Below are 288,358 nucleotides of genomic sequence, written 5' to 3'. Positions count from 1 at the left end.
TTATTTAAGGTGGGAATTTCTGATTTAGTCAACCATGAAAGAACTTTTTATGCCTATCCTATCACTGTTACTGTCGTCCCGTTGTTCATCGATTTGCTCGAGCAGGCACCAGTAACGTCTCCATTGTGAGGCTTGTTGTTACTGTTTTTGGCATATTGAATACACCATGGGGAGCTTGCCAGGCTCTGCCATGCGAGTGGGATACTCTCGGTAGCTTCCTGGGCTCTCCGAGAGGGAGGAGGAATTGAACTCAGGTCAGCCGTGTGCAAGGCAAACGCCCTACCCACTGTGCTATCGCTCCAGGCCTATCCTGTAACACTGAGAAATGTTCACCGGGTCATTATACACCAGGCATACTCCCAGAAAAGTCAGGTGATGGAATGAAAGACAAGATTCAGTCATTTAGTACCCATTACCACAGAGTAAGTACCACAAATTAGAAATGCTGGCCAATGGCACAATCTATAAACCATCGTCGGCTACTGTCTCAGAAGGGCGCCTCAAGACTTTCTATGACACTCACAAAGATGGCTCCAAGGACTGAGCTCACACTGCAAGCTGCCCTGGGTCTGACGCCTGCCACGGCAGGACCCCGAGCACCACCAGGAGAAAACTCCAAGTACCACTCTGGGAGCATCTCGGAGACACTGTTGGGTGTGGTCCAGCCACAAAGGAAGAGAAACATCAGATAGGGGCTAGGATTATGACAAGAAGATGATCACGTTTGCTGCTTGTGTGAGGCGTGGGTTCGACCCCCACTTGACAACTGAGCACTCTTGGAGAGCCTCTAGGTCCTGAGCCCCGATGGTGTGACCCCTAAAATAGCTCACCACAGATATCTAGGTAAAATGGAAAAGAATCATACATTTTCAGAAGCTTATACAGTATACATAATATTTCCCCATCTATTTGGATTTTAATTCAGAGAGCAGCACTTCAGAAAAGAAATGTCCAAAGTGTAAGAAATAGCTCCTAGTGGGGAATCACTAAGATTAAGGAAATCTAACTGTTTCATGAAACATTAGTAATTAACATTGGAATTGCATTGAGTGGAGTATTCAGATATGGACACACATGATAAATATCTCATTTAGCAGGCATTGGGAAATTTAGCATCCCTTGACATAACAGAGGGGGGGGGGGACTTAATTCATCACCTAGAAAAATTTAAAAAATCAAAGGCCTCCACCCTCAGGCATGTCTTGATCAAGAAACTAATCAATGACCTCAAATAAGACCAAAATCAAACCTCATTTCTATGGTGACCAGGTCCATTTTACTGGATGTTGATTTCATCCTCTGGTAAACCTTCTCCTCTCCTGAACATAGAACAGAGAGTTAATTAGGGCTTTTAAGGTTTATATTTTTACAACTCCAAGTTCATGGCTAGGAGGGAACAATAGCTCTCCAAAGCCCCACACTTGGCTTTGATATGCATTAGCTGGGTCTCCCCCACCCTCGTGGCCTGGGGCTGTGATCCTCTGTTGGCCCCACCTGGATTGCACAGGCACCCAGGAGCAGGTGCTGGAGTCAGTCATTGGGATGAAAATGACATGAATTCAAAATTGAAGAAAATCAGGCTTTTTTATTCTTTACTTTTTCAACTTAAAGAAATTTTGATTGAGGCACTATGGTTTATGCTATTGTTAATGATTGCTTCTGTTTTGCAAAATTCCAATACCAGTGTTTGAATTTATTTGTGTTTGAATAATAAATTTGGGATTTGCAGTATTTTAGTTTATGTCTTTATACCCTGAACATAAATCACCAATGTATGTACCTCCCTTTCCCAAGAATCCTAATGACCCTCCTTTTCAGTGTCCCCTCCCCCCACACGTGTGTGCATACATTTTATACACACAAACTCAGTTTTGTGGACCAGTGCTCCTGTTAAGTTGCCTTGGGTCTTTTGTGGCTACCTTGCCATGTGTCTTTAAGTCCCACATTCGGGAGAGATTATTCTGCATCTCTCCCATTTCTCCTGACTGACTTTACTCAATATGATATCCTCTAATTCCATCCACTTCGGGAAACATTGCATGATTTTGTTCTTTTATAGAGCTATAGAGCATTCCAATGTGTATATGTACCACACCTGCTTGATTCATTCATGTGTGGTTGGGCATTTGGGTTGTTTCCATATCTTGGCTATTGTACTAGGTACTGCAATGAGCATACATGTACCTGTATAATTTTAAATTAATGATTTTGTCAACATGTGTAGGATAACATAGCCTCAGTAGTTTAGGTTTATTGGGTTACTCCCGTTACAGTGCTCCTATTCCTCTTTGTTTATTTGTAGCTTCTTTCTTGGTGTTCTGTTGACTTGTAAATAATGTTTTTCTCTTCTCCTTGAGTCCTTTGCATAGTTTATTCAGAGCAAGTCCTTTTTGTATGGACACAGGAAGACTTAACAAATGTTATGCTTTTGTAACCTGGGAGTCATTTGACTCTACATGATATTTTCCTCCAGGGCATCTGTTCTCTTGACCTAAGCCTCAGCTGCCCTTACTTCCTAGCACCCCCAAAGCACGGTCCCGACGTGGGACAAGAAGGACCCAGGGCAAGCGGTGAGTTGTGTGCTACCCTGGCATCGAGATGGGCCTGGCCAAAGTGCCTAATGCTTAACTATAAGTTAAGAGCTTGATCATGGACAAATGCTGTCATGATCCAAACAGTGATATTAGATTTAGACCCTGCTAGGGTGAGGAATGATTAATCTGGCCTGAGTGCTGTGGTCTGAGCCTGTGGCAAGATGTTGCCAGGAGAGCTGCCTTGCAAGCCTCAATGTATCCCTTGCTATGTCCATACAAAAATAACTAGTATTGAGATGTTAATAAGTTCCTGGACTAAGGAAAAGAAAAAAACCTTAAGAGTGAGGAAGGGCTTTGGAGTGCCCTGCCCTCAGGAAGGGCTTTCTTATGTTGATTTGGCTACCTGGCTGGTTGTAGCCTAGAGGGCAAGGTGGGAGAGGCAAGTAGGAGGAGAGAGAGAAGCCAGAGAGAGGCAGCAGTTGAGCAGTAGATCCAGAGAGAGGCCGGAGCTGGGAGTGCGGGAGATGAGAAAGTTTGAAGATTGAATAAACGGTAACTAATCAGCAACCAGCTTGGTCCTCGTTCTTCCTTCGCCTGTCCTTGACCGCCGGCCGTCCCGATCCAGTCCACACACAGCGGTTCCGGGGCACCGGACGCGGGTGGTGAGACAGAGCCGCCCTGAGAGCCCGCGAGTGCACGCGCCCCTCGGCGTTCCTTAGTTTTTTACAAACATGGACATTCCTCAAAAAACTAGAAATTGAGCTCCCATTTGACCCAGCAATACCACTACTGAGACTATACCCTTGGGGACCAAAAACACACGGCAGAAACACCATCTGCACTTCTATGTCCATTGCATCACCGTTCTCAATAGCCAGAATCTGGAAACAACCAGAGTGTTCGAGAACAAATGACTGGATAAAGAAACTCTAGTACATCTACACAATGAAATGCTATGCAGCTGTTAGAAACAAGGAAGTCATGAAACTTGCCTATAAATAAATGGACATGGAGAGTATCATGCTGAGTGAAATGAGTCAGAAGGAGAGGGACGAGTATAGAATGACTGCATTTGTTTGTGGTATATAATAAATAGTATGAGACTAATATCTAAGGTCAGGGAAAACAGGGGCTAGGAGGACTGGTCAATGGTTGGAATCTACCACAATGTTGGGGGTGGGAGAGGGTAGGTAAGATAGACAAGGGACCACTATGACAATAACAGTTGGAAATGATCACACTGAACAAGAACTGAGTGTTGAAAGTAGGTAAAGGCATATACATGGTAACCTTTCAGTATCTACTGATAATCACAATGTCCAAAAGTGGGGGGCGAGGGGGTAGAGAGACAGAGACAGAGACAGAGACAGAGAGAGACAGAGAGAGGAAGGACGAAAGGAAGGTAGGAAGGAAGGAAGGAAGGAAGGAAGGAAGGAAGGAAGGAAGGAAGGAAGGAAGGAAGGAAGGAAGGAAGGAAGGGAGGAAGGAAGGGAGGGAGGGAGGGAGGGAGGGAGGGAGGGGGAGGGAGGGAGGGAGGGAGGGGGGGGGAGGGAGGGAGGGAGGGAGGGAAGGAAGGGAGGGAGGGAGGGAGGGAGGGAAGGAAGGAAGGAAGGAAGGAAGGAAGGAAGGAAGGAAGGAAGGAAGGAAGGAAGGAAGGAAGGAAGGAAGGAAGGAAGGAAGGAAGGAAGGAAGGAAGGAAGGAAGGAAGGAAGGAAGGTGCCTTCCATCGAGGCAGGGTGCGGGGAGTGGGGAAAGCTTGTAAGGGGTGGAGGGAAATTGGGACGTTGATGCTGGAAAATGTACAATGATAGAGGGATGAGTGTTGGACATGGTATAACTGAAACGCGGCTTTGTAATGGTCTATCTCATAGTGATTCAATAAAAAAAATTAAAATAAAGATAAATTAATGCATTTGTGTTTTCAGAATAGATGCCAAGAAGTGGTATCAATGGGTTGTATGGAAGTTCTATTCCTATTTTTTGAAATATCTCCACATTTCTTTTAATAGAGACTGAACAAGATGAAATTCCCACAAACAGGTTACTTTCTTAACACAATATCAGTAACATATACTATTTCCATACTTTTTAATATCTGCCATTGTCATTCTCACTGGGGTGATATCTCAATGTTGGTTTGACTTTCATTTCCCTCATCATGAGTGATGATGAGCAATTTGAAGGAAATAAGCTTGTCAAAGAAATCTCTTTACTATTTCTGGGGTGGGGGGGGTAGAAAGATGCCTGGCAGGAAATCAAATAAATATTCATTACTGATATAAAATTTTAGAATGCCTTGAACATCAATAGAAGGAAATTTGAACTTTGTCTTCGTTTAATGGTGATGATGAGAAGATACTAAAATGAAAAGTCCATTTAAATGAATCAATCAGAGCAACCAGAAGACAGTATGATCATAGACTTTCTCTTTAAAATTTCTTGCTGCACTTCACAAATAAAAAGATGGACCTTATGAGGAATGAACAGCACCAGAAGGGTATCATTGATGTAACTTTCCTAATGTGACTAGGGTTTAACTGACATAACTCTCCTGATGTAACTAGGGCGTCACTAATGTAGTGCTCCTGATGTGAGTCGGGTCACTGACATAACTTTGCTGATGTGAGTAAGCCAAAGGTCATGGAAAGAAGTTTACCTCGAGTAAACCATTAAATCTGCCTCCCTGTTTTGGCCTTAATTTAAAGGTACACAAGAAGAAATGATTTGTCCTCTGTCCAGAAGTAATGGGCTAAGAAAAAGGAGAAAAAGAAAGATTTATAGAAATCAAACAGTTCTTAGGGAAATTGAAAACTTAAGCAATAATTCTGCAATTTCTATTCTTGGTATCTTCATTTGATACAGTCTGATTGAAAGCCAAATCAACATATAAAAACACACTGTGTCTTTAAATTGAACATACCGGGGGGCTGGAGTGATAGCACAGTGGGTAAAGCGTTCCGGAGTTTGATTCCCAGCATCCCATATGGTCCCCTGTGCACCACCCGGACTAATTCCTGAGCGCATGAGCCAGGAGTAACCCCTGTGCATCGCCCAATGTGACCCAAAAAGAAAAAAAAAAAGTAAACTGAACATACCGGAAATGCGTGAGGCTCTAGAATACTTGCAGCAAATCAAAAGAACTCCCCCTTGACACAACTAAACTGGAAAGATTAAGAGGGAAATGGAAGATGATCCATCAACTTTATGTCTAATAAAATTTGGCTATTTTTAATTGGATGTTTTTATTTTATAAGGATCTGAGGAATGTCTTTAATGCATGGCTTGAATAAAGGGTGGGAAACTTCATTAATAAGAATTAGATACAACAGTATATTAACTATTGAATCCCAGTTAGGAAGGACTTTAAGAATTTCTTCTTGGTTCAACTTTACTTATATTTTTACTTATATTTTTAAATTATCAGGGACTTTCCCCTGCACTACTCCTGCATCAAATGACTCCTCATTCTGTGCAAGGTTGGTGAATTCTCAGATGTTCCTAGTTATACTGTGTCTGCAGCTTGGCTGTGTATCAAGGCAGAAGAAAACTTGTATTCAACCTCACCATGCTGGGGCATAGATTCCAGACTCAGAAGTTTTTCTTTAATCTATAATGAAAATATTTTCCCCTCTTTCATGGGTGGAATGCGTAACTTCTATGTGTTAAAAAAATGAACTATACCAAGGAGAGAGAGAGTGAGAGAGAGAGGGGAGAGAGAGAGAGAGAGAGAGAGAGAGAGAGAGAGAGAGAGAGAGAGAGAGAGAGAGAGAGAGAGAGAGAGAGAGAGAGAGAGAGAGAGAGAAACCAAGAAATAAGAGAAGGGATCCAGAATAAAGGAAGAGAAAGATACAAGCATGTGCCTGAGCAATCCCCAAGCATGTACCAAAAGCATGTACCAAGTGAGGGTTGAACTAACCACATGATGGTCACTGGATTTGACAAAAGCATTTTCAACCAGTGCTGGGGATGAAGTTCCACAGCAGATCAGCCGTTTTGTATATATAACACCAGGGGTTCAGACCCTGCCAACATATGCAAACTCATACACACAGATGCACACCGCACACACACGCGCACACACACACACACACACACACACATACGCACACACAATAACTTTAATGAAGTTGAGGTAAATATCAGACTTAAATAAGTTTAAAGATACAAGAAAGAGAAAAACTCAAGACATTTTTATAGACAGGTTAATTTCTAAAAGTTGAACTTTAAATTAAGGTAGAGAAATAGGGTAGATTTAGGAGACATGGGTTTAAGAAATGATTTTTTTTGTTTCTGGGGCCATTATTTTTTGTCACTGCATTTGTTTAGGCAGGGTAGGTAAGAGCTGTTTCGTAACAAAATGTGAATAACTCAGTAAAGAGAGAGAGAGTGAAAGAGATTATTAAGGAGAGAAAGAACATGATGCTGTAGTAGTGAGAGAAAACAATGAATGTGGAGAGAATAAGCCTAAATCCAATTAGGTAGGAGAAAGACATAAAAAGCAATGAAATATTTTTTGTCAAAACAAGTAAGGAAAACTGATCATTTGGGGACAGGAAGTGGAAGATAAGAGGGAGCATAAAAGTCTTTCAGAGAAATATATATTTTACGTGATGAAATCATATTAATTTTTTTTAATGAGAACTAATATTCTTGAAGGGGTAATTCCTGAGTTCAGAGCCAGGAGTAACCCCTGTGCATCAACAAGTGTGACCCAAAAAAGCAATATATATATATATATATATATATATACATATATATATATATTATGGAGCAATAGCACAGCGGTTAGGCATTCGCCTTTCATGCGGCAGACCCGAGTTCGATTCCTCCGCCCCTCTCGGAGAGCCTGGCAAGCTACCGAGAGTATCGAGTCCGCGTGGCAGAGCCTGGCAAGCTACCCGTGCATATTAGATATGCCAAAAACAGTAACAATAAGTCTCTCAATGAGAGACGTTACTGGTGCCCGCTCGAACAAATTGATGAGCAATGGGATGACAGTGACATATTAGTCTATGCCATACATACATATATATATACACATATGGAAAGTTCACTAAGGAAATCCCACTGGTGTGTGTGTGTGTGTGTGTGTGTGTGTGTGTGTGATGATGTCACTTCATTTCTAGAAACCTCACTGAGGGCCAGGGGAGTACTAGCATGGTAGAAGGGCACAGGTTTTGTGTATTTGTCCCCCTGGCTTCAGTCAGGCACCATTACCACCACCAGCAACAACAGCAAAATTGGGAAATAAGGCACTTGCCCTGCATGCAATTGATCTTGATTTGATCCCCAGCTCTACGTAAAGCCTCCCTGAGCACAGAGCCAGGAGTAAGTCCTGGGCTCAACTAGGTGTGGCCCAATATACCCCCCTCCCACGAAACAAAAACAATACAAAACTCGTTCAGTAGACCAACTAAAACGGGATTACCAGACCCACAGTTGAAGCAGGAATGGGAACAAATGGACAGACATAAACTTTCGTACATGTTGGCCTTGAAGGAAATAGGTACAAGCAGGTGGACAATTTGAAGGAGTAGAGAGTCAAGGAACTTAATGAACTGGAATGAAGTACTAAAGGATGCTGTGATCTGTCCAAGGTAAGGGAGAAATTAACAACACTGGTAAGAAGCAGGATCATTGGCAGGAGAAGTCGTCCTTCTATGCTGTGGCTGGACACACTCAATCCACAACCTCGGCTATGCTTCTCCCCAGCCTTTGGTACCCTGATGATACCCTTGAACCCACATCCCAGGCCCCAAGTCAGTAGGAGGTTCAAGAAATCTCTCCAGGCTGCTCCCAGCAGGGTGACCTCACTTCATGGGTTTCTCTCTTCTACAAACAATCTCTTCTAAAGGCACCAGCATCAGGCAGCCATGGATCCACCCTTGGCAGGAAAACCATTTATCCCCATGGCAGAACTTGCAAAGATATTTATGATAAGAGGCAACACGTGGCTGTTAATAAAATAGATTGACAAAGAAAGGTAGACAAAATGACTTGCAAAGTAAAGAGAAACACTTCCCCCCCCCCCATATGATCGGTCGTTCCCAGGGTTAGGAGAAAGTCTGGGGTAGAAAACAATTTGGGAGCAGCTCAATTGAATAGGGCAGGAGGCAAGATCTTCTGCTGAAAACACAGCCAGCATCACCGATGAAGCGGCTGTTTGGCCAAGGTAAGTCCTTCAGTTTATCTTCACTCTATCCACAATTCTAGAGCAAATTCCAACTTCGTGCTCAGCCTGGGAAGAGAGGCATCATGCTGTGTCTTACTGATGAATGCAGCAGAGATTCCAAAAGGAAAAGCGGCCAAGAGTCTAAAGGACCCAGCCAGGACTGATTCGTCCCCTCGCCTCTCATCCCGACCTCCTTCCGCCCCTTTTCTAAGTTGACCCACCACAGGTGTGGCTGAGTCAGGGATTCTGGGCAAGCCTAGAGCCACAGGTACACGGAACAGGGAGGGGGGCAGAGGATGGGGTGGGGAGAGGGGATTCAGAGGACCCTCCCAAGGCCCCTGTGGAGCAAGACCACCAAGTGAGAAAAGAGGGGAGTGTTCTCGGGGGCTGGAGCGATAGCACAGCAGGTAGGGCGTTTGCCTTGCACACGGGCCGACCTGGGTTCTAATCCCAGCATCCCATATGGTCCCCTGAGCATCGCCAGGGGTAATTCCTGAGTGAAGAGTCAGGAGTAATCCCTGTGCATCGCCGGGTGTGACCCCCCCAAAAAAAAGAAACCAAAAAAAAAAAAAAAAGAGGGGAGTGTTCTCAGTTTCTTTCCCTGCAAAGTTCTGACCAAGAAAAGACCAGTCGGTTCCCTGCCTTCCACTCCTGGGAGGAACTTTCTGGGCCACCTCCAAATTCCGAGCCATTAAAATCCATTAAAAACGACTTTGCTATCTTACAAACTTTCTTCTTAAATGTTTCCTAATTCCCATTGAAAACCAAAGTCAATTATGTGTAACTCACTTAATTAACTTGGCAATGAAAATGGAGTGATAAACAGTCAGCAGAAAAAAATAAATATGCAATAAAAGAGGATTTAAGTCTATATTTTATACAAAGTAAATATAATAAACTTTACATAGATACAATGGAAAGCAAAAAAAAAGCCAGACATCTGCAAATTTCACTGACGCCTTAAGAAAAATCGGGAAATGATTCATCACAACAAACAAACATGCACACATAATATATATATATAGACACACATACATATATTGTGAGACTTGTTACTGTTGTTTTGGCAATGTTCCAGGCTCTGCTTGGCAACAAGTAACAGCAAGTCTCACAATGGAGATGTTACTGGTGCCCGCTCAAGCTAATTGATGAACAAGGGGACAACAGTGTTAACATATTCCACGGGGACATCAAAAGAACGCCTGGCTGCCCACCTACGAGATGGTCAGACTTCTTCATTAAGACCCTGAACAAACGGTTTGAGGCTCTTTGTGTTCCTGGAGTGAGCAGATGCCATTAGGCTATACTAGCATGTGACAGGGATGAATAGAGACATTACTGGCACCTGATCAAGCAAATTGGTGAGCAATGAAATGACAAGTGATACAAGTGATATATACATATAGATGTATATATATATATATATCATGCCATGCAATTGCTGAATTCTATACTTTAAAATATTATAATTCTAGATATGTACTATATTTATGACCATATTAAATATGATTTTAATAGCACTAGGCAAAAGAGATCAGCAATCTAGGTAATACCTTCCATAATGCCATTTATATACATGTGTATGTAACTATAAAAATTCATGTTTTCACAAATTAAACTATTTATTGCAAAATATTACTTAAGGGTAAAAATTAAAAATACACTGTATTCTTTTTTATCTAGATGTACCCCAAATTTAAATCTAGATGTACCCCAAATGGTAAATTATTTTTATTAGGAATTATTCTAAAACATTAGGTAAAAGATATCAGATCAAATTGAAGTGAACCCTTTCACATATGCTGAAAGAATGAAAACTGGCTTCAAATGGATGGAAAAAGCATTGGAAGAAACTCTACCTAAGAGATGATTAGTACAAGTGGGTACCCAAAATACCAAGAATAAGCATCTATGAAGGCCTCAGAATAATTCCCTGGTTGTCCTATAGACCATAAACAATCCTACATAAATAGGCAGACAATTTTTTCATTTATCTGCAGAAATTGTACCCAGCCAGTAACCTAAACAACTTCCTGAAAGTCCAATAAATTACTTTCCTAAAATGGTCCACTGTGCAGATTACAGAGCACTGAGAGAAAAGTAAGCCCAAATAACTTCAAATCTACAAAAGAGATCCAAAGATAACAAATACAGAAGCAAAACAGATGAAAGCATTTCAGTCAGAAAATACTTATGACTTGGGCACTTACTGGAGTCCAACACATATTCCCTACTCCTGACCTACCACCAAAAACAAATCCTGCCAATGCATCAGAATTTCCACAGACACAACAGAAAATGTTCCATTCACCTGCGAAGTAAGTAGACCTAGACCACTGTTGAAACAAATTTCTGCAATCAATGCCCAAAGCAGTAGAGACCCAAAACATTTAAGAATATTTGAGGCAGGAAACAAAATATAATCGAGTACTGAGAATGGTGAATAAAAGAAGAAAAAGCAGATGCGAGGCAACAAATAGACAAAAAGTTAGGAATCTTTTTGATATCACCTTGCCTACCAGAAAAACAAAAAAGAAAAACCTAAAACTAACATATTCCCACAAAATAAAGAATTCCAAGAACTAGAACTATTTTTCTAGGTGAAATCTCCTGTGGGCTCTGATAGTGAAGCTTTTGTCATTTGAGTCCCTCCAAGGGGGAAGAGCAGAAAAGTGAGATAGAATCAATCTTTCTGCCAGCACGGAAGAGCTGCTAAAGCAGCCAGGACTCAGGAGGGTCAGGCCCTGGTCACCTGGAAAGTCCACTCAGCTCATCTCCGCTTCCTCTGCCCTCTGGGCACTGACCTATTTTAGGACCTGGCTGAGGAACAGGAAAATGGATGGTATCTGAGAAGCAAGACGCCAATGCCAGTGCCAGCTCCTGCAGGCTGAGGAGACGAGATTTGGAGTTCAGAGGTGTTCTGGCCGCGAGAGCCTTCCCCCACAGAATGAAACACAGAGTGGACAGCCAGCGGCATGGGGCACATTTCCACATGGAAGCAACTGTTGATTTTCAAACTGCACGAGGGGGAGAAAGATGATAAGTAGTCACTCCGAAAGGGAATAAAAATCATGAGGGTGGGGGTGGTGAGAGGGATGCTGGGATCATTGGTGGAGGAGAATGGGCACTGGCGAAGGGATGGGTAGACGATCACTGTAGGAGTGAAATGCAAACACAAAAGCTCATAAGTTTGTAACTGTACATCACAGGGATTCTCTATAATAAAAAGAAAATATCATGAGAGTTCTAGAGTAGGTGAAATTTTGTCCTCATCCCGGAGGAGAATCCTAAAATCCAAGTATCCCCTGCTCTGCTCCTACGTGGACCTCCGAGAAAAATCACACATCCGACTATAAATTATATTCACAAACATTCCCACTAGGCTTGGAAACTCTCCATTTCTTAACTGGACTCAGTTTATCTCTACCCCTCTGCTGTTTGCTAGGTTATAGAATAAATCTCCTCCATAGGGGGAAAAAGGATCTCTGGGGTTGTTTCTATGTCCAATATCAGGAATTAATTTAAAAATGGGCATGGTTGTGAGAGAATGCATCTATCTATCTATCTATCTATCTATCTATCTATCTATTATCTATCTATTATCTATCTATCTAGTATCTATCCTATCTATCAATCTATCTATCTATCTATCTATCTATCTATCTATCTATCTATCTATCTATCTATGTATCTATCTATCCATCCATCTACAGGTGGGGGATGGGCCACATACAGAGGCTCTCAGGGCTTATTCCTGGCTCTATGTTCAGCACCCCTGGGTTGGAAGGACCGTATGTGATACCGGGGATCAAACCTAGGTCAGCTGTATATAAGACCGGTGCCTTACCCCCTTGTCCCCTGTACCCTGTGCATATATTTATTCAAACTTGCAGGAGAGAACGGATGCAGTGGAGAGAGAGAGAGAGAAAGAAGGAGCATAGAGAAATATAAGTGCCTTATAAATATTGTTACCAGGTTCTAAAATAATTCTCAAGAGAATAAATAGTGAAATTATTTTTTCGAATCAGAATCAACATAGAGTGATCCAAGTAAAAAATAACGAATAAAAGCAAAGATTACTGAAATTAACCATTAAATAAAGAAGCATGCCTTTAGCTACTACTAGGAATGAATGAAAGGCAAACCACGCCGTTAGAGAAGATAACTTGACGGGGAACCCAGACTCCTCACCCTTCACAGAGACATGGGAGAGCTTTTCCAACCGGAGAAGACACGGCACCCCTGTGTGGCTTGTGGGGGGTGGAGACCCGACCCACACCAGCGGCCGAGTTGGCATGCTGGGTGGCTTATGTGAAGTGGACAGTGAGCGAGGGGTGGCAGCCTCGAAAAGGAAATCGCCCAGTCCCCTCTCTTCCCACTCAGTCACTCAGGATGTGGCTGGGCACAGTTAGGACCTATGAGAGTCTGTGACAAGCCCCCGCATGGCCCAGACCTCACGTCTCACCAGTGCCACAAGGCAGCCACCAAGCTGAGCCTGTGCCCACTTGTTCTGTCCACGTGGGAGAGGATCCTCGCCCCCTAACTCCTCAGGAATTGGGGACTGGGATTGGAGCGAGGAATTGCTCTTTGCAGGAAGGGAAAGTCAGTCCTACATCTAACCCAACTTGATCTGCTCCGTCACCTTGTCCCCATAGAAAGGACTTTCAGAGAGGGCAGGAGAGAGGTGGATGAACATCCATGCTTCCGAGAGGGCCTGGGAGTCACCAGAACGGAAAGGCACAGGACACATGGAATGGGGAAGTGACCGCCACGGTATGAAAGTCTGAAGAACCAAAGCTACTCCCTGGCAGGCTTCACGAGTGGAAGGGCCGTGTAGGCCCGAGTTTCCATCCACTGGAGCCTTCGCAGCCCCTTCCAAGAGCAAGGGACCCCTCTCTAGAAACACCCCAGGGTGCCTAAAACCTGACCCTCCCAGGCCACGGCCAATCAGAAGCGCCTTGCCAGGGGCCTGCGGCACAGGTGGACCCCTAGAGTAGATGCAAGAGCTAGTAATGGGCTAAGTCATGGACTCGAGCTCTTCCGGTTGGAAAGATCAGCCAAACCCGTAATAACGCTGTTTGAATTTCCGCTTCCTGCGGTAGCTGTAAACCCCGTGTAAAGCTTGTCCCCAAGGCTCAGGGCTCTCAGCTTTGACTGCTGCTGGGCGTGGCCTGGGAGACCAAGCTCCAGCTCACCATAAAGACCCTCCTGTTGGGGGCTGGAGCGATAGCACATTGGGTAGGGTGTTTGCCTTGAACACGGCTGATCCAGGTTCGAATCCCAGCATCCTCTATGGTCCCCCGAGCACCACCAGGAGTGATTCCTGAGTGCAAGGCCAGGAGTGACCCCTGTGCATTGCCGGGTGTGACCCAAAAAAAAGCAAAAAAAAAAAAAAGACCCTCTTGTTGTTTGCATCAGGTTTGGATCCTTGGTGGTCTTTGGGAAACTGAGTCACAGGGGTAACAAGTCCACATTTCAGGAGCGGAGATGAGGGATGTGAGGGATGGGGGCGAGTGCTCCCGACACTGTGAATGGATGAAAGTCCTCATCTCCAGAGGGGAGCTGTGGTAGCAAATGCACGCCTCTCCCTCAGCCAGTTAGTTTATTTCGCTTTCCCAAACTCCCCTGCCTAGGATGTGGCTGGGGGCTAAGGAGGAGAGCTTGAAGCAGTTGTAGATCTCCTGATAATCTCAGTCGTGCCTTTGTTCCAGGGTGGAGTCTCCTCCCAGGAGGCCCAACTACCCTCCCTCAGGAAGCTCCTCGATGCAGGCCTGGAACTCTGCATCTCAAAGGTGCTCTGGGCTCCTGAGACGGGTCTTTTGTGTCAAAGGCCTCAGGGCTTCTGGTTGGTTTAGGTTTCGGGCAGTGTTTTGCCCCAACACACCTTGTCTGGGCCCCCCATACCTGGTTAGCCTTATCCTGATTGACACCTGGGAAGTCAATGGGCGGTCAAGCAGTATAGGGTCTGGGGGCCATTGCAACAGCGCCGGCCAAACAAGGAGCTGGTTTCAGGCCCGAGCCCAACATTGTTTGATGTTTGGAGGCCTCTAGGGCCATCCATGATGACCCTCGGGAGACCTGCAGAGCCCTAATAAAAATTTAGGTTCTCCTGCCTCAGGACATTTGCTCCTGGCACTTTCTCTGGCTCTGCTGTTTAAGTGCTCTTCCCCTCTGGATTAGAGCAATAGCACAGCGGGTAGACCATTTGCTGTGCACGTGGCTGGCCAACACGGGTTCGATTCCTCCGTCCCTCTCAGAGAGGGCAGCAAGCTACCAAGAGTATCCCGCCCGCACAGCAGAGCCTGGCAAAGCTCCCCGTGGCGTATTCGATATGCCAAAAGCAGTAATAACAAGTCTCACAATGAGAGACGTTACTGGTGCCCGCTTGAGCAAATCCATGAACAATGGGACAACAGTGCTGCAGTGCTACAATTTATTTATTTATTTTTTAGCTTCTTGGGTCACACCTGACAATGCACAGGGGTTACTCATTCTGCACTCAGGAATTACTCCTGGCGGTGCTCAGGGGACCATATGGGATGCTGGGAATTGAACCTGGGTCGACTGCGTGCAAGACAAATGCCCTACCCGCTGTGCTATTGTTCCAGCCCTGCTACAATTTATTAACCTATGTAAAAATTACACATATAAAATCTGCTTTGGGACATTAGCAATGTTAAAGTTATTTTAGGAAAAAAGGTCATCAAATATAGAAACTTGGAAATTTGCAGACCCAGCGGTTGACAGCGCTGCAGCGCCCGCGGGCGGAGTCGGCAAGGGGCCTGTTTTCTGTCGTCTCAGCACCGAGTTCCACCGGCCCGGCGGGCACAGAGCAGGAAGGCTGCGCGGAAGCCTGCGATCCCTAACCGCGTGCTCCCCAGCTTCTCTTAGGAGCAGGCACCGCGCCTCAGCCTGAAGCGGCCCCAGGGTCTGGCCTCGCAGCCTCCCCGGCCGCTCCCTGCTGATTGCGGATTAAGCTTGTCCCGCCGGGCGCACTCACCTCTCAGCTGCAAGAGCTAAGCCTGCTTTCTTCTCTCTTTTTCTCTTAAAATCTATTTTTTTTAATTGAATCCCCATGAGATATCACTGTAGCACTGTCGCACTGTCATCCCGTTGCTCATCGATTTGCTCGAGTGGGCACCAGTAACGTCTCCATCGGGAGGCTTGTTGTGACTGTTTTTGGCATATCGAATACGCCACAGGAAGCTTGCCAGGCTCTGCCGTGCAGGCGAGATACTCTCAGTAGCTTGCTGGGCTCTCCGAGAGGGGCGGAGGAATCGAACCCGGGCTGACTGCGTGCAAGGCTAATGCTCTACCCGTTACAAAATTGTTGATGACTGAGTTTTAGTCACACAATGTTGCAACAGCCATCCCGTCATCAGTGAACATTTCATACCACCAATGTCCCCAGCTTCCCCCCGTCCCAGCCCCACAGCCTTACTCTCTCTCTGTCTCTCTCTCCTTTCTCTCTCTCACTCTCTGTGTGTTTCTCTCTCTGTGTCTCTCTCTGTGTGTTCCTCTCCCTATCTTTCTCCCTCTCTCTCTTTCTCTCTCGTTTTCCTTTGAGGCCCTGCCATCTTTTTGTATGCAGGCAGGTAGATGCTTTTTTACCTAGGAGAAGCCCTACATGGGGGCAGGTTAGAGAAACCCTATAAAAACCACCTTAAAAAAGGGAAAGGAGCACATATGATGCCAGAGCCCATGTGCTGCTTGTGCCCACATGGCTGAGCACATGCGGTGCCCCAGCACATGTGTTGTCTGCGTCTCTCCTCTTGAGATATGTCTAGTGATCTCTTCACCTTTGGAAAAACGCACACTCTCTCTTAAACATCTCTCTCTCCTCTCTCTCTCTCTCTCTCTCTTTTCTCACTCTCTCTCTTTTCTCACTCTCTTTCTCTCTCTCTTTTCTCACTCTCTCTCTTTTCTCACTCTCTTTCTCTCTTTCTCTCTCATTTTCTCTCCCTCCCTCCCCTTCCTAAAGTCCGCCAAATAAACTCTATTTTACTTCACTGCCTGTCTGCTGAAATCCCTTTCTGTGAGGAGAGAAGGGCCAGGAAGTCCTAGGGCTGGCTCTCCTTTCCTGCAAAGAGCAGCTCCTCTCTCCGGCCCGAGTCCGTGGCTCCACCAGAGATCGGGTGGTGGGATCAAGTCCTGTGCTGAGAAGACCAAGCGGACGTCAGGAGTGGCTTGACAGCCGCCTTGTGGGGCTGGCAGGACTCAAGGTCCACGCCGTGCGGAGACTCCTCACAGACTTGATCAGTTCTAGTCTCCTCAGCTCCTCCCAGGGTGCCAGAGGCGAACCCGGAGAGAGTGACTGTCTCTCTCCTCCCCACTTTGCAAAAGGTACCTGTGGGGTCCCGCCAACTTCAGTTTGCAATTCTGTTACTAAAAAGGTATCCGCATGTGCCTTTACCTGCTTTCAGCATTCAGTTTTTGTCCAGAGTGGTCATTTCCAACTATCATTGTTATAGTGGTCCTTTCTCCATCCTGTTTTCTTCTTCTTCTTCTTCTTCTTCTTCTTCTTCTTCTTCTTCTTCTTCTTCTTCTTCTTCTTCTTCTTCCTTCTTCTTCTTCTTCTCTTCTTCTTCTTCTTCTTCTTCTTCTTCTTCTTCTTCTTCTTCTTCTTCTTCTTCTTCTTCTTCTTCTTCTTCTTCTTCTTCTTCTTCTTCTTCTTCTTCTTCTTCTTCTTCTTCTTCTTCTTCTTCTTCTTCTTCTCTTCTTCTTCTTCTTCTTCTTCTTCTTCTTCTTCTTCTTCTTCTTCTTCTTCTTCTTCTTCTTCTTCTTCTTCTTCTTCTTCTTCTTCTTTTCTTCTTCTTCTTCTTCTTCTTCTTCTTCTTCTTCTTCTTCTTTCTTCTTCTTCTTCTTCTTCTTCTTCTTCTTTTCTTCTTCTTCTTCTTCTTCTTCTTCTTCTTCTTCTTCTTCTTCTTCTTCTTCTTCTTCTTCTTCTTCTTCTTCTTCTTCTTCTTCTTCTTCTCTTCTTCTTCTTCTTCTTCTTCTTCTTCTTCTTCTTCTTCTTCTTCTTCTTCTTCTTCTTCTTCTTCTTCTTCTTCTTCTTCTTCTTCTTCTTCTTCTTCTTCTTCTTCTTCTTCTTCTTCTTCTTCTTCTTCTTCTTCTTCTTCTTCTTCTTCTTCTTCTCTTCTTCTTCTTCTTCTTCTTCTTCTTCTTCTTCTTCTTCTTCTTCTTCTTCTTCTTCTTCTTCTTCTTCTTCTTCTTCTTCTTCTTCTTCTTCTTCTTCTTCTTCTTCTTCTTCTTTTTTGAGGCACACCCAGCGATGCACAGGGTTACTCCTGGCTCATGCACTCAGGAATTACTCCTGGCAGTGCTCAGTGGACCATATGGGATGCTGGGAATCAAACCCGGGTTGACCGCGTGCAACACAAACACACTACCTATCGTGCTACCACTCCAGCCCCACTTAACTGCTTCCGTAAGCACTGGCTCTGTAGTGTAATTCTTTCGGCATCTTGGGGACTTTTACACTGAGAATTTGGGTGTCAGAGGAAAAAGAGTAGAAAGAATGGTAGAAGTCCCACTTAAGATGACAATGATGGTTTTCAAATGGACGAAATACATCAGCAACTAACAAAAAGTCTGAAAATAATGCTAGAAGTCAAAACAGAGTATGTCTAAAGTAAAAGCAACAAATTGGGTCATACTTGAACATCCTACCACTGCTTAAAATGAAAAGTTATAAAAAGCATTCTTTAGATTGGGGAAGTAAACAGTAAAAATCTTCAAAGAAGTCACACTAAGGGCTGGAGAGATAGAACAGGGATTAAGGGACTCGTCCTGCCAGTTCAACCCCCTGGCACCACAGATGCCCAGGCTGAGCACGGACCAGGAATAAGCCCTGGACATAGCTAGCTGTAACTCGCCAAAAAAAAAAACCACCAAAGATTTTTTAAAAAGTCATGCTGAAATGGAGAACTGACTATTTACCATAAAAACGGAGACCAGAAGACAACAAAATAGCATCTTTGGTTGAAATAAAATAGCTGCCAACCCTAAGCTCATATTCACCGAAGTACTGATGTAATGCTTCCCAGCAGGCAATGACAACTTATCCTCAATTTTATTCCAGGCGGAGGGTGTGCACATAAAGCACAAGGGCCAGGTATGGAGGAGAGAAAAATAGTGACGGAAAAGATAACGCTGCTTGGGTAAATCTAAAGAAAAATTGACTGTAAAAATATCTATTAATGTCCACAGGGCTCGAAAGATGATATAGAAAGAAATGCACGACAATGATAGAAATAAGGAGTGATAAATGGAAGTCTTGGGACATAAATAGTCATGTATATTAAACTGTTAATTCAAGAATTAATATTTAACATCCATCAATCCCGTGGTAGAAGAGTGAAAGAATGCACAAATAAGAGAATGAGAAAAACACTAGCACTTTATACAAAGAAGGTGGATAAAAGAGAAAGATGAATTTAGGAGAGGATGAAAAAAGTGAAATTGAATGGCAAAAGTATGCCAAAAGAATAACTACCCCTAAGAAAAATAAAGCTTCTCTTCCTGATAATACAGTAATAAGCAACTACAGCATGTTTCCTAGAAATATACACCTTGAGTATGAGGGCACGAGAGATTCGAAGTGGAACAAACTGTCAGATGCTCTAAGGTGCAAATAAACACTAGAGTAATGAAGCTGACAGCACTAGCATTAAACCAGCTGATACCAATAATGTTGATAAAAGAGTATCACTGGGGATAAAGGAACATTAATAGAATATGCATTTCTTTAAGAATTTTTTGCAGCGACTGACATAAGTAGAACCACTGAGGATGACACTTATTAATTAATCTCACATGGGTTAGTTTAGGATTGGCTTAGCTGGCCCTGGGCTTCATGGTCTCAGCCTGCTATTGAGATATTGGCTGGATTATAGCTCCATGTCATCAGTGAGACAAATGAAGAAAAATTACCTTTGTTTTTGTCAGTCTGGCAGTGCTATTTCACTGAGTTAGAGTTTCTGGGATGATGGGCACTTTCTTTCAAAAAGATGTATGAAGTTAGGGTCTTCCGAGAAACAGAACCAATAGAATTTGTCCCTTTGTTCATCAATTTGCTTGAGCGGACACCAGTAACGTCTCCATTGTGAGACTTGTTACTCTTTTTTGGCATATCAAATATGCCACAGGTAGCTTGCCAGGCTCTGCCGTGTGGGCAGGATACTCTTGGTAGCATGCCGGGCTCTTTGAGAGGGATGGAGGAATCGAATCTGGATCTGCCACTGCAAGGCAAATGCTCTACCTGCTGTGCTATCGCTCCAATCCTTCTATACAGACAGAAATATAACACACTGAATGCATGACCAGTGAAGTAACATTCTAAGGACAAGACATTGTCAGACTAATAGATTATTAGTAGCAATACTTGATGAAAAACAACAAATTAAATCAGACCTCAGATTGAGTTTCAGATTTAGCTGCCAATCTGAAACTCAAATTATAGAACTCACAAATCTTTAGGAGCAGTGGAGAAACAAAAGATTTCACCTGCTCTGGCAGACAGGGACAGAAGTCCTCCTGACAAATCCAAGAGCTCCAATAAACCCTCAAGCCTCAAGTGAGAGACTCAAAACAATGGCTGGAGACAATGGCCCTGGAACAAAAACAATCACTGGAAGAAAACTTTGACCAACTTAAAAATAAACTGATTCAGGGTATCAAAGAGTCCATGTAAGTGGAGCTGAAGGAGGTAAAAAAATACAATAGCAAGTCACAGCAACAGAATTCAACCTGAAGAAGACCACATCAATGATATTGAAGACAAAATATTAGCCACTAACAAAGTGAAAAAAAGAAAAGTAAATGAATAGGAGAGAACGTAAGATTCATTATAGATAATAGCCAGAAAAATAACCTTCGAATCATAGGCATAACAAAAGAATAGGGAAAAGGGAAAGGGCAAGAATGGTTGGTGGAAGAAATAATAATTGAGAACTTTCCTGATAACCTTTAGCGATGTCCCTCTACAGATTCAAGAGGCACAAAGAGAATGACAAAAAAAAAAGCCCTCAAAAAAAGAACCCCAAGACACGTAGTAATAAAAATGGTAAAATCAAAAGACAAAGACAGATAACTCCTTAAAGCAGCAAGAGAGAAGAAAACCCTAAGACATAAAGGAAACAATGTAATATTGCAACAGACCTTTCATATGACATCTTACAAGCCAGAAACGTGTGAAAGGGCATATTCAAAGTGCTGACTGAAAAAGTTCCAGCCTAGAGTCCACTAACCTGCAAAATTATCATTTAGACATGAAGGAGGGATAAGAATCTTTTCAGACAAATAAGAACTGACAGCATTTGCAACAGCTTAACCAAAGTAAGCTTACTAAAACAGAGACTCTTGCAAAAACACCTGGATCATACACACAAACACACATACACACAGAGCACACACACAAATGGCAACACAGCCCTTTATGTCAATAATCTTTCTGAATGTCAATGGATTAATTCCCCTGTAAAAAAGCAGAGAGCAGCTGGGTGGATCAGGAAAGAAAATCCATCCATTTCCTTCCATTTGCTGCTTACAGGAAATGCACCTAAGCTCACAGGATAAATAGACTCAAAGTAAAAAGATGGGGACAAAAAGGAAGACAGGAAAAAGAAAAGCTGGTACAGCTATACTTAGACAAAATTCCTTTCAGTATATAGAAAACAATTAGATACAACAATGGATACTACTTATTGGTCAAGGGACAATGGAACAAGAAATACTGTCATCAACGTATGTATATACACTAAATAAAGGCTCAGCAAAGTTCATAAAGTTCTGCTAAAAAAAAGACCAAAAAACACATTGACAGAAACACCATAGTAGTGGGAGACTTTGACACACCTTTTCCACTAATAGATCAACTAGACAGAACATCAGTAAAGAGGTAAGAGCCCTAAATAAGAAGCTGAAAGAACTGGGGTTGTTGGATATATACACAGGGCTCTGCATCCCTCCAAACAAGAATATACAATCTTCTCTAAAGCAAATGAAACGTTCTCCAGGATAGATCACATATTAGGGCTCAACTCAAACATACATAAATTTGAAAATATAGAAATTGTACAAACTGCCTCCTCAGACCGCATGAACTTAGAAGTTAGCCATAGAAAGAAGTTGGGGAAAGCGTCAAATATTTGAATGCTGAACAAAACACTGCTAAACAATTGGATCAAAGATAAAATGAAGGAATAAATAAAAAGATTCATTGAAACTAACTAGAATAAAGACACAGCTAGCATATTCTATGGTGTATGGAAAAAGCTATATGAAAGGGGAAATCCATACCAGTGCAGGCTTACACTAAGAGGAGAAAGTCCAAATCTACAACCTAAACACATCTCTAAAAACTGGAGAAGTAACGACAAATGAATCCAAAAAGTAGTAGGAGGGAAATGATAAAACTAGAGCAGAAATCAACATAGAAATCAATAAACCAATTCAAAGAATTAATAAAACCAAGAACTGATTCTTCCAAAAAAAATAAATAAATAAGATAGGTCAACCTTGAGCTAGATTCATCAGGTAAAAAAGAGAAAATGTTCATCACCCTCCTCAACCTCAAACTTTATTACAAAGCAGTAACAATTAAAACATCATGGTACTGGAACAAAGGCAGAGCCGTAGACCAATGGAACAGGGTGGAATATCCCTACACACAACCCTAAATGTATGCTTATCTAATCTTTGATAAGGGAGCAAGAGATGTGAAGTGGAGCAAGGAAAGCCTCTTTAACAAATGGTGCTGGCACAACTGGACAACCACATGCAAAAGAATGGGCTTAGACCTCGACCTGACACCATGCACAAAAGTCAGATCAAAATGGATTAATGACCTCAACATCAGACCACAAACCATAGGTACATTGAAGACAAAGTTGGCAAAACCCTCCTTGATATTGAAGCTATAGGTATCTTCAAAGATGACATGCAACTGTCCAACCAAGTGGAAACAGAGATCAACAAATGGGATTACATTAAACTAAAAAGCTTCTGCACTGCAAAAGATACAGTGACCAGAATTCAAAGACTATCTACAGAATGGGAAAGGATATTTACACAATACGCATCAGATAAGTAGTTGATATCATTGGTATATAAAGCAGTAGTTGAACTCTACAAGAAGAAAACATCCAACCCCATCAGAAAATGGGGCAAAGGAATGAACAGAAACTTTCCCAAGGAAGAGATACGAATGGCCAAAAGGCACATGAAAAAGTGCTCTACATCACTAATCATCAGGGAGATGCAGATCAAAACAACCATGAGATACCACCTCACACCACAGAGACTAGCACACATCCAAAAGAACAAAAGCAACGGCTGTTGGAGAGGATGTGGGGAGAACTGGACCCTTCTATACTGCTGGTGGGAATTCCGACTGGTTCAGCCCTTTTGGAAAACAATATGGACAATTCTCAAAAAATTAGATATTGAGCTACCATTTGACCCAGCAATACCACTGCTGGGAATACATCCCAGAGAAGCAAAAAAGTATAGTCGAAATGACATCTGAACTTATATGTTCATGGCAGCACTGTTTACAATAGCCAGAATCTGGAAAAAACCCGAGTGCCCCAGAATAGATGACTGGTTGAAGAAAGTTTGGTACATCTATACAATGGAATATTATGCAGCTGTTAGAAAAAAGGAGGTCATGAATTTTGCATAAGTGGATTGGCATGGAAAGTATCATGCTAAGTGAAATGAGTCAGAAAGAGAGAGACAGACATAGAAAGATTGCACTCATCTTTGGAATATAGAATAGGAGTAGGAGACTAACACCCAAGAATAGAAGAATAGTAGAAATAAGTACCAGGAGGTTGATTCCATGGTTTGGAGGCTGGCCTCACGTACTGGGGAGAGGGCAACTGAGAGAAAGGATCACCAAGTATAATGTGGTTGTAGGCCAAGCGGTGAAGGGTGAGGTGGGCTGAATGTAGACTGAATGTAGACTAGAGACTGAACACTGTGGCCACTCACCACCTCTATTTCGAACCACAACACCTAATTAGAGAGAGAGAACAATAGGGAATACCCTGCCACAGTGGCAGGGTGGGGTGGGGGGAGATGGGATTTGGGAGGGTAGGAGGGATGCTGGGTTTACTGGTGATGGAAAACAGGCACTGGTGAAGGGATAGGCTCTCGAACTTTGTATGAGGGAAACATGAGCACAAAAATGTATAAATCTGTAACTGTACCCTCACGGTGATTCACTAATTAAAAATAAATAAATTTTTTAAATAAATAAATAAATAAATAAAAGAAACTACAACCAAAAAAAAAAAAAGAGAAAATGTTCAAATCAGATCAGAGACGAAAGAGGGGGAAATTACAATGAATCCTTCAGAACAACCTTATGCTCTTTAAGCTGGAGCACTGTGAAGAAATGGACAGATTCTTAGAGTCATGTAATTTTTGTCAGCCAAACAAGGAGAATGGAGAAAACCTAAATAGGCCAATCACAAATAAGGGCACTGAAACAGTAACTAACAGCCTCCCCAAGAACAAAAGCCCCAGTCTAGTTTGGTTTACTGGTAAATTCTATCAAACCTTCAAAGAAGATTTACTGCTTTTACTCCTTAAGCTCTTCCAAGATATTTAAGACACAGGAATCCTTCTTAACACCTTCTATTCAGCTAAGATTACATTAACACCCAAAGCAGAGAGAGACACTTTCAGAAAAGAAAAATCAAACCAATATCCCTGATAAATATCAATGCAAAATTTCTTTAAAAAATTATAGCTTAGAATCAAACAGCATATAAAAAAATTATGCACCCTAATCAAATGGGATTCATCCAAGGTATGCAAGAATGTTTCAATAGATGTAAATCAATTAACATAATACACCATATTAGTAAAAGAAATGATAAAACATATGATCATATCAATTGATTCAGAGAAATCCTTTGACAAGATGCAACGTCCATTATTCAGAAAACCCTCAAAAAAAAGGAGGGGTATCAGGAAACTTCCTCAGCATAATAGAAGCCATCTACAACAAGTCCACAGTCAACATCATCCTTAATGGTGAAAAACTGAAAGAATTCCCTCTGATATCAGGTACTAGGTAAGGACATCCAGTCTCTACTTTCATTCAAAATCCAGGCTACAGCAATCAGGCAAGAAAGACAAATCAGAGTGATCCAAATTGGAAAAGAAAAACTCAAAATATCATTATTTGCAGATTATATGATGATCTATATAGAGATCCTAAAGAGTCCACACACAAGCTCTCAGAAGCATTAAACCAATACAGCAAAGTGGCTGGCTACAAAGTCAATACACAAAAATTGGTTACATTCCTATGTACAATAACAGATTGGAAAAGAAAGCAATCAAGGCCCATTTAAAAGAGAATTTAGAAGCATTAAGGATCTAGGAATCAGCTTAACAAAAGATGTGGGATATCTATACCATGATAATTTAAGATCACTTAAGAAAGAGAACTGAGTGCTGAAAGAAATATAGTGATACACATCATAACCTTTCAGTACCTGTACTGTAAACCACAATGCCTAGGAAGAGAGAGGGATAGAAAGGGAGAGAAAGAGACAGAGACAGAGAAGAAAAATTTCTGCCATAGAGGCAAAAGGTAGGCTGTGTGTGGGGTTGGGTGGAGACAGGGAAACTGGGGACATTGGTTTGGGGAAAGGTACACTGGTGAAGGGACGGATGTTGGAACATTGTATGACTGAAACCAAATCATGAACAACTCTGTAACTGTGTACCTCATTGTGATTCAATCATGGGGGTGGTGAATAAAAAAATAGAAGACCTTAGGAAATAGAGAAATATCCCATGCACAGAGATTGGAAGAATAAATATTATAATGACAATCCTACCTAAGTTATTCTATAGATGCATAGAAATCCCTGTTTAAATTCTGTCTACATTCTCCCAGTGTCTATTACAGTCAAGAATAAAGTTTCTGAGCTACTTTTCCCCCAGTATGCGAGGCTAGCTTCTAAGCTGTGGAGTAATCCTCCTGGTACTTATCTCTACTGTTCTGGGGTGTTAGTCTCCCATTCTGTTACTTTATATTCCACAATGAGTGCAATCTTTCTATGTATTCCTCTCTTTCTGACTCATTTCACTTAACATGGTACTTTCAATGTTGATCCACCTATATGCAAGTAAGGGTGCGAGGAAGGCCCATTCGGGATGGTAGATGCGGGCTGAAAGTAGACTACAGACTGAACATGATGGCCACTTAATACCTCTACTGCAAAACAAAACATCCAAAAGGAGAGAGAGAGCAAAAGCGAATGCCCTGCCACAGAGGTGGGGTAGGGTGGGGGTAGGATGGGGTGAGGGTGGTGGGAGGGATGCTGGGACCATTGGTGGTGGAAAATGGGAACTGGTAAGGTGATAGGCACTCAACCATTGTATGACTGAAATGCAAGCACGAAAGTTTGTAAGTCTGTAACTATACCTCATGGTGATTCACTAATAAAAAATTTAAACAAAAATAAATGTATATAAAAAAGAATAAAGTTTTATATGGAATCAAAAAAGACCACAAATATGCCTATGGAGACATACTGGAAAATAAGAAACTGGAACTTCATTATACAGCTATGCTGATCAAAACTGCATGGTACTAGAGTAAAGATAGGTCCTCTGATCAATGGGTCAGAAATGAATACTCAGTGATAAAACACTGATCTGGAGCAATAGCACAGAGGGTAGGGCATTTTCTTTGCACGCAGCCAACCCAGGTTCTATTCCTCCACCCTACTCTGGGAGCCTGGAAACCTACTGCTCACCCGCACGACAGAGCCTGGCAAGCTACCTGTGGTGTATTCGATATGCCAAAAAAGGTAACAAGTCTCCCAATGGAGACATTACTGGTGCCCACTCGAGCAAATCGATGAGCAACGGGATGACAGTGATGATGACAGTGATGATCATTGAGTTATGGACTAAATGTACGGACAGTTGATTTTTATAAGGGAGCCAAGAACATTAAATGAAAAATAGCCTCCTTACAATGAGGCTTTCATTAGCCTCATAATCCATTCTTTTTTTTGAAGTAAAACAGGTTTTATTTGAAGGGTTTTAAGGTGTGGAGGGAGAGAGGGTGAAAGAGAGAGTAATGAGCTCAAGAGAGAATGAGGCCGTCTCCAAGGGCGGAGAGAGCCCCTACACACATCCCAGCATTAGACACAAAAGCATGAAAGTCCACATCTCAAGAGGGGAGATGTGGGTGACACATGTGCTCAGGCGCCACATGTGCTCGGTCATGTGGGCGCAAGCAGCACATGGGCTCTGGCAGCATTTGCGCCCTCATAATCCATTCTTAGCCCACAAATCAACAAATGGAAAAACTTGATCACTAACTACATGTAAGAAATTAAAGCTGGATCCCTATCTTACACCTTATACTAAAGTCAATTTAAAGTGATCAAAGACCTTGAAATCTGGCCAGAAACTATAAGTACTTTAGGCAAAATATAGGCAGAGCACTTCAGGATTGGAACCTCAAAGGCATCTTTAATGATATGATACCATTGGGAAAGGAAACAAAATTAAAACTTAGGGCCACAGTGATAGTATAACAGGTAAGGCACTTGCCTTGTATGCAACTGACTAAGGTTCAATTCCAGGTATCCCATATGGTCCCCTGATTCCTGTGTGAGGAGCCAGGAGTTATCCCCGAGCCTCCCACCTGCAATAAAAAAAATGGGACTACATAAAATTAAAGAGCTTTCTGCTTGGGAAAATAAATGTAGGCTAAAACTAAAAGACAACTAACTAAATGGGAAAGTATTTGCATTAAACACAACAGATAGATATTTGATATCCAGAATATATAAATACAAATATCAATCAAAAATTATAGATGCTATCAAATGGGTAGAAGAAGTGAGATACTTATCAGAGGAAGACAGGCAAATGGGCAGAAGGCATATGAAAAAATGCTCAGCACCAATTATAATCACAGAAATCCAAACCAAGATGACAGTGAGGTACCATCTCATACAGTGAGAATGGCAAATATCAAAAATAGTAGGAACAATCTGTGTTGGCAGAGATGTTGTGAAAAGGAACTCTCATCCACTGCTGGTGGGGATGCTCTCTGGGATAAGCCCTATGGAAAACAGTATGAAGAGTTTTTAGTAAACTTAGAATTGAACTTCCCGAAACAGCAAATCCACTTTTGGACATCTACACACAGGACATAAAAAACACTCTTGCAAAAGGGCATGTGCAATCATTATTCTTTGCCTCACTCAGTACAATAACTAAGATATTGATTCAACTTAGCCATCCAATGACAGATGAATGGACTATGAAGATGCGGCATATATGCACAATGGAATAGTATTCACCTGTAAGGAATAATGAAATCATGCACTGTGGTTGGAACTGATAGATATCAGAATTCTATAATACTGATATCAGTATTCTGGGCTGGAGCGATAGTACAGCAGATAGGGCATTTGCCTTGCATGCCGCTGACCTGAGTTTGATTCCTCTGCCCCTCTCGAAGAGCCCGGCAAGCTACTGAGAGTATCTTTCCCTCATGGCAGAGGCTGGCAAGCTACCCGTGGCGTATTTGATATGCCAAAAACAGTAACAAGTCTCAAGATGGAGATTTTACTGGTGCCAGCTCGAGCAAATCGATGAGCGACAGGATGACCATGACCGTGACCGTGATCAGTATTCTATCAGAATACTGGATGAGGGAATGTGCTGTAGTTAAGGGGATGCCTGGATCACCTTTGACCCCACTGTTAGAGAGAAGTACAGAGAAGAAAGCAGCCAAGAGTGGAAGAGAATGGCATGTAATGAGTGAACAGGCATCAGGGTTTCAGTTAAACTGGAGAAATGGGTGAGTGGTAGAGCCATATATCCAAAACACAAACTCAACAATATTGAAAACATGAGATCTAAGTTGCAACCACTGGAATTTTGTAAATGTGCCTGTACAGTTGATAGGCAGGGATGGGGCAGGGTTTTGAGTTGGGGAGGGAATATGGGGACACTGGGGTGGGAACTAGACATAGATGGTGTGGTTGGTGTTGAAATATTGTAGCACTGTAGCACTGTCGTCCCTTTGTTCATCAATTTGCTCAAGCGGGCACCAGTAATGTCTCCATTGTGACTTGTCGTTACTGTGTTTGGCATATCAAATACACCACATAGGTAGCTTGCCAGGCTCTGCCATGCAGGCAGGATACTCTCAGTAGATTGCCAGGCTCTCTGAGAGGGATGGAGGAATCAAACCCGGGTCAGCCGCGTGCAAGGCAAACACTCTACCCACTGTGCTCATCATCATCATCATCATCATCATCATCATCATCACCATCATCCCGTTGATTGTCGATTTTCTTGAGTGGTCTCAGTAACGTCTCTATTCGTCCTAGCCCTGAGATTTTAGAAGCCTCTCTTTACTTGTTCTTTCCAATGGTGCCGCATTTGCTATGGCTCTTAAAACTCAACTATCAAAAATTTATATATCACAATTCTTAAAGAAAGAAAAAACTACCAAAAGGGATCAAAATTATGCATTTAACCTATGCTGAAATATTGTATTTAAGGCATATGGGATAAATGCAATTTTTTGAGAAGGACAATTATTTCGGTAAATGTGTACATTAATGGAGGAAAACCTGGACATGAATTTTATCAATTTTCAACATAAGGTCTTATAAAAAGAACAGCAAATGAGTCCATATACCAAGTAAGGAAGGGTATAGCAATAGTAAAAGATAGGTATAAATAGTAGTGCACTGAAGAATATTAATAGAAATCAAATTGTTTTCATGAAAATTAATAGCAAAGTTTATGGCATTCTAGCAAAGACGACTAAGAAAAAAAATCACATGTAAATACAAATTACACACAAAAGTGTACTTAATAAAGTGTTTGGCATCCTTAGGAGTATAAAGCAAATAGCACTTGAGAGATGCCAAAGGCATCTTGTAGTGCTAATAATATCCTCTTTCCTAATCTTCAAAGCTGTGTTTACTTGATTTAAAACCATCTCGAAGGCCGCATTGGTGGTTCAAAGGTAAATCCTAGGCCTTTTATGCATGAGAATTGAGTTCCATCAAGCCACAGAGCCATAAATAAGTAAATAAATAAATAACACTCATTGAATCAGACATTTTCTACAATCCTCTGCATTTATTCTTTACTATAAAAATGAAGTAAAATATCTGAAGATACTTTGAAAAGTTAACAGGTATGATCAACCAATTATTTTCAAATTTCTTGATTGAGTACATTTAAACTTGAAAGAAAAAGAAAAGGAAATGTTTAGAAACATTTCAAATCGCTCCCTCTGTGAGATAGTAGTTTTTAAATAACTAAACTGGAAATTCAGATCTGTTTCCTATACATCCCACTCTGATAAATGCCATCAGGGCATTTGAGAGTTAAATTTGACCAAGGTACTTTAAATGAGTATCTGTGTCAAAGAATTAAAAATAAAAACAGCCAAAAAGTGCTGTTGCTGGGTCATATCATAGTTTGATCCTATTTTGGGGTAGATGGCCACTGCTTTCCATAAAGCTGAACGACATTCTCACCAACAGTGGGTGAGAATTCTTTCTCACCACAGCCCATCAACTCTGTTGCTAGTTTCAAAACACCACAGAAAGTTAATTTAAAAAGAATATATGTATGTTCATCATCACAGTACATTAGCCAAGATTTGGTACAATCCAAATGCCCAGCTACAGATGAATGGATCAAAAAACTGAGGTGTGTGTGTGTGTGTGTGTGTGTGTGTGTGTGCGTGAGCGCGCGTGTGTATAATATGGTATATACATAAGTACATATGTACATATGTTTTGGCAAATATATGTAGATAGATAGATAGATAGATAGACAGATCGATGATAGATAGACAGATAGATGATAGATAGACAGATAGATGATAGATAGATAGATAGATAGATAGATAGATAGATAGATAGATGATAGATAGATAGATAGATAGATAGATAGATAGATAGATAGATAGATAGATAGAAGATTATCTGGCACTAGCAGGAGGTGGCTTATGGGTGTAATAATCTCCTCATTGGCCACTGTCCAAAACTCATGGCTGCTTCTCCCAGAAGGGAGCATAAAATGAGGCCCCCATAACCATGCCAGCAGACTCCACACCAGGCTATTTCATTCGGGACGCCCCAGAAGGTGCCGGGTAAGAGCCCTCCCCACCCCAAGGGACCCAGCCCTGGCAGCTGACCTCCACAACCCAACTGCCGCCATGCTCCAGGCTGCTTGAGCTGAGCCTCAGGCATGAGTGAACATATTCCTAAAGGGAGGAGGAGCGGGACGAGGGAGGAGAGAGGGAGGGTTGGGGTCACTGGTGAGGGTATGGTGCTAAAATCATGTTCCTAAGAAACCATTATTAATAGCATTTAAGCCACACAATCTCAATAAAAACACAAAAATTATAAAAAAAATAAATTCACCAAAAATAGAAAACAAAAGAAAATGGACATTTTCTACTACATTTCTTCTGTTAATAGAGTAACACTTAAAAAGTAAAATGGTCAGAGCTGGAGTGATAGCACAGCAGGTGGGGTGTTTGCCTTCCATGAGGCAAACAACCAGCTTCAATCCCTGTACCCCGTATGTTGTCCAGAGCCTGCCAGGAGTGATCCTTGAGTAATGAGCCAAGTGTAAGCCCCGAACACTGCTGGTTGTGTGGCTCCACTACCCTCAAAGAGTAAAACGGTCAAGGGAATATAAGACAAACTCAAGTACAAAATTTAAAATTTGATGGTAAAGTCTAAATGTTCACAGTAGGGGGGGAAAAGTTGATTGAATTAAAATGAGGATGAATTAATTTTTCAAAACCCACTCTAGAAAAAGTGGGAAGAGTGAAAATGAAGCTACCTGCACAGAAATAAGTAGTTACTTTCAGCACTGACTGCTTGTAAGGATATTAAGAAATGTTATTAACCTAGAATTTCATTCTCAGGCACATTGGCAGTCAATTGTAAGGATGAGATAAATATATCTACAGAAATTCAATATTTAGAAAGCTTAACCTTTGAAAATAACAGTTAAGCCTGTAGTGGGAAGAATCCTATGAAGAGCAAGAGATTTAAAGTACCCCATTTACAAAGCCTATATTTCTGCTTCCAGGTCATTATCTTAAGAGACAATGGAAGAAATGACCGGTCCAAATGTTAAAAGAAAACCTAAATGCTACGAACTTTTCTCTTAACACATGGCTGGATAAAGAAGCTATGGTACGGATATGCAACACAATACTATTCAGCTGTAAGAAAAGATGAAATCGTGCAATTTGCTGCTCCATGAATGGATCTGGAAAGTACCATGCCGAGTGAACTTAGTCAGGAAGAAAGGAAGAGACATGATAATTTCTCTCATATGGGGGGACATGCGGATATAAAGAATCATGGTAGGAGAATCATAGGTGCTCAAAGGAATCAGAAACGGGGAGAACTGCTCTCCAGTAGGAAGTTTCCCATGGGTGTAAGGAGGGGGTGCAGGGGACTGTGGGGGGCAGGAGAACACTGGGACAGTGGTGGAGAGAAGTGGTCACTCTGGTCACTCTTGTGGCGGGGCTGAAGCATGTTATGTGTGAAACAGTAATAGCAAACCAGAGTCTAAAGTAAATTCAGACGTAGAAAAACGGAAGCCCAGAAGGGGACCACAGAAGAGAAAGATAAATGTTCATGAGGCTGACGTGTTTGATTAGGTCATTATTTCTTTGGCAGCAAAATTAAGGGACACTAACTGGAGGCCAGCGTTAAAGGCAAAGCACAGAAACAAAACGTCAAATGAAATCAGAAGCCCCAGCACAAACCCAACTAAACTCTTCTGTAAGGAAATACAGAAATGAACGTCACCCTTGATTAGGGTTATCTGGGCCAGATTGCATTTCGGTTACTTTCTGTTGTTGTCTTCTTGTTTGTTTGTTTGGAGGATTCACACCCAGAGATGCTCAGGGGTTGCTCCTAGCTCTGCAGTAAAGAATTATTCCTGGCAATGCTTAGTGGACCTTATGGGGATGCCAGGGATGGGTGGGTCCCACGCAAGGCAAATAAACACCCGCTGCACTGTAACATCACTTGTTTCTACAGGTACTGTTATGCTTGATGTTCTTTTTTTTTTTTTTTTTTTTTACAAAATAGTGATAACTAGCATTGCAAATTTACTTCCATTTTTAGAATCCACTTAGAACAAACCATTAAGTCATTAGAATTACAGAAGAAAAATTGACAAAAATTCTAATTTCTTGGATTTTCAAGTTGAGAACTTGAGAGAACATGTTTAAAACAGACTGTTCAAGAAACAGCTCCAAGGACTGGGAGTGAATAAGAGCTTAGGGCGTAAGACGCAGGGGTGAATCCCCCAACACAGCTTGGCCCCCAACCCTCATCCGACAACACCAAGTATGACCCTAGATTGCCCTGGGGACACCTCTGGGTAGCCCTGGGGTCCATGTGAACCACTGGGTCTAAGAACTGAATCATCACTGGGCCAGTTGATCAAGAATTGCCAGGAAAGAACTCTAGGAACATTATTTGAAAACACACACACACACACACAAATACACACACAAATTCTAATTCTAACTCACTTAGAATATATTAAAATACACTAAAATATATTAAAATGCTATTTATAAAAATAACAATCAAAACTAAAAGCATTAATCATCTGAATAAGAGAATAGAGATAAGAAGAATAGTATAGTAGTATGAACTTTCTCCTTTCTCAGTAGGGAAGTTTAATGTATTGAAAAATGCAGAGGAATTGTGAACAGAAAGCTTCTATTTATTTTTATGGCCACGTGATCATTAGAGGGCTTCAAACTAATTCTGAGGACTGAAATGAACTTGGGGAGAATATAAAACATCCACTTTTGTAACCTTTTGTCTTGTTTTGATCTCATAACTTTGGTCTCCAAAATGAATCAAGAAAAACAAATAAGTAATGAAATTCTACATTTTTATTTACTTTTTTCCTACCTGGTGTTTACATCTTCTCTGAGATCCGCTAAATGCTTGTATAGCACTAATTAGTGCTCGGAAACTGAATTCAACCCCAGGCAGACACAAAATCTTATTCTCTCATTATGTCTCTCTACAGATATATTTTTTACTCTGGCCATCTAGAGGTGAACTCTCCCTTCACCTTTTATTATTGGTGCTAGATTCTTTCTCATTAGTCCTTTTTTAAAAAAAATAAAAAAACTATCTTGAGGATACTTACAACGCACTGACACCTTTAGCTATAATAACTCACTGACACCGCGGACATCTTTGAGGAAAGTTGTTTTTTATACTTTACTGAGGCAGGGAAGTCTGTAAATTATTTAAAGACATCTCCAAGTAGAGAGGCCAGGATTTGAATCCTGGGGGACTGATTCTAGCTCTTCACTATTCCGTGACTTTTCTTGACTTCAGCAAAAATCTTAATGTCACTGTTGGTGCCTAAAACCATTCCAAATCCCACCCATTTGTCAGTCTTCGCTATGCTGATGTTTTGAACATTCACTCTTCTCCTCCTGGAGTCCTTTTTGATTTGCCACAACCAAATGACACTCTTGATATGTTTTAGTCTTTTAGTTTTTGATTGTTTGAGGGCTACATTCAGCAGTGCTCAGGATTGACTCCTGGCTCTGTGCTCAGGGATCACTCCTGGTAGGGCTCAGTGAGCCCCATGGGTCGCCGAGTTCCAACCAGGATAGCTCATGTGCCTTATCTCTGTATTATCGCTTCATCCTATCTTGATATTTTTAATTGCCTTGGATCCATGTTGCTAATGTCTTTTCCATGTTTAACTTTAAACTTCCCCAATCCTGTCTTTTAATTTTTTTCTAATATTCATATTTTGCACATGAGGTCGTCTTTCCTTCTAGCCACAGAAAGACTTAAATACATTGACATATAATTTTGTTTGCAATCTGAGGGAGTTCACAGAATCCCTTTTGTCCACCTACAGACCTCAGTTTAAAATTCCATGAACCACAACCATTCTGAAAGCAAATATTTGCCAGCATTCTTTTTAGCATCCTTTAGCTCAAAACACTGAGTGCTGGTTATTGCTTTGTATTAAAAGAATCCATTTCTCTTTAACTGCACAATAGGCTTTATAATATCTAGTTAATGGACAGAAACTGCATGTTGGCGCTATCTAAGGGCAAAGCACATTAGAAACACATTGGATGATGTAAATGGCCTTGTAGATCTCAATAAAGAAAGAACAGGAAGAGAGAATGGCGCATGCCAAGTACTTAGGTGGTAATTCTAAATTCTAAACACCACATTCTCCCATATTTGGGAACTTATGCCTCATTAATCTAAGTAGCCTTGGAAAGGCTACATAAGATGGTCTGACAATTACTAACAGAAAGAAAAAGAGAAAGAAAGATAGAAGGAAGGTAGAAAGAAAGAAAGAAAGAAAGAAAGAAAGAAAGAAAGAAAGAAAGAAAGAAAGAAAGAAAGAAAGAAAGAAAGAGAGAGAGAGAGAGAAGGAAGGAAGGAAGGAAGGAAGGAAGGAAGGAAGGAAGGAAGGAAGGAAGGAAGGAAGGAAGGAAGGAAGGAAGGAAGGAAGGAAGGGGGGGAGGGAGGGAGGGAGGGAAAGAAAGAAAGAAAGAAAGAAAGAAAGAAAGAAAGAAAGAAAGAAAGAAAGAAAGAAAGAAAGAAAGAAAGAAAGAAAGAAAGAAAGAAAGAAAGAAAGAAAGAAAGAAAGAGAGAAAGAAAGAGAGAGAGAAAGAGAGAAAGAGAGAGAAAGAAAGAAAGAAAGAAAGGAAGGAAGGAAGGAAGGAAGGAAGGAAGGAAGGAAGGAAGGAAGGAAGGAAGAAAACTTGGAAACATGCTGATGAGGTTTAGAAGTGACACTGAACCTTTTTTTCCTTCCTCAGAAACTTTGGAAAATTAGAATAAAGCTACCTGTGTATTTATTCTACCAGGCGACTAGAGACCCCCGCCTCTGCCTCTCTCTCTCTCTCTCTCTCTCTCTCTCTCTCTCTCTCTCTCTCTCTCTCTCTCTCTCTCTCTCTCTCTCTCTCTCTCTCATCACCTTCATCACCTGCGTTCGGTGGCCACTCGCCCACCTGGGACTGCTGACACCATGGGCGGATGGAGAAGGAAACGAGGGCCAGACTGGTTGGTGGTCAGTTGCCATTTATTCCGTTCTCCCCACAAGCCTGTTCAGTCTCACTAAACTCCCCGTTCTAGTCTCACACTGGCCCTCATTCCGTCTCCTCCGGTCTCTCCCGCTCCTCTCTCTGCACTCCAACTCACAGCCTGGTCTCTCATCTCCCACCAACTCCCCAGCAGTGGGGGTAGCACAATCAACATATCAAAAGCTCCTGCTGATCAGGGATCAGGCTCTGGGGTGGAAATACCACCTCAGGGTTTTTACTCCTTTCCTTAGTCCAATAACTTAATTAACATCTTAATTCTGTATCTGTATCACTGTCATCCCATTGCTCATCGATTTGCTCGAGCGGGCACCAGTAACATCTCTATTCTGAGACCTGCTGTTACTGTTTTTGGCATATCGAATATGCCACGGGTAGCTTAACAGGCTCTGCCATGCTGGCGGGATACTCTCAGTAGCTTGCCAGGCTGTCCGAGAGAGGGGTGGAGGAATCAAACCTGGGTCAGCCGCATGCAAGGCTAATGATCTACCTGCTGTGCTATCTTACTTATATTAGTTCTTTTGTATGGACACAGTAAAGGATACATTAAGCTTGTAGGGTGGCTTTCCTGGGGACATCTCCCTATAGATCTCAGACTACAGTGCTCAGGCCAGATTAATCTTTCCTAACCCTAGGAGGGTCCGAATCTAGCTGTTACTGTTTGGATCATTACAGTACTTGTCCATGACCATGCTCTTAACTTATAGTTAAGTATTATGGCACTTTGGCCTGGCCCATTTCGATGCCAAGGTAGCTCACATCTTGCCTTGGGTCCATCCAGTCCCTCGTCGGGACCCTGCTTTTGGGGTGCTAGGAAGTGAGGGTAACTGAGGCTTAGGTTGAGAGAACAGATGCCAGGGGGTGGATATCATTCGGAGTCAATTAACTCCCAAGTTACAAAAGCATAGCATGAACTGTTTTTCTGTGTCTGTACAAAAAGGACATTGTTCTGCATTAACTATGCAAAGGATTTAAGGAGAAGAGAAGAGCAATATTTAGAAGTTAACAGAGTCTGTCTAGGAGATAAAGGTGATTGACTGGCTGGGAAGTAGAGCACAAAGAAAGAGGTTATAGATAAACACAGAGGAATGGGAGCACTGTGACGGGAATAACCCAATAAACCTAAGTTCCCCGTGGCAAGGCAGAAAGGACAAACCAATGTTATCCTACAGCTACCTACAACTACTTAGCCAGTTGTTCCTTCCCCACCCCCACCCCCACCATGTTGTTACTGGTTGTGTTTGGTTAGACTTTAGAAGAGTACAGAAAAAACACAATGTCCAGAACATTGGGATAAAGTGCATTTTGGAGGGAAATGTTTGTATTTTGTGGCAGGGGATATTGTGGACCACAGGGTGATGGGCGGGGGTTGGGTGGGTCACTTGGAGATCTCTTCTGTGTGTGTAGAGTGTGTGGGTCTATCCTTGCACCTTCCTTTCGAACCCCTTTCAGTTCTGTTTATTACAGAGGCAGGTGGAAAGAAAGGCACCAGTACACTCTTACATTATCACACTGCAAATCTCTATGAAAAAACATAGCAAGTGTCCATGGAAAAATCCACAAGGTGCATTTAACAACTGGCTTTCTCCTCCTCCAACAAACAGTTCCTCCAATAAACTGATCTCCAGGCATTTCTTCTTTCATCCCGGTCCATGATGGAAAAATAAATAGAACATCTTTTGTTTATATATTCCCCAAGGATTTTTCCTTTCTCACTTGATTGTCACACTAGTCCAACGGGGTTAGCAGAAGAGTTTATATTTTTCTTTGAAGAAATAGATTTCAAAATAAAACCTGACCTGGATGAAGTAGTCTAACGAATCATTTCCTCATGAATTCATCATTTAACAATTATTGTAAAATTAGGGCGAGAAAGCTTTGGAAGGGTGTTGCTTGTTTACATGCATCTGGTTTGACTGATTACTGTAGGTAAGCTCTAAGGACCACCAGGTATAGCCCCCTCAAAATAGAACAAAACTGGAAAAGAGAGAGACAGACAGAGACAGAGAAGAAAAGAAATCTATCCAAATATTTTTTCAAACCTATTGTTCATTTCTCTAAAGCAAAGTAATAGAAAAGAAAATTAAATAGCTTGCATGTATATTTTTGGAAAATTATTTTTAGAGACAACAGATGGTTTAGAAAATTAAATTAGAAGTAGCTAAGATACTATAGTAAACATATCTATCTTAAGAAGAATGTAGACAGTTTTTGTTAATCTTATTCCAAGAAATGGAAGCCAGAACCCTACTTCTCAGGAATGATGTAATTCTGAAAGAATTGGAAAAAGCATGATACATAGGTGCTATGATGTTCACCCTTTCTCTCCTTAACTCTGATGACATTCCTAATTGACCCAGCTACTCATCCTCCCAGAACTTAGATTTAACTTTGTGGTCCCTTACAAGGTAGACAAATGCTACTGGTGGGGTGAGTGTTTCAAGAGAAAATCTGTAGGTTTATATAGTGTAACTAATGTATGTTTGTATATATAATCCATTATATATAATCTTTTATATATAATCCACTTCTACCCTCTTGGGAAGAAAAAATATCCTGTCAAGTAAATGTGAATATAAATTTAGTGGGGCTGGAGAAATCAGAGCAGTTAAGGCTTTTGCCCTGTGTGTGGCTGAACCAGATTCAATCTCTGGCACCACAGATGGTCCCTCAGTCCCACAAAGAATGATTGCTAAAGGCGGAGCCAGGACTATGCCCTGAGTACCACTAGGTGTGGCCCCCAAATAAACAAGCACACAAACAAATAACTGGATATGAATGTTGTGAAAGTTAAGAGTATAATGGGCTGAAAAAGGGAATCAGAGAGGAACTGTTTTCTTGAAGTGTGCCTTCTTCATCTGAAGTTCAGTTGGACAAATGTCATCTGAACTTGAGCAGGGGAGACAAGCACAGATCTGCCACCACAGACACCTATTAAGGAGGGGGTTATTTTTTATTTTCCACTATAGATATAAAGATAGCGCATGTGAACAGACAAATGCTCATCAGCATTTCCATTTTCATAGCAAAGCTTCCAACTGCAAATTTGGTGTCAATAACTAAAAACTACAGACACAACCAAGCAAAACAACAGAAAGAGACAGATTTGAGAAGCACCTCTGAGACTTCCCCCACCCAGAGGCACTGGGGAAATATGTAGGGTCATTAGGAGTCAAGGCAATATTTTTACTGGACCAAAGAATGTATAAGACAAGAGAGATGCTATCCAGAAATTTAAAGGACAGGCAGATACGTTCCATAAAGATGATGGAACAAGACTTGTTTTCTTTGATGAAATCTAGTAATATGTTAAAACCTCTGGGATTGAGCAATCTGTGCTACACTGTTCCCACAACACTCTACCCATAATTTGGGAAATCCCCTTAATTAGTCAATCACCAACATTTTGTATAAGACAGTGAGTATCGGAAAGGAAAAGATGGTATAGAATCTTCAAAGTTCCAGAAAACTCGAGGAGCTGGTGACTTGGGATAGGAAGTGGTCTTGTAGATGACCAGCCTGAATTTCATCTCTGGCATCACATATAGTCCCCTAAGAACATCAGAAGCAATTCCTGAGCCAACAAACGAAGAGTAAGCCTTAAAGCACTGGCAGTGGTGGCTCAAAGAGCCAAAACTAGGACAAAAAAACAAGTTTCCAGAACTTTGAGTGGTTTTGATAATTAAAATGTTTTAAAAGTTACTTAAAAGATATAAAAACTGGGGTGTGGGTGAGTAGAGAGTTAGTACAGTGGGTACGTCCCTTGCCTTGTACACAGCTGACCCAGATTTGATCCCTGGCACTCCATATCGTCTACTGACCACCACCAGGTGTGATTCTTGAGTGTGGAACCAGGAAGAACTCCTGAGCATTCCCAGGTGTAACCCCCAAACAAACAGAAAATAGATCACTGTCACTGTCATCCATTGCTCATAGATTTGTTAGAGCGGGCACCAGTAACGTCTCTCATTGTGAGACTTATGGTTACTGTTTTGGGCATATCCAATACGACACAGGGTAGCTTGTCAGGCTCTGTCGTGTGGGCGCGATACTCTCGGTAGCTTGCCGAGCTCTCCGAGAGGGGCGGAGGAATCAAATCCGGGTCAGCCACATGAAAGGCAAACACTCTACCCGCTGTGCTATCTCTCCAGCCCCAGAAAAAAGATATAAAAGAAAAAATTGAATGACAAGTTTTAAGTGGACAGGTATCTCAATGATATTTGTTTTCTTCTCCACCCATATCCCAGAAAAAGCACTAAAGATTGTTCTCGACTGTTGATAAAAACAATGATTAAAAATTAATTACGGGGGAATCTGCTATTAACTGGGAGCTGCGATATGCAATGCAAATTAACACACCATGTTAATGGGAAGTGATTATACACTTTCTCTCCCATTGGTTGTAGAGTAGTATTTGCTTGGAATATTACTTAAGTATAAGATGCTGCCTCCCCCTGTCATGGGAAGATGGATTATTGTAGGATTTACTTGCCTGGCTGGCAAATGACCCGCAGCATTAAAACAGCCCAAGTGCAGAGTTTCAGAATGGCCTCATTGCCTTCACACGTGGGAGTGGTGGACCACAGCAGATATGTTGGTGTCTTTCCCCCAGAATTCTGAGCTATAATTTAAAATGCACACATACAGAGCTGGAGCGATAGTTCAGTAGGTAGGACACTTGCCTTGGTTCGATTCCAGGCACCCTACACGGTTCCTCCAGCCACACCAGAAGGAAGCCCTAAGTATAGCTGGGGTGTGGCCAGAAAACAAAACTACAGCAACACAAGCAAACATGTGCACATTCTTGATAGTGTAAGCAAGAAGGAGTAAGTATAAGCAAGAAGGAGTTTATAAAGCAGGGAAAAGAGAAACAGGGACAACTACAGGAGCATGTAGCATAGCACTGTAGCACTGTCGTCCTGTTGTTCATCGATTTGCTTAGCAGGCACCAGTAACATCTCCACTGCGAGACTTGTTACTCTTTTTGGCATATCGAATATGCCATGGGTAGCTTGCCAGGCTCTGCCGTGCGGGTGGGATACTCTAGGTAGCTTGCCAGACTCTCTGAGAAGAACAGAGGAATCGAACCTGGGTCAACTGCGTGCAAGGCGAACGCCCTACGTGCTGTGCTATCGCTCCAGTCCTATAGGAGCATAGAATTTAAAAAATGGAGTGGTTTGGAAACTTAGGGTAAAATCAAAGAAGCTAAAAACAAGTGTGATGAATCAGGTATTCCACATCAAAAATGCAGTGCCAGTCTTCCTCTATGTCCTCACTTCTAATCCTAGCCAAATTAACAGTTTGGTTTCTCGATGAAACACCCACCTACTTCATTCTTTATCACAGAGATCACTGGATTTGTACAGAAACACAAGGAATGTGACAGATTCTGGTTTCATTTTCAGTAACCTAGAGGAAAATGAGCAAAGGAATTTAAGTAACTTTTTTTTTTCTGCTTTGTATAGGGAAGTATATTATATTTCCCTTCACTTATGATGCCACCTCTAAGTGCTGATTGTTAGAAAAGACTGTATTTCATGCATCCAAACGTTTGTCCCCAAAGCATTACAAGCTACTGGGGGACTGGGCAGAAACTGCAACCCAGACTTGACGTAGATAAAAGAAGGGGGAAATCGTAGGAGTAACAACCCATGGCAATTAAAGAGGAGTTTGGGAAAGAAGACTCCTTTATTGGGGTCCAATTAGGGAGGATGTTCAGAAGAAAGGCCTTGAGAAAGAAGGAAGGGGGTCTGGATGCTGAATCTAATAACTTTCTTTTTTTTATCCAGCTAGTGGAAGATGACTTAGGTTAAGGTAAATACTCTCTCAGGAAGTTCCTTATAAATATTAGAGATAAGTGACAGTAGATGCCATAAATGAGACCTCGGGGGTTACTATGTTTCACTTATTCCCCTCTTTTACCATGTAAGAAATAAAGCTGATTATGTGATTCTCGCCCTGCCTCGATTTTCTCCATCGGCCATCTCTACATGGAATGCAACCAGTATAAATAAGAATCGAGTGAAAAATAGGTCACATAAGACACATAGAAGGATCTCTAGTGTAATATAGTTCAATACATGTTCATATTATTCACTTCACTCTAGGCTACTACAAATACAAATGAAAGGGATTACATTTCTGATGTTTTTACTCCAATTGAATCATGTCTGTGATAAACAAAGTAGAAGTCTTGACAATCTTCACAGCCGTAATCTACAAAAAAACCCGACCTGGTCATTTATCAAGATTAGAAATGAGGACATTTGGAAGGAATGGAACTAAAGTTTTAGTATGGATCACTTGGTGATGTTCTAGTTTGTTTTGTGTGATATTGGTTTTGTTTAATTCTGCTTTAACTAGCCTCCACTTTAAATTCCTGGTTGAAGGGGCATCTTAATAGGGAAGCACCATGAGTCGGCACAATGAACCCTGCCATCAGTTACTGCACAGATTATCTCTAAGATGTGGATATTGCGAAGAGAAGTAATGATTGCCTCCTGGTGCCAAATCCAGCTGGGGGAGAAAAATGAAGGAGGAGGCAGGGGGGATGTACAGGATTGTGAGGGGGAAAGCCTGCCAAGTCTGCCTCTTACCTACAAGGCCCCACGATAGGGAAAATAATTTGCAGATTTTCCTTAAATTGGGTAGTCTTTATGCTCCAAGTGTCTGGAAGAAACTGAGTTTCTGTTGATTCTTTTTTGTTCGGGGGGGGGGGGTGGTCACACCCGGCAATGCACAGGGGTTACAACTGGATCATGCACTCAGGAATTATTTCTGGCAATGCTCGGGGGACCATATGGGATGCTGGGAAACAAACCCGGGTTGGCTGCGTGCAAGGCAAATACCCTACCTGCTGTGCTATGAAGAAAGACTAACGACAAAAAAGGCCAGATTGCTGGGTTGTGGGCAATGGATCCGCCCTTACCACTCTGTGATCAGCTGACAGATTTGGTGCTGACATCCCAGACATCAGGCACATGCAAAAAATATGCATGTGTCCATGGGCACAGGCCCAGACATACACTCAGACCTGTGGGTACACATTCATGTGACTCACGGCTGACCTGAGTCAGCACTGGCCCATTTCCATTCCGGAAGACTTGGTTCAATAACATGAAACTCCCCAATTGAGTTGTATTTTGTGTCATATTCTGATGCTTGCTCACTTACTGAACTGCTAGCCAGGTGAACTTCTTTTTTCCCCCGAGAAAGCAATACACCGTTGACAAATTTCATATAAATTAGCATCATCATTACATTGAAGGTTGACATTTTTTGAGTTCCATGTTTTTCTGTTCTTCACAATCCATCTCCTATTTGTCAGAGCTATACACTCGAGTTGCAGAATACTAAGGAGAAGAAAAATAAGACACTTTCTCAAGGGAATGTTTCCCAATAATGAGAGTCAGTGGGAATCTCAGCCCAGCTACTGTGCTATAGTGAATAATAAAAGAAAAAAATCAAAGTGTCAAATAATTTTTTTAAGTTTCCATTTTCTCATGCAGTACAATCAGTGGACTATGAATGACTGATTTATCAGACCATCAGCAAATGTCCTTGTATCACAAACAGGGAAAAATAAGTAGAGATAGAGCTTTCTTATTGAAGCGTCCATGTTTATATTGAAAAACAAGCATTGTGTTATTTTGTAGTGCAATATTTTGAAAAGAAAATTTAAATAAAATTTCTTAAAATATAAGACATACAAGATCCTGAGATGACCTATCCAATCCTTATTCATCCTCTCCTTCTCCTCTTCTTATATTTCTTTCTCTTCTCTTTTCCCCCCATTTCCTCTCTACTTCTCCACCTTCTCTATGGCCAGCAAATTCAAATTAAGCAGAGTTGTAAATGATATTATACTACAGGGGTAAAGTCTCAGGGACCAATTGGTCATGGATAGCAGTAGAGTAGAAGCTTCCTTGGGCTCTTCTGTAGAGATGAATTATCTGTGTATACCTGAGCCATTAGACCCAATAGTACGTAAAGGTAGGACCCAAACCACGACAATTAAATTTAAAGGTGTTTTTGTCAAAGTACCAGGTTGGACAGTGAGACAGAACCTGAAGTTATCGGTGGAGAGATGGGTCATGGATTGTGGAGTTGGAGGTGGGAACGGTGTATATCTGAAACCCGTGTAAATAACTTTGTGAAACATGATGTCTAACTAAAAAATTAAAACAATGAGGACAAAACTGTTCCAACATTCTCAGTAATTTGAACTTGCACAAATTCTACACTTTCTCGGCCTCACATCCTCATTTATAAAATGGGACCATTCCTATTTGCTTGTGAAAGTCAGACAAATCCATGCATGTAATCAATTTAGCACATGGGTGGGCACATGCTAAGCAGTCAGGCCACTACAGTTTATATTGCTCCCTGGACTGACAACTCTACACAGAGAACATTGGATAATAAATACTGCATCACTTCTAAGCCTTTGCGATAATTCTAGACCTAACACATTCTTGTGTTCCAGCCACAGATCTCAGAAGAAAACAAAGCATTCTTGAGAAAGCCCATATCGAAGAATTTGTTTCATTTTTAGACAGAATCTGACAGAAACAATAAGCAAAAAAAGGAACTTTACAACTCATAAAATGAATTAAAAATTTGGCAGTCGAGACATTTCTAGTACTGCAAGTAAAATCTTTCATGGTGAAGTGTTTGATTTTCCATCAGCCCAGCCCAGAATTCTCTGAATTAGAAGAGTTGTGTGAAAAATATTACACAGAAATAGTAACCAAGAGTACTCAATAGACACATTCAAAGGAACAGGGAGAAAGGTTGATGAGTAACATATAATTTTTCTGAACTGCTCAGATACAAGATGAGAAGGTCCCAGGGCTGCATCACTGACTGGGCAGTGCCTACATATGGGTGACCCACTGCCAGCTGCTTCACCCTGGCTGGCACTCCCTAAGGGAGTCATGTGGGTAATGGTGTCCTTTTGCTAAGGAATGTTTGTTTTGTTCTAAGGAATGTTCTCCTTCCATCATATGTAAATTCTTCTTTATTTTTGACAGCAGAGGTGAACCTATTTTATATTACATACCAAGTTCATATTCTTTCACTGCAGGAAATTAATCACTCCTTCATCTGTGTCCCAGAGACTCCATACCAATTCCTGATGATTGTCTTCCTGGATGAGAAAAGGATAGGGACTGTTTATTTTTACCCTGTTTCTGAGTTCCCTAGTGCTTGACTGTCTGCAGAATAAAAGAATTGCTGGACGAGAGATAGGAGAAACAAACAGTATGTCAGAGGACGTTGGATTCCAAGTATGTCCTCGGTCAGATCCTTAATTCTACATGGGTTTGGGAGAGCTACTTAATTAGTTCCCTCCCTGTAGGTGAAGACAGTGGGATTGGTAAACCTCCCAATGATTTTCAAGACATCCCATTAACATGTCTATTTCCCTTATATTCCATTTAAAAGAAGCAACTGTATCAGACTTAGGTCTTCTACAAATAGAAAATTTCCTAGTAATAAAAAATTTGGATCCTACTATAAACTTCATTTTGAAACATTTCTGATATTTTTATTTTTTTCTGATATCTTTAAAAAGCAAGGATATCATGTGAAATCTACCTTTGGTCCTTAATAAAAAAACTACAGTAATTCTACTTGCATTTTATAAATTCCGTTGCCTTATTTTCATAAATTGTTCAGTAACACAGTCTTGTTAATAAGCATGAAGTATTTATCTGCTCAAATAATTGCTTTACACTGCAATTGTGTTCCTCAAGAAATTTGCATGTTGGGGCTGGAGCAATAGCACAGTGGGTAGGGCGTTTGACTTGCACAAAGATGACCCGGGTTCGATTCCCAGCATCTCATATGGCCCCCTGAGCACTGCTAGGAGTAATTTCTGAGTGCATGAGCCAGGAGTAATCCCCCGTGCATTGCATTTTGAGTGTGACTCACAAAAAAAATTCTAATGTAGAAAACTAAGTGAACTGAAACTTACATTATCCTCACATCTGACATCGAAGTAATAAACTTGCCTGATTTTGAACACTAAAAAGTGAAGTGATAATCATCATTTAATTCTTCACTATTACTCTCAGTTTTTTTTCTCTAAATCACAAAATTCCGTGGGTCATTAACCCAAATTCTCTTTGTTTGAGTAACTATGAAAAGTTGAAATGCTAAGAGTTCTGTGATTTCAAGAGCAGTTTCTTAAACTTAGAGTTCTCTAACATGTTTTCATGCTTACTGCTTTACCTGTGAACTCTCCGTTGCATTCACAACACATCAGCCAGATTGCTGTTAGGGGCTGTGGGATTCCAGCCTGGCAGAGAAGCCATTTCTACTCCAGTTAGCAATTTAGCTATCTGTCTTCCCATCGGCAAACATTACCTTGTGCTTCAGTTATTAACTGTGGTCTAATGCTTCCTAACTCTCGTAATAAAGTTCATTCTGACTGCATTCTAGGAAGGGAAGGGAATACTTGGCTGCTCTTCATTTGGCCAGTTTTCTAAATTGGAATCTAAGCTAATCGGTTCAGCCCTTGCTTCCTTCTCCCTTGCTGGTTCTTTATCTAGAGCCATAAATTAGCATTCGCTTAGTTCTATGGTCCCCTGAGAGGCTAATTTCTCCTCTCTGAAGTTTTTGTAGATCTAAAGTGTTTGGCCATTAAGTAATATATACTGGCTTAGAGAGTTTTAGCTTTTTCCCTCCCTGGTTAGACTCATGTTCTGCATACAAATGGATGCTAAGGGCAGCGGCTTGATTCATCACCTCAAATATAAATTCAGGATCCAAATGTCCTTTTGCCCTAGTGTCTCTACATAAATAATTCTGCTATGTCTTCATTGAAAATTAAACTAGGTTTCCATGCTTGGGTCTCTGCTTTGAATGTCAAGGTTATTAAACACGCTATTAAGTTCAAATCTGTTTTTCCCCTCATTAGAGTGGCAATGAAAGACTGGTGTAGTAATTCACTTAAGTAACTATTCCTAATATTTAAATAATGTTTGGGGGATCTTTAGGCGGATTTGAAAATGATCTCTTTTTTTTCCTCTCTCTCTCTCTCCCTCCCTAGATATCATCTTGCTACTATCCTTTTTTTTCTTCTTTTATTTTTTACATTTAAATTGATTTGCAAAATTTTTGGTAAAATGACTTCCATTTGGGTTTTGTACTCAAGTCAAAACTTGTACAGATGAATCAATGTCCAAAATATTTTACATAATATACTGGTGAAATTGTCCCAGAAATGGAATCAGGAAATCTAGATGTCGGCCTTAATCAATCAGAAGCTGGGTTTCGTTCTCATTAGATGCTGTGTATTTCAAAGAGGAGACACCCAGACTTCTCTGACTGAATCACCTTCTGCTAAGAGTCTCAGGTCACCTACAGGCTTGTGGAGAGTCAAGGCTCTTTCTGTGTGAGGATTAGAAAGCTATTTGCCTTGTTCACACTCATTATCTCATGATCAGACAGTGGAGGCTGGATCACAGAACAGCAGGCCGGCAGTGTAACATGACTACATCATAATTCTCACATGTGGAGGAATATGGATATGGATTTCTGAATTTTTATCTTAATTTCTCACATGTGAAGAAGAGATTCAGTCTTGGCATTGCACTGTGAACCTCCCTCATCTGCTGCCCAGTGAATGGCTGAATATTACAGTAACAACCACAAAATCACAACTCTCCAACCTCTTGGAAAAGATGCTAAAGAAAATGTCTAGCTTTGTGATTTGTGAACCATCTCGAGTCTGCGAGACCCTTCTCCCCAGCTGAGCAAGGTGGAAATTCCACTTCAGACTGCTGGTCCCGAACACAGGGCCTCTCTCTTCCTGCCTTGATACTAGGGACTTGCTTCCTGGGAGAAATAGGACTTCGACCTTCTATTCCTCTTCCAGGGTATCTGATGTTGAGGCTAAGTGTCCTGTGAACTGCAAATGAGAGTGGCTTAAATCCCGACCTCTTATGCAGTCAGTTTCTAGATTGAACCTACATACATGGACACCTTTTGGGGTCCTGAGGAATCTTTCAAAATGCACAAAGGACCTAAGACAAAAGTTTAAGAAATGTTGACTTAACCTCTCCTGAAATTTAGAAAACTTGAGTTCTGTGCAAAATTTTTTAACATTAAGCATGTCAACTGGCCACAGCTGGAAACACAAAAACACAAATAGATGTGATTTATCAAAAGGGAGTTTCAATATTCTACATACTTTGTTAAATATTGATCATCAGTCAATAGAATTTAGAGTTATAGATTCGGGAACCAGGTCTGACTTTAACATGCTTTAATATTTGAGACACAGTCTTCTTTGAACTTCAGTTTCCTTTTAAATTACAAGAAAGCTAAATTCATAGACTCCTTTTAACTGTCAAGTACTAATGAAATTATTATTTCTCATTGGCATAGCCTTGAAAATTAATATTGCTAGATTTTTTCTCAACTTCCATGTAACTCTCAGTTAATAATATTAATTTCCTTGTTCTGACTTACTCTTTAATTACTATTCATTGATCCCAAATTTAATACATATAATGAAGCTGAAATTTCCAGCTCTATATTCAACAAATTATTTTAGAATATAATTCAGCTTTTACAAAGGTCATTGTAACCATATCTGGGATATAATTGTTGTCACTGAAAAAGGAAAGATTCATATTTATTTAGAAAACAGTGACTCACTCAGTTTTTGTCATAGCTATTCATAACAGACTAGGCCCTTCAAAATCCATTGAAGGAACTATCTTTTATTCATGTGAAAATTAAAATCTAGATTTTTCAGAGAAATAAGAACACTGCAAGATTATAGAAGTAGCACTGTAGCACTGTCGTAGCACTGTCATCCCGTTGTTCATCGATTTTGCTCAAGCGGGAACCAGTAATGTCTCCATTGTGAGACTTGTTACTGTTTTTGGCATATCGAATACGCCACAGGGAGCTTGCCAGGCTCTGCCGTGCAGCAGGATACTCTGGGTAGCTTGCTGGGCTCTCCGAGAGGGTTGGAGGAATCAAACTCAGCCACATGCAAGGCAAACACCCTACCCGCTGTGCTATCGTTCCAGTCCATTATAGAAGTAATACTAGAAAATCTATGGTTTGAATATTTTTCATTGAGTTGATGCTTATTTAAATGTGGCCATAAGGTGTGCCATAGTCAACTTTGTTTCAATCCACAGCACCCCATGTGTTTCTGCTGATCCAGAAGAGTGATCCCTGAGCACAGAGCCAGGTGTAAGCCCCGAGCACTGCCAAGTGTGACTTCAAAAAAAAATAACAATAAATAGATAAATAGTGCTTGTGGGTATGTACACAGACACCACAACTTCTTGATATTGTTGCAAAGAACTTGATAGTCTATAACTGAGAATAGATATTAGAGAAGTAGACTACGATGTGGGTAATGGTGAAATTTTAACCAACTACATTCTTTTCTTTTTTCTTTTTTCTTTTTGGCCACAGCTAACTGTGCTCAGGACTGACTTCTGGTTCTCTGCTCAGGAATTCTCCTGAGTGGGGTTCAGGGAATCATGTGGAGTGATGAGGGGTGACCCTGAGCCAGCCCCTGGCAAAATCCGTGTCTTACCTGCTATACAATCACTGTCCCCATCAACAGTCATTTGTGTTGCTGAGAATTAAGTACTAAAATAAAAATATGTTGAAATGATAACTCGCAGAGATTCACCCATCAAGATTCTTAGATGATACATTAATAAAACATGATCTATTGGCTCACTGAAGGGACTGGGTGAAACTTGTAATTTTTCTGATTAATCACTTAGAAAACTCGCTGGTTTGTATTTATTGTCATATTAACTACCAATCTTTTAAAGTTTTAAGTAGAGTCATTTATTTGGGTTATCACTGTCAACAAAAAAAATGCTAGAGGTTTTTGATATTCAACTTTTTAATAGTATTGTGACGGCCAGGGGCGGGAGCGATAGCACAGCGGGTAGAGCGTTTGCCTTGCATGTGGCTGACCCGGGTTAGATTCCTCCGAATCTGGGTTTGAGTCCTCTGTCCCTCTCAGAGAGCCTGGCAAGCTACCGAGAGTATCCTGCCTGCAAGGCAGAACCTGCCAAACCCCCTGTGGCATATTTGTTATGCCAAAAACAGTGACCACAGTGCTATGACAGTGACAGGGCCAGAGCAATACTACAGGTAGGTAGGGGCACTCTACTTCCACTGACCCCAGGTTTGAGCCTCAGCATCACAAATATTCCCCCAAGTCCTGCCAGGAATGTTTCTTGAGCAGAGCCCTGGACACTACCAAGTGAGGCACTCAGGACAAAAACACGCACACACAAAAATAACACAAAAAATGAAATAGCATGCCCATTAGCATTTTGGCAACCTCCAAAATCATGCTCCGGAGACCCTTGTGTCCTCTCCAAGTAACTCTTGGCCAATGTGGGTTATACAACACAAGGGCCTAGAGGACCTAAAGACCCCTTGCTGCACAGTCCTGGGGTACTGGAGATCCCCAGGCCAGCGGTGGTGCTTGGGGCCTTCCTCATCATGTTTGGCTGTACTTGGAGTGATATGCAGGGGACGAGGGGTCTAGGGGATCAAAGGAGAACTAGCCAGATGCCAGGTATGGGCTTGAATCCTATACTATCCCTTGGCCCAAAATTAGCATTGCTGAGGCTTCAATATGCCCCAACTTCAGAAATTGGTTTAGGGCTGGAGCAATAGCACAGCGGGGAGGGTGTTTACCTTGCAAGTGGTCAAGCCTGGTTCAATTCCCAGCATCCCATATGGTCCCCCAAGCACTGCCAGGAGCAATTTCTGAGTGCAGAGCCAGGAGTAACCTCTGTGCATCGCCAGGCGTGACCCCCCCCAAAAAAAAGGCAAAAAAAAAGAAAAAGACATCAGTTTAAAGTCTTTCTTACATTTTCATCCTGGTTATAAGGTCTAGAAGGCTTATTCCTGCTAGAATCTTGCTGTTCTCCCATGCACTTTGATAAACAACAAGAGGTCACAATGGTTTTTAGACACGGGCTCTGACTGCGTCACAATGGGCTAAATCCACAAAGTGTACCTGGATGCAAATCCCAAGTGAGACCATGCCACTGTGTGGAACTCGCCCGAACCCGGAACTATCAGCCTGGCCCCAGCAGCAGCAGCTGAGAGGAAGAACAGGGCTCTGAAGGGAAGTCTTTCTGGGGTGTCACATCCTGTGGCTCTTCCCCAGTGGGCAGGAGGAGGTAGGAGCTGCCCAAACATCCAGTGGCTGATGAAAACTGCAGTGCAGTGTCAGTGAGTCTCCCAAAAGGACATGAGGAGAAAATCAGGAAATGCCAGAGGAGCAAGCATGACACAGTGACCACCACTAGAAATACAGATGGGTGTGCAGACTCTGACTTAGTCTGGGAGTTCTCTGGGGGCCTGATCTGTCCCTGCTCGGTCCAAAGCTCTGCTTGGACGTTTAGGAGTAGCACTTCCTGGGACTTCACTCGGGGCCAAGGAAAGGATCGTTACATGCAAGTTGAGGAGTGTGGGAAGAACTGTTCTGTGCTTTAGGAAAGGGGTCCAGTGGGATGGCTGTGTCGGGAGGACCGTGTCTGTCTCCCTTCAGGGGACTTTGCACCTACGGTGCAGTGCCCTCCATAGCTCCCAACTCCAGAGCCACTGAGATGCTCGAGCCCCAGAACTTGCACGTGGTCCCCCAGGAAAGGCAGCACCCACCTAGCCCTGTCTGTCCCGTAATTGTCCGTCTGTGCAGATGGTCTCACTTCCCTGCTCAGCCTTACCACCTGCCCCTCGGCAGGTCTGTTCTTTCTGAATCCAGGTCAGACTCACTTGCTCATGCCCGTAGTTGTGTTTCCCTTCATGCTTTCAATCAAGTGGTAATCTTCCTGCCGTCCACGCCTTGAGCAAGCTTTGCATCCCTCTAAGGAGGCACAGCATACTGAAGACAAGCACCGCCAATAAGGCACAAGTCAGCCATGAGTCCCTGTGAGTGCGTATTAGCCCACATTGCCCCTGCAATAAGGTAAGTACCAGGAAACCTTTTATTATTTGGGGAAAACTCTTTTTTTTAAGAATTTTATTTTATTGAATCACCATGTGGAAAACTACAATGCTTTCAGGTTTAAGTCTCAGTTATACAATGCTGAAACAACCATCCCTTCACCAGTGCCCATATCCCACCACTAAAAAAAAAAACACACACACACACAGTACACTTCCCATCCCACACCCCCCGCACCCCTCCACCTTGTAACTGATAAATTTCACTTTACTTTCTATTTACTTTGGTTACATTCAATATTTCAACACAAAACTCACTTTTATTATTAAGAGTACCACACTAGAGTCAGACCTATTGTGAAGAGATATGAGGAGGTTTTTGGATTTCTGTACTTTAGCAACCAAGTAAGTCCAGGGAGATTTCTTCCAGGTATTGGATCATTGCAAGCTTGTAAACCCCATCTGTGGTCGTCATAATATGGCGGTCACCATGGCCTTCACTCTGGCAAGGAAGAGGCGAGAGAGAGAAATACCTTTCCCCTCCTGGGCGGGCATGGGGCCGCGTCTTAGTTCTCAGTCTGGAGACATTCTGCGAGGAGCTGCCCATGCCAAAAAATTTAGCTGGTGTCTGGAGTCACGCTCGTACAGCTATGGAGAGGCCGCACACACGTTCGGCCTCTGGGATCACATCTTGACCGCAGGGGGGGCTGGTGCCACCCCTGAGGGAAACTCTTAAACCTGGAGAATGTTGGAGCTGGTGTTCGTGGCCGTATGGAATCCCCAGACAGATACAAGAAGCAAACCTACCTGTGCCGGCGTTGAGACGCACCATTAAGAGCTACAGATGCACTTTGTGTCATTACATCCTCCTCCTCATCCCCAGGCTGATGAACTGATGAGTACCAAACACATCAATAAAAAGTTCTCCTCAAATCAGAGAGTTCTACATCTTAAAACCTGCCCCTGAGTGTCACATTGTCTGTGAAAGTCACCGAAAGTCAGTTTCCTTCATAGATAGTCCCAGAGGCACTGTTGGCTATCAACGGGTTGGTTTGTTTTATTTTATTTATTTTTGTTTGGTTTGGAGGCTATACCCTGTTGTTCTCAGGGCTAATTCTTGTTAGTGCTCAGGGGACCAAAGATGGTGTTGGGGGTCAAACCTGGGTCATCCACATGCAAGGCAAGTGCTCTACCTGCTGTACTAGCTCACCAAACTGGCTTTCAGCTTTTGCTACTTTACTTAGTGGGTTTAAAAATTCTGATGTGACGTCCACTGACCTCTCACACTATCCCCATACTCAGGAAGACAGTAGTCTAAATATGCTCCGAGTTATTTCTCCTCTGTTAGGCTTCAATTCAGCGGGTTATTACTGCTTAATGCGGCTTAGTTTTAGGGCCCCAGTAGATAGGATCTCACGTTTAGGTAACCAGGGCCTAGTGAGGAGAGTAGAAAAGCCACTTATCAACAAAAAATGTAGGCTTCATTCGTTCCCCGGAGGCTGTGATGGGGGCTGTCCTGAACATTCATCTTCCTCCATGAATAAGTCCAATCTCCGTATCCCCCTCGCCCTGGAAGCATGAATATACTCCACCTGGCCAGCGGGGCTGCCTCTTTGGGAGAGGTGAAGAAGGGTACTTTAACTTGATTGGTAAAGATGAATTTTAGGACTTCATCCCCTGCTTCATAAATCTTTCAGCGAATCTCATTGGAACTTTGATATAATAGTGTAGTTGGACACCAATAAATCCAGTCCTCAAAGGAAGGAGTATGAAAAATTTCTAAAATGAGATACTGTGCTTTTCCAGGCTTGTTTGGCTTTTAGATCAAAGTTAAAACACGAACTTTTTTTGTGTAAATCCTTTTTTTCATAATCCTGTCTGCTGGTGCAATTTTAAAATAGACTAATTGGTTTGGTACAGAGTAACCCAAACAGCGCCCAACCTTATTAAACTGGTGGCAATTAACTAGGTGACATCCTATTTAGCTTTCTAAGTTATGCTTCACAATGCAGCTTCAAATTTACATATAATTATGCAAGTGGATATCTAAGTCTGTAGTAGGAAATAAGAAAAATTTGGGTTACATTCATGTTTTACAATTTATTACCAGCGTGAGTCGAAGAGAATTCATATTCCTTCTGAGCGTTTGTTTTCTCAAGTGAGTCTAGTCAAAGTGTGATTATTTGAAAACAATTTTTCTCTCTCATCTTAGCACAGTTGGCTCTTTGAGCTAGACAGTTGGTGAGGAAGAGGACCTGGGCATTGCAGGACAACCAGTAGCACCTCAGACCTCTACTGAACAGATGCCAGTTGTATTCCCCATAGTTACAGCAATTAAAAGATTCTAGATGTTGGCAAATGATTCTTGCAATGGCACTGAAACGAAGGGCCTATGGACATACCTCTGGCACTTGTGCAAGGACTCCTCAGCAAAGGAAAGATCCGATGGTCGGCTATGCACCATTCATGCCAGGTTTGAATAAGGCTCAGAGTCAAAGATTAGACAAGGGTGAAGAGATAGAGAAAGAAAGTCTCTTCCACCAATCCAGTAGTGTATTAACTGCTGGGCCACTAAAGTATGTCTATGATGCAAGGTGGAATTTAAGTACCATGTGAGATCTTCACAACGCCAAGAGAGTTCAAAGGTATAAATATTTACACGTAGCTGGGACAAGACAGAAAAGGTTCGCTGCAGTTCAGGGCACAGTGGAGAACCGTGCCAGGCTCAGAGGCTGGTGCTCGTTAAGTCCCTTTCTCCCTGGGTTGAAGGACTGTCGTGTTCCACAGACCACAGACACAGTACCTTTAATCTATTACAGTTTCTAATCTAAACTAATGGGCTAAAGGCTATTTTAGAGCATGGAACAGGTTAATTTGAAATAGATCGCTTAAGTTAAATGTATTCTTTTCTTTTATTGATTGAGGCATTGTGATTTACAACATTATTAACGACGTTTCCTGTGTCCAATTCCAACACCACACCCACCACCCACCGCAAGGATTGCAATGCCCCTCCCTTGCAGCCCTTCACCCCTAAAATACACGGTCATTTACAAATAAAGTAGCCAGAGTTCCTACTTCTAGAACAGATTCTTCCTCCTCCCCTTGTACTTAGCAGCCCTTTACAGAACTACCTCTCCCCACACTCTATATGGTTTTAGATGGAGCGAATCAGTCACCTGAGTTCCAGGGGCAGATATATATTATCTCAAACATATTCTCCAACCCCCAGACTGTGGTGTGAGCTTTTCTACTCATTTGCCGGCTTGAGAGCTATACCTGGTGGTACTCAGAGCTTACTCCTGGCTTTGTGCTCATGGATCATTCCTGGCAGGCTCAGAGGATCATCTGAGGCAATGAGGAATGAACTCAGAATGGCCGTGTACAAGGCAACTTCATTATCTACTGAATTGTCTCTCCTGCCCTTGTGGTAGAAATGGGAAGAACATGTAAGCTTGAAGGAGGAGTTAACTAGAGAGGGTCCCGTGGTGCTTACCACAAGCTTAAGGGGATATTACTGTCTTTCCCTAGGAGCTAGGATATGTCTAGAGGACTTTCCTTGGAATAAGACAAACAGGATGGAAAGTAGAGGTAAGACAAAAGGAAAACCCCTCTCCATGGTCTACGATGATGGCATACACGATTCTACATCACCTGCTGGGAGCTGTTCCATAAACTGCTGCATGAAATAAGATAAAAATATTTATTTTCTGTGATGATATCGCACATGAAATAATAGATTTCCATTCTGGTTTGAGCTGGGTTTTGTAGCTTGCAACGGAAAGAGTTCCAATTGTTGGATTATAGTTCCAAGTATTTTAGGTTTAACTTTGGTTTGCCCTTTCTTCTCCCTCTGGGAGCATAGATTATTGAGTTACTCTCAACACAGTGCTCCTGAGGCACACCAACTCCATCAGGCACTCCCAATCCTCTGTGTTTATCTTTAATCCCTCCTTTGTGCTCTTCTTCCCCTATCTGTTAATTACTTATATCCCCAAATCAGATTCTGAAACCTGTAAAGTCAAGTTCTTCTGAGGGCTCTGGATTTTGTATATGTAAGTGAAGTGACTGAACAAGGACCCTGCTGGGCTTAGGAAAGACTAACCTGGCCTGAGGACTGTGATCTGGGATGTATAGGAAGATGTCCCCAAGAAGAGCCACCTTTAAGCTTAACACATTAAGCCTACTGTGTCCATACAAAAGAACTAAAAATATTATCAAGAAGGAAGTTTAAATTTCAAATGTTTAAATGAATTACTAGTTAAGGAAAGGAGAAAGCAATACCCCCTTCAATGAAATTCTTCCCTTGGGTGGATCTCAAGTACTGAATCGTTAGATGAGATTTTGTCTTTGGGTGAATCTCCTAGAAGAACTTCCCCTGAAAGAATGCTTTCCATCGGGTCATTGTTTATGATAATGCTCAACCACACCTATGTGTAATTGCTACCCCCAACCCTTCATGATTTCTCTATAACTAATGCTGTGAGACTTGAATAAATGATCACTGACTACCAAACAGCCTGTGGCCTTGTTCCTTCACCAGTCAGTGGGATGGTGATTTGACCCCAAACACACCAAGGGGGTACTCTGGTCACCATAAGGCAGTGACACCCCGGAACAGAGACACCAATTTATAAATATCCTCATTACACTCGACATCTGTGAAACAGATCACTTTTCAATACAATAAAACACCACATTTGTGACAGAAAGTGAATGGTGCCTGTGACCGACCCCTCTGTGAATCTCTGTTAAAATCAAGTACACATGCCAATTGCAGATGAAAGGGTGAAAATTAAATATATCAGGCAATAGATTTGTCAAACATCAAAGATCACGTTTGGCAAAGTTCTTGCAATTCCAGCCCTCCTAATATCACACAGTTTAAGAATTGTTTTCCTGGGGTTGCTTCTTTTTCACTACTCAGTTCAGTTAATACATTTATATGATGTCGCTACATTCTGCATGCTAATGGCAGGGCACTGGAGTTGAATGGCCACATTAGTACTTTCTCCACTTTTTTCATTTAGATTCTTCACAGGAAAAACAATCCCAGGCCTTTTAGGAACTGATTTATCATCCTTTCTAACATGTCAATAGGTTATCCTTGCTAGAAAGGGTCTTTCGATTCTTCCTAGCATTTGAATCTAAATTAAGTCTAATAGCTTCTCTTGGCGATAAGCTGCAAACAGGTTTGCTACAAGTCTGCAGAACAAGGACAATAGATGTGGTATTTTGGACAACATCCTTTATTTTTCCAAGCTGGCATTACATGGTAAAGCCAAAAAAAAAAAGATGCAGAATTTCAATCTGTGCATAAAAGGATGTAAGATCTCAATCTGTGCCCACCCCCCACCCCTGCATGAATGCAAAGGGTTCCATCCTGTGGTCAGCCAACCAGTTATGGAACTTACTGTTTTCTGAGTTTTGTACTAAGAGATGGCGAGATAGGAAAGGAAGAAAAATTGTAGAACACACAGTCCTCAGGGATGTTGGAAGTCCCTGGAAGAGCAGAATTTCAGAGGCAATTTTCCATTTCGATCACCCAATTAATTGCAGTTTATTAGTGCTGTGTCTGAAAGCTAGCGCTAGTAACTGGTGAGCATATCAAACAACAGAAAAACTGACTTCTTTAGTCTCAGAAGGAGAAATGGGAAATGTCTAGATTTGGGGACTTCAAATGCTACAATGTAGTCAGACTGAAGAGTATGAGTGCACGTGGCCAGGGAGATGCTACAGCAGTAAGGCTCTTGTTTCTCATGTGCCTGATCCCCCAAGATCCCACATGATCCCTCAGAACCACCAGGAGGGATCACTGAGATCTCTGAGCACAGAGCAAGGAAGGAGTAAGCTCTGGACACTACATAACACACACATATACACAAGTATAAAATATATACATATATATGAGTGATATATATGTGTGAGTGGTTCCATATTTCCCCCTCCCTCTATTTCTAATATCCTTATTTTCATTTCTTTATTCATAGAATTTATAAGGTTACTAAATATTCATAGCACGGTAGACACTGTATGAAGCTCTGGAGAAAAGGGTAAGATTCTACTCAGAAAATTACTCTAGGGGTCTGAAATAGTACAGGGGTTAGACAATTGCTCTGCATGATGTAGCCAACTTCAGCTCAATCCCTGGTACCTCTTTTGGTCCATCAAGTACCACAATGTTTGACGCTTGAGCACAGAGCCTAGACTGAGCCTTGAACACTAATGAGTGTGGTGCCTGCTGCATTTTATTCTATTTTATTCCGGGTATGAAGCCAAGAATGGAGCCCTTTGTCTCCCAGGAAAACTCAAGAGTACCTGTGTTGACCCACCAAGACTTGGTCTCTTCCAGAAGTCCGTGGGCATGCGGGAAGGAATCACCCCTCACACCATTCTGGTCTCCCCACTAAGAATCCAACCTCTATTTCTTTTTTTTTTTTTAATTTTTTATTGAGTCACCATGTGGAAAGTTACAAAGTTTTCAGGTTTAAATCTCAGTTATACAATGCTCGAATACCCATCCCTTCACCAGTGCTCATATTCCACCACCAAGAATCCCAGTATAGCTCCACCCCGCCCCCCCCACACCCCTAACCCCCCACACCCCTAGCCCCCCCACCCTCAGCCCCCGCCCCCGCCTGTGTAACTAATAAATTTCACTTTACTTTCACTTTGATTGCATACAATATTTCAACAAAACTCACTATTATTGTTTGGAGAGTCTCTCCCCTAAAGTCAGACCTGCTGAAAAGGAAGCATTAGATAATTTGTTTTCCATTGCTGCAACCTCTATTTCTTTAAAAATCTCCAAAAGCTGTAGAAGGCATAATCAGAAGCATAAGTCTAATATTTTACCATTCCAGACTACAGGTGAATGTGAAAAAACAGTGAATTTTCAAAGAGCATTACCGTACTTGTCATTTAAAAAAAAAATTGTGTTCCAGGATACTTTCATGAGGCTGATATGCCCATTTCCTGGAGGGCGAGCCCCCAGGTGCGAAGGGGCAGTGATACATAACTTTAATGCCTTTGCAAACATCTGCTGCGGGTGAACGGATGCTCCGTCCTGTCCAGGGCCCTGCAGTCTCACATGGCAGTCATCAGTCACACAGGTGAATTCCGTGAATTTAAAGGAAATAAACCTGATTTCCCCAGACTCACTGGCCCCATGTCAAGCCCATGGACAGGAGACAGACACCTGTGCCGTGTATCTCAGACACCAGAGCTGCAGAGTTGGAGGTGCGGGCAGTGCCTGCGATTCATCTGTTTGGCCTCTCGGGTGTTGGATGATATTTGTACTCTTCAAGGACATTAAACCTAGCGAGCCTGAGTGGTTATTATGAGTGAGGCAGGCTTGCGAGCCATTTCCAGTTGCGACTTGTTTGAGACTGGACATGTTTTTGATCCAATTCAGCAGATGAAGTAACTGAAGCTTAGATTGTATTTCTCAAAAGAGGATGGTGGTGGCCATAAAATGTATTCATGTACAAAAAAAGGAGGGGAGGTGGCTGATGCTTCCACCGTGCCCTGTACGTAAACACCTGCTGTAATTTCAGACAGAATCAGTCGGAGGATTGAGACTGCCATCAGATTAACCGTGTCCCTGGCAGGGTCACACACTACGGGCTCCACTGTTCCTGTCCTGATTTCTAGAGTTTCTTGAGATATTATAAAGCTTTTCCCACAAAAGGTTTCCATAGTTAATTAAGCTTGAGAAAGACAAGATGATACAAGTACGTAGAAACCTGAGGACTTTAGTGAGCCTGCAACATGTGAATGTGGCCTAAGAACGTCGCAGTCTGGGGGTGTGGGGGTGAAAATGACAGTGACCCCTAAACGTTCTTGCCCAGAAAGGTCCCCCCTTCGCTTTTGAGTGGGAACACTTGCTGGGTTCGTATTTTCCACAGGGCCTAGAGGTCAGCGAGGACAGTGCAGGCTCTGCTCTCCTCACACGCCCTCATCACAGGCTTTGATGGCTTTTATGAATACAGAAATTTGCTCAGTGCTAACACAGTTGCTGGCATTCCCAGTTTAATTTGGGGCGTCATTAATAATCAGGCCTGTGTCTAGCTGCAGAGGGGCAGTGCTCAGTCACCTAGATTCATGCTTCTGTAGCATGAACAAGCGCCCGTCAGAATGCCAGTTAGGAGTCAGGCCGCACAGACATCCTGCAGGAGGAAGGGGCATCGGGCTCTCTAGAGCAGAGGTTTACAGCATCATTGGGTCTATCATACCCTCCTCAGAAATGAAATTACACACCAGTACCCCGGAAATTCACCTGCTAGAAATGTATAGACAGAAGCTGCCTCCCAACCCATACATGGGTCCGTTGCCCACGCCAACCTCGGGAAGCACGCTCTATGCGTGACTAATATGGTTTGCCCATGAACCATATGTACAATATGAAGACTTTATTTTCAATAATAGAAAGACTTTATTTTCAATAATAGAAATAGAAATTATTTTCAATAATAGAAATAGAAATAGAAGACTTTATTTTCAATAATAGAAAGACTTTATTTTCAATATTAGAAATAGAGGCCAGAGAGGTAGTAAATTTTATATGAATTGGAAAGGGCAGGGGGCACCCTATAATATGAATTTTATAATATGAATTTTATATGAATTGGGAAAGGGCAGGGGGCACCCTATAATAGGTCTATATTTGCATATGGCTGACCCAGGTTTGATCCCTTGAATCACAGATGGTCTCCCTGAGTACCACCAGGAGTGATCCCTGAGCACAGAACCTAGAGTAAGCCTGGAGCACCACTAGGTCTGGACCAATTTTTTTTTAATTTAAAAAGAGGTCCTGGAGAGATAGTACAGCAGAGATAGTACAACTCGCCTTGCATGTTGTCAACACAGATTCAGTTCCTAGCTATCCATATGGTCCCCTAAGCCCCACCAGGAGTGCACCCTGAGCCAGAGCCAGGAGTAAGCCCTGAGCACTGCTGGGTATGGCCCCCAAACAAAAAACAAACAAGACTAACAAACTAAAAGAAAATAGATGTGAGCAAACTAGGTGCGATCCATGAGTCACATCTGTCCTAGCACAAATTCTGTGTGGGCCACAAGCTCAAATATATGTTTCCATTTTCAAGTAGCTCAAAAATGTCTAAATCGGAATTCAATCATGTGATACAGGAACTTCACATTTCAGAGTCCATAAGTAAGGTTTTGCTGGGACACAGCCAGGCCTACTCTTTGACTTATTGTCTGTGGATTTTTGTGCTGTAATAGCGGAGTTAAGTAGCTGCTACACAGACTACAGGACTGAAATATTTACTATCTGATCCTAGCGGGAAATAGCTCACCAACTCCCGGCTTTGCACTGAAGCTCTAGAGATAACCAATGTTGAAATTTTAGACTGCCTTAGCCAAGTCGAATGATGCTGACCACATACATAGATTTTCTGTACCTCAAACCTCTCTTCTTGAACAGGGTATAGTACAGGAATGTGTTGATGGGGCTGTCATAGAATTGAATATGTCCATAGATCTATGTTTATAGGCATATCTGATTTTATGATTCTATGAACCAGATATACATGAACCATTGAGTTTAAAAACAATGCCAACATATGTTGGGTTCTCCAGCAACTGTTAACAATATTCATGTACACACATGCATATGTATGTGGTATGCAAGTATAATCTCAATCGATACTAATTTACATATTTATTATGCATTTTTTCTTATATGTTGTGCATATTATAATAAATATATTTCCCACAGTGTGATACCTAAAATATTATATTTGTAAGTATCGATATACTGAAAATGAAACTCACTCATAGGACCAGCTCTCGTTGAAAGCACACTAGAACTGCACTGCATTGATACTGAAAGTGGCAGGTAGCTGGAACTCCAGAGCTGGACACCTTTGCCTTCTCACACTGGAAAGCATCGTTTCCCCAGTTGAGTATGATGATAATGGAAGCTAAGTGTCTACGTTTCACAATCGGGACAGTCCCTCCAGCCGTTGTTTTAGGGCCACATGTAACGGTGTTAGTGGGTTCGCTCCTGGTGGTGTTCTTCAGGTGGCCCGGAGTTCCAAGCTGCCTTAGCCAAGCCGAGTGATGACGGCCATGCACATAGCGTTCCTGTATCTCAAGCCTCTCTTCTTAGACAGGGTATAGTACAGAAATGGGTTCATGAGACTGTCATCACTGATCATTGATCACTGTCATCTCATTGCTCATCGATTTGCTCGAGCAGGCACCAGTAACATCTCTCATTGTAAGACTTATTGCTACTGTTTTTGGCATATCCAATATGCACAGGTAGCTTGCCAGGCTCTCCGAGAGGAATTGAACACGGGTCGGCCGCATGAAAGGCGAACGCCCAACCGCTGTGTTATCGCTCCAGCCCATGAGACTGTCATATAATTGAATATGTTGTAGATCTATGTTTATATGCATATATGATTCTATGATTCTGTGAATCAGATATTCATGAACCATTGAGTTTAAAAACAATGCCAACATACATTAGGTTTTCCAGCAACTGTTAACTGTATTCATGTACACACACACATGTGTTTGAATATTCACCTAACACCACTCTTCTACACCACGCATGTACCCAAGACCCTTGACCCTGTCCTCATCACTTTCCATCTGCTTCTTTTTGCTTCATTTCATCTCTGTCCTTCTTCCTTTATTCTGAGCTCAAGGATAATTGAATTATCCCCCCATTAATAACTTTGTCCTTCTGTCCAGTTATTTTACACTTCAGTTAAGTGAGATCAACCTTCTTCTGGCTTACTTCAGCTTAACATGATATACTTCAGTCCCAACTAAGTTGCCAGGAATTGCATGATTTTGTCATTCTTTATTTCTACATAGAGTTCCATTGTGTGTGTTTATATATATTATCAATGCATCTCTTGATAATCTATTCATCTGTCATTGGACACCTAGATTGATTCCACACATATCTTAGCTAATATACTCAGTTCTGCAATGAATAATGGCTTTCAATGTCATTTTGAATGAATGTTTTCATGCCATGGGGATAGATATCTAGAAGTGAAATTGCTGGGTTGCATGGCAGTTCAATTCTTGCTTTTATGAGAAACCTTCATACTGTTTCCCACAGGGGTTGAACTAGATGACATTCCCACCAGTGGTGGATGAGGATTCCTTTTTCACCACATCCTGCCAATACAGATTGCTCCCAGTAATTTTTATATGTGCCATTATCACAAGTATGAGATGATATCTCATTGTCTTCTTGATTTGAATTTCCCTAATGATAAGTGATGATGAGCATTTTTTTATGTGACTATTGGTGATCCACCTGTCTTCCTTTGAGGAGTCTGTTCATTTGCTCTCCCCATTTTTGGATAGTGTTTTTGGATTTTTTGTTGATATTTTGAGAGTACATTATAAATCCTTCATATCAATCATTTACTTATGTATTGAGTGCAAATATTTTCTCCTATCACTTACCCTCTTTTTGTTTAAGCTTGTGTTTCTTTTGCTATAAAGAAACTCTTTAATTTGATGTGGTCCCATTTGTTTAATTTTAATTCTGTTTCTTTTTTTCCCCCAATGGCACCATATCATTCAAGGCCCCTTTGAGGTCCAAATCTTGGTGTGTTATACTTATATATCCTCAATGTGCTTTATAGATTCTGGTCTGATCTTAAGGTCTTTAATCTACTTTGAATAAACTTTTTGTGTAAGGTATGAAAATAAGTTGAGCATCATTTTTTTCTTCTTGTGTGGTTATCTAGTTTTTCCAGCACTACTTGTTGAGGAGGCAATCTTTATTTTACCTATCAAATAAAGCACCTTTGTTGAAAATTAGTTCCTCATAGATGTGGAATTTGGTACTTATGAACCCCCTGGCCAGAGACTCTCTCTTTATTCCACTACCATGCTGTCTTGAATACTATTGCCCTGTAGTACACTTCTAAATTAGGGAATGAGATACCTCCCAGTTTCTTATTTTTTAGTTTGACTTTGGCTATTCTAGATCTCTTCTGATTTCATACAAACTTTTTTATTTACAGTTCTCAGTTCTTGAAAAATGTCACTTGAATTTGGATGGGATTGCTTTGATCTATATAATAATTTAGAAAGAATGGTTATTTTGACAATATTGATTCTTCTGATACATGAATATGGAATATTTTCCTATTTCTGAAGGTCTTCTTATGCTTCTAAAATAATTTAAATTTTTCATTGTATGGATTTCTTATGGGTTATTGGTTATTACTTACTGATTAAGAAAACAATAGGTCAAGAAGTGCTAACTCTTATCAACATTTATGTGACAAATAAAGGGTCAACAAAGTTCATTAAGCTTCTGTTTCTAAACTTAGAAAAACTTACTGACAGAAACAAAATAATAGTGAGAGACGTCAGCCTACACTTTTGCCACTAGTCAGGTCAGCCTGGTAGAATATCAGTAAATACACGAGAGTCTTAAATGAGGAATTAGAAGAACTTGGATTGTTATATGTATAGGGCTTTCCACCCCAAACCTAAACACACATTCTTCTCTACTTCACATGAAAAGTTACCCAGGACAGACTACATACTATGTCATAATTTAAATATACATAAATTTACAAATGCGGAAATCATACAATGTACTGTCTCAGATCACAATACTAAGAAAGAAGAAATTCACCACAAAAATAAGATGGGGAAAACTTACAACACTTGGAAGCTGAACAAACACCGCTCAATATCAATTGAATTAAAGGAGAAATCAAGGAAGAGACAGAAAGATTCCTTGAAACTAATGACAATACAGGCGCTTAAGGAATACAGCAAAAGGTGAGCTGAAATGGGAATCCGTACCACTGCATGCCTACATCAGGAAAGAAGGAAAAGTCCAGATCAACAACCTAAACACACATCACAAAAATTGGAAGGTGAAACAACCAACGAATCCAAAAAGTAGTAGAAAGAAGGAAATAAAAACTAGAGTTTAAATCACTTATGCAAAACCCAAGAAAGCAATTCATGCATGGCTACCTTGTGGAGCTATGTTGGATCAAAAAGGCCCTAATTCCCCGGAAATTAAATGAAGAAGATTATGCTGAAGGCTACACCTGCCTTCACTACTGGGGCGACATAGCCACAAAAGGATTTGCAGAGTCAGGAAGACCAGCTACGAGCCTGAGCTTTCTCGCCTAATTATCCATTCTCAAAGTGAGAAGTCAAAGGTCGAGAGATGGACATCTTTCTGCTGGGGAGGGATCAGAGAAGACAGATTCCACACTGCAGACACACTATTGCACAGCACAGACCTTTCTAGCACACCTGTACGTAGCTTATAAATACCACTTGTTATAAATATCACCTGTACCACTTGTCATCCCGTTGTTCATCTCTTTGCTCCAGCAGGCACCAGTAGCATCTCCGTTCATCCCTGTCACGTGCTACTGTAGCCCAATGGCGTCTGCTCACTCCAAGAACACGAAGAGCCTCAAACTATTTGTTCAGGGTGTTGACAAAGAAGTCTGATAGGTGGGCGGCCAGGTGTTCTTTTGACATCCCGTGGAATCCACTCGGCAATAGCTCTAGTCCAGCGGTAGTCTCCAACTCGCATTACGTGTCAGGCCCATCTGGTTTTCGCCACCGTGGCAAAGGGTCCCTGATTCTTGATTGTTGCAGAGATTGGAACTCTGGATTCCTTCTCTCACTTGAGTGAAACGTGATATTCCAACCACAGTTATTTCAATTCTTCTTTGGGAGACCGAATAGCCCAGGTCTCTGAGGCGTATGTTAGTGCAGGAAGAATGGTGGAGTCGAAAAGCTGTGCCTGGAGCTCGAGGTTCTTTCTCCTCTTAACCATTTTTTCGATGCTCTAGAAGGTGTTCCACGCTGCTCTCTTCCTTCTGCGTAGCTCAGGAGCCAGATCGTTCGTCATGAGTTCTCGACCCAGGTACACATAACTGCTGCATTCATAGATGTTCATTCCATTGAGAGCAAATGGAATGTCAGGAACTAGTCCGTTTCTCATGAACATTGTCTTCGTGAGCTTCAGCTGCAGTCCGACCTTTCCACACTTACAGTCGAAGTCATCCAGCATTCGTGCCACTTGGCTAATGTTCGGTGTTATGAGAACGATGTCATCAGTGGAGCAGAGGTGGTGTAGTTGCCGACTGTCTATCTTCACTCCCATTCCTTCCCATTCCAGTTATCGCATGATATTCTCAAGGGTGGCACTGAAGAGTTTCGGTGAAATGGTATCACCCTGCCAAACCTCTCTCTTTACGTCCATGATCACTTCCTTGTAGAATGGTGAGATCCTGGTGGTGAATCCATAATACAGTTCGCAGAGGATCTTGATGTACTGAGTTTGAACGCCCTGTTTGGCTAGGGCTTCAATGACCACTTCAGTCTCAACAGAATCAAAGGCCTTTAAATCAATGAATGTTAGACAAAGCAGCATCTTGAACTCTTGTGAAACCTCAATGAGCTTGGTCACTGGGTATATATGGTTGATTGTGCTGAATCCTTTCAGATTGTAAATATATAATATATATTTTATATATTATAATATATCATAAATTATACATTATAAATTATAAATAAATTATAAATATAGAGAGCTTAGTCATTCCAGGTGATCAAACCACCTGATATTCCATACCTTCTTGATAGATTTGTGGACAGGTCTACAAGATATTTGATGTCGGGCCTGAGAGATAATAGGGCACGTAAGGTGCTTGCCTTACACGCAGCTTCCCTAGGGACTGACATCTCCTATGGTCCTCTGAGATGCTCCAGGAATGATCCCTGAACCCCAAGTCAGGAGTAAGCCCTAAGCATCATTGGTATGACCCCCAAACAAAACAACTAAACAAGAGCGTTTGATGTTGAACCTTTATCAGAAATAAGGGTCCAAACCCCGGGATGCCGGGACTGGTGAGGTTGAGGACGGGCACTTGGTACCAGGATTGAACTCAGAGTCTTTCAGCGCCTCAGGTCTCATGAATAACTCTGCTTCTTTCACAGTGAAATTATTTTTGTGATTTGTTGCCCAGGAATGAATTATATAAAAATAGGAGACTTTCTACTCTGAAAAAAAAAAGTTTTAAGTTGAACTAAATATTTCTCCCCAGACAAATGTCCAAATATAGTTGAGCGAATGCAGAGACATCTGAAAAATACAAAACACGTTTGCTGAAAATGAAAAGTATATTCCACCCACCTGACTTTTTATCCAGGTGAATAAACAGAGCATAGCAGGCTTATAAAATGTCCTTGGAGTGAAAGTACCTACTTGAAATATATGGAGACCATAAAATAGGGAAAAAAGTGTTTTCAAGGCATACGCACATAGCTGTGTGTGATAAACAAATGATCGTTACCCCGTGCAAAATGATGGCAATATTTGATATGCTAAATGCATCAGAGGTGACAGAAATTATGCTGGTTGGCATTATGCAGTTCCTAGGAAAGTGTTGGGTGACAAGGTACTTCACACCTTTAATTATGCTCCCTGACTCCAAGCTGTAACTGTGGGCTCCGCCAGAGCAGCCTGCAGGGTGAGGCCATCACCAGATGGCCAGTGTGTGTCCTGGGTGAGCTGGCCGCTGCTCAGAGAATGGAAGGATGCTGATAAAGCACTCCGAGGAAGAGTGCATCCATCTCTTTCTCATAAGAAAGCAAATGAGGCTCTGAAGCTAGCACGCATCTTCGGCGTTCTTGTGCGCACCCCTGCCACAGTGCAAGAGGAAGAGGGTGGTCTCTCCTAAGACGGAGGCTCACAGGCTACCCCTGGATCACAGTCCTGGAGGCTCCTGCCTCCTGTTCATGGACCCTCAAGCAGTGGTGCCTCGTTTTGCCTGGCATTTATCACCAGAAATTATCATGCTTGGACAACTTAATAGCCTCTTAGCCCCATTGTTCCGTGGCAAGTAATGAAATTAGATTAGTGCAGCTCAGTTTAGTGAGTGGGGACTTTATGATTCTCTTACGTTTGGGGAAATAAATGTTTATGAAGCTCCTCGTACAGCCCACGAGCATGCAGCCAGTGTCCTTAATAGTGCCCATCTGCGCCTCTGTTGCAGGGGTTGGAGGCGGCCTCTCCTCCGCAGCCCCCAGCTGGCAGATAGCAGATGCAGAGAGAAGGACCAAAGCATCATTTTGCCCATTATGCCAGGCCAGAATTTGGGGGCAGTAGGTAGAATGCTCCTTTCGTAGAGGGCAGTTTGGCACTGCCATTACCTGCAGTACACTAAGGGCTTGTTAAATTTTATCTGGCAAGGAGGAGAATGGAAAAGGGGCAAAAAAAATTAGCTCTACTGAATTGTTATGAGGAAAGGGCCTGTGGCAGCATTTTTGGGGCAATTTGGGTTAAAAGTTGCTCTTTACATCATCTCTCTCTCTTTCTCTTTCTCTGTCTCTGTCTCTGTCTCTGTCTCTGTTCTCTCTCTCTCTCTCTCTCTCTCTCTCTCTCTCTCTCTCTCTCTCTCTCTCTCTCTCTCTCTCTCTCTCCAGGATCTTCCTGGAAGCTCAATGAAGAATCAAAGAGCTGTTACTTTAATGGGGTCCAAAGGTAGCAGCTTCTGTTCAGTGGGAATAATGATTCTGCAATTAGTATGGATCTATTTGTCCTATGGATAAAACTTCTGGATTAGTATAAAGGCCAACTAAATGGACAGATGTTAGAGAGACAGTTTTGATTCAGATTTTCTCAAAGATACACGAGCTGGTAGATTTCTGGTGAAAGTAGAAATAATCCACATGAAGTTGGTGGGAGGGTGGCTGTTGGAAAGAGTGTATGATTTCTGTAAGTCTCTTCAGCACAAGGCTGTATTTCATGTTAAAACATCAATTCCAGGCCAGAGATATAGCTCACAAAACTGATCCAGATTCAATCCCCAGCACTACATCTGGTCCTTCAAGCACCAGCAAGAGTGATTCCTGAGTACAGAGCCAGGAGTAACCTTTGAGCATCACCAGATGTGTCTACAACACACCAAAAGCAAAATTTTTTAAAAAAATATCAGTTCCTCCTTGGGGCTGGAGTGATAGCATAGCGGGTAGGGCATTTGCCTTGTATGAGGCCAACCCAGGTTCAAATCCCAGCATCCCATATGGTCCCCTGAGCACTGCCAGGAGTAATTCCTGAGTGCAGAGCCAGGAGTAACCCCTGAGCATCGTCGGGTGTGACCCAAAAAGAAAAAAAAATCAGTTCCTCTCTATGACTTCACACTCACACACACACACACCCTAATAGATTGAAATACTCTTTAAAATTGGGACATGGCAAAGACAAAGACTGAATTATGTGGACTGGGAATATTTTAGTAAACTAGAAAAGTGCTGATGAATTTGGACTTAAATTTCATTCAATGGATATGAAATTACAAGCATTCCTGCATAGTCTAAAATCTAATAAGACCCTCTTGGCCAATTGATACGGTTATAGTACATCGAGGTACAGTAGTGTGACAGATTGGGATAGGGATTTGATATATGTGTGAAGAATGTAGCTGTAATATCTCTTACCTGTCTATAAAGTGATCTCCTCTGTACTCATGTCTGTATCTTTTTCTCTATGTACTAGCTCTCTGATCCACCTCTGCCTATGTCCACAGTTTCTATTCAGATGTTCCCCGTGCACATGTACAGATCCAGATTGCTAAAAAGAGGTGAGTGCAATGGAGCGAGCACAATCCCTCCTGGCCTTGCACACAGAGTATATTTGTCCTCTGCACAGTGGGCCTGAGTGCTGGGGATGCCCGCGGTCTCACACGCACAGGCTCTGCTCTACTCTGAGCTCCATGCGTGGTCCCCATATCCATGTAAAACCCATTAGAAGAAGCGTCTTTGGCTAGGGCGAACAGAATTCTAACTAACATCATTCGTTGTGACTGCAATTAGTATTAGTGATACCAAGTCACCTCTTTGGTGGCCAAGTTTTATTTGTTAGCTTTGTAGAGAAGAAGTGATGTGAGAAAGGAAACACAAAACATCATCCTCCAGTCTGACTGGCTTCAGATGTCTTCCAGCACACACAGGAGAGAGAAAATGAAGAGAAGAAGAATCCTGGGTAAACAAAGGACAGACTTCGAAGACTCCCAGAACAAAGTTTGAATCCAAAGGAAAAAAGGGAAAGCACTATTTTCTCCTAGTAATTGAAGAATTTTTATATGTATTCTCTCTCTTTCTCCCACTCTCTCACCCTTTGCTGGAAGGACAAGAAAGAAGGAATGAGACAGAATACCAAGAGGAACGAGGGAGACAGACAGATGGAAGGATCACTCTTGGATAGAGCAGGACTCCAAAGCCCCTGAGCTCCAGACTTTGCCCCCAGTGCACTGTCCCCTCTGTCAGGCATCTCACTTTATGGATGTCCCAAAGCCCAGAACTCAAGCTCCAGGCCTTGAGAACAGAAAGCTGATATTTCAATGAGGATGGGGTTCACGTAGCAACTGGGCCTCAGTGGGAAGGCAGATTCAGAAGATCTATGTCTCCCTTCAGGTAGAAAATAAAGTACCTGGTTCTCTAAAGAAAGCACATATGCTGTGCCCCTAACTCAGAGGAAATGACACTGGTTTGGCCACCAAGGGCTTTTGTGTCACCTGTGCTACAGAATTACTCTACTGGGAAGTTTGAGTGTTAGTTTCATACACAGTGACATAAATAAATTGCAGTCCATGAGATTATAATATAGGTTCACGTGCACCTTTGCTGAATTCAAATAATTCCTTCCGCAGGAAACTTTTAATCAACAGTCTATGAGGTTATTTACATGTATTTGAAAAGTAGTAAGTCCCTAAATTCTCCTTCATGACTTGGATAAATGACCTTTGAGCAGACAATATCATCTTGCAAAATTTGAAATATTTGCCTTTATATAGATATTAATTCCATCCAGAATAAGAGAATAAATAAGAGAATAAACCATTAACATGCATTTTGCTAAGGGTCTAAAATGCACTTTTTCGAAGCTTGCATTTGGAATCAGACAAACCACACTGTGAAATAGACTAACTCGCAAGTTTCCTAATAACTGGTTGAAAACTATTAGAAACTAAGGTGATAAATTTCTCTTCAGCCTCCCAAGGAGGTCCATGGTACCTAAATTGCCAAATGTATCAACTCACGTTTAAATGGATACAAGCTGTTCATAGGACACATTTGACAAACATCAGTGGTTGCCGGTGGGGTTCACCCAGAAACTATCCCCTTGATTTCAGTGCCGTTCTATGATGCCTTAACAAAAGCTTGGAAATACTTGGAAAAATAAAGCTCCAGGACATTTAGCATATCATGTTTCCTCCTATCTTGGATATATGTAATTTGAGACACTGTTACGGAATTTACTAACAGTTAAGACAGCAAATTATGGAAGTTGAAAGTAAATTTTTGTCTGATTTGGTAGGAGGACCTCAGTACAAGGTCTCAGTATGGCACCAGGCCTGCGGGGAAGGTGAGGAACAGGAACAGCTGTGTGTGCATGATAGCAGACCTTCCCCCTGAAATCTCTCAACTAGCCCAAAGCTCCTGCGTCTGTGTAAATAGCTAGTGATGATCATACAGGAGAAAAGCGTAATCCTATAAAGTTTTGTAGTTCTGAAATTATCCAGCTGTGAAAAATCCCACAATGGGAACATATTGATTATTTTTCCATTACGCTGCCAAATAAGTAATAAAGTGGGTTATTTAATGAGCTTTCTTTGGACTAACTACATGTTTGCTTTCCTTTGCTGATGTGCAATAACTGAATGAGCATTCTAGTTTTCTACCTTGGGTTGGTAAGTCTTTCGATGAAGTTAACTGCAAATTACATTCATTTCCTAAATGCAGGCAATACCTATCGGTGTATCTGGAATGAGTGAGAGATTGCATTTATGCCAATGGCTGTGGAAATATCCTTATCATTCTATTAATTTGACATAACTGGTGGAGGTCTAGTATTAATATATTAGAAGAAAAAGAACTGGAATATGGGACTGGAGAATGTGGGGCTTATAGTACAGTGGATAAGGTATTTGCCTTGCACACAACGAACTCAGATTTGGTTCCTGACACCTCTCACAATCCCCCAAGCCGAGTGATCCCTGAACACATACCCAGGAGTAAGCCCTAAGCATCTACAGGTGTGGCCCCCCCCCAAATGAATGAAGAAGCAAATAAAAAGAACTGACATGTCAAAAGACATAAGCTAAGGACACCAGTTTGCCTTATGATGGCTGAGTGAAGCTAGGTAAGCTGGTTAACGTTTATATCTAGTTTTTCTCTTTGTAAAAATAAGGAAAATAAAGTCCCATCACATGGGTGGCAGTAAGCGAAACTCCAGAAGCCATGTGCATAGCAGGGCGCTGGAGCAGCCAGATCAATTCATATAAGGCAATCATCATGTTTTAATCTCTGGTTAAGTAGTCAAGCTTCTTAGGCTTGACTCTTTTCATACTTTGAATATTTATTTAAAAATAAGGCATCTTTTGTGGAAGTCGATGTGGAGGTCTCGTTCTGTTCAGCAGGGAGAACCTTTCCTGGGGCTGAGAAGGGGACACAGCCGAATGAACAGACGCAGAGCCCGGAGGAGGGAGAAAAGACATTTATTCTAGGGCAGTTACAGTATTTATACCTCCCTGCTGGGAGGAGGTGGTATAGAAGGCATGCAGGTATCCCCAATAGAAATGCAGGGTGTGGCATGGGCGTTAGCTAGTGATAAACAAATGCTGATAGGATAAAGTCAGTAAGATTAGGAGTGGCAACCTTTGCTAGGTGTGGCATGGGGTTAGCTAGTGATAAACAAATAGTGACAGGATAAGATCAGTGAGGTAAAATGGCTCCCTACAATCTTTGACCCTCTACTATTTTCTATCCCATTATATACAATATCACTACCTGAAAGATCATTATAGTGAATTTCTACTCTTTGGTTGGAGGCAAATAAATGGATAAAGATTTTTAAAAAATTAAACCATTTAAAGACATTTAGATATCTGGAGGATTCTGAATTCTGTAATTCCTAGAGATCTGCCTGTTTGGAGGGAGGAGTAATAATGATGTCTCTGGACAATCTGATGCAGTGAAAGATGTTTGAACAAAGACAGGAATGAGTCCAGTTCTGAAACACAGTGCAGGAAAGCTGGAGGAGCAAGCCTGCCCTTTGTAAGAAGCTTACACGGTCACTGTCACTGTTGTCCTATTGTTCATCGATTAGCTCAAGTGGGCACCAGTAACGTCTCCATTGTGAGACTTGTTGTTACTACTTTTGGCATATGGAATATGCCAAGAGAAGCTTGCCAGGCTCTGCCGTGGGGCCAGGATACTCTCGGTAGTTTGTTGGGCTCTCCGAGAGGGACTGAGAAATCAAACCTGGGTTGGCCATGTGCAAGGCAAATGCCCTACCCGCTGTGCTATTGCTCCAGCCCATAAGAAGCTTAGGACTGTGATTTGGGTAGATATACCCCACATGACCCATGGCAGGTATTGTCACAGAAGCTGGAACTGGAGGTGATAAGACGATGGCACATGTACTCAGAGAGACTGGGCTCTGGGTCACTGTGACCTGCAAGCTTGAGAGGACTGATTAACATTCCAGTGACCCACCTACACACAGTGTCTGATGGTGTCTGGAGGTGCAGAGCCTGGAGGGGGAGGAAGGAAGTGTCTTAGCTCCACCCCAGGCGATTCCAAGTTGCTCTGATTCAAATCTGATCCTGTTCTATAGATTCATGCTCTCTTAAGTGCACATCCCACAGTCACTTGTTAGAACTCTCTGACGACAACAAGCTCCGGCAAGAAGATAAATCAGCTACATTACGGAGCACACGTACTTCAATTGGCGTTTTTCCCAATGATGGAAGAAGTGCATTGATTTCTATTTTGACACAAGTTCTTTATCTGCCAATGAAGCCGGAACAGTTTAGGGCCCAGCACTTTGAAGAGCAAAGAACCTAGATTCCGTAGACAGAAATCAGAGAAGAAAGTAAAGGAGATTGGGGAGAAAGGTCCCACAGAGTAATTAAAGACAATCTCAGAAATGATACAAACCGAACAGAATTGCCTAACCAGGGGATTATTTTCACTTTCATGAAAGGAATTCAAGAAAAAAAATTGAGGCTCAGGAACCAATTTGTGTTCTGATTGTTTATTATGTACTGTGCACTCTGCTGGGCAATATAATTGCATCATTTGTTTGGGAAAACACCTATTATTCTCCAAATGAATTATACATCACGGGAATACACTTGGAAAAAATGTCGACTCACACATTATCTTTGGATACTCTTTGCTTTCTTAAAAAAACAATCACTCTATCCCTATGTCCTCTTAATTGATTTATTTCTTCTCTACTCAAACATTTAGAATTCACAAAAATAATTTTTTCACTATAGATTTATGAAGTAAGGACTGTAGAGCAAGCTCATTGCCTGCTGCACTTTGCATAATAAAAATTTTAACTAGTCATCATTAATCTCAATGAAAGCAGAATTTAGAAGGCAATGTTCTTGAAAGACATTTGAAAACCACCCCCTTTGAGAATGTAATAGTGCTTCACCAGGTAGAGCTTGCTGAATGAACCATTATCTCTGACCCTTATGTTAGAATGCTTTCGTTATTAATGAGAAACAATGTAAAAAACTACTAAGCAAAGAGAAAGTGAATGAATTGGTTCATAAGGTTTGCTGGGCCCATGGTCTAGTTTGAGTCAAGGAAATATCCAAGGGGAGCAAAGTATTCAAGGGGAGCAAAGTCTTCAAAGCAACCACTTCCTCTTTGCACTCATTCCTAAATGGTTTCCTTCCTTCCCCAGTACCAAAATTCCAACTGCTAAGTAAAATGGCTGCTAAGACTCCCAGATAAAGACCCTCTCAATTGATCAACCCAAACACAACCAGTTCATGTCAATCTCAGACAAGGATCGAATCAGCCTTGCTTGGTTCATTAGCATATTCCTGAATCAGCACCATGGACAGGAAGATGGGGACCATGAGTCTGGTGGCCGGACTGTTTCTGCTTCCTTTCCTTCTGTTTCCTTTCCTTGGCGTCAGAGTGTGAAGTGGGACAGAAGAGCATGGACAGAATAGATTCTATCATTAATAGCTCCCAAAGGACCAAGGACCGTAAAGCGGGAAATAAGTGATCAAAGGTACACAACAAGTGTGAAACATAGAGCACAGCATTCATTTGATCTTTTGTTTATTATTTTTATAAAGTAACACATTTTGCCTATGAGCATGTCAAGCTGTACATTTTTTGATACATTGTTTGAAAATCTTTTTCTGGGACTGGAGAGATGTAGAGCAGGTAGGACATCTGCTGTGCTAGTGGCTGTCCCGGTTTTGGTCCTCAGCACCCCGTATGGTCCTCCTGAGCCCACCAGTACTGATCTCTCAGTGAGGAGCAAGGAGTAATCCCTGAGCACTGCTGGGTGTGGTCCCCAAGCCAACAAGTCAATAAACTTTTTATTTGCCTTTTTGTTTGTGATGGTACTAGGTGAGGTGAATTTAACCACTACCGAAGTAATGAAGTAATACACAGTGTGCCTCATTAAAATCTCTGGAATATATCTGATTGATGTTATTGCCTTCCTGTGCCAATGGCCTTGTATACTTCTAGCTTGCTCTTCTTGGAAATCACCCCATTTTCTCCTCCAGAAGATGAACAACTTTAAAATAATGCTCTTGTGTTCTGTTCTGTTGACTGTCAGTAAAATCTTTTGTACCTTTTGACAAGTTTTCAAGAGAGTCTCAATTTGTGTATTATACATCCAAATAGATCCAATCAATATCTAAATGGCTGAAGTGACAAGTGAGCCTAGAAACTTGTTTGTGAATAAACATGATAATTGATGACAATCAATGGGACAGTTCAGTCAAGTAAATCTTAAGAGTATAGCTTTTACTAATAAGCATTTGTCAAACCGTATTGCTCAGCAAACTGGCTTGCTTTAGGGAGTTATTAGCAACCCATTTTTAACAAAACCATTGTCAAAAGAAAGCAAACATAAAATATAGCTTCCCAGGAATGCAGGGAAACGGTGCCTGCTTCGAAGGCATAACTATAGAATTACTGACAGGACCATTAATACATGCCTTTTCTTCATATATAACACTCATTAGCTCAGAGGGAGAGAAAGAATGAATCCCTCTGCCTCGTTCCTTTCCATCACCAAAAACAATCTAAACAACAGCCTTCCAGTTTCACAACATGTGTCTCTATAGCCCACAGCATTTAGAATTTTAAACATAAAAGTGCTTTGAAATAAAGATGGAACAGAAACAAACACATGTGATAAAATAAATTGATTCTAATTGGATTTAATTAGAAATCGCCAACACACTAAAGTGAAATTATCCATGAATTATTTAAAGTGTTTTTCCATAATGAAAGATACTTATATTCTTTTAAAGTCATCTATTTTGTTGCTAATGGTTATTCACCATAAGAAGAAAATGCAGCCATTTGATCCAAGTTCCTTTTTGAAGTCTTTTTAGATTTATGTAAAGAGCTTTTTCCAGTTGGTACTTTAAGTAACAATTTGTTTTTCACATTCTTGATGTTAAGGCAGGAGTTGAAATTTGAATATTTGATTTAGCTAAATGCATCTTACTAATGTTAGACATCGGGGATACACAATCTGAGTCCAAATGTATTTGTTAAAATTTCTTACATAGACAAAGCAGCCACTGACAATTAGTATTCAAATTATTCAACAGCAGCAAAGGTTTCATTTTGGTTCAACTTTATCTCCCCAAGAGTTGGTATTTTGCATGCAAAATAGCCATTTGGTTATTATGCTTAAGAGGCTTCTATATGCACTGACTAGACATTTGTGACTAAAACTTGGGTTATAAATTCTGGCCACGAGACCGAAATTTTGCCACTTCCATGGCAAACCGTTAGCAAACAAAATGGTTTTACTTGTGATGATGCACAGAGGTGAAGAATATTATCCAGTGTAGATAGAAAGCTCAGGGAAGGAAAGGAAGTGCCAACTGTGGAGTGGGCAGAGGGAACTTCCATGGCATTTCCTCCAGGAGGGCACAAGGTCCCAGGGAACATCATGACCACAGTGCTCCTCGCCTGAGTTCTGAAGCCTTTGATGAAGGAAATAAAAGGGGCTGAGTCCTATTCATCAATCTCAAGATTCAGTGGCTAGAGGAAAAGTTGATCTATTCCCACAGATTTGCCCAGATCCCCCATTTTGCAGTAGCTAGGCAGTCACACCCAGAAACTGCTCCCCCCCACCCCCCCCACCCCCCGTGTAAGCCCATCAACGGTCAACATCCAGAGACTATAAAACCAAGCTCTTGGAAGAGAGTCTTTTTTTCCCCAAGCCTGGCTGTCTTCACTGGGACCCCTCAGAGAGGGGTGGGTTGAGTTTCCCTCCCCACTCCGAGCAGAACCCTGGCAGCCAAAGACCTCTGGAACCCAACCACAGTCATGCCCAAGGCCCCCTTCACACATTTGGATGAGTCTCATGCATGAAGAAACCAGCAGAGGAACCCAGGTGTGCAGACCCGGGGCTGAGATCCCCAAAGCCAGCTCAGATTCCGCCCAGATCCCCCATTGTCCAGTAGCTAGGCAGTCACACCCAGAAACTGCCCCCAGCGCTTTGTAATCCCATCAATGACCAACATCCAGAGACTATAAAACCAAGCTCCTATAGCCTAGTTCTCCCTCTTGGAGAACCCAGCTAGCTACTGAGAGTATCCTGCTTGCACAGCAGAGCCTGGCAAGCTCCCCGTGGCGTATTCGATAAGCCAAAACCAGTAACAACAATGGGTCTCATTCCCCTGACCCTGAAAGAGCCTCCAATGCGACACTGTTGGGAAGGAAGAGTAAAGAGAAGCTTCTAAACTCTCAGGGCTAGGACAAATGGAGACGTTACTGAGTCTGCTTGAGAAAATTGACAATCAACAGGATGATAATGATGATGATGATGATGATGATGATGATGATGATGATGATGATGATGATGATGATGATGATGATTCCTACAGATCAATGGTCTTCTTGGAAATATGGGACTGGGATCACTTCAGGAAACTCATTCACTACAGAGTGAGAAATGAAGGGCAGGTGTGCGGTCACCTTCCTCTGCTCAGATCCACTGGCCAGGGGGCATTTTCTTTGACCTCTGCAGTGTGCAGTGAGAATGAACTTTAATCTGATGGACCTAGGGGCTGTAGCAATAGCACAGTGGGTAGGGCATTTGCCTTGCACTCGGCCTATCGGGATTCAATTCCCAGCATCCTATAGGGTCCTCTGAGCACTGCCAGGAGTAATTCCTGAGTGCAGAACCAGGAGTAACCCCTGTGCATTGCCGGGTGTGACCCAAAAAGTTTCAATAAATTAATTTTTTAATAAAAAAGCTGATGGACCTCATCACAGGGAGGAGAGAGGGGATGGGAGAAACCTGGTGAGGCCCCAAACAGTCCCCCTCAACAAAGATGCTGAAGGTGCCACTTCCCTGTCAATGAGAGGGGATGAGATCTGGAGTGTGCACAAACAGCAGACTCAGGTGGCATCTAGCAGACTAAGGTGGCACCTATCTGCTCACATGCCATCCTCACACTGCAAAGTGTGGCTACAGATTTCACCAACTGCAACATATGTCAATGAAGGACTTTGTTGCAAAAATTGGCACTGAAGGGAAAGGATGTCTGCCTGTGTCCTCTGGGCGGGCGCGCTCCCTGGTTAATGCCGGTGCTGTGGATGCTCTGAAAAGTAGATTTTGATGTGCATAAGGTCAGTAAGGCAGGAAAGAACTTTTTTCTAAGAAAAAAGGAAATTCTGCTTAGCAGACTGGAGTCCCTAAATGTTAGTCCTGTACTCTTGCAGTATAATACCCAAGTTTTTTTTTTAAAAAATCTACCTTTACAATCACATTTGAACAGTATTTATTGATTTTAATCATTTCTGTTTCTAAAAATTCTCATTTTCATCCTATTAGCTATAGAATAAAGGCTCTTTTTTTAATATCAACTCTATTTTGGGGAACGATTTTGTATCATACAATAAAAATAAATTGCTAGGAGAAAATGGCATAAAAATACGGACACACAAACACTGTAATTGAATCATCAAAACGTTTTGCAACTTTGGCTCCTTCATAACACCCTAAAACACCACCAACTCCTCTCCACATTGGCGTGGTTCGCCGGGGGAACCCTCTTCGGTCAACTTTGCTGATCTCTCCCTCTGCAGAGATTCACGCTCTGACAGGGGGTGTTTCAGAGATTTTTTAACTTTCTTACTTCATGTCATTGTCTTCCCTTTGGATCAGGATGTGTTTTCTCTTGAAAATAATACCCGTATTTCTCTCCTCATACATTTAAACCAACCTGCTATACTTTGCCTTCGCTATTGATCTCCTTCCTGTAGCTCTTTGTATGAGTATAGGCACAAACCCAAGGACCTCAGTGGGATTTCCGACTGCCTTTCCCATGCCTATAAAGAGAACCCCCTCTGCACCGTCTTAGTAATGGGTGACTGGGAGAGTGACAGGTGACCCATTTCCAGGCAGCAGATAATGACCAAAGAAAAAGACCTCGGATGCTGATGCTAAATAGAGACGTGGGGTCTACAGCTATAGATACATGTTCAAGATGGGAGGGAATCAATTTTAATTCAAAATTGCAGTCTTTGGCTTCAAATTCTAATAATGAGGAACGAGAACTTAAAACAAAATCTGGAGGCTCCGTCTATGATTAGACAGCTAGACTGTGTGCCCCGGAGTAAGTGACCCGTGGACAATGAGCCAGGGTCTGTGTGGAGTGATAAGAGCCCCTATTCCTATGTGCTGGGGTGTTCCTAATCGGTAGCCCCCTAACCTTTCAACACATTAATCAATATGTATTAGCGTCTCACGTTTGCTGATTTTCAAGGATTTGCATATTTGGACAGGCCGGAGGTTTCTCACATTGTCCGAGAACTCTGGTAAGGTCAAGTGTATCTCAGGTGCAGCTTGGAGACCAACTTGTGAGCTGCTAGGACCCTGGCGTCCACGTCACGCAGGTGAGAGTTACAGAGTCTTGTGGGCATGGCAATGGGTGCCAGAGCAGGTAAGACCTGTCCCGGCACAGTGACCCAGTCGGGAGTGTCCGGGCGCATTTGACAAGCACCAGCCTCACCCAACCCCCAAAGGACTATCACGTGCTCTTAGCGAGTCAGTCCTAACTGCAGCATCTGGCCCTAACTCAGACTGCGCCGGGCAAAGCACAGTTGGAAAGGTGAGAGGTCAGAAATGCTAAACTTGATGTGATTGGACCATCCTCCTAAGCCGAGACCCTCTATAAAATACGTGTGTATTTGGCAATAAAGTGAGCGGCCATGGGCTGTGTCCCGGTGTGGTTTCTCTGCACACCCATCATACCTTGCCCCGTGTCTGCCCGGACCCGGTGTACAACATGTCTGGGCACATTGGGAAAAACTGTTCCCCAACAGAGTTTACCAGTCCTAGTCCCTGACGGAGGCACTTCCCAGGTAGGACCAAAGTGGGTTGAGCAGGTGGGCAGTGACACCTCAGTATGGTGGTCACCATCTCCCTGGCTCTGCTCCCTGCCCCTCCCACTTACTTCTTTAATATCCTTATTCCGTACTGGACTTGAAGCCACCGCCAGTTTGTTCCATGTTTCCAAATGTCAGTTCTAGTTTCTTCTCTTGCTGTGGGTCTGCAGTAAACAGCATCAAGATTCACACAGGTTCAAGGACGATACTGAGAAAAGAATTCTATACATTTCCCTAGGTGACAAAAAAGGGGATTTTTAAAAAAAAAATTATTTTATCACCATGTGGAAAGTTACAAAGTTTTCAGGTTTATGTCTCAGTTATACAATATTCAAACACCATCCCTTCACCAGTGCCCATATTCCACCACCAAAATCCCCAGTATACCACCCGCCCCCACCCCCCACCCCCAACTGTATAACTGATGAATTTCACTTCATTTTCTCTTTACCTTGAATACGTTCCATATTGCAAAACAAAACTCACTATTGTTGTTGGAGTTTCCCCCCAAGAAAGATAGCCCTACTAAGGAAGCATTTGATAATTGGTTTTCCATTAAAATATTGTATGTTTTCAGTTTTTAGAAAAGGTCGCGCGGTTCGGATGTGTCCCAGTCCCGCAAACCAGAGCCGTGTTAGTTGCTGCTCAGTGTCGCCAGGGCTCCATCTGGAGAAGGTGTGCAGGCTGTACCTCCTTCATCTGGATCCCCGGTGTTGCTGGCCTGGTTTCGGGTCCATAGCATTTCTCCGGCCGCGTTGCTCACCAGAATGCCTGGCCTCTTCTCTGGGGATTTTTTTTTCTGAAGAAAAAATGATGAGTTCTAGGACCACCCCAATGGCCCCTGGATGCTGAGCCAGTGAGTTGGTGATGTGTCAGAGGGGTGCTCTTCAAAATGCTCAGAGTTGCCCCTTCCAGCCAGAGCCCGGGTGGAGCCACAGAAATGAAGAAAGTCAGCGAGGGGAGTTTTTGCTTAATTTTTTTTTTAAAGTGCAGAGATTTCAAGGCAAAGCAAGAGAGATGAAGGTCTCAACTTGGTCCTTTGCCCTTTTCCAAATCACAGAGGAATCTCTGAACCACACCCCCATGCCCAATTTTGTGACTTCAAAGAATGTAGCTGGGGAGAAATATTCAGGTACAAGTATATTAATGACCTGTCCTCAGTCTTGTGACTGTCGGTGTCATAGGATCCCTCTTTGTTAGGCAATTTATCCGCTTTACCTGAAGGTCCAGATCCTTCAAAACAAGTTAAGTCTTTTGGTCTGACCTGACATACTCTGCAATTCTCCAGATTATTAACTGGTGACGTTTTCTCTCAAAAATTTGTCTGAAGTTTATTTGTTCAGATTTCCAGTCTCCGAAGAACTCAGGTAGTTTGGAGAATTCCCCTACACCCTCCATACCTTCAAGCTAGCACCCCATGATTGCTTTTGAATTTCCATTTCTGTACAGACAGTTACTTTGGAAGACAGAGTAGAAATTAGTTCAGGTATCAGCACAACATGCCCTTTAGTTTCCAAGTACAAAGAGAGAGAAGAAAGGCAGACAGTTTACAAATGTGAGAGCAAAGATAAATGAACGGTGTCGCCTTTAAGAGTCTCGCAGGTCTGAAAGACAAGCACACCTTTTTCCCTTGGAGGATTAAGCCCGAAGACCAAAGATTCCTAGGAGAGCAAATTAGAAAATGTCCCTGTTTTATATTCTCTTTAAACTCAGAATCTCAGGAGGAGATTAATTGGAGCCAATTCCTGTTTGCGTTTCTTCTTTGTCATGCAGATGTGGCACTGGTCGGCTTTACCTTTTCCTAATTAGGGGTAGGACAGCTCATCTGAAGCTTGTCACTTACCTTTTTTCTTTCTTTCAGAGCTTTTCCTGCACTGGGCAAGGTCTTTCCTGAATATGTTAGTAGTCACCACCTTTAAGCGAATTGTAGTTGTAGAATGGATTTTGTGAAGAGTCCAAGGGGTTTGGTTCAGTAGCCAAGAAATGAATTAGAAAGCTAACAGGATACTCTCCAGCCAAGACCCTGAACCAAGGCCATCTGAGATACTAATATTGCCCTAACCCCCCAGAGAAAAGCAGGATGACCATTGTTGCTTAGTGGACATGTTCTCCAAATTAGGAGACTCTCCATTTTCCGTTAATCCCCATTGTTGATCCACACAAATGAGACCAGGTCTGATGTTGGAGCTGGATCCAGAGTCACTGCAAGGCTGCTTTTTTATTGCCTTAAAGAAGAACCATGCCAAGTGAAATGAGTCAGAGAGAGAGAGGGACAGACATAGAATCACTGTGCTCATTTGTGAAATACAAAGTAACAGAATGGGAGACTAACACCCAAGGATAATAGAGATAAGGGCCAGGAGGATCGATCCATGGCTTGAAAGCCAGCCCCACATGCTGGGGGGAAAGGCAGCTGGGATAGAGAAGGGACCACCAAGTAAGTGAGGCTTGGAGGGCTCTCTCAGGATGGGAGATGCGTGCTGAAATTAGACTATGGACCAAACATGATGGCCGCTTAGTACCTGTATTGCAAACCATAATGCCCCAAAGGACAGAGAGAGAGAGTGAAAGGGAATGTGCCTGTCACAGAGGCAGGGTGAAGAGGGCGGGTGGTGGGAGGGATACTGGGAACATTGGTGGTGGAGAATGGGCACTGATGGAGGGATGGGTACTCGATCATTGCGTGACTGAAACATAATCACGAAAGTTTATAAATCTGAAACTGTATCTCACGGTGACTCATCAAAAAATTTAAAAATAATCACGTACGCATCTTATCTCTTTTTGAAAAACACAAGCTGATTAAAATGACAAAACCCAACTTCATTGTATTGACTGAAATTTACTCCTAGACCCTGCAATTGCCCCGTTTTGTCAGCTGTGTTCTGCGAGGGGTCAGGGACAATCTTACCTGTCTGGACCTTCCAGTGTAGGTAAACTGTGATTCTCTTACCTTAGACATTCGTCCACTTCCCTGGTTCCTCTATTCACAGAAGAATCATTGTTCAAAGAATTTGTAGCATGTCTGTAGACAGGACATTGGGAATGAAGGTGATAAAATGTGAGCAGGAACATGTAAATTCTCTGGGGTGTGCACTACAAACCAAAGTCTGTTAAAATTAAGGCAGGAGACATGGCTGAAGTTTTCCTTCATTTGAATGAATGTTCATTTATTGTCACTTTCACTGTCATCCCATTGTTCGTCGATTTACTTTAGGGGGCACCAGTAACATCTCTATTCCTCCCAGCCCTGAGATTTTTAGCAGCCTCTCCCTACTCGTCTTTCCCAATGATTGGAGGTTCTTTCAGGGCCAGGGGAATGAGACCTATTGTTACTGGTTTTGGCATATTGAATGCTCCATAGATAGCTTGCCAGGCTCTGCCCATGCAGGCAAGATACTCTCAGTAGCTTGCCAGGCTCTCTGAGAGGTATGTATATATACATATATATATATATATATGTACATACATATTCACATGAATAAAGTCCCATCCATATGTATATATACATATATATGTATATGTTCTTCCTGCACTAACATATGCCTCAGAGACCTGGGCCCTATGAAAACAGGATGAGAAAGCTATTTGGGTATCCCAAAGAGGAATTGAAAGAGCTATGCTAGGAGTATCACGTTTCACTCAAGTGAGAGAAGGAATCTGAGTTCCAACCTCCGTCGATGATCAAGAATCAGGGACGCTTTGTCGTTTTTGCCAAGGTGTTGAACATCAGATGGGCAGGACACGTAATGCGATTTTGAAACAACCACTGAACTAGAGCTGTAACCGACTGGATTCCACAAGACATCAAAAGACTGCATGGCCACCCACCTATGAGATGGTCAGACTTCTTCGTCAAAACCCTGAATGAACGGTTTGAGGCTCTTCGTGTTCCTGGAGAGAACAGATACCACTGAGCTCCACTAGCACGCGACAGGGACAGGAGTATTAAAGGTAGGTAAAGGGATATTCTTGATAAGCTTTCAGTATCAATGTTGCAAACCACAATGCCCCAAATGAGGGAGCGTAAGAGAGGGAGGGAGATAGATAGATAGATAGATAGATAGATAGATAGATAGAGAGAGAGAGAGAGAGAGAGAGAGAGAGAGAGAGAGAGAAGAAAAGCACCAGCCATAGAGATAGAGGCAGGCAAGGGGTGGGGGTGGTGACGGGAGGGAACCTGGGGACACTGGTGCTGGGAAGTGTTCACTGATGGAGGGATGGGTGTTGGAACACTATGATTGAAATCCAATCATGAACAGATTTGTAAGGGTCTATTTCACAGTGATTCGATAAAAGAGTTAAAAAAATAAAACCTCTTCTTTTAAAAGCCTTAATGAAGATGGAGAAACTGATCCCCAAATAGGAAGAATCACACAATAAAGGCTTCCAGGACAGAGTTTCTGGCCATGAAGAGCCAAATGATCTAGTGTGATATCAGCCCATGAAAAAGCCTTCCTCTTCGCTCCCTGCTTCCAGCTGAATATATCTTGGGTTATGCTGACACAAGTCCCCAGTCACAAATGAGCAAGCACATTTACATGCAGCAACACTTGTTCCCTCACGACCGAGGTCTGCACACTTACTACAAACCACAGTGTCAGGATGAAGAAGTTCAGATGATGGTAAGAGCATCCAACATGGGTTAAATATCAACTATCTCTCCAGGAGTTCAGGCGAGCTTCCCTACCTCAGATACCCTTGAGCAAAAATTTGAAAGATGAACATGAATTTATTAGGTGAAGTTACTTCTCCTATAGGGAAGAGTTTCAAGTTAAGGAAAATATTCTGATTTTTCTCTTTGATTGCATAACTGCAGGCGTTTCATACCAGGCCTGGAAGGACTGAGACCACCATCAACTTCACATCAGAACAGGCTCAGCCTTGCCTTCCACCACCCCAGCACCCGAGGGACCACAGTTTCTGTTCCCAAATACTCCTGTGTGTTACATTTTTTGCTGTTTTATTTTGGGCTACATCCAGTAATTCTCAGGGTTTACTCCTGGCTCTGCACTCAGGCATCAATCCTGGTGGGCTCCTCGGGGGATGATATGGGATGCCAGGAATCGAATCTGAGTCAGCTGCATGCAAAACAAGCTCCCCATCTATTGTACTTTTGCTCTGGTCCCTGGGTATTACACTGGGGTCACACCTAGCGATCCTCGGGGCTTATTCCTGACTCAGGAATCACTGCTGGTGGGGTCAGGGGACAATTTGGGTTGCTAGAGATTGAACCTGGACCAGGTCTGGCCATTTGCACTCAACTGGGAAGCTTTTGCACCTCTCAGTGCTTTTTCAAACCAGAACCGAGTACCTGAGGTCAGGGATGAGACAGACACCTAGGTGAGTAGGTGCTTAACAATTTTCAGGTGACCACAAAGTACGGTAGGGAGTTAGCCTAGGACAAAAAACACCCTTGGCCATTGCAAACCTTCAGCTTGGCAGCTCGTCCCTCTGAAGACTCACCCTTCGCAGCCCTGCTGCAAACAGACACCGGTTCTCTCTCCCTCGGAGGAGTCTTTGCACCAAACCACTCCCGCTCCCCTCCCCGTCGCCCTCTGCACAGCTCTCATTGGCGCTCTGCTCTCCAAGGTTGGAAGGCAAGGCTGAGGCTGTTCTGATGTGTGAAGTTGATGGTGGTCTCAGTCCTTCCAGGTCTGGTATGAAACGCCTGCAGATATGCAATCAAAGAGAAAAATCAGAATATTTTCCTTAACTTGAAACTCTTCCCTATAGGAGAAGTAACTTCACCTAATAAATTCATGTTCATCTTTCAGATTTTTGCTCAAGGGTATCTGAGGTAGGGAAGCTCGCCTGAACTCCTGGAGAGATAGTTGATATTTGACCCATGTTGGATGCTCTTACCATCGTCTGAGCTGGCCGGGGTCCTTACCACATGGGCACCCTCGCACATAAACCTGCCCCTCCTGGCTGCGGTTCCCAAGGGGCCGCACATCATGGGCTGCTGGGGAGTGAGGAGTGGGGAGTGGGCTTCGTGCCCACACGCTTTGCTCACACTTGGCTCGTCATCCGAGATGGAAGCAGCTCTGGACTGTCCCCCAGAACGTGCCTCAAAGCGCTGCTCAGTGTGGAACTCCTTCAGGGCCAGCGACAATCTGCCTCCCCGCAAGGCAGGGAGGATGCCCGGTGCCTGCAGAGCGTCAGCCAGCCCGTCAGCCAGCCCGGGCTTTCTTCAACTCTTCACACCTGCCCCTGAAAAGCGCGATGTGGGCAAGTGCTGCCAGAAACTCTGCAGTTCGTGACGCAGAGATCTTCAGAGTGAAATCACTGATCGAGAAGGAACTTAGGGCTGTTAAGTCTTCAGAACATTTTCACTGTTGCGGCGTTTTTGTAACCCCCCACCACCACCACCAATCATGTTCTGTGACCGACCTACATTGAAGGAGTTGGTTGCGGTGCTGGTAACTGAGCAAGAAGAGGGTCCCCGGGGGTGCCTGCTGGCACTCGGTGCTATACTGCCACACATGTGCAAGGGCCCGTGTCCCCGTCCCCAGCTCTCTCCCCAACACTTGGTGTGGTGACTTTCTGTTTCCCGAGGGCCAAAGACCCTGGGTGTCAGCCACAGGTGCCCACAGAGATGCAGCTCTGCCCAGCTGGAATCCGTAGGATCCTGCCCGTCCCGGAGTTGCAAACTTAGAAGCTGGATTCTCCTCATGCCGGCCTTTATAACCTGGAGCTCCAAGTCTTGTGGAAATAGACATTCAACTACTATTTCTTGAACTCTTGAAAAAGTTGCACCTCTGGGTATAAAGAAGTGCATTGCCTTGCCTAAGCCTGAATACTGTGCTTGAAGTGAAATCGTAATTTTCATTAGAAAGATGAAATGTCTTTTGTGGGTTTCGTTTGGGGACCACACCCAGCAGTGCTCAAGGGTTATTTCTGGCTCTGTGCTCCTGAGTGGCCCCTAGTATTACTCAGTGAGACCATAAGAAGTGCTGGGGGAACCTGGGTGAGCGACATGCAAGCAAGTGATTTACCTCCTAGACCCTAAATGCCATATTTCACTGAAAATAACATACCTTGAATGACAGAATCAAAGGATATATTTCAGGACCTCTCTCTTTCTCTCCTTTGTGGGGTGACGCCCAGTGATGTTCCTGGCTCTGCACTCAAAAATTACTCCCAGTGGTGCCCTGGGGACCCTTGGGGATGCCAGGGAAGCAAACACAGGTCGACCTACCAGATGCACTATCTCTCCAGATACAGAATCTCTTTCTGAGAACTTGTTTTGCCTTTTAAGTCAAAGGACTGCGACCCTCCTACAATGTGCTCAAAAATATGATGGATGCTTTTTCATTAAGTTATTTAAAGGTATTAGCATGCCTGTTCTCTTTTAGGTTCTGGTTGGAAGCAGAGACATACTAGAGATGAGAAAAAGATGCTCCTCACTCACGTTTCCCCAGCTAATGTTGGCCGGGCTCTCACTAGGCAGCCCTTGCTAGTCTAAGCACAGGCACAGCAATGGATCAAACAAATATCTGCCCCCCTGGGACATGATCGCAAGGAACTTGGGAACTAAACCACCAGCATCTCATCCTCCACTTTAATAACCACCAGCTAGAACATGCAGCAATCCTGTTACATTTGCGAGTCTCTCCTGATTACAAGTTTGGGAAAACTTTACATGAACCACATTTTGCTTCTTGCATCTTCAAATAAGCAATGCTCGGCCCCGGCACACCCTTGCCTTCCACCTATGCCTGTGTCCCCTGGTGGAAGGGCACTCTGTGTCCCTTCAGGCAGAAGCAATTGATTTGTCTGCATGTTCCCCTTCTGTCGAGTCTGCGACAGAAAATTAGAAGAAGATTTGCAAAAAAACACCAAATCAGCAGGTTTTCTAAATTTCCCCTTTCTCCCTGGCAGAACGCAAGTCTCTGACTGTCCAGAGACTTGGGCAGGGGGAGTGGCTGGCGTTGGGGGTCTCTCCTGCCTCTGAACGTCTGTGATTCACCTTATTGTTCTGGGCCTTTGCATACCGCGTGCTATTATTTCTCATCTCTGAGATCAAGATGATCGATGGTAATGCTCGCAGCCCCGATGAAGACAGAGACTCAGCAGAAAGTATCTTGGTGAAGAGGGAAATGTGGATTTCAGGTAGCGCGCCTCAGGCCCTCGCCTGGACTGGCTAACCTGAGCAGGCTAGCCCGCCTCTCCCTTCTCTCCCTATTGCTCTTCCCTCTGTGCTGGCCTGAATTCACAGCTCACAAGCGTGGTTCAGTCCCCATGCTCAGGAGCTATTCCCCCAGGAGCAGGAGGAGGCTGGAAATCGTAGAAGAAACAAATCTCTCCAGACACTTCCCTGGAAGAGTGGATGAAGTTCTCCAGGCCGGGATCCACACCCCTGTGTCTTATGGTAAAGGGCTGAGTTTTAAGGATTGTCCAGAGTATAAGATAGAGAAAAACCAGTCCCTAGGGCCCCTAATTCCTGGAAATTGGACACAAGATGATTTTCCGGGTGATATCAAGGAAGTGGGAAGAATGGGCGCTGGGTAAGTCACAGTTAAGCCCAATGCTTGGCCCTTGGCTGAGGATCGTCAAAAGTGCACGGACCCCAAGCATTGCCTGTACGAAAAACAAACAAACAAGCCGGGCCAACACCTTCCCCTGGAAACTCAGTGTGCACAGCCCTGACCACAGCTGCATGCCTGAAGGATCTTAAAAGCTTCCGGGTGATTCCACCTTGCCTCGAGTTGGAGAAGAGTTGCCCGAAAGCAGGGCAGCTTACGCGGCCCCCTGCACCCCAGGACCCCCAAATCTGGTCAGTGCCACCACTGCTGACCATCTCCTAAGGAGGCACCAACTCAGAGGTCTGCACCCCGTTCTGCTAGGACCTGACACCCCGTCTGCCACTTGGCAGGTGCGTGACCGACTTAACGAGCGGTCCTGAGCAGCACAGAACAGGCCACCCAAGAGAAGGAATGTCCTATCTCGCCGCTAAACTCATTCTTGAATAATCCGGAGAAGCCGCTTCTGAGCTGCGGCAGCACATACTGGAGGCGTCCACGGGAAACTGTGGCGGGGTTTTGCCGATAAGCGATTCTGGAGTCCACATCATGACTGTTTCCATTCGGCTGCTTGTGAGCTGTGCAGATCTCGGGGGGGAGGGGGGGAGAAGCTGCCCACAGTGATCAGAGGGGAGGCCGCAGTCACAGAGCCAGTGCCGACGGCCGCCCGCCTCCCTCTGGCACTTGTGACATTCTGTTGAACGTCAATTCTTTTTTTTTTTTTTTAATTTATTTATTTTTAATTAGAGAATCACCGTGAGGGTACAGTTACAGATTTATACACTTTTGTGCTTATACTTCCCTCATACAAAGTTTGGGAACCCATCCCTTCACCAGTGCCCATTCTCCACCACCCATAAACCCAGTGTCCCTCCCACCCTCCCCAATCCCATCTCCCCCCCACCCCACCCTGCCACTGTGGCAAGGCATTCCCTTCTGTTTTCTCTCTCTAATTAGCTGTTGTGGTTTGCAATAAAGGTGTTGAGTGGCCGCTGTGCTCAGTCTCTAGCCCTCATTCAGCCCGCAACTCCCTTCCCCCACATGGCCTTCGACTACAATGTAGTTGGTGATCGCTTCTCTGAGTTGACCTTTCCCCGGAACGTGAGGCCAGCCTCGAAGCCATGGAGTCAACCTCCTGGTACTTATTTCTACAGTTCTTGGGTGTTAGTCTCCCACTCTGTTATTCTATATACCATAGATGAGTGCAATCTTTCTATGTCTGTCTCTCTCTTTCTGACTCATTTCACTCAGCATGAAACTTTTCATGCCCATCCACTTAACTACAAAATTCTTGACCTCCTTTTTTCTAACAGCTGCATAATATTCCATTGTATAGATGTACCAAAGTTTCCTCAACCAGTCATCCGTTCTGGGGCATTCGGGTTTTTTCCAGATTCTGGCTATTGTAAACAGTGCTGTGATGAACATACATGTGCAGATGTTGTTTCGATTGTACTTTTTTACCTCTCTGGGATATAGCAGTAACAATTAAAACAGCATGGTACTGGAACAAAGGCAGAGCCGTAGACCAATGGAACAGGGTGGAATATCCCTACACACAACCCCAAATGTATGACCATCTAATCTTTGATAAGGGAGCAAGAGATGTGAAGTGGAGCAAGGAAAGCCTCTTTAACAAATGGTGCTGGCACAACTGGACAACCACATGCAAAAAAATGGGTTTAGACCTTGACCTGACACCATGCACAAAAGTCAGATCAAAATGGATTAAAAACCTCAACATTAGACCACAAACCATAAGGTACATTGAAGACAAGGTCGGCGAAACCCTCCACGATATTGAAGATAAAGGTATCTTCAAAGGTGACACGGAACTAAGCAATCTAGTAAAAACAGAGATCAACAAATGGGACTACATTAAACTAAAAAGCTTCTGCACCGCAAGAGATACAGTGACCAGAATACAAAGACTATCCACAGAATGGGAAAGGATATTTACACAATACCCATCAGATAAGGGGTTGATATCAATGGTATATAAAGCACTGGTTGAACTCTACAAGAAGAAAACATCCAACCCCATCAAAAAATGGGGCAAAGAAATGAACAGAAACTTTACCAAGGAAGAAATACGAATGGCCAAAAGGCACATGAAAAAGTGCTCTACATCACTAATCATCAGAGAGATGCAGATCAAAACAACCATGAGATACCACCTCACACCACAGAGACTAGCACACATCCAAAAGAACAAAAGCAACCGCTGTTGGAGAGGATGTGGGGAGAAAGGGACCCTTCTTCACTGCTGGTGGGAATGCCGACTGGTTCAGCCCTTCTGGAAAACAATTTGGACGACTCTCAAAAAATTAGATATTGAATTCCCATTTGACCCAGCAATACCACTGCTGAACGTCAATTCTTGAGCTGGAAGGCAGGGCAGAGCCTGCGGGAGACCCCGGAGGGACGCCAAAACCATCTCACACATTAGCATGGTCCCGATCCAGCTCGTCCGAGTGTCGGGAGCAAGGCCCGGCGTGTCAACCTGAGGTCAGCTCCTTTCCACGCTAAAGCAGTAAACTGTTGTCGGGGCGCTGGGAGACCAAGGAGAAAGCAGCCCGCTGAGAGGCAGCGCAGGGGGGTGGGGGGGAGTTCCTCTCCCACAAGGCATGCCACGATCACCCCAGGCTCTGGGGTCCCTGCTGCCACTGTCCTGTTCTTTGCGGCCAGCTTGGTGGATGTGGGGGTGCGTGGTTTAGCGGGAGAAGGGCGGGAAGGGAGATGTCCCAGTGTGTAATTTTACCACCGGAGCAGGGCTGGGCCCACTGCCACAAGCTGCCCTGCAGGTGGTGGTGATGTAGGAACTGTCGCACAGGTGCGTGTGTGAGTGTGAAGGGTCACCATGCCACCGCTGTCATTGTCGCGCTGTTGGCACCACTAAGCTGGCACACTAAGGATGTGTGGGATGTGTGTGTGGAGAGAGACAGACAGATAGACAGACACAGAGAGGACATAGAGATTAAGAAAGGGAGAGGGGGAGAGAGAGAGAAGGAAAGAGAGGGGGAGATAGAGAGAGGGAAAGAGGGGAGAGAGGGACAGAGAGACAGATAAAGACTGAGAGAGGAGACAAATAAAAGGAGAGAGACAGACAAAGACACACAGAGAAAGAGAGTAGAGACAGACAGACAGATAGAGAGGACACAGAGACTAAGAAAGGAAGAGAGCGAAAGAGAAAGGGAAAGAAAGGGAGAGAGAGAGAGGGAAAGAGACAGAGAGACAGACAGATAAAGACAGAGACAAAAAAAGGGAGAGACAGACAAAGACAGAGAGAGAGAAGGGGAGAGAGAGAGAGAGAGAGAGGGAGGGAGGGAGAGAGAGAGAGAGAGAGAAGTTTCATTTAATTTCCAACCCCCTCCCCAGGCATTTGAAAGCAATAGGGCTACTGCACAAAGCGCAGTGACAACCGTCCCTGGATGGCGTGTTTCAGGGGTGAGGACACTTTCCCGAGGGGACTGAGCGAGTCCTGCAGCCTTTGCTCCCTGGCCCTGCCAACACCGCCGTTCCCCACTGCAGGGCCCCTCGCCACGCACACCCCAGCGACTCTGCCCAGAGAGTTGGGCCTCTGCCTTCTCCACAAACATGTGCCGGGGGCAGCAGTGAACAAGGCCAGGGGGCCGGGGGCCAGGTGGAGGGAGGTGTCCCAGCGGGTCCGAGGGGCCTCCCCGAGTGATGGCGGGGGCTGTCCTTCCTGTGTGCAGCTCCGAGGTTGGATCACAGCTTCTCCAGCTCTGACGTGGCTGCCTCCAGCCGGCCCCCGCTCTGAGCTGGCACTGGACTGTGTGGAGCGTTCAGTCCTTCTGGCAATTTCAGAAGAAAGTTAGAAACTACAAAGGAGGCCCCAGTTCTCCATTGCCGTCTCTGCAGGGTGGTTCAGAGGCGACGCTCTACGTTTTTCTCCTCTTTGCACATCTCTTTGGCTCTTGGCAAGCTTTCGCAGCTATGAATTACCCACTACTTCTGTAACATGGGAAAGTCATGTAAAAAAAGAAATTTTCATTTACATGCCTTAATTTTTGTTGCCTAACAAACTCAAACAATTCAGGGACTTCCAACAAAACCCATCTACTGCTGCAGCGCTCTTGCAGTGACTGCTTTCAGCGGGGCTCACTGGCAGGTGTGTGGGGCCAGCTGGGGGTGTCCAGGCAGCCTTGCTCCATGCAGGGTCCCATGGGTTGGCCTGGCAGGAGTCTGGGCCAGTGGCAGAAATGTAGTGAGTCACGGCTTCCCATGACGCATAGTTCTCTTCACTCAATTTGAGAGAGAAAAGCAAGACACACCTTAAAGTCGTTTTTAACCTCGTAATAACTTGACCCGGCTGAGCGCCAGCCATTCTTTGACTCTTTCCCGGGACCCTACAGGTATGATATTGCGGTGTGGAGAGCTGTGGGTTGGTAACTCCCCTCCCCTACCTCCCGCCCCGCTCTGATTTTCATCCAACCCAAGGATGGTTGGTTCTCAAGGCCCTGCAGTTGCTAACCTCTACTTGGCACAAATGCCCAATTTGTCCAATGCTTGAGCACCATAGTTTGGTCCAGTTGACAAATTAAATGAACCATCACAGGGAGGAGATGCTAACCTTGCTATATTCATGAGCACTTTTAAGCCATCAGCTCTCCTGAGTCATTCGGTCAAAGGTAGTTACTATTATTGTTGATACTATTAAATATTTCCATTAAATCTGAGTTTATGGTCACTCTCCCATCTAAGTTTTAAGAGAAACTCTTCCTTTGTGATGGTGTTTCGAATACATGTTAATTTTTATTTTGGCAAAAGTCCTATTATATAGTCTTACAAAATCTTTTGACAAACATGTCAAGAAAAATTGCCTTTTATGTACTTAGAGCATAATAAATTTAGGAGGCCTGAAAAAATTATGAGCAGTATTGTAAAACGATGAATGTCCAATAAATTTTTAAAGGGCAAAATGTGCATTTCTGTTCTGTAAGTAATACAGATATCATATGAAAATTGTCAACTTTTGATTATTGAAAACCATTCAAGTGAAAAATGCTTTAGAAGATGAATGTGGGTTATTATGAAATTTCATCATCCCCGAGGCTGCATCATTAAAGTTCCAAGACTACCTCAGGTTAGTGTGGTAAGGAGTGAGTCCCCGGGGTGCTGTGGGAGAGAATCAGGGATCTCATCCTTGCTGGGAAAGTAGAGGAACCGAGTAAGTGGTGAGTGTAGTTCTTGGAATGAGAAACATGGGACAGAAGCAATTGAGCCCTGCGGGTCATCATCCTCAGTTCTACTTTCTGGATCAGCAGTTGGTTAGAGCGTGAGGTGGTGTAGTGCAGAGTAGCTGAACCATAGAGCTTTTGGACAGTAATGCCCTAGACAATGTTTTAATAGCAACTGATTTAACAGATACATTTTTTTTAATTGGGGTCACGGGCTGGAGAGAGTGATTAATTAGGTCTTCCCTGGTAAGCAAGTGGATTAGCACAGCGGGTAGGGCATTCGCTTTGCATGCAGCCAACCCAGGTTCGATTCCTCCACCCCTCTCGGAGAGCCCGGCAAGCTACTGAGAGTATGTCGCCCACACGGCAGAGCCTGGCAAGCTACCCATGGTGTATGCGATACGCCAAAAACAGTAACAACAAGCCTCACAATGGAGACATTCGATGACAATGACAGTGACAGTGAAAACTGGGGTCACTGCCCAGTAGTACTGAAGGCTTGCTTACTCTGGGCTCTGTGCTCAGGAATCACTCCTGGAGTGACTTGGAGGAATCTTACTTGGTGCCAGGGCCCCAGGATGGTTGCATGCCAGGCAGCTGCCTTGCTGGCTGTACTCACTCACCCTAACTCATAGATAACTTTTGTTATACTTATTTTAAAACAGGACTGGAGCACAGCGGGCAGGGCATTTGCCTTGCACGTGGCCAACCTGGGTTCAATTCCTTCGTCCCTCTCGGAGAGCACGGCAAGCTACCTAGAGTATCCCGCCTGCATGGCAGAGCCTGGCAAGCTACCCGTGGCATATTCCATATGTCAAAAACAGTTAACAACAAGTCTCCCAATGGAGACGCTACTAGTGCCCGCTCGAGCAAATAGATGAACAACAGGACGATGGTGCGACAATGCTACAGTGCTATTTTAAAACAGATGTTTTCATTAATTGTTATGAAAATTGGATTATATTGGCACAATCAATTATTTTATTTTTTTAGGTCTTCCCTGGTAAAGCAAGTGGATTAACAATTTGCTTTGGTTCCAAAGAGCAAAGCTCTCTTGGGGTCTGAGACTGTGAGATGGGATGGGGGGGCTCCCCAGGGGAAGAATCAAGGCAGCTCAGCAGAAAGAGCGATTGGTCCAAAGCAGGGCCAAGGAACACAGTGAGCAAGTGCGTTAGAAGGAGGGAATAGAATTTAGCGTCTAGCGAGTCTATATAACTTATAGTGATTTTCTGGGATGTTCCCCCAATTCAGAAGAATATCTTAAAATAGAAAATATTAGCATGCACATATCTTAAAAGGAACAGTATTCATTTTTGGGGGGTGGGGGTCTTGGAGGTCATACCCCGAAGTGCTCAGGGTTTTCTCCTGACTCTGTGCCCAGGGATTACTCCTTATGGTGTTCCATGGACCATATATAGTGCCAGGGATCAAACCTGTGCCAGGGATTAGCTGAAGGCAAGGCAAGAGTCTTAACCTTGGGACTATCTCTTGGCCTCCAAAGGGACAATATTCTACATGTCAGTATACTAACTCTTAGAGCAATATGTTCTCTCTCTCTCTCTCTCTCATCCTTCCCCTCTCAGATTCTCTGATAGGATGTTTACTCTGACAACATTTTAGATATCAGTGGTGTATGGGAATAAAAATATTTTGTGCCAATTCACTAAACCTACAAAGACTTTGAGCCAGAACAGGTCCTTCAACATAAAACCCATTAATATTTTTTACTATATTTTAATTACTTCTTAGCCTAATTCTTGGTGATACTAAAATTTCATAATGTACATAAGTGAAGGGACAGTAGCTGGAATATTGTTTGACTTAAGACCAATCATGGACAACTTTTAACTGTGTATTACACAGTGATTCAATTAAAAATATTCAAATTGCATAATATTCTCAGTGAATTTTAAACTTCTTTCTTGGGGTTTAAGCTGACTTTGTTTCTATACCAGTTGCTACATATGATCCCTCAAGAAGCCCCAGGAGAGCTCTCTGGACAGAGTCAGGAGTGAGCCCTGAATAGCACTAAGTATGGCCCAAGAAGGGATAAATGCACACCTGTGTTTACTGCAGTGTGTTTGCAATAGTCCAGATCTAGAGGCCACCCCAATAGCTGGTGACAGATGAGTAGAGGATAGAGAAATCCTGGCAAACTGGAATACTATTCAGTTATAAAAAGCATGGTATTTTGTCTTTTTCTACAACACGGACTGAGTTAGAGGGATTATATGAAGCAAAGCAAATGAGAGGGCGAGGAACAGACACTAAATGACCCCACTCATATATTGTACAGGAAGAAACAGCAAGAAAACAGCCAGCAGTTGGCAACAACAAACTTGGACTTTGTCTACAAAAGTGAGGTAACCAAGGAACTGGAGTGACCCAAGGGACTCGAGTGACGGGTGACAGGGACTGTGGAGAGGGAAGTAGCATACGGAGTGCTCGAGGGTCTTGGTTACTTTTGTGCTGATGGCCATGTGTAGTAGCTTGGTACATCAAGAACTAAAATAACAACACCATTGTAATCATGGTACCGCAACTCCAGTAAAAACACAGTGTATAGAAGGGACAGAAGCAGCATAATGAAGTGCATACCAGCATGCCCGCACCAGAATCACAGACTTTCCTCTGATAGTAAAAATAAGGAGCCCCCTTTCAGCCCTCCTACTCAGCACAGTACTGGACTTCTAGTCAGAGCCACTGGGACAAGAATAACAATAGGCATCCATGTAAAAATGTGCAATTGTCCCTTTTTATAGGTGACATGATCTTAAATAGGGCACTGTAGCACTGTAGTACCTCTCATCCCATTGTTCATCAATTTGCTCAAGTGGGCATCAGTAAAGTCTCCATTGTGAGACTTGTTCCTGTTTTGGGCATATCGAATACACCATGGGTAGCTTGCCAGGCTCTGCCATGCAGGCGGGATACTCTTGGTAGCTTGCCGGGCTCTCCGAGAGGGACAGAGAAATCAAACCCAGATTGGCCACATGCAAGGCAAATGCTCTACCCACTGTGCTATCTACCAAAACCTTGTGAAGGCAAATCAATGAATTCATACAAAATTAGACATAGAAATAAGTTGCATTTCTACATACCATTTCTGTTTTGGAAGAAAAATAAAGAAACCCGTTTAAAGTGGCATTGAAAATAATCAAATGTTTAAGAAGAAATCAAATGTTCTTGTTATTTGCATAAGGGAGACTTGTGTTTGATGGCCTGTGACCACATGACCCCCCACCCCCAGAGAGCAGCCACCAAGATCTGCCACAAAAATCTATAGTATGTATCCGAATCAGTAGCAATACAGTGATAACGGAAAATGACAATTCGTTGTCCAATTAAGTACAAAGACATCACTGTCTATAACTTGGGAGAATTAATATTTACAATGTCATCACTAATCAAATTGATCTATAGCTTTAAGGCAATTCTTATCAAAGCTAAAACAGCATTTTTCATAGTATTAGAAAAAAATTCCCAAAATTCAGATGGCCCCATAATAGAACGCGAAAGGCAAAATAATCTTTCTTTTCAGAAAAAACAAAGGTAGACACATCACACTTCCTGATTTCAAAACTGTATTACAAAGTTTTATAAATAAAAAACACATTGTTTTGTTGGTAATGACATTAAAACAGACACATAAATCAATGGAACAGAATAGAGAGCGCAGAGATAAACTCATGCTTTCATGATAAACCAATATTTGACAAGGGGACCACGAATCCTCAGTAGGAAAATGACAGTCTTTTCAATAAATGATGTTGGATAAACTGGATATTCATGCTCAAAATAATGAAATTAGACTTCTCCCTTTCACTGCTCACAAAGATTAAGTCAAAGTAGATTAAAACCAAACCTGAAACCATAAACTCTTAGAGAAAATATAGGAAAATAGCTCCATGATATTGGTTTTGCAAAGATGCATTTGCATATAACACTGAGAACACAAAAAACAATAGCAAATACAAGTAAGTGTATTACATCACCTAAAATGTTTCTCTCAGCAAAAGAAGCAATCAACAGAATGAGAAAGCAGGCTACTGAAGACGAAGACGAGGAAAGAGTAGCAGCATATATGTCAGATAAGGCGTTCATGCCACCCCCACATGTATTTCAACCTGTTCTAAAGTCAGCACACTATGGACAACAGGTGCATGGAAAGAAACAGCAGCACTGGGAACAAGGAACCACAAGTTAGAGCCACAATATCATTTCATATGTTAGAGAGGCTATTTTTTATGTACATACATACACACATATTTATAGATTTATAAAGATGTAACAAGTGCAGTTGAGAGTGCCCAGGAAAGGGGATGTGTTTTTAGTACTGAGGAAGTCCTATAGAAAACAGTATGGGGAGTCCTCGAAAAGTTAAAAGGAGAGGGGCCAGAGTGATAGTACAGTGGTTAGGGCATTTGTCTTGCACAGAGCTGATGCAGGTTCCACCCTCGGCGTCCTGTATGTTCCCCTAAGCACCATCAAGAGTAATTCCTGTGTGAAGAGCCAAGAGTAACCCCTGAGCATCACTGCATCACCGAGTGTGACCCAAAAAGTAAAAAATAGTTCAAAGAATTACCTTATAATTCAGCAATTCCACTTCTGGGTATGTATGTAAGTGCATATGCACATATCTATAGATATATGTATTTATCCATTTGAAGGAGAATAAATCACTCTCTGAAAGAAATATCTATACAATCATACTCATTGAAGCATTAATCATAACAAAAATATAAAAGCAACCTAATCAGTGATAATCAACACTTTTTCATATGGCTGCTGGCCATTTGTAGATCTTTTTTGAGGAAGCATATATTTAGTTCTTCTCCACATTTCTTTAATCAAAATGCCTTTTTTGTTGTTATGTGTTTTAAAGTCTTGAATACTTTCTCTTTGTCAGATGTATGGTGTGATTATTTTTTCCCATTTAGTAGGATATCTTATAGTTTTAAGTAACAACAGGTGAAGGATAATAATGTGACATATAAAGATTATTCATCATGTAGATTAATTAGACATATGCATATACACACATATATATATTGTATTGCATTATGTTGGCGGAATATTAGTGATATCAGACATGAGGATCAAGGACATTCTGCTGTTTGTGACATCATGGATGCTCCTTGAAGTTGTGATGCAAAGTGCATCACAGATATACTTTGTTGAATAGAGCAGAATATTGCACAGTCACATTTGAGGGGAAATCTAAGAATACAGAACTCACACCAACAGGGCACATGTGCGGTTGTCTCAGTGGCACTCAGGTGGTCAGAGCATACAAACTTGCAGGTATGAGATGAGCAGGCTCTGGGGACCCTCTGTACAATGCGTGTTGACAGTTAACAAGACTGTATTTTAAACTTGCAAGTTGTTGAGACAGTAAATCTTACAACTTTCACAAGCATGCTTAAAACTCAACCATGAGTAACTTTGTAAATCAGTGCCCTAATGATTATTTTTACTCCAACAATGCCGAGACCCATTGCTCAGATAAATGAGCAGTACTAGATTTGGGCATATGGTTGTAAATAATTTATAAACCTTCTGCAGTATGAACCCTCAGAAGTGATCTACAGGCTTATGCTAAGAGATATAATTTCCATGGTATTAGATGACAGCCTATCTGGCTGCCTAATTAATTATGAAATTTTCTTATTGCACAATTTCTTCTATATGTATAACATATATTTGGTATGCTATAAGTATGCACAAATTTGGAGTGGTGCACTTGACTTCATTGGACCGTGGGGACCAGTTATTCTTGTGAAAGCAGAAGAGTTGGATTATGGAAAATGGTGAAATCCATTTTGATGTTTATAGCATAGCATATTTACACATTGCATATTTACATATGTACACATTGACATGTAATCCCGTCAACGGCCAGCATCCAGAGACTTAAAAGCAAGCTCCCAGAAGCAATGTCTTATAGCCTACTTTTCCCTTTGGGAGCCTGGAAAACTCCTGGGAATTTCCTGCCCACATGGGAGAGCCTCGCAAGGTCCCCATGGTGCATTAATATGCCAAAACCAGTAACAAGCTGGGTCTCATTCCCCTGGCCCTGAAAGAGCCTCCAATGCAGCATCATTGGGAAAGACAAGTAGAGAGAGGCTTCTAAAATCTCAGGGCTTGGACAAATGGAGACATTACTGAGACCGCTCAAGAAATTCAACGATCAACAGGATGATGATGATGCACCATTTTGGAGTGGTCCACTTGACTTCATTGGACCGTATGGACCAGTTATTCTTGTGAAAGCAGGAGAGCAGGAGATTTCACCATGGAAAATGGTGAAATCTGTTTTGATGTCTATAGCATAGCATATTTACACCTGATACTAATCCCTATCAGATTTTAAGCCCATTCAGAGTTTCAATTGTCACATGTGTATATATTTGCATTTTCCTTTCAGTCAGGATTCTGTAGTAATAGGAGTCAGCAAACATTCCGTATGGAGCCAGAAAGTAGGTATTTTGTACTCTGCACCATATGATAGAAGATTTTGATGCTGTGCCACAAAAACACCCATATGCCATAGATAGTGGTGTTCCCTGATGTAATGTTATTCAATGTTGTTTCAAAAATAGGCTACATTCTGATAGGATTTTGTTTACAAACGTAGTGGACTGCAACTTGCTGGTACTTAGCAGTGGGTGCTCATTCTCCCCATTCCTCTTTTCCCTTTCCAATGAACACATTAAGGAGGGACTGGAGCGATAGCACAGAGGGTAAGGTGTTTGCCTTGCACATAGCCGACCCAGGTTCAATTTCCTCCATTCCTCTCAGAGAGCCCAGCAAGCTACCAAGAGTATCCCGCCTGAACAGCAGAGCCTGACAAGCTACCCGTGGCACATTAGATATGCCAAAAACAGTAACAAATGACAATCCTCATTCCCCTGCTTCTGAAAGAGCCCCAAATACGCCATTGGGCTACACTAGCACGTAACAGGGATGAATGGAAACATTATGGTGCCCACTAGAGCAAGCCAATGAACAGCAGGATGACAGTGATACAATGACAAAGATTTATTTAAAAAATTAAAATGAAAGAAATCCTAGGTGAGGTGATGGATGTATTCTCACTTACCTGTGCTACTTCAATAGTCATTTAACAAGATTCACATGCTTGTCAATCATCACTCTTCAGTCCATAATATCCATCAATAGGGAGAGCTGGAAAGATGAAAAACATGAGTGATATTAGACACGAGGCATCATGTCTAATAGGACCAGGAGGCTTAGAGACAGGAAGCAGATGAATTAATCTGAAACCCCACCTGCTCATGTGTGCTCAGACAAGTTGTTTATAGAACAATTCTGCAAGGTAGTTCAGAAATCCAGTCTCCACACAAAATCCTCAATGCAACAATGATAACCTCGGTACATTCAAAAGACTCAGGCCAGTTCACAGTCACAGTCACCCTCCTTTCACTAAAATCGCCAGGTCTATGTCAGTCCTGCTCTCTGTTCTGACCCGGCCTTGCACAGGAATAAATCTGGAGTCTATAGATAAACCTTGACCTTCCCAATGCTTTGAGAGTGTGTAAGCCTATAGGTCTTAATCATGCTTAAAGATATTTTCAGAGCTCTAAGCTTCAACATCACTGAGATACACAGATTGCTCTGGTTTTGAGTTCTACTCTATCTGGAAGTCTTCTGGTGGAAATTTTTAATCATTTTATGAGTTTTAGATTAACAAGTCAGTTTGGGATAAAGATTTGTGTGAAATCCAAGGGGAAAAAAATGCAGAAGCTTGAGTTTCACCAGGCGTCTCTAGAAAGTACATGACATGTAGGCCTCCTCCTTATGGACACAGAAAAACTAGCTTACAAGTCAGTTAAAGGGCTGGAGAAATAGGACAGGGGTTAGATAACTTGCCCTCCACTTGGCTGACCGGGTTCCTTCCATCCCTGTTACCACATAGGGTCCCCTGAACACCACCAGAAGTGATCCCTGCGTGCAGATCCAGGAGTAAGCCCTGAAAACGACTGGGGTGGCTCAAAAACCAAAACCAAAACCAACTAAAGGAATTCTTGGAATCATCTTTGTATATCATAGATGTTGTTCCAGGAAGACTCTCCTGGGTCTGTTGATGAATGGTCTATTTTTGAGTCTGAGCACAAAGAACATTAAATGGTGCATTGTTCTGGGCCCGGAAGGATGGCTCAGGGGCTGAGAACACCTGCCCAGTAAGCTCACAGTGTTAAATTCAATCCTCAATGCTGACAGATACGTCACTTGTGATCCTGACTTCTCTGCTGTGTGTGACTCTGGGTGCCACCAGTCATTTTTAGCCAAACTATGGTCAGGGTTGTGCGGGCACCACAAGAATGGGGGCGGCCCTGGGGAGTACCACAGCTAAAAGGGCCTGCAGCATGACAGCTAGGAGTATGGCCTTGTCAGCATGGCCAGGTAGAACATGTGCACTAGCACCACAACCGGATGTGCCCCCACCACTAACATGTTCGTGCACCACATACCATATACAAGAAAGTTGGAGGGATCCTTTGGGATAGGAAATATGTGCTTAAAGTAGAGAATGGGCCAAACATGATGGTTCCTAAGTATCTATATTGCAAACCATAATGCCTGCAAGTAGAGAGACAGTAAGAGGGAAATCATCTGCCACAGAGGCAGGGGGAGGGGTGGTACTGGGGGGAGAAATACTGGGGTCATTGGTGATGGAAAATGTGCACTGGTGGAGGGATGGGTGTCCAATCATTGTGTGGCTGAAACTCAAACATGAAAGTTTTGTAACTGTAGCTCAAGGTGATTCAATAAGCACTGTCTGTCATCCCATTGTTCATCGATTTGCTCAAGCCGGCACCAGTAACATCTCCATTGTGAGACTTGTTGTTACTGGTTTTGGCATATCAAATGCACCACAGGTAGCTTGCCAGGCTCTACCGTGCGGGCAGATACTCTCAGTAGCTTGCCAGATTCTCTGAGAGGGATGGAGGAATTGAACCAGGGTCGGCTGCCTGCAAGGCAAACGCCCTACCCGATAGTGGTGATTCAATAAATAAAGTAAAAATAAATAAAAATTAAAAAAAGAAAGTGTGTGTTTGTGACACACCCTCCCCCTCCCCCCTCAACCCATCACAAAAGCAGCAGAAGAGGTTCAAAATACATTGGGTTTTGTCACTGCAGTAAATGAGGGATTTTTATGGAGAGGTGGGGGGTGGGGGGCTTCTCATAGGCAGTGCTCAGGGAGTCCTGGGCCATTCTGAGTCACATCAGTCAACCAAGCCAGATGGTCCAATACATGATGGTCAGTGAGCTACTGCTCAGGCCCAGTGGTGCCCAACACCGTGGGGTGATCTGGTCAGTGCTCAGTAGCCCCAGGGCTGGACTACCTGCCTCAGGGCCCCTGCAGTGCTGTGGACCCAGCTCCCAGCCTCACGCATGCCAGGATGTGTTCTAGTTATTTCCCTGACCCACTGTAAATGTTTTCTAAAAATATCCAGTTTTTGCTTGCTTAAAAAAGAAGTTGCTCATATGGTAGGAATGGGCAAGGCAAGATGAATGTCCCAAGACAGCATTTCCCCTGCTATCATCAAATAATTAAACAAGTCTATGTATTTTACCTAGAATAATTCATAAATAAATCGCTTGAATTAATGTTTGTATTTACGGTGCAAATAAACCTTTCCTGGGCCTAGAAGTGAATACTGTTGAAATGATGGATTCTCTGCTCTGCAATGAATATTTGCCAAGATTTTAAAGCAGAGACGAGAGCAAAGTTCACACACATTAAAAAGTATCCAAATCTGATCATTTTGAGATCTCTATTGTCACATAATAAATTATACATCTTTCATATCTCCCCAAACACATTGGATATAAAGACATTTAACATATATTTTAGGTCTAGAAAAATAAGCAAGAAAATGATTTATGAATAACATGGAATTGCTTCCTGAGTGTTTTTATTAGAAGAAAAGGGATAAAACCTTTAATCTTCTAGACTTTTTCCCCCATGTCCATATGAAGGATATATTTTAAGAGAAAATACCTTTTACAAAGGTTCTTCATAGCATCTTTAAGCTGTGTTGATATTTTTCAGCACGTGAACAAATGTAAGAATGTAATATATTAAGTGTGTGATTTTGAATAAATAATTCTTTGCAGTTGTACAACCTCCACTACCCAGCCACCGCCATGATCCAGGATGATTTCCGGATACTCGGGCTGAACAGGGTGAGAGACTGCCTGAGTTCATCATGTCAACCAAGATGTAAAAAATACAAAGGCATGCATGTGTGGGAGGGTCGATGTGATGTGTATGTTATGTTGTTCGAAGGATCTCAGAGCAGCTGTCTCTCTCTCTCTCTCTCTCTCTCTCTCTCTCTCTCTCTCTCTCTCTCTATCTATCTATCTATCTATCTCTATCTCTCACCGCTCACATTTGGTGCTCTCAAGCTGCTGTGTATGGACTGGATTGAGATGGCTCCTCCTTGTTCTCTGCTTCTGTGTGTGCTGCTGTGCTCTCTTCTGTCTCTCTATCTCTGTCTCTGTCTCTGCCATCTCTCCTCTGGTCTCTTCAGATCTCTTTTCTTCCAATCTCTCTCTCCGGAGCCCTTTTACTTCTGTGTCTTCTCCCTTGCTTCTGTGTTACCTCTCTTCACTTCTGTGGTCTTCTTCTGTGTCTTCTGTCTTGCTTCTGTCTCTTCTCCCTCACTTCTGTGTTTATATAGCAATCACATAGGGTGGTGACACAAAGGTGGGTTGAACATTAACAAATCAACAAAGAGGGATAAGACCATTTCTCCAGGAGATTAACAAAATCTCATCTAAGGAGATTTCTCCAGGTTACTAGGAGATCCGCTCAAGGGTGGGATCCAAACAAGGGTGTGTCGCTTTCTTCCTTCCTCAGCTAGTAATCTACACTTAAATAGTTGTAGCAAATTTACTTTTAATATTTCTAGCAATGTCATTCTGCATAAGCACAGTAATAGACATATCAGACTTAAAGTTTGGTTCTTCCTGAGGACATATCACTATATTTTCTAGACCACAGTAATCAGGTCAGGTTAGTCTTCTTAACCCCAGCAGGGTCCTAGTCTCATCGTTACTTTTGGATCATGACAGCATTTGTCTATGACCATGCCTTCAACTGATAGTTGAGTATTGTGGCGCTTTGGCCTGGCCCATTTCAATGCCAGCGTAGCTCATGGCTTTCCCTGGATCCATTCAGTCTCTCATCAGAACCCTGCTTTTCGGGTTAGGAACTAAAGGGCAACTGAGTCAAGAAAGCAGATACCAGATACCAGGAGTAAATATTATTGGAGTCAATCAGCTCCCAGGTTACAAAGCATAATATTAACTGTTTTCTTGTGTCCATACAGAAAGGACATTGCTTTAAGGTAAACTAAGTTCCCTGCAGCAAGGCTAACAGGACAAACCCAAATGTTTTCCTTCACAAGACCATCCATGGTAACTCACAGTTCCAGAAGGCCGAATCTAAACATTGGACATGGGAGTCTCCCTGTGGACAGTTCCACAACAAAACTGACCACATCATATTCAATCGAAGGTTTTCCTGACCGATGTCACTGTTGTTCCAAAATTCCAAACGGGATTGGACCACCATCTCCTTCGTGCAAAATTCTACTTCACAGAGTGGGGAGAAAGGGCTACAAAGCTTAAGTTTAAGAAGAGAACTCCTGGAATGACCATAAACTGGGAGCTCTTTGGCACTATTGTGGCAACGTGGGATGATGCTGTCATTGACAACATCAACAAGGAATACGATCAACTGGTTCAGTACCTCCATGACTGCACAAGGAATGCCGAGAGTGGGACAGCCACAAACAGACGTCTGTCTTCGGAAACTCTCGAGCTCATTTGCCAATGTGGTTTGGCGCAAGCCTCAGGCAACCACAAGCTAACATCTGAGCTGGCAAAGCTGTGCAGAGATGTGATAAAGGAAGACCTCAAAGAGAGAAGAGCAGTAGTATTAGCCAATGCGGCAGAAGCTGGGAAAAGTATTCACAACACTTGCCTGTCCTTCACCAACTACAAGACCAAGATGACTGCCCTCCAACATCCCGATGGATCTATCACCTCTTCCAGAAGGGCAATGGAGAGGATTATTCATGATTTCTACTCAGATGTCTTCGATAGCCACGTCCACCTGCCCACATACCAAATTCCCTGGATGGATATGTCATTCCCAACGTCCTCCCTTCTGAAATCCAACACGCCACTTTGTCGTTAAAGACGTGTACAGCACCCAGTCCAGACAAGGTTAGACCTGGACGCCTGAAGGATCTGCATTTCACTGAAACTCTTCAGTGCCACCCTTGAGAACGTCATGCAATGACTGGAATGGGAAGGAATGGGAGTGAAGATAGACGGTCGGCAACTGCACCACCTCTGCTTCGCTGATGACATCATTCTAATAACATCAAATAACATCTAATGATACCTAATAACACCAAACATTAGCCAAGTGGCACTAATGCTGGCCCACTTCAACCGCGAGTGTGGAAAGGTCGGACTGCAGCTGAATCTCAGAAAAACAATGTTAATGAAAAACGAAAGAGTCCCTGAAGTTCCGTTTGCTCTCAATGGAACGAACATCTCCAAATGCAGCAGCTATGTGTACCTGGGTTGAGAAATCAACATGAGGAACGACTTGGCACCAGAACTGCACAGGAGGAAGAGAGCAGCATGGAACGCCTTCAAGAGTGTAAAAGAAGTGGTTAAGAGGATGAAGAACCTCCGGCTTCAGGCACATCTTTTTGACTCCACTGTTCTTCTTGCACTAACATACGCCTCAGAGACCTGGGCGCTAGGAAAACAGGATGAGAACGCTATTCAGGTACTCCAAAGAGGAATCGGAAGAGCTATGCTTCGAGTATCACGTTTCATTCAAGTGAGAGAAGGAATCCAAAGTTCTGACCTCCGTTAATGATCAAGAATCAGGCGTCAAAATTCAGATGGGCCGGACACATAATGCGATTTAGTTTAGAGATGACCACTTGACTAGAGTTGTTGCCAACTGGATTCCACGGAACATCAAAAGACCACGTGGCTGCCCACCTACGAGACTGTCAGACTTCTTCGTCAAAACCATGAATGAACGGTTTGAGGCTCTTTGTATTCCTGGTTGAGCAGATACCATTGGGCTACACTAGCATGCGACAAGGAGGAATTGAGATGTTACTGGCGCCCCCTCGAGTAAATCAAAGATCAAAGGGATGACAAGTGATGTAAGTGATACATTTGTACAACAAAGTAATTGCTACAATAAAATTTCATAGAATTGTCAATTTATGTGTCAGTGACTGAAAGTTATTTTCCCATTGTATTTAATTGTATAGGAAAACATATTTCTTCAGGATAAGCAATGACATTTTCTTATTTTTATCTTCACTTGTCATTTTTTGACTTTACAACTGTGTTAAAGAAAAACAGCACTACTTTCAGTTTTGTTAATACATCCATCACCACTTCTACATAAATGGTAGTAAAATAATAATAATGACAATAGAATTGAACTTTTATTGTGTTAAGCAGTAGGAACTATTACAGATGAGCAGTAGAAAACATTCCAAATATTTCACATATATATTAATGAGGTACTAGAATTCATTTCTTAGAAGTTTTACCATTACAGAAAAATTAAGCAAAATAGTAGAGATGTTACCTTACATGTGTGTCTCTCCCTTCTCATTTACATCCAGATTTGTTCCCCCTAAAGGGACAATCTTGACATGCTCATTCCACAACTGCACCTTGCTACAACAAAGGACCAAACTCTGACATGTCATTATTAACTAAAAGGCCCACTTCACACTTGTTATTATAGTTTTAGGGTTTTGAGAATGCTTGATGCCACCTTAGCACCAGTACAGAACCACAAGTAATGATTCACTGCCTTAAATATTACCTGTACTGCCTTCCATGTATTCGGCTGGGGTCTAACCTCTGTCCTGCCTTACATAGGTGAAGCCCTGGGCTCAATTCCTGGAACAGTCACACAAAAAAATCCCTCTTTTTCATCCATTCATTTTTCCCCTTGGAAGCTCCAGACAACTGATTTTTTGGTACTGTTTTCAGTGTTTTGCTTTTTCCAGATGTTGTACTATTGCAATCATATATAATAGGTAGTCTTTGAAGACTATTTTCCTTAACAGTTTTAATTTAATGTTCTTCAATGTCATTTAGCATTTGATATCTCATTTCTTTCATCAAAGGACTCTTGATTATGTCTAGTTTTAGCAATTATAACTGCTCTGAACTCCTTGTTCAGACTTTGTTTATATATACAATTTCAGATCAGTTGGGTAAATATCATATTGTTATAATATAATAACATTATATATAATTGTTATAGTATAATTCAGTAATAACATTATTACTGAATTGTATGGTGAAACTCTGCTTGTCCTTGTAAGAAGTGATCAAATTGTTTTTAAAATAGTGATACTATTTTCTTCTAACCAGCCCTGGAAGAGAGATCCAGTTACTCTGAACATCAGAATTTGGTAATGTTTCAATGTGTTTTTTTTTTTTTGGTGTGCAATTACAACAGTATATCATTTTAGTTGATAATTTTTAATAGCATTTGAATCCAACATGTTTTCATATACTCATATGTCATCTGTATCTTCACTTGGTGAGATATCTGTAGAGATTGCCAACTTTTTAACAGGGCCATCTTCTTAGAGTTTGATTTGTTTTACATTTATTGGGTTGGTTTATTTTTTTATTTTTCTTTTTTTGCTTTTTTTTGGGTCACACCCAGCGATGCTCAGGGGTTACTCCTGGCTTTGCACTCAGGAATTACTCCTGGCGGTGCTTGGGGGACCATATGGGATGCCGGGGATCGAACCCGGGTCGGCCGCATGCAAGGCAAACGCCCTACCCTCTGTGCTATCGCTCCGGCCCTGGGTTGGTTTAATTTTATGTATTTATTTATTTTTGTTTGGGGGCCACACTCGTCTATGCTCAAGGCTTACTCCTAGCTCCGTGCATAAGGATCTCTTCCGGTGTTGCTTGGGGGACCCTTGGGGTGCCTGGGATTGAACTCAGCTGCATGCAGAGTACAGAGCTTTATCTGCTGTACTCTCTTGGTCCCCTGATTATTGAATTTCAAACATTCTTTGTATATCTGGCATGCAAGTTGTTTGTCAGGTGTGCTTTGAAAATGTAGTCTCCTGGTGTGTGAACATATCTTTCATTCTATTAACAGTGTCTTTTGTAAAGTAGAATTATTTTTTTAATTTGTGAAGTTTAATTAAAGTTGTTTTGTTTTAATTAAAATACTTACATTCCTGGATATAAAAATCTACCACTCAAGGTCATCTAGATCCTGTCATTCGTTAGAAATGTTCTAGTTTTACATTTCACATGCTGGTCTTTGTTATGTTTTGAATTAACTCTTTTGAAAAGTGTGTGGGGTCATGCATATATGAATTAATTTATGTCTTTATGCAAGTATGTAGTCAGAGAAATTTATTTAAAAAGTAATCCCTTTCTCATTGAAACATCTTCACCTCTTTGTCAAAGATGAGTTGGGTGTTGGGATGTATCTGAGATGTTGATGATGTTCCTTTGATCTGTTTATAAATTCTTCAACAGTATGATGTCATTTTGATAACAGTTTTTTTTTTCCTTTCAGAATATTTTTTTATTTTTTTTCTTAAAAGGGAATTTTATTTTTTTAATTTTTTTTATTTTATCACCATGTGGAAAGTTACAGAGTTCTCAGGTTTATGTCTCAGTTATACCGTATTCAAACACCATCCCTTCACCAGTGCCCATATTCCACCACCAAAATCCCCGGTATACCCCCCGCCCCCCACCCCAACTGTATAACTGATGAATTTCACTTAATTTTCTCTTCACCTTGATTACGTTCCATATTTCAACACAAAACTCACTATTGTTGTGGGAGTTATACCCCCAAACAAGAAAACCCTATTAAGGAGGCATTTGATAATTAGTTTTCCATTAAAAGATTGTATGTTTTCAGGTTTTAGAAAAGGTCGCGCGCCTGCTTTAGCGGCCACGCGGCTCGGATGTGTCCCAGTCCCAAATCCCGGAGCCGTGTTAGTTGCTGCTCAGTGTCGCCAGGGCTCCATCTGGAGAAGGTGTGCTGGTTGCACCTCTTCCTTCTGGCTCCCTGGTGTTGTTGGCCCCAATTCGGGTCCGGAGCATTTTCCGGGCCGCGTTGCTCACCAGAATGCCTGCCGCTTCTCTGTTGATTGTGGCAAGATGGTGTCGAGGGTGGGTTGAGGGTGTCTTGATAACAGTTTTTAATAAAACTTGTAGTATAACAGTATCAGTCTTACAATTTTATTCTTGTTTATTATTGTGTGGCTATTCTGGGTCTTATGTCTTGCCTTGACACTTCAGGATATGTTTTTAAAATCAACAAAATCATTTGTTGAGATTTAAGTGAAATTAATGGATTCTATAGATTAATTCAGGAAGAAATCGCATCCTAATGATACTTGTCTTCCTGAGTGAGAGCTTGGTGAATCTCTCCATTGACTCACATCTTTGTGCTTTTTCAACTATTTGATAGGTTTTTTTCAAATAAATTGCATTTACTTTGTTAGATTTATACAAAAGCATCTATTTATCTGTTTTAGTTTTGGGGAAACACCTCCGTGTATAGTAAGACAGGTCTTACTCCTGTCCCTGTGCTTAGGGATCACTCTTGACAGTGCTCAGGGGACTCTTTGTGATGCCAGGATTGAACCCAGGCTGACTCCATGAAAGAAAAGTGCCTTCTTCACTGTACCGTATGTCTGGTCCCAGCATTTAGCATTTTTAGTAATAATAAAATGATATTGCTTCAGATTTCCAACTCTAATTGTTCATTACCAGTAGATAGTAACACAATTTAGTTTTATATCGTAACCTTGTAGCGTGACTTTCTAAAATTACATTGATTCAAAGTTTTGAGTTATATTTCTGTCAATTTTTGAAACATTCTTATACAACAAATCACATAATCTGTAAGCTACTACAGCTTTATTTATTCTTTATCAATCTATCATTAATTACTTGTGTCTTCCTGTAAAATGTTTTTCTTATACCTGAGGTTCTCCTGAAGTGATGGGAAGGCATGTCTTTGCATTGTACCATGGGAAAAGAATCAATTTTCTCCAGTAAGATGCAAAGCATTTTCTGTATACCTTTTATCAAATTACAGGAGTTCCTGTCAATTTCTAATTTGCTGAGAGTTTTATATTTAAAATTTAGCTGTTTATTTTTTCTTTTTGGGTCACACCCAGTGATGCACAGGGGTTACTCCTGGCTCATACACTCAGGAATTACTCCTGGCGGTGCTCAGGGGACCATATGGGATGCTGGGAATCGAACCTGGGTTGGCCGCATGAAAGGCAAACACCCTACCTGCTGTGCTATTGCTCCAGCCCTGACATATTTAAAATTTAAAAGAAATTTTGTATGAATTCTGATTTTTTTCTTTTATCTAGATTTGATAGATTTAATGGAGCTTATTTCCAGATATCAAAAGTACTTTGCAGGCTAGGAACAAATCTCTCTTGGTGGTGGTTTTTGTCTTCCCACAATGAGTGAGGAAATATTCCCTTTGTCCCTGGAAGAGAATCTAAAAAGTCAGCAACATGTCTCCTTAATACTTTTCACTGAATCCACCTATAAGGACACAAAGGGGAAAGGAAAATTTAATAATTTTTCATCTATAGACCTTTTCAGAATAATGTTTTCTCTTTCTTCTTTAGAGTTTTGGGCTGGAGAGATAGCACAGAGGTAGGGTGTTTGCCTTGCATGCAGCCTACCTGGGTTTGATTCCTCCACCCCTCTCGGAGAGCCCCGCAAGCTACCGAGAATATCCCACCCGCACGGCAGAGGCTGGTAAGCTACCCGTGCATATTTGATATGCCAAAAACAGTCCCAACAAGTCTCACAATGAAGATGTTACTGGTGCCTGCTAGAGCAAATCGATGAACAACGGGATGACAGTGCTATAGTGCTTTAGTTTTATCAGTTGTATGGATCTTTTAAGCTTTTGTTTTTGATAATTTTATGCATTTTATCATTCTACTCATGTGTTACATCCTTCCAAATGCCCTAAAGCTCTTGAATATTTGATTTTTCTATTTTTATTTCCTTTTGCATTTTAGTTTGGAGAATTTAGGTGAACACATCTTCTAGCTCACTAATTCTTTCCTTGATTATATCCAATCAATTCTACATCAAAGGCACTTTCACTAATGCTTGGGAATGTTTGATTTATAGTACTTTTCTTTTCACATTTTCTTAGCATTTTCATCTTTAGTATTATTCACCTTTTGCTTATATCCTGCAACTTTTTTCATTAGAATTACTAACAGTTTAATAACATTTATATAAAATTGATTTTTTTCTGATACTTTGAAAATTTGTGACCGACTGGACTTTCTGATGGTTTCTGATGGTTGTTTTTATCACACCAGGCCATTTTTCACTTGACTTCTAGCATGTCTTTTCATTCTTTGTTATTGACCTGGGCACGAAGCATCAAGTAATAGTAAATGAGCTAAGCTGTCTTGTTTTGAGATTTCATTTTTATTTAGCTAGTAGGACTCAGGTTATGTTTGAAGTTTGCTGTTGCTGAGACTACCGTTGGCTTGCTGCCTGACCCTCTATGGCCATTCATTTTGGGTGTTACGGGGTGTCACCTCAAGAGACCAAAAACCAGGATTTGGAAGAGTGTTTATTGACACCAGCTGGTGGGCTGTCCTGCTAGGCAAGAACAGTGGCCTCACAGCAGAGGCACTTTTATTCGGACCTTTTATTCGGAAAAGTCTCATCTTGGGGTCTGGAGGACTTTCCTAGGTGCCTGCAGACCAAGCCTCCCCCTGCCTCAGGATCTTCCCACACCAGCTTGTTTCCCAGAGATCCCAGCCCTGTGTCCTGCCCGTTCTGTTTCGATTCTATACTAAGCCATCGTCAATAGCCATTTTTCTTTTCTCTTCCCCAAACTGGCTTTGTGCTGCTCTGTATGTACCTGTTTCTTCAGATTCTGGGGTGCTGGTTGAGCTGCCACCTCAATTTTCTGTTGGAAATAAGAAAAGTAATCAATTTTCAGTTTGTTTCGCTTTTTGCTTATTGTTGGAATGGAGGTGATAGCTTGTACGAACTTCACCTCTTGCGGCTGAAAATACCACAAAGTATTTTTGCAGTCTTGCCCTCCGGAAAAGTTCTGGTAGGTTTTCTTTTCTTCACCAGAAAAGTTCCTTTCAGTAGATAGGTTTTCTTTTCATTCCCAGTTTTTAACTTACAGAACCAAGCAACAGACACATCCAAGCTCGCCCTAAATTAATACTTGCTAAATGTGATCTTCAAAAGACTGCTTTACTTTTGACAGACAGTGCATCAGTACCAGCGGACTCTAAAGAATGACCATTCTCTGTGGAAAGCCCCTCCTGCCCTTGGCACTGGCCCCCTCCCCTGGAAAGATGCCAGCTGACCCTGCCAGACCCGTCAGCCATTGCTTTTCAGAACCTCCTTCCAACAGCTTGGATGTTCACTCTTTCCAGATATCTCTGCCATCTCTGATCTGTTCAGGCTGGACAGTGATTTATTTCTGATCCTTCAATTCCTGCTTTGGGCTCTTTCATCCTCTTAGAATTATGTAAGGTCACAATTCCAGTACATTCCGGAGTCTATTAACAGTCAGTAGAGTTTTGCTCTTTTGATTGAAGGATGACCAGCATATGTACTGCTATAAAAAGCGTTCTGTAGCCAAAAATCTAAAAGGATGAGAAGCTAGATATATCTATTTGATCTGATTAAAGATTTAAAAATACGAATCACCTCATTAATGATAGAAAAGGAAATGCTGGTAGGTCATGGTGCAAAGTTAAAGAATGCTTATTTTTATCAGCATTCAAAATCAAGTCCTCTATATGGTTTTGTGGTGATGTCTGTGCACAGGGCTTATTCTTTCCTCTGTGCTTGGGAATCAATTCTGATTCCTAGGATCTGGTGAGATCCTATTTGGTGCCAAGATTGAATTCAGATTGGCTATATGCAAGGTAAGTACTTCGCCTGCTGTACTCTCTCTCCATGCCCCAAATCATGTGATTTAGAAGAATAAAGTTCATGATACCATAGATTAATTTAAGTTTAAGGGAACATTTTAATGGGATTAATTGTAAATTTCTAAATTTTCCGTAATGGGCATAGAAAGAATAAGTTTAGAATTGTATATGCCAAATTCAGAAGTCTAACCAGGATGAAACACATCTGTGATTGGGGCTGGAGTGATAGTACAGTGAGTAGGGCACTTGCCTTTAATACGGCCAATCTAGGTTCAATCCCTGGCATCCCATAAAGTCCCCTAAGCACCATCAGAAGGGATTCTTGAGTGCAGACCCAGGAGTAACCTCCTGAGAATCGCCAGGTATGGACCCTAAACCAAAACAATACAAAATAAAAAGTATCTGGGATTACTCTAAAATAAAAGAATTACTGAGATTTTAGTTGAAGAGATAAGTCAGAGAGATATATGGCAGACCCTGGTTTGATCCCGGCAATGCCATCTCGTCCTCCAGTGCAGGTCAGGAATGCCACCTGAGAGCAGAGCCAGGGGTCAACAGCAGTGACGCCAGAGCACAGTCGTGCGTGGCTCCCACACAAAGCAAAACAACAGAAGTACAAGCTAAGGTCTTACCCTGATGAAGATAAATTATATTATGCCTGAAGACCTCATGGGGTCTCTCATTCAAATAAGGGTAAAGAATAGAGAGAAGCAGTGCCTTGAATACTGGAGTAAAGATGATGGGTGGATTCACACAAGCTAAGGACCATGTATAGCTAAGTCTCATCAATTTTCTTTTGTTGGACTGGAGCGATAGCACAGCGGGTAGGGCGTTTGCCTTGTACTCAGCCGACCCAGGTTCGATTCCTCCGTCCCACTTGGAGAGCCCGGCAGGCTACTGAGAGTATCCCGCCCGCACGGCAGAGCCTGGCAAGCTCCCTGTGGCATATTCTATATGCCAAAAACAGTAACAAGTCTCACAAAGGAGACGTTACTGGTGTCTGCTCAAGAAAACTGATGAGCAACAGGATGACAGTAACAGTGACAGTGATAGGATAAAGGATAAAGGTCTCCCCAACAGAGTTGCATGGCAAGGTTTATTCTTTTCAAATTGTTAATTCCCTGTCACTGCCCCTCCCCCCACGCCCACCTCCAACACCCCCCATGATCATACTGAACTCCTAGACGTCCTGAGGGAATTGGAGACAAATTGTTTCCAAAAGCAGACAAGATTTTGCAACTTTACAACAACCTGGAAGATACTCAGGGAATCCTATTTGAGGACGTTGTACCAGGTGGAAGGGATGTTACAAGGTCCCGCTGGATTGATTGGTATCTGTGTGCTAAATGGAGATTTTCATACCCACTGTGAGTTGCCACACCCAGTGGTGAGAGTTGCTCTTTCGAAAACGTGATTCACGGTTGTCATACCCTCCGTGAAACTGAACTGCTTGAATTAGTTTTATTCCCAAAGACAGAGAAACTGAGAAGATAAGAGTGGATTTATTTTGTACAGCTTTCTCAGCCTCCCTCTAATTAGGTCGTTCAGGGATGTCTAGACAATCTCCCTTCACCTAAGACTTAGATTTGGGCGCACCAGCCTGGAGCATCCCAGAGTGACTCTTCCTATTGGCCAGAAATGGCATAAACTGCCTACACAATTTTAATGGGAACCAGGGATGGCATCACTCAGATTGTGGCGTTGAATTTCCTACGTCAAGGTGCTCACAGCTACCACACCAGCCCATGGCCCAAGCCTTGATCACAGTGGGGTGACCCTCCACAATCTCTGGGGTTGGCTAACTGATCCATGGCGACCTTCGGATTGAAGGAGATAGGCAAGTGCTCAGTCTCTGCTCACCCAGGAAAACAGACAGGTAAGAGAATTGCTGGGCAGTGAGGTTTTGCACTGGCGGTGTTTGAATTGCTTTCACGTTCAAGATGATATACCAACAACCCATCAAAATATTTGGCTTCCCTGTACCCGGTCCATGGTGTCCTTGTATGACCAATTTCTTCTTCTCTGAGACGTGATGCACAATTTGCATAGAATATAGCTTCCTCCTTCCTTAATCACTTAGAGATGATCCCTGGGATTTAATTCTTGTACGGTTCTTTAGTCTTGTATATTAGATTGCTCTGGAAACTAAAATCTGAATTTTGCTTTATCCAGTAATTTCTTGTTTTAGGAAGGCTAAAAGTTTCTGTTTCTATTTTCCCTACTAAGCATTAGGAGGGCTTCTATTGGCTGCTTCTTAAATTTGAGGATTGTAAAAGAAATTGACACATTATTTTAAAACATATAGAAATGAAAATACTGAGAATAGTCTAGAAATCTTAAAAAAGAACCAAGCCGGTTAATGATCTGGATATATGATCAGATCTGGATATATCTGGATATATCCAGTCTTTATGATGCTGTCTGATATTTCCAAAGGCCAGCAGATGCTTTATTTTATGAAACTTGTATTGGTCTCATCTTAAAAAAAAAAAAAAACACAACTGTTTTCTGGGGCCAGACTGATACAGCAGCAGGTAGATACTTGTCTTGCATGTAGCCAACTTGGGTTTGCTCCCAGTACTGACATGGTCCCCTGAGCACCATCCTGAGGATAATTCAGGAGAATTCCTGAGTGCAGAGCCTGGCAATCCCTGATCATTGTCAGATGTGGCCCCCAAACAAAACAAAACAGAAATCCCTATTTTCTTTTACTTAGCCAAAAATCAAAGGTTTCCCAGACATCCATACAGTATAGGAAATGCCACATACACTCATTTGGGTTTAGCTCTCACTGCTTCCCCCAAAGTTTTCTGTATAGAACCAGAATTTTGCAGAAGTACTATAGGGACACAGGAAAGCACTCCCATTAGAAATCTGGCCTATTACAAACCAATAAACAAATTCTCAGACTGTGTTACAGATTTCTGTCTTTAGCATTTCATAGTAACCAAATTTCTAATCGTATACCCATTAATTTCAATGACAAAGTACCTTATTGTCTTAAATGTCAGTATATAGAAGCAAAAAAGGCACTAGTAAAACAGACCCTAACTAAAAATTCCTTGGTTTGACAAGAGAAAAAGCAAGATAGCAGACATATGTATTGAGTGCTGATGAATTTACTTCAACATCTGTATCAACATATTGATGCTATTATATTCTGATTACAGCTGAGTTTTTCATTTGTCATAAGAGAAATGATGCATGTGTCTTATAAACTATGCCTTATGTGTTTATGAAAAGATAAAATGAAAAGGCAATTAACTTAAAAATTAAAAATCACAGATTGTACATGAATCATTCGAGAAAGATGGCATTGTGTATATCCACTTGACACAAAATTTAGAACCACAATAGACATTTAAGTAGTTCGAAATGGTATAATCAGCATATAATTTAAAATCATGACTCAATGGGATCAGGAATAAATAATTCACAATTTAGGTAGATTATTATTTCACATATTGATGGGCAAACAAAAAATTTAATACTGAAGTGACGGACAAATAATGTAGGTGAGAATTTCAGAGGGTCTGTGCATTTGAGCAATAGGATTATTAGTAAATGAAAACTGACTAATGACAACTGTTTGGCATTAAGCAAGAGAGGTGTAGTCACTTTACAGGTGGACATTAAAGAAACCAATTAAATTAAAGCAAATATGCAGTCCAAGTTTTAGAAGACTGTCACAAGAGCCTGGTCTTGGGTGAATCAATTATACTCATTAGAACTTGGTTCCTCCATTTGTAAAGTGGAACGGCCGGGATGAGAGTAGATCTATTTTTATTAGTGAGGATTCTGGGTGGCCAACAACTCAAAAAAACAGACTTGCACTGGTTGTTACAGAGGAGACTCAATTACTTTTTTGAACAGAACACTCCAGGTACCAACTTCTCTCAGACTCACTTGGTTCCAGAGACTGAATCGTTTTGTGAAGAATCAGTCCCACCCCTCAGACTCAATTTCTGTTCTCTCCAAAGCCCACTGTACCAGCTCTGGTCCTGCCAGACTAACTGACTTCCCAGTCCTACCGAAAAGATAGTTCGGCTTCTTGCACAAACGGCCTGATGTCATTTCACATCAAACACTACTTGATTCATGAGCCCGTACCTGCACCAATCTTGGTAGCCAGGGAGATTCTAGATGCAGTTTCCATGGCCTTTGCCCTGCATTTTCCTGGAGATGGATGGGGCAAGGAATTGATCTTAACGTGCTGACTGAGAGTGATGAGATATTTCTTAGGGGAAGAAAAGTGTTATTATCTCTAAGAAAGAACGCCCAGGAGATGAAGCAGTTACAATCTCCTAATATGTCTAAGAACTCCCAGTTTTCACATCCTGGGCTTCCATCTCTCTTTTCCGGATACTTCCGCCTCCCTGCACAGTAGCTGAGTAAGGGAAACCACGGCCACAGGTGTGTAACACCAGGCACTGTGGTCTACGGTGGTCTACAATGTCATCCCTTCTCGATCAACAACATGGGTGTGGCTAAATATTTAGAAGACAAGATTTTCAGGTGTCAGCCACGCAGCATTACGTGGGCTGGCCAAATTCTCACACAGCTGGTATAAGGATGCTTCTTAGAAAAGTTATAGAAATTTACAACAGAAACCATGAACTTAATATCTGTTAGTTCTGTCACATCGGCTTAAAACACATTCTTACTATGGCATACTAAGTAATCTGTAGTCGACTTGCTACCGTAGGTAATGGTCCAAGAAGATAATACTGGTATAAAAACCTAAATCCTCTGAACTGAATCCATAAACTGTAATTAGTTGATGTGCTACCAGTATTTAAAAGCTGGTGGGGCTATATATATATTTTTTAAATTTTATTATTCCTGTTGTTCTTCCTTAGCTCAATGGTTCATAATGAGTACATGAAGGTGTGTGTTAGGTTTTTGGAGACTGTGGTCAGTGCTCCCGGAGAGGAGATATCTCGAGACTAACACTAATGAGCAGAGGAGAAAAAGAGACTGTGACATACCATGAAAGGACAGTGAAAGGACAGTGAACGGACAGTCTCACTTCAAAGAAAGTTTGTTTATCCCAGCTGCATTTTCCCATCGCACATGAGATCGGCTTCCAAGCCACGGAGCAATCCTCCTGGCCCTTATCTCTGCTATCCTTAGGTGTTAGTCTCCTACTATGTTACTTTATATTCCACATATGAGTGCAGTCATTCTATGTTTGTCCCCTTGTCTCTGACTCATTTCACTTAGCATGATACTCTCCATGTCTATCCACTTGTATGCAAATTTCATGATTTCATCTTTTCTAACGGCTGCATAGTATTCCATTGTGTAGATATACCAAAGTTTCTTTAACCAGTAATCTGTTCTCAGCCATTCTTTTTTTTTTCAGATTCTGGTTATTGTAAATAGTGCTGCAAAAAACATATGAGTGCAGAGAAGGTTGCACTAAGTAAATGATGGTTAGAGTGCTTGCTTGGGATGGTACATGTGTGCTGAAAGTAGATTATGGACCAAACATGGATCACTTACGACCTGTATTGCAAACCATAACACTGAGAAGGAGAGAGTGAGTAATAGGGAATGTGCCTGGCACAGAGGTGGGGTGAGGGGCTGGGTGTCGTGAGGGATACTGGAAACACTGGTGGAGAACAGGCATGGGTGGAGGGAGGGATGAGTACTTGAACACTGTATGACCGAAATGTAATCATGCAAGTTTGTAAGTCTGTAACTGCATCTCACAGTGATTCACTAAAATTTAAATATATATATATATATATATATATATATATATTTTAATTTAAAAAAGAACAAGCTTCCCCCAAATGTTGATTAAAATAACCAAGGCTGAGACACCCTGATTACCGTTTTTTTGTTTTTAACCTTCAAGACACTTCTCACTATTCCAATTGAGTGCTTTCACACCCAATAGCACTGATGATTAATTCCATCCCTGGAGCGTGCCCCCAGGTACTGTTCTCCAACTCAACATGGAATGTGCCCTCAACAAAATAACTGGAGGGGCTTTTCATCTGAAAAACATCAATAAATGGAAGAAACAACCTGGAGGTCCTGCAAGGCTAGGCTACATTGTGTGGGAGGTTAAGGTGAAATAAAAAGAAACCATCTTAATGAGGGAACTTGTCGGGCCCTGGGGACCTGTGAGGGATTGTTCATTCTCAAGTGAGCTGAGTGGTTTCTGGAGAGGAAGATGTTTACACAGAGGACCAGAATGGAGCCGCCATTAATCTTTCATTTGAAATCACATAAGTGCTGAACTCACGTATTTCCAACAGATAATGGGATATACAAATTGCTTCCCTGAAAGCAAAGGGCTGTGAAATCTGCCATTTCTGGAGCTCCCTCTTTGCGACCATTACCATTAAACACCTAAAAATAGCAAGTCCATTCCAAGGAAATTTTAACGGATTTGTAGTTCCCACACCCCCATGATTCACAGCCAAAGGCTCGCCCAAATCCAACGGCTCTCTCTCTGACAAAGCCCTCTCTCTGTTCACAGAGCGCATTTCTGGAAGAAGGAAGTTAACCTGGCATTGAGGCAGCCATGGGGTTAATGCCCACTTCTATTTCTCAAGAATTGTCCCCTGTGCCGATATGGGACACAGCTGTAATCCCCTAAGGGGTTCCTGGGGTTTCAAATGAAGCCAGAACATAGCCTGGGCTTGGAGCCTTTCTCTTCTTTCTCTTCAGTACTTTTTGTTCTCTTTCTAGTCTTTGGACTGTGTCAACGGTTCTAGATAATTTATAGCTAATTAATATTTACTTGACATAAATCTAATGTCCAGCTATACCCTACAGTGGGGAAAGTTCTCTTTAGAAACAAGAAAATAAAAAAAACAAATATGTCACCTTCAAGATGTTTCTCTCTAATGTAGAAAATAATTACTGTACAATTTACATTGTTTGGTGTCAATGAGCAAGAATGCCCACAAAGCCACAGACCCCCAACTTCAGGATTGTCCCGTTGTCCTGTGTTTCTGCATGCGGCTGTATCTAGCTGTTCTTACTTGCTGCGCATATATGAATTAGAAGTGCTTCTGGTAGGTTTTCCTAGGTAAGCCAATTAGGTAACTAAACTTTTAAAATTAAAAAAAAAAACAGAACACCATCAAGGATGGCAACAACTATAACCAAAACCTTTGTTTCATTAGCACACTACAGTCTGAGATGCCAAAGCTTTCAAGATAGAGATGGGAAGCCTTGAGATTCTCAGTATTCCCTGCATCCCACCGTCTCTGGTTCTGGATTCAATAGTCTGAACCTGCCATGCTGAACCTCCGTTTTAAGGTGTCATCTCAACTTTTGCAAAGCTGAGGCACCATCCATCATCATTTATGGTTCCCAGTGAAACCATAACCTATAACTCGGTTATGTGCTGAGAACCTCGAAGTGTTTAAATTAAGAATATTATACAATAGGCTGATATTTACAAATAACTGCAGACTAGCAAAAGGCAATGCAGCAGGACTGAGCCAGCTTAGGCCGGTCAACTCATAGACCTTCGGATTGGAGTTGTCCATAACCATATTGTAATGGTTCCAAGTGGGCGATTCTTCTTCCAGTTGCCTGACAGCTAACTTAAGTCACAGACTTGGTAGAGTACTGGAGAGATAGGGTAGGGGCTAAAGCACTGCCTTGCATGAGGACGATATTAGTTCCATCCCAGCACTGTGTATGGACCCCCAAACCTCACCAGTAACTCTGAGCCAGGACCCCTCCTTAAGCACTGTCAGATGTGATGCCTGAACAATGACAAATCTTGACAGTTATGCTCATTGATCATTCTTCACCTCCACTGGCTCTCTCTCTCTCTCTCTCTCTCTCTCTCTCTCTCTCTCTCTCTCTCTCTCTCTCTCTCTCTTCATTTTTGCTTTTTGGGTCACACCTGGCGATGCTCAGGGGTTACTCCTGGCTCTTCCCTCAGGAGTTACTTCTGGCTGTGCTTGGGAACCATATGGGATGCCAGGGATTGAACATGAGTCAGCCATGTCTGCTGTATTCTCGCTCCGGCCCCCACTGGTTCTCTCTTAAGATGAGCTTATTCCTTACTTCTGACTACGGATGAATGGCGTAAGCAATCAATACCACTATTCCTGTAGAAAGGAAAGGATTCCAGGATACAAGGTTTCAACTATGAAAAGATGAACATTTCTCCTAAGAATAAGTTTTGGATTAGAGTAGCACTGTCATCCGGCTGTTCATCAATTTGCTCCAGCAGGCACCAGTAGTATCTCCATGATGAGACTTGTTACTGTTTTTGGCATGTCGAATACGCCACGGGTAGTTTGCCAGGCTCTGCCATGTGGGCGGGATACTCTTAGTAGCTTGCAAGTTTCTCTGAGAGGGATGGAGGTATTGTACCCAGGTTGGCCGTGTGCAAGGCAAATGCCCTACCCATTGTGCCATCTTCCAGTCCATGGATTAGAGTACTGGATTTAAATTCTTTTTCACTAGGCATGTATATAAATTCAGTTATCTACAAAGTATGTTCAGTGATACATTTTAAAATTTATTGAAATTTTTATAGTTATTTATTGAAACATGTTAGCTTTTAATTAATTGAACTAGCAATCCAAATGAAAAAAAGAAAAAGGAAAAGATGAGCATTTCTCTAGAACCAAAAATCTGTGGCTGTGCTCAGGGCTTATACCTGGTTCTCTACCCAAGGACCACTCCTGGTAGAGCTTTTGGTTCACGAAAGACTATTATCTTATCATCACTAAACACTGTAATTCTTCATAGCTCAATCAATTTTTTAACATAATCCCCTTTTTACCTATTCTCTGTGAATATGGCCTGTTCAAATACATTTTTAATTGATAAATTGACAGTATATTTCTTTTCCTATTTATTTTTTGAAAATCAATTGAAAGCATTATAGTTAGGAATAAAAGATGTCAAATGTGCTCTCTATTATTTCTGAAAATAACTAAATTTAATTATAGTGCACTGAGGAAGGGAATAGGTATTTGAAGAGAGGTTAATCAAGAACTTATTGCACTTGACTTTAAAAGCTTTGGTAAAGTGTATTTATTGTAGCAATCAATAATGTTAAAAAATAAGTGTGATTTATGGTACTGGCAAGCTGACTTGACAAGCAAAGAATTTAACTTCTTTTCTTGGTTTTGGGGGTACACCTGACTCTGCTCAGGACTTATTCCTGGCTCTGCATTCAGGGTTCATTCCTTGAGGAGTTTGGGTGACCCTATGGGGTGCCAAGGATCAAACCCAGGTTGACAAAGAGCAAGCCAAGCTCCCTACCTGCTGTCCTATCTTTATAGTCCCCCCAAATTTTAGTTTTCTATCCATCTCCAAATGCAGCAGCTATGTGTACCTGGGTCGAGAACCCAACATGACAAACAACCTGGCACCTGAGCTGTGCAGGAGGAGGAGAGCAGCGTGGAACACCTTCAAGAGTGTCAAAGAAGTGGTTAAGAGGACAAAGAACCTCCAGCTCCACGCACATCTTTTCGACTCCACCGTTCTTCCTGCACTAACATATGCCTCAGAGACCTGGGCCCTACTAAAACAGGATAAGAATGCTATTCGGGTTTCCCAAAGAGGAATTGAAAGAGCTATACTTGGAGTATCACGTTTCATTCAAGTGAGAGAAGGAATCCAAAGTTCTGACCTCCGTCAACGATCAAGAATCAGAGACTCTGTCTCGTTTGCCAAGGCGTCAAAAATCAGATGGGCTGGACACACAATGCGATTTAGAGATAACTGTTGGACTAGAGCTGTTGTCGACTGGATTCCATGGGACCTCAAAAGAACGCCTGACCGCCCACCTATGAGATGGTCAGACTTCTTCGTCAAGACCCTTAATGAATGGTTTGAGGCTCTTTGTGTTCCTGGAGCGAGCAGACACCATTAGGCTATACTAGCATGCGACAGGAACAAATGGAGCCATTGGGTTACACTAGCACGTGACAAGGACAAGTGGAGACATTATTGGCACCCGCTTGAGCAAATTGATGAGCAATGGAAAGACAAGTGATACAAGTGATCCATAGTGAACAACTAGAGAATAGTTCTCCCTTCCTCCATTAGTTTCTGGTAAAGCCAGTGACCAGTTCTTGTCCATGGACTAGGCCAAGAGCGGTATGTCTCCTGGCTGGATAAATAATGGTTAAAGGATAAGCTCCTTCTCCACTTGTTCCTTTTTCCATGTACAGACTGGACTTCTTATGTGGAAGAAACTAAAATCGACATGTTGAAGATGGAAGTGCTGAATCTGGACAGAGAAGGCATGCAAATATTTCTCTGAATCCTCATCCCCACCACAGCCATGGTATTTGACATGAGTAACAAGTAAATTTCAGATGGTTTAATTGACTGGGAGCTGATTTTGTTTGCAGTTGTTATAACACTTAATGTAACCACAGTGAGACAAACTGCTGTACTTTCTGATTCTATCCATCATCTCAGAATGTTCCAAATCCTTAATCCACATTGAATCCTTAATCCAGGTAAATACTCCATAGGAAATATGAGACTGGGGCAAGCATTCTTCAAATCTCACGGATCCTATCTCCCTTTTAATGTAAAAATAATGAAATTCTTCATTGAAGCCATCTCTGAGGCAAGGTGGAGAAATATTGGGATAATTCTTCCAGTAGAGAGAGATTTAAGCAAGAAGCTCTAAGCACAATAAGCAGAATCAACAACTCTGGGGGGTAGAAGGTATCATTTGTTGGAGGGGGGAAGGGGTATGTTGAAAATGAACCATGAGTAGCCACTGTCTTTATGTAGTTCTTACCATGTCTTACACAAGTTTATCAAATCTGTTCTTCTCGCTGACTTCAGTTGGCAATGTCAACATATTACCTTTTAGGATTTTTAAAAGAATCCTTGCTTGAGACTGTGCTCAAAGAGAGCACTGCAGATTCACCTCCCGACTTTCCACATTGCCTTTTAAGACACCAAGGACACAACAACAGACATAGAATAGAAAGGAAACCTTGGGCGGGTGATGTAGCCCGTTAGCTGAGCAGTGACCATGAGTGTGTGATGCCTTGGGATCAATTCAGGGCATTTCACACCAAACCCAAACACAGAAATCTTATTTATCCACTTTACTTAGCGGTGACACAAAAACAAATCTCATATTAAGCCAATTACTCCCAAATAATAAAGAACAGACATGGACAATGGAAGAGAATTTGTCTCCAAATCCCGAATCCTTCATCCTGGCCAACAAGGCTGGTGGCAAGACAAACTTCCAGGGCGTTCCCAGCGTAAACACTGTGAGCGGAGTATTTTCTTTGCAGAATGCTTCCGAGGAACACAAAGAGAAGCAGCAGAAATAAAAGCAAACAGAGTGTTATTTTAAATTAAGATGCCATTAAACCTCTTGCACTAGTTTTCAAAACAAGTTGATAAGCAGAGGGTGCAAGTATGGGTCTGAGCCTGTTCCTGGGAGAGAGAGCACGCCGAGCACGCCAATTATGGGGCAATTAATTTGGTTTCGAAGGAAAGCATCCAATTAGTACTCCACTCGCATTTAAATGGACTCGGGCTCAAAGAAAATAACTACCCCATTAACCAAATGATAACATTCTTTCCCTGGCCACCCTGAGGTGACTGATTTTACCTATTCGGTCTTTGCTTCTCGCCCCTCTCTGGGGTCTGCATTTGACCTGGTGAGATGAGGCAGCAGTGAGCATGGTGGGTCTGAAATGGACTCTGCAGGGGAGAAGTTGTCTCCTCCCGCTGTGAAAAACAGAACTGTGGAAGAGATTGGAAAACAGCAGCAACAGCAGCAGCCAGGCCCCTTCTCCCCACTCGCTCAGGCCGATTGGCCCTGCCCAGGGGTCAGTTTGGGTTGATCCTGCGTGTTTGGAGACTCAGCATTTCTGGCTCTTGGATTTGGGGGGAAAGAAGCAAGAAGCAAGACGGAAAATGGAGCTGTTCCGTTTTGAGAGTAGTAGCAAGGCAGCTGGACCTGACGGACTCTCCTCGGTGCAAGCAGAGTCTGTTTCTGAGACGGAGTCCAGGATGCTGGGTCCGGGTGCGAGCAAGGAACGACGAGAGATGCCACGTGCCACCGGAGCCAGGCGCCTTGGACACCAGAATGGGCTGCAGCCACAGCTGAGGAAGAAACTAACAGCTGCCACTCACGGAGTCACCCTAACTTTCATTTGAGGCTCATTTTTGACACCCCCCTCCGGCCCCCCGCCCAGCCACGGTACTATCTGCCTCGTGTCACACGACGCTCCCCTTCCTTTCTCACAGTCACAAAGACCTGGGCTGCATTTGTCCGTTTCCATGGAAATGACTGTGGGATGCTTTCCATTGTCAAAGCCCCAGGACTCCGCAGCAGACGTGATACAGCCTTCCTCGGCGTTCCTCCTGCCTTCTGGGGCCAGATTCCGTTTCTTCCCCTCTCCAGTCCATCACAGACCCGTATGTGAGCTGGTCCAGGTGGCCGTGACCCCGTTCAGACCACACAGAGCTCGTCCTGCCAACAGACCCAGCCTCGCAGGCGCTCCAGGCTGCAGCCTTTCAGGGTTTGGAAAATGTCTAAGAAATTATTCCAGGTTTTGATATTTATTTCATCAGGTATGTGCTAGGAACCTAGAATTTTCTTACTAGACCCAGATCACCGAAACATATTGAATTAGGATTGTAGCATGTGGTTTATATGTTGTTTTAACCCAGATCTTGTAAAAGTAGAAATTTCATTATATACGTATAATTATGGTTTGGGACCACTTCTGCCCCTGCTCAGGGCTTACTCTTGTCTCTGTGCTAGGGGATCACTTCCAGTGGTGCCCAGGGGATCATATGCCATGCAGGGGTCCTGATCAGCTTTATACTATGCAAATGTTTTACCCAGTATCCTATCTCTCCAGCCTCCAATTTTCATATTCTTGTGGGGGGCATAGCTACTGATGGTGGTATTAGCATTACAAGAAGGCAACACACACACACACACACACACACACACACACACACACACACACCCCCCACCACGACGACGACAACCACCACCACCACCACCGCAGACCACCAAACAAAAACAGCTTGCAAATACACATACACATAAAGACACAGTATACACATTAAAATCTTGGCTGTTAGATGACCCTAGCTTTGAGAAATAAATATTACACACATCCTCAATTTTCTTTGTATGGTTATTACAGTACGGAAAGTTAAAAACCACTGCAGAGAATAAGACTTTTCTTTTTTTTTTCTTTTTTCTTTTTGCTTTTTGGGTCACACCTGGTGATGCACAGGGGTTACTCCTGGCTCTGCATTCAGGAATCACCCCTAGCGGTGCTCAGGGGAACATATGGGATGCTGGGAATTGAACCCGGGTCTGCTGCATGCAAGGCAAACACCCTCCCTGCTGTGCTATTACTCTAGCCCCAGAATAAGACTTTTCTAGAAAAGCTCTTACTAAGGAGAGTAGAACTTGGTGAAACCTTTTCCTGCAGGAAGTTGGGATGCCATTCAGTTTGTATTTGTTATTTTTATGTATCCCATCCATTTTCTTTTTTACTAAAATATTATAACTTGTCAAAAATTCCATATGTTAAATATTTTTGTTGCTTTTTTTGGGGGGAGGGGGTTTTCCACACCTGGCTGTGCTCAGGGGTCAGTCCTGGCAATGCTCAGGGAACAAATTGGTGCCAGGGATGGAACCCGGGTCAGCACATGCGAGTTTAGCTACTGAACTATGTCTCTGGCCTTGCAAAGATTTTTTTTTGTTTTAAGTAAAATTATCAACAACTCATATAACCTTGATAAAAATATGTAAATCACATAAATAATTGCCACACAATAAGAACTGGAATTAAGAAATTTGGCATGTTCTTATTTGTCAAAGAAAATGTAAAAAAGTGCCTATCAAATCTCCATGGTTGGTAATGTCAATTGGAATGGAAGCTGTACTAAATTTCCATAATCTTGGAAAGGGCAAAAATAACAAAATCACCCTCAAAACTTCTTCCTTTAACTCTGATGTTTGAAATATAAAAATCATTACTGTGACTTTTAAATTTGAGTGCCAGTCATAAACTTAATACTAAACAATTCCTTTACAGAGTCAAGGTGATAGAGAAAAAAACAGGCAGGCATTTCGGGGGACAAAAATTGAAGACACTAGTATGGTCTTTCATACCCTGTAGTTACTCATGGAACATATTTGAAAACAAGAAATTGAAGTCCTCATTTATCTGAAGATAAGCCCTGAGAACAAAAAATGCTGGACTTTGTTTTAGTTTGTGTTATTTTGGCGTTAGTGCTTGTATGTGATTTATGTGCAATTTTATTTGTGAATTAATTGAACAGTGTACACAGATCTTGTGCATTGCAGTGCAGGTCTATCTGCACTCCCTCAACCTCTGCAGCTTTGATTTCTCAGTAAGCAGAGAGCCTAAAGCCATCGTATCAGCTGCTATTGGCCACTTAGCATAATATTATTTATGTAATCACTTAAAATCTATTGGTTAAGATTCTACTGTGCCAGGTACTGAATACAAAGAATAAAAAGATAAATAGTTTGCCTACCAGAACACCAACCAAGAGCAAAAAAATGTAATCTTAAAGGGACTTTAAATTATTTGCATATTTATTCTAATTGAGTCAGTAAACTGCTGAGGTTTTTTAAATTTTTTTAAGTTCAACTCAACCTAAGTAGCTGAAAATATATTTAAAGGGAGCATTAAGTGTATGTGAAATGCATAAAAAGGGAAAGTTTTTTCTTGAAGACAATGGAAATGCATGCAAGGCAGGCAACCTCATCCTCTGCACTCTTTCTCCGGCCGTAGAAATAAATTATTTTTAGAAGTGTGTTTATTTTTTTAAAGAGAGGTATTTATCTACTACAGACCAATATTTTTTAACATTTCTGGTTTGTAGAAATGCACGCAAACTAGAGTCCCTGGGTACCTCCTCTCTTGTCTCCTACACATATGTGACCCTATTCTTCCTATTTTACACTAGGTTTGTACACTTCTGACAAGTGCTAAACTGATATTACTATTTTAATATAAATGAAAATTCATAGTTTACAACAGGATCCATATATTATTATTATTTTTTTTTGCTTTTTGGGTCACACCCAGCGATGCTCAGGGGTTACTCCTGGCTCTGCACTCAGGAATTACTCCTGGCGGTGCTCGGGGGACCATATGGGATGCCGGGGACCGAACCCGGGTCGGCCGCGTGCAAGGCAAACGCCCTCCCCGCTGTGCTATTGCTCCAGCCCCAGGATCCATATATTATGTGACAAATTTCTATAGGCGTTGACAAATACATATAGACCCGCATCTGATCTTTTCACCAGATGGAAAATGCCCTGCCCATCTTAATGTATTTATTTTGGCCACACCCGGCAGTGCTCAGGGCTTACTCCTGGCTCTGCACTCTGGGATTACTCTGGCAGGCTCAGTGGACCACACGGGTGCCGGGAATCCAACCAGGTTCGTTTCCTGGAAGGCAAATACTCTCCCCTCTTTTTCTGGCCCATGTTGGTTTTTTGATTGTATCATACCATGTATATTTTTAAAATGTATTACAGTAAAACCCCACTTTTCCCTCCTGGCTTTCTTGGAGCCATATGTTTTACTGCTACATATATTACTACACCATAAGCTGTTCTAATTTTTGCTTTAAAGAATCGTATTTTTCAAAGGTATGTAAAAAGAAAAATCATTTTTATTAGTGATAGAGAACCCCCTTCCTAGTGCCCTTCATTTTTTAGGATCCATATTTTCATTATTATCATTTCCTTGGAGGGAGGGGAGAGTCTCTTGCCCGCACGCCTGGCTGTCTTCCCCGGGGCCCCTCGAAGGGGATGGGCTCCAGCTGCCCTCCCTGCCCCGAACAGAGCTCCGGGTGGCCGAAGACCACCGGAACCCAGTCACAGCCATGCTCAAGGCCCCTCTCCACATGTTCAGACAGGCCTCATGCATGAAGGTACGGGCAGAGGAACCCAGGTGTGTGTAATCCCATCAACAGCCAAGATCCAGAGACTTAAAAGTTAGCTCCCAGAAGCGATATCTTATGACCTACTTTTCCCTCTGGGAGAAACTCTCAAGGTACTGAGAGCTTCCTGCCCACATGGGACAGCCTTGCAAGCTTCCCATGGTGTATCTATAAGCCAAACCCAGTAACCAGCTGGGTCTCATTCCCCTGACCCTGAAGGAGCCTCCAATGCCGCATGATGGGATGGCCGAGTAGAGAGAGGCTTCTAAGATCTCGGGGATAGGATGAATGTAGAGGTTACTGAGACCGCTTGAGTCACTCGATGATCAACGGGATTTCGTGATTCGTGATCATTTCCTTTTCCATTAAAGGTTCATTTTGCTTTTTCACCAGGAATAGGAATCAATGAATTCTTTTCACTCCTGAATTTCAACTATAGTTTCTGGAAAGAGGGTTTTTTAGTAAATAAAGATGCTTCACTGTGTTCTGGCTTCTACTGGATCTGAAAGAAACCGACACTTCCCCTGAGTCTTTTGCTCAGATGATGTCTGGCTCTGAGCTGTGTCTCTTTTCCATCATTTTAAGCCATTTCATTAGGATGGGCCTCTGTGTGGTTCCCTTCACATTTCTGGGATTGGAGTTCACTGAGCATCTTGGAAGTGCGTCTAGTAGAAAGTTATTATTTTCTCTAGATAGTTTTTCTTTATCCATCTCTCTCCTAATTCAGGATTCAATTGCACACATACCCAGGGATTTAGAGTTGTGATTCTGCACAGTATAAATGTTGTACTTACTTTTAGTTTTTATCTTGATCTTGCATTTTGTTTCATCTTGAGTAGATTCTACTGCTTTGTCTTTAAGACCACTAATATTTTATCTGCAACCTATAATCTCCCTGTACTCTCTTTCAAGAGCATTTTTCAACTAGGATATTGTCATTTGGGGTTTGTCTGGGGGCCACACCTAGAAGTGCTCTGGGTTTACTCCTGGCTTTGTGCGCAGTGGTCACTCCTGGTGGGACTCAGAGACCATTTCTGGCATAAAGGAACCAGATGTGGGGCCAGACATCTAGCTCAGGTCAGGACATGACCTCACCCGTGATATTATTGATGCTCTCACTCACCAAATATTGTCATATTTTGAATTGAGGTTCTGTGGTTTTCAATACTGTTAATAATGGTTTCTCAAGCATCTAACTTCAACACCGCACCCAATCACCATTGTACAAATCCCCTCCCCCAAGAGCCCCAAGGCTCCTCCTTTTCAGTTTTCTCTCTCTGCCCAATTCAATGACCTGGTTCCTTTCTCCCGTTGTGCTGCATTTGACCCTTTGTTCCTACCTGGCGGTGTATCTTTAAGTCCCACAAGAGAGGAAAAGCATCTTACACCCATTCCTCTCCTTCTGACTGGCTTCATTTAGCATGCTATCCATTGTCATTTTTAACGCTGAGGATTAATTTTGTCTTTTATATGTTTAATTATTCCATTCAATCTTCTCTACTTTATTAAATATAAGGAATAAAGTTTTAATGCCCCATTAAATGCTTTTGGAGCATAAAATGAGGCCCCCATAACCATGCCACTGGACTCCACACCAGGGGTGCCCCAGAGGGGGGCGGGTGAGAGCCCTCCCTGCCCCAGGGGACCCAAGCCCAGCAGCCAACCTCCACTACCCCACTGCCACCATGATCCAGGACACTTTCCACATGCTTGGGCCAAGTCTCACAATGAGCGAACATATTCCTGGGACACATCGTCATAAAGGGAAATAAATATATGTATATGTATATGCATATACATATATATACACCCATGTATATATATGTATATACATACATATATATATACATATATACACATATGTATACACCTCTCGGAGAGCCTGTCAAGCTACCAAGAGTATCCTGCCTGCATGGAGGAGCCTGGCAAGCTCTCTGTGGCGTATTCATGTGCCAAATACAGTAACAAAAAACTGGCCTCATTCCCCTGACCCTAAAAAGAACCTACAATCGTTGGGAAAAATCGAGTAAGGAGAGGCTGCTAAAACCTCAGGGCTGGGACGAATGGAGACATTACTGGCGCCCGCTCAAGTAAATTGATGAACAATGGGATGACAGTGATACAGTGATTAAATGCTTTTGTCTATTAAGGCTACCGTCTCTGACAGTGTTTTAAGCTAGGTGTGATTGTTCATGATGGACTATATTTTCCTAACTTTTATTCAGAAGCATAATAACGCTTTGACTTCCCATCGGAGGTCAGAACTATGAAATTTACCTTTCAGGGGCTGGATGCTTTGTCGTTTGAGTCGAAGTCACTGGGAAACAGTCAATCCTGCATCTGTGTCTAGCGGACACCTTCCTCTGTGCAGGGTTAACACTTCCTGGCAATCTACGTGGATCGGGTGATGGACATTTCCTACTCTGGCCAGTCAACAGTGTGCTTGTGAGGTTGTTCCCTGACCTCGGGCAGTTCCTCTCAGGTCTGTGCCACAAACACAGCTGTAGGTCAGGCAGGACATGGCCAGTCTCCAGCGGCCCCTGCAGCTGCTCCTTCCCCAGCTCTCTGCTTGGCACATCCTAGCCACAGACACACTGGATGACACATCTGTCAGCCCGACCGGCAAGAGGCTTGGTTGTACTGGGTCCCTTTCCTCTGCCTCTCAGTCCACAGACTCCTTCCACGTTGGGAGTCTGGGGAATCGTGACACTCATCTCCTTCCTGAGCCATCACTTGGGAGATCTCTGACTCCCAGCTTGATTTGCAATCGCTCCAAACTGCTGCATTGGGCATGTGGGGGCTGCAGATGGCTTAGCTGAGAATTCATTCCTGGGGGTGTTCGAGGGACTGTATGTGCCGCTGGGGATCCAACAGGGGTCGGCGGGACGCAAGGCCAGCGCCTTAACCATGGTACTTCCTATCTTTCCGACCTTTTGTTTTGGTTGTTGCAGCTTTTTTTTTTTTTTGAAAGTGATTTCTTGTGAAGAGGTAAAATTCCTTGCACTTATCTTGTCGTGGTCAGGAACAAAAGTCCCCTCCAACTTTATCCTGTAGTGTTCTTTATACTCTGGGACATTTTCCATTTCATTAAAGTTTTCACTTTTTCCCCTACTACCGTTAAATTGTAAATAAGAATTTTTGCTAAACTTATTCTATAACCACAAGTTCACTGTCATTTTCCTTTAACGATGTTAAATGTGCCAAAGTTTGTACCATTTTTATATTCCAAGAAGATATGTATTTTTATATTGAGAGGCAAGAAAAGCTAAATCAGATGCTGAGTCAAGTCTGTCGTTATCTCTGTTGGTGAACATAACCTCTGCTAGTGGTTTCCCATATTTGTTTTTTGAGATGGGTGTTTTGGAACTACCTTAAAGGTCCAGCAGCCTCACGGGACATCTTGGCCCACAGCGATGGCGTGCAGGAGCTCCAGGCTACTAGTCGGCTTGGACCCTGCAGTCCTGGAGATACCCAGGCCTCCCTGGCTGGGGCTGAAGGTCTCCAGGGATGTCCCCTGCGATGCTCGGGGACCCGTGTGGTGACGGGGATTGAACACAGGCAGGGCACTTGCTGGGCATTGCCCTAACCACTCTACCATCTCCCCACCCCACCTGGATGGTATCAACAATAAGATTTTAAATTTATTCAAATTAATAGAGATAATTTAGCTCATTTGTCTGTCGTCCCATTCATCGATTTGCTCAAGCGGGCACCAGTAACGTCTCCATTGTGAGACTTGTTACTATTTTTGGCATATTGAATATGCCACGGGGAGCTTGCCAGGCTCTGCCATGCGGGTGGGATACTCTTGGTAGCTTGCCGGGCTCTCCAAGAGGGACGGAGGAATCGAACCCGGGTTGGCTGCGTGCAAGGCAAACACCCTACCCGCTGTGCTATCACTCCAGCAGCGCTCATTTGTCAAACTAGATTTTTCTCAAGGTGCCTCTGCGTAATAAGTATAACATAATATGATACACAACAAGTGTGCACACACATACTCTTGGCTCAGTGCGGAAAGGTATACCTGCTTCCAACAGGTCCAGTTTTTAAAAAGCTATTTAAGTATTCCCCTCCCCCTACTACAATAATGGTAATAATAATGCTATTGCTGACAGTATGCTGTTTTTTGTCACAGTATTCTTTAATATATAGATACTTTCAATTTTGTTAATTCTCTATGGTGTCCATTTAGTGTTTATCTCATTCGATTCCCGCCTCCAATTGCACTTACTGAAACAACTCTTGTCAAAAATCACAAATAGAGACCAGAGAGGCAGCACAGTGAGTAGAGCACTTGCCTTGCATTCAGCTGATGTGTGTTTGGTCTCTGGCACCCTGCATGGTCCCCTGAGCCTGCCACGAGTGACCCCTGAGCACTTCTGAGTGTGTCCCTGAACAGCTCCACCCCAAGTCACAAAGAAATGCCACGCTGTAAAACCCTATGGAATCCTGCACCACCTCACTTAATCTTTTAGCAGTACTTACTGTATCTAATGACTAATTCCTACAGGAAACACCCGTATTTTCTCTTCTATGACATGTATCCTTCATTTCTGCTTTTCCTTCCACAACTCTGGCTTCTTGTATTCTGTTTTCGTTGTTGTTACTATCACGAACAATACGAGGCTGAAAGAAGAAACACACAGGATGAAGAGTTCTTTTATCCCCTTCTCCCCAGACACCGTTTTTCCCTTACAATAATCATCTTGCATAGCTGTGGGACATTTGTCAATATCGACATATTTTTATTGATTACGGTTCCAAAGGTTACATTAGCATGAACTCTTCCAATTGGCCAGTTCTCTGCCCGGGGTTCTGACAACTCATACTGCCAGACCTCCTCTCTCACAGTCCTGCAGGGACACTGCCCTCTGCTAAACATCTCCTCTACTCTACCCCTAGGCCCCTCCCTCTCAACAAACTCTCAAAACCTGTATCCTTTTATTGTTTTTACTTTTTGTTATTCTAGTTGTCATAACAGTGATTATATGAAATACTGATTATTTAGATGAATGCTGACCTGAGAAAATTCACTCTTCCAAATGGCAGACTTTTGTCCTTTCTCTGCTCAAAATACCCTGTCTGCATTTACAACAAAAAATAAATGCGAAATACACAGCATGATCTACCAGCTCCTGCTGGTAGGATTAATTTGGGTAATTCCATAAATTAAATCTGATTCCTCTGGTATTTACTCTAATGACACTATGTACTACTTTTTCAGAGCATTTACCGCATTTTTTTCAAACTTTAAATTAATTGATTCTAGAACTATAAGCATCTGGTATGTATTTCAATATTTCCAAAGGAAATTTCTTCTCTCAAATTCATCTTGTAAGTTCTTGTCACACTAATACTTTACTCTTTTTTCATAGAACTCTTTTCAACCTTTTCCTGTGCATCTTGTACATCTATGCAGGCATATGAACATGCATTTGTATGTATATATTACTTTTCCCAATAAAACTGTCTATCTCACATGGCCATGGCAAAAGTTGCCATATTTGCTTTCATATTGCTTTTATATCTGTATCAAGTAGGTCCTCCAGAAATCATTGCCAGGTATGTTCATGGAGCCTTCCTGTATTGGTGTTCCAGGAAAAATAATAAGAAAAAACAGTAACAATCTAAACAACAGTAGTGCAGGATAAGATGCTACTGGCTGAGTAAATATTAAATAATGCACTAAAGTTGCCAAGTTAGAGGCATCTGAGAACAGGAAACATGAAGCCAAAGTCAAGGGGACGGAGTGTGTTAAGAAGAACTTTACAGGTAAGCAGAGGAGAGAAATTGCAGCTCTGTGGATTGAGTAGATGTAAAATTATGATAGAATTTAGTTCAAATGGTCCCACTGGATCAAGCTATTCATTCATAATCATGCTTGTTGGATGGAATGGTAGACTTAATAACACATCAAATGAAAATGGGACGCATGAAGGAAATTAGGTCAGCGAGAGTTCTTCAAGATTAAACAAAATAATAAAAGAAAATTGTATCTTCCTACTAGATAATCGGCATGCTAACATCTACAAAAGCGATATTAGCAGTGAGGCTGAAGGCAAAGATGACACCATACAATTACCTATGAACCATGCCAATATGGTTGACATGAAGAAATGAGATAGAATTAATTTGCTTAGCCACGGAAATTAACTGGAAGATAATGGTGGAAATTATATAAGAGCCCATTTCAAATTTTACTTCATGTGGAAATAAAAAGACAAAGACAGATAAGATTTATTTCTTTTCCTTTCAATTTTTGGTTGATAAGAGAGAGAGAGATTCGGGATCAAAACCCCAAATAACCACTTAGCATAGCTGGAAATGCATGATAATCCCATGGAACTGTCGCCCACACTCACTGACTCAATCTTAACAAGGAACCATGTCCCCAACACTCTTGAAATCCATCCACTTAGTGCTCACAGCCAATATATGCCACTTATGCTATTTATGTCACATCCCACATCATTACTGAAACAAACATCCTCCAACTTCTCTCTCCTCTCTGATTTCCAGTGACCTTTCTAAAGCAAAAAATTCAATCATCTCGTGGTCCATATCCGACTCTTCCAGTTGCTGCTTATATGACCTTGGGGTATCAAACTCCCGGATTTCACGATCCTTGAGTGCTGCCTGCCTATCTCTGGTGTCTCCTCTCTTTCTTGTGCCCCCTTTCCCACCTTTTACTCCAGTCACCCCTCTTTGCAGCCAGTAGGTCTATCCATCTGACGTCTCTTCTGCAAACCCAATGTGTCCCCCAGTTTTTGCCCCTAGAGTAATATTTGATCATACTTTAGGATTTAATGGAGTTCTGAGCTTTCCCTAACAACTCAGGGTGAGCATGGGCCCAAGACACTGACCACTGGCTATTCACCCGTGTCTTTCGCTTCTGCTTTTTCCACTAAGCCACCCAAGGGTAGGGCCTGCTATGTTATTCAGCTTCTTAGTTTGGGAATTTATTCTAGTGCCTGATAAAGAACTGAGCATTTCTAATTTTATTAGGTAACAATAGAAGGGGTTGAGCAGCAGTTCTAAACTGAGAATCTAATTTGTGCCCATGTTTTGCCAGATATTTATAAGGGAGACATATCTTTGATAGTGTATCAACATGAATAAAACATAACAGAATTCACCTTGCTTTCCACTGATACATCTGAGAGTCAGGAGAGGCCTGAAGCCCAAAGCTTGAGGATATACCCCACGATGGCATCTAGTGGTACCTTCTGGTTTGAAGTGCCGCTCTATAAATGCCCAATGTCCTCTTCACATTGTCGCCTCTGTTGGGGTACAGGGTCAGCAAAGGAAACCAGTGTAATAGCATGCTTGGGGAAGCTACCATGATTACACAGATTACCCCAAGTCGGCCAAAGAGAGGCACGTAAATCCCTTTCAGAGGGTCTGAGACAAGCGCAGTGGTGAAAGAACCTTCTGTGCATGGAGGTGTGACCTCACAAACTCATAGATGCGACCCTCCCAGGTGACATTCTTTTAGGTCATGAAAAGGGTCAGTGATTGCTTCTGTCATTAGGAAAAGGGCCGGAGCTTCTCTGACTAGGGAAGGACCAAAGAACTAAGGCCAGAGCAAGAATTGCCTCAGCCCACCAGGCCTTCATTGCTCTTCTTTCAAAATAATCTGTGTATCCGGGCAGCCTCTGGAGAGTCCTGGGGTGGGGGGGTGGGGGGTAGATGTGGACTCTTCACCTACTTCTTAGAAGTTTGTTTAAATAATGTATGATTCTTGCTATTAGCGACTCTACAGTTTTCAAGCTAAAACATTTTAGCTCCCTCAGGAATGAGTCTTGAACAGAGCCGGGAATAGCCACGGAGCACCATGGGATATGGCCCCAAACCTACCCCACACAAACCCAAATGGCAATGCTCATCTTATTATGCTGAGCAACTAAGCAGCTATAGGACTTTCCGCGGTTGAGTGGTTAAGAGACAGTCCTGGGCCTGCAGCGGAGGAGAGCTCTGATACCAGGCTTGTTGTAGGCTAACTGCAGGGGTATAGCAGTGAAACCCAAGTGTGGGGGACTATGGGGAAACTTCCACAGATTCTGCTCCTGGGAGGCCACTTTCCTGTCCCTGTCAATGCCATATATATATATATATATATATATATATATATATATATATATATATGTGTGTGTGTGTGTGTGTGTGTGTGTGTATGTGTATATATATATATATATATAGGCGTGTGTTGCAATTTTTCACATGTACAAGTGGAAGTGAAAAAGATCATGGTCTCAACGCTACAGAGAACCCAGTAGAGTCTACCAAAATTTTTGTTGTTACTGTTCTTTGAATTAGAAGTCCAATGCGCGATAGCACAGTGGGCAGGGCATTTGCCTTGCACGCAGCCAACCCAGGTTTGATTCCTCTGTCCCTCTCGGAGAGCCCGGCAGCTACGGAGAGTATCCCGCCCGCACGGCAGAGCCTGGCAAGCTACCTATGGCATATTCGATATGCCAAAAACAGTAACAACAAGTCTCACAGTGGAGAAGTTACTGGTGCCCGGTCGAGCAAATCAATGAACAACGGGACAACAGTGCCACAGTGCTACAGTGCTACTTCTTAGCACAGATCCAGGAGGAAGCTCTGAGCATCAGTGGATGTGGCCCCCAAACCACAACCAAACCCAAAGAAGAAAACTCAAAACCAAAAATACTCCCTGAAACTACCACTGTTTCTCCACAGGCCAGAGCACTTGCACAGGGGATAGAACCTTGCCCTCTGCTTCTGAGTAACCAGAATCTCAGCAAAATACATCCACTGATTTGTGAAACCAAGAAGCTGGAAATAGGACCATACCGGGAGTTTATGGTCAAGTGGAGAAGCCGTTATGCGGACTGAGTCAAATCCACCAATCCAGGTTTTCTCCAGGATTGCCTTACCCCATGCTTGCTTCCTTCCCTAAGAGCCCCAGCAATCAGCTTCATCCTCCTCACCCTCACCTCCCATATTTCTTGTTGCACCTGGCCCTAAGGAAACCCACCAGCAAGGCGTGCAGTATGGTCCATACTGTCGATTGTCTCCACTCACAATCCAGTGTTCTTGGCTCAAAAAGCAGGTGCCTTTGTCTTGTGGGCTTTTGCGTGTGTCTGGGGTGTGAGTCCTCAGAACAGAGCAAGTGGGGATGTTTTAAGATTCTGAAATTTAGAACCAGTTGTTCTGCCTGGAGTAGCTGAACACAATGTTTACTCTGAAGTTTTCAATAATAGAGAAACTGAAACAGTTCCTACGGTCAAAATGGTGGGGAGTAGCCAGAGACCTCGATCACAAGGAAGGAAGAAGAGAGAATAGAGTTTTTATTGGCTCTGGGGAGGCGAGCCTGAGAGAAAGCCTCAGGGAACAGACATGAGCACGATCAATGCACCATCCCCAGTGAATAATGTAATTTTAATGAATGTAAGACAAGCCAAATTCTTTTTTGTTTGTTTTGAATTGAACCACAACCTAGATGTGCTCAGGGACTACTCCTGGCTCTGCACTCAAGACATCGTTCTTGACGGGGCTCAGGGGACCATCTGGGATACTGAGGACTGAACATGGGTCAGCCACGTGCAAACAAGCACCCTACCCACTGTACTATGGCTCTGGGCCCTAGACTGACTAAAAACTTCAGCACAAAACTCATGTTCCGTTGGGAAATGTGAGGCAAAAAAAATGTTGAGGCCATTGTAGCTTCACTGATATGGCATTCCTCCAAATCCGGAGAAGAGCAGTTCCTAGTTAGTAACCAGCCACCGGTTGGGAAGGAGATGTGATGTCTGTCTTTCTCCAGCATCAAACACATCATTTATTGTCTGGAGCGTTTTCTGGGGACAAAGTGCTTTGCTCAGAGTTTAGCATTTGTTCGTCACTTCAAATTAGGCCTTACACAGCCATGAAGTGGAAATTACAATCCCCATTTACACATGAAGAGAAATGGCACGTCAGCAGGCTTTAAATCATTGATCCCAGAGCATTAGGGCAGGAAATATAAAACCCAGACACGAACCCCATGCTCTTTACATGAAAGTTCTACCTTGGCATTGCACCATACAAGACAAAAATAATTCCGGATCCTTCCATTCAGGGATCTTGTAACAGCGTGTGTATGCGCATGCACACGTGCATTTGTGTTTTTCTTTTGGTTTGTTTGTTTAGGGGCCATATCCTGCGGTGCTAACAGTTTACTCGCGGCTCTGTGCTCCGGGAACCATTTGCCGTGCTGGGGCTTACATGCTCTTCAGTGGTAGACACCTAAGGAAAACAGATATGAGAGAGTGTTTTGCAAGAGAAAGATTTTCTTTTTTTTTCCCTTTGTGAAAGTAAGCTATGAACTGAGATCTAGTAAGCCTGAATCACAGACCACGTTACCTATAGTCCTCAAAATCTATCCCCGGTCTCAATTGTATGAAGCCTTATGGGACCTGATAACGCTTGCCCTTCCATTCTAGCTTCTGACCCCGTCATTAACTTATTACACACAAGTTTTCACCCCCAAGTGACTTTCCTTTGCTTTGATCTCTTTTCTCTTATCAAAATTTCCCCTGTTTCTTTTCGACAATTGTCTGAATAAATAACCTGTCTGCCGGTTTATAGACCAAACTTCCACTGTCTCTTGTCTTTCATTTTTGTTCAAAAGAAAAAGCATGATGACTGCTGATGAGGAGTTTGCCGAAAGGCCAGTGACCCGCATTTTCCGACTGGAACAGCAATAATCACAGTTTGCCAAAGGCACAGCAAGGGAGTGAATTGGGCTGTAGATCCTGGTAGGGTCCTCACTCTGGGCCCTGTTTTAAGTTGTTCTACGGTGGACTCTCAACGCTGAGTAATGAAGCAATGATGAGCAAGCTAAGGAAGTGAGCAATTTCCTTTGGTAGATGTCGCCAGGGCCACATAAAGCACATACACTAAATTATTCCGAGTGGAAATGTGCTCTACAGAGTTATGCAGATAGGATAAAATACAATCACTGTATTCTTCTTAGTTTAACATCCTTCAAAACTCTATGAAGTCTGTCCGTGATTCAACAGGGAAACATTAGTATTTCCTGACATTGCTAGCTTGTAACAAAAGGAAGGAATTAAAAAGAAAAATCTATGTCTAAAGCTCTTCTTTGGCATTTTTACATTTGGGGATTAATAGCTCTAAATGTTATATAAATTACAGGCTGTCCTAAGTGATAACTAAGTTTTTATTGAATCCTCTAAATAGGATTTCTTAAAATGTCTTTAATGTAAATCCTACTGTTAAAACTTAGAAGTTAAATCCAAAGCTACTGCTCTCTACTCAAATTTTATTTAAAATTAGGGTCAGATTTTGCTCTTGACACAAAATCTTATTTAAAGTTGACAGAAAAAATAAAAAGCATATTTAAGACAAAACTCAGAATATCTCTTTTTTTTTGGTACAGTGCTTACCTTGGATTTAATAAACACCATATATTATCCCATAATATCATTTAATTTATGAAGTTGTGCGAATACCTTAATTTGGTTCAAACAACATTCTAAATGTTCAACTGAGGGTGCAGCAACTCACAGGTGTCCCAGAATTTGTTCACATATGAACCAGCAGAGCTCAACTAGTTTTATCCTAACAAAGACATGCACATCTGTAAACAGTATCTGACAGACAAACTCCAGATGAACTCTGACCTCCGTCCGGGCCAGTGCTCCAGGAGGAAGAGGTAAACATCTGTATCTCTGTCTGTTGGACACTGTAAAAATGGCAGCATGGATGATGTGTCCACATTAAATCTAAGTCATTTGTAAAAGAATTTATTAAAAACAAGCAAATGGTGGATTATCCATGGTGAGGTAAAATAGGAAGAATGTGACGATGGATCAGACTGACTCACAACCTAGTGTATTTGAGAATATTTTCTCTTTTAAGAAAATATTTGACATATATTTTAAACCAGGGACATTTTAAAGCATATATATAATAAGTAAATCTTATATCTTATTTATTCCATAACTTTAAATGTTGTAATACTACCACATTCACTGAAGAAAATAGAATAAGGATTCTGAGAGAGAGTATGGGGGTAAGTTGCCTTGAGTGTAGCGGACACAGTTTCAATCCCGGCACCACACGTGGTCCCCTGAGCCCACCAGGATGTCTGGGTGCAGACTCAGCAGCAATCCCCCACTACTTCAAGGTACGACCTCCACCCTCCAAAACAGAGGTTGGGAAAACATTTTTTATAAGTATACATGTAATATATTGGTCAATATGTACTTCTCCAGGTGAGTAACATGAAAAACCTTACTTTCAAAGAGCAGAACGGAGTTTGGTGTCAAACATGTTTTATAGTGCAGTAAATCTCTGTCTTTAATAAATGCTATCTTCTCTAGTTTGAATTCCTAAGGGCCACCTGCAAAACCATATATTTATCACATTATATGACTTTTAGCAACTCATGAAAAATCATGAAGCATTTAAGAAGGGAAGAATTTGTGTGATAATCTTTGCATTGATTTTTCTTTTTTATCCCCAGAAATACTTTAATCAAACTGTAACGATGAAAGAAAATTAAAGTGGAGATATTGATCAACAGTCAACCAGATATTTCTTTTGCCAGGAAACAGGTTAATTTCTCCCCCTCTTAACAAAATAATAAACAGAGTTGAGAAGCTCTCTATGTTGATTGATTTGCTATACTAATTTTTGGTTTCTTCCACTTCTCCCTAATTTCGCTGAACTCTCTTCAGTGATTTATAAACTCTCTCGAGCTGTGGGGTAAAAATTAGCATTGTGAGCGTGGGGGTGCTCAGGAGTGCAGTTTTTGCTTGGTGTATGTATACAGGCTTGTATGTGCATATATCCTTATATTTAAATTGCAATTTCAATGCAAAAGTGACTTCTTGCTAAAAGAAAAGAGTTAATATTTTAGTACAGCCTCGTGTTTCTCTAATTTTATTCATATCTAACAAGAAAGAATACACAAAAAAGAATCTCTTTTTTTTCCCTAATAGATTAATGGGCATTTATCTTACTTCTTAAAACAATACTCAAAATGCCACTAAAAAATGCAGTTTTTAAATAACAGATGCAAAACTTTCAAATGTAGAAATATTCTGCCCATAGTTAACTTATGCTTCTTAAGGAACTCCATAAGCATATTAATGATTAATTATTGATATTTTATTGTAAATTATATTAATTATAAATAATAATTATAAATTGTGCACAAAAGGACCATGATTTACTAAAATTTAGAAATGATAATGGTTATATCAGACTAAAGCTATTCCTATACTGTCCTTTATTATAGTTTGCGAGCATGCCATTGCTTTTCTTTTCCATTGATTAGTTATATATTTAGTTTATTGAAATAAGTTTTGAATAATACTTCTAAAGTTCCAGAGTATGCTATTGGCACATATATGCATATATATACATACATACACACACACACACACACACATATATATATATATATATATACTAAAATTGGACTATAGTGATATCGCAGCTGGTAGGGCATTTGCCTTGCACACGGCGGACCCAGGTTCGATTCCTCCATCCCTCTCAGAGAGCCCGGTAAACTACCGAGAGTATCCCATCCGCATGGCAGAGCCTGGCAAGCTACCTGTGGTGTAGTCAATATGCCCAAAACAGTAACAATAAGTCTCACAATGGAGACACTACTGGTGCCCGCTCGAACAAATTGATGAACCATGAGATGACAGTGCTCCAGTGCTACTAAAAGTGAGAAGAGAATCCTCAGTTACGCGGAAGTCTTTCACTTTTTACCTGGACAAATCTTTAACAATTATGTCTTGGGTCCCTACAATGGCCAGAAAGTGTGCAAACAATAGACATAGAATGGAGATTAAGACAAGGATGTCCTCCAAGACCTCACAGTTTTGTGAATAAAGCACCTTAAACAAATGACAGAGAAGTTATCAGAGACAGGTTTTCTGTGCTTCCGTCCACAGCCAAATTCTCCACTTACGCATGAGCTTCCATTTCTCTTAGTTAAGGACTGGTTCTTAAGAAAATTGCTGATTAGTAATGGAGGTATTGGGTGGCTATCGTGTTCTGTCTAGAGTCTGCTCTGAGCACGCCTTTCCCATCCCGAGTGGGTCCTCCCACCACATTTTTACTTGGTGGTCCCTTCTCTATCTGAGCTGCCTTTTCCCCCAGCATGTGAGGCCGGCTTCCAAGCCATGGAGCAAATCTGGTACTTATTTCTGCTATTCTTGGGTGTTAGTCTCCCATTCTGTTGTTTTATATTCTGCAGATGAGTGCAATTCTTCTATGTCTGTCTCTCTCTTTCTGACTCATTTCATTTAGCACGATACTTTCCATGTTGATCCACTTGTACGCAAAGTTCATGACTTTGTCTTTTCTGATAGCTGCATAGTATTCCATTGTGTAGATGTACCAAAGTTTCTTTAGCCAGTCATCTGTTCTTGGGCATTCGAGTTTTTTACAGGTTTTGGCTATTGTAAACAGTGCTGTGATGAACATACAAGTGCAGATGTCATTTCGACTATACCTTTTTGCCTCTCCAGGATATATTCCGAGAAGTGGAGAACGGGCATTGGTGGAGGGATGGATACTCAAGCTGTGTATGACTGAAACACAAGCACGAGAATATGTAAATCTGTATTCTGTACCCCTATGGTGATTCATTAATAAAAAAAATTAATTAAAAAAATGAAAAGATGCCCATGAATTAAAAATAAAATCGCCAACAGTGCTCTCTGTTAGAGACTGCCACAGGAGAAATTCTTCCAGCTCTCTTTGAGATTCCCCTGTATTCCTTCTTTAAAGGAGCAAACAGTCCCAGGGGTTGGTCCTGCCCCTCAGCCACAAAGGATTATTGCATCACCAGTGGAATTGTTTTCCTTAATCCTCCTTCCCCATCAATATTACTCCTTCCCTTCACTGCTCTGCACTGCCTAACTCCTGCAAAAGTTGTCCAAATCTGTGGTTTCCAATCCCTCTTTTTTCATCAGGCTTCCTCCATATCACCACTTCTCTTAGACTAATGACCACTGTGCTCCAAAATCATAATTTTCTCTGTTCCATGTCCATCTCACTTGACCTCTGAAAATAGGTTCATCAATTCCTCTCTTCTACACACTGCCTCTTTGACCTAAAGGCATCAAAGTCTGGTCTTCCTATCACATCATTGGCCATGCATTCTCTTCTCCATCTAATCCGGTATTCACCTTGTTAAAATGGACATCTAGGAGCTTATTCCTCTACATTGACTTCTGTAGGCATCTCCTAGATTAAAATGAGATTAAAAGTTAAAATTCAGTTAACTTCCAAATCAATATCTTTTTCACTAATTAAACACCTCTTACTATGTTTAAATTAGTAAATGCATCCCCCTTATTGAACCTCTACTTACAATGCAGAATAAACACAGCCCAAACTATACTTCTAATATTTCCCTCCTCAAATCTGTTCCTCTTTAACTTTTCCCAACATAACTGGTAATTTCAGTCTCCCAATTTCCCAGGCTAGGGGCCCAGAGACAGACAGGGAGCAAACTGTTTGCCTTGCATGTCGTGAACCCAGGTTCGATCCACAACACCACAGATGTTTCCCTGAGCATTCTCAGGAGTGATTCATGAGCTCAGAGCCAGGAGTAACCCCTTAGCACTGCTGGGTGTGGCCCCCAACAAAACCCAAGCAAAAAAAAAACCAATTTCCCAGGCGGAGAACTATGCAGTCATTCTCTCTCTCTGACTATCTCTCTCTTCCCTTCTCTTTCTCTTTCTCTCTGGCTCTCTCTCTCCCTCCCTCTCTTTTTCTTTCTCTCTGTCTCTCTCTGTCTCTCTGTCTCTCTCTCTCTTTCCATCATCATCCCCACTGTTCATTGATTTGGAAATGATGTGGGTGCTCCACACAAAGAATGTCAAAACTCCAACCACCTCTTCTCACTTCCTTTGCTAAGTCCCTAGTTTTAGCCCTCATCATCTCTTGTCTGGAATCCTACAATAATCTTGTAACTTGATTCCTTGCTTCTTATCATTCCTCCCCTGACAGCAGGTAGGGCATTTGTCTTGCATGGCAAACTAACGAGAGCCCAGCAAGCTACCAAGAGTATCCCCCCTGCACAGCAGAGCCTGGCAAGCTCCCCATGGCGTATTCGATATGCCAAAAACAGTAACAACAAATCTCACAATGGAGACGTTACTGGTGCCCGCTTGAGCAAATCGATGAACAACGGGATAACAGTGATACAGTGATAGTGATACAGACATCCTTCCACCAATTTACTTGCATGCATAAACTTTCAAGAACTCTCATTTCACGTAAGAAAGGAAAAGTTCTTACCACAACCTACAAACCCTCATGGGGGCTTACTGTTTCATACCTTTTTTACCTCATCATCCACTACCCCCTTCCTGCTCAGTCCTCAGACATTCTAGGCTTCTGAATGTTAGAATACATGAGACACACTCACCTTATGTCACCTTTGCATGTAGGGACCCTCCAAAGATTGTGAACAGAATATTTGCTCTCGCTTATGCTACTTTACTCTCTTGCCAAAAATGCATTCCATTTTTTTTTCAGTACACACTCTCGGGGAATTACTGTCTCAACATGCTAGGAAGTAGATTACATCATTATTTTTGCATTTTTAAAGTAATTATCTGGCTGCTGTGGCTCCTCCGCTCTCTTCTCTAATCAAGTGACATTAAAATTCTACAATGCTGAGATTGGAAATAGATGTCCCCATTGTTCCTTGGTTTTTGTTTATTATTCAACCCTTGATTTTATTTTCAATTACCTTGCGCACAAATCCAATCCAATAAAGCTGAGTGATTCACTTAAGTTTTTATTTGACAGAATAATCTATTCAGATAATAACTTTCAGGTTGTTTTATTTGTATGTATTGTTTTACTTTGCTTTCTGGCTATACACTCTCCAAAAATTACATGAAAATCTTTTCTCCCCACATCGAACCCTACCCATTCCTCACTACTAAATAATAGGTGGTTTGAGAAGACAACCTAAATGTGGAGACCCCAAAAGTCTAGGGATAAAGGAACACGAAGGTGCCGACTTCAATCAGAAATTCACACTCTGAAAGCAGAAGATGAGATTGCTAGAGGAGAATGAAGTAACAAAAGAAAGGCTGAAAGCATGGAAGGCAATTTGCCACCTTGGCACAAAATATAAGGAAGGCATTTTGTAGAGTCACTGGATTGTAAGCTTAGAATCACGGCTTCTTACCTTTATGGCTTCTCGCAAGCTATACACCATTTCTGAGTCCTAATTTCCTGAAAATGAAACAGAGATAATATTACCCATTTCATAGAGTTGTTGTCTTCTTAGCATGAAATGGGATTACAACGTGCAAAGCATCTAGTTATTGCTGGCATTTGATAGGCACTAATAAGTGGTGATTCTTATCATGATTGTCTTTATTACCAATTTTCTCGGGAGCTTTTGGACTACTAATGCAGTGACTCAGTGCTCGTCCTTCCTTTCCCTACTAGTCTTTGCTATTGCATAACAAGCGACTACAGAATCTACTTGGCATGCAGTGACCTTCATTTATTTCTTGCTGAAAAAATGGAGGCTGGATGGGGTGTTTCTGCTACCTACTGTGTGCTGGGTTGTGGTCGGGTGGCTGGAGTTTATAACCCTCTTGCTGCAATGGCTGTTCTAGTGACCTCCTGCCCTCCCTGCAGACCACTGGACCCCTTGGGCATGTCATATTCCAATGACAGTGGGGGAAAGAAAGAGGATGAAGCTTGCTGAACTACATCTACATATTTTAGATGGACACCTATTTGCAGCTTTACTACAAATACTCCGTGGTTGAAGACTACAGATGGGAAACCTTGTTCTGCTTTGAGTGGCAGAGACAGACAGAAGTTATTTCACCAAGCACGTCATTTGAAGGTAAGGGGAGGGATAAGAATCAGGGCCCAAACAATTTAATATCTAGGATCTTCAACAGTACCGCAGACCTCAAGTAAGACAGATGATGGTTTAAAGAAAAAGAGTCAATCCTTGCTCCCTTAGAAACATACTTAGAAAAACAAATTATTTTTGAAATTAAGATAAAATGAGTGGGGCTGGAGTGATAGCACAGTGAATAGGGTGTTTGCCCTTCATGCAGCCAACCCAAGTTCTATTCCCAGCATCCCATATGGTCCCCTGAGCACCGCCAGGAGTAATTCCTGAGTGCAGATACAGGAGTAACCCCTGTTAATCTCCGGATGTGATTCAAAAGGCAAAAAACTAAACATTTAAAAAATACATAAATAAATAAAATGAGTTATATGAATCCAAAAATCCAGAGTTTCATTTAAAATTGCTGTAATACTTTACCCTGTAAGCATAACATGAAGAAAATAATCCATCAAAACACCTCTATGGCCAGGAGTTCCTCGCAATATTAAAGGAATCATCAATTGGCCAGATACTTAATTTATTACTTATTTCTTTCGCAACATTTAAGCAGATGCCTCCTATATGCCAGGTACCATATTTTCAATGGAAAATTTTGGACTAGTTGGAGATTGGAAGGAGACATGAGCATGGGGTCTCGGTCGGGTGCAAGGAGGGGATCTGTCAGAGAAGAACAACGCAAAGCACATGTACCCGACTGGTGTGGGGAGCTGGGAGATCTCCAACACTGGAATAAATATTCAACATCAAGTGGAAACCGGAAAGTTCAAGAAAGGTACAGGGTGGGAAAGAGCAATTATTTTCAACTGCCGAGGAGACACGTCCACACATATTAAAGAAACCAGTTTAAAAATCTAGGAATGTGGACAGGAAATCAATAAAACATGAAAAAGGCTCCAGTTGAAATATTTTGTGTCAAAACCTGTTGTGGCCACATAATTTCTTGATATATGTTTCTAACGAGTCGGCGAGGATCAGGACTTCAGACGGTGTGGACTGAGCTGGAACGGGCCATGAGACGCAGGCGTTTTCCTGCACACGGGCCCGGGAGAGAGGACGGGCTGCCAGCCTCGGTTGGTGCTGAGGGGCTCAGCGCTCAGAACCCACATTCCCTGACGCCTCGTCCTGGTCATCCCTCCTGGACTCACTGTGTTTGGCTAGAAACCCTCACAAGCCCAAACTGTAGGCGAATCATTTCCATTTGGCCTAATGAACAAACTGCGTAAGAAATTCATTTTCATCCAGTGGAAGTGCTTAGAAAAACGTCATCTTTTTGTTGTTGCTTTGTGTGTGTGTGGGGGGGGGGGGGTTTACACCCGGCAGGGTTCAGGGCTCACTCCTGACTCTGCACGCAGGGATCACACGTGGTGGCTTCATAGGACCATATTGGGTGCCAGGGACCAAACCCAGGTCATCCACGTGCAAAGCAAGCATCCTACACGCTGTATTATCTCCCCAGCCCTCATCCTGTTCCTATACGGCCAATCTTAATAAAATAGGCAGAAACTTGGGTATTTGATTGAGTATCATTTCAGCAATCAAAAGTAACCAAACTGCAGCAGATCAGGCCCCACGATAAGAATTATTGGCCATTTCCTACCAACTTGATAACTCTGTTATTCTGATGTTCAGACTCTAGCATGGCAAAGTTTTAGCCTGGAGGTAAAAATATAGAAGCACTCCTTTTTAAATATTTTTCTTCCAACAAATTTATAAACCTTTCTGAGTTTAATTTAAGCAGGCATGATGATAGTTAAAACACTTCCTATAAAGAAAGGTATTTTGAAAAAACATTTGTTTTTTTCTTTTCTTGGTGGAGGGGGGAGGTAGTAGGGGGAAGGGCAGGGGGATATCCAAACCCAGTGGTGCTCAGGGTTTACTCCTGGGTCTGCACTCAGGAATTACTCTTGGCAATGCATGGAAGACCACATTGCATTCTGGGCATCACACTGGGGTCAGCCGCATGCAAGGCAAGTGCCTACCAGCTGTACCATCACTCCGGCCCTTATAAGGAATTTTTTAACTTCTCAAACACCACAGCATAGTTCTTGTATGTGAACCTCTTGAAAAAAAAAAACAAGAGTACAAAAATAATTGCATTGGAGATTTACATGTAATTCAGATACTCCTGAGAATGTTCCTTCAAATGCAAACATTTTGATTTCTGTGCCTTATAAAATTCATGCAGCCCTAAGTAGATTTCCATAAATTCAATGTGTGATCATACTACGTTAAACGGGGGCTGTGGACTTGCTCCCTCTTTCGCTGTCCTTGACACAGTTCAGCAGCCTTGCATGAGCTGCCCTGTGGAGACACCCGTGCAGGGAGACATTTATGCCAACGGTGTGCCAGGGACTCAACCAGCTCCAACCTACAGGGTGAGAACTCGAACCTACAGTCCAGCTTAGCGGGGGTCCACAGGGAGCTGGAAGGGTTTGTCTGCAATAGCCCCTGGAACCAAGGGGACCCAGTTAAATGGTTCTGATTCCTCACCCAGACAGGGGTCACTGAGAAGTGAATGTTGTTCTCAGATGCTAAATTTGGGGGATAAGTACTAGGTAGAGAAATATAACTGCAGAGATACATAACCAAAAAATTAGTAAACCATTCTCAAAACCAGAATACGTATGCATAATGATACTTATCATATCATTCTATCAGTGGCATAATAATGTTATAAATGACAATCTGTATTGATGTTGATATATGTTTGCATGCCTGGAACCAATATAATTTCAAAATTATGTTACATCAAATTAATATTTGTGTAAAACATATCAAATATCAATTATGCGTGTACTGAGCTGGCTGCATTAGTATAATTTTTATTTATGGACTTATATTTTTTAGACTGAGAGTATGAGGTGTCTTTGAAGCTACACTGCAAAGTACCTGGCATGCAATAGTCACAGTTTTTTTTATTTAATTGAATAATGTGAGATACACAGTTACAAGCCTGTCATGGTCAGGTTTAAGTCAATGTCCCAACACCAGTGTACATTTACCAACACCAGTGTCCCCTGTTTCCCTTCTGCCACCCTCCCCACTACCCCCGCCTCAGCCATTCTCTGTGGCAGGTACTTTCCTTCTCTCTGACTCTGTCTCTCTTTCTCCCTGTCTCTCTGTCTGTGTCTTTCTGTCTCTGTCTGTCTGTCTGTCTGTCTGTCTGTCTCTCTTTCTCTCTCTCTCTCTCTCTCTCTCTCTCTCTCTCTCTCTCTCTCTCTCTCTCTCTCTCTCTCTCTCTCTCTCTCCTCCCTCTACTTTTCTACTTTTGGGTATTTTGGTTTGCAATACAGATACTGAGGAATTACCCTGTTTGTTCCTTTACCTACTTTCAGTACGTGATTTTTTTTTTTTTTGGCTTTTTGGATCACACCGGGCAATGCACAGGGGTTACTCCTGGCTTGTGCACTCAGGATTTACTCCTGAGGGTGCTCAGGGAACCATATGGGATTCTGGGAATCGAACCCAGGTTGGCTATGTGCAAGGCAAATACCCTACCAGCTGTGCTATTGCTCCAGCCCCCAGTACACGATTCTTATCCAGAGTGATCATTTCTAACTATCTTTATCATAGTGGTTTCTTCTGTATCGCACCTGCCTTTTCTTCCAACCATGGACAGATACTCCTGGCCTTTGTTTTCACTGTCCTTGGGTATTAGTCTCATATGTTTTAGTTTTTTATATCCCACGAATGAGTACAATCATTCTATGTCTTTCCCTCTCCTTCTAACCCATTTTACTCAGCATGATATACTCCATGTCTATCCATTTATAAGCAAATTTCATGATTTAATTTTCCTAACAGCTGTATAGTATTTCGTTGTGTAAATATACCATAGTTTCTCTAAACCAGTCATCTATTCTCAAACTCTTGGGTTGTTTCCAGATTCTGGCTATTTTGAATAGTTCTATAATAAACATAGAAATGCAAATAGCATATTTAGTGTGTGTTTTTAGGCCCTGGGGTATATTCCCAGAAGTGATATTGCTGGGTCATATAGAAGATCAATTTATATCTTTTTGAGGAATGCCCATATTGTTCTCAAAACAAACAAACAAACAAACAAACAAACAAACAAACAAACACAAGTAACTGGACCAGTCAGCATTCCCATCAACACTGAAGAAGACTCCCTTTCTCACTGCATCAACACCAGCACTGGTTGCTCTTGTTCTTTTTCTTTTTTCACAAGAATTTTTTTTTTAGTTTATTTTTAATTAGAGAGTCATCGTGAGGGTACAGTTACAGATCCATACATCTTTGTGCTCATGCTTCCCCCATACAAAGTTCGATAACCCTTCACCAGTGCCCATTCTCCACCACCCGTAAACCCAACATCCCTCCCCCACCCCACCCTGCCACTATGGCAGGGAATTCCCTTTTGTTCTCTCTCTCTGATTAGGTGTTGTGGTTTGCAATAAAGATGTTGAGTGGCCATTGTGTTCAGTCTCTGGTCTGTATTCCTCCCGCCTCACCCTTCCCCCACATGACCTCCAACCACATTTTACTTGGTGGCCCCTTCCCTGAGTTACCCAGAATGAGAGACCAGCATCCAAGCCATGGAAACTATCTCCTGGTACTTATTTCTACTATTCTTGGGCGTTAGTCTTATAGTCTATTATTCTATATTCCACAGATGAGTGCAATCTTTCTATGTCTGTCTCTCTCTTTCTGACTCATTTCACTTAGCATGATACTTTCCATGTTGATCCACTTATATGCAAACGTCATGACCTCATTTTTTCTAACAGCTGCATAGTATTCCATTGTATAGATGTACCAGAGTTTCCTCAACCAGTCATCTGTTCTAGGGCACTCGGGTTTTTTCCAGATTCTGGCTATTGTAAACAGTGCTGCGGTGAACATATAAGTGCATATGTCACTTCGACTATACTTTTTGGATTTTCTGGGATATATTCCCAGCAGTGGTATTGCTGGGTCAAATGGGAGCTCAACCTCTAGTTTTTTGAGAATCGTACATACTGTTTTCCAAAAGGGCTGAACTAGCCGGCATTCCCACCAGCAGTGTAGAAGGGTCCCTTTCTCCCCACATCCTCTCCAACAGCGGTTGCTTTTGTTCTTTTGGATGTGTGCTAGTCTCTGTGGTGTGAGGTGGTATCTCATGGTTGTTTTGATCTGCATCTCTCTGACGACTAGTGATGTAGAGCACTTTTTCATGTGCCTTTTGGCCATTCGTATCTCTTCCTTGGTAAAGTTCCTGTTCATTTATTCGCCCCATTTTTTGATGGGGTTGGATGTTTTCTTCTTGTAGAGTTCAACCAGTGCTTTATATACCCTTGATATCAACCCCTTATCTGATGGGTATTGTGTAAATATCCTTTCCCATTCTGTAGATAGTCTTTGTATTCTGGTCACTGTATCTTTTGCGGTGCAGAAGCTTTTTAGTTTAATGTAGTCCCATTTGTTGATCTCTGTTTTTACTAGATTGCTTAGTTCCGTGTCATCTTTGAAGATACCTTTATCTTCAATATCCTGGAGGGTTTTGCCGACCTTGTCTTCAATGTACCTTATGGTTTGTGGTCTGATGTTGAGGTGCTCTTGTTCTTTTTGATGTGTGCCAGTTTCTGTGGTGTGAGATGATACCTCATTATTGTTTTGATTTGCATATATCTGATGATTAGCTACATAGAGCATTTTTTATGTGTGTTTTGACCATTTGCATTTCTTCTTTGAGATAGTTTCTGTTCATTTCTTATCTCCATTTCTTGATGGGGTTGGATGTTTTCTTCTTGTAAAATTCTACCAGTGCTTATATATCTTTGGTGCTAACCCCTTATCAGAAGGGTACTGGGCAATAAATTTTTCCATTCTGTGGGCTATCTTTATACCTTGGTCAGCATATCTTTTGAGGTGCAGAACTTTCTTAGTTTAATGTAATCCCATTTGTTTATCTTTGCTTCTACTTGCTTAATAAGTAGAGTTTCATCTTTGAAGATGCCTTTAGTGTCAGTGTCATGGAGGGTCCTGCATATGTTTTCCTCACGTACCTTATAGATTCAGGTATTACATATTAACTGATATAATATATGATATATTGGGATATTTAATCCATTTTGATCTGACTTTTGTGCTTGGCATTAGACAGAGGTCTGAGTTCTTTTATTTGCATGTAACTGTCCAGTTTTCCCAGCATCACTTGTTAGTGGCTTTTCTTGCTCTACTTCATATTTCTTGCTCCTTTACCAAAGATTAAGTGATCATATATCTGCGGGTCTGTGTCAGGATATTCAACTCTGTTCCATTGATCTGTGAGTCTGTCTGTATTTTAATTCTATGTTGGTGTAATTACCACCACTTTGTAATTATCAGTTTGAAGTGGAGGAAGGTGATGTCTACCAACTTCTTTTTCCCAAGGATTGCTTGAGCTATTTGTGCGAGTTTGTTATTCCATATAAATTTCAGGAGTGTTTGATCTATTCTTTGAAAAATGTCACGGGTATCCTTCTAGGGACTGCATTGAATCTATATAATTCACTGGGGACTATTGCCATTTTGACGATGTTAGTCCCTCCCAGTCCATGAGCAGGGGATGTATTTCCACTCTCTACTGTCTTCTTTTATTTCTTGAAGTAGCGTTTTGTAGTTTTCTTTGTATAGGTCCTTTACCTCTTTAGTCAAACTGATTTCAAGGTACTTGGGTTTCTGAGGCACAATTGTGAATGGGATTGTTTTTATAGTATCTCTCTCTCCTCCTTCATTAGTTATATTTAGGAAAGCCAGGAACTTTTGGGTATTGATTTTCTAACCTGCCACTTTATGAATCTATTGTTTCTAGTAGCGTTTTCACAGATTCTTTAGGATTTTCTAAGTATAGTATTGTGTCATCTGTAAATAGTGAAAACTTGACTTCTGCCTTTCCTATCTGGATGCCTTTGATATCTTTTCCTCCCTAATTGCTGTGGCAATTACTTCCAGTACTACATTGAATAGGAGTGGTAAGAGTCAGCAACCTTCTTTTTGCATGGGTGCCTGATTTTAGGGGCAAAGCCTTCAGTTTTTCCAATTGATAATATTGCTTTCTGTGGACTTATGGTAGACGGCTTTGACTATATTGAGGAAGGTTCCTTCAACTCCCATTTCATTGAGAGTTTTTATCATGAATGGATGCTGGATACTGTCAAATGCTTTCTCTGTGTTTACTGACATGAGCATATGGTTTTATCTTTTCTTTTATTGATATTTTGTATTATGTTGATTGACTGGTGAGTGTCAAGCCATCCATGTATCCCCAGAATGAAACCTTCCAGGTCATGGTGTATGATCTTTTAGATGAGACATTGGATTCTACTTGCTAGTATTTTGTTGAGGATATTTGCATTTGTATTCATTAGGGTTATTGGCCTGTAATATTCTGTTTTTGTTGTGTCTGTGTTTGCTTTGGGTAATATTTGCCTAATGGAAACAGTGAGTATTTCTGTTCCTTCAATTTCCTGGAAAAGCTTGAAAAAGATTGGCAATATGTCCTCCTTAAAGGTTTGAAAGAATTCACCAGTGAATCCATGTGGGCCTGGGCTTTTGCTTTGGGGAAGACTTGATTACCATTTCAATTTTCCTGATGGTGATAGATCTGTTTAGGTGTTCCAAATCTTCTTAGCTCTGCCTTGGGAGGTTATAGGAATCCAGGAATTGATCGATTTCTTCAAGGTCCCTTTTCAGAGAGTTTGTATCGCTCATTATAGTTCACTGGTTGGGTCATTTGGGATATCATCTTCGCTCACTAAGTCTGGTGGATTTTTGTGTTGCTTTGCCATCATAACCCTTGCAGTTTGGGTTCTTGTGCCCTACAGTGCTTTTGTGTCTTTGGAGAAATGTTGTTTGGAGGAGTAGGGATAACGGACTTTTGCCAAATATGGTTGGGGTGGCCAAGCTGCCCTTGTGAGTTCTAAATAAGAAGGTATTTTATGGTTCTAGTGGGATACGATGTGGGAGATTAACTGGCGAACACACTGCCGCCCCTCGGGAAGTCTCGAGGTACCCCCCAACACCTCAGCCCTCCAGGCCTTCTGACTTGAACTGTCCAAAAATTACAGCCTTTCAGATTGCATCAGTAGAGTCACAGTTTTTAAGAAGGTTAAGACTATTTTTCTCTAAGCTTTGGAACCTTGTTCAATATTTAATATTTACACTAAAACATTGATTGTATGCCTAAGTTTTCTGGTATGTTTCTCTGCTTTAAAAAGAGCAGAGAAAAGACTGTATTTGGACCAAATCACAGACCTGGGACTCCATGCTTTCTGGGTCTCTCTCTCGCCAGAGCTAAGGAAACAAAGTCACTTCACCTCTTTTTGATACTGGCTCCTCCTGAGAAAGGGGGAGTGGGAATCATCACTGCCTGGATGTGCCGAATAATTAAATGAGAAGTTGGATGCCTTGTACCTAGCAGGAAATGCTTAGAAGTTTGGGAACAACTCTCAACTAGCTTTAAAAGAGGCTGTATCTAATAAGGATATCACTTTATTCATCAGAATAATGATTTTTAAGATTTTTTAATGAACTTTTTGTGGCATAATCAGAGTAGGGGGTCAATTATGAAGTGGCTGGACCATTGTCACACGTTGGCAAAGTCATGTGGCTTCAACCATGGCCTGTGAGTGAAACTGCACTTGTCAAATGAGATAAGGAACACTCGGGACTCAGCAATCCTGTGTGTGCCCAGCCCGGTCAGCCCAGAGCACTGGGGATTAGGACAGAAATAGACTCTTCACTCTCAGTCATGTGGCCTTGCTACAGTGAGAGGTCCACCTCCGTGCACCTCTGGCTTTATCTCATTTTCCACATGTCAACTCTACTAATGACAATGGCAAAAATAAGCCATAGAAACAGGGTCAAGGAGCACTGGCGTGAAGAAGCACCTCCTTTGCAGCAGCACCCTGAGATATTCTGCAATAAAAAGCAGCCCGAAGCCCCCAACTTCCCATCCTTAGGTCATGAGACTTCCCCGGGAGTGACTGATATTTCATCTCTCTTTGATAGTTTCATTCATTTTTATCACCAAATTTTATATGCTTGCTCTACTAGAAACGGTTATACTCACTGCAGATAAATAAGGTTTGGCGATATTTAAAAGAGGAGGACTAATAAATGAAAAGAGACTTGCATCAAAGGAAAACAGGGAACCTATCTAGTTCATGCACCGTGGGAAGTCCTGTCTTCAGTTATAGAAAAAAATGCTATAGAATAATTTAAAACCCCTATGTTGTAAGATTTAAAAATAAAAATCCTTATATTTAAGATTTCTGGATTCAAAAACAATCACCATACTTCCTAAAGATTCTTTTAAAAAAATCAATTAGGAAAATTCATACTTTTTGTGCATCAAATAGTTATCAATGGGAAAACCATCAAGCAGTCACGGCAAAACGTCAGTTAACACACTACTCATGCTTAACACTCACTCCTCTGCTTGGTGATGTGGACTGAGAAATCCTCAGGCTATTATGAAACCAAGAAAGGCTTTATTAGAGACAAGGGACTGTACTCCGGGTTCCTGAGCCAAATATTCCCAGAAGTAGACCCCGAGGTGCAGCGCTGGACTGTTAAGGGGTTGGGCCGGGAAGTGATCGGAGCTTGAGTCACTGGTTTTGAAAACATCTGGAAGTTCATTGTCCTTGGTGCATTGTCCTGTGTACCGAGGTCTTTGGCGAGAAAGGCGTGCTAGGGACTTCGGTAAGAGTCGCAGAAGGTCTCCTCTTTCTCTCACCGTCGCCCCCAGAAGGAGAATGCAAGAAACTTCTGAGTTGGTCGTCCTTTGCCACTCGCCTGGGCTTTGACAGGGCGGGACAAAGTAGAAACTGGTTCCACACGTGCTTCCCGCCCCCCGCCCCCCCGCCCCACAGTGACTGACTTAAGACTAAGGGGAAGTCAGTCATCTTGCTACGGTTGGTTGGGCCACTATGTCATTATTCCTCATAGAAATCTTAGGAGGAAGACTCGACCTCTCCATAAAATGCGAGTAGGTCATTTTTCAGGGACTGTGATTAGTCCATAAGGGAGTCCAGATCTGAACCCTGACCGCCCGCAGTAGAGGTCCTCTGATCACCTTATTTATTCACGGCATTTCCACCAACATACAGTCTCCAAGCCCAAACCCTGAGGCAATAATAATGAAAATAGTACAATAATAATAATTGTTGGATAATATTGGTTGTCCTTGCTCTTCCCGCAGGGAGCTTAGGTTTGTTGAGTTACTCCCACAACAGTGCTCCTGTTCCCGATTCCATCAGGCACTAAAAATCCTATATTGCTTTTCTCTTTCCTTTAAGTCATTTGCAAAATGGCTTATTTAGCAATGTCATTTTTGTGTGGACACAGGAAGACCGTTCAGGTTATGCTTTATAACATAGGAATTAATTGACTCCAAATAATATTTACACCTGGGCATCCATCACATTTACCTGATTTAAGCCTCAGTTGCCCTTACTTCCTAACACCCTTAAAAGGAGAGTTCTGATGATGGGAGTGGATGGACCCTGGACAAGCTGTAAGCTACCCTGGCATCAAAAGGGGACAAGCTAAGCACCATAAGTATAATAAGTTAAGAGCATGGTGATGGAACAAACTCTGTCATGACCCCAAAAGACGTAATTGAATAAGGACCGTGTTGGGGTTGGGAAAGACTAACCTGACCTGAGGACTATGGTCTGGAATAGATAGCCAGATGTCTCCAGGAAGAGCAAACTTTGAGTTTAATATAGCTCTTACTATGTTCAGACAAAACAACTAGAAATATCCTAAGAAGGAAGTCTACTATAATGGTTTAAATGGGATTACTAGCTGAGGAGAGGAGAAAGCAATACACCCTGGATGGAATCCCAACCTTGAGCGGATCTCCTAGTAATCTGGAGTGCGGAGCCCTCAGATGAGATTTTGTCCTTGAGTTAATCTCCTAGAACTTCCCCTGAAGGAGGGGCTTTACCTCTGTTTGTTGTATGACGATGTTCAACCCCACCTGTGTGTACCCCCACTTTTCATGGTTTCTATTAACTATACTGTAAGGGTAAAAAGAGGAATAGACAGAGAATGAAAAGAGGAGGACTACGAGGATAAGGATGAGGAAGCTATGATGATTGGGACTACGACCAAAACCACAACTGCGATTCTGCAGTAAGGGGAGAGACTGGACCTCGCTGAGGAGGAGAGAGAAATAAACTACCAACCAGCCCGGGGCCCTGTTACCCCAATCCCCAGTCCTTCATCTGTCTGTCACCATGAGCCAGCCCAGGGAACAGTTCTCGGCCACTGAATGCTCTCGTCACACACGCCCCATGCCTTTCTTTTGAAACTCACAAATAAGAATAACAACAAGATACTAATTGCCATCTAGCTGTCATTTCAAGCAAGGCCAGCAGGGGCGCTCTCTGCCCCAGCTCAGCCAAAGAGCCTAAGCTATAAAGGCTGAGTGTCCAGGGGGTCAGAGCTGGGGCTTCAGGGCACCCCCCCGCCCCGCCCCCAGCTGTGCTCTGCAGTTCTCTGCACCCAGGAAGCTTTGGCAAAGTACCAAACCCAAAGATATTTTCTTTGAAAGCAAGTAGATGAATTATGTCAGGCTTTGTGAATTAAGGCACGCTGTATGCAGCAAGCCTGCTCTACATAGCTCTGGCGTAGATCGGGAAGGAAGAAAGACTTGATTATGGTTTCTGTTTCCTTTCAACTATCAGTCATACTGTTCTTAATGTGAATTTTGTTCCCATATTACTCATGGTAGCTGATTCAAATTTGACATTAATAAACCTGACAGCCAGAAACAATGGCATACGGCCTTAATGAGATCTTTATATTCATATGGTTCTTTTATTTATTATTTTCCTTGGGGGATGGTGAGTGTTAAACTGAAAAAGACCCTTTTAGGCCACACTTCCTGTATCTTAGGATATAGGTTCTTTTTTTACAGTAAGAATAAATGTTTCTGCTAAGTGAAATGAGTCAGAAAGAGAGGGACAGACATAGAGGGACTGCACTCATTTGTGGAGTATAGATTTACATCACATGAGGCTGACATCCAAGGATGGTAGATACAAGGGCCAGGGGGATTTCCCCATAGCTGGAAGCCTGCTTCATGAACAGAGGGGAGAAGGCAGATGGAATAGAGAAGGGATCACTAAGAAAATGATGGCTGGAGGAACCAGTTGGGATGGGAGATGTGTGCCGAAAGTAGATAATGGACCAAACATGATGACCTCTCAGTGTCTGCGTTGCAAGCCATAATGTCCTAAAGCAGAGAGAGAGTATGGGGAATATTGCCTGCCATGGAGGCAGGGGGAGAGTGGGAAGGGGTCAGGGGTATACTGGGGATATCGGTGGTGGGGAATGTGCACTGGTGGAGGGATGGGTGTTTGATCATTGTAAGATTGTAACTCAAACATGAAAGCTTGTAACTATCTTATGGTGATTTAATAAAAAATTTTTTAAAAAGAATAAATGTTTCTTACTTAAACATTTTAAACTATATTAAACTTTAAATGTATTAAAGTACATTAAACACATAGAAAGAAATACCATTAAAAACAGGTTCACCAATATAGTATGGTTTTTGTTCAGCGAATTTTTTATGTGCATTGTGAGCTCTGTCTTCTTTTAAGCACTGGGGAAAGTGAGAGATACTCCAGATGCTTTTTAAGCTTATAATTTTGTGATTAGAAATAATAATGGACAAATATATGCTTATCAATAATAATGTAAGATAATCAACAATAACGCAAGCCCAGAGAGCAAATGAGCTTTGAAAAATCAACCCAATAAAAGAAATTATCCAATTTGACTTTTCGTTTCTTCCTAAGAAAAATGTCTTCTAAATGTAAATCACAAAGTGAAAAGTTACTCAGTTTTCACTCACAGTCCAAAAGGAAGGTGACCTATTTTTATGGGAGGGACTACATGGAGATAGTTTGAACTGGGATGAAAGAGTATTGTGTGGTCCAGCATTCTTCAGACTTTTATCTCTGCACTCCTGAAGGTCTATTCAGGTCTAGACTGGTGGTCTAGCAGATACCTGAGGGAGTTTCTTCACTCTCCGTATCCAACTCTGAGCAGCTTCTGGAATGTTTCCATCGGCACAGGAACTGCTGAAGACACAGTTCAGTTCTCTAACTGACAGATATGAGTGATGGGCAGTAAGAATGAAAACTGAATGAGATGGGCTGAGAGGTCTAAGTTCAGAAAGCAGATGATTTGAGGTGTGGAAAAGTACTGCGTCCTACTGAAATTCTCCCTGATGGCATGAACACAACTTAATAGGAGCAATTTGTGAATTTTGGAGTACCTTCACTATCTTACTGTTATAAGTAGGAAACAGTTAAAAATAAGATTGTTAGCACTGCACATTCAGTCTGTGCTACTAAGCTCCCTTTGCTCATATATGTTCCTCTCCATCTATGTGACCCTGTATAACATGTATGAGCTGATTTGTGCTGCTGCGTCTATGATATGAATAATATAGAGAGACACAGGAGCAATTTCATGCTATGTGCAGTATAAACACATACAAATGTGAAGGTTCAGAGAAGACTGGTTGGACAACGAATCTGCTGTTACATAAAGCCCAATTCCCTGTTTGGTGTTGGGAGAGCTAGAATTGCAGTATACGTCTAAATCCAGTCAGAGAAGTGAAGGAGGAAGCTGGTGAGTCATGAGCACCAGAGCAAAGCCCCCAAACCTCACGCAAGCAGACAGGGAGTCAGAGAAGAACCAAACACCAACAACCTAAGATCCCAAGTGCAACACGGGCATGCGGGAACTCAGCAGAGAACCAGGAGGAAGGATAAGAGGAAACAAACGGGGTCCTGAGGAAGCCGGAGAATGAGGCTGGCCCAGGGGCACCACTTGGACGGGAGATTTCAGAAGATTCAGTGGGGTCTCTTGAGCCAAGCGGAGGAGTCAGGGAACAGCTTGCTTTAGATTGTTGATGCCTTTGTTCCTCACGTGGAGGGTGATACGGCTGTAGACTGGAGTGATAGCACAGCAGGTAGGGCGTTTGCCTTGCATGCAGCCCACCCGGGTTTGATTCCTCCGTCCCTCTCGGAGAGCCCGGCAAGCTACCGAGATTATCTCGCCCGCACGGCAGAGCCTGGCAAGCTCCCCGTGGCGTACTTGATATGCCAAAACCAGTAACAACAAGTCTCACAATGGAGACGTTACTGGTGCCCGCTTGAGAAAACTGATGAACCATGGGACGAGAGTGCTCCAGTGCTCCAGCGCTTGTTCCTCACTGTGCTGGCGTGGGATGGACACCGACCACCCGATTTCAGCGTCAGGGAGCGCTAAGTATGACCAGACTGGGCTGGAGCACTGAGCTGTGCATTTCCATCTATGTTCAACTCTCTAACGAACGACTCTCTCCACCTGAGGGTCCCTGTGACAGCTTGTGCCCGGCGGGTGGAGTGGGGAGGGGCTCACTGGCTTCTGTTTCTCTGGGGGACTCAACCCTCACCTGCATTCCTAAGGGTCACCTGGTGCGGTGGGTCACCCTTGGTTGGCAGTTGCTGACTTTCGAGTAAATCTCAAGGCAACCACAAAATAAAAACCTAGAGTAGATTCACAGAAGAAAAAGAAGGACCCCCTGGGTGGTTGCCAGAAGGAAGGGAGAGGAGAGGAGGGAGACAGATACAATAGATGACATACGCCTGTAAGGTATGGAACTGGACTTCGTAGGGTGAACAATTACTTCGGGGTGGGCGAGGGTCGGGTCAGACTTGGCAGTGCTCAGAGCTTGCTCCCCTCTCAGTACTCAGGGATCACTCTTGGCAGTGCTCAGGGAACCACAGGCAGCGTCCGGGGTCAGACTGGGGTCCTTGAACCAGGCCGTGTACAAGACAAGCACCTTGACCCCTGACCTCTCTCTGGCCTCTTTCGATGACTTTCGATCACATGCCCTCAGCACCAGGGCATGAAAGCATGGACAGAACTGAGCAAAGTGCGGTGCCCAAGTACCCAGGGTGCCGCCTTGATTACTTCTCTGTGTCTTCTTGGCTCTCTGGGTGTCTGTCTGAAACAGAGATTCTGAGCTTCCTCCCAGGCGGCTCCGCCCTGGAGCCCAGGGGGCCAGTCACGGGCGTCTGGCGTGTTCTCTCGGTACGTGAAGCTGTGCGGAAAGGCCTTTCGCTGGGGGCGGGATAGCCTGAGCCAAGCCTTGAGCAGGACTCCCGGGGTGCAGGATGCCCAGTGCACGGACTTGCGGCAGGAACTGGCATGAGGATGGGGGTCAAGGAGTTTCCTGGGTTCAAGTTTCTGGGGTGCTGAGCACCAACATACACAAAGTCCTCAGAGAATCCAGTAAGAGGCAGCCGTGGCCGGCCAGCCGTTGGGGTCCTGATCTGCAATGACCCGGTGACCAGGACCAGTGGAGGCTGTGGCATGGCCACAGTGCAGGGTGCTACAGGACTGGTAGGGCAGGTTCCGGTCCTCATCTGGGCCAGCAGAAATGCCTGGTAGCTCCAGGGGTCCGTGCTGTGGGTCCAGGCTCTAGGCCTGGGGTGCACAGTGGGGCTGGAGGACTAGGGTGCGGTGCTGGGTGGGGAACGCTGACCCAGGGGTGTGGGTGGGTCGTGGGTAACAAGGCCAGTGCTAGGACGTGGTCAGACCTCAGGCCAGCTGATCTGCTCCCTGGGGCTAAGGGCGGGTGGGCAGGTCTGGGTCACGGGGTGTCGGTGCAGAGCCCAAAGGGTCAGTGAGAGGAGTAAGACAGGGCCAAGGCCTGGCCTGCAAGGAAACCTTGGGGGCTCGCACCCTCCGGGCATGATCAGAGCTGGGGTGCTCTTTGGCTGTGTTTGCTGAGGGTCCAAGGGTGTTGGGGGTCGGAGCTGCAAGCTGGGGTGTGCCAGGAGGAGGGGACCTGCAGGGAGAGGGGACCCCAGGTGCAGGCACAACTGGAGCATCAGTGATGTTGCCCTGCACAGGGCTGAGCTGCCCGGGGAGGTGCCAGCTCGGCTGGGCGCGGGCAGGCAGCGGGGAGACTGCGTGTTAGCTGGGTGCCAGTCCTGTCAAGTCTTCAGGGCCTCTGAGGTGGTCACGTGGCTCACTGGTTTCTGGATTTGGGTTGGTTTGGACTGGTTTGGGGCCCAAAACCGTACTGCATGCAAGGCTTCCTTCTGGGTCAGGGGTCACCCCTGGCGGTGCTTGGGAAGCGTGCGTGGTGTCGGGTATTGAACCAGGGTTAGTGCATGCAAGGTCAGACCCCCGTGCTCTCTCTCCAGGGCTGGTCACTGGTTAATTTGGTGGTGCAGAGTCCTGGGAACCAGGTGGTCCTGTGCAGAGCTGCTCTGAGCCAGTCCCTGCCCCACACGCTCGCTCAGGTCAATCTCTGCATCCTGCTGCCTTGAAGAAGCCCCAGGAAGGCCCCTCCGTGGCCTCCGCGCTGTGTTTTCATACCTGACTATGCACAGGGAGCACGTGGGAAGCAAACACTTCCCCACCTCTCACTGATAACTCTGCAATATGTGTCTGCAGCCCCCTGGCCCTGACCCCTGACCTCCAGAGGGTGAGCCACAGTGCCACAGACACCCGGGGTCTAACTGGCAACTGTAAACCGTGTATCCAGAACAGCCGAGGACCGGCTTCCAATCTGCTGTGCTCTGAGCACACGGCTGGATCCGTGACTCAGGGCCTGGTAGGACTTGCCAGACAGAGTGGGATTTCCTGGTGACGCTTTCTAATCTCTGATCCCCCCCTGTTCTGACGCCTCTATTTTAAGCTCGCTGCCGTTTTGAAGCATCAGGGCTAAGAAGAGCGAATGTAATATTAGAGACTAAGGAAGCCGGAGGGGTGCATTGAGGTTTCAGGTCTGAACACGGTACTTTGTCTGTCTGGAGGTCCGGGAAACGACCACACGGTGTCAGCTGAGGTTTCCTGGATCAATCCATCCCTGCTGTCGCTCCCTGGTTATTCCGGCCGCCAGCTCCTTGGGTCACAGGAAACCATACAGACACAGTTTTCAAATTTTCTAGTCATGACATGGAAACCTGAAGAGAAGAAGCCCCTGGGGTCCTCCAGGGTCAGCTGAGCCATGCATGGCCCCTCGTAAAGGAAGACCACTCCACTCCCCACGCCCACCCCCAGTGCACTGTGAGGACACAGTCTCACGAAGGGCCATGCGCACACTCCTGGCTCCTGTGGCCAGCACTCGGCTTTATTAGCTGAAGATGTCATTGAAGTCCGCAGCGTGGAATTACACCAGTGCTCAGACGGAACAGGTGCTGTTTTATTTCACAGCACAGATGAAAACGTGATGGCTATCTGAGGTTTAGCTTCCTTCCAGTCAACTCAATCCCGAGCAAGGCTGATTCGTAGCTATTGTGTGCATACTCTTGCTTTCCTCGCCTTATTTTGGCATTAGAAGAACCCAATAAACGTTGCTTGCATGTCAAGCTATACAGATGAAGGAAAAGCACACGTGCGTGAGTCTGAGCCAACACACAGAAATGAATAGATTGTGGGTAACATTGCTTAGAGGTTGAAACTGATTTGCCCCCGATGTAACAAAATACGAGGCGCAAACATGGGAAGTGAAGGATTTTGAGACAGTTGAGGTAATATTGCATATATGAATATTATAACCCTTTTTGTTTGTTTGTTTGGGGCCATACCTCAGGGGTTACTCCTGGCTCTGCACTCAGGAATTACTCCTGGTGGTGCTCAGGGGATTGGACCCGGGTCAGTTCATGCAAAGAAAATGCCCTACTAGCTCCTGCCCCCGGAGCAGTCTTTTGTGCCTGGTCTCTGCTGGCCTTGGGGAGCCTTGGGTGAGCCCAGGAAGGAAGACAGAGTGTTGGTTTCGATCCCGCAACTTCAATTCTAACCTCTTGCTTCTGAGCCCTGAAGGATCAGAACAAGATTTGGGGGATCCAGGGTGAGAGACACAGCCCCTGCGCTAACGGAGCACTGACACAGGAGCCAGGTGCAAATTATTTAGATCTCAGTTGTAGTTTCTGATCTGTAAAATGGCAAGCATCTATATTTCTCCTTGGGGGTTGCCATGATCACTGTAGCATTGTCATCCCATTGCTCATCGATTTGCTCAAGGGGGCACCAGTAACGTCTCCAAGTGAGACTTGTTGTTACTGTCAGTGTGGTTATTTATCAGGTAGTAACTTGCAATTGATTCATTTCCTTAAAATTTGCAATAATGGACCGGAGAGATATTGCAAAGGTAAGGTGCTTGCCTTGAACACAGTCAACCGCAGTTTAACCCCAGACACCATGTGTGAACCCTTCCCAAGAATTACCACGGGAGTGATCCCTGAGCACACAGCTAGGAGTAAGCCCTGAGTACTACCAACTGTGGTTCCCGAACAAAACTAAGACTAGTTTTAGAAATAAAATTTAAAACTAAGATATGTCTGTAATAGTACATTTTTTTTCAAAACAATGTTTGACATTTCTAAGTTGTTAAAAATTCTCACAAAAGCTCCTCTTTTTACATTAATTCATCTGCTTTTAGCCTCATTTACTTTTCAATTCTCTAAGTATGACAGATGTGGAATACTCAGGACTGATACATTCACATCCAAATGTCAGGGCTGGAGAGGCAGCATGGTGGGTAGAGCATTAGCCTTGCATGCGGCCATCCTGGGTTTGACCCCCAGTACCACGTGGTCTCCTGACAATGTCCAGCAGCGACCCCTGAGCTCAGGGCCAAGAGTTAGACCTGAGTACAGTCAGGCATGGCCCAAACACCAAAAGAAATAAAGGGGGTGTGGGGTGGAGGGATAGTACAGCAGGAAGAATCGCCTTGCATGTAAATGATTGACCCCGGTTCAATCCCTGATACCACATATGGTCCCCTGAGCCTCAGTAGAAGTGAGCATAGAGCCAGGAGTCAGCTCTGAGCACTGCCTGGGTGGCCCAAAGACTATTTTTTTTTAGAAAAAGAGGAAATTATATACATATACACATGTAAAAGTGCACATGCATAGACACATCTTTAAAATATAGCATATGTAGCATGTTTATAAACATTGTATATATATTATTATGCAATCTTATTAGGAATATATATGATACTATATACATTTTGCAGTGCTTGAGACTAAACCCAGTACCTCCAACAGGCAAGGCAAATGCTCTACCCCTGGGAAGCATCCCTGGTCCTTCAAAATAATAGTAAGTCAAAAAATTGAAGATATATGCTAGTGTATATGGTTTGATGAAACATAAGCATCCATGCTATATAATGCTGTTTATGGACTGCATGAAAGTTTTTCACTTTCACAAAGAGAATGCTTTAAAAATAACACTGTGTTCTTAAAACAATTTGCTTATTTATTTAATTTTTTGCTGTGCCAGGGAAGGAACCCAGAGCATCATACAGATGATGTATATGTTCTACCCATGAGCCATATTCCCAGAATAGAGTGCATTTTAAAGCTTTCAAATTTATGTAGATGTTGCCTCTGAGGAAGAGTTGGGAAGGAACTAGGGGACTTTGAGAAGGAATTTAGCTTGATGTAAACTTTTCTGTTTTTTAAAAAATCTAACAAATAACAAAAAATGCTGTAGGGTAGCAATTCTGGGGATGGGATTATGTGTTTCTTTAATGTTCTTTGTGTGACCCTAGCAGTAAAAACAGTACAATCAATTTTATTAATGTGAGGATCTCTTGAGAGAATGAATATAACATAGCTAGGAAGTCCCAGCTGTGAAATGCTGATAAAGCACTTTGAGTTCTGTTGTTCACAGCCCCAGGGGTTGGTGGACCCTTATGGGGACTATGGGGAGGTCAACAGAGAGAGACCCCTGTCACCAGCTGTTGGTAGCCAGAGACTTGGATGGTTCCCCACCTCGTGACAACTGCCTGTTGCACATTCATCAAAATAGGCCAGACTTACCTGCAGAACGCAGAGGATGCCTCCCGCAATTTCTTCCTCTTCAAATGGAAATCACACTATTCAGAACAACAACAAAAAAAAGATGAAATAAAAATATAGACCATTTGTAGAGAACAAAACTAACGTGACTCACTTTCAATAAAGCAAAATTAAGTTCCTAAAATGAACTCCTCCCTCTAAGCGAGGTCAGGGTTCAACAGTGCTTAGAGTTGCAACTCCAAGCAACCGGAAGTAGTAGTCTTTCATAGATTACATCATCTCACACCTGGCTCCGCGTCCCCGGTTAGTCTGTTAATTATATTGTGTGATGAGTAGAACAAGGCACTCAGACTGAATGATTTATTGACTCAAACAATGTGAATTCTGTGTTTTTGAAGACGCTCTGGGCATGCTAAGACAAAAGAGATAATTAGCCTACCCAAAGCATTTAGTTGCACATGTTCTTTACTTTCATAAATATGTGTCTGAATATACACACATACACAGGCAAGAATACAAGAGAAATCATTTTATTTCATTTTCATAGATAGGCTCGAGCATAAGTTAAATTATGTGCCTTGTTCCTTGGAGAGAATAAACATTCACACCATTGAATGACGTGTATCTTGTACAACTGATACAAAACAAAATAGCAAGCTCACCCAGGACAATTTCTAGGCCACTGTACCTAACTGTGATAAATGCTTATATATACTGTAAATTCTCATGAACAGAGGATCAAGGACAGAGATACTAAAACTCACACTTATTCAATGTTATGCATTGAAAATAAATTAGTAAATTCATGTTAGCTTTGAGACAGGGAAAAGGGAGTTTTCTACATAAAAGTCTACCTACTTCCCCCTTTTTCCGAAAAGACACTGCTATTGGTCATGCTATTTCTTGTTCGATATCAATGATAATATCAGAATTTATGGAAAAAAATTTGCCCATATTTATGAATATACATTCAGAAATGATTGAGATATCTTTTGTGTAATCACAAAGTGACTGGGGGAGCCTGCGGTTCTCTCTTGCCACCTGCGTTAGGTGGTCTCAGCTGCTCCCCACCCTGGACGGCCAATGCCAGGGGTGGACAGAGGAGGGAAGGAGGGCCAGGCTGGTTGGTGGTCAGTCACCGTTTACTCTATTGTCCCCACGCATCTGCCCAGTCTCACTAAGCTCCCCATGCTAGTTCCACTCTGCCCTTCATTCCCGTCTCCTCCTGTCTCTCCCGCTCATCACGGCAGAGCCTGGCAAGCTACCCATGGCATATTTTATATGCCACAAACAGTAACAAGTCTCACAATGGAGACATTACTGGTGCTCACTCAAGCAAATCGATGAACAATGGGATGACAGTGCTACAATTTATTTTATTAGGATAGGACTTAAATAATGGATGTATACAAAAGAATATATGTCACATATTCAATTGCTTTCGAGTCCCATCTAAGTTGGGTCCCATCTAACGTCCTGTTGGGAGTCCCCAGAACCTATTTCCAACAAGCCTCTTATTAATGGAAGCTGGGAATAATGGGTGGCAAATAACTTCTCAGGTCCTGTCACACGCACAGAAGTGGAAACACACACCCAGTACTCAGATCTCAGTGTGGAAACAACAGAAAAACATACTTGCAAGCTCCATCCACCACCTCAGAGACCTGGACCATTTCACTATCTGAGCAGAGTTTGCCCCGCACAACTTAAGAACCCACAAAAGGATGAATATTCACTGGACCACAGCTATCACACATTGAGGTCTAGAGCTTATATATAAGCAAGCTGATAGCGAACAGATTGGCAGACGGAGAGACTTTCTCTAATATCCACCGACTCTTGCTCCAGAACTTTCCTCTTTTCACCTGACAAATGAGAAAGCATTTTGCTAAAAGGGCGCATAAGAGGAAAAAGAGGACTCACTCCGGAAAAACTGTTATGTGAGGGGATAATCAGAGCTTGTTTTCAGAGAAAAGCCAACTGGTCTTTTGATGTGAAACAGACCTTTATCACCAAGGACAGAGGTGAGGAGTAGATGCCGTTCACCCATCTGTGGTCACTGATGGGATGTGCATCTCTTAGAATCTCAGCGAGCACAGATCTTGCTCTGAGGCAGAGCAGCTAGTGACCCCAGGAGAACAGACCTTGGACCCGGAGCATTTTCTTAGCGAGAGGAGGGAAACTGGGGCCTTGCCGAGCTCTTTCAGACCAGGGCAGACCTTGTGTTTGCCGGGGAGGTTGTGAGAGGCAGCACGGACCAAGCCCATGACACCCTCCCCTCTGGTGGAGAGGGTGCAGTCTGCCCAGTGGGAGGGGTATTTGGAGTGCCTGCCCCCCAGCACCCAGGGAAGGTCCCCTGTTGGAATATTTTCCCTTTTTCAGCTGCCTTCTGGAGATAATTTCAGAGGCAGTTTCCCTTTTCTCACAAGAAGCCTAGCTGGTCTTTGACCTGCAGATCTTAGGTGCTAGCCAGGCCTGACTTGACATTGTAGATTCCAGGCTCTGGCCCAGCCTAGTCTTTGGGATGTAAATTTCAGCTGCTGTCTAGTTTGTAATTGACATGTAGATTTCTTGCTGTAGCCCAGCCAGGTCTTTGGGATGTAAATCCGAGTGCTTTCAGCCCAAGGAAGGCTTCCGTTTTGGTTTTGTATCTTCTTTCCAGGGGGGGCCTAGATTAAGGGCCTGCAGATACAAGAGAATTATGTTGCCTCAATGTTCTTCCTGTAAGATCATTTGGTGCCTTTGGTGACGTCAATGTATTGCACCCTTTGGAAGGGCCATGATCCATAAAAGGGGTTCGGGGAGAAAGAGAGAGAGAGGAGAGTGTATAGAGGGAAGATTGGAATAAACTGCAAGTGAGACCAACCATCTTGGCTCCATTCCTTCCTTCGCCTGCCACATCATCGCCATCACCTCCCCGGGGTGGAGGAAGTGGCCGGAGGCTACCAAACTCGGGTGGCGGGAGAGACAGCTGCTGCCCTAGGCCCTGTGCCTGGCTTGGTGCGGTGAGGCGCTCTTTCCCTCGCCCGCGCCTTTCTTTTTATTTTTGTGTTTTACACAGTCCCCCGGACATGGGGAATGAAGACCGCCGTTGTGCGGATCCTGTGTGTTGCTTGGTGGCACTCATACTGAGATGGGAAGCAGAGGTGCTCAGACGTCCACCCCTGAGGACAGACACGAGAGAGAACAGGAAGTGCCAGGGTGGGCACTGACCTAAGCCATGAGGCAGGGGACAAGGCTGGCTGGTGAGTTTCAAAGGGGTCACTTCCTGTCTGACTGATGGGGGGTGAGACCCCTGGCTGTGTATAGGAAGCAAGCAGGCCAGTAGGGGGCGTGCAGCTTAGGCTGGGAGGGGGCACGGTGGGACATTCACTTCCGTGGGTGCCTGACTATGTCTAGCAGCCAATGATCTTTAATAAACACTGGAGGCGTGAAGCACTACTGTAAGCATTCTTTCTAAGTATTCAATCCAATTTAATCTGATTTAATTAGATTTTTCTCCTAGGTAGGGGTGGTTATGTCTCCACCTGAGAGATGACAAGTCCAAGTCTTCCTATGCTTTGCACTTGATCATAATTTGCTCAAGGTCAACCCACTGGGAAACCAGATTTTAAGTTTAAAAATAAAAGTGAGCTCACGAATCTGTTTTCTGAATCCAGGCAGATTGTGGCCGGTGCCCGGGGATTCACCAAGAAGTGTGATTCCGACAGAAAGAGGAAATTTTCTCAAGGTCATCTCTGCCCCTCCTTCTGAGCCCTGGATTCCTAAGTACACATTTGTATATGGAATGTTTGATTTGAGAGAAAAAAACAAACTCTCCCATGGATGGTTCTTGAATAAGAATGAACTTTTCTAAGTAGAGGAACTTGCAATTTATTTTCTTCCAAGAAAATTTAAGAAAATTTCATGAACTTAAAAACATTTTATAAATAGTTTCAGAAGAAAGGTATCATTTATTTCTCATATTGGTACTGCAGGACCAAAAAATATACAGCTTAAAATTTCTTAAATGAAAACAAGAGTTACCAAGAATGACATTAGAGCTATTGCTTGAATAATCATGATTTTCCTGCCAATTTCCTTTTATTTACCTACACTGGAGGCCATTTCCTGAAGCCAATCTTCTTGTTTTTTTTTTATTTGATAAAAATTGATATGACCCGTGTACTTACAGATGGGTAACTGTCCCTGTATACCACCAAGTCCTTCCATTTTCCTTCCAATCAAAGCTCCTCTGTAGAATCCAGGATGAGTGCCAGATCACCAGTGAACTCTAAGCTGCTCTTACCTCAGGGAATTCTATACTAATATTTCAAATACGTCATAATTTATATCATACTTCAATTATATACTCGCATGTTAAGAGTTTATTAATATTGCCAGTGAAGCCAGAGAACATCTCTGCATTTATTTTTCTGACTTACCACAGTAACACAGTGCCGCAGAGTAATAGATGTTCAAAATAAGAGTGTATGAATGACCAAGCAGTGATAAGACATAATTCAGAATCCTGCATGAGGTAGAGTTAGAGAATTGCCTTTGTGTGTAAGTCTAGGACAGGAATTATCAAAAAGCAACTGACATAAGAATAAGGGTTAGATGCCCAACAGAGACATTCAACCATACACTTCAGGGAATGAGTCTGGATATCATAATGCCAGGATAGATATAATTCAAGAAAGAATCTTGACATATAAGTGGCTATTAATTAATTTATCTAAAGTTATAATATGAGACTTGTATCCTACTAATATCAAATAAGCAAAATAATCATACATTTAATAATATGTGCCTACAATTTACTGGAGCAATAGCACAGCGGGTAGGGCATTTGTCTTGCACGCGGCTGACCCGAGTTCAATTCCTCCATCCCTCTTGGAGAGCCTGGAAAGCTACCAAGAGTATCCCACCCGGATGGCAGAGCCTGGCAAGCTACCTGTGGCATATTCGATATGCCAAAAACAGTAACAACAAGTCTCACAATGAAGATGTTACTGGTGTCTGCTTGAGCAAACCAATGAACAACAGGATGACAGTGCTACAGTGCTATAATTTATTATTCAATGAAAAATTACACATATAAAATTTGCTTTTGGACATTAGCAATGTTAAAGTTATTTTAGGAAAAAATAATTCATCAAATATAGAAACTTGAAAATTTGCAGACTAAAAACTTCTAAACTCACTGAAATTATCATAACAAATAGACTCAGTCTGATGGTATACCATCTAATCAAGTCAATTTATTAAGGAAGAAAAACTTCAAAAATTTTTTTGAGATTGCATTTATGAGAAAAATACATAAAATATCAGAATAAAATATCATTGTATCAAGTCATAGTGCAACTAAATGCTCTGTTCAGCATTAGATGCAACTGAACTAACATATCACTGTATCACTGTCATCCTGTTGCTCATCGATTTGTTCGAGTGGGCACCAATAACATCTCCATTGTGAGACTTGTTACTGTTTTTGGCATATCCAATATGCCATGCTCTGCCATGTAGGCAAGATACTCTTGGTAGCTTGCTGGGCTCTCCGAGAGAGATGGAGGAATCGAACCTGGGTCAGCTGCGTGCAAGGCAAACGCCCTACCTGCTGTGCTATCACTCCAGCCCCTTTTTCAATCACAGTGAATTATTTTATAATTGGAATTCATTGAATTGAATTCTACCTTGATTGGCAAAGAACCTGTTTCTGGTGAATTGACAAATCTTAGCACATTAAAAAAAATACAATATTGGGGGCAGGGTCGGGTCATACCCAGCATTGCTCGGGGCTTATTCCTGGTTCTGTGCTCCACGATTCTATGAAGCACCAGGTTGGCGGCATGAAAAGCAAGTGCCTTATCCACTGGATTGTCTCTCTGGCCCCAGAATTGAGCTATTTATTTTGTTTGCTTTTAGACCGTACTTGTGGGCAGGGCTTACTGGGATCACTCCTGACTGTGTTTGGTGAACCACGTGTGGCGCCAGGCATCACACCAGGATCAGCTGCCTCCAAGGCAAGCTCCTTAACCGCCCTGCTATTTCCCCGGCCCCAAATTTGGTTTGGGGGCTAACCTGGACAGTTTTCAAGGCTTATTCTTGGTTCTGTGCTCAATGACCCCTGAAGATGCTTGGGACCACGTGGAGCCGGGATTGAACCCAGGTGGGCTGCATCCAAGCACCTTGACCACTGTACTGTCCGTGGCTCCTCTCCGCCTCATTGTTGGGGGTGAGGGGGGAGCTTGGGCCACACCCCACAGTGACCCGGTGCTCATCCTGGGCCTGTGCATCCTGCTGGCGGCAAGGTTCAAACTGGGTGCGCCACCTCCAAAGCACCTTTCCTGCTTTGTGATCTCTCTGGCCCTCTCTTTTGTTTCAGTTTTGTTCTAGGTTTACTCTCAGGCATCACCAAGTTGAATTCCTTTGCTCCCTCCCCCTTTCTGTATCTTCTCCATTCGGTCCTCTCTCCCTCCCTTTAGTCCTCTCTATCCTTCCTCCCTTCCACAAACTGATTCTATTTACAAAAAATGAGTACCATTATTTTCTCTGGCAATGAAAGAGCAAATAGGAGGAAAAAAATCCTTGTCCATGAATTCACGTACTAGTGGGCAGGGCAGAAAGAGCACCGAAACAAGGAATGCGGCATATTATATGCTGGTGAATAAAAAAAAAAAAAAAGGGAATAAAGGTTTGGGGCAGTGAATCAAGGGACTGATTCCAGGTGGGGCTGTCACGGTGAACCTCCGAGCACTACCAAACCCTGGTGCTCAGGTCCAGTCCAATGCAAGGGGGATGCCCCAAGCCCTGTGCCCTGCTCCTGGGAGACCGTGGGGCGCCCAACACAAGCCTGTCCCAAGCCCCCGAGGCTGACAGAACCCAGATTCCGCCAGGTGGCCATGTTGTCCCAAAGTCATCTGCGAGGGAGAGATGAGTTTATATATATGTTAGTTATATAAGTAACATACATACCCAAATTATTTCCTTTAGTATTTTTTAAAAATTCTTACCATTTTAAAAGGAGAATAAGCAAACTAAATGAAATTTATGTATAAGTTTATTAAGGTTTACTGTTAAATTAGAGCTTTAACATTTGTACTAAGCTTTAATTTTTCTCCATATTACATGAATCCTTTTGTACATGAATCTTTTCCAACTTTATTTGCTTTATGAGTTAAAATAATGAATGTATTAGCCATTATAATTTTAGTAGCTGTCATTTCAATGTATCTGTTTCTAGATTCAATACATTATTAATGAATTCAAAAGTTTTAGGATATATTTCTAAAATTATGCATAATTCCTCTTTTTCTGAAGATGTTTCAGTATTGCTGCCTAGGTACTAATCTACCAGAAATTTGTCAAAATGTGTATGAAATATCATAACTATCTGATAAATGTTCAGCTACAGATTAAAGAGGACATTGATTTCTTTGCAAAGTAGAATCCTTCACACTCTATTCTTGTCTCCTTACATCTTCAAATATTTTTTATGTAACTTGATACAACTTTGGAGTTTGTAGGCCCTACATTCTTTTGTTATCTTTATTTTTAGTGATTTAAATTTGGGTCTTAGTTTAGCTAAGAACTTTGCCATTTTCATTTCAAAATGGCTGTTGTTTATATAGAATAAAATGATAAATTACCATAATCAGCCTGCTATTGGAGTTTTAATTAATTCTAATAATTAATCTTATTTAATGAATTAATAACTTTTTTTTTTGCTTTTGGGGTCACACCCGGGGATTCACAGAGGTTACTCCTGATTCATGGACTCAGGAATTACTCCTGGCAGTGCTCACGAGACCATATAGGATGCTGAGAAGGTGGGAATCGAACCTGGGTCGGCTGCATGTAAGACAAACGTCCTACCGGCTGTGCTACGCTCCAGCCCCCATTTAATTTTTTTTAACTAAATATATGACATTAGTTTTGAAAGAAATAAGAGTTGATACCATTCATGGCTATCACTAAAAATAGTATACCCGAGGAACAATGGTCTCATCTCAGTGTATCTCATCCTCATCCACTAAACTGATCCGTTTAGCATTTAACTAAAACTTTGAAGTTTAAGATAACAACATCTTCACGTTTCTGGGTAACATTTCTCCTTTGATCATCTGTACGATCCACTTAAACCACTTGTGCTGAGAACCAGAAAATTTGCAAAGAAATTAAGTAAGAATTAAATTTCGAGGGGCTGGAGCAATAGCACAGCAAGTAGGGCGTTTGCCTTGTACGTGGCCGACCCGGGTTCGATTCCCAGCATCCCATATGGTCCCCTGAGCACCGCCAGGAGTAATTCCTGAGTGCAGAGCCAGGAGTAACCCCTGTGCATCACCAGGTGTGATCCAAAAAGCAAAAAAAAAAAAAGAATTAAATTTCGAGCACGACTAGGAAAAGTTCAAAGGTGCAAATGGATCGAATGGTTTCTGCCTCTTTGGACTAAGTCATGCCTGGAAACCTGGAGAGAAATCTAGGTTGAATAAGGTGACTGATCCATACTGAATCCCTCAGAAAGTTACCTGTGATGGAGAGAAAGAGGAAAAATGATTATTAGGGAGTGTTCTTGGGAGCAGGGCAAGTGGAAAATAACAGGACTCTACAAAGAGAAAGGTTGGCTACCTGGTGGTTATGGCCAAGACCTCAGTTGATCCCAAGGAGAACTGAGTCCTAAATGGGACCCATGTCACAGGGCGGGAGGCGGGGAGAGTGTCTTTGTCCTCATGAATTGAAGGGTCACTAGATAAAGTCTAAGTAAAAGATAAAGCCCAAGTAACATGACAAGGCTTTGAGGGGAGGCTGCTCTCTTCAGAGGAGGACATTCCTGGGGTAGCCTCCTGTGTCCCATGGGGTAATGTCAATGTAAACTGGTGTAACACTAATGTGAGGACTGTATCTCCGTGGGAAGTCAAAGAGATACTACAGAGTTTGTCAGCCTAAGTCTAGAAGGAAGATTCTGTAAGCCACAGGCAGGGAAGAAAACATTATTTTCTAGCAAACAGTGTATCCGGGAGGCATTTGTTAAGCACCTAGAATGGAAAGTGTAACTGCAAAATAAAATGTTATCATGCCCCATTTCTCTGACTGAGAAGCTTGACTGGCATCAAACAAGAAATGGCGTATTAGCTATCGTAAGCCCAATATAAAATAAACCACATTTTCTATTCTAATTAAAATAATCATAGAAGAAGAAAATATGTATGTGCACATATATACATGCATATTTCCTCACACATAAATGAGGGTGAGGGAGGAAGGAAGGCAACGAGAAGGAGGAATTTGATAAATCTTTTGTCTTATGTCAGTCTGGCCAAAAAATAAATAAAAGTCTTAGGAAAATTCCAAGACACATTATAGTCAAAATAGCAAAATCCGAAGATAGACAGAGAATATTAAAAGCAGCAAGATCAGAAAAGGAACTTACATACAAATGAAAATCCATAAGTTGTATAGCAGATCTACCAAATGAGACTTAACGGGTCAGAAGAATATGGAATATGGAATCACAAAAACTCAATAAACTGGACCCCTCACCATGAACCCTCTGTTCAGCTAGATTATCATTCAGATTTGAAGGACCCATACAGAGTTTCACAAACAGGCAACAACTTAGGGAATTTATAGCCTTGAAACTAGTTTTTCAAGAAGTCTTCAAAGAGTTCCTTTAAAGGGCAGGAAAAATGTCCCTTCATGTGGCAGTGAGTATGGCACTCACTGATGGTGCCTGTGATTGTCTCTGTTATGTTAAGAAGTGTTCAAAAAATTGTAATCAGTCATAAAATAGACTTTTATTTATTTATTTTCTATAATTCTATTGGTCGTCCTATTTTAGCTTTTTGGACCAAGTAATTTGAAATAAATCTGTAATGTGCCTGCCAAAGGTGGAGAGAAGGAGAGAAGACTCCTTTACGACAGGGAAGATAGGATTACTGCAGTCAGGTTCAAATGCAAAATAAAATTTGATGTAACATATTTTATTTATTTTTTCACAGAAAACTTTTTTAATAGATTACCGTGAGATAGAGTTGCAAGGTTTTCACGACCTGGTTTTAGTCATACAATGTTCCCACACCCATCTCTCCACCGGTATACATTTCCCACCACCAATAACCCCATATCCCTCCTGACACCCTCCACCCCAACCTGCTTCGTGGAAGGCATTTTTTTCCTTTTTTCTCTCTTTCTTCCTCTCTCTCTCTCTCTCTCTCTCTCTCTCTCTCTCTCTCTCTCTCTCTCTCTCTCTCTCTCTCTCTCTCTCTCTCTCTCTCTCTCTCTCTCTCTCTTTCTCCTTTTGGGCTTTATGGTTTGCGATACAGATACTGAGGGCCATCACGTTTGGTCCTTTACCCACTTCACTCCACACCTCCCAGCCAGAGGGGCCCCTTCCCGTCACCACTGTCATAATGCAACATGTTTTAGAGACCAAAGTTGAAATAGGCAAGTGAAAATAGGCAGTATACTATACTGTATTAAATTACTTGAATTTCCTTATTTACATAGGTTAAAATCTTATAGCAATTAATCACTACATTGACTTTTGTTAATTCATTTTCTGACAATTCCATTCGTATTTCTTTCATTTCTATTAGAGAAAGCAATATGCAATCAATTTGCTATATGCCTGCCAAGAGAGCTGGGTGGGGATGGCAGGGACCCAGGGAATGCTGGTGGTGGGATTGGTGTAGCAACACTATATGCCTGGAACAATCATGTTCTGAAAAACTTTGCAACACAGTGTCTTAACAAAAATAAATGTATATTAAAATTTTTAAATAAATAACTAAAAATTTTCAAGAGCCTTGTGGCAACTTAGGGTTGATGTGCAAAGATGCATAAAGATATGTCACACTGACAATTTATGAGTAATGCCTTTTAGAAGACTTTTATCTTGCACTTTATTTCAATCAACCTAACAACAGATTAGATTAAGGTGTAGCTTGTTTTAAAATTCCTAGGCAACAGGTGAAATTTTAGGTGATCTGTATACATCTTATAATCTAAGGAAATGACTGTTATATTCATAAAATGGCATGATGATGATGATGATGATGATGATGATGATGATGACGAACCTCATGCATGAAGGAACCAGGAGAGGAACCTAGGTGTGCAGGACCTGGGGCTGAGATCTCCAAGCCTGCTCGGTTCAGGACTGGGCCTCTTCTGCCCAGATCCCCCATTTTCCAGTAACTAGGCGGTCACACCCAGAAACTGCGCCCTCCTGCTGTGTAATCCCATCAATAGCTAACATTCAGAGACTATAAAACAAAGCTACTGAAAGCTCATGGTCACTTTGTGGCCGCACGACATCTTATAGCCTAGCTCTCCCTCTTGGAGAACCTGGCAAGCTACCGAGAGTTCCTGCCCACATGGGAGAGCCTGGTAAGCTCCCCATGGCATATTCATATGCCAAAACCAGTAACAAGCTGGGTCTCCTTCCCCTGATCCTGAAAGAGCCTCCAATGTGTCACTGTTGGTAAGGCCAAATAAAGAGAGGCTCCTAAAATCTCAGGGCTAGGATGAATGGAGACGTTACTGAGACCGCTCAAGAAATTCGATGATCAACGGGATGATGATGATGATGATGATGATGATGATGATGATGATGATGATGATGATTCATAAAAGTGACACCAAAAAGTAGTAGAGATAAGGACCAGGAGGTCTGCCACACAGCTTGGAAACTGGCCTTACATGCTGGGGGAAAAGGCAGCTCAGACATAGAAGAAAACACCAAGTAGAGGATGTTGGGAGGACCCATTCGGGTTGGAAGATGCAAACTGAAAGTAGACTATAGACCAAACATGAAGGCCACTCAGTACCTCTGTTGCAAACTACAACACCCAAAAGGAGAGAGAACAAAAGGGAATGCCCTGCGGCAGAGGCAGGTGGGATGGTGGGGGAGGGGCTGGGGGTGGTGAGAGAGATACTGGGATTATTGGTGGAGGTGAATGGGCACTGGTGAAGGGATCGGTAAACAATCACCATATAAGTGAAATGTAAACACAAAAGTTCATAAGTTTGTAACTGTACATCACAGTGATTCTCTAATAAATTTTTTTTTAAAAAGTAAAAAAAAGTGATAGATGATCAAGGCATAGCCAATGTATATATCAGCAGCTTGAAAATCCAAGAAGACATATTATAATATAATATAGTTGATAAAAGACAAAAAAATTAATTGTTAATCCCCAAAATTAGTTCTAATAGAGAATTTACAAGCAAAAGATACAATTGATATAATACATTAAAATTATTTTAGTTGATAGTTAATTCAATAACTCCAAATTAATATATAAAATAGTTGATGTTGTATAACTTTCTTATTAAATAGTTATCATTGTATCTTGCAAGTATTTACCAGAGAGATAGCTACAGCTCGCCTCCATTCCCTTTCCTTGAGCCAGTAAGTTACCTTTTCCCCTAAATTAATTTGCAGGCTCACTAAAGTTTACAGCAATTCCATTCCATCTAGGATTAGAGAGACTGGTGAGTGACTGACCCTAAAATGCAGAACAAAAAAGAATTACTAGCCTTTTCAAATAAAATATAAAGATAAGTTTCACTAGGGAAGCTTGTTTTAAAAATTAAATTTATTTGACAAGTTCTGCCAAATAAAAAATGTTCTAAATCATTCATAATGTCTAAGAAGATATTAGAATAACTTGGTGATGACTTAGGTTTCAGAGGAAGGAATACACCAGATCACCTCCAAGGTCTCATTCATGTCTAAACATCTGTGGTTGCCACAAACTTTTTTATGATCAAGCAATTTTTCTGCTATTTTAAAAGATCATTGCACATACAGTCAGTCAAATTGCTCTAACATACCTTTAAAGTGTTCCTCCAAAGTAAAATGAGTGTAAAACTTCAGGGCTGTAAAGCTGTATTATCATAATTTAAACAATCTCTGTTATACTAAGAAGATATATTGCAGATATATGACATTATTCTCAGAATTATCTATAGGTATAAATAAAATGAAACCTATAAAGAAGGTATAAAAGCTCAGAGGAGACGGCACACTAAGGGATAACCACCCTCTCCCACCATGGGTCCTATAGGAGATGCCAAAGGTGAGAAAGTTTTTCGGAATCCAATTTGGATTATACAGACCAGATTGACTATAAAAAACATACAATAAACATTCTCCTTCAGCAAAAAAATCTTTAAACACATAAGGAACACTTTTCCCAACTGTAAAGTATTGAAAGACTGAAGCTAAAGCAGAGTTAATGATGAATATTTGCATTCCTTACAGTACCAGGGGGAAAAATGGATACTTGTTCAGAATCGCTGAGTTAGAATTAGAAATTTTAAGTTAAAATAAAATTTGTCGGATAAATGGAGACTCGGTTTTTGTCAGGAAAGTCTCAGGTGTGTGAGTTTCCAAAGAAAGTGCGGTGGGGGTGTACAGGACTTGAGCCTTTGGTGGCCGAGAGCCGTTCCCCTCGCTGGTCCACAGTGGCAGACCAGTGAAGGACCCTGGGAATGGAGAAATGGGAATTGGGCCCCTGGCTGGTGGTAGACAGCTTATTTCTCTCTCCTCCCCAGCACAGTCTGATCTCTCCCCTTACGGCACAATCATTGCCATAGTTTTGGTCGTAGTCCCAATCATCATAGCTCCCTCATCCTCATCCTCACAGCCCTCCTCTTTCTAGTCTCCATCTGTTCCTCTTTTTTTCCCCTTAGAGCATAATTATATGGGAATCACAGAGGGTGGAGATACACAAAGGTGGGGTTGAACACTGTCGTAACAATAAACAGAGGTAAAGCCTTCAGGTAAACTTCCTTCAGGGGAAGTTCTAGGAGATTAACTCAAGGACAAAATCTCACCTGAGAGCTCAGCACTCCAGATTACTAGGAGATCCGCTCAAGAGTGGGATTCCATGCAGGGTGTATTGCTTTCTCCTCTTCTCAGCTAGCAATCCATTTAACCAATCATAGTAAATTTACTTATAATACTTCTAGTCATTTTGTATGAACATAGTAAAATATATACTAAGCTTAACGGTTGACTCTTCGTGGGGACATTTCCCTATGTATCCCAGACCACCAGTCCTCAGGCCAGGTTAGTCGTTCCCAATCCCAGCAGGGTCATTATTCAGTTACTCTTTTTTTCTTTTTGGGTCACACCGCAAGATGCTCAGGGGTTACTCCTGGCTCTGCACTCAAGAATTACTCCTGGAGGGGCCAGAGCGATAGCACAGTGGGTAGGACGTTTGCCTTGCATGCGGCTGACCTGGGTTCGATCCCCAGCATCCCATATGGTCCCCCAAGCTCTACCAGGAGTAATTCCTGAGTGCAAAGCCAGGAGTAACCCCTGAGCATCGCTGGGTGTGACCCAAAAAGCAAAAAAAAAAAAAAAAAATTACTCCTGGAAGTGTTTGGGGGACCATATGGGATGCCAAGGATTGAACTCAGATGACCACCTGCAAGGCAAACACTAGCTGCTGTGCTATTACTCCAGACCTTTCAGTTACTTCTTTTTGGGTCATGACAGCGTTTTTTTTTCATGACTGTGCTCTTAACTTATTATACTCCTTATGGCACTTAGCTCATCCCCTTTCCAATGCCAGGCTACCTTACAGTTTGCCACGGGTCCACCCAGTCCCTTTGTCGGGACCCTTGTTTTGGAGTGCTAGGAAGTAAAGGCAACTGAGGCTTAAGTCAAGTAAATATGATGGATTCTTGGTAGCAACTATTTTTTTTGAATCAATGAACTCCCATGTTACAAATGCATAGCATCAACTGTCTTTCTGTGTCTATACAAATAGGACATTGCTAATAAACCATGCAGATGACATAAAAGAAAGAGAAAAGCAATTTAGGATTATTAGTGCCTGATGGAACCGGGTATCCCTCAGAGCACTGTTGTTGGAGTAGCCCAATAAACCTAAGCTCCCTGTGGGAGAGGCAAGGACAACCCAATGCTATCCAGCATGGTATTGAGAAACCATGCTTGACATCTTTTAGTACATAATTATTTATTTAAATATTTGAGATATTTATTTTCCTAATTTAACGAGAAGGCATGGCCATTTAGAAAACTTTAAAAATCATACCTTAAAACTAGAAAATAAGTAGAAGCATATGTGTCACTTATGAACAGATGACTACTGTTAACATTAGATTTGTCTTGAACCTATAACATCTACATTTTAGAAGTGAGATCTCTATTTTCTGGCTCACACAGGGCTTTGATAAGAGCATATTTCTGGTTCTGTGCACTGGGATCACTCCTGGTGGGGTTGAAGGATCATTTTATGTACATAAAATATATTGAATATTTCCAGGATACACAGATCTTCCTAATGTTCTCAAACCCAAGTTTAGAAAAACTGGTTCAAAGAAGACTATTCATTATTATTGATTATATTTATGGCCAGCACATTATGGAAACACATGTATACATAATTTCTACTAAGTATTAAGTTTATGATTTTTTTCAGAATTTTTTGCACATTTTTATTTCCTTTGTACAATTTGAATGCAGAGTCCTCACTTTAGCTTCCATCATTATTTTAAATACTTCTATCTGCAAATATTTGTAAAATATACAACAAATTTAGTGTCTGAATATTTATGAAGACGTTCTGTGGGTGCCCATGAAAAATTGGAAGAATCCCATGTTCCAATTAAGAATCCTTTTTCTAGAAGAAACAAATTAGACAATTTACAAACCAAGCTTTTTACTCAATTAAAGTTTCTAAATGAAATAGCATAATGGTTCCCAAATGAGAAGTGCAATTGACAGCCTCAATAAATCTAGAAGTTTTAATATTGTTTCCTAATACAAAGAACAGGAGCAAAGAAATCTATATTCTAAAAGCAAATAGACATCGTATTGGGCAAAGTAAGCCAGACAGAGAACAAACACAGGATGACCTCTCTCGTGCGTGGTACAGAGAACAACGCAGCTAGGGGAATTCAGTGGTTGAAAGCACGGCTGCATAGACCACCCTGGTCCCAGACTGTAGGGAGGAGAAGGACAGAAAAAGAAAAGAAACTGGGCAGAGAGGGTGGAGAAGAGATAGATGTAAAGCAAAGGAGGGCAGTTTTCAAGGGGATCTGGGTCCATCAATGGTGTGAGGAAGGATGAAACTAGATACCCAAACCACAGAGTCAGTCCCACTGAAAAGAAGAGATCCGAAGTGCTACAGTCAAACTTAAGAAGGTGTCTGTCAGGTGACAGATGGGGGATGGAGGGGGAGGTGTGGGAGGGAACCTGGGAACCCTGGTGGAAGGAAGAAGACACTGGTGGTGGGATTGATGCTGGAATATAATATGTCTAAAACCCAAAGAGGAAAAGCTTTGTAAATCGTGGTGCTTTAGTAAAAACATTTTTAAAGGAATATTATAGAAACTGATGTAATATGGCTGGAGCTATAGCACAGCGGGTAGGGTATTTGCCTTGCACGTGGCTGGCCCGGGTTTGGTTCCTTCGTCCCTCTCAGAGAGCCTGGCAAGCTACCGAGAGTATCCTGCCTGCACAGCAGAGCCTGGCAAGCTCCCCGTGGTGTATTCGATATGCCAAAAACAGTAACAAGTCTCACAGTGAAGACGTTACTGGTGCCCCCTTGAGCAAATCAATGAACAACGGGACAACAGTGCTACAGATGTAATATGGAATTGGAGAGACACAAGTCATGAATTCATTTTCTTTTTATTCTATTTTTCTATTTTTATGTGGCTTCAAATCCTTTCCTAAAATAGATTTGGGGGTGGGGAGACAGGGAAAATAGCTCAAGAACTGAATCAAAAATTGGCATAACAAAGCCCTAGTTAGTTCCATTTCAGGCACCGCTTGGTGGCCAGAGTACAGTTGAGAGTGACCCCTGGGGCCCCTAACCCTGCTTAGGACGCGCCGCAAATCAAAACCAAATAGATACCAGCGTCTGTAGAGCAGAGAGACGAGGAGCAGGAGCACTAGTTGGGAATTAAACCCAGCTCTTTGACCAGTGCTCTCCACTGCCTCTCTTCTGCCTCTGCGGGCGCGTCCCTGGGACCCCCACTAGGTAGCAGTAATGCATGCATGAAGGTGGCACATCAACAACGCTGAAAAGGGAAGGAGAGACAGGCTGTGGAACTTACCGAAACAGCAAACTTTTTCGTAACTTTGTGCCTCTCTCCTAAGCATAGACTTCCTGGTGTTAAAAAAAAAAAAAAAAAAAAAAAAGCCAGACTGGCCCAGCGCTGGGAGTGTGAAGGCTGTGAGCAGGCCTCTCTGGACAAAGCCACCTTGTGACAGTGTTGGGACACCAGCAGAGCTCTCCTCAGCCCACAGTGGCTCTCCTGTCCTCACGGGACTACGCCACACCCACTCTGCCTGATGACACCTCTCCAGCCCCTTCTGCATCTGGAATGTGTGATCATGTGTGTCCCTGACTGCACACACCCACAGTTCCTCCACACGACTGCGCATGACGTTTCCTGAGAAGCTTCCACATACGTATGCACTGTTAGATCAGTCCAACTCCACCAGGCATAAAACCAGTTTCTCTTTAATTTTTTTTTTTTTAATTTTAGGCCTCGTGGTTTATAGTATGGTCAGGGAGAGGGGCTCACACAGACGATATCCCAACAACACCCCTCCACAGTGTCCCTCTCCCATTCTACCCACCCCCTCACCCCATAGCCAACCACGGTAAACTCAGTTCCGTAGATTAGGTTTCAGGCTCTATTTTCTGGGTACCCATTATTCTTTTTACTGCTTCGTTATATCCCGCATGAATCTAGCACAGACCAAGCAAAGGGTCTCGCCTTCTGGATCGAGTGTGAACAGAATGAGGAAAGTGTTGGGCACAAGAAAATGGGACAAGAACTTATTCTCCAGTGACATATACGGGTAAGGAATTTGGAAACGGGAGAGATGTATGGGAAACTCTGAAGAGTGAAAGAGCACAACTTTCAAACTAAGGTGGCGGCAGTGATAAAAAGCTGGTGTGACAGTCTCCTCCTGAGGCTGTGGGAAGGAAGAGACAGAATTGACGTCCCTGGGCTATCTCAGGAAGGACCCAAGAGTGGGGTCAGGAGCCTGAAACCTGCTTTGCACCCACCTGCCTGGGGACCTGCAGGGCTTTGCTTGCTCCTTGGGGAGAGTTACCCCCCTTCATGGAGTGGATGCAGGCACTGCCCAGAGAGCCCCGGTGAAAAATGTTTCAGAATCTTGAAGTGAAATGTACCCATCTTGAGTGATTAATTTTACCTCTTGTAATTATTTATCTAAGGCCTGTAGAAAAGCAGCAGCAATAGGAAGAGGAACATTGCCTGAAGAACCGGCATTAATTATTCACATAAAGGAGAACTAGAAATACACTTAAAAGCTGAAAGTGAGCGTACAAATGTTATACACTTATTATTACACAAAATACTTGGGCAGATCAATTGTGAATTAATTGCTTTCTTGTGGAGATGACATTGAAGGAATCATTAAAACATAGCACAACTCACACTATTGTAACGTAACACTGACATTATTATAAATCTATGTCTTTGTGCACATATGTACAAAGGCATGCCATGTGTACTTGCACACACATGAACCTGGCAGGACCCTCACACATGATACATACATGAAGCAGGCTTTAGACACACTTGTGTACTGAGTAGTCCGCATGTGTCAATCACAGTTACATAAGATGCTCCAAATGAGGGCCGGAGCGATAGCACAGCGGGTAGGGCGTTTGCCTTGCACACGGCCGACCCGGGTTCGATCCCCAGCATTCCATATGGTCCCCTAAGCACCACCAGGAGTAATTCCTGAGTGTAAAGCCAGGAGTAACCCCTGAGCATCGCTGGGTGTGACCCAAAAAGCAAAAAAAAAAAAAAAAAAGATGCTCCAAATGACCATTTCCCAGTGAAAAATGACTCATTTCCCGGGGGAAGATTCTTAGACTTAGAGAGGTCAAGTCACCAACCAGCCCCCATCACTGGGTGCACCCATGTGTCTACCAGATTCTGAGGCCTCTGTGCTCCTCACGGTTATGGTCTTACTGACTGTTGGAAACCATCACAACACAAAGTGCAGAAATGCCTTTGGAAGAAGAGACAATGAATACGGTGGTTAAGGTAAGATGAGATCATCAGGAAAAAACTGTTCTCCTGGGCATTGATCACACAGAGCTTAGAGCCCGGGGGCAGGTTCAGGGCAGGCCAGTTTGAAGATAGGGCAAACACTACCCCCCAGACAAAGCCTTTAAGAAGCTGAGAACGAGGGGAACAGGAGGCCTTCGAGAACACTCGGCCACTAGACTGCAAGGGGGTTGAGAATTTTGCTGTAAGGCCCCGGGCACGGCAGCTGGCGGCCAAGAGAGCAAGGGCTCAGAAACCAGCACGCTCCGAGGAAAAGCAGCTGGCAGAGGGGAAGGGAGGCAGACATGGGAAGCACTGAAGGATTCCAGAGGAGAGCGGAGAGAGAGGCAGAGGCCTGCGAGCCGGAAGCCAGCCGGGAAGAGAACGGCTGCGAGACTACGTGTTTCAACAACCAAGTGTTCTTAAAGGCAGGCAAGGACTTTTAGAAAGGACAGAAGAACCATCTCCTGGAGCAAGAGGGCAAAAATTGGGGCCGGAGCGATAGCACAGCGGGGAGGGCATTTGCCTTGCACATGGCCGACCCGGGTTCGATCCCCGGCATCCCATATGGTCCCCCGAGCACCGCCAGGAGTAATTCCTGAGTGCAAAGCCAGGAGTAACCCCTGAGCATCGCTGGGTGTGACACAAAAAGCAAAAAAAAAAAAAAAAAAAAGGGCAAAAATTCAGAAGGTAGAGGCCCATGAGAGAAGCAATACTCATCGGCTGAGGCTGGTCCAAATCCTGGTGTCACGTGGTCTGGCCCTGTAGGTCCCTGAGCACTGCTGGGCATCTGGAGAGTTCTAAAGTCCATAGGCTCTGGGGCAGCGCCTTCCTTCACCCTTGCTTTGAACTGCTGCACAGTTGGATGAGAATCACCAATAGGCCTTTCCCTGCCCTCACCCCATCCCTCTCTTGAACAGCATGAAAGAATTTATACCCCCCACCAAAAAAAAATAATTAGTAGTTGTGCCTCTGATTCAAATGTTTAAAGAGCAGAAAAAGATATTTAAAATTAATCTAAGAAATTTATATTTAGGTATGTAAGTCCAACGTCAATTATGTCTATACTTATATACAGGTACATGTGTATACCTATGTAAATATATGTTGATATATGTATATGTGCATGCCTATGTATATTTATATAAACTGAAAGAACTCACAGGAAAAAATGAGTTTCTTAAGAAACAAGGACAGTGTGAATAACTCAACTGACAACACAACGAAGGAAGCAGAGTCTGTCACAGCTTGAAGTTCAATTGGTCTGAATAACACACATGTGCTTAGCCTTTGCAAAGTAAAATTACACTCCATTTTTTCTCTGAAAGAACCCTATGTTCTCCTGGGGGAAACAATTTCTCTCTTTCATGAAAGCAAATGTCTGCCACCTATTGGTTCTCTCAAATTATCTCTTTGGGCCAGTTAGCTCAGTTATTAAGAGAATCATTAATACGGAGGTAGTCTTACAGATAAGGAGGACAAAGAAGCAATTTCCCCTGGGCCCACTCTGAAAAGGCAATCTACGAGTGAATTTGGTGGCACAGAAACCCTTGGTCACTACCTCTACAGAAACAAAGCAGGGAATGTGAAATGGCAGGACGTGGGGGGGGGGGGGGGCGGGGGGCTGGGGAAGGCAGGGAAGCGGGGGTGACAGTGAAGGAAAAAGTAAATGACAAAAACTGACAGCGCTAACTAGGCCAGGCAGATCTCAAAGAACGGGAAGAGATGAGCTTGAGAGATGGAAAGGAACGTGAGGGGTGCAGGTCCTGCTTGACAGAGGGGGCATGTCACGACCAGAGAGGGCTGGGGGCTGGGTACTGAGTCGGTGAGGAACTGAGTGACCAGGATGGCAGCAAACTGCTGAAGAACCAGGGCAAGTGAGAGATGAAACTAGTTCAACTGTGTGGGAGGGGAGGGCTACCCGCAGCCATGCGCAGGGCTTACTTCTGGCTCTGCGTGGAGTAGATCATTCTTGGCAGACGTGGGTGACCATATGGGATGCCGGGGATCGAACCCAGGTTAGCCTCATGCCAGGCAAATACCCTACCGGATGTACTATGGCTCCAACCCCAAACTCATCCACTGAAATATCATAATTCAGGCACGTGTTTCTGTGGTTTCTACACCCAGCCTATACTGGTGACGGCATCGCAGAGACGTATGGACATGCCACTGAACTGAAAAGAAAAGCAGTGACATCAGGCCAGCAGTGAAAGTGGAGACACTTTTGCATTTATCAGGCAGAGAGGGGTGGGGGGGTGTTGGGTAACTCGGGGTTGCTTTTGCTGCTGCCGAAGGGAGCTCCAGCTTATTGAGCCACTCCTACCACAGTGCAACTGAGGCTTCCGTCAAGTAAATGTGGATGCCCAGGAGTAAAGATCATTTTAAAGTCAATTAACTTCCATGTTGCATAGCATAGCATCAAGTGTCTTCCAGTATTTATACAAAAAGGACATTGCTAAATAAGTCATACAGATGATATAAAGGAAAGAGAAAAGCAATATGGGATTACTAGTTGTGCCTCAGTTGCACTGTTGTAGGACTGGTTCGATAAACCCTAAGCTCCCTTCGGAAGCAGCAATAACAAGCCAGTGTTATCCAACAGGAGGGGCCACCAGACCCCAGGGTCAACGGCTACTCTGACGTGGTTGACCCCGTCTTCCTCTATGTGTACCAAGAGAAACCGACTCTCCCTGGAGCTGAATTGTATGTCTACGTTCTGCGTAGTGTTGTGTGTGATGGGACAATTTCTGGGGCTCAGGGAATAATCACCATGGAATAAAAGAAAAAGGGCTAAACTGCTGTAACTAAGATTTTAGAGCACAGGGAGATGCAGAGGGCGAAGTCTGTGACCCCCAAATCATGCTCATCATCCTTCCAAGTTGACACTAGGCTACCAGCCCAGGCAAGCAGGAAGCTTGAGTCCTTACATGGTCCCTTGGTGTTATCTTGGGGCTCTCTGCGTATAAAGAAAAATCTAGAAAAAGATCAGAGTTTTCATAGCTTAAGACATAGAAAGACATTGATGGGGGGGGAAAATTGAGGCAGAAAGGAAGGTTTGGGAGTGAGTGGGGACAGTGGCTTACTTTATACATACACACAAAGAAAATTAAAGAAATATAAATATTTCTTTATATTTAACACCTGACCCCCTGATTCCATCCCTCTCCCCCACCATAACTCTGATCTTACTGAGAAGTAGAGTGCCTGCTGATGTCATTAAGTTCAGATAAGGTCATGCCAGATGCAATGAGACACCCCCAGAGAACGTCTGCTGATGGAGGTAGAAACGGGTGATGCAGGCACCCACTGAGGCATGCTTAGCGTGCCTGAAGTCACCGGGAATCTAGCAGGAAGCAAGAAAAGGCACGTTTCCATCCCTTTGAGAAGAATCATGACCTTTTTCCAGGGACTTTAAGAGAATAAAAGCCTGTTCACCTGAGTGTGGTGTTGGGGGAATTCTGTTATGGCAACCCTGGGGAAAATCTACGGAGGGGAAGAGAGGGAGGGCTGCAGACAGAGTGAGGGAGAAAAGCAGGAGCATGGAACAGCTGCCCTGGTCTTCACTAGCCCATCTGCCCAGCTTTCCTACAAAGGAATTCAGTACAATATCACAAGCGCCCATGGCAACAGGTGGTTTTAATTTTTCTTTCTTTTGGGGTCACACCTGGTGATGCTCTGGGCTTACTTCTGGAAATGCACTCAGGAATTATCCCTGGAAGTGCTAAGGAGACCATAGGGGATGCCAGAGACTGAACCAAACGCAAAGCAAATGCCCTACCCACTGTACTATGATTCTGGCCTCACAACAGGTGATTTTGAAACACTCTTGGTCTTTCAAATTGATGAGCTAAAAATTTTGTAAAAACCCACCTGCCCCAACAGACCCCGGCAGCTGTAAACCTCCAGAACTCGATCTCCACCCTGCTCACGGCCGATCTCTCTAGGCTTGGGATGAATCTTGTCCATGAAAATGAATCTGCTGAAAAACTCAGGTATAGAGCTTTTGTAACCAAAATCTCCAGGATCTCACAAAGTTGGGAATGGGTGACCTCCCCCCGTATCCCTGTTCTCCCGGACCCTGACAGCCACACCATGAACTGCCTCTGGTGCCATATAGGCTCATTAATGGCCATGATTCAGAGACTCACACCTAAATCTCAGAAGAGAGCTACAAGCTGCAGGGACGCCTCAGGACCCCAAAGTCACCTCCAGTTGTATCTACGCCACTCCTGTAGCAAGAGCAGCACACCCCTCCGCCCACATCGGACACTTAAAGAGAGTGCAGCCACGTGGGCTTTCCCATTTCTCTGCGCCCGCACCCCCAGAATGACTGACGAAGAGGACGGAGCTGCTTGGGACACCGGCAGCCCACCAGCAACCTGCAGTATGTGACTTGAGAGTTTCCGCCAGGTCCCCCGAGCGGGGGCCTGGCGTTTCTCTTTTTTTTTTTTTCTTTAATCTATCTCTCTTCCCCTCAACCTCTGGGCACAGCACAGCATCTATCCCACTTCTGAGCACAAAAATGGAGAGACGCACCCAAGTGCGCGGCGCGGCTGGCGGGGGATCGAGGGCGGGGAAGTACCTGTCTCCGCCCACATCGGACACTTAAAGAGAGTGCAGCCACGTGGGCTTTCCCATTTCTCCGCGCCCGCACCCCCAGAATGACTGACGAAGAGGACGGAGCTGCTTGGGACACCGGCAGCCCACCAGCAACCTGCAGTATGTGACTTGAGAGTTTCCGCCAGGTCCCCCGAGCGGGGGCCTGGCGTTTCTCTTTTTTTTTTTTCTTTAATCTATCTCTCTTCCCCTCAACCTCTGGGCACAGCACAGCATCTATCCCACTTCTGAGCACAAAAATGGAGAGACGCACCCAAGTGCGCGGCGCGGCTGGCGGGGGATCGAGGGCGGGGAAGTACCGGTCTCCGCCCACATCGGACACTTAAAGAGAGTGCAGCCACGTGGGCTTTCCCATTTCTCTGCGCCCGCACCCCCAGAATGACTGACGAAGAGGACGGAGCTGCTTGGGACACCGGCAGCCCACCAGCAACCTGCAGTATGTGACTTGAGAGTTTCCGCCAGGTCCCCCGAGCGGGGGCCTGGCGTTTCTCTTTTTTTTTTTTTTTTTTTTCTTTAATCTATCTCTCTTCCCCTCAACCTCTGGGCACAGCACAGCATCTATCCCACTTCTGAGCACAAAAATGGAGAGACGCACCCAAGTGCGCGGCGCGGCTGGCGGGGGATCGAGGGCGGGGAAGTACCGGTCTCCGCCCACATCGGACACTTAAAGAGAGTGCAGCCACGTGGGCTTTCCCATTTCTCTGCGCCCGCACCCCCAGAATGACTGACGAAGAGGACGGAGCTGCTTGGGACACCGGCAGCCCACCAGCAACCTGCAGTATGTGACTTGAGAGTTTCCGCCAGGTCCCCCGTGCGGAAATCTCTCTCTCTCTCTCCTTCAACTTTCTCCCTGGACTTTAGACAGAAACCCAAAACCGCGCGGCCGCTGCTGCGGCCGCGCGACTTAATGTCATCTTAGTATCAGCAGTATGTAATGGTTCCTTCTTAATGGGTCGGACTTTTGTGGGTGATCCTAACAAGAATAGTAAGTATTTTGTTGAAATATTGAAGGCAATCAAAATGGTAGCCATCTCTCTAGACTGAACTAAGCTATATCCCCACGCTGGCTGAGAAGAAATATCCTTCTTTCTCGGGAAGAAACGTGGCGTGGTGTCAAACATAGTGTGATGTCCATTAAGCAAACAGACCTGGTGGCATGGGAATGGGAAATAAGGGGAAAAATTAGGTACATGGACCAGCGGGACGCTGGTGGTATCTCGAGCCGGAGCCGATATCAGCGCAAGAGCTTTGGTTCCAGAAACTGCTTCCAGACACTCTACTAGACTATCAACTAAGCCAGAGCCCCACGCCGGCTGATGACGGGAAATAACCATCCTCTTCAGTTTTTTTTCCCTTTGTCAGACAGCGTGGCGATTACTAAACAGGCGTGAACTCGGTGGCGCGGGGCAAGGGGGAAAAAGAAAAGTTATGTAACAAACAGCAGGACTTAATATCTCTATATGCTTAGTAATGGAGAATTATCAAATGCCTCATTGGCAATAGGACTGTCTTTTTCTTTTTGGGGGGAAACCCCAGTAACGGTAGTGAGTTGTGTGTTGAAACATGGAATGTAATCGAGATAAGCGCAAATGAAGTGAAACCTATCACGTATAAGGGTGGGGACTAGGGAGGTGGGAGGGGGCGGCAGATAGACTGGGGGGGTTGGGAATGTAAGATGGGCACTGGTGAAGGAAGGGGTATTTGAATATTGTATAACTGACATAATCCTGAGAACTTTGTAACCCTCCACTTGGTGATTCAATAAAAAAAAAAAAAATAATAAAAATAAACAAAAAAAAAAAAATAAAAAAAAAAAAAAAAAAAAAAAAAAGAGCAGCACACCCACATTTGGTGGGATGGAAGGTAGAAGGCAACTGATCTCAATCAAAGAAAAAAGAACATTAGCATACAAGTTTCGACCTGTGACAACATGTTAGTAATCTCTTATACATGGGCTTATCGGCTCCAAGGTAAGATAGAACAATCTTAGCACACTTTCCTCTAAGGAAAGTTTTAGATCATTTTTAGTGGAGCGATAGCACAGCGGGTAGGGTGTTTGCCTTGTACACAGCTGACCTGGGTTCGATTCCTCCATCCCTCTCAGAGAGCCTGGCAAGCTACTGAGAGTATCCCACCAACATAACAGAGCCTGGCAAGCTCCCCATGACATATTCGATATGCCAAAAACAGTAACAAAAAAAGACATTACTGGTACCCGCTCGAGCAAATTGATGAACAATGGGATGACAGTGCTACAATGCTTTTAGTGGATTATTCATAACTGTCACTGTCATCCCGTTGCTCATCGATTTGTTTGAACGGGCACCAGTTACATCTCTCATTGAGAGACTTATTGTTACTGTTTTTGGCATATCAAATACGCACGGGTAGCTTGCCAGGCTCTGCCATGCGGGCGTGATACTCGTGTAGCTTGCTGGGCTCTCCGAGAGGGGTAGAGGAATTGAACTCGGGTCGGCCGCATGAAAGGCGAACACCCAAGCGCTGTGCTATCGCTCCAGCCCACAAGTAATACAAAATAAATTATTTAGGACCTGCTTTGGGGCAGGCTTGGGTGGCCAAGTTGGGAACAATGACGGTAGGAAGATGTAGTGGTGGTGAGATTGGTGTTGGAACTCTGAATGCAATACACTATTGTGAACCACTTAAAACATAAAATAAAATTGGAATAAAGATTTTTGTACAGATACCTGTCATCTATATATTTGCATCTCTTGTAAATAAACAATAGAAACATGTACTAACAGAGTAGTCTTTATTTGACATTTTAGCTAAATACAAAAGGTAATAAAAAGATAATAAATATTGTATGGTGTAAGCCTGGAGAAAGGAATATTTTAAATACCATATTGATTCATGATACACAGTAATTTTTCTCTCTAAAATGAAACTATTAGTCATAGCATATGACATTTTAAGTGAGAGCAATCAGATGGTTGACACTTGGTAATTTTTGTATATATTGCTTTCACACTTAGCCGTAAAGCTATGAGAAGCCCTGGTTCAAATTCATGGGCTTTCAATGGTGTCCTGGAGCTATAAGAAAAGTCACCTATTGGACATATGGTGGAAGAGGTTACTGAGGTCTCACCAAAGCCTGGAACCCATTTTCCAATCCCAAGAACCAATTAGTGAAAAGTTTGATTCCAAGCAGGCTTTTGAAATTCATCTCTCTTTCTGTCTCTTATGTGCACCTTGAAACAACAATGCAGTCACTTGAAACTAGTAGGAACACCTGAAAATATGCACGCATACACTCTAAAGAAGGGGGAAAGAGTTCGGCTTTTAAGACCAGGCCAGAGCACTGAAGGAAATGCGCTCTCCTCCCACCAGCATCGTTTGTGGTGTGCAGGAGGCATTTCAAACTGGCCGTTTGGAGAAAAAGGACGTAGCAGAGCTCTGAGACAGGTTTGATGGAAGAGCTGCAAGCCCATTCAATTCTTTCACACAAAGGCTATTGAAACAGCTTGGAAAACCTCAGAATCCCACCTGTGAGCTCGGGGTCCAGAAACAAGAGATGTTCCAGGTAACACGCTTCGTCTCTCTTTAAAAACAAGCACTCAGAGTGATGAAAATATTCTCCCTCACAAAGGTGTTTCTGAATGCTTTCTCCATTCCATGATTTTCTGTCTAAAGGTGGTAATTTTTCTCACTCACCGTTAAAACATCATGTTTTACTTTGAAGATGCAAATTAGGTGTGACAACAACATAATAGAGACAGCTTCCTTTATTGGAGAAATCGGCAAAGCTTTACGAGATGTACCAATGGGGATACAAGAAACAAGAGGATCTCTTCCACAAACAATATCAACAAGCCTCATCTGCATAATCAGCAATCAAAACCTTTGCCAGAGATGACAATAGCAAGCAAAGAAATCGACATATATGCATATGTGTGTGCTAATATACATATTTATGCATATCCATACATATATTTGTGTGAAAATATACTACAGACTAGACATATATATGTTAATATGTAATTGCATATACTTATAATGTATCACACATGTTATACATATCATACACATGTCTTCGTGTTTCTATATATTCATACCATATGCATATATAAAATGTGCACATACTTCATACTATATACATACACTTATACATTCATGTATGCAACTCTGTAAATGTATAATCATACGTATGTACAGATACATAGCACATCGTGTGCATATCACATACATGTATGCATCATATGCATACATGTATATGCATGTATATAAATATTCTAAAACAATAAAATTCCTGGCTTAGAATAAAACCTCCCCACCTCCGGGCATAGACATTAAGTGAAGTCCATTGAAAGCACTCCACTGTATCTTCACGACAGTTTATGAAAACTGAGTACTGTTTAGGGGGGGGGGAAATGATAAAGAATAGTAAATTTTAAAAGTGGGATTAAAGTAGCAAGAATCACATCAATATCAAGGAAATTGCTGTTGAAATCAGAATTCTCTGATTCCAGAGCTGGGCTCTGATGCTAGATTTGCTCTGATGTCAGGTCTGATGGGTTTGTGGGGATTAGGAATTAGAGAACTCAGACTAGGGAGGTCACTGTGAAATCTCAGAAGACATCTTAAATGGACTAACACTAGGAGGTATCGAAGAATTTGCTCGAGTGGGCACCAGTAACGTCTCCATTGTGAGACTTATTGTTACTGTTTTTGGCATATTAAATATGCCATGGAGAGCTTGCCAGGCTCTTCCATGCGGGCAGGATACTCTCAGTAGCTTGACGGGCTCTCCAAGAGGGACAGAGGAATCGAACCCGGGTCAGCCATGTGCAAGGAAAAAGCCCTAACCTCTGTGCTATCACTCCAGTACACATTTAAAGAATTAGGAGTGAAAAAGGAGTGATAATATTATAGACCGACAGTAAAAGCCTAGAATCCTTCTGCAAAATTTTACTTAGTTTTCTTCATCTGAGATGATATGAATAGTCTCCTTCATACTGGGGACCCATTCAAGACTCAGAGTAACACCGTCGTATAAGAAATGTGAATGTGCGGAGAGCAGTGTGGTGATACTGCTTGGAGACATCCTCAGAATGGACATTCACAGGGCTTGTCAGAGCTTTATGAACCAGGGCGATACACTAATACATGGAGGAAGGTTAAGTGCAGTGAAATTGCTTTATTCTCTCTTAGCAATCTTATGTCCTGATTCAGCAACTCCTTGTAATGCTCTTTAGACATTTATTATGTATCTACACGAAAAACATGTCTGGAATCTACCAAAAAATAGCCTTCTTCTGTCTGGGTGGTTCTTGGTCACATGTGGTCTATTATGGACATGCGCAGTATTTAAGTGAGACAGAAGAGAAACTGTGTTTCAGAGAAGAGAAAGGGCAGCATTTCTCATGGAGAACTTGATGGGCCTCAGGATGGGTTGCCAGGAAAACAAATGAGAAAATAAAAGATGGCTAGAAAGTTTCTGTTGGAGAATTGGTTCCAATTTAGAAAGAGACAAACAAGAAAGAGGAAAATCACCACAAGTCATAGATTTCAGGGACATTATAATCCAGGACACACGTACGCACAGAAGAATGAGAGGCCAAAAGTGGGGAGATCAGGAGCAGAGATAGGAAGCTCTATGGATCATAGCAGAAATGTGACAAGGAGCAGCTAAAGAGCCAAGAACACTGGCACAAAACTGAAGACAAAGATCAGGGAAACTGCGTTCTAAGGAGATGCGGCAGCCTTGTGATTCTCAGGGTGAGTCTTCCTTCATCCAAGCCAGTTTTATGGGGCAGGGGATTGTGTTTGCTTCTGACTCTGGTCTCTGATCAAAAGGGATGACAAAAATAGAACACATCCAGACACACATTCCACTCTCTCTCTCCAAGCATCCAAATAAAAGTTTAGATTAGATCTAGAAAGAAAATTGGTTTGCAAAGTGGCCATGAAATGTAGTTGGATTCGTATTCCTGTCAAATAAAATTAATTTAACTTAAATTGAATTTTGATCATGTGCTGGCATTGTTTAAAATAAACCCGATACCTCAACAGGCCTAATTTTGAGAGCATAATAAAGCAGGAGAGAGACAGACACGGAAAGATCTTGCTCATAGGTGTGAAATAATGAAACAAAGCAGGGGTATAAAGAGTACCCAGTGGCAATAAAGAATGAGAACTGGCCTTTCATATGAAGTTCATCATGCGGGTGAAGATAGGGGAACAGACTGGAGCGGGAAGAAACACTGGGACAATGGTGAAGGAAGTGGCGTGGTGTAAATGTTTTATGCATGAAAACCTGGAATCAACAATATTTTAAACAACGGTACCTATATATGTGGGGCTGGAGTGATAGCACGGCAGGTAGGGCACTTGCCTTGCACATGTCCGACCCGGGTTTGATTCTTCCACCCCTCTCAGAGATCCCGGCAAGCTACCGAGAGTATCTCACCCACATGGCAGAGCCTGGCAAGCTCCCTGTGGCGTATTGGACATGCCAAAAGCAGTAACAACAAGTCTCACAATAGAGACGTTACTGGGGCCCGCTCCAGCAAATTGATGAGTGATGAACAATGGGATGACAGTGATACAGTGATACAGTGATCTATATATGTATCACTGTAGCACTGTCGTCCCATTCATCGATTTGCTCAAGCAGGCACCAGGAATGTCTCCATTGTGAGACTTGTTGTTACTGTTTTTGGCATAAAGAATATACTACGGGTAACTTGTCAGGCTCTGCCATGTGGGCGGGATACTCTCGGTAGATTGTCAGGATCTCTGAAAGGGATGAAGGAATCAAAGGCAGGTCGGACACATGCAAGGTAAATGCCCTGCCCGCTGTGCTATCACGCCAATCCTAGATATATATTTTAAAAAGGAGTTGAGTTACTCTCAGTGATGGGAGGATGGATGGATATTAGACCTTTATCTTTGATATTTTCCAAAATATAAAATAATTGTAAAATATTATTATATTTGTACTGGAGCAATAGCACAGCGAGTAGGGCGTTTGCCTTGCACGCAGCTGACCCAGGTTCAATTCCTCCATCCCTCTCGGAGAGCCCTGCAAGCTACTGAGAGTATCCCGTCCGCATGGCAGAGCCTGGCAAGCTACCTGTGGCGTATTCAATATGCTAAAAACAGTAACAACAAGTCTCACAATGGAGACGTTACTGGTGCCCACTCAAGCAAATCGATGAACAATGGGACGACAGAGCAGTGCAGTGCTATTATTAGATATTATAATATAACACTGCAGTACTGTCTGTAGTACTATGGTCCTGTTGTTCATCGATTTTCTTGAGCAGGCACCTGATTATAATATATAATTATAAAAATATTTGACCATTGTTTTAAATTATTTATCCTATTATACATAGTGAAAACTGAAGTTAGGGGCCCAGAGAGATAGAATAGTGGGAAGGGTCCTTGCCTTGTAAGTGACCAACCTGATTTAGTCTCCAGCACCGGATATGGCCTCTGAGCCCCCCTAGAGCCAGGAGTAAGTCTGAACACTGCTGAGTGCAACTGAAAAATAAAACAAAAATTCAATTTACTTAAGTTCATTGCAATAAAATATGACATGATTGATATAGGGAGAATTTAGAGCAGCAGAACAAGAGTGATCTAAGTTGCCTATCTATTTACTCTATAGAGTCTATATAACCCACTTATTCTACATACTATGGCAGAATACTATATAGGCTATAACAAAAATTAGAAATTTATATTTATTTAACATGCATATAAGGGCTTAATGAATGAAATACATGTATATTTATTACACGTATATATTGAAGTATATATATATGGAGAGAGAGAGAGAGAGAGAGAGAGAGAGAGAGAGAGAGAGAGAGAGAGAGAGAGAGAGAGAGGGAGAAAGAATAACTTCACCAGCACAGCATAGTTTTTGATCATTGAGCACATTGTCAAACTTTACTGAAGACCCTTCACTACCACCCACTGACTCATCTAAGGATCACATGGGTTTTATGGCTGGCCAAGGCAAAGGAAAGCTCTGATGTTTTTGTTGAATATTTATTTAATGATACCATTATCTTCTCATGTGAATTGTGTGTTTCTTTTAGGAAACGAATTATCGTCTACATCCCTTTCACGACCCAGTCAGGATAGTATGCACTGATGCATCTATGTTAGCAAACACAGGAGGATGAACAAAAGGCAGCATGTGGCTAGCATGGCCCCGCACACCTGCCCAGCCAAGCACCCTCCCACTAAAGTATCAGACTCGGCCATAACTCTCATCTTAGGAGTTAGATGAGGGAAATGATGTGGAGTTGGTAGAAAGAAGATAACAACAACATTTGGAAAAAACTTTTAGAAAATTAAAAAATAAATATTCCCACCAAAGATACAGAAGCAGTCAGATGCTAAAATACTGGAAGTTATCAACATTAGTTCCCCTTGAAAGAACTGCATGAAAACAGCGAAGATGTGTGCAGAGGATGTTTTTGTGTTCAGTTTAAGAAAATGTTATTTCCTGGAGACAGTGATTTTCCACAGTTTCATTACATAAGAAACCACCTTTAAAACAGAATTTCTCAGGCAAATCATCGTGCTATGGCATCTCCAAGACTAAGCGATGGGGTCCAGAGGTGCTGGACATATGGACACTGGACACTGCCAGGTAAGCACATCTGTAATGAAGCAGAGTCAAAGGTATTTCCTAAATCTGGGGGGAAAATGAACTCCAACACCACCCACAGAGAAACTACAATAATTGGAAAGCATTGGTGGAGAAAAATAGAAAGCTTCATAGTTTTGCTTTTTTGCAAAAAAAAAAAAAATTGCTGTTTAAAAAAAACAAAGCAACCTTTTACCTGACAATCTCCTACTTGTCTACCATTATCAAGTGTGGTAAATTAGCTTCCCAACTCCCCTATTATTTCTGTTTCTAGAGACTGAGCCAAGATTTTAAAATGCAACAGGAGGGGAAAACAAAGCATTTGTAGTATCAATATCCATGCAAGAGTTTCAATATGTCTCAAAAAATAGAGGGTCAATGTCGAATATATAACTTTCCCATTTCAAAAATTTTAACACAAGAAAAAAATGTAGCTGCTTTATCACAAAAATGAGATTTTTATTCCATTTCATAAAAAATAGCTTTCTCCTTCTTTTCAAAAAAATCATTTTGAAACTTGGGAAAACAGACTAATGAATAACTCAAGGAAAATCATATAAAAGGAATTAGAAGCAATTTAGGTGTCAACAAGAAAGAAGTCAATTCTGCTACTGATGTGCAATTGGGAATATGACAAAAATAAATAAATGGAAGAGCTTGTTGATTATGTTCAGCACCGCTTAGCAAAAGGTTGGTAAAACATTAAGTGCATTTGTGAGGTTTCTTAAAATGTAACTGAAATGGGGCTGTGAATTGCTGAACATATTTAAATTGGCAAAATATTTATTAACTCATGCAGTTAAAAAGAAAACTATGCAGAATGCTAAAAATTAGGTCAATTATCTTTCAAACTACATTTATATTTGCCCTATGGTACATAAATATCTGAGGTTTCTTACAATAGTATATTATGTGAAAATGTCAAAGCAGGAGAAAACTTTTACATAGGAGAAATACCAAGAAACAATGCAGTAAAGAACAGTAGAAGCCAAAAATGTCTCCTTCGGTATAGTGGGAATATTTTAATCTTATGTGACAAGTAAATGAGTCAAATATTTAGGGCAGCCTAAACTTACAACCAACGATACAAGGCACAGTTGGACTTTTTACATAAGGTAGATGAACCCCACTCTGTGCTATGTGTTTTTATTTTATTTTACTCTATTTTTTTGTGTGTGTGGTGGGGAAGAATCCACGCCTGACAGTGTTCAGGGTCTCCCCTGGAGGTACCTGGGGAACCATCTGGTATTGGAGATCAGATTTCAAACCTGCCCTTGGACCTCTCTTCCTGGCCCACCTGTGTGTTTTTTGCAAAACTCACTTTTCTGAGACAAGGGCCTTACACCATGAGAGTAGGCACCTGACAGACACACAGACTCTCTTGGGAGGTTCCTATGGTCACTGGGGGTAATAGATCAATTGGTTATGACTCCACACTGTATTAGTCAGTTATACTATAAGCAGATTCTGCCTATACTTCTGGCAGCAATGCAATGACTACCATGAAGAGCCACGAGGAAGAGAAAATATCGTCATTGTGAGCAAGATTTGATTATAATGAAAGGATTTGCAACATTTAAAAATATTCGTATATATCTTATAATACAACAACAACCATCAAGGTAAAATCAACTGCTATGGGACCAGAGAGATAGTACAGTTTGTAGGGCACTTGCCTTGCATGAGTTCCTCAGGTTTGATCCCAGGAATCTCAGATGATTTCCTGAGCCTGTCAAGAGATCACTGAGCACAGAGCCAGAGGTAAGCCCGGGGCATAGCTGAATAAGGCCCCCGGTCAAACAAACAAAAACTATTATGTGTCTTACTAACACTTTCAAATGGGCATTGTATAATCGTTCCCTGAGTTTCCCCTCTTCTGAGTAATATCATCCTCACAGATTATTTTTAAGTGCCTGCCACATGTTTTCAGTATTACTAGGTTAGAAAACTTACATTCATTGAAATCAGTGAGCTAAAGAAAGACAGAGCTTATGCAAGTACTATTTGGTTCCAAGTATTTTAGGACAGTAACAACAAGTCTCACAATGGAGACGTTACTGGTGCCCACTAGAGCAAATCGATGAACAAACAGGACGACAGTGCTACAGTGCTACTACCAACTCATATAACTTATCACAATTCTTTAGAGAACTAAATAGAATTGTTTTGGTAACAGTTGAAAAGCTTTCAAAATGATACCTAAATTTAGGGAGAAATGTGTTTTTGAGTGTTCATTGTAGCACATACATTCCACTTTTAGATTTACAAAGTATATGAAGATGATGGTGATAAGAACCTCATATTAATTACACTTCCTATTTTAATTATGATTGTGACACTCTATGACATATTTTAGTTTTGTAAATATTTTCTGCAGAGAGTCTCTTGCCCGCATGCCTGGCTGTCTTCCCCGGGGCCCCTCGGAGGGGATGGGCTCCAGATTCCCTCCCCACCCCGAGCAGAGCTCCCGGCGGCCGAGGACCACTGGAACCTAGCTGCAGCCATGTTGGAGGCCCCTCTCCACACATTCGGACAGGTCTCATGCATGAAGGTACCGGCAGAGGAACCACGGTGTGTGTGATCCCATCAATGGCCAACATCCAGAGAGAGACTTAAAAGCAAGCTCTCAGAAGCGATATCTTTAGCCTACCTCTCCCTCTGGGAGAAACTGGCAATCTTCTGAGTTTCCTGCCCCCATGGGACAGCCTTGCAAGCTTCCCATGGTGTATTCATATGCAAAATCCAGTAACAAGCTGGATCTCATTCCCCTGACCCTGAAGAGCCCCCAGTGCAACATTGTTAGGAGGGCCAAGTCGAAACAGACTTCTAAGATCTCAGGGAAAGGATGAAATGAGATGTTACTGAGCCCGCCCGAGAAATCAGTGATTAAGGGGATATTGTGATTGTGAGTGTGATTGAAATATTTTCTGTAGCAGTTTATTGTATTTTTCATATTATAGAAATATTCATATGGGAACTTAGAAAATACACATAAGCTCCCAGTAAAAGACGAAAAATAATCACTTGCAATGTCACCACTAAAACAAACATTAGGCTTGGTTCAATCTCTTTACAAACCTAGACACTTGGCCAGAGAGATAGTACATCAGGTAGGGTACGTTCCTTGCACATGGCTGAGCTGAATTCCATATGTACCCTGCATGGTCCCCTGTGCTCTACCGGTAGTGATCCCTGAATGCAGAACCAGGAATGAGCCCTGAGCATAGGTGGGAGTAGCCAAAATCCAAAATAAAATAATTATATTTTTAAAATAATTATATAAATAAAATAATTATATTTAAAATATAAAATAACTATGACACTAGATTTTTACTCATCTCATTTCCTTTAGTTTTTTTTTTTTTTCATTTGGGGCAATACCCTGCAGTGCTCAGTACTCCTGGTGTGCTCAGGGGTCTATATGTGGTTCCAGGGATTGAACTTGGGTCTGCAGCATGCCAGGTAAGACCCTTAACCCCCGTACCACCTCTGCATTCCTCATTTCCTTTACACTGTCATTCACATGGTCCCTACTCAGCTACCTCTTAGCTAACCATGTGGTTTTTGTCTCTCAGCTCGAATTTCTTCTTCCTTCTACTTTTACCCTTTCAAACTGTCTAAGAAGGGCAATGTGGGTTTTCTTTTCCTCCAGAAAGGCTAGAAATTTTTTACATTTCAGACCCTGCCTTCCATTGTAACCGGGGGAGGCTAATTTCAGTCTCTTGTCCACAAGGTTTCTATGAAACCCATCTGCTTACACATCACTTGGATAGAAATCTTCATGGGTCTTGGGACAGAAAACTCTGTTTCCACTCTCCACTTCCTCTTGGGGTGGGTGGCAGACACCCAACTTGCACTTGAGGGCTGAAATTTCTCACTGCCACACGCAAGAAGTGATTTTGCTCCTCCCCAAAATTTAGTGCAGTACTATTTTAGCAAATGGTGGTGCTATTCTTGGTTCCTGGAGAGCTCTCTTTCTTGAAGGGCTCAAGACAGTGCCCTAGAAGAACTTTCCTGCTCAAAACACAGTGTTATTGATTAGTTTATACTGTCCAAAGCTTAAATGGCGCACGCTTTATAATGCAGCTCGGAAAGAATTAGCACAAAATCAGACAGAAAATGAGGAGTCATTCAGAAGCAGAAATAAACACAACCTTGCTTCTTCCAGGGCCAGCGGGGCCACTAATGAGAGGAGGCATTTCTCTGCCTGTGCAGACACAAGGTGTATGCATGTGTTAAAAATGGGCAAGTGCAAATTAAGCTTCATTTCTCTCATTGGAAAATTTATGACAGAAATCTCAAGAACAGGCACCATGCTTTAACTTGATTTCTAAAGGATTGAGATAAGTATGCTATTTCCAACTGCAAAGCATTGTAAATGGTGTTTGCTTTCTTTCATAACGCTGCAAGTGTTGAGCGTGATGAAGCCGATTTGAGAAGCCAGGGGGGGAAGAAATAGAACAACAGTGAGATCCAAAGGCTTGGAAGTCACTCCAGCATTTTCGTTTGGTGCTTTCTTCAGAGCAAAATCAAAGACGCAAACGAATTAGGGAATCTTTCCCGATATAGTTCTGCCCGGTTTCATTAATGAACTCAAACACTGTGGTCAGGTTTCAACATGTCTCTGCTCTGGCTTTTCCAACCGTTAATTGAGGGAGACTGGCTTCATTGGAAATGAGACCGAGACCAGCCACGTGATTGCCAAACTCCTGATTCTCCTGTGAGTATGTGATTCTGCTTCCGTTATTCAGGAAGCAACACATAAATAAGCTGTCAGTTATAATACACTTTCACTTTCAGTTTAGACGAAAGGACTTTGGGGGCTCCCCTTGTCTTTGCCCTCCAGGAACTGTGTGGCCCTGGGTGAGTTGATTAAGAAAATACCCTCGCAGGTCAGTGTCTTCACAGTGGAAAATGGAATCATTACCCAGGTTTACTAATAAGAGAGTGATCTCCTGCTGGTTCACTGAGCAAGATTAGGGGTGAAGACATTATTCGCTATCACCCTCTAAACAAGTATGAGTGGCGTCTATATGCGTGCAGTGCACACTTATCAAAAAGGTACAGAGCACTGCTTTGTATTTCTGCCTTAGCTGACAACATGCTTCTGGTCGTGTGACGGACCACTAAGTTTACTACTAGGACCGATGTATGCAGGGACTGGAGTTTCTCTGAGGCCTATGGCTGTGTCGCATTCCAGCATCAGTGAACTTTTATTGTGACAAGGACCACAGAAAACTAACATCTTGAATCTTTGACTCAAAACTCTGCCATCACTCTCCTCTCTCCCACAGACTCCCCAGGATGGAAGTGGCTCCCTGTGTGCAAGGCCTGATCACTGTATCACTGTCATCCGTCGTTATTGGTTGATTTGAGCAGGTGCCAGTAATGTCTCCATTCGTTCCAGCCCTGAGATTTTAGCAGCCTCTCCTTACTCGTCCTTCCAAACAATGCTGTATTGGAGGCTCTTTCAGGGTCAGGGGAATGAGAGCCGTCATTGTTACTGTTTTCGGCATATTGAATATGCCACGAGGAGCTTGCCAGGCTCTGCTGTGCAGGCAGGATACTCTCAGTAGCTTGCAGGGCTCTCCGAGAGGGACAGAGAATCTATATAAGAGAATACAAGCAAGTATGTTAAAACCAAACACATGTGTGCTGCTTTAGCAAAGACCTGATAAAACAAATAAATAATGCTAAACAATAACACCTTCCCCTGAGTCCACAGCTGGAGATGAGCCTCCCTTGCAGCTAGGTTTGAGCAACGAGCTTTCTGGGAGCACGTGGCAAGCTATTCATAAGAAAATGACTCTATTGTTGAGTCCAGCTGTTAAAAACTGACTGCTTCTCCCACCCACTCCCTCACTCCTGCCCTGCAAAATTGTCATGAATGGATTGGTCTTTAGCTTCAGGAACACAAGAGAATTATCAGCCTCCGTCCTCCTTCACCTCTCACCTCAGAGTAACCTAACCCACACTACACTGTGTAAGAGTAACCTATACTACGCAGAGTAACCTACCTACACTGCGTGATCTTCCAGTTGGGTGGGTGTCTGTGTTCACCAGCCATAACAGTGCCCATTCCCCAGATTAATTAATCAGAACTCTGTTTTCATGCTCAAAAGCCTCCTGGTTCTGATGGCAAATCAGTGTCCCCTAGTGCTCAGTACACAAGAGGCTATTTTTAGGATGTGAGCTCATTCTGTCACCTGGGGAAACATTTTGTGCCAATAAGCATCATCATCCAAGTATATTGTTATAAAAAGTATTCTCACCTTTGAGCAACCTGGAGGGCTGAGACTGACACTCTTTTATGTTTTCAAAGTGAAACAGGACAAACTCTACAAAACCTTTGAAGACAAAGGCACGGGACAAAAAACCCATTCAGCACAATCCTTATTCTTGACAAATGTGACTTTTAGAGTTTTATTGTCATGGCAGAGCAGTGCTGACTTTCAACTGGGGCAGAAGGAAAGAAAGGAAGAAAAAAGGAAAGAAAGAAAGAAAGAAAGAAAGAAAGAAAGAAAGAAAGAAAGAAAGAAAGAAAGAAAGAAAGGAAGGAAGGAAGGAAGGAAGGAAGGAAGGAAGGAAGGAAGAAAGAAAGAAAGAAAGAAAGAAAGAAAGAAAGAAAGAAAGAAAGAAAGAAAGAAAGAAAGAAAGAAAGAAGGAAAGAAGGAAAGAAAGAAGGAAGGAAGGAAAGAAGGAAAGAAAGAGAAAGAAAGAAAGAAAGAGAAAGAAAGAAAGAAAGAAAGAAAGAAAGAAAGAAGAAAGAAAGAAAGAAAGAAAGAAAGAAAGAAAGAAAGAAAGAAAGAAAGAAAGAAAGAAGGAAAGAAAGAAGGAAGGAAGGAAAGAAGGAAAGAAAGAGAAAGAAAGAGAAAGGAGGAAAGGAAGGAAGGAAGAAAGGAAGGAAGGGAGGAAGGGAGGAAGGAAAGAAGGAAAGAAAGAGAAAGGAGGAAAGGAAGGAAGGAAGAAAGGAAGGAAGGAGGAAGGGAGGAAGGAAGGGAGGAAAGAAAGAGAAAGAAAGAGAAAGGAGGAAAGGAAGGAAGGAAGAAAGGAAGGAAGGGAGGAAGGAGGGAGGAGGAAGGAAGGAAGGAAGGAAGGAAGGAAGGAAGGAAGGAAGGAAGGAAGGAAGGAAGGAAGGAAGGAAGGAAGGAAGGAAGGAAGGAAGGAAGGAAGGAAGGAGAGAAAGAAAAAGAGGAGGGAAAGAAAGGAGACAAAGAGAGAAAGAGAATATCAAAAAGGTACAAGTGTAGTAAAGCTCTGGCCATGAGTAAAACAGAAAGGACAAGCAAGGAGATAGTCTGGAAGGGAAAATATTTTAGGTTGAGACCCTTGTGGAAATTAAAGGGTTTTTGTTTGTTTGTTTGTTTGTTTTATGGTTGAAACGTTCTCAAAGGTCTGGAGCAGAAGGTGTAAGGAGAAGACTCAAAAATACCACCCAGAACTGTCCACTCCACTGCCCAGTTCACTGCAAGAGCTGCGCACACAGAGAGCCGTATCCTGGCTTGTGGACATCTGGGCTACTCCATGTCCCCGCATCCCCTCCAGCAAACCCTCTGTCCTGGGGGGCCACACTACCTGCTTCTTGTCTTTCGCTCTCCATTACTACGCATCACTAGGAACCGCATGTCACCCTGGAGTTTCTTTCCAGGTTCCCTCTTAGCATCCTGTCCTCTGTGTCTTTCCTCTGCTACTGTCCCGCCCCCAGACCTGTCAGTCCAGCGAATGCTCTGATCTGTCTGCTTGGCCTCTCCTCTGAAGGTCACGGGCCGTGCCTTGCCCTCAGCCAGATCTCCAGACAATTCGTTCAACAGGTTGCTGTTGTGTTTGCCATCCGTGTCGCGATTTCTCTCTGGAGGCAGGTGAAGGTCATCTCTGGTCCTCAATGTTGCCCTCAGAAAACTCCCTATCTTGTCCCTAACACCGTTCTCGTATCTGCAGCTTCATCCTGCGGGCTGCTGCCGCCGTCCTCTGCTTCACTTCCTAATTCCACAATAGTCTTTCAAAACTTTATTCCCTGGTTGTACTCACTGTCACTGTCATCCCGTTGCTCTGTTGCTCATCAATTTGCTTGAGTGGGCACCAGTAACATCTCCATTGTGAGACTTGTTACTGCTTTTGGCATGGACTGGAGCGATAGCACAGCGGGTAGGGCATTTGCCTTGCACACGGCAGACCTGGGTTTGATTCCTCCGCCCCTCTCTGAGAGCCTGGCAAACTACCAAGAGTATCCGCCCACACCGCAGAGCCTGGCAACCTACCTGTGTCTATTCAATATGCTAAAAACAGTAACAACAAGTCTCACAATGGAGACATTACTGGTGCCCGCTCGAGCAAATCGATGAACAATGGGACAACAGTGCTACAGTGGTACAGTTTGGGGCATATCAAATACACCACGGGTAGCTTGCCAGACTCTGCCATGCAGGCGGGATACTCTTAGTAGCTTGCCGGGCTCTCCGAGAGGGGAGTACTCACTCTCTAAAATTACTCCTCTTCAATCTTTGTGAGCTAAATATGACTTCCAGGATTTATTTTTAATGTCCTGCCTTCTTAATTCTTCTACTTCACTTACTCCCAATTCTTTCCTTCTCACACACGTTCCCTTACTCACCTGGAGCTTGCAATGATATCCTCTTCTTACTATCAACTTCTCCACTAACACCTAGCTTTTAATTTTTATAGAATTAAGATAGAACATTCCATAAGCTTAAGATATGCAGTGTGTTCATCTGCAACACCTCTATATCGCAAAATGATTAACTTTATAACATTAGCTAACAACTCTTATCAAGTCACATTAATTACCATTTCTTTTTTTGTGATAAGAACATTTCCAACTTTTAAAAATTACTCTATCTCTTCTCCAACATTTTTGGCCTTGAAAATGCCCAAATTTACAAATACCACATTTTTCTATTACTTGGCACAGAAAATGATTGAAGAAGAGCACCCATTTTTTTTTAGTGACCTTACTTTTTCATGGCCTCTATCATCCACCAGTGCTTTCAAAAATAAACACACCCTGTTTCTGTCAGTCAACCCCAGAACTCCATCTGAGCCTATGAATAAAGTTTTATGAGCACACAATCATGTATGCTTCTTTATTGCTTATGACGGGGCTCACTGTAAGTCTGAGTTGAAGACCTGTAAGTATTCAGCCACTACGTTTACTATCAGACATGCTGTAGCAAAAGTTTGCCTACTTTTAATCCTCAGATATGATCATGCTCTAAAATATTTTTTTACTTGATAAAGAAAGAAAGAAACCTCTTATATTTCCAACCTCTTATATTCTCCCTTTCTTCTAGAAAACAGGATCAAATCTCAATTTTTCAACATTTTCAATACTAGACTTTTACTTTCAATGGAGTCTTTTGTTTCCCCATTAAACAGAGGGGTAGGCAGGTGAGACCCATCTATTAACACCGACAATTTTTCTTTCTTTTTTTTTAATAATGTAGGAGTACTGGTATTTGTTCAGCCATTGATTAAGCTGATTGAATTGGGTGTGAACTCCACATTACCTTTTTTCTAAATTGTTTCACCGTGACATAGAGTCACAAAGCTTTCATGTTTGACATTCAGCCACACAATGATGGAACACCCATCCCTCCACCAGTGCACACTTTCCACCACCCACATCCCAGTCTTCACCCTGCCTCTATGGCAGACAATTTCCCCAATACTCTCTCTCTAATTTTTTTTTTTTTTAAACATCATGAACATGATATTTCTGCCTCATATTTATTTATTTATTTATTTATTTATTTGCTTTTTGGGTCACACCTGGCGATGCACAGGGGTTACTCCTGGCTCTGCACTCAGGAATTACTCCTGGCAGTGCTCAGGGGACCATATGGGATGCTGGGATTTGAACCCGGGTCGGCAGCGTGCAAGGCAAACGCCCTACCCGCTGTGCTATCGCTCCAGCCCCCTCTCTCTCTAATTTTGAGCATCATCTTTTGCTTGAAATTTCCCACCACCATTCAAGCCTACCTGCCAGGGGCAGACACCAGATAATATATTTTCCATTGCTCATTTTGAATATCATAAGAGCTCGCATGGCCATGATTATAAATGCAAATTTCTAGATTGTAAATTGTTGGGTTCCAGAGACATCTCTGTAGGGCACTAATACATTTTGGGATTCAGTCGGGAGTCTCTGGGCCAGGGCCAGGTCCGAGATGGTGCCCGGAGGCAAATTGTGGGTGTGACAGCCAGTGGGCTGAGTGGACAGGGACCCAGGGAGGGACAGCCCGGGTCCTCTGCTGACATGCAGCCTGGAGAGTCAGTCCTGGAACCCGCATACCTGGGTCTTGCTTGTGGAAGGAAGCTCCTGGTCACCAGGATTCCATCTGAAGTAGGTGGGGAGACTCTACCTGCTCCATCTGGAGTGCCCCGGTGGCATTGGCCCGTATGGAGCCTGGAGAGATCTCTGGTTCTGTGGACACCGACAATTTTTCTATCTACTGGTGTCTAGAACAACGAAATGGGTCATTTCCATTCTGAGAGACAAAATCCTCTCTTCACTACTGGTAAGCATATTTATATTGACTCTAGCCCGCCACTCCTCAAATCTGCTCTGAAGGATCACTTAGCAACTAGCTGCTTACTTTGTTACCCACTTTCGCCTCTCTCTGGGCTCATTCGCTTTCATATGGGCACATTAAACTCCCCGGGGGCTGAATTCTTTCCTTCGATGCCACATTCCCCTTCAGCTACTGGTCCATGGTAGCACAGCGGGTAGGGCATTTGCCTTGCATGCGGCCAACCCGGGTTCGATTCCTCTGTCCCTCTTGGAGAGCCTGGCAAGCTACCAAGAGTATCCCGCCAACATGGCAGAGACTTGCAAGCTACCCATGGCGTATTCAATATGCCAAAAACAGTAACAAGTCTCACAATAGAGACATTACTAGTGCCCACTTGAGCAAATCGATGAGCAACGGGATGACAGTGACATAAAGATACAGTGAAACAAAAAGAAACAAAACAACTTCTCAGTTTGTAATTACCCCACATTCTCTCCTGAATTCACTGCATTCAGACATTTGTCCCATCGCTTGAACAAAAATGTCTCTCATCAGGATCACCAAGAACCTACAGCCTTGGGGCTGGAGCGATAGCACAGCAGGTAGGGCGTTTGCCTTACATGCGGCTGACCTGGGTTCGAGTCCCAGCATCCCATATGGTCCCCCGAGCACCGCCAGGAGTAGTTCCTGAGTGCATGAGCCAGGAGTAACCCCTGTGTATTGCTGGGTGTAACCCAAAAAGCAAAAAAAAAAAAAAAGAATTTACAGCCTGCCTGATTGATTTTTAGGGTTTTTTTCCCTTACCAGATTGACTAGCAGTTCTGAGAGGGAATCTCTGCATTCCCCAAATGCTTTGCAGTTATCTTTTAGGGCCTATGCTCTGATTTCCTTCTTACTTTATTGGTTATTGTCTTTCCCCTCCTTGGCCACTAATTATATTTATTATATGTTTATGCATATTTCCATATATGTACACACATATATATGCATACATATATATAATCATTTCTCTCTATATCATTATCACGATCACGAAATCCCATTAACCATCAATTTCTCGAGTGGGCTCAGTAACCTCTCCATTCGTCCTTTCCCTGAGATCTTAGAAGTCTCTCTCGACTCCGCCCTCCCAATGATGTCCCACTGGAGGCTCTTTCAGGGTCAGGGGAATGAGATCCAGCTTGTTATTGGATTTTGCATATGAATACACCATGGGAAGCTTGCAAGGCTGTCCCATGTGGGCAGGAAACTCTCAGAAAATTGCTAGTTTCTCCCAGAGGGAGAAGTAGGCTATAAGAAGCTTTGCGGCTGCGCGCTTCTGGGAGCTTGCTTTTAAGTCTCTGGATGTTTGCTGTTGATGGGATTACACACACCTGGATTCCTCTGCCGGTACCTTCATGCGTGAGACCCGTCTGAACATGTGGAGAGGGGCCTTGAGCATGGCTGTAGCTAGGTTCCGGTGGTCTTTGGCCGCCGGGAGCTCTGCTCGGGGCGAGGAGGGAAGCTGGAGCCCATCCCCTCCGAGGAAATATTGAATGCCTGTAACAATCATCATCAACAACTTTGTAAACCACAGTGTTTAATTAAAGTGTAGGGGGAAATTTTTACATACGTAGATCTTACCTATTTTATACATAGAGAGAAGGGCCCTGGACACTTCTCTCTATATATATCATTAAATTTTATTTTATACTTGGAACTCATCATGGCAATAATCATGTCTTAAGTGTTATTAATAATCACTGTATCACTGTCATCCCGTTGTTCGTCGATTTACTTGAGCGGGCACCAGTAACGTCTCTGTTACACTCAGCCCTGAGATTTTAGCAGCCTCCTTTATTCCTCTTTCCCAACGATTGGAGGCTCTTTCAGGGTCAGGAGAATGAGACCTATCATTACTGTTTTTGGCATATCGAATGTGCCACAGGTATCTTGCCAGGCTCTGCCGTGTGGGCGGGATACTCTCGATAGCTTGCCAGGCTTTCAAGAGATATGTATATATCTTTTACTGTATTTGGGATATGAATATACCACGGGGAGCTTGCCAGGCTCTCCTGTGCAGGAAAATAGACTCTTGGTAGCTTGTCAGGTTCTCTAAGAAGAAGAATTTGGCTATTAGATGTCTCACGGTCACATTGTGTTATTAATAAAACTTAAAAAAAAATCTATGCTAACATATTTTGGGGTTTACATAAAATAGGTAAGATCTACATATGTAAGAATTTCCCCCTACACTTTATACACTGTGGTTTGCAAAGTTGTTGATGATGATTGTCACAGACATTCAATATTCTAGTCTCAGCCCCACCACCACTATCAGCTGCTGTCTACCATCGTCTCCAACTTTTCCAACCACTCCTCAAGCCTGTCCCCAGAGAAGGCTCACAATGATGTCTTTAATATTGCTTGTTACAATAAATTGCTAAAGGAATAATCAAAATATATTTCCTTAGAAGAAAATTAGTGTAACCTGTTATATCTCACCACAGAAACATGTAAGCTCTAGTCTGAGGGATCACTAAGACGTCATTACAAGGACTAGAGTGATAGCACAGCATGTAGGGTATTTGCCTTGCCCGAGGCCCACCCTGGTTCAATTCCTCTGTCCCTCTCAGAGAGCCCGGCAAGCTACCGAGAGTATCGCGCCCGCACGGCAGAGCCTGGCAAGCTACCCGTGGCGCATTCTATATGCCAAAAACAATAACAACAAGTCTCACAATGGAGACGTTACTGGTGCCCGCTCAAACAAATCGATGAACAATGGGACTACAGTGCTACAGTGCTATTACAAGTTATGCCTTCTGTGTTAATGTTTTTGTTAGTTAAGATTGGTTGGCTTCGACATTACATCCCAACCAATCAACCACTAATCTTCAGTGTGCCTTGGACTTACTCCATGGGACATTGTACTCTCTCTCTTGGTCATTTCATTCACTCTTGTGCACAATGGTAGCATCTAGCCTGACTCCCAGGTTTCTCCTCTGAGATCCAGTCTCTTACAACCATTTAGTGGACTCTCACAAAGAAAATAGTAAAATATATACTCAAACTAAAATTCCTGCCACCCATCTTTCAACAAGGCAGTGGTCTTCCTAATTATATTCTCCACCTCAGAAAGTCACAGCTTCTTTCTTATTTTATTGTCCCAGAGTCTTTGCCTCAGTTTCACCACCTTTCTTTGGAATCTTATTATTTCAGAATCTAAGTATTTATAGATCTGCAAGCCTCCTATCATGAAGATCCCTGTGCCTGTTACTTGTCCGCAACTATCCCAGCCCCTCACTCCATAGTTCCAGCTGTTCAGCTCTAGGTTTGAATGCGAATAAATGTTTTGACCCAGGGCAATTTATTTACTTTTTCCTCCTTCTCCTTTGATGACAAGTTATACCTCCACCCTCTGACTTTAGACTTCTCTTTGGGTCTTAATGCTATTGATATACAGAATTTTTATCATACATAAGTCTCCCTCTCCCCATTAAAATTTAAACTCCATAAAATAGGAATATATTTTCTTCATTGCAGAATCCCCAGCATTTGAAATAGTTCCTGGCTCGAAATATGTACCAAAACACATCTACTTTCATTCCTTAATGAAAGTAAAGAAAATATCCACTTTCATTCCTTAAAGAATGCAAAAGTAAACAGACATATGATAGCTGGAGGAAAGAAAAGAATTAGGAGGCTTTCTCAGAAAGATGTTCTCTCTTCTCTGGCTCCAAATGCTAGTAAAAATAGTCACACGATTGTGCATTTATTAATTTATATTCTCTTTAGTAAAGAATAAACTATCAGTTCTGAAAGATTTTATTATAGGAACTGATGTAGAAAATTGGGTGCCTGGCGTATTTTCCTTGTAGTGAACTGAATTTGGAAAATCTCCTCTGATCCCGCTAAGTATATTCTATAGAGTTGACTTGACTCACAGACTAACCTCCTGCCCGTTTTTTTTTAAATAAATTCATTTTCGAAACCTGAGTGCCCTAGAACAGATGACTGGTTGAAGAAACTCTGGTACATCTATACAATGGAATACTATGCAGCTGTTAGAAAGAATGAGGTCATGACGTTTGCATATAAGTGGATCAGCATGGAAAGTATTATGCTAAGTGAAATGAGTCAGAAAGAGAGAGACAGACATAGAAAGATTGCACTCATCTGTGGAATATAGAATAATAGACTATAAGACTAACGCCCAAGAATAGTAGAAATAAGTACCAGGAGGTTGTCTCCATGGCTTGGAGGCTGGTCTCTCATTCTGGGCAACTCAGAGAAGGGAACACCAAGTAAAATGTGGTTAGAGGTCATGTGGGGGAAAGATGATGCGGGCCGAATATAGACTAGAGACTGAACACAAAGGCCACTCAACACCTTTATTGCAAACCACAACACCTAATCAGAGAGAGAGAACAAAATGGAATACCCTGCCATAGTGGCAGTGTGGGGTGGGGGGAGACGGGACTGGGGAGGGGGGGAGGGATGTTGGGTTTACTGGTGGGGGAGAATGGGCACTGGTGAAGGGATGGGTTATCAAACTTTGTAAGGGAGAAACATGAGCACAAAAATGTATAAATCTGTAACTGTACCCTCACGTTGATTCACTAATTAAAAATAGACTATTAATTAAAAAAAATTCATTTTCGGTGCGCATCACCCTTCCCCCATGTGACCTCCGACCACATTTTACTTGGTGTTCCCTTCTTTGAGTTGCCCAGAATGAGAGACCAGCCTCCAAGCCATGGAGACAACCTCCTGGTACTTATTTCTACTATTCTTGGGTGTTAGTCTTATAGTCTATTATTCTATATTCCACAGATGAGTGCAATCTTTCTATGTCTGTCTCTCTCTTTCTGACACTAGAGACTGAACCCAATGGCCACTCAACACCTTTATTGCAAACCACAACACCTAATCAGAGAGAGAGAACAAAAGGGAATACCCTGCCATAGTGGCAGTGTGGGGTGGGGGGAGACGGGACTGGGGAGGGGGGGAGGGATGTTGGGTTTACTGGTGGTGGAGAATGGGCACTGGTGAAGGGATGGGTTATCGAACTTTGTATGGGGGAAACATGAGCACAAAAATGTATAAATCTGTAACTGTACCCTCACGTTGATTCACTAATTAAAAATAAACTATTACAAAATAATAATAATAAAATAAAATAAGAAAAAAATTCATTTTATTTTATCATTTTAAAATATTATTTAGTTTTTGGCTTACAATACTCTAAATGTTTCTCATAGACATTATTCTGACACTATGGCCTCCAGTCTTCCTCTAATGTCTATCTACTTCCCAAGCTATGAGATACTCCATTTATTCCCACGTAAAATGGAATAACATCTATATGTCTGCTTGGAATACTCAGTGTCTCCTTCAAAACAGCAGCCAGAGAAGGCCTCACTCCCACAGGAAGAGGATTCAATTAACCGAGGACAACAGCCGTGGCCACTCTGCTCTGAAAGTGTCCGCTAGAAAAACACAAATCTTCTCCAGTTACAGATTTGGGCATGGAGAGGTGGTGCAGACCACGAGTATTCTAGATCACCCCTAAATTCATTCAGCCAGTGATTCATTCTGCCAGAATTCTCTGCAAATAGCATCGTCCATCTTCCCTGTGCTGTGCTCTATAACGTGCATTGAGGCTGTGGCATAAATAAAAGAGCATGAAGTAAGTGTTCGGAGAAGCCTAAATCCTATTTTACCAAAAGCTAGGCCCAAACAAAAGATGCTCTCAGTCAAGAATAACAAGTATGGCAGAAATCACAGCTCAAAACCGGAAATCGACTCTGGAGTGGCCAGTGAGGCATCTCGAGGATGACCTCTCAGGACAAGAGGAGACCGTGAGGTCCCACTGTGAAGGTCATCACTGGCCAAGCACCTTTAGTGCTGCTACAGAGACTGCCAATCAGGAATGAGAGTTAAAACTGATTAATAGATAACAAATGAATTAATGGAAATTAGTTAATTGTTGCCTATTAATTCTTAAAGTTGGTTGTAAAAATAACAATTTAAAATTAATAGGCTATAATTATGGAAATGTGAACATTGTAGGAAGAGAAAGTTCAACAAAACCCATACATATTCCCAATCATGGGAAGATGTTCCTCTTTTTCTGTGCACGTAGAAAGCTTATTTATTTTTAACACAGCCATAAACATGCTTCATTATCTGTACTCTTTATGAGATAAACTCTCATAAGCTAGGCTTCAAGCTGGGTATTCATAATTATACAGATTTATCTCGTAATTCTGGAATTCTGTAGGAAGTCTATCAATTTACACTCTACAAACAGGATATTTTTTCCCATTTGGATTACATTTCGTTTTTAAACACTTAGAAAAAGTCATAACAGTAATCAAGAGAATTCCTGCAATATTCCTTAACCCCATACCCACTCTCACAATGTCAAAAACCAACAACATTATTTTCTAGTTTATCCTTCCTGTGGTTCTTTTTGTAAAAAAAAAAAAATCATAAAAGATTTTCACTTCCATCCTCACTACAGAAAACACATTAGATTAGGCAGCCCCCTATAACATGCACTTATAATATATCTCTACAACATATCCTGTAAACCGTCCCATATCAACTTACAGAAACTTTAAACATTGAACAGTTACCTACTCCTATAGGAGGATGGTATTCAACAATTTATTCAACCAATAGACTTGACTGGGCGTTTGGAAGTTTACACTATGTTTTATTCAAACTTATTGCTCAGTAGATAAAATGAGAGGGTGGCATGTGAGTGAAACAGGAAGCCCAGGACACCTCCCCAAGCCTAGAGAAGCAGAAATGGCTCCCTGCATTGGAAGAGATATGGGCACCGACACGAACACTTGAAAGTATGTGAAAGCTTGAGAATTGGAGACACGGCTGTAGTCTAACAGTCTCTTTTGACAGAGAAGAGTTGGGCCGCTCAAGGACAGGAGACATAAAAAACAGCACTTTTTTTTTTTTTTTTTGCTTTTGGGTCACACCCAGCGATGCTCAGGGGTTACTCCTAGCTTTGCACTCAGGAATTACTCCTGGCAGTGCTTGGGGGACCATATGGGATGCCGGGGATCAAACCCGGCTCGGCCGCATGCAAGGCAAACACCCTACCCGCTGTGCTATCGCTCTGGCCCCACAGCACATTTTCAATCCTGTTGATTAATTGCTTTGTTTTGGGGCCATCCCTGACTGTGTTCAGGACTTACTACTAGCTCTGTGCTCAGGGACAGCTCCTGCCAGGACCCAAAGGACCATAAAAGGTGTCAGGGACAACTGCATGCAAGGCAAGTGCCTAATCCCAGTGTATTTTACCTTAAACACCTCACTATTAACCCCAAACCACCATTGCATTAATGTCGAATCAATGTTCTATTGAGATATACTTTACAATCCCATTGTTGATTTGCTGCTACAGAGCTACTACCCCAATTCTAACTCCTTGGGAATGAATAAGATTGCAGCATTAAAGCCTCCAGTGGGGGCTAGAGTGATAGCACAGTGGGTAGGTCGTTTGCCTTGCACTCAGACGACCTGGGGTAGATTCCCAGGATCTCACATGGTTTCCCGAGCACCACCAGGAGTAATTCTTGAGTGCATGAGCCAGGAATAACCCCTGTACATCACTGGGTGTGATCCAAACAGAAAATAATAATAATAATAATAATAATAATAACAACAACAACAATAACAATAATAATAATTTGACTAAATTTAAAATCGGGTTGGAGCTATAGCATAGCAAGTAGGACATTTGCCTCGCACGTGGACAACCTGGGTTCGATTCCTCTGCCCCTCTCAGAGAGCCCGGCAAGCTACTGAGAGTATCTCACCCCCCATGGGCAGAGCCTGGCAAGCTCCCCATGGCATATTCAATATGCCAAAATTAGTAACAACAAGTCTCACAATGGAGACGCTACTGGTGCCCGCTCAAGCAAATCGATGAGCAACAGAATGACAGTGATACAGTGATGAAGTGATATTAGGGTTATTTAACAGCATCACTGTATCACTGTCATCCCATTGCTCACTGATTTTCTTGAGCGGGCACCAGTAGCGTCTCCACTGTGAGACTTGTTGCTACTGTTTTTGGCGTATGGAATATGCCACGGGTAGCCTGCCAGGCTCTGTTGTACAGGCGGGATACTCTCGGTAGCTTGCCGGGCACTGAGAGAGGGGCGGAGGGATCGAACCAGGATCAGCCTCGTGCAAAGCAAATGCCCTCCCCGCTGTGCTGTATGCTGCTCTATGTTTACCATTGGCCTTATTACATCAGTGGTCAGCAATTAGACAGCAGGTACCAGTGACAGTTAGGGGAGTGGCAACCCCTCAGGACTGGCCAGATCCAACTGCCCAGTTTCTTATCTAGGTGAAACACTCAATTGGGAGTTTACCAGAAGCTGCACGTCCTGCGTTGGGGACGCAGACACTGAGGCGCAGTTGAGACTTCATGTTAGCTGCAGCCCGTCCTGGCGTCAGTTTCCCCCTCACACAGCATCCCTGGAAATGCAGTGACTATTCTAGAGAGCTTGAAACTTGGGGACTCTGGGGGCCAGGGCTGTTTGCCATTCTATTTAATTTATCAGTGTTATCTCCCAGATAATATAGTGTCTCTGCTTGTAACTTTTTGGGGACAAGAATCAAGTGTTTTGGGGGCTGAAGCGATAGCACAGCAGGTAGGGCGTTTGCCTTGCATGCGGCCGACCCAGGTTTGATTCCCAGCATCTCATAGGGTCCCCTGAGCACCGCCAGAGATAATTCCTGAGTGCAGAGCCAGGAGTGACCCCTGTGCATCGCCAGGTGTGACCCAAAAAGAAAAAAAAAAAGAATCAAGTGTTTTGTTTTTTGTTTGTTTTTTTTTAAAGAAGGGCCCATCCCAAATAGAACTGTTTTTTTTGATAAACATCTGCTTAGCCAGGAAAACCCAGTTTCTGCTAGTGGTTCTATAGTAGTGAAGCTATGAAGGAATTGGTAAAGAAGGCAGGAATAAAATCCTTCGTGAGCAAACCAAGGCTGGTGTTAGCTATTGAGAGACCTAAAGAAACATGTTCCCTGGGGAAAAACTCTGTGAAATGAAAGAATACTCTGGATTTTAGGGTCCCTTCCACCCATAGCCCCCAAATGCATCAATGAGTTATCTTGATTCTATGGATATCCAGCAGATAGGTGGAAAGAATTTCTGGCTAAGACAAATCGATCAAGCCAGTGACAATGGGCACGTCTTTCCATTTCTGTGCCACTGTCTGCCCCAAGTAACGGAAGGTTCACAAGACCCATCCTTTGGAACTCAGGAGTGCTCTGAGAGAAATGCAGCTTTTCTTGTAAAACTTAAAAATATCATCATCGGGGCTGGAGCGATAGCACAGCGGGTAGGGCGTTTGCCTTGCATGCGGCAGACCCGGGTTAGAATCCCAGCATCCCATATGGTCCCCTGAGCACCGCCAGGAGTAATTCCTGAGTGCAGAGCCAGGAGTAACCCCTGTGCATGGCCAGGTGTGACCCAAAAAGCAAAAAAAAAAACAGAAAACAAACAAAAAAATATCATCATCGTGGCCAGGGGGCTAGCTCCCAGGGCTGAGGCACATGCACAGGGTCTCAGCACTGTACGGTCCCCTGAGCACCACCAGCAACAGTCCTAGTACCTCCCGACACTGCTAAGGAACGCCCCCGCCCCCTTGCCCTCTGCCCCCCACAAAACGGAAGCAAAAACAATACAAGTTAGTGGAGACCAGAGAGATAGTACGGCCCGCAGGGTATTTACCTTGCATGTGGCCAGTCCGGGTTTGATTCCTGGCACCCCATAGGGTTCCCTGAGCATGGTAGTAGTGGCCCTTCAGCACAGATCCAGTGTGACCGGGTGAGACCCCCCAAAAAAACAGTTCAGATATCATGCAGTGAGTGGATTTGCATATTTACATGAGTATATATTAAAAAGTCAAATAGCCTGTATATGTTTAACATATAGCATGCCATGTAGAAACTGCCCCTAGCGCCGTATAATCCCATCAACGTCCAACATCCAGAGACTATAAAACCAACCAAGCTCTCGGAAGCGGCCTGGCTAAGCAGCCACGCAACAACTTATACCCTAGTTCTCCCTTTCGGAGAACCTGGTAAGTTTCCTGCCAGCATGGGAGAGCAGGGCAAGCTCCCTGTGGCATATTCATATGCCAAAACCAGTAACAGTGATGGGTCTCATTCCCCTGACCCTGAAAGAGCCTCCAATGCAGCACTGTTGGGAAGGACGAGTAAAGAGAGGCTGCTAAAATCTCAAGGTGGCAAGCTACCGAGAGTATCCCACCCGTACAGCAGAGCCTAGCAAACTACCCAAGGTATATTCGATATGCCAAAAACAGTAACAACAAGTCTCACAATGGAGATGTTACTGGTGCCTTCTCGAGAAAATCAACGATCAACGGGATGATGATGATAATGATAGTATCCCACATTTTCATATTTGCAGTGTGCCAGGCATAAACACTATTCAGCTTCATTATTGAAATTTTCTGGGTATTATGGAGCATCATTTAAAACTTAATTTTTCCATCAACATGTGAAGATTTATTTTTGGATAACACTTTAGGTGATGCAGAGACTATATATAAGATGATTGGCATTTAGTTTCCCTTCACCACTTCATGGACTTAGGGAGGAGAAATCTAAAGGAACTGGCCAGAAGTGTGCTGCTGTTTGCATGTTCAATAGAAATTCTTTAGCAAAAGATTATATCCTTTGCTTGTACTGACTGGTTAATTAGAATGCATTTAACCTAGTGCAAAACATCTGGTCAATTTGATTGAGTCCATTATTCAAACTGCCAATTTTTATTGCAAAGAACACTGATAGCCACATAGGGTTCAGAGTGGCCAACCTCAAATTTCTAAATAACTTGAATTACTCCCTTTCTGCTTTTAGTGAGAATGTTTGATAAAACTAACATCATCGTGAATATTCAAGTGCAGATTACCTAAATAGAAGTAATCCTACATTTGAGATACTTAAACCAAAACAAAACAGTCAGGAATAACAAATCTGTGGTCCAAAAAGCATTACCTGTCTTCCGGTGCCTCTTGTGGCTGGGCATAGTTAAACCATGGCAGTGTAGCACTGTAGCACCGTCATTTGCTCGAGCGGGCACCAGTAACATCTCCATTGTGAGACTTGTTGTTACTGTTTTTGGCATATCGAATACGCCACGGGGAGCTTGCCAGGCTCTGCCATGCAGGCGGGATACTCTTGGTAGCTTGCTCTCTGAGAGGGAGTATGAATTGAATGTTTTCATCGTTTCCTCTCATTTGATAGAGGCTGGCACCAAGGTTCAGTAAACCCTGGTTTATACTACCACAGCTAAGTAATTTGCCTTGTACCAGAGAGCTAGTAATTGTTAGAAGTAGATTCAAACACATACCATCCACCCGTAGAGCAGGCTACTACTAACTACTATATCATGGAGAGTAGATATGCAAAACCACAAACAAGAAAAGAGTTAGCATGAATATGCTCCGAAATAACTGATCATGACATGCCTTTGTTACTTATCAAAACACTGAATGAAGTCTGTAAAAAACCATCTGCCAGGGGGCGATCGGGGGAAGAACCCCAACGACTCTCCCCGTCAGCTGTCCCCTGGGTTTCAGGAGTTTGGTCCCGGGACACTCGCCCAGCCGGAGCGGCCAGGTCCATGGGGCAGACGAAAGAGGAAATGAGGGCCAAGCCGGTTGACTGATCATTTGCTGTTTATTCCATTCTCTCCCGACGCTCTCTCCGCTTCTCTCCCGGCTCTCAATCTCTTCTCACTCAGAAATCTCCTTCTTTCCCAGCTCCTCACTCCTCCATCCCTCTATTCTCTTCACTCTGGATCCTCCTCCTTCCCTAGTCTCTCCCCCTACTTGTCTCTCTCCACCTTGCCCTCTAGGCTACACACAGTCAGGCAGCAAAATCAACATAAGAAAGCCTTTCTGGAGGGCTGGGCATTCCAAAGCTCTTTCTGACTGCCAGCAGGCAAAATACCTCTTAAGGTTTTTCTCCTTTCTTTAGTCCAAGAACTATTCACATCTTAATACTAGTTATTTTTGTATGGACACAGTAAGAGATACATTGAGGCAGGTAGGACAACTCTTCTGGCAACATCTTGCCACAGACTCAGACTACAGCGCTAAAGCCAGATTAATCACTCCTAATCCTAGCAGTCTAGTATCACTGTTTGGATCATGACAGCATTTGTCCATGACCAAACTCTTAACTTACAGTTAAGCATTAGGCACTTTGGCCAAGCCCATCTGGATGCCAGGGTAGCACATAACTCACCGCTTGCCCTGGGTCCATCCATCCCTTATTGGGACCCTGCTTTTGGGGGTGCTAGGAAGTAAGGGCAGCTGAGGCTTAGGTCTAGAGAACAGATGCCCAGGAGGAAAATATCATGTAGAGTCAAATGACTCCCAGGTTACAAAGCATAGCATTTGCTAAGTCTTCCTGTGTCCATACAAAAGGACATGGCTCTGAATAAACTATGCAAAAGACTCAAGGAGAAGAGAAAAACAATATTTACAAGTCAACAGAACACAAAGAAAGAAGTTACAAATAAATACATAGGAAAGGGAGCACTGTGATGGGAACAACCCAATAAACCTAAACTACCTGAGGCTATGGTACCCTACAGAAGTCCACTCTAGTCTGTCTTTAACTACTTTTTTATTTTTCCTGAAATAATACTTGTTTTCAAGAATATAATGTTACACATTTTAGATGCCATGGTCACTACAACACACCCATAAGCAAAGTACCAATATTCCTCGGTAGAGCACATTGGGTCCTTGGCCACCTGGCCCTCTTGGATAATGGCAGTTCTGTGGTCAGCCTACAAGTTTGTTTTCACCTGAATATTTACTGTCGATTCTTCCCTGTTCTGTTTCCTTCTGATTGACATCATCTAATATTTGTCTTCCCCTTTTGACTCAGTTTAATTAGCATGATCTTAGTTCATCCATGTTGTAGCAAAAGGCAAGCTCTCATTTTGTTCTTATTTATAATTTAGTGTTCTGCTCTGCCTGGATATGCCACAATAGAAAGTTTCTGTCCTGAGTTCATTCATATCCTGTGGAGAGCTGGGGCCCTTTACATTTCTTTTTTTTTTAAATTTTTTTTTATTGAATCACCATGAAAAAAGTTACAAAGCTTTCAGGTTTAAGTCTTAGTCACTCAATGATCAGACCCCCATCCCTTCACCAGTGCACATGTTCCACCACCAAGAACCTCAGTATACCGCCCTCCCACCCACCCCCACCTGTGTAGCTAGCCATTTCCATTTCTTGACAGTTGTGAGTGGTGCTGCATGTAGTTCAGGGATACATACGTAGCAGACGGCAATTCTATATCTAAATTTTTGAGAAATATCTTTGCTGTTTTCCAAACAAGTTTACATTCTCACAACAATGAATGGATATTTTTTTTTCCCTCATCAGCACTTGCTTCTTTTTTATTTTGGTCATTCTCAATGGGGTGAGGTGATATTTCATTGCTGTTTTGATTTGTATATTTCCAATAATCAGTCATGATGATTTTTTTTCCACGTGCTTGCGGACCATATGGGTATTTTCTTTGGAGAAGTGTATGTATAGAACTTCTCCCATTTCTGAGACTTTTTTTTTTCACTACTATTGTTGATTTTTGAGTTCTTTTGATATCTTGAATATTAGTCCTTTGCCAAACATATGGTGCATAGTTATTTTGAACTATTTTTGATATCCTTGTCTTCCGCTATGCTGACAGGCCTTCTTGTGTGTGATTCTAACAACAGGAGAGGTTATGTTTACCTTCCTGTTCCTCTTTTGCATATCTTAAATTTGCCAAGAATAGGAATGTTTAAAATAATTTTAGACAACCATATAAAAATAAAGAAAATTTAATTTTTTTCTATATTTTTAAGTTAATTAAACCGCCATAATTTACAATGTTTCAGATAGTTTACTTTTAGGCACTTAACATTTTAACACCAATCTCATTACCAGTGGTAAGTTCCCTGCACCAGTATTTCTATGTCTCCTCCTAACCCCCAGCAAACCCCCACCCCAAAGGATTATTAAGTAAATTTTAAAACTAATACTCATGAGAATAAACTAAGTGGCCTTCTGAGACTTCACAGAAAACTTACAGCTCCTCAAAGCTATTTTAAACACCAAAATTTCTCAAAGTGGAAGAGTTCAGACTTTTAGGAAAATTCACAATAAAGTCTTCTTATATTGAAAAATAATAATTTTTCAACATGACATGAAGTAGCATTTTATGTATTTTGGCAAAATTAAACATGAGTGCTAAACACCTGAGGATAGAATCACTGTTCTCAGGCAAAGAGTAGGCCAGGGTCAGAGATACCGCTCAAATTGTAGAGCATATGCCTTGCACAGACAAGGCCCTGGCTTCACTCATGGGACTTCAGGGACAACTAAGTGTCATATATCCCTGTGTGAGCCTCCTGTGCATTGCCCATCACCACCAGCGTGGACCCACAAGAGTAATTATAAACAACAGTTGTCTGGTCAATGTTCCCATGCCATAGCATCCTAAAACAATGAACTAATAAACCATACCAAATTAGTACTCTACATGATATATATCTGGGAAAACAAAAGGTATGACCGCTAGAAGCAAAAAAGAGTTTAAAGCTAGGCCTACTTATTTCTCAGAGTTAATGATGTAAACACTTTGCCTTAGTTTTATCATCTTTAAGATCAGGGCTGATAAAGGGACCCTTTAACAACCTTTATAAAGGTCAAGTGCTTTAAGGACACAAGACAGAATAATAGCTGTAACCAGGTAGAACAGGTCCCCAAGAATGGTATTTTGTTCCTCAGTGTCTCTTCATGGCACGGCCGAGGGAATGATCCTGCTTGTCGGATGGATGCGTGATCTCCATCCCACATCCATGGTGATCTCTGGACGCTCTGGTCTCCTCCCAAACCCCCAAGACAGGTGTACAGGTCTGCTGGTGTCTGTCTCTCCTGTCCTAACGCACGTGAGAGTTGGCATGTGAGGGGCATTGAGAAGTGCGAGCCTGGGGTCTCCTGCACAGAGTCAGACCCTCTTCTGCACCCAGAGGGGCAGGACCGGACTCCTGTCTCTGAGACTGCACTGGAGAAGGAGTGAACGGTCCTCAACGACCTTTTCATGCCGGAAGTGCTCTGCGTTTGCATTTAGAGGTGTCTGGTGACTTGGGGGAGCCTGAGCAACTTGGTTTGTATTTGTCTCAATTAGTCTGTGATCAGATTGGCTCCTAATACAAAGATTCCTATAAAATCAAGCACTCCAAGAATCTATTGACTTCTGGTACTCCATATCCCTTACTTAGTATCATCTGGTTAATTTATTAGAATATCAGTTGTTATGAAAATGATCTCAGGGCTGGAGCGATAGCACAGAGATAGGGCATTTGCCTTGCATGCAGCCGACCCAGGCTCGATTCCCAGCATCCCATTTGGTCCCCTGAGAACCACCAGGAGTAATTTCTGAGTGCAAAGCCAGGAGTCATCGCTGGGTGGGACCCACCCCCCACCCCCGCTCCAAAAAAAAAAAAAAAGAAAATGATCTCTGCCTACATTTGCTTTGGAACTACAGAAAAGTAAAGCAACTCAGACAATAGTCACATTTTTACTCTCCAAATATTCCAAATGTGCTTTCTAAATAGTTTAATTTTGTCTTATTTCAAGAAATCATTGACCAGGTAGCATACTCTTTTATGTTAAGAAATCCGACTGTCAAATCACCCTCAAAAAGAAAGATTAGAGACATTACTTAACATATTCAGAGTCACACAGTTAATTAGGGGTAGCATTCAAATTCACTTTTTTCTGATTCAGACAACTGTGCTCTAGAGAAGATGTTTTCATTCTGGGTCTTGGGGAGACTTGGGAACACTCCAGTAATTTTTAAATGTTCTTTAACCTACATACATTGCACCAGTTACAGTCTATAAACTGAAGTGTGATTGTCTCATAAAGGTATGAAAAATAATTTGAACATGGTGTTAAGAATAAACAAACATAGAATATTTTAATACATTCACCTTGTGCTATGATTACATAATTTCCAATCAGATCACAGAAATGCAAGTGGGATTTTGTCACTTAAAGCTCTCCCGTTGTTCTGTCACTGCAATATGGAGTAAATAAACACAACAAGAGGAGGGTATCTTACATGGTCAACTTATTGTGGAACTTTGGAAAAGGCTATCCCATTTAATGAGTGACTCTCCTCCACTCCTCACCCCAGGCTGCTACTGAATCAAGACAGGCATGTTTGAGTATAGATATGGCTGTTCATATACAACCCCAGAAAGAAGACAACCTTCAGAGCTCCTAATTAGCAAGGGAGCTAGTCCGCCTCCCCTCACTGCATGTAAGACATCTAGATCTAGACAACACCCCCATACATGTTCATTTCAGTAAGGAGTGAATTGGTGTATCTCGGTGCAATGCAGAGGCTTGTATAGTCAACAAAATGGGCAACAGATTCTCTAACCACAGCTCTGAACATCAAAGTCCGTAGGACACATCAGCAAATGAAAAGCACTGGGAAGTGTTATGTAAGAAACCCCAGAGACTCCATACCCTACTTGATCACAGAAACCCTTCGTCCCCACAACAGCCATCAGCTTCCTACAGAACTAGTTATCCAAGACGCCTCATTTGGGAAACAGTCTCCCAAGTTATTCTTATCCATCAAAGTGTCAGCCGGACTCCTTTGAGGCTCCAGGTGATTAAGTTGCTAAATGTTCTTTTTTATTATTCAGAAGGTAAGGAGCTAGTTCAAGCCTTTGACAAAAGGAAAACACAGTTCTTGAGTTGGGCGTCTCAATGCACCCCTGGTTCTCTGTGATGAGACACAGCATCTCCAGACCCAGAACTTTCTCCCCCCACCTTCCCGCACTAACCTTCCTGGTCTGCTCTGCAAAATAATAGAATGTGATCCTGAAGGCTCAGAAGGACTGTGAGCAGGTCACAGCTAAGTCAACTGCAAGGTTTCCAGGAGGCCATCGCACCCTTGCCAGTTGGGAACAATTAAAAACCCAGATTTCCCCTCCCCTGGTCAAATCTCTGGCTCCCTGCAGCTGTTGGCAGGCTGGCTGCCGGCCTCGGAGCATGTCCTCTCAATTATACCTGCAACCTCTAAGGGTGCCACAGCGGATGTCAGAGATGGTGACAGGGAGCATCAGAGTCCCGGCCAGCTCATCTTTGGACGGCGAGAGCCTGTCTCTGTGGGGCGGTCAGTATAATCTCTCCCAAATCCCTCTTAAGATGCTGAGACATCCAGGCTTATGGCCTGATGCTGGTGTTCCCTGGAGCATCCAGCGCTGAGGAACTGTGACAGCTGATGCTCCTGAAACCTGTCCACAGACCGTCACGTGCTCTGCAGACTGGACCGGGCGCTTCAGTGATGTGAAGGAGGATCAGAATAGTCCCTCCGACAGACGTAGAAGGAGTGCACCCCATTTGTGGAGTATAGAATAACATCACATGAGGCTGACACCCAAGGACGGTAGATACAAGGGCCAGGGGGATTGCCCCATAGCTGGAAGCCTGCTTCATGAGCGGAGGGGAGAAGGCAGATGGAATAGAGAAGGGATCGCTAAGAAAATGATGGCTGGAGGAACCAGTTGGGATGGGAGATGCATGCCGAAAGTAGATAATGGACCAAACATGATGACCTCTCAGTGTCTGTGTTGCAAGCTATAATGCCCAAAAGTGGAGAGAGAGTATGGGAAATATTGTCTGCCATGGAGGCAGGGAGAGGGTGAGGGGGGGTATACCCGGGATATTGGTGGTAGGGAATGTGCACTGGTAGAGGGATGGGTGTTTGATCATTGTGTGATTGTAACCCAAACAGGAAAGCTTGTAACTATCTTACGGTGATTCAATAAAATTTTTTAAAAAGAAGAAAAAAGAAAAATATGCAATTGTGGAAAAATTTGTAAAAACTGGTCCTTCCATTGCTCCTCGGGAGCTTACAAACTAATTTGGTCAGAATTCACGGATGTGGTTTCAAAGGGGAAATTCCCGCAGGCCACAGTCCATCGGTCGCCTCAGCAGGATGGCCTGGACTGCGGTTGCCGATGGTGACCGTCTCGGGCAGGAGGGCTCCGAGCAGAGACAAGCTAGGGTGGCACGGGAGCCAAAGGGACACACAGAGAGGGCAGCGCAGAGGCTGAGTGAAGACCCCCGGGACGGGGGCTGAGTAAGGCGCAAATCCACGTGTCAGGCAGCGTGATTTGAACATCAGCATTATTAGAAGCGAGAAGCAGAACAGCGTCGCTGGCCCCTGTACCCACCCTCTCCCCGAAGAACTAAATGCCACTCTTCAGCCAGACCCAACCACGGGCCCGTCATGTGTTCTCTCATGCAGCCTTGCTCAGGAGGACCGACCGGCCCCGTGTGCCCTCCAGACCCCAAGGGTTCCATAGGTGGAAATGGCCCAAGAGCAGGAGGCCAGCTGGTAGGACAGAGGGGCCCAGGAAGGAAACGAGGCCAGAGGGTGCCCTGGTCAGATGTAAGTGGAGAAGGTACTGCCCGAATGCTGGCCTCTGCCCGGCCGTGTCCACTCTTTGAAAGGCCGTTTCCAGACCCAGAGCCTGTGTTTGTGTGTCATAAGGATTATAGCTCATCTGTCACTGCACGCAAAGCTCAAGCTTTCAGAGGCCTTAGCCCGAAGGCACCTCCTCTATCGAGACTCCCCCTCCACGGTCCCAAGGGTATGCGTGAGAAGTCTATGTGTCTACTGCCCTGAGTTTATCCCATGACTAAAGGCTGGCTGTGTGGGGACCTTCTTCCCCATGGCGGCATTGAGTCATCACCATTCGTCATGGCTTTTCCATGTAAGAAGATGAACCAGGCCTGGCTGGGTCCGGGAGCTCTCTGAGGTCACCAGGCCCTGATCGGGCTCACGCATGCCACGGCTCACTTTTGCTCCTCTCTCTGTTTCAGCCCCAGGTGAACGCACAGCTGGTGTCGCGGGCCACAGAGATCTGCCTCTCTCAGGCATGCCCAAAGGGGCGAGAGGGTGTGTTTCGCTCGCTCACGCTCAGCCAAGGATGAAATGTGTTCACTGAGTGAGATCTGAGTCATGTTCTAGCCGAGGGCCTGGGGCTTGAAAGATGAAGCCCTGCCTGAGAATTTTGGCTTAAAAAGAGAAGAGAGAGGGGAGTTGCTTCCTCGTAATAAGGGAAAAATTGGAAACATAACAAAAAAATCAATAAACGGATGTGAAAGAGGCAGATATAAGAGCTGGTCACAACTCCAAAGTATTCTAACTCATGCTTAGGGTCCCTCGCCGTGTAATCTCATAAAGCATCCTCCACAGTTCTAACGTGTCTCCCAGGGATTCATCAAGAGTCACCCAATAGCTAAGGAGAGAAAAGGAAGACAAATATTCTGCCTTTCTATACATAGTCCAGCCTTCCTATTTCTTTTTATTATTTTATTTTATTTTACTTTATTTTTTATTAGTGAATCACTGTGGGGTACTATCACAGGACTTACAAACTTGTGTTTCAGTCATACAATGATCGAGTGCCCATCCCTCCACCAGTGTCCATTTTCACCGCCAATGGTCCCAGCATCCCTATCACCAACCCCCCTGCCCCCCTCCCCCCCTTCTCTGTGGCAGGGCATTCCCTTTAACTCTCTCCTTTTGGGTATTGTGGTTTTCAGTAGAAGCCATCATGTTCAGTCTGTGGTCTACTTCCAGCCCGCCTCTCCCATCCCAAGCGGGCCCTCCTAGCACCCTTTACTTGGTGGTTGGTCCCTTCTCTGTCTGATCTGCCTTTTCCCCCAGCACGTTCAACCTCCCTATTTCTACTCATCAAAAACAGTCAATTAGATTGTCCGAATACCATTCTTACTGCTCCTCCCGTCTCAGGTCACTCATCCCTTCTTCAGACAGAAAGGAGAAATGCCACGCCACCAGAGTGTCAGCCTGGACATCCCCATCCATCAGTCACTGATCCGAAATGGAGCTACGGCTCTCCCCTCAGCGGCTGGGTGGTCTCCAGCAGACTCAGCTGACGGAGCAGCAGGTTCTCAGGTTTTGCTGATCAGGGCTAAGACCCCTTCTGGCAGATTGTAAAATCCAGTTTGTCCCTTTATCCTTTGCCTTCCCCAGTTTCCTGCGTCTTTCTGAGAAAGAATTGGTTCAGTAGTGTTCGTTCCATGGCAGGGCACGAGGTAACTCCAAGGGGAAAAAAAAAAAGTTAGGAGAAAGGGTAATTTTAAGCCAACTGTGATTTCTAGCTCAGAAGCCAGTTTAAAAAATATTCCATGAAGTTCGGTGTATAACCCAATTGCGAGGTAATCCGCAAAGCTGCCGGCTTAACCTGTTCTCAGCTCCCTGGGAACTGAAAGTCTATTATAGACAAAGCTGGCAAGAAATGCAGGTAAACAAACAAGCAGAGAAACCAATGGCATAAATGAGGGTGGCCTCGCTCACTCTGGGTAAATACACGCTCAGTCTTGCGTATTGTCTTCCCATGCAAAGGAGCGTAAGGAACTACTGCATAGACACGGGAAGGGACGGAAACAGAAATTACAGTTCTCCATGAGAGAGTTTAGACAAAAATCAAAGCCCAATTTATCTGAAACTGCTGATCTGTTTTAATATGAGACTCACCATGAAACAATATGGGGAAGAAAACTGACAGATTTTTTTTTTCTTTTTGGGTCACACCCAGTGATGCTCAGGGGTTACTCCTGGCTCTGTGCTCAGGAATTACTCCTGGCTGTGCTTGGGGGACCATGTGGGATGCTGCGGATTGAACCTGAGTCCGCCGAGTGCAAGGCAAACGCCCTCCCTTCTAAGCTATTGCTCCTGCCCTCAGATTATTTTTCAAATGTCGACTGATGCTCTTGTAAACAACCAAAAAAAAAAAAAAGAATAATAAGAAGAAGAAAATAATGAACAATCAAAGAAAAGCAAAGGCCCTGTGGCACCACCACTCTCCCCAGAGAGCAAAGGCCCCTTGCAGTTCTGGTAAGAGATGTTTCTGGGTCTGCTTCTCAGCTTCCCTTGGAAATTGGGGTATCTCTTCACTTCACAAAGAGCAATGCACGGGGAGGGTTGGATGGGGAGAGATACTGAGGATATCGTGGTGGAAAATGTGCACTGGTGGAGGGATGGCTGAAACTTAAACATGGTTGTACGACTGAAACTTAAACATGAAAGCTTTGTAACTGCATCTCCCGGTGATTCAATAAAAAATATATATATTAAAACAAAAAGAGCAAAGAAGAGAGGGATGATCTGAAGGGCAATAAGAGCACTGAAAGGCTGAATCGAGAGTGTCTGGGCAGTCCTGCTGCCCCCCCTCCCCAGGGGCCCTGATGACCTGCCGTGGTGGCCTCGGCAGGGCCTTGGCAGCACCAGCAAGCCATGGCCCCCTTCCAGAACAGAGAGCATGTTCCATTTGGCGCTCACAGATTGAGGATTGATTAAGCAACCATGAAGGTTTCCAAGAGGACTGCTGTGGGGCAGGAGTGATAGCACAGCAGGGAGGATGTTTGCCTTGCACTCAGCCGGCCCAGGCTTGATCCCAGAATCCCATATGGTCCCCCAAGCACTGCCAGGAGTAATTCCTGAGCGCAGAGCCAGGAGCAACTCCTAAGCATCGCCGGGTGTGACCCAAAAAGCAAAAAGAGAAAGAAAGAGAGAAAGAGAAAAAGAGAGAAAGAAAAGAAAGAAAGAAAGAAAGAAAGAAAGAAAGAAAGAAAGAAAGAAAGAAAGAAAGAAAGAAAGAAAGAAAGAAAGAGAGAGAGAGAGAAAGAAAGAAAGAAAGAAAGAAAGAAAGAAAGAAAGAAAGAAAGAAAGAAAGAAAGAAAGAAAGAGAGAGAGAGGAAGGAATGAAGGAAGGAAGGAAGGAAGGAAGGAAGGAAGGAAGGAAGGAAGGAAGGAAGGAAGGAAGGAAGGAAGGAAGGAAGGAAGGAAGAGAGAGAAAGAGAGAAAGGGAGAAAGGAAGAAAGAAAGAAAGAAAGAAAGAAAGAAAGAAAGAAAGAAAGAAAGGAAGGAAGGAAGGAAGGAAGGAAGGAAGGAAGGAAGGAAGGAAGGAAGGAAGGGAGAGAGAGAGAGAGAGAGAGAGAGAGAGAGAGAGAGAGAACTACTGCTGTGGAGCTCAACCAAAAGTGCTCCCAACTTCACATTCTGCAAATGGGAAAATATTCGAGGGTCATCATCCTGCAGAGGACCAGCAAGAGCTCTGGACAAAATGTACAGGACAAACCTTTGAAGGGGCCTAAAGCGAATAACCAGAGGCTGGAGCTAAGGGCACCTTGGGCGCCCCCCCCCCCCTGCTGCCACCACCCCCCAGCCCCACCATGAGGGCAGGTCACAGAGACACACATTAAGTGCACCAAGGCCTGGTCTGTCTGGACTCAAGCAGGGCTGGCTCGGTGCTGGCCAGGGGCCACAGAGCAGCACAGAGCAGGAAGAGCAGTGGACAGACGGCCGACACCCACCCATCACTGCTCCTCTTTCCAGCTTGCTTCTTGGATGTTTCATGAGATGCTCATACAAGCCGTCTGTCTGGAATCTGCCCGGCCAGTGGGCCACCGAGTCACTGAGTGTCACCCCCTGTCAGCCCCCACAATGCCCTGCAGGGGGTGTCTGAACCTTGGTGGATTTACCAATCTGAGAATAATTTCCTGTACCCAGTGTCCAGCGGTGAACTTTGGTTTTCAGAGTCGTGGTGGGCAACCTCCCCTCAGCCCTCCCGTACTTCCGAAGGCCCTGACAGCCACGTCCATCAGCCACAGGCGCCACCGTGTGAACTCGCTGGCCCTGATCATAGATGCTGGTCTCTGGAATGCCTGACGCCTCCTAAAGCAACAAACAGCTCAGTAAATTCTAAGACAAGGACTTAAAAACCCTAAGATCAGACAGAATGATTTTCACATACATTTTTTATACTTCTTGATTTTAATTAAACTGATAAGAACAGGTACTATACTTGATCTTTAATATTGAAGCTTTGTTATCTAATAATTTTAATTCTAGAATTGTTTCGACAACTGTGACTTTTTTCTATGCTACAATTAATTTTTAAAAAATAATAAAATGAACAAATAGAAGATGAACTCAGAATAGAATAGAGATGAAAACTGTCAAGGGCGGAGTTCAGAGATTCAGTAATGAGCTAAAGACAACAGAAGGAAAAGGAAATGAACCAGCAGTTTCGGGCACTGGGAACAGGTCTAATACTTGTTTCCTGAGAGTTAAATGGTGGTGGGAGAGAAATAGCATTTGAAAGAATCACAAAATCCTCAAGTTTGAAAAAAATCAACTTGAAAATCCAAGAAGCTCAGCAAAATCCAAGCATAACGGAAACAAAACATTGGTATGACCATGAGGAGATTCCTAGAAACCAAACACAAAGAGAAAATTCTTGAAAGCTGCAAGAGAAAAAAGACTCATGAGAGAGGGGGAAGAAGTTCATGTTGGCTGACTTCTCATCACAATAGCAAAAGCCAGACGGCAATGAAAAAGAATGTGTAAAATTGAAAACCACCAATCCAGTTTTTTAACGTGTGGAAAAATTCATTCAGAAATGAGAGAAAAATAAAGGTATTTAGATAAACGGAACTTGAGAGAATTGCCATCAGCAACCTGCAGTGCAAGAAAGCTTTGTAACTGTATCTCCCGGTGATTCAATAAAATATATATATATATATTAAATATATATTAAAACAAAAAGAGCAAAGCAAGAGAGGGATAAGCTGAAAGGCAATAAAAGCACTGAAAATTCTTCAGTTGGGCTGGAGCGATAGCACAGCGGGTAGGGCATTTGCCTTGCATGTGGCTGACCCAGGTTCGATTCTCAGCATCCCATATGGTCCCCTGAGCACAGCCAGGAGTGATTCCTGAGTGCAGAGCCAGGAGTAACCCCTGAGCATTGCTGAGTGTGACCCAAAAAGCAAAAAAAAAAAAATAAAAAAGAGAAAATTCTTCAGGCTGGAGGGGAGTTATAGAAGACAAAATGTATAAATACAGAAGGAAACAAAGGGGGGGAAGCATTAGGGGAAAAGCATTAGGAATGGGAAATAAGAAACTAAAGAAATTTTATGTCTTCTTTTACTTCCTCCCAAGGTCAGATGAGGGCCCAGGAACTAGTCACGTCAGGGTATATGCCTTGCAGGAACACACTCCCCAGAGTGTGAACTCGGGAACTGCATGGACCCCCTGAAGCAGACAGGTGCCCCCGCACCTCTAGCCTTGGCCAAACACAGAACCCGGGAGTCTCCCTGGCTCCTTCCCACACCTTGGCCCTACAGCCAACCAAAAATTCAGATGACTGTTTTAATGAAAAAGTCGTGACAGTTTATAACAGAATGCCTAAGAGATGTAAATATATGAAAACAATAGAAAAACAAATGGGGGGAATGAGGAACCAAAACAGAAGACTGGGGTGAAGTGACGTAAGGACAGTGGTGGAGCTCCTGCAGCAGTTGGTCGTAGGGAGAATGCGGTATCCGTCCACTGGAGCTGTGAACATTGACAATGTTGGAACGATACTGCCTACAGGACATTAATTTAATACATATATGCAGAATATACATTCATAAATTACACATGTGTGACTGGCATTTGACTGGCAAGCATATGGCTATATTTGTGTGTATTCCGACTGAAATCACTAGAGAAACAATGCAAACTATACAGAGGTAAAATGTTACAATAGGTATTAAAGTACTACAAGTCACTGTAGCACTGTCATCCCGTTGTTCATCAATTTGCTTGAGCGGGCACCAGTAATATCTCCATTGTGGGACTTGTAACTGCTTTTGGCATAGCGAATACGCCACAGGTAGCTTGCCAGGCTCTGCCGTGCAGGCTGGGTACTCTCAGTTGCTTGCCGGGCTCTCCAAGAGGGGCGGAGGAAACCGGGTTGACCGAATGCAAGGCAAACGCCCGACCCGCTGTGCTATTGCTGTAGTACAAATAATTTGTAGAAATAATTTATACAAAAAATACAGAAGGATTTTCAAAAGATGAAAAATCAAGTAGAAAAAATGAATTTTAATCACACCAATCATTCTATTGTGTAAATAAAAACATATATTCCAAAGGGAAAAAAAGATGGCAAGACTGGATATAAAAGTGAGATCCTTTTGTATACAATAATTGCAAGTTAATGTAAAAACTAGATGACTGAAAGTTAAAGAATGGAGGGAGGGAATTAAGCTGTTTGAAGAGTGTGACTAAGAAATCTGGGGTATATTTATTAATGCCAAATAATATACATTTCAGTAACATTGATTTTTATTGATGTATATTCTTCTGTAATTGAGTAAAATTTTCTATGAATGTGATTTGTATCTAGCTGGCTATCAGTGTTCAAGTCTTTGTGGTTCTTGCTGATTCTTTGTTGACTTGTTCTATCAATCTCTGAATGAGCAATATTGTCTCCAACTATATTTATAAATTATCCACTCTTCCTTTTAGATCTTAGTATTTCTGCATCACCCGTTTTGAACTCCTGTTCTTATGTTGGTATTCTTTTGGGTTTGTTAAATCTTTTGAAGAAACATAATTTTCATCATTTTTCCTTATTCTTGGCAGTATTTCCAATTCTTGGCAGTATTTCCAATTCTAAAGCTTACTTGGCTTGATTTATATAGTTCACTTTTGCTTTCCTTTGATGAGTATTTACCAGGGAACTGAGTTCAAATCTTTTCCCCTTTTAACATACCAGAGACATTTTCATAGGCAAATGGTAGAGACATCTTGTATTTAAATCCACTCGAATGACTTGTACTTTGTAATTATGTTTGGGTTGTGCATGTTCAATTTAGTTTGTAAGAGTGCTGAACTTAAATTTACTGTGTTGCTCTTAGTTCCGGCTTTTTCTAAATGTACGATTGCCTCCTTTTCTTACTTCCTTTGAGTTACACTTTATAATCATATGTTATCTCAATGATTGACTAATTACATTTCTTTGTATTGACTTTTGTTGTTCCTTTAGAATTTATACCACTCATCAACTGCACATATTATATACTATTATGCATCTACACATTTGTTATAAAAGCCTTATAATAATGCACTCGCATGATTTATGTTATTGTTGTCAGTATTTTATAATCACACAATTCATTTTAATGTTATAAACACAACCATAAATTATTGTAGAAATTCTTTAAATGCATTATTATTATTTAAATAGACAAAATGAGGGAAAAGTACTTTCTATTTATCCACAAAGTTATCATTTAGGGCTTTTCATTCTTTTGTATAGATGCAAATTTTCATCTTGTTTATTTTCCTGCTGCTTAAATGATTTTCTTTTGTATTTCTTACAATGCACGATATTTATTGTATCTCAGTAACATGGTCACAATAATGTTTAATATATTTTTGCTGTTGGTATACAGGAATGCATTTTCACTGCTTCCTTGATGCTAAAGCTCTTCCCCCACTGCCTTTGTACCAGTAATAGTTATGACAGTGAATTCACTGACCTTTGTCTTTAAAAGTCTGCAGCTGGGATAAAGAATTCTAGATTGACAGGCTTCAGTTAGTTCTTTCTTCAGCATTCTATGCCATTCCCTCTTCATCTAGGTTGCAAAGGTTCTGATAGGAAACTCAAACTAATTCTTATACTTACTTCGCTGCCTAGAATTTGTCTCTTTTATTGGGCATCTTTAAAGATAATCTATTTATCATTGATTTTGAGCATTTTGATTTGTTCCGGACTTTCTTTGTCATTTACTTGAGATCTATTGAGCTACTTGGAATTTTAATTTGTTCCTGACTTTCTTTGTCACATATCTGAGATCCATTGAGCTTCTTGGACTTGTCAGAGTTTTGGTGAAACAAAGTGTTAGCTACTATTTCTTCAAATACTCTTCCTCTGCTACTCCTTAATTACTATTTCCATTTCCTATATGTTAGATCACTTGGTACTGACCCATAGCTAACTTCTGCTATTATATTTTTAGATATTTAAAGCATTTTGTATTTCAGTTTGATAATATGGTAGTAATGTCTTTATTCTCATTAATTGTTTATCTGTACTGTCTAATCTACAGTTAATTTTATTCATTGTATTTTATTGCAGATATTGCAGATATTTATCTTAATCTCTAAATTTTTCATTAGTATTTTTTTCTTTTCCCTTTATTGCACTCATCTGTTCTTCTAAATCTGTGGGTTTATTTATAATAGATGCTCTCAGAACAATATTTGCTAATTATTTGATTACTACTAGGGGTATGTTTCCATTGATTGCTTTTATTTTCCAGATATGAACTATATTTTCCTGCCTATTTGCAAAGCAGGCTGCATGTGATTAGAAGCCAGACAGTGTAAATTTTATGTTTGATTGCTAGTTCTACTTCTCTAAAGAGTTTTTAATCTTGTTTTGGCTCTCCAAGTAAGTTACAAGTCACTGTCATATGAGATTTGCTCTTACACTTGAATGTGGCGGGTTTAAAAACAGCCTAGCTTTGTTTTGTTTGTTTGGGTTAAAACCAGAAACCCTAAAGGGCCACACCTAATCGTGTTCAGGGATTACTCTTGGCTCTGTGCTCAGAACTCACTCAGTGTGGGGCTCAGGACCTTAAGGGGTGTCCGGGATCGAACTTGGGTGGGCTGCATGCCAGACAAGCCCTGGACCTACCGTGCTGTTGCTCGAGTCCCAAGATATGGCTGAAATCCCAAGATACCTAAAGAAGGTACTAGGAGGACTGGTTAATGGTTGGAAGCTTGACACGAGGTGTGTGTGTGTGTGTGTGTGTGTGTGTGTGTGTGTGTGTGTGTGTGTGTGTGTCTGTTTGTGTGAGTGTGTGTGTGAGTGTGTGTGTGTGTGTGTGAAAGAGAGAGAGAGAGAAAGAGTGAGAGAGAGAGAGTAAGAGAGAGAGAGAGAGAGAGAGAGAGAGAGATGTGCCTTCAATAGTGGCAGGCAGCGATGACAAAGGATGGGAGGGAAACTGGGACCATTGGTGGTGGGAAAGTAGTGCACCAGTGAAGGGACAGGTTTTTGTTTTTTTTTTTTTAAAAAAAAATCTCCACAATTTTACTAATGATTATATATTGAAATGATATTTTGGCTTAAATAACATATACTAAATTTTTCTTTTCCTATACCTTTTAATTTTTTTTTAATTTATTTATTTTTAATTAGAGAATCACCGTGAGGGTACAGTTACAGGTTTATACACTTTTGTGCTTATACTTCCCTCATACAAAGTTTGGGAACCCATCGTGAAGGGACAGGTTTTGGAACATGATATGACTGAAATCCAATTGCGAACAATTTTGTAAATATGTGAATCACTGTGATTCAATTTTTTAAAAATGTAAAAAATAAAATTAAATAAAAATAAAAAATAAAAAATATATATATTTTTTAAAAAGGCATCTATGGGCTGCTGACTTGTGTCCCCCACCCTCCAAATATGCTGAGGTCCTCATCTGCAGCACACAGACTGTCACCTTTGCAAGAGTCCCTGCAAAGCGAGAGCAGTTATGCTGGTGTGGGCTTGTCCGTCTGTCAGTTGCATTTCCAAAAGGAGGAGCAGAGACCCCAGGGAGAAGGTGTGGGACACAGAGGCAGAGACTGGGGTAAAGACGCCAGAAGCTGAGGAAGGACAGACGTGGCCTGTGCATTGCATCAGAAAAAGCAGAGTCTTCCTCCTGCAGCTTACGTCAAGCCCAACTGACGTCTCATTGTCTTACTTTCACCCTCCAGAACCCTGGGACAACCCGCTAAGTGGTTTTCAGTGACTGTGTGGTCCTTTGTGATGGCAGGACAGGAAGACACAGTTTAGCACCCCCCCATCACAAAGCGTTTCCAGGGGCACATGGGATCTGAGTGCTTCCCAGCATATGGGTCGGGAACCATCAGCCTGATACCACTCCTGGCCGAAATTCTTCCCACGCCTCCTGAGGCTGCTCCTATGGACCCGGAACCTCCTCCTCTCGAGAACTGCACCTGCCAAACCCTAGACCATCCCGTTACTCCGAGAACCCTGGCTTCGATGTCCTAGTTGCGGTGATAGTCTCTGCGCCTGTGGTTAAACTTGGCCGTCACCCCTGCTGTGTGGCTTTCCTTGGGAGGGCAGGTCTGGTTTCCCAGTGCCAAGGAGACAGGCTACTGTTGCCGCCCTTCCGTTTCTAGAAACCGTGGCTTCCTAGACTGGTTTTTGTTCCTGCTATCCAGGACGCACACGCAAGCTCCGGAGCAGTTACTTCTTCCTGGGCCAAATACGGATCTGATCGTGCCCAGTATTTGCAAAAGGATGTGAGGAATTCATCAGGTAGGCCAAAACCTAGTCCCCAAAGTAGGTGAAATCAATGGGAAAGATTAGAATTTTATGTTGTTTCTCAGCCCTCCCCCCTCCCTCTTCTGGATCCAATGATTATAATAAATAAGCAATCAGCAAAGTAAGAATTTAGAGGAGGCTGACAGCAAAATTTAAATCACACTTCTAAATAAGCAAAGAATAAATAAAAGGTAAGAAAAATTGAAAACATATTAGTTACATGAAAATAAAAAGCCAACAGATCAAAATTTGGGAGCTATAAAGTATATTCAGTGGAAAAATTATGTACACATTTATGTGAATATATATACATATATATACACACATAGTAAAAGAATAAAGATTAGCATAAGGATCTTTGCCCCATCTATTTAGCTAAGAAAAAACAAACAAGTAAATTAAAACTACAATGAGCATAGGAAACAAATACAGTAAATTTACTGATGCAAAGATTACATTCTTGGAAACTGATGAATACCTACAAATATTGATGAAGAAAAAGAAAGGAAACAAATTATCTACTATAAGATATGAAAATGAAAACTGTATCACTTGTATCACTTGTCATCCTGTTGATTTTTGATTTGCTCGAGCAGGCGCCAGTAACATCTCCATTTGTCCCTGTTATGTGCTAGTGTAGCCCAATGATATCTGCTTGCTCCAAAAACAGAAAGAGCCTCAAACTGTTTGTTCAGGGTTCTGACGAAGAAGACTGACCATCTTGTTGGTGGGCGGCCATGTGGTCTTCTGACATCCCGTGGAATCCAGTCGGTAACAGCTCTAGTCCAGCAGTCATCTCTGAATTGCATTACGTGTCCGGCCCATCTGATTTTTGATGCCTTGGCAAATGAGACAGCATCCCTGATTCTTGACTGTCTACGGAGGTCGGAACTCCAGATTCTTTCTCTCACTTGAGTGAGACGTGATGCTCTTGGCATAGCTCTTTCGATTCCTCTTTGGGATACCCGAATAGCATTCTCATCCTGCTTGTGTAGGGCCCAGGTCTCTGAGGTGTATGTTAGTGCAGAGGGAACGGTGGAATCGAAAAGATGTGCCCGGAGCCAGAGGTTCTTTGTCCTCTTAACCACTTCTTCGACGCTCTTGAAGGCGTTCCACGCTGCTCTCTTCCTCCTGCGCAGTTCTGGTGCCAAGTTATTTCTCATGTTGAGTTCTCGACCCAGGTACACATAGCTGCTGCATTCGGAGATGTTCGTTCCATTGAGAGCAAATGAAATGTCAGGGACTAGTTCGTTTTTCACGAACATTGGGGGCTCTTTCGGTGTCAGACAAACGAGGCCCATTGCTGTTACTGTTTTTGGCATATCAAATACGCCACAGGTAACTTGCCAGGCTCTGCCATGCGGGTGAGGTATTCTCGGTAGCTTGCTGGGCTCTCCGAGAGGGATGGAGGCATTTAGGGCAGCCTTCAATCACCCTTACAGGTGTTCCCATGGTTCATACCATATTTGAAGCCCATCAAATATGGTGCAAAAATTTTATATGATAAAGGGATAGTAAAGAATATTTTAAACAATATAATGGTGAATAATTTACAACTGAGGTTAAACTGGCTGATTTCGGGAGGGGAAGTTAGCTTAATTAAAACTGACAAAAAATAAAGTAAAAATATATGAATAGCCCTGTATCCATCAAAGCAATTCAACTCTCTCCTTTTCCCTAGAGAAGGTTCTCGGCCGCATAAGAGGGGCTCTCAGCTTATTTTTCCCATGGAAAGGAGCAGACAGTAGTCCTCTTTCAACTTGAACAATATCTTTGCTTTAAAGCCCAAATTGATATAATCCATTTGAGATTTTCCTGCTTGTTAAATTATAATTCACCCCATCAGAGAAAAGTCACACCTGGGACCTCTCAATGACAACCACCCTCTCTAAGGTTATAAGGTGGCCATCAGGGGACCACGGGGAAATGTTTTGAAGGGAATCAGAAAGGTATATTTTTCTTTTACAAAATATTCCTTTGGGAGTCTTAAAATCTCTCGTCTGACTTAGATGAGCTTTAAATCTTCCTGAGCCTTCAACATAAATACTAAAAATTGTAACACGTGTGATCTCTACCCTAAGGGCACTTTATTTTCAGAAGGGAATACTCAGTATTCGATAGGTGCATTCAATCCACCCGAAACGTAGCGTCTTGCTGAGCCAGACTGAGAATGAGAAACAGTTTTAAGACCCATAAAGTCATTGCTCTTTGCTCTCTCTGAGTCATGCTTGAAATTTAATGCACCTCCTGTTATATATGTTATTCATACGTTATCTTATGGAGCTCTTCCTACATACATTCTTCCGTACATACATCACTTGGATCCTCTTTCTTATAATTCCTATAATACAGACTACTCTTAGGGATAGATCTGCTGCCCAGTCTTACGTCAATACCGTACTTCACTTTTTTTTTTTTTTTTTGCTTTTTGGGTCACACCTGGCGATGCACAGGGGTTACTCCTGGATCTGCACTCAGGAATTACTCCTGGCGGTGCTCAGGGGACCATATGGGATGCTGGGATTTGAACCCGGGTCGGCCACGTGCAAGGCAAACGGCCTACCCGCTGTGCTATCACTCCAGCCCCCGTACTTCACTTTCTATGTTGGTGTGTGACTGTCTCCAAAGTCCTAACTGAATCGGGAGTGATAGTAAGGCAGGTAGGGCGCTCACTGTGCACAAGGCCAACTCACAATTGAACCTTGGCTTCCCTACATACCACCAGGAGTCATTCATAAGTAATTCCTGCAGAGTAATTATTCCTGCTAAGAGTAATCCCTGCAGAGCCCGGAATCACCCCGGGCACCATCAGGTGTGGCCCCCAAACAACACACACACACACACACACACAAAACATATTTGCTTAATTTCATTTCTTTGTGATTTTTGTGGGTCAGAAAGTTATATAGGGCACAATGGGTGTGTGGGGGCTGTTTCAGATACATACAATGTGGTTTTAAGCCAGTTATTACTCAACTGACCAGGTGAAATATATCTGGATTTAATATTCTCAATTTACAAAATCAAATGTCTCCTTTGGGTGCACATGCCATGTATTGTTAACAAATTTTGATATTCTTTCCTGTTCATGCCCCAAACTGATGTCAACACATTTCTATGTCTACTTCCTAGGAATGCATTGGAGTTGCTCAGAAAATGAAATTGTTACTAAATAAGCATTAGTATTGAAAAGAATAGTGAGATGATATAGAAACTGATATTTATTTTTTGGTCCCAGTGTTTCTGAAGTGAGCTCACGTAATCACCGTACTATCAGGTTGTAGCTTTAAAATAGATTTACAGTAATACAGACTATGAAATACTCCGTGGGCAAACAAAATTATTTAGGATCTCAGACTACCTCTCATTGTTTCTGTTACAAAACAACGTACATGTCTCTTCCTATATCTTTGCCATGACCAAACAATTCTCTGATTTATTTAAATAACCTAATACAACTTGTGGGGGGGGAGTATGAGTGAGGGGTGTGGGTCACACCTGGTGGTGCCCAGGGTTACTCTGGGCTCTGTGCTCAGGGATCGCTCCTGGCAGCACTCAAGGGAGCATACAGGGTATCAAGGATCAAAGCTGGTTTGGCTCTGTGCAAGGCAGGTGCCCTACCCCCTGTACTATCTCTCTGGCCCCACCTAACACAGTTTATACCCATCCTCTAAGACCCTTCTTAAGGTCATCTCAAATACCCTGCTTATAGTCCACTTCCTTCATGAAAATGTCCTTGATCACCGTGTGGCAATAATCCTTCCTCTGATGCTTTAGAGCATGCAGACTAGACTAGTGGTACCTTTTTTTATCACCGCATTGGGTACACTAATCTCAGGACATCCTAAATTTCCTGACTGTGAAACTGTGATGCTCTTGCATCATGCAGTATAAAGCAGAGCTTTCCTGTCATCCAGTAATGATTTTGGTTGCTATAACAATATGAGCTCTTCAGAAATTTAGTGCCAAAAGAATATCATCCCTTAATAATTGGCGCCCCTTCCACATCAGCCTCTATGCATAGTATTCATATCTTCTGAATAATTGAAGAAAACTGTGAGGTCACATTAAATATTTCTATTATAAAAATACATAAGATCAAAATTTTCTGCACAAAAATGGAAACCATGAACAAAAGAAAATTTGAGTCTGAAATTCTATGTTCAAAATCCTAGAGTCATTCAGAATAGGACAGAGAACAGAGATTTTGCTAATGATAAAATTCATGCCATAGTGTTAGCTTCTATAGTGTGACAGTAAGACAGTGCTATTTTCTTAATCAGAGACAAAACACTCAGCAACTGAACAGATCCCAATCATGTTCACTGGGCATCTGTAGCAAGCCAGAAGAGAATGCCGTGTGCAGATAGTTTGAGAAATTAATGAGTTGATGGAAATCTATGGCTATGATCCACAAACACAAAAGCATTCCGTTTGTATATAATTGAGAAGATACTCACACTGGGGAAGTTGATAAATGAGGAGAGAAGTGAGAGAACGGGATATTCAGGCAGAAGGATAAATTGAAATTTCCTCCTTCCTCGGGTGATCGCTAATCACCGTTGTTGTCAGATCATTTCATGTCACACCCTGCTCAATTGTGTAAATAATTATACAATTCTTGTTCTAAAATAATGATTCTGCAAAAATAATGATGCTGAAAATGATTAGGCAGTGACATGAATATTATAACATAAATGGAACAATTGTTATATTCTAATTAAACCCAACAATTAGATCCTACTTAGGCAGTGGAAATTATGCTATATATATTCATTACTCAAAAATCATCTGATAGGTGTTACTTATTGCTAATAACACAGTTGTGTGACTTTGATGATCTTGGAGCCAATCTGTCTTCTATAATCCTTTCACCGTGAACCCACGTGGCCTATTCAAAGGGTACAGCCACACGTTGCAGATTCTCTGCCCCTTTCTTTGTATAAATCTTACTTCTGATGTGGGGTTCTTCCTAGCCCCCCTAACTCATCTGTGCTAGGCCCCTCCTGGCACAGCCAGTCAGGCACAGAGGCACAAAATTACAGCAAAGGGGGCACTAGTTTATTAGGTACCTGAGAGGCAGAGGGAGAGAAGCCCCCAAAGTCCTACAAGTGGTAGCACTTAATTGGGAACCACAGGAAGGAGACCTTCCTCTTGGGCTGTTTCCAGGTGAACTGAGGGGAGGAGCCCCAGAACCTGGGCCTTCCAGGGGTGGAGGGTGGGTGATGGACTGATGCAGAGGTCTCTGAGCCGTGTTCCTGCACAAGGGGCCGGAGGAGTGCACTGCCCATGCCAACACCAGTTTACAACGATGCACACGCGAATCTAATTATAGTCCAATGTTCCATCCATAAAACCCATCTTATAAACGCAGCCGGGTGAGCACTTCTGGAGGGACGCAGGGGCCCAGTGAGGCGAGGAGCTGCAGGCGGCCAGGCTCCTGCAGAGGGCTGCATTCGGGGACGGGCTGCAGGCCCAGAAAGGAAGGAGGTGCCTCCACTTTCCCTCTGGTCCCCCAGGCCGGCTCACGGGAAACAGCGGAAAAGGCAGACCCTCCGTTGGCCCCGACCCACGTCCATCCCACAGCAGCGCGGATGAACCGTTCCTGGGAAGTTGGCGGCCTCTGATCAGGACCCCTCCCCTCACAAGCTCCCTTGGCACGTCAGGGGCAGCAGCTCTCTCCCTCCCCTGCCTTCCTAACGTCCCGCCTGCAGCCACAGTCCAGGGACCTCAAGTGGGAAGGGAGGGAGGGGAGGAGGGAGGAAGGGGCAGAGGGAGGGGTGAATGAAGGCAGAGAAAGCTGGAATGGGGTGTGCAGACTCCCCCCCTCCCAGATCCCCATATTCCCAGAAGCTCTGGCAGCCACACCCCACCACCCAACAGCTGCCTGGGTATCTCTCACCCACCAGCCCTGCTCTTCAAATTCGCAAATTGAATCTCCAAGGAGATGCAGGCCAAGCAGTTAAAATTCAAGCTCTGCTGGCTGGAAAAGCCTGGCGCGTCCCCTGGAGGGGAGCAGGCTTGACTCCTGCCCCCACCCCCAAGCCCCAGTAGCCACGCCCACCGCTGCCCCCACACCAAAGACCCAACCACAGGGCTTCCCTGAGAATCTCTGAGGACTCATCCCAGTTATACAGATCCCGGAGTTTCTGGACGGCGGCTGCACACACCTCCAAATTGCCAGTACTGAAATTCCAGTAGGAGCACACCAAATTAGATGGGGATGTAACATAGGAGCCAACGAAACTCAACAACAACAACAAACACCAACCACAGAAGGCTCCAATAGCAACAAATAGCTTAGTTAGACTTATCGACCTGATGGTGAGACATATCAATTTTCACAAATTTTCTTTTAGTGAAGTAATTTTGATAATCCCTTTCACCATTTGATTTAACAAGCAATATAAAACAAAACAAATTATGGTGGGCCTGCTAAGGGGGCGGACTTGGGGGGTGGTTGGGAAAATGGAACAAAGGAGGAGGGTGTTAGAATCGGAGTCCCTCAAGGACAGAGAACAGAGCCTGTGATGCAAATCACACAGCGAGGTTCATTGTTCCAGCTAGCTGGGGTCCGAGTGTCCGCCCAGCTCAGCGGGCTTCAGCAAGGACCCAGCACTAGGCTCAGCAAGTTCTTATACTTTCATTTCGGCAAGGCAGCATCACTCAGCAAACTTCTGTTACCTGTGGAGTCACATATTTCTGTTGTTGTTTAGACCCACAACATCCAGCCCACTACTGACAGTTACACTCCGGAGACCTAATCTCATTCCCGGGATGTAATCTTTGACAAAAGCATCTGGCTTTTCTGCTTCTCTTGTTCCTAGAAGAGTCCTAAGTCACTCACTGGCCCCAAAGCCTGTCATGGCAGCTCTCTGGCTAAGCAGGTCCTAACAAGGGAAGGGCACTCAGGTGGTGGGATTGGTGTTGGAACGTCCAAAGACTGTAGCAACTGTGTTATGAACAAATTTGCTAACAGTGATGTTGAAATTGTAGCCTACTTCTCCCTCTGGGAGAAACTGGCAAGCTTCTGAGAGTTTCCTGCCCTCCTGGGACAGCCTTGCAAGCTTCCCATGGTGCATTCATAGGCTAAAGCCAGTAACAAGCTGGATCTCATTCCCCTAACCCTGAAAGAGCCTCCAGTGCGACATCATTGGGAGGGCCGAGTTGAGAGAGACTTCTAAGATCTCAAGGAAAGGACGAATGGAGAGGTTACTGTGCCCGCTCGAGAAATTGATGATTAACAGGATTTCGTGATCGTGATCATGATCGTGATGTTCAAATAAAGTAAAAAAAGAAAGGCAGAGGAAGTGACAGTGAGGGTATCTGACCTACGTGTTGACACTTCCTGTGGTTGAACACTGAGCAGTTCTCACAGGTGCCCTCTCTGAGGCGGAAATGCTGGAGAAGCACAGAAGTAGACTGGACGTGGGGTCTGTCTATTTTCCACAAGCTGGTCTCCTTGCGGGCCACAGACCCGTGTCCTGTCTCGCTGAGGTCTCCAGCTCCCTCACCGGCTCCTCCTCTGACTTTCACCCCTGAAATATTCCCAGGTTGCAGACCTCTGCTCTCGCCCACACACTTCCCTCCATGCTTATAGATGTGCCCATCACCCCAAATCCTCTGCCAAATGCCCCATCACCTGCCTGGTTAAAAAAAATATATCCTACTGGATATTCCTTTTTAATAATATCTGTCCAGAAAAGTGCATTCCCGTTTCCTGGAGATGCCTTACACCTGGTGAACCTGGAGCTGAGCTGCCTGGTTTGTTTTTGTGTTTCTAGAAATGTTTGTTATGTGAAAGTATTCACACACATTTATGCATAAATATGTGCATGCCTTTAGTTTGCTTTTTCTTGATTTCAGTTCTTAGATGTACAATGCTACAAACAACACTTTCCTATGGACACAATTCAGCACTCACCAACACTTGTACCCACCTTTCTTCCTCAAGGACTCAATAACCCTTTCTTTCAACCCTTCCCCAACAACTCACCCAGTTGTGTGAATAAATCCTCCCATTCTTTTGCCTTTGGCCCTTTGCTGCTACCTTGTTTATCTTTAAGACCCCTAAAGGGGAGAGGTCATTCTGTGTCTGTCCCTTTTCTAGTGAAGTCTATTAGACCTCACTCAGCCTAGCATTCTCTAGTTCCATGTTGCTGCAAACTGAATGATTTTATTCTTTCTTGGAGCTGCATAGTATTCCATTGTGCATACACACCACAACATTTGGATCCAGTTATCCCTAGTTGGGGATTTGGGTTGTTTCCATAACTTGACTTGTTGTACTAAGTGCCCCATTAACATAGGTGTTACATATATCCTTTCAAATTTATGTTTTTGTACCATCAAGAAGTGGTACAGCTGGGTCATATGAGTAGTTTATTCCTTTTATTTTTGTTTTTGAGAGTGAGATCTCCATATTGCTTTCCACAGAGGCTGAATCACACTGTTTTCACCAACAGTGGATGAAGGTTTCTTTCTCACCACAACCCCACCAACAATGGTTGTTTCCAGATTTTTTGATATGTGCTATTTTCACTGGTGTGAGATAGTATCTCAAAGTTGTTTGATTTGCATTTCCCTACAAATGAATGGCAATGAGCACGTTTCCATTGGCCTATTGACCATCTACATGTCTTCTTTGGGAAAGTGTCTGTTCATCTCATACTATCTATGGATGTGGTCCTTGCATTTTCCATTGTTGAGTTTTGTGAGTGCTTTAAATATCTTGGACATCAGCCCCTTACCTGATGTCTGCTGTGTGAATATTTTCTCCCATTCAAGTGCGGTTCTTATTATCAGAGCTTGAACTTCTTTTGCTGTGAAGAAGCTTTTAAATTTGATATCTCCCATTTGTTTGTGTCTCTGTTGTCTTTAACCTCTGTGGTCATCTCATTGAACTCACCCCTGAGGTCAATTTCCTGGACAGTCTGCCAATGTTTACTTCAGTGTTCTAATGGATTCTGGTCTAATTTCAAGGTCTTTAAACCATTTTCAGTTGTCTTTTTTGTGAATGGTGTGAGGAACAGTTCTAATTTCATTTTTTATTTTTACACATTGTTCTTGCTGTCTGACCCAGTTTCAATTCCTCTTTCCCTCTCGGAGAGCCCAGCAAGCTTCCGAGAGTATGTCACCTGCACAGCAGAGCCTGGCAAGCTACCCGTGGTGTATTCGATGTGCCAAGGACAGTAACAACAAGTCTCACAATGGAAACATTACTGGTGCCTGTTCCAGCAAATCGAGGAGCAATGGGATGACAGTGATACAGTGATACACATTGCTGTTTAGTTTTTCCAGCACCATTTGTTGACGAGAGTTTCTTTGCCCCACAAAGATGCCAAACTGCCAAAAATTTTAGGTATATTGGATTTTTTTTAAATAAGAATTATATTTATATATAAAATATAAATGAATGCGGAATGTGAGTGTGAATGTCCGGGCTTTTGAAAGTCACAGAACAGGGATGGGATGAGGTCATCCACCACCTCTCCAGATGGCCTGGCGTTCTCAGCCAAACAAAACCCCAATGGACCTTGAGCCTGTTAGGACAGGTGGTTGGGAAAACAGGGACAATGGTGGAGGGACTGGGGTTGGAATATTGAATGCCTGTAACAAATGCATTAGGAACAACTTTGTAAGCCACAGTGTTTAATTAAAATGGAAAAATATATTTAGCAATGCAAAAGCAAAAAAAGAAGCCACAGGTTTTTGTTTATTAATTTGTAGCCTATTACATTACTGCACTCTAATTACTAACCAAAACTATTTCTTAGAGTTTGTTGCTGAAGTATTTAAGGTTTCAACTATATAACATGTCACTTTAAACTAGGGATAGTTTGACTTCTTCATTTCCAATTTAGATCCCATTGATATCTTTTTCTTGTCTGATAGCCATGGCGAGGAATTACAAAACTATGTTGAACAAGATTGACTTGTGCCTAATCTCAGGGAAGAGACTTTCAGTTTTTCACCATTATATATGACAGTGGTTATGGGTTTGTTTTATTCAGCCTTTACTATCTTGAGGAACATTCCTTCTATTCCTAGTTTGAGGAGGGTTTTTCCATGAATAGGTGCTGAATTTTGTCAAAAGCCTTCTCTGTATAAACTGATAAGACCATGTATTTTATAAACTGATAAGACCATATATTTTATCTTATTTTTGTTGATATGATGATGAGATATTACACTAACTTGGGGGGGGGGATGTTGAACCATCTTTATATCCCTGGGCGTATGACCTGGTGTATAATCCTTTTAATATGTTGCTGGATTTAGTTTTCTAAGGTTTTGCTAAGTATCTTTGCATAGATATTCTTGGGGGACAGTGTCCTAAAATTTTCTTTTTTAGCAGTGTTCTTGTTCCAAAATATGGTATTTTGGAAGAGCTTGAGGAGTTTGTGCATTAAATCATCTTTGAGATTTTAGTAGAACTCATTAGTGAATCCTCTGTACTGAGTTTTTGTTCTTGGGCAGTGATTTAATCACTGCTTCAAATTATTAACCCAAGACTGATTTATTAAGGGTTTCTGTTTCCTTTAGGTTCAATCTTGGGAGTTCATATGATTATAAGAATTCCCCGTTTCTTTTAGACTCGAGCTTGCTGGCATAAAGTTGTTCATAATAACCTCCTATGATTTTTTTTGTGTTTCTAAAGTGTTTGCTGCAATTTTCTCCCCTGTCATTCTGATACATTTGGGTTTTCTTTTTTTCCTTTTCTGATTGCTCTGGATAAGTGTTATTAATCTTGTTTATTCTTTCAAAGATCAACTCTGTTACTTTTTGTTACTATTTTCTGATATTTTTTGTTTGTATGTTTGTTTTTTTTTGATATGCCAAAAACAGTAACATTAACAACAATGTGCTCTTCTGTTCCTGGAGCGAGCAGAGGCCATTGGGCTACACTAGCACGTGACAGGGACGAATAAAAACGTTACTGGTGCCCACTTGAGCAATCAATGAATAAAGGGATGACAGCGACAGTGACAGTGTTGTTTGTTTTTAGTTTTGGGGCCACGCCTGGCAGTGCTCAGTGGTTAGTCCTGGCTCTGCACTCAGGAATTACTCCTGGTGGTGCTCAGGGGATGGGATGCTGGGATCGAAGCTTTTACATTGTTTTCTTGCTGACTATGTTATTGATTTTAGCTCTAATTTTGATTATCACCTGCCTTCTCCTTGGTTTAGTATTTATTTGTTGTTATTTGGTAATTTTTTCTAGCCAAAAGTTTAGATCATTGACTTGAACCCTCTCTTTCCTCCTGGTATGACTCTGCTCCTATTTTTACATAGACTGCAGGAACATATAAAGATACTATGGTATAAAATATATGTTCTACTATAACTGAGAGTCAAAAATACTTGAAAACTAATGGTATGTATGGACACAAAAATAACAGGGCTTAGAGTTAAAAATCAACACCAGAATGCTTCATGCAAAACCTATGCAATTTTGCATTCAGCAAATAACTCAAACAATAATTTCTACCTGGTTGATAACACTTAGACAAGTGACTTTGGGGAATTTTAAAGAATTGAAAAAATGTAGCCTTGGAGTGCTCAGACAAAAGAGCTTCGGAGGAGGGCAGCCTACCCTTAAAGAAAGCACGGGAGTGGGCACATGTATTCAGGGATGGCAACTGGGTGCAAGCACCTATTTTTAGACGTCCTGATCTCCTTGAAAGCCCTCATCCCTAAAATAGAGCAGAAACATTTCTGGGCAACGGTCAAACTGAGCATTTCAGTCAAGCTTCCTCTTCCCTGGTCAAGTCTTACGTTCGCTGCTGTAATGTGGGCCTAGGAAAAATCTCAAATGAGCAAATTCTCCTTCCTCCTCCTCCAGAATCTGATCACACTTCCCCAGACGTGTCACCCTGCTCTCAAGACAGCACAGGTGGTCTCGACCTAGTGGTTCCTCCCGGCAAAGCCCCTTCACGCTCAGAAGTTACTCAGATTTAAACAATGACTAGAAGTCTCACTAGTTGTCTGGATCTTTGCCTGTATATTTTTTGAAGGACTGAATAATTATGTTCAAAGAATATAATAAATTCCATAATCAATTCTAGGCAGAAATTGTTCACAGAGACCAAGACGACGTAGGGATTTTAGCGTGAGCATCTATCAAGAAGAGGTATTTAAGCTGACATGTAAACGCAGGGACCACCATGAAGGTGCGGTACAAGGAAGAAGGACGCCGAGGTCCCTTGTTCATAAGACTCTCTGGAGAGAAGCTTCGTGGGTCTGAGCGAGGGAAGAGCAGGCCTGTGGCTATAGCTCAGTGAGGAACAGAGACAAGGACGGTGGCTGGAAAATGGGGGTCTCAGCTTAGGGGACACTGCATCGGTGAGAGAGACCCCAGAGAGCAGCAGCCCAGGCCATTCTGGAGTTCCAAGGCAAAGTGGCTCTGCAGGACAGGAAGCCGGGAACTGTTCTCGAATCACTGGAAGAAACCCAGGGGACAAAGACTCAACTTGGAGCTCTCAGTTGGGGAAGAAAATTCACAGAATCAGGCCCTGAGAAGATGAATCTGAGTCAACCACAGGAAAAAAAAGAAATATTCTTCCCCTGCTGAGCGTGAGGTCCTGGCTGTGTCCTGTCTAGCTATTCTCCTGGCCCCTGCCTGTCCACTTGGTGCTCGGAGCTACCTGGAAAGACCAGAGCCACTGTCCACCGAAACCAACACAACTTGGAGTTTCCTGCACCTCCCCTGCCTCTGCTCGGAGATCGAACCCTAGACTCAAGCACACAGTTCCTACTTGAAACCAAATGCTTTGTTACTTTAAATGATTGATACAAGGTTTTCTCTACTGAGAACAGCACGCGCTAGAGGTGGGGAAATCAGCTCATCAAACCTCCCACGTTTCTTTGAGGCAGTCCTTAGCTCTGCCTCTGAAAAAGAAAGACCTTTTCCACCATACAGGGGGCGATTGTTTCCCATTAACCCTGTCTAAATTCCCAAGCATGTTCAGTGAGCTAAGTCTGCCTGGGTCCTACTTACCTTATCGATTTGCAAAGCACAGACCAGATGTGGTCTAAGCTCCTCAATTCTTCTGACGTTCTGTAATTCTGAATCTTATTTCTGTTGTTTCCTATGCTTTAGATGCACCTGGGGTATCTGTCACTGTCACTGTCACTGTCATCCCATTGTTCATCGATTTGCTCAAGGGGGTGCGGGCGAGACACTCTCAGTAGCTTGCCGGGCTCTCCAAGAAAGGCGGAGGAATCGAACTCGGGTCGGCCGCTTGCAAGGCAAACGCCCTACCGCTGTGCTATCACTCCAGCCCATGGAGTATCTACTTCAGAAAATTCATTGAGATAGTCATCCTTTTCCAAGACCTAATACAATATCTTTCTCAACAGCAAACTGGCCCTCTGCACATTTTCTCAATGCAATTCCTCTAGGTTTCCCTCTGAGGTTAAGGCATTTCTGCTCCTTCCCCTTTAATTCTGGTCCTGTTTCTTCCCCAGGACACCCACCTCCAACTTAGCAGAGCTCTCCAGAGTTGCGAATGAAGATTGGCATAGTTATACCAAAATCAATTGCTTTTTACCTCTTCTTTTAAAAAAGTCACAATAGCAACCATTAGCAAGCAAACAGGAAGGCTGACAGAAGGTCACCTCCCACTGCATTTTACTGATGGTGAATCTCTCTGGAGTAATTTGATTAAACACATTCAATTTACTTTGTGGAAACAAGCACAACTTCTACTGGCACTCACGAACTCTAAGAGAGCTTCCGACATTTAGAGAAATGTGTCCACTTATTTTAACAGAGCTTTGTTTTCTAAAACAAAAACAAAACAAGCAACCAAACAAACCTGCATTAGTTACTCTAGTATATTCTTTCCAAGCACATAGGGGATTTACAAAATAAAAGTAAAGTGTTTATATGTAAATATTTACTCACATACACTGGACTCGATCCATAGCACAGCAGGTAGGGCTTTTGCCTTGCACTTGACGACCTGGGTTTGATTCCTCCATCCCTCTTCAAGAGTCCGGCAAGCTACAGAGAGTATCCAGCCCACACGGCAGAGCCTGGCAAGCTATCCCTGGTGTATTTGATAAGAAAAAACAGTAGCAATTTTTCACAACGGAAACATTACTGGTGCCTGCTCAAGCAAATCAATGAACAATGGGACGACAGTGCAGACAGACAGATGGGCTCACATAAATGATCTAAGAATCAAGCTTTCTTGTAAAAATTTCATAAGCAGAAAGTGCAAAGTGAAAGAGTAATTGCCATCAACTTAGATAGAATATTTTAGCATTCTCAGACCAAAGGCACCTACCAACTCGTACCCAACACACATATAATCTAAAAATAATCCTATGAAAAACAATATGGGCAGTCCTCACAACACTAAAAATTAAACTTCCACACGACCCCATAATACCACTCCTGGGAATATACACTAATGGTCCAGAAACACAATGCAGTAAAGCCATCTTCTCTCCTATGTTCCTTGCAGCACTATTAACAATAGCCAGAATCTGGAAACAATATTTGGGTGATATGAGTGATAGCACAGTGGTTGGGCATTCGCCTTTCACTCGGATGACCCATGTTCGATTTCCTCTGCCCCTCTCGGAGAGCCCGGAAAGCTACCAAGAGTATCGAGCCCGCACGGCAGAGCCTGGCAAGCTACCTGTGGCGTATTGGATATGCTAAAAACAGTAACAAATAAGTCTCACAATCGAGAGACGTTACTGGTGCCCACTCGAACAAATTGATGAGCAACAGGATGACAGTGAGCTTCAGTATATAAATCTGAAAATATGTATATATGCATATGCATATATGTATACACACATATATATGTATATATATACATATATATATATATTTCCCTCTATGATTTGTTGCCTACTACCTGAACCTCATCAAATGTGGTGTGGTCATTATGGGGAGTGGGTAGAGAGTGTTTTATGATGTGTCAGGAATATATTCAATCATATGTGAGGCTCAGCCCGATCACGTGGGTAGTGGCCTTGCTCATGGTGGCAGTTGGGTTGTGGAAGTTTTTGGCTGCCAGAGCTGGGTCCCTTGGGGCAGGGAGGGCTCTTACCCACCCCCTCTAGGAAGCCCCAGTGAAGACATCCTGGCACGGGGTCAGGACATTCTGTGGCACTCTCAGGAGTTTTAGTTTATAGTCCCTGGGTCTTGGCCATTGATGATATTACATGGCACCCGGGGCAGTTTGTGGGTGTGACTGCCAAGCTACTGGAAAACTGGGGACCTGGGGGAAGGAGGTCTAGTCCTGATCCAAGTGAGCCTGGAGCACTCAGTCACAGGTTCCCACCTACCTCTGCGCTCCAGGCCCTAATTGTGACTTTTGATCTCATTTGAGATTTATGGGTCTCTGAAATAAGGCAAATAAATGAGCTTATGTAGCTGTGCTGGAGGTGGTTTTTGGGTGTGTCTCCCACATACATAACTTTTGGCCCTTTAATTTCTTGGCAAACTTGGTCCCAAGTTGTTGGGGTCTGGCCAAAGGCACAGCAGCAACTTGGGGGTATCCGGAAGCCTGAAGGCACCATCAGGCTGTTGATGCACTCACTCCACAGGTACAGGTTGACCTGCTGGTGGCACCATAGCCCCTAAGTTTTATATTTATTCTTAAATTTGAAACTGTAGGGGCTGGAGCAATAGCACAGAGGATAGGGTGTTTGCCTTGCACATGGCCGACCCGGGTTCGATTCCCAGCATCCCACATGGTCCCCTGAGCACCCCCAGGGGTAATTCCTGAGTGCAGAACTAGGAGAAACCCCTGTGCATCACCGGGCGTGACCCCCCCCCAAATTTTTGAAACTGCACTACTTTGCCACTTAACATCTGAGATCTCAGGCTTGAACCCTTGTACAGCTTTCAGGGACGATCATTTCATGTCAGTGAATCCACCAAATCCTACCACTGCAGATCTTCTGCAGCACCTTCACCACAGCTGTCAGTGGTGACTAACGGGTCTGGGGGGGTGTTAATATTTAAGAACTGTCAATGACACACAACATTTGCATCTTTATATAGTACATTCACTCTATCAATACTCCAGTTATATCTAATTATGTTTAATTTTAGGCGTAAAGAAACTAGGCTGAGAAATTTATAAAGCCAATAAAGAAAACAGTAATGGGACTCAACCCAGGCTGAGATATGTCATTTCCAAACCCTGTTATTCATCTCAAAAATAGTTTTTCCGTATTCTGGAGTTAGGGGAGGTTAGATGATGCTGACCAGTTGTCAAGGATTTATACAAAATATTTATTTAGGAGGAATTTGAGCAAATCACCTCAAAGGATAAAACTGTCATGCTAAGGGATTTCAGGATCCAATTTACCATGTGGGATGGAATTCCCCACATACACAGCAAGCAACGCTCAGACAGTTAGATGTCGGGGAATTCTACAGAACTGGCACCCACTAGCCAAGACAGCCTCAAGTCCTCTGGGCCAAGGGAGAGCTATAATGATTGCCCTGACTCCATTTAGATGCCAACCACAAACTCAGGCTGTGGTCTGTACTTCCTGCCCATGGACTTGAAATCAGAGGTTCCTATGATCCCCTCTTTGAGTTTCATTAGCTGGCGAGAATGGGGTCAGATGTGCAGAGCATGATGGGGAGTGAAATAGGTCAGAAGCAGAAGGACAGACATAGAGCGATGGCACTTATTTGTGAAATAATATTTAAAAAAAACCAAACATAGTATGAGACTAATACCCAAGGGTGATAGAAACATGGGCCAGGAGGACTCATCTACCATGGGAAGCCTGCCTCAAGTGCTGGGGGAGAAGGTAACTGGGATGGAGAAAGGACCATCGTGACAAAGATAGTTGGAAACGGTCACTCTGGATAGGAACTTCATGTTGCAGATTATAGTGCCCGGAAGCAGGGAGGGAGACAGAGAGGGAGAAAGAGAGAGAGAGAGACAGAGACAGAGACAGAGAAGAGACCAAGAGACAAAGACAGAGACACAGATACAGATACAGAGACACAGAGCAGAGAGAGAGAGAAAGAAGAGACAGAGACAGAGACAGAGAAGAGACCAAGAGACAAAGACAGAGACACAGATGCAGACACAGAGACACAAAGCAGAGAGAGAGAGAGAGAGAGAGAGAGAGAAGGAAAGTTCCAGGCTGGGGGGTGGTGTGGGCAGGAGGGAAACTAGGGTCATTGGTGCTGGGAAATGGACACTGGTAGAAGGACGGGTGTTGGATCATTGCATGACTGAAACCTGATCTCGAATAGCTTTGTAACTGTGCATCTCATGGTGACTCCATTAACAAAATAGAAATTTTAATTAATTAATTTAACCCCCCCCACACACACACAACAATGAAGCCAGAGCCACAGGATAGTGTGTAGGGCACTTGCTTTGCAGGAGGGCCCCACACCCTGTCTCTATGCTGGGCACCACATCTAGGACCATAGCACCATTTGGGGTGATCCCTGCGTGCAGAGTCAGGAGTCAGTCCTGGGCACTGTCGAGTGTGGCCCTAACGGCCCTAAAACAACCATTTGAAAAGAGCAGCTCGTAGAACTCGGAGAAGAATTCTACTCGGGATATCCCCAGCTTACCCTAAAGGAGCTGCTATCACTGAGGAAGGGCAGATATGAAAGAGCCCGAGTGGCGCAGAGCCCCCCTCCCCCCCTCGGGTGTCACTCTCTGGATCTCCACATGTTCACCCACCCAGAGACTCTTGAACCCCGTCTCGCTGGGTTGTTATGGAGGCGTCATTACACAGACATGAGGGAGAAGCAGAACAGACACAGACTCATCCCATCCCGATCAACAACGGTGAACAAGTGCAGAACAAAGAAGGCCTTTTCGGAGTATAAGACAAAGATGGCGCGTGCAGGTGTTGCTGGGTTAAGACAGAAATGAAAACTAAAGTATCTCGCTCAGTGGAGATGGGGCACGGGGGCAGGTACTGTGACTTATTGAAGAGATCAGACTGGTACCCCAAACAACCTATGAGTTGGAAACAAATAGCCTAAGCTAATGCCAAGAAACTGAATGACCACTTGTACAGAAATTTAATTTACACAAGGTGCTATCTCATGTTTAATATAGCTAGCTATTAATTCACCATAAACATGTCCCAATTAACCAACTACTAAGAATTAGTGCAATTCGTGTTGCTTGTTGTGTTTTAAAATCAGCACCTGCAGTAGATTTGTTCCCCACCCCCCATAACCTTAGGCTGGGACAGTGATCTCCGACTGTATTTTTATTTTAAATGTCATGCATTGTTTAAAATGTCAAGAGCATTTTGAATGGTAAGTTTCCCTTTTTATAACTCCTTTTTCAATCAAATTCAATTCATTTTGTATTTGTGTTGGGGAGGGGGTGTTATTTTTGTTTTTGAGTGGGATGGAAAAAGAAATAGGAAATGCCCTAGGATTTGGGTGTGGAGGTGTGTCAAAGGATGGGAAGACTAATACATACTACATAGGGTTATCGTGAGAATTCAGTCAGGCATTCTGAGGGCCGGAGGGATAGTACACAGAGCACAGAGACACACGCTTGGCACACAGCCCGGCCCAGTTCCTCCCTGGCACTGTAGATGGTTCCCCACCAACCTCCAGCACTGCCAAGATAAACCTCGGGCACTGCTGGGGGTGATTCCAAACCAAAATAAATAGCACTGTAGCACTGTTGTCCAGTTGTTCATCGATTTACCTGAGTGGGCACCAGTAAGGTCTCCACTTATTGTTCCTGTTTTTGGCATATCGAATACGCCACAGGGAGCTTGCCAGGCTCTCCGAGAGGGACGGAGGAATCAAATTGTGCATTATGGAACAGTTTCTTGTACTTATTAAAAAGGTCAATCAATATATTTTTGATCTTCAATTACTGACTGACCAGTTGGAAAGTATAAGGCATCTTGTCTACCATTTGAACAGCAAGGAGGGAGCTAGGGAAATAGCTACAGCATCGGGGGCCCAAGCAGCCCCCGGGCAGCTGTTCCTCAGGCCCAGCACTGCCCCTCAGGCTGCCCCTCAGGCCTACTGGGCCGAGTATCTCTAGGAGTGATCCCAGTTTCCCAGGAACTGCAGGTGAGGACTCCACAAGCCCCCTCTGTAGGATAACATAGCCTCAGGTAGTTTAGTTTTATTGGGTTACTCCCATCACAGTTCTCCCAATCCTCTGTGTTTATTTGTAATTTCTTTCTTTGTGTGCTCTTGACTTGTAAATATTGTTTTTCTCTTCTCCTTGAGTCCTTTGCATAGTTTATTCAGAGCCATGTCCTTTTATATGGACACAGGAAGACTTAGCAAATGCTATGCTTTTGTAACCTGGGAGTCATTTGACTCTACATGATATTTTCCTCCTGGGCATCTGTTCTCTCAACCTAAGCCTCAGCTGCCCTTACTTCCTAGAACCCCCAAAAGCAGGGTCCCAATAAGGGATGGGATGGACCCAAGGCAAGCAGTGAGGTGAGTTATGTGCTACCCTGGCATCGAGATGGGCCTGGCCAAAGTGCCTAATGCTTAACTATAAGTTAAGAGTTTGGTTATGGACAAATTATGTCGTGATCCAAAAAGTAATAACTAGATTCGGACCCTGCTAGGGTTAGGAGTGATTAATCTGGCCTGAGCGGTGTAGTCTGAGTCTGTGGCAAGATGTTGTCAGGAGAGCTGCCCTACCTCAATGTGTCTCTTACTGTCCATACAAAAATATTAAGATGTGAATAAGTTCTTGGACCAAGGAAAGGAGAAAAACCTTAAGAGAGGTATTTGCCTGCTGGCAGTCAGGAAGGGCTTTGGAATGCCCCTAGGTGGTGTTCCTTTCTTTTTTTTTTTTTGAAATAAACAGATTTTATTTAAAGGCTTTTTTGATGGAAGGAGGAAGGGATAAGTGGAAGAGATAAGAGTAAGTGTAATGCGCTCAAGAGAGAACACGGCTTCTCCGAGGATGGAGAGAGCCCTACACACACCCTAGCACTAGACACAAAAGCACGAAAGTACACATCTCAAGAGGGGAGATGCGGGCGACACATGTGCTCAGGCACCGCATGTGCTTGGCCATGTGGGCACAAGCGACACATGGGCTCAGGCAGCATATGCGCACGCTTCCTTTGTTCAAGGTGGTCTTTTATAGGGTTTCTTCAACCTGCCCCCACGTGGGGCTTCTTCCCAGGTAAAAGTCTGTTGCTAAGGAGGTTACCAGGGAGGTTGGGAGTGGTGATGGACTTCTTTAGGCTGGACCACATTTTAACCAGATTAAGGGAGAGGTCTGAGAGTTTGAGGATTTTCATGGGGAGGGGTCCAAACTCCACAGGGTCTGCTGAAGGTCTTATCAGGTCTGTTTTCTGTATCCACAAGGTGGATCTGTCTTAGGATGCTCCTTCCCAGAGACTATTAATCTGTTTCATTGCCAGGGGCCTTTCCCTATCTACCTGCCTACATCACATTCTCTACCTAGAGATTTCACTACCTTAAATCTTTAAGGGGAAAATGGCCGGTGGTCCATCTTCTGAAGCTGCTTCATGCTGACAGAGGGGCGCAGACCCTGCACACGTCCGGGGTGAAACCTCATGCTACCTTATGGGCCCCAGCAATGACTTGGACCTGGCAGCCCTCAGGAAGGGTTTTCTTATGTTGATTTTGCTGCCTGACTGTGTGTAGCCTAGAGCGCAAGGTGGAGAGAGACAAGTAGGGGGAGAGACTAGGGAAGGAGGAGGATCCAGAGTGACAGGAGAAAGTCAGAGAGCAAGGATGGAGGAGTGAGGTGCTCGGAAGGAAGAGTGCTGGGAGAGATCGAGAGCGGGAGAGAAGCAGAGAGACAGGAGAGAATGGAATAAAGGGCAACTGATCAACCGGCTTGGCCCTCGTTTCCTCCTCTGTCTACATGGGGCAGTCTATGGACCGGGCCGCTCAGGCTGGGTGAGTGGCCCGGGGACCGAACCTCCCTGAACACCTGGGGGCAACTGTCAGTCGCCCCCTGCCAGATGTTTTTTACATCCTCCCCCAAAGTGCAAAGAGCATTCCTTCTATACTTACTAGCATTAAGTGAGGTCTCTTAAATTCCAGCTTTTCACCAGACCAAGACCAGTGATGCCAAAAAGTCATCTTCCACATGAACAAACAGGAAAACTATTTTGCTTGTTTTTGTTTGTCATTTGGAGGCCACACCCAGCAGTACTGAGGAATGACTCCTAACAGGCTCAGGGATTGTATGGTGCCAGGGAATAAATCCTAGTCAGCCTTGTGTAAGACGAGCACCTTACCAGCTGTGCTATAACTGTCTGGCCTCAAAGTGCCAAAAAGAATTTTAATCAAGAGCCATGAATGACAGCATTTTAGAAATGTTTCAAAAATAGATCAAAGTGGCAATATTTGATTGCTTAACAAACACCCTAATAGGTGGATAGAAGATTTTGAAGAACAAACTTTTTTTTTTTTTGGTTTTTCTTTTTGGGTCACACCTGGTGAAGCACAGAGGTAACTCCTGGCTTTGCACTCAGGAATTACTCCTGGTGGTGCTCGGGGGACCATATGGGATGCTGGGGATCGAACCTGGGTCGGCCACGTGCAAGGCAAACGCCCTACCCACTGTGCTATTGCTATAGTCCCCAAGAACAAACACTTAAGGAAAGACCAATTTAAGAGACTGTGGAGCAAAAAGGTTTTTTAACTAAAAGGACAAAAGGAGAAGAACAAAACTGTTTCCCAGGTAGATTACATACTGAACCATTTTTAAAAATTCCTATTGGACTCATATATATGTATATATATGTATATATAAAATATCGATATACACAGAGAGATGTAGATATATATTTTGGGATGATTTCCTGGAAATCCATCAAAACCACAAATATAAAACCGAAGACTGATAAATTTCAGTACATAAATTACATATTTCTCTGTAGAACAAGGAACATCCTTTACCAACTCCCCCTACGAGCAGCTCTCTGGGAGAAGATATTTGTAACCTACATCACAATTAACAACTGTCCTGTTTGAAGACCACAGGCAAATTAAAAAAGACAAATTAAAAATGATCAAATCAAGAAAAAGAGTAAACAATGAAGGAGCAGTTCTTAGATGAAGATTCCTATTTGGACAGTAAATATGTGAAGAATTTTAATCTCAGTAATAAACAAGGAAATGCACATTTTAAACAGGCAACAATTTCCTCCCATTGGCAATAATTTAGGAATCTGACAACATCAAAGATGAGATAAAATGAAAAAATAATTTTGATCCTGCGGGTTGTATAAATTTCCACAAATTCTTCAGAGAACAAATTGGAATAATCTAGCTTCATTCTTTGCTGTCTATCCCAAAAAAACCTCTTCCAAGTTAGAAATAGATGCCCAAAGATATTTTGGAAATATTTATCACAGGAAAAATATAGAAAAATATTCATGTATATATCTAAGAGGAATATCTGAAAAAATATCCATATTGTGTCTTCTCAGTTCAATCTAAAGGAACTAAAACTAGGTGAGTCAACTTAGATAAGTGTCAGACACGGTGTGGAATAATTTTATAAAGAAAAATTTTCATAATGAGATATACACTGTGCTCCCAATTTTGAACAACACTAAAAAATAATAACAGATGCATATGATGTATTGGTATTTGAGATTCCAAGAGACCCAAATATCCAGACAGGAAATAGTTCAACTTTAGCGTCACTGGTACTAGAGAGAAGTGAAAAAAAATTTTTCTCCATACAAAAACAATTTTCACTTTCTCAAAAAAAATCATTAAAAATTTATACTAAAGTATTAATATTTTAAAAACTACAGTGTATTTGTGGTGATATTTTTATTTTTTTATATTTCTCCTGATATTTTTCTAGACTTGAGTTATTTCCTAGACAATAAAAAAAAAGAGAAGGAGAAAAAAGTGATTAGGGAATAAAAAGCACAGAGGAAAATAGTCAAGAGAACGAGAGTGATGCTTGGGAAATAACACACAGAGGAAAAACAGAAAGGTGGGAAGTGGAAAATGCAAAAAATGCATCAAAACAGGTCTGGGAAGCAGAGCCCATCCATCTCCTGCCTCATCCCAGTTTCTCTCGCATCTTCCGCCCACACACTTACTCAAGTCCTTCTTTATAGGACGTCACAAGTAAGTGACACACTTCAAATCAAGCCTTAGAGACTGGCCCTCTCCATTAGCTTAAAACCAACTACTCTTTTGAACCCAAGTCTCCAAGAATGTGCCACAGAAAGTAATTTTGAGAAGGGCAGGACTGAGATAGATGGAAACTTGTAACTTGAGGCATTGGATTTTTATCCCTTGAATACAATAAGGGCTGGAGCGATAGCACAGCAGGTAGGGTGTTTGCCTTGCATGCAGCCAACGGAGGTTCAATTCTTCCGTCCCTCTCGGAGAGCCCGGCAAGCTACCAAGAGTATCCCGATCTCACGGTAGAGACTGGCAAGATACCCGTGGAGTATTCAATATGCCAAAAACAGTAACAACAAGTCTCAAAATGGAGACGTTACTGGTGTCCGCTCGAGCAAATCGACGAGCAATGGGATAACAGTGATGCATTGACAGTGTATGATAGATCAAGCCCTGCCCATGATTTTGGTAAAGCAAGTGAGACAATAAACTATAGAAGGCATCCCATGTAACCTGAAATATTAATGTTCTGTTTGTACATACATATGCATGAATGCATATGTGTGTGTGCATTGTGTGTGTACAACTACATATATACATACACACTGGAAGACGTGTATAATATATTCCAGTAAAAAATTAATGTATTTGGGGGGATGTTAGTAGTAAACTATTTGTTTTTACTTGGGAGCCATATCCGGTGGTCCCCAGGGTTTTCTCCTGCTTTTGTGCTCAGGGATCACTCTTGACTGTGCTCAGAGAACCCTGTGTGGCACCAGGAACAAACCCTACTCAGCTGCTTGCAAAGTAAGTGCCTATACTGTTTCTCTAAGGCTGCCTATACTATATCTCAGCAGCTCAAAATCTGCTGCCACATAAAGTTCATCCAGATTATTGTTCCTGATTTTGGCATTTAGACTATCTAGTCATTCTTCAATCGAACAGTCAGTCAAATTTAAAAGGAAGCTCTTGTGTTGATTTAACTGTTGCTTTCACTGTAGATGTATAGAAACTTTCTATTGTTCTATTCTATTTTATTTAAATAAAAATATTGCCTAATATTTTTATTTAGTTACATGTACATGTGACTACCACATGAGGCTATTCTCTCTAGTTTAGTAAAATGTCCCATTTATTCGACATCCTTTGCCATGTCCTTCGATTACTTTGTACTGATTTATCGTTGGCGTACAATGCTATAGAAATTGAGGGTTGAGCTTTCCACCCCAGTATGTATTTAGGACTTCTCATACTCATCACTCCAGCTCTGGTGCCGCCAGCCACTGAAAGAACACTCCACCTTTCTTCTCCCCACTCCCAGAAAACTCGGTAACTACCAGATTTTTCACTGAGTATAGGACTTGGTTTTGCTGTTTCATTTGGGCCATACCCAGCAGTGCTCAAAGCTTACTCCTGACTCTGTGCTAAGGGATCACTCCTGGTCGTGTTCAGGGCACCGAATGAGGTGTGGGGCTAGAACGTGGGTCAGACATGTGCGTGGTAAGTGCCCTTCCATTGTCCTTTCTCTCCACCCCTGCAACCCACTGACTTTATTAATTTATATTCCACATGAGAGTGATGCCACCAGGTAAATGTCTCTCAGTGCCTTACTGTATTTAGCAGGGTCCCTTCAAGTCATATCCATTTTGATCCAGAGGCACAGATTCCTTTTATAATGTCAAAATAGAATGCTGTGGAGTATCCGTTTGACAGCGTCTTTACTCTGCTGTGACGTGCATTTTGTTGAGTCCGTATCTTGGTTAATGTGAATGATGCTACTATGAACATACGGTTGCAAATACCCTCTTTTTTAAAAAATTCTTTTTTATTGAATCACTGTGGGATACAGTTACAGAGTTTTCATATTTGATCCATCACCCAAAGCCCCCGCATACCCCCCTCCCACTCCCCCTCTGCCTGTGTGGCAGACAATTTTCACTTTACTCTTTCCTTACTTGGATTACATTCACTTTTCAACAGGAGTCTCACTATCATTATTTGGAGGTTTTCCTCCAACATTCAGACATGTTGGATGGCTTCGATAGATTGTATCTTTTCATTTTTCAGGAAAGGCTTTTCTCCAAAAAGCCTCAGGACTGGAGCTGTTTGGAGATGCCCCAGTCCTGCATCCCGGAGCCGTGTTAGTGGAAGCTCAGCGTTGCCGGGGCTCCATCTGGAGAAGGCTTGCTGGCTGTGCCTCCTCCGTCCGGCTCCCCGGTGTTGCTGGCCCGGTCTGGGGTCCGGGGCATTCTCTGGCCTGCATTGCTTACCGGAACGCCCGGATTCTTCTCTGTTGAATGTGGCAAGATGGTGCCGAGGGTGGGTCGAGGGCATGACTTCAGGCATCCTGGGCAAATTGGAGACTGAGCTGGCACCGCCCCACTCCATTGATCCCCGCAGATTGGAGATGCCCCAGTCCCACATCCCAGAGCCTTGTCAGTGGAAGCTCAGTGTCGCCGGGGCTCCATTTGGAGAAGGCGTGCTGGCTGTGCCTCCTCCGTCCAGCTTCCCGGTGTTGCTGGCCCGGTCTGGGGTCCGGAGGCAAATACCCTCTTGAAGAGCAGTTTGATATCCTTCAGGTCCATGCCTAGGAGAGGTCTCACTGGATCATCTAAGTATCTCCCCCACCCCCTCTGAGGTCTCTAGACCATGTGTCCTAGAAGCTGCCCAGTTTGCATCCCCTCCCGTGAGCCAGGCATTCCTCTATCACTGCATCCTCCATACCTGCTACTCTCGGTCTTTGGGATGGGGCCTTCTGTGCAGTGTGGGGTGAAGGCCCGGTGTGGCTGTGATGTGCACTTCAGTTTCTCTTCCTGAGGATGATCTATCCTTCCCCCGAGGGTCAGGAAGGAAGCTAACAGCATCGGTATCACATCACAGTAGTTGGAATGATAATCAACAGCCCACTTGATTTCCATCCCCGAGAAGAACACTTTGCATGGGTAAGTGTCTTCTTCCTCCCAGCAGACTCCTGAAAAGAAAATTTATTACCCTCATTCTTCATTTTATAGGTTAGGACACAGAAGCATAGGATAGTTACAAAACTCTTTCCTGAAAATGTTGAAAAGAGCTAAGGCTGGTGATAAAACCAGGTCTGTCTGGAGCTAAGGTGTCTCTGTCTGCGGCTGCTGCCTCCGTAAAGAAATGGGAGCCGGAACTGGAGTGCCAGTACAGTGGCCCGGGCACTGCCAGGAATAATAGGAATAGGAATAATAGGGATAATTATTATTTTATTCCCTCTGAGCTCCACTGGGTGCGGCCCATCAGCCCCTGAAGGAGCTGAGAGGAAATGTGCTCCTGGTAGATTGGATTTGGACCAGGACCGAAGACCTAAATCTAGAACAAAGAGGATCAATTTTCTCTGGGCCCCCAGGAGATGGTGCCTGCAGACACTTTAGGTCTTCCTCACTTAACGTTAAAGGTTGTTCCTGGCATTTTGCTGATACCGGGTTCAAGGAGAAGGCAGGCATGCCCAGATGCCATAGGGGACGGGAAATTCTCTGACACTTGGAAATGCAGATGCCAAGAGGCACAACTGATTCACAAGCTCCTTCAAAGCTGTAAGACTGGCTCCTACCAGATTTTTTTTTTTCTTTTTGGGTCACACCCAGTGATACACAGTGATTACTCCTGGATCATGCGCTCAGGAATCACTCCTGGCAGTGTTCGGGGGACCATATGGGATGCTGGGAATCAAACCCGGGTTGACCGCGTGCAAGGCAAATGCCCTCTCCGCTGTGCTATCGGAACCGGCCCCTCCTATCGGATTTTGTTGTAAGATGTGGCCAAGTAAGAATATGATTACTGTGTTTGCAATGGCCACATCTTTTGCTTCAGTTTTTCTGCCTTTTTCCTTTCCTTTGTTCTTCCTGTTGTGTCTGAGTGCATCTCTTTCAAAGATGGCAGAATCCTTGCCAAGCCAACTGTCTTCAACTAGTGCTCATCCCGTTAACATTTCCTCCAGCTCTTATTATAAAAATATAACGACTTCCTGGTTTGAGGGGTCTATTTTGACCACCACTGGCAGGCTCATGGAATCATATAGGATGTTGGGGATGGAAAATAGGTCGGACAGGCACAAAGCAAACAATATCTGCTGTACTATCACTCCAGCCTCCCAAAAGTAATCATAAACTTAGTCTCATCTATAAATTGAGTTTCTGAATGCTGTTAAATTTAGTGATTTAACAACATAATTATTTAAAGGTGGTCAAATAATTGTTTTTAAATAGATCTACATGTCATGGATGATAAAATTATAGCAAGATATCATTTCAACATCTACTCGTGCCTTAGGACAGATTTATAATATTAAAATATTAAGAGCAAAAATAAAATGTCAATTTTTAAATGATGCATATTTTACAAGGGTTTCTTGTTCCCAGAATAATCTTAAATGTTCCATGCATAGAATCACATTTAGTTCACACAAACATTTCATGAGTTAGGCTACAGGATCAAGAGATGCAGGAATAAATGTTTGCTAAAAACAAAGACAAACATACTGTGGGTTAATTCACAAACGGAATATGAACCCAGGTCCATGTGAATTTAAAGCTCGTCCCTCAAACGACTATGGAGTGGTCTGCTGGGTCAGTTGTACTATCTAAACCTTTGAGTCAAGGTATATAAGAGGCACCATTGGGATTTATCCCCCAGCTGCACCATGTTATTGAAGTATCAACTCTGGAAGACCAAAATTGGCTTTAGTGGAGTGTCTACTTGTCTGAGAACCTTAAGATCCCCAGGGAGGATCCTACCTGAGACAGATAATAAATATCTCCACCTGCTCAGGTATTTCCTTGCTATTCTCTTCCACTCAAGCACCCAGAGAATTCTGAACCTGTCCTATTTTTCACATAATGGGACTCAATCACCCATGTGTCTCTTGAGATACATAAGAACATGGTCTTTATACTCTACCTGGGATTCTCTGCGGAATCCTGCTCCCAAAGGTCAAATCAGGCATTAACTGGAAACCATGAATGATGTCAAATTGACTTATTTGGGGGCTAGAGTGATAGCACAGCGGGTAGGGCGTTTGCCTTACACACGGCCAACCTGGGTTTGATTCCCAGCATCCCATATGGTCCCCTGAGCACCGCCAGGGGAAATTCCTGAGTGCAAAGCCAGGAGTAAACCTTGTGCATCGCCGGGTGTGAACCAACAAGCAAAAAAAAAAAAAAAAAAAAATTAACTTATCTTATTTTTTATTTATTTTAATTTTTTTGTCCACACCTGTAAAAAACTAAGGCACGCCGACTGGTGTGTGTACTCGTGGGCTCTCTGGGTGGCTCTGTCTCACCGCCCGTGTTCAGTGCTCCGGAACCGCTGTGTATGGGCTGGATCGGGATGGCCATTGGTCAAGGACAGGTGAAGGAAGAACGAGGACCAAGCTGGTTGCTGATTAGTTACCATTTAATCAATCTTCCATCTTTCTCATCTCCCGCACTCCCAGCTCTGTCCTCTCTCTGGATCTACTGCAGCTCTGGATTCTCTTCTTCACTAGTCTCTTCCCCCTGCCCCTAGGCTACACACAGCAAGGTAGCAAAATCATGATAAGAAATCCCTTCCTGAGGGCCTTCAGGTTCAAAGGGAACACAATCTAGAGGCATTCCAAAGCCCTCCCTGACTGCCAGCAGGCAAAATACCTCTTCAGGGGTTTTTCTCCTCTCCTTAGTCCAAACACTCATTAACATCTTAATACTAGTTATTTTTGTATGGACATAGCAAGAGATACATTGAGGCTTGCAAGGCAGCTCTCCTGGCAACATCTTGCCACAGACTTAGACTACAGCACTCGGGCCAGATTAGTTATTCCTAACCCTAGCAGGGCCCGAATCTAATTATTTCTTTTTGGATCATGACAGCATTTGTCCATGACCAAGCTCTTAACTTATAGTTAAGCATTAGGAACTTTGGCCAGGCCCATCTCGATGCCAGGGTAGCACACAACTCACCGCTTGCCCTGGGTCCGTCCCATCCCTAATTGGGACCCTGCTTTTGGGGGTGCTAGGAAGTAAGGGCAACTGAGGCTTAGGTCTAGAGAACAGATGCCCAGGAGGAAAATATCATGTAGAGTCAAATGACTCCCAGGTTACAAAGCATTGCATTTGCTACAGCCTTCCTGTGTCCATATAAAAGGACATGGCTCTGAATAAACTATGCAAAGGACTCAAGGAGAAGAGAAAAACAATATTTACAAGTCAACAGAACACTAAGAAAGAAGCTACAAATAAACACAGAGGACTGGGAGCACTGTGATGGGAGTAACCCAATAAACCTAAACTACCTGAGGCTATGTTATCCTACACACACCCAGTTATGCTCAGGGCTTACTCCTGGCTCTGTGCTCAGGGAGCCATGTGGGGTGCTAGGAACACAGGCTGTCCAGGTGCAAAGCCAGTGCCTTACCTGCTGTATTACATCTTATCTTCATCCCTGAAATGCACAATTTTGACATTATATCCAAACTGAAGATATGCTTGCAGGACTGAAGAGTATTATACTCACTATCTATTTCCACAGAGCTTGGTTACCTGACCATACCACTGACCTAGCAGGAAATTTCAATAACTATGTGATCAGCATACAAATTGTATGATCATTCACATCTACTCTTTACATTCAATGTAAGCACTTAAATTGCATCAGATTTATGGGGATATTTTGGCATTTGCTATTTCTTTAACATTATATCTCTCAGAAAAACAAATTGATGAAACTAATGTCTCTTGGAAAAAGAAATTGATGGAATTATTTTGCAAAGTGAATATCCTTGGTTATAGACACTCTAACATATAATGCCAAGTGGTCTGCAGAAGAGCATTTGTGTGTGGAGAAAGGGGGAACAAAGATCAACTAGTGATTGCCTAGTGGTAGGATGTGGTGTCCTTAAAGAGCAGCACTCTACGTGTATAAAACTCTAATAGTCAACTGAACATGTGTTTCGTCATTTCTTCTCTTCCTTTTCTCTGTGGTTAGAAAGATAACATAAAGATTTTCTTTCCTTCTTTCTTCCTCCTTCCTTCCTTCCTTCCTTCCTTCCTTCCTTCCTTTCTTTCTTTCTTTCTTTCTTTCTTTCTTTCTTTCTTTCTTTCTTTCTTTCTTTCTTTCTTTCTTCCTTTCTTTCTTTCTTTCTTCCTTTCTTTCTTTCTTTCTTTCTTTCTTTCTTTCTTTCTTTCTTTCTTTCTTTCTTTCTTTCTTTCTTTCTTTCTTTCTCTCTTTCCTTTTTCCCTTTCTTTCTTTCTTTCTTTCTTTCTTTCTTTCTTTCTTTCTTTCTTTCTTTCTTTCTTTCTTTCTTTCTCTCTCTCTCTCCCTTCCTTCCTTCCTTCCTTCCTTCCTTCCTTCCTTCCTTCCTTCCTTCCTTCCTTCCTTCCTTCCTTCCTTTCTTCCTTCTTTCTTTTTTGACAGGTAGTGCATACCCAGCAGTGCTCAGGGCTTACTTCTGGCAGTACTTGGGAGACCAGAGCTGGCACTGGGCAGTGAACTTGGGTCAGATGCATGCAAGGCAATTGCTTTAACCTTTGTACTATCTCTCTGGCTGGAAAGAAAGGTCTTTTTTTTTTTTTTTTTTTTGGCTCTTTGTCTCATACCTGACAATGCTCAGGGGTTATTTCTGGCTCTGCACTCAGGAATTACTCCTGGCTATGCTCTATGCTCAGGGGACCATATGGGATGTTGGGAATCGAACCTGGGTCAGACAGGTTAAAGGCAAAGGCCCTACCTGCTGTACTATCGCTCCAACCCGCAGAAAGGGTTTTTTATTAAAAATATGATAAACTTTACAGTACGAGTTTTACTTTCTATCAGTTATAATTACTCCAAACTTCTCTCGTAACCCTGCAACCTGCAGCAAGGTAGAAAGAACACACTGGGGTGCTAGTGCCAACCGCAACAAGCTAGGGAGGAAGAATGAGATGGTCAGAGCCGCTGAGAGCCCAGCACACCGACAGGAAGCAGGGGAGGGGGAACATTTTCTCTATACTTCAATGGTGCGGTGGAAGTCACTGTGTAACCCCAGGAACAATGACTGGTGCATACAAGCACGAGTCTAGTTCTGCAAGGAAGCTTGGGTTTTATCTGCATCTTCTGTTGAAATAATACAAAGAAAGCCTGGAGTATTGTGGGATTTTAATGTCAATATTTAAAGTGAAGAATATTCTAGTACTTAGAGCCATGGATATTTGAAAAACTCAGAAAGGTCATTTTTTTGGAATAAATAATGTAGCACTGTAGCACTGTTGTCCCATTGTTCATCGATTTGCTCGAGCGGGCACCAGTAATGTCTCCATTGTGAGGCTTGTTGTTACTGTTTTTGGCATATCAGATACGCCACGGTGGGATACACTCGGTCGCTTGCCTGGCTCTCTGAGATGGATGAAGGAATCGAATCCAGGTCGGCTCCGTGCAAGGCAAATGCCTTACCTCCTAAACTATTGCTCCAGAGCAGAATAAATAATATGCTTTATATCAAGACCATGGTCTTCATTACACTGGAAAGTCAATTGCTGCTGTGAGTATCTTTTGGAGGGTTATAGATGATATGGAAAAGAGTCAATAATTAATATCTACTCAGAAAGTAAATATATCAGACTGTGATAGCATGTTTTTATATGAGAATTATCCCTTTTATGGGGCCGGAGCGATAGCACAGCGGGTAGGGCGTTTGCCTTGCACGTATCCGACCCAGGTTCGATCCCCGGCATCCCATATGGTCCCCCAAGCACTGCCAGGAGCAATTCCTGAGTGCAAAGCCAGGAGTAACCCCTGAGCATCGCTGAGTGTGACCCAAAAAGAAAAAAAAAAAAGAATTATCCCTTTTATCAAGAAGTTTAAAATGCCTGTTTAGGTATCAGGGAGATACTCAAAAGATTAGAGCACGTAATTTGCATGAGGGAGCCCCGGGTTCAACCCTGCACTATGGGATCTCCAAGCACCTCCAGAAGTGGCCTCTGAGCTCCCACCCGAGAGTGGCCCACAGACACCCGTGGGCATGGCCGCTAAACCAAAATGAACTGAAATGAAACAAGTAGGCCTGTCCACCACCAAAAAGTAAGAAGATCAAAATCCAATGGGCCAGAATACCCCATTGGAAGCAGGGAAAGCATCCGGGCAAGGAAATGAAAAGGAGCCACACACATCTGCAGCCTCACACACTCAGGTGGAAATACGGTGATCAAGTCCAGAGGTCAAAGTGAATTTTGAGCAAATATAAGTACAAATGTTGTGTCTCAACATCTTAAAAAATGATTTTGACACAGAAAAACAAAAAAATTCCTGTCAAAGTTAAAGAAAATTCCTATGGGGTCCCCAGAAGCAGTTTAGCTGAACAGAAGGATGTGGGGAGAGAAACGGGAAGCAGAAAGTTCAGGCTCTGGCCTGCGGGTTTTGATGCCTCTTTTAGGTCACCCACTAGTGAGAAAGGAGCCATTGATTGTTTTCATTGGAACATCATAAACTATATTTGGAAAGTCTTTTGACTGAACTTAAATTTATAGATGACAAATTATTTAGTGTCTCTTTCCGTAGTGTTCTCTCTATGACTTGTCACTTGTATCACTTGTCATCCCGTTGATCTTCGATTTGATCTTCGCCAGTAACGTCTCCATTTGTCCCCGTCACATGCTAGTATAGCCCAATGGCATCTGCTCGCTCCAGGAACACGAAGAGCCTCCAACCATTTGTTCAGGGTTTTGATGAAGAAGTCTGACATATTTCATAATACACTAAATCAAAGTATCAGTAAATGTTTACTACAAAATATCAGGTAGTCTTTTTCCAATAAATTGTTCTGAGAAATTAGACTTAGACAAAGGGGGGGGAGAAACTTAATCTCCCTAAAATTCTCACCTTACTCAAAATTAACTTGAAATTCAACAAATATTTAAAGAGCACATTGCAAAACTATAAAAATTATTAGAAAAAAGACATAAGAAAACTTTTTGGGATCTAGAACTAGACAGGTAATTCTTAAACATGACAACCAAATTCACAACCCATAGAAAATACTGATGAAATGGACTTCATCAAAATGACAGTCTGGTGGAATGCCCTGTTATAAAGTTATGAGGATTAAAAAGAAGCTATGTAGGCTGGGATAAGTTATTTCGGAATGACATATTCAGCAGTGCTCTAGCATGTAGATGAGAGAACTATCAAAACTCAGCAGTTAAAAGACAATGGAATTAGAAAATAGGAATAGATATGACTAACCATTTCACTGAAGTAAATTTACTGAGAGCAAAAACGCACATGAAAGAATAAACGTGCTTAACAATGAAAGAACTGCAAATTAAAACCTCAATGAGATACCAGTGTAATCTATCAAATGGCTAAAACAAGCAAACAAAAAAAATAACGACAGATTATGCTGTTGAGGATGCAAAGACTCTAAATCATTCTCACATTCTTATGGGAATGCAAACTGGCACAGCAGCTCTGGGAAACAACTCCACACTTTCTTAAAAGCTAAATACTCAACGACCGCACAAAATGGCAATTGCATGCCTGGCATTTATCCCAGATCTAAAACTTACTTGATGCAAAATCCTATACATAAATGTTGAAAGAAACTTTATTTACCATATACAAAAATTGAAAATAACCCAGATGTATTCCAACGGGCATTTTAAAAAATAAATTATTAGAAATATACAGTAAAAATTGGATTTTTACTCATCAGAATGAGTAAAATTTTAATAAACGAAAATTGGGCAAGTCTAGGGAATTTTACAACTTGAAAAGATACTGTCCCTGGGGCTGGAGCAATAGCACAGCGGGGAGGGCGTTTGCCTTGCACATGGCCAATCTGAGTTCGATTCCCAGCATCCCATATGGTCCCCTGAGCACTGCCAGGCGTGAGTTTTGAGTGCAGAGCCAGGAGTAATCCCTGTGCATCACCAGATGTGACCCAAAAAGGAAAAGAAAAATTAGAAAAATTAAGACATAAGTAGCTTGCAGGACTCAAGTGGAAAGTGGATGTGATTGGTTCAACAAGGGTACTGTGCAGGGTCTTGGTGGGAAAGGAACTGTTCTCAGTGCCAGTACCCGCTTTAGCCATGACTGTATGGGAAGGTGCCATCTTTCAGTGGGGAAACGGGACCGGCTGGCCGAGATGTCTCAGCATCACCACGTGACAGCGGCTTTGACTTTAAAATGATACCAAGCATCAGAGCTTTGCCTGGAGGACAAAAGTCGAAAATTTTTTTTTAACTTTGCGGGCCCTGGAGTCTCCTTGGCAACCACTCCCCTCTCTGCCTGTTGAGTGAGGGCAGCCACAGAGCATCGGGGAGTGGCGAGCATGGCCGGGTACCAGGAGGACTTCACTCACGGAAAGGCTGCATTGCTGGGCTGGACTGACCCTGGGGTCTGTGGAGGCGAAAATAGCACCTTAATTAAACAAAAGAGAAAAAATGATTCTAGGCAACCCTTACAAAGCATCTGCCCCAACCCTAAGGCCATGTCACAATTAGTGAGCATTCAGAAACCAAGAGCTAGGTTGGAAATAAATGACTTGTAATTTTCAGTCCTACAAAAGGAAGAGAAATCAGCGCAGACACTTGATGGGCTGCTTTTGCGCGTTGCACGGGCTCTCTTATGACTCAAATTTCAAATTCTTGCTAGGGTCCCTCTAGCCCCTCCCTCCCTGTTTTAAGTATCTTCTTATCTTTCCCCCTTTAATTATTCTTCTCCCCACTCTCAAGAGACAGGAAGCTCCATGTGCTAAGTCTTCTTTTCTTTATTGTCCTTTCAGGGTCCCATTTTCTACCCCAATTTTCAACTTTTCACTAGTCCCCGAGAACAAATCTGTGCAGAGAAAGACCACGTGTGCAGAGCGGGAGAGGAGGAGAAAGAGAGTGGCCGAGTGAGCCTTCGAGAAAGCTGGCAGGACTCCACTTCTCACCCTCTCTTCATCTCTCTACGAGCCTGCTGAACCGGGGGGCTTTGCCATCCATCCAAAGATGCCCTGATGACTGAGTCCGGCAGAGACGAGAGGGACAAACTCTTCTGAAATCCCTAGATTAGAGAAGTTCATTACCCACTCGGACTCATCAGAAGGATATAGAGTTTGGAGGATTTTGTTTTCTATATCAAGCTTTCCTTCTATAATTCCCATACAAATGATGACCCCCTAAATCCTTTCCTGATTTGTATTAGTCCAACTCTCAACCAGGACCATTTGGATGCTCCCATTTTTATCCATTTTGCACAAGAATGCCCTAAATTGATGAATGAGAAATGGGACAATCAAATAATGCAAGTTGGAAAATGAAATATGGTTGATGGTTTTATTTCATTACTGCCCATTATGAGCGCTAATGGCAGAGAGGAATATCTCTAGCCAGAGCCACTTATCTGTGAATTTACATTTAAAAGTAATTGCAATAGATTATAATTGGCTGATGAGGTATTCTCAGCCACATCTAGACCTTATCGACATGATACATGCCAGGCTTTCAAAGGCCACTTTGAGAAAAAGAGACAGAATTCGTCCCTTGTAAAATAGCAAGTTAGACACGTTATAACCCACTTAATATCCTCTCAGACCTCACTGCTCAAGTGCTGGGACCACTTGACCATCCAGAGGGTAACTGACACGGAGATATAAATGGCAAGGCTGAACCCCAAAGCCACCAACCTTGCTCAAACCTCTCCACCACTCAGTTTCTAAAAGAAGACAGATTCTTTTATTAATATTAGTAATTATATTCCAGTGCCATTTTCACAGAGATTTCATTTAATCTACCCTTATGTGGATTGTATCTTTCTTCTCAAATTATATAACATCAAATAGGTATTTTTGTAGAGGTTGGGAAGGCCAAGGCAATGAACTTCTATATGCATCCAGCAAACAAACAAAACTTTCCCCCCAGTCTTTGAAATATTTCTTTTCTTTGCATTGTAAATCCTTGTCACCTGTGAGTTCTCTCTACCTAATCTCCCACAGGAGATGGACCTGCTCTCTCCTGAGACCAGGGATAATCAGAGAATCTGTAGGGAAGGACATTCTCACTTCCAGAATGCCAACTCACACCCAAGGGGCCTTCCAATGAACTATTGGGGTTTTAAAACTCAAACTGCTTCTTTCTCCCAATTCTCATTCCCATCAGCAGGGCCGGGATGCACCAGGTCGGGAGAGGACCCTGTTTGCATGCAGGTCCAGAGTGCCCGAATCCCCAGAGGTTCATTCATACAAGCCAATCAGGCTTTTTCTTCTTAACCTTGTTAAGAACCTGGTTAGGCTATGCTCATCTCCTTGGACAAAGCACCCACTTTTCTAAGGAAGGACACCCAGAGCAAATCAAAGATTACATAAGACAAATTGTTCCCATATGATCCCAAGGTAATTTTTTACTGGTAAATTTCTTGCTGAGACAATAGGAAAGACAGTATAAATTTAAAATAATACAAAGGACAATTTTCTACAATGCCTAAAGTATAATTTCAGGGAAATCTAATTCTCCTAGAGCTCCTCCCAAGGAAAAAAAAAAGGTTCCACATTCTCTTTTTTCATATTTGATCTTTTATTGGTTCATATTATGTATTTTCTCCTATATCGGCACATTTTACAATTCAAGCTTATTATCTCCAATTCCTTGCACCACTGTCTTTCAATAAAATTTAAGAAAGGTGTCCCTAGAAGACCACAAATGTTAGGACTGTTAAAGCTGTCTCCCTTCTCCAGATTTCCAGGGTGGACCTGGTCATTATACCATTTCATTAGTAATGCTAAAGTGTTTGGCATACTGGCTTCACCCATCTGGGATATTAGGTTAGGATTTACAAAATTCACCCATTTGTGAACAGATGGAACTAAAAGGTAGTAAGACAGGAGAAAGGAAGTGACATGGTGTTAGGATGGCAGAAAGAGAAGTAAAGAAGGAAGGTTAGAAGGGAGGCAAGAAGGAAAAGTCAAAGATTTTTACTGCTAGCTTCTTGGTCTCTTCTGCTCCAAAGCTAAGTCAGGGCCAAAAAAGATAACACAGATGATAAGGCACTTGTGCTACATGTGGCCAGCCCTGGTTCAATCCCTGGCGTTGCATATAGCCCTCCAGCCCTGCCAGTAGTGATCCCTGAGCACAAAGCCCTAAACAAGCAAAGAATCACTGTCAATGCATCACAGTTATCCCGTTTCTCATCGTTTTGCTTGAGTGGGCACCAGTAATGTCTCCGTGTGAGACTTCTTGTTACTGTTTTTGGCATATAGGATATGCCATGGGTAGCTTGCCAGGCTCTGCCGTGCGGGTGAGATACTCTCGGTACCTTGCCAGGCTCTCCGAGAGGGGCGGAGGAATCGAACCCAGGCCGGCCACATGCAAGGCAAACGCCCTATCTGCTGTGTTATGACCAAAGAATAAAAGAGTAAAATCAATCTTAAGAAATTAATAGTGATTTTATCATAGCTGCGAAGAGTTTTCTAGAAGAACATGCCTCTGATTTCTCAGCAGAGCTGACAGGCGGATCTGATGGCTACTGGTCAGTGCAACACTCTGGTAATGCGACTCTAGTGGGGAGGAGAGAGATACACAGGCCACGGTGCAAGAATGTGTGCCAGTAGTTTGGCACGAGATGCTGGGAGCATAGAGGTACGCCAGAAGGACAGAGAGGGACGAGGGTCACCAAAGACTACCTCTGACCAGCCTCTGCATCCATCGCGGCTCTCCAGAATAGCCAGAATAACAGAGCCAAGAGTCCACAAAGAGATGGGGAAATGACAGATGGAAGGCAGATGGATAAAAGGATAAACAGAAGAGGTGCTTTATTTTAGGATTAACTCACATGGTGACGGAGACTGAGGCGTCTCACAGGCTGCTGCCCCGAGGGTGGGAAACCAGAAAAGTCAGGGTTGGGGAGTAGCCAGGGGCTGGATGTGGTAGGGGAGAGCACTGAAGCCCCAAGAACCAGGAGCATCCGTGTCTCAGGACACGAAGCAGTGGGCCCCGAGCACGGGTCATCATCATCATCATCATCATCATCATCATCATCATCATCATCATCATCATCATCATCATCATCCCATTGATCATCCAATTTCTCGAGTGGTCTCAGTAACGTCTCCATTCGTGCTAGCCCTGAGATTTTAGCGGCCTCTCTCTACTCGTCCTTCCCAATGATGCCGCATTGGAGGCTCTTTCAGGGTCAGGGGAATGAGACCCAGCTTATTACTGGTTTTGGCACATGAATACAACATGGGGACCTTGCAAGGCTTTCTCTCCCATGTGGGGCAGGAAACTTCCAGTAGTTTGCCAGGTTCTCCCAGAGCGAGAAGTAGGCTGTAAGATAAATAATAATAAAATAAAAAGCATGGGTCAGAGAGAAGAAATTCACGGGAATTCACCCTTCTGTGGCTTTCTCTGCAATTTAGGCCTGCAGTGGACAGGATGGTTCCTTGACATGGTTCACGAGACAAATGCTCGGTACGTGGAGAACCATCTCCCAGAAGCACCCAGCTCAGGGCACCGCGGGCCCCCACAAGCTGACACCTACAGTCACCAGTCACCCCTCTCACCCTCTTCCTCCTCTGAACCAGTCGGCACCTGCCCTGCTATTACCTGGCCGCCAATGCACCCGGAGCACAGCCCTCCAGGCTTGTGGTGGTGCCGGCTCACAGCGCTGACCTGAAACCCCTGAGACCCCTGATGAATGATGACGTGCACACGGCCCCCGTAAGCTGTTTGTCCTAACCAGGAATCACAGGAACTAAGGCCGCTTTCCGGACAACTGTGAGTTCGCACAGCTTGGTCTCATGCGTACAGTTTGGGAAGTGGCAGCTCTGAAACGTGGAAACTAACTCCTCACCTTTCACTTTCTAGGGTTTAGGATGACACCTGAAACCAGAGGGGCACAATAAACGAGCCCGGGGAAAATGCAGAAATGATGCTTCTTTGCTCACAGGAGGCAAGATGACAGCAACGCCACCCGAACCCCTCGTGCTCTCCCCAACCCAGCTCGCCAGCTCGCCTTAGACAGTGCTCTCGGCACGCCAAGGACAGGACTCTACGCGTGATCCCTGCTGGAGCACTACGAGTGATTCCTGATAGACATCGCCGGCTGTTTTGCAAGATTTGGACCAATGGCATCGGCGGGGCACAGAGAAGCTGCGGCAGCAGCTGCAGCATCGCCGCCCACCACGGCCCAGGCAAGTTGCAACGCTGTCGGACATGGAGATAGAGCCATGGTCACAGTGCACACAGTGGCTCACCCACCATGGGGTGCTATCAGCCAACTACCAGGTGACCTGGGACTCGGCACAGGTGTTGGACCTGGCATAGACCCTCCGCGATAGGGTCCCGCTCTGCCAGCTGCTCAACAACCCCCGGGCGCACTCCATCCACCTCAAGGAGATCAACCTGAGGCTGCAGATGTCCAGGTGCTGCCCAGAGATGCAGGCAGGTGCGTGTTTGTCAGTGTGCAGGTTGTTACAACATGCCAGTCGGCCAAAAGCTTACATTCGGTAGACTGGGAACACCTGTAAAGGTGATTAGAGGCTGCCCCAAAAGCCTCCCTCCCTCTCGGAGAGCCTGGCAAGCTACTAAGAGTATTTGCCCCACAAACCAGAGCCTAGCAAGCTACCCGTGGCATACTTGATATGCCAAAAACAGTAACAACGATGGTTGTCATTCCCCTGATCCTGAAAGAACCCCCAATACGCTATCGGGCTATACTAGCATGTGACAGGGAGGAACGGAGACATTATTGGCACCCTCTTGAGCAAATCGATGAACAACGGGATGACAGTGATACAGTGATACAGTGCTTACAGGAGCAAACCCATCTTTATACCAAAGTTCCCCACCCCTCACTCTACTCTGAGGAATATCTTAACAACTCTCTGCACAGGCCATGCACCAATGAGCCAGAAACCACTGAAAATGCCAGTTTGGGGAGGAGACAGTATCTGGTGGAGTGTATCATTGCCTTTCCTATACAAGAACAGGTTGGTTGTTAAAAAGGGAAGACTCGACGGGGACACACACACACACACACACAAGACATAAGCACTATAGTTTCTCTATTATTGCCACACAAAGCTTTTTAGAGCCCGAACAAAGAAAATGTTTCAGAATATCCTATAGAAATACAAAGATCAGTTTTACTCAGGCTTTCCAGAACTGAAGCTTCTTATCTAGTTACTTAAGTCACTGTCTCCTACACTGGAACTTATCATCAGGAGCTGGATAACAGCTCACCTCAACCTGCACTGGGACTTCGTAGCTACCAGCTACCGGGGTCAGAGATAAAAGTTAAAGATCTCTACTAAGAATGTGTGGAAAAAAATAAAGTTTTATCTGAAGCCTGGCTTTTCATCTATAAGATTATCATCATCATCATCATCATCATCATCATCATCATCATCATCATCACCATCATATCTACTTCATTCTGCTCTGAAGATAAACATGAGATGTGGGGGTGGAGGTTTGCCACCGCATGGCGTAGGATGGCTTCTGTGTTCTGGAAGCTTCAACATCAACATTATTAAAGTTGATCACACAGCCCTTGTCAGCCGGCTCTGGCACTGCAATTCAATTTTTATTCTTGATGCAAATTTGGTTCTTGATGCTGTAAGACACATCTACCATTGTAATGGTCAGCCAAAGCCTTTCAAATCTTCTGGCTAAGTTGATATCCCAGAAAGGGAGGCTGTGCCTGACCCCGGCACTAATCTGTCTGCTGAGAGACAGCTGGGACATGAAAATTGGAATGGATGTAGACACTTTAGCAAGAATCCATTTCCTGCTGATTACAAGATGATGTCCTCTCACAAATGAACTCATTTAGTGACAAGTCACTGTAACTAAATGACTAGACTGTAGTCAAGAAGTTCTTCTGTCTTAATATATTCTACTCCTCCCGAGAACAAATTAATGCAGAAAACTTTGACTACTCCTAGAAATAAACATTACATAACAAAATGACTTAATTCTAAAGAAAACCTTAGGAACATAACAACTTTAACCTTCTTTGCTCCTGAACAGATCAGAACGAACCTTCATTTCACTCCTGTCCAGCCGAGAAAGGTGGGCTGGGAATAACTTGTAGAATAGTCAGGCTAAGCAGTACCCCATTTCATGGACGCCCTGATCAGTAGAGCCTTAGGTTTCCTCTGAGATGCAGACTTGCTTTGTGGGAGATGGCCAGCAAATAATAAAACTTCAAAATATAAATGTATCTCTCTCTAAGATATAAATATATCTTCAAAATATAAATGTAGCTCTACTTCTAAGTATTGCCCGAGGTTTACACAAATTCTTGTCATTACCAAGCTGGAATCGAACTCCAAGCAGCCTTCCTTGAAGGATAATCCTTGAAATCACTGGTATTAGACTATGATACTATATAAATCCCTGCACGGCAGAGCCTGGCAAGCTCCCCGTGGCGTATTCAATATGCCAAAAACAGTAACAACAAGTCTCACAATGGAGATGTTACTGGTGCCCGCTCGAGCAAATCGATGAGCAACGGCATGACAGTGACAGTGACTAGATAAGTTCAGATTCAGGACCCCTCTTAAGCCTACAGAAGCAACATCTAGAGCGTGGGAGGGGATTGAGACCTGAGATCTTAGACATTTAATAAAATGTCTAGATCTGTGTTTCTCATATCGTCCTCTATGGAGCCCCAGGATATTGTATAGAGAACACAGGTGACAATTATGCAAATCATGTAGTTGGGAGACCACAGCAAAAGACAGAGACAACCTGTAGGGTGACAGGGAGGGGGCATAGGGACAGAAGAAGGCCCAAAGAAACCATGGTCTGAAAAGGTAAGAAACAAGGTCTCCGTGATTCTTTTGCTAAGTAAACAACCAAAACTTTTGTTATTCTACAAAATAGCACCTGCCTGTCCAGTGGGGATTCAAGGGCAGAGTTGGTCAACTGAGGTCTGCTGATGTATAAATTGGTCATAGGATCTTCTTGACTAAAAAATTAAAATGGGATGACCAGGGAAGTGGCTCAAGTCCTACCCACAGGTCATGTCTTGCAGGTGGAGGTGCCCGAGTTTGATGACTGGCACCTGGTGACCTAGCTTACCTCCAGGACCTCGAGGTCCAAACTGTCAGGGTTGTGCTGCTCTGCTAGAACTTCAAGGTGTGCCCCAGGGCCCTCTGAGCACTGCTGGGTGTTTAAAATGAATACATGTGGAGTTTGATAGCCCTACAACTTGATTTTTGGGGTACTATAAGTAGAAAACTAAACTAGACTTTTCCACCAATCATAATTCCCATACCCTTGCCCATTTAAGTCTTGGGTGAGTGCATGGATCATAGAATAAATAAAACAAAATAAGGGAGTCCCATTGAAAGTCTAGGGTCAGGATGCATCACATTAGTGATATTTCTTCAAAACCAAGAAGAAACGTCTAGTAATGGATGGCAGGGGTGACTTTCCTTCCCTTTTACCTTCTCCCCATGCTTTTTGCTCAGTTAAAGTATATTCTCAGAAAGTGGTTTATATTTAGTAAAGTTGAAGCTTTTGGATGTGGAACAAATATGTCCTGCAGACTCTAAAATATTGCTGTAACCTGGCAAGAGGCAGATCGGGTTCCAGGCCTGGAAATGTACTGAGGCTTATATTTTAGCGTCTGTGCTACCAAAAGGACATCGCACGGAAACAAATAGATCTATTTATCCTGAAGTCTGCCCGGTCCAGCCAGCAAGCGGTGATTTGCTGAATGACAGGGCTTATTTCTATGAACTAACAAAAGCCAGGAAGGGATCGTTAGGGAGCTGGAGGTTGTTGGGTTTCCATTGCAGACCTCGCACTACATCCAGCAAGTGCTCAGAGGGGAAGAGGCAGAGATCAAGAATCATCGAGCGGCACCTTTGTGAGAGCACTCACAGAACTCAAGGGAAATAGCACCGTCTTCCTTCACTGCCCCGCAGAGAGCTTAGCCCAGGAGGCTGAAAGGGGAAGCTGAACTTCAGAGGTCCAGCTTCATCTCGTGTGTGATGCTGGCCTACAGGCCGGGGGTTCTTTCAGATTGCAAAGTGCTCACCATCCTTCTGTCTCTTGAGTTTAGAGGCCAATAGGAATTGCTGCTAAGAGCAAGCAAAATATCCTGAAAAAGAGGTTGCAAATGTTTCCAGAAGTGAGATGGACCTTTTTGCAGAGCACAGTTTGGTTCTTCCTGAGGACGACATGTGGCCTAAGCATTGAATATAGGTTACTTGTTTCAGGCAGTAACTCGTTACGGACAGATTCTTAAAATACAGCCCATGGTATCTACCTACTCAGAGGCCAGCTTTGTTTCCTGCCTCTCTTTTTGCTTAGACATATGAATACATATCACTGTATCACTGTATCACTGTTGTCTCATTGCTCATTGATTTGCTCAAGCGGGTGGCAGTAATGTCTCTATTCATGGACAGGGGAATGAGGCCCATTATTGTTACTGGTTTTGGCATATTCAATAGGCCACGGGTAGCTTGCCAGGCTCATATGCTTATATATATATATATATATATACATATATATTTATATATATATATATACTTTAAATGCCACCTTATAAAGATTATCAAAGAGCAAAAAATACTGAAAATGCTTCTCAAAAATTCTGGAGTCTTGGATTCACTTTGTTAAGTGCACCATGGCTGGTATTAGTGTACGTTAAATGACATTTGGCTGAAATTTCAAGTGTGTCCCCATCAAATGAGTCCTTTCAGCTGACTTAACTCCAACTCGAAAAAGAGCCAACATTTATTTCCATACAGTCTTTATAGAGTTTGCACCTGTGTGAATAAATGGCTTAACTTTGGATACATGTATTTTGGAATACTGTTTGCCGATTTTTCAGTGCTATTTTTAAAAGTTTAGAAAGTCATTTTAAAATGGCATTACATCTATAAACAAACTAAAAATGTGTTCTTGAAATTATTCTGAACTTCAGTTTGTATAGATGAACAACTATCAAGTCACAGGAAATTAGTATTCTGCTCTATTTGAAATCCTGATTTATTAAATTATTCTCCCTTCTGCATAGATTTTCAACAAGTAAATTATTTTATGGCCCTGTTTTATGGGGACAAATGAGTAGTCAACATCCGTGAAGCACAGAAGTGCTGTTTCCTTGGAATAAATGCCTGCTGGAGAGTTGAAGACATTCGGCATTTGAATTTAGGAAAATGAAAGGCAGGAGGCAGAACTGGACATATGGAACCTGTCCTTCTGTCCCAATCTCACCATTTCCCATTGATGGAACTTGGGGCTTCCTCCTCATCTCTGAACTAGTGTTTTCTTTCGAAATGGAGGAGATAAGTACAAATCCTCACTCTCGGGATGGTCGTGAAGATTAGCTACAATTTTCAGACACTACATCTGATCTTTGAAGACAGAGGTGGGATAGAATGGGGTAGGGGTGGTGCTCTCGCCCTTATTTCTGTTTCATTTCTATCTCTGTTTCCCACTGATAAGCAGAAATGCATTCTCATCTTCCACACATTCGAAGTACTGCTAATGGCTCGGGGAGGTGGGGGTGGTGGGAGGAAACTAGGGTCATTTGTGGTGGGGAATAGACACTGGTGAATCTTTGTATGACTGAAACCCCATCAGGAACAGCTTTGTAACTATATATCATGGTGACAAATAAAAACACACCCACAAAGTACTACTAATAAGTAATAGACGACTACATGCATACTCAACACGTTACCAACACCTTATATAACCAAGCTATTTTACTGCTTTCAATGTTCAACCACAAATACTATTTCTTCGATGCTCTTACCAACACCTATATTTCTATATATGTTCGCTTTACAGACCAGGCTACAAGAGGCTCTGAGAGGCTCATGTAGTAGAACCTTGGGATTCTCCAACACTGCTTCTAATTCACACTTGACCCCCTGCCAATGCCCCCACTGGATTCCATCTTAGCTTTTTACTTTTATGCAAAAACAATGTGTCTGAAGAGAAAGATGGTCAAGTCTTTCACCCATCCAACGACTTCAAAAAGCAACAAAAATGTACTGCATTCAGGTGAGAGAGACCACGTAGTGGGGAAGGTAAGCTTTGCACAGTTCTTGCCTGGGATTGATTCCTGGCACCCTATATGGTCCCCTGAACATGACCAGAAGTGACTTCTAAGCACAGAGTCAGGATTAAGTGTTGAGCACTGCCGTTGGTATAGCCCATGAAAGACAAAAAGAAAGAATTATTTCACTGCACTTGATAAATATTTCATATGACATTTTGATAGGAATTTCCCTACTCACATTCCACTTAGAAAATGAAGAATTAGAGTTATTCAGAATGGCTTATCATTTCTAATAAGTTAAAGCCAGTTTCCCCTTAAGTGAAATATGCAAAAAACTACCTGAATGTTTTAAATTTAACACCCACCCATTATCCATCTAAATACCCACATTTCACCACTTCTGATTTTATAGGAAAGAACTTCTCCAAAGTGCACACTTGTATCTTATAAGGCCAGAAAATTCTCAAGTGTCCTGTATTGGTTGCACAATGCCATTTGGATTTTGCTGGCCTCTTAAAGAAGGAGTACTGGACGTGAGCAGAACTAGCAGTCACTGTCATCCACGCTCTGCTGAGTCAGGTCCAATGGTCAAAGGTGGAAGGTGGCGGGAAATATGCAATCCCCAGGTGGGAGATAGATGCAGTGAGGCGAGAACTGCCGAGTCATCAATCTTTGCCCTGCCTGACAGGCAGGGAGAACATAAGCTAATGAGGTACTAAAAGTACAAATCCATTTCTGCATTATTCGCCTTCATCATCATGAATCACAGATACCCCAAGTAAGCAGACCCTTCTGGTGAGGCACCTATGGCTCTAATATTTTCCTCTCCACCTCCCCTTGTCCAGAGGGTTAAAAATCTTATAATTCCCACCTGGACAAGGAGAGACGCTCTGTGATTCAAGAACGATGAGTTGTGATGTTAGGAGTTTAATAAAGAGAAGGGGGAAATACACGTATTAAAGCAGCATGTGAATTTTAGGACTGGAGTGATAGCACAGCAGGTAGGGCATTTGCCTTGCACGCGGCCAACCCGGGTTCGATTCCTACATTCCTCTCGGAAAGCCCGCCAAGCTACCAAGAGTATCCCGCCTGCACGGCAGAGCCTGGCAAGCTACTCGTGGCGTATTCGATATGCCAAAAACAGTAACAGCAAGTCTCACAATGAAGACATTACTGGTGCCCACTCGAGCAAATTGATGAACAGGAAGACAGTGCTACAGTGCAGTGCCACAGTGAATTTCAGTGCAGGACTGAAAAAACATCTGACATTCTTCTGTGAGGACCTTTTCAATTTCTCACTTCGAATTTATATTATGTACCATGCATTTTCCATATGCAATTCCTCTTCTCTAGCATAAGACAGGTTCTCATGAACATGGAGTTTGGTTGCTAGGAAATATCTCTGATAGTGGGTTTGTACGTCCCATCATTTTGGCTGCTGACACGAGAAGGAAGCTGGGGTCAGACAGTTTCGATGCTTCCCTGCGCGTTCACTTGAGCTGAGGCTCTCCCAGAAAACAGTGGAGAGGACACAGAGTAGAGAGGGGCGACGGGGGTGCTCACCCTCAGCAGGTCTTTGCTCTTGCGGTAATGCTCCAGGGTCGCTGTCCTAAAATGACCAACAAGTCCATTTTCACACGTGTGTCAGGTGTGTGAGAAGAAGACATGCTGCATGCCAAACGTCCCACCTTCTCTGCACAGAGGCACACTCACATCTCAGAACCATACAGGCCCAGGGAAGCCAGAGGCCTGGAAAACCTTTCAGGAGAGGAGGTGAGAGCAGCTGAGCGGCCTGTTTCCGAGCCTGAGAGCTCTGAAGGACTTGACGTTGATGTTCACTCAGGATGTGTCTTCAGACCCAAGGAAGATAGCAACAGCGTGAACAATACTAACTCTAAGAAGTCATTTCATGCATTTCCTACCTTCAGTTTATCCTGTTCTCCTAAGGATGAAATACTATAACACTGTATCACTGTCATCCCATTGCTCATCGATTTGCTCGAGTGGGCACCAGTAACGTCTCTTGTGAGACTCGTTTTTACTGATTTTGGCATATTGGATACACCATAGGTAGCTTGCCAGGCTCTGCCGTGCGGGTGAGATACTCTTGGTAGCTTGCCGGGCTCTCCAAAAGGGGCAGAAGAATCAAACCCACAGCTGCTTCATGCAAGGCAAATGCCCTACCCACTGTGCTATTGAAATACATGGGGAAATATTTGAGCTAAAAAATAGAAAGTATGCCATTTTGATGACTGTACCTGTGAATCCAATGCTACTGTAATCACATTTAAAGTTGTCACTGAAGGGGGCCTGAGTGATAGTACCGTGGGTAGGGCATTTTTGCCTTGCAGGCAGCTGTTCAATATCTGGCCCACCAAATAGTCCCCCGAAGCCCTCCAGGAGTGATCCCTGAGCACAAAGCCCTGAGTAAGCCTTGACACTGCCAAGCATGGCCCTGCCTCCCCAAATTGAACGGTCACTGTATCATAGAAAAAGGAACAAGAACGGTCAAAACTAATCATATAAAATTCAAAGTGTAGAGAGAATAAAGTGAAGATCATTAGCTACTTAGGTGGGGGGGTGGGAGGGGGGTATATTGGGGTTCTTGGTGGTGGAACATGTGCACTGGTGAAGGGATGGGGGTTTGATCATTATATGACTGAGACTTAAACCTGAAAGCTTTGTATTTTTTTCATGGCGATTCAATAAAATAAAAATTTAAAAAAACAATTTAGAAATGTAAAAAAAATTTTATTTTTTCTTCCTTTAGATGTTAAAATAGCAAGTCACCATGACAAAATAAGAAAGACTATTAGAGAAAGGGGGAAAAAGTTATATTTTCATTCCTTTAATGGCATTTTTACCTTCATTTGTTCATTTGTTCTGGGGCCACATCAAGTGGTGCCCAGGACTTGCCTCCTGGCTCTGTGCTCAGGGATTACTACTGGCAGTACTTGGGTTCTACATGGAGTTCCAGGGATGGAACCCAGGTTGGCCGCATGGAGGCAAGCACTCTCTCTGCTGGCTCCACAACTTTTTTTTTGAACAGGAAACTGCATTTCCATTTTGAACTTAGCTCCATAACTTACGTAATTTTCCTGGATGCAGATAAACGCTTTAATATTAGGACAAACTATCATTCCCAGAAATAACGAGAAATGTCTTGTGGATCCAACAGGTTCAATTGACTATAGAGTGAATAATTTAAGTATAAAGCTATTATATGTCCCCCTTCTTCCAAAACATTAATTCTGCATATGCAATTCAGTCGCCCTTATCCTCCCATCCGAGTCTACGTTTGCTATTCATTATAAATTAAGCTTCGCTTTCCATACTGGATAATCAAAGCCCAGAACAGTAAAACCGCAGTGCTGATGTCTTCAGGATAAAAGGGTCTAAGAGGCCCAAAAGAGACTGTACAGCAGGCAAGGTCTTGCCTTGTACACATCCAGCCTGTTTTGATCCTGGATCCCTAAGTGC

This window comes from Sorex araneus, chromosome 4 (assembly GCF_027595985.1).
Source record: "Sorex araneus isolate mSorAra2 chromosome 4, mSorAra2.pri, whole genome shotgun sequence".
NCBI classification, from domain to species: Eukaryota; Metazoa; Chordata; class Mammalia; order Eulipotyphla; family Soricidae; genus Sorex; species Sorex araneus.
This window is presented reverse-complemented; position numbering follows the sequence as displayed.